This window comes from Mustela putorius, unplaced genomic scaffold (assembly GCF_011764305.1).
Source record: "Mustela putorius furo isolate JIRA1106 unplaced genomic scaffold, ASM1176430v1.1 tig00003858_pilon_pilon_pilon, whole genome shotgun sequence".
Taxonomy (NCBI): domain Eukaryota; kingdom Metazoa; phylum Chordata; class Mammalia; order Carnivora; family Mustelidae; genus Mustela; species Mustela putorius.
Window position 1 is genome coordinate 3,205,466 of NW_025422010.1, and position 274,825 is coordinate 3,480,290.

A 274,825-nucleotide genomic window follows, 5' to 3' on the forward strand; every position below is an offset into this window, starting at 1 on the left:
CCCGGGTGCGAAGGTGTCCTGGAGGTGGGGCGCACGCGGGTCGCTAGGGGTTCCTGATGAGGAACTCGGAGGGGTCAGGCTCAGGCTCAGGCTCGAAGGGGGTCAGCTCTGAGGGTGCAGGCTGGGTGCGGGCCTGTGGGGGTCCAGAGTTCTCTTCCCGGGGGTGGGGGTGGTGGGCGGGCGGTCCGGGCGTTTCGGGGTGCGGTCGCGGTCCCGCCCCTGCACCTGGGGTCGTGGTCTGGCGGGGCGACCACGGTCGGGGTCCCGGCTTCTCCGCGCGCCCCTCCCCCACGGCGCCGTCCAGCAGGCCCGCCGCCCCACCCCGCCCAGTGTTCGGACCGCTCACCACCTCCGCCCCGCCCCCACAAGTCCACGCCCACCAACAAGACCCCGCCCCCTCCCCGCCTCCGGCCCCGCCCCGCCGCTCGCCCATTCAGATGTGGGTCAGGGGTGAGCGGGCGGCGCCGACGTCACAAGCTTCCAAGATGGCGCCGGGCGGGCGGCTGTGAGCGGCGCTCAGGGCGCGCTGGGCGGGGAGCCGAGCCGGGCCGGCGGCGGGCGGACGGGGCGGGCGCAGGCGGCGCGAGTTGGGCGCCGAGGACGGGGCGCCGCGGGCAGGGCCGGCCGGCCGGCGGGCGGAGCGCCGCCGCCGACGCACACGAGGTGAGAGGCCGTCTGGGGCAACGGGGGCGCGGGCGGGGGCCGCGGACGGGCGCGCCCCCGGGGAGAGGGGCGTGGGCGGGCGCGCGCCCGCAGGGGCTGGGCGGGGGCGCACGCGGGACCCCCGGCCCGACGCAGCTTACCCTGGCTTTGTGGTCCCGGTGCCCGGTAGGGCGCGGGCGGCGGGGGGACCCTGGGCACAAAGCCCAAGGGCCGGCGCCAGGCCGGGGCGCGGGTCTGCAGAGCGGGGGTCGGCGGCTGAGCGGGCGCCGGCTCTTTGTGCCTTTTCATTAGCAATCTAATCCGAACAGTGTCGGGAGAGCTGCGTTGCCTGACAGGCGGGCGGGCTTCCATTATGCAAGCGGCCCAGCGCCTGTGGCCGCCCCTCGTAGAGGGATTTTGCTATTTCCAGAACTGCAACCCTTTGCCTGCGGTCCCTTTTTGTTGCCCCTCCTTCCCCCCGCGGGAATACCGGCCTGGGCAGGGGCAGGGTTGGCCTTGGAGGGGCGGCTTCCAGAAGGCCGGGCCCTGCGGCTGGTGGGCTCGCTGCCCTGCCCCCAGACCTCTCCTGTAGGCAGCCACTTGGCAGGAAGAGAGATGGGCTTGGGGGAGGGGGTCTGCTGGCAGTGGGAGGGGACCGGCTGGCAGAGGAAGGGGGCTGAAGGGCTCCAGCTTGTCACTCTCTGTTTATCTACCGAGATGGTTCATATTCACATGGACTTATTTGGTGCGTGTGGGGTGGCGGGGGGGGGGGCAGGGATCCTTCTCCCTGGGGGGCAGTGACTTACGGAGAGGAGGGAAGGAGGTCAGATAATGCGCGCAGCGGCCCCACCCAGAACAGCGTGGGACTGCCTGGGGAAGGGAGCCCAGTGCTGATCCGGATGGGTTGGAACGGTTTTGAAGTTATTTATCCGTGTCTTCTCCTGTCCCCTCCACCCCTAGTGTCTTTTCCAGTAGGAATTGCCAAGCACATCTGGAAAGCTAGGTTCCCGGCCCTACCCACCCCCCCCGCAGGAGGGGTGTAACCCAGAGAGGCCACCCCTCTGACATATGTGGTGGGGGGGGGAGGGGTAGAGCTTTGCCCATAGGAATCCTGTGGCGGTGGATTGTTGACTGATGTGGGGATTGCTGTGCCTCTGTGCTTGGGGGAGGAGGAGAGCTGGCTGGTAGTGGAGGGGCCTCCAGACCTTCTAGGCTGAACTTGGGACTGTCCTCCAGGGACTTTGGATGGAGTGATGGAGCTAGGTCACCCAAACTCAGGACCTTTCTGAAGCTAGTAGCATTTATTGCTTCCTGGCTTCTGGCTTCACTTTTCTTCCATTCCCATTTGCCAACTCTGGACTCCCTGGCCCTTTTAGCAGACATTTTCAGGAGCTCAGGCCATGTGGCTGGTCTGTAGCCCTGGCTCAAGGAGAGAGTGTACACTTAGCAGGGTTGCTGGAGTGGTCTGAAAAAAAGCAGATGGGCCGGCCTCAGGCTGGCCTCCAGAGACAAAGCTGTGTGGTGAGATTGCTGGTTAGCTGGCTCTTAGCACCAAGGGGGGGAGGGATGGGAAGCTGATACTTGGGGGTTGAACTGAGGCTTTTGGCCCAGGAGTAGATCGCCTTGCCTTCGAGAGATCCTTTGGTCCTGTACAATTGGGCTTAGGAAAATGTCTGGGTCCCATGGGCAGGCAGCAGACCCAGAAGGCTGGGAGGGGGGCTCCCCACCTGCCTGCCTGCCTTAGGGGTCAGAACTCCCAGGTTGGTCTGCTTTCCTTTGACTTCTGGCTTTCTGCAGACCGGTTTCGGGGGAGTTGCTGAATATCTCTTGCGGAGCTTCTCTGGCCCTTCGACTCAGAGTGCTGGTGTGTGCCCAGAATTTCTCCCTGCAGTGTTTTCCTGCCAGTTGTTAGGACTTGTAGATTAGTCACTCAGCTTTTACAAGCGATTCCTGAAAAGAAAAATCTCCCTCTGGTTGCTGGCTCTGCATAGAGGAAGAAGCAGCCCGAGGGAGCCAGGCCTTTAATTAAAGCAAAACTGAAATGATTGCTGCAATTGCTGGAAGGAGAAGCAGCAGCGCAGGTGGGGCAGAGGCACTGTGTCCTGTCCTGGCGTAGGACCTGCTCTGGGGACAGGTAGGCAGGATCCTATCTTCGTTCCCTGGTCTTGGCCAGCAGCCCAGCCTTCTCCACAAGCTGCAGTCCTGGATTAATCCTCACGTAGTGTTTTCTTTCCATAGATCAGATTTCTCATTTGGTTAATAAGCACAGCCTCCGATCCACTTGAAGTCAGCTGTCGTGGACTTGGAGCAACAGGGTTTTGCATTATTGAGCTGACAGGCCTGCTGCCTTCCCAGAGTCCTTATTGTGTGTCAGGGTCAGATCTGGTGGGTGTGGATGGTGTGGGGGCAGTGCCTTTTAATCAGCTACTATCCCCCAGAGAAGGGCTGGCTGGGCAGTTCTGGAGAGTCGGAGGAGTAAGGAAGGAATAAAGTTCAGTTTACCCAGGGGACCTGTGGTGTTGCCCTTTTACTGGCCTCTTGGCCTCAAGCTGTCATCCCCACCCAATGCTTGCTCGCCTTGCCCACTGGGGCTGAGGGCTACTGCCCCCAGGACCTGATCATTAGGAGAGTGGGGCCTCTTCCTGTTTCTGCCACATGGGAGAGAGCTTTTACCATCGAGAAGAAACAACCAGTCAGTTTCTTGCCCTCCTGGTTCTTGGAGCCTGTCTCGGGAGGGCAGTGAGAGGGAAGTGGACTTAGAAAATCTGGAAGTGAGTGTGACATTGGGTCTGCCGTTTACTCTCCATGTGACCTTAGACAGTGATTGATTCTGAGCCTTAGTGCCCCCGTGTCTAAAATGGGAGCAGAACTTGAGTTTACATTACATATTGCTGCCCTCCAGAGCTTAGCCAGGCAAACAAATGATTGTAAGATAGACTGATAAGGGCTGGCACGGTGCTGGTATGCAGTGCAGAGGGCACCGTGGATGGTGGCTGTAGCTTCGAGCTGTGGGAAGGGGCCCGCTCCGGGCTGGAGAAGAGGCACAGATGGCATGCTGAGTTCAAGTTGACTGGAGGAGAGTTTTACAGCGGAGCGCGTAGACAGTGGCGGCGTGGAGTATGGCGGGCGAGATAGAGCAGTGAGGTGAGAGCGCGAGCCTGCAGATGCTGTGTGTTAGAGAAGCTAGCACAGGAGCACCCTCTCCATGCCAGGCACCTGTGAGGCTCTTTGGCAAGCTTTTTATTCCTTCAAGATTTTCTGAGAACAGACACAGGCGTGCAGTGCCCAGCCCCTGCAGGTCTGCTGGATCATGCTGGTCTCTGACTTTCACAGCCTTAAACAAACAAGTGGTCAGCCTTAGGCCGGGAGATAGGGGCACACTTGGTTTTCTCGGAATCCTTCCATGTCAGCCTGCTGGATAGTCTCCTCTTACAGATGGGTAAATGAGACTCAACTGGGAGATTACATAACTTGTGGGGCTGCAAGTAAGCAACTGGTTAGGCTGGGGCTGGAGGGTAAAATGCCTTTGACTCCTGGGCTTTGTGAGGACCCGTGTGGTGTGGAGTGTTGAGGTCTGAGCTCCAAGCAGGGAGAGGCGAACAGACTGCCCCCCTCCCCAGGAAGATCCTGGCTCTAGCTTAGGGGTTTCCAAACAAGCCAGGCCAGTTTGACTCTGCCTGGCACGACCAGCCTGTGCTTCCTGCTGGGAGGGGCCTTGCCCTGAGGGATAGGGACCTGGGCTGGGGAAGTTCTCCGAGAGCTCCTATAGCCTGGAGTGGCAGGAGTGGCGAAACAAGGCAAAACAAGGGAAGCAGGTGGGGGTTGGGGTTGTATGTGGGCCCCCAGTGAGCTTGATAAGGAAGGGAAAGCCAGGAGGCAACTCCAGGCCTGTCACAGTCCAAGAGGGAAGGGTTCAGGCTGGGGTCCCTCTGCTGAAAGACGGTGTGGCTGGACTTGGTAGAGAGAGTGACCCTAAGAACCTGCCCTGGGACAGTCAGGAAGGGATTCAGAGCCCCTCCTTCAGACTGCTCAGTTTTCATGTTTTTCATGGTAATGTCCCAAATGGGTGGAGGAGAGGGTGAGTGTGGCTCTAGGGTGATAGCAGGTCCTCCTGTGGGTGAGAAGGGACAGAATAGCCATATACATACGCCAAAGGGCTTTGCTACTGCTTCTGAGATATGTAGCCCAGAGTGGGTGCCTGTTTCCTGTTTGAGGGTAATCTACCTCCATGGGCACTTGAAGTATGGATGAGGAGGGAGAGGGGTGTATGGAAAGGTAGGTGGCCCAGTCTTTGAGGGCATGTATCTCTAGCTCTCCTGTCTATTCCATGGCAATTCCAAGGGCCACTAAGGAAAGGCAGTGTTTGGGCTTGGCTAGGGGGCCGCTTCCTGGTGGAGAGTTGGCCTCTTGAGGAGATGGAAGGGCTGCTGGCGCTGGCATAGGCGTGGCCGCTGTGCAGACTTGTCCCGCGTTCCAGGCTGCTGCGGTGGCCTCAGGCTTCTTTCCCAGCAGCACCTGTGGGTGGGTGGGTTCTTTCAGGTGAGTATTGGGAGGGGCTACTCCCATGTCTTGAGAACAGTAACTACCCCCACATCACCCCCCCCCCCCCCGCCCCTCGCAGGTGTTCTCATCAGACCAGACCACACTGGGGTCTGAGCTTCCTCGGCTGCCTCATCAGCCTGGTTACAGGCCCTTTAAGGAGAAGAAATGCCCATGGTCTTTGTAGTTCCCTCACCTGTGCTGCTTTGGAAGATCGTAAGATCTTGGTGGATTCTTGTTCCTGAAATGAATGAGAAGCTAGAGTAGGGTTGATTGCTGGGAAGGTGGGGTCTGAGGCCTCAGTGGCCTTACCCTTTGTGGAAACCATGGTGCTTTCCTTGTGATGAGTGCTTGCTGTGCATTGACCCATCAAGTACATGCTGTTACTGTGCTGCCGGGAAGAGGCCTGCCTGCTGGTGCCCTAGTTCCCATCCCCACACGTGAGGATCACCCGGTTGCTGGTAGAGGCCAGCCCGGCCTGTTTCTAACTTCCATGTTTCCTAAGACAGTGGCAATGAATTTGATGTGTAGCCAAGGTCAAGAACCACTGCTTTAGCAGGTGATGAATCTATGTTGGTAATAGAATCAAGCAAGTGGTGAGTCCCCATCGACCAGTGGATTATGATCTGGGGTGTCATGAATGCTTTAACTCTGATGGCCCAGTGGGATTGAATTTACAGAACAAGTTGGCTTGATTCTGTTAGTTACTAGAGTCTCAGAGAAGCACCAGACACAGAACACAGAAGGCATTTATTCTTTTCATGGTCCCTCTTCCTTGGGGGCAGTGGGAGAGACCCCAGGCCAGTGTGCACTAGGGGGTCTCTGGAGTGCTACCTGCTGCTCTTGAGCCCAGGGCTCTTTGTCCTGCTTGGTTTTCAGAGTTTCCGTGTTCTGCTTTTTTGAGTGCGTTCGTGGACTCTGTTGGCCTCTCTGTGCCCTGGCAAGGCCTGACGTAGTGACATTTGGGATCCTTGTGGCTCCTTAATGAGCCACTGTGGCTGTAGCCAGGGACTTCTGGGACCTGAGCTGTTTTTCTGTTTTTCTCTTTGACCTCAAGGTTCCCAGGAGAGAGAGATTGGTCCTGAGGTTGCTTTTCTGGATTGTTATCTGGATAAGGTGTGTAAGGGGCTGGGAAACAGAATTGGGAGGGGGTTGCTGTGAAAGGGCATTAGAGGTAGAGCTTCAGGTAGTAAGACCTGGCTCATTGGCTCAGCTCTCTTTGCTAGAAGAAAACAAGGGGCAGTCTTGGGGTTTTGTGCGTTATCTGTGGACAGATGGAACATAAGACAGCTCTGCTGCTTGCTCTGGGCAGCTTACAGAATGAGGTGAGCAGCAAGACCTCTGAGTCTGGTGTGGTTGTGGTTGGTGTCCTGGTTAGGAAGTGCTATCCATTAGGGAAGGAAGACCAGCCTGGGCTGGGGCAGTGAAGGAGAGGGGGTTGAGAAGTCTTGGCTGGTAATTGAGGAAGAAGTGTGTGGTGTTGGGAGCACAGGCAGGGTGTCCTTCCTCTCTGTTCTTTTTTCTTTCTTTCTTTCTTTCTTTTTTTTTTTTTTTTAACAATTTATTTATTTGACAGAGATCACAGGTGGGCAGAGAGGCAGGCAGGGGTGGGGGGAAAGCAGGCTCCTGGCTGAGCAGAGAGCCTGACGCGGGGCTCCATCCCAAGACCCTGAGATCACGGCCTGAGCCGACGGCAGACACTTAACCCACTGAGCCACCCAGGCGCCCCCTCTGTTCTTTTCTGCTCGTGCACATCTTGGTGGATGGACTCTGGTTCTGTCTCGAGAGCTAGCGGTCTTAGGGGTGGGTTCGTGCCTCAGATCTTTTGTCTCTAAGTCCCACTCTGCCCCCCCCCCCCGCGCCCTCGGTAGAAAGTGATGGATGGTTTGTGTCTGACAGTTGTTACTGCTGATTTGCTTGAATATGGGAGGAAGGGTGGTTCCCACAGAATTCCTGACAGAATGCCAGGAAAGTAGTCCAAGACGAGGACCAGGGACTCACTTTTGGGCTCTTCTTACCCCATGGTAGTCCTTGTGGGAGGTGTCCCGAATTTAATCATTGGAACATAATCTGTGCAGTGCCAGTCATTTTATCAGTCTTCACTGTACAAGTGGCTCAGAGAGGTTAGGCAGTCAGTCTCAAGTCATGTAGCTAGGAAGCCGGTAAGAAGTTTTTTTCTTTTTTGTAGATTTTATTCATTCACTTATTTATTTATTTACAAAAGATTAATTGTTTATTAATTTGACAGACAGAGATTACAAGTAGGCAGAGAAGCAGGCAGAGAGAGAGAGGAGACAGCAGGCTCCCCGCTGAGCAGAGAGCCCAATGTGGGGCTAGATCCCAGGACTCTGGGATCATGACCTGAGCTGAAGGCAGAGGCTTTAACCCACTGAGCCACCCAGGCATCCCTTATTTATTTATTTGACAGAGATCACAAGTAATCAGACAGGCAGGCGGGGGGGTGGGGGTGGGGGCTCCCTGCTGAGCAGAAAGCCCGATGCGGGGCTTGATCCCAGGACCCTGAGATCATGACCTGAGCTGAAGGCAGAGGCTTTTTTTTTTTTTTTTAAATCTTTATTTATTTATTTATTTTTAAAGATTTTATTTATTTGGCAGACAGAGATCACAAGTAGTCAGAGAGGCAGACAGAAAGAGGAGGAAGCAGGCTCCCTGCTGAGCAGAGAGCCTGATGTGGGGCTTGATCCCAGGACTCTGGGATCATGACCTGAGCTGAAGGCAGAGGCTTTAACCAGCTGAGCCACCCAGGCTCCCCAAGGCAGAGGCTTTAACCCACCCAGGCGCCCCAGGAGAGAGAATCCTTAAACTGACTCTCTGCTGAGAAAGGAGCCCAGCGTGGCCCTTGATCCCAGGACCCCAGTTCCCAGGACCTGAGTTCCTGGGAACTCAGAACTGGGCTCCTTTCCTTCTCTTAGTATTCTCACTGTGCAGATGTTGGGGCGCCTGGGTGGCTCAGTGGGTTAAGCCTCAGCCTTCAGCTCAGGTCATGATCTCAGGGTTCTGGGATGGAGCCCCACATCGGGCTCTCTGCTCAGCAGGGAGCCTGCTCCCCCCAACCCCCGCCTGCCTCTCTGTGTACTTGTGACCTCTGTCTGTCAAATAAATAAATAAAATACTAAAAAAAAAAAAAAGGCAGATGCCCAACCGACTAAGCCACCCAGGCGCCCCTGTTAGAGACGTTCTAAGAGTAAATTAAACAGCCACACGTGTGTGGCAGCCTCAAACACGTATGCGTGGGTTCCTTCCTCTGAGCTGTGCTGGAGCCTAAGGACAGTCAAAGTTTTCATTTTGAGTGGGGCACCAGTATGGCTGTCTTGGACAAAGCCTGGAGCTGGGCAGGAGTTCCTGGTAAAATGGGGAGGGACCACTACAGGCCTGGTGAGCAGGTCTGTTCCCCATCCTTCTCCAGGTAGGGTCTGGAGGTGGTCAGGGGGTCAGGACTCTCGGGGTCATCCTTAGCCTTCTATTGCCAACTTCTTCCTTTCTGGCATGTTGGACTATAAACTTGAGCTTTTGTTGACCACTTTTCAGAGGATCTGTGAGGGTGATGGTCTGGGGGTTCCTGGGAACTCAGAACTGGGATCCTTTCCTTCTCTTGGTATTCTCACTGTGCAGGCAAATGAGAGGTGCTTGGGACTGGGCAGGGCGGCCTCCTAGGGTTAGGCTGTTTCTTGATAGATTGGTGATCTTGGCGATGAGGAGAGGGTCCAAGGCATAGCCGCATCAGGTGCTCTGGGCCACCCCACCCAGGTGCCTTTCTCAACTGCCACTAGGCTCTAGGTGGAGGTGGGTTGAACACGAGGTGCAGGTGAGTTGGGTTGTCCTTTGGCTGTGGTAGGTGAACCTGAGCGCCAGAGGGGTGCAGGCAGGGGAGAGGACTGTTTCCAAAGTCCCACATTCCATGCATGTGTTGATGCTGATAAGGGCAGCAGGGCTGGCTTAGCTGCTTTGGGCAGGAGGGGACTTTGACTTCATGCTCCCAGCAGGCAGCGAGCTTGCACATCCTGCTTCCTGCAGCACCCCTCCCCCACCTCCCCCTCTCACCACCTCTGCAGGGCCAGCACTCCGGGGGCCCACAGCGTACAGAGGCCCAGCTTGTTCCCAGAGCGTTGCTAGCTCTGAGTAAGCAGGCCTTCGGAGGTCTTTCCAGAGTTTCTGTTAGTCCTGCTGCCTCTTAGAGTATTTGGTGAACAAGTGTGATTTTGGGAAGAATGCATCTCTGCCTCATTTTCCTTGCCTATAAAATGGGTTGTTAGAAATATTTGAGCTAGTGCATATCAGCTGTTTGCAGAGTGATTTGCAGACCTCTGGGGTCCCCAAGACCCTTTTAATAGTACTTAGAAGTGACTGGCCTTTGTTCTGTGCAAAGCCATGGTGGTGGTACACATCACCCAGAGTTGTGTTCTCCACTGGTGGTGTTTAGACAGAGAGGGCCAGTGTTACTGAGCATCCTAGGGAGGCAGTACAGATGACTGAGGAGTAAATCTAGACCCTGGGGTACATGTCTTTTTAGTATTAGTGACAAAATGGGGGAGTATGCATGGCTCACTTGAAGCAGAACCATTGTCTCCAGAAAGCCCTTCACATCTGCTTGGGCTCTATTCTGAACTAGCTGCTTTTTCTCACGAAACACTGTTTTCAGTTGAAAGAACGACTGACAGACAAGGTGTGGTTATTCAGACTTGGAGAATTTGCCCAGACATTTTCTCAGATGCAGGTGGTGAGCTTTGCTGCTTCAAGGAAAAACAACTGACAGTGTGTGTTGCTGGTGCTAGAACCCTCACGGGAAGATGAGTTTTGGAAAACTCTGCTCCATCACTGTGAGCCTGACTTAGCCTTCACTGATAAGATCAGCGGTGATACTAACACATGGAGTTTTTTGGTGTCCTGTAATGAAAAGTGATGACATTTGGAAGATCTGATCAACTCAGTGAACCAAAATTTTCCAGATGACCAGTGCTTGATGTTGCACAACCTTGCATGGTTAGGAGTGCAGCCTAGACCAGTGGATTTTTGCGTAACTTAACATAAGATAGTCATGGATACGATTTCAGACTCTCTATTGCAAATTGTTTGTTTGTTTGTTTGTTTGTTTATTTTTAGATTTTAAAAATCTGTTCGAGAGACCAAGCATGAGTGGTGGGGGTGGGGGCGGGATGCAGAAGGGGAGAGAGAAGCAGACTCCCTGTTTAGCTTGGGGCCTGATGGGAACTGGATCCCAGGACCCTGAGATCATGACCTAAGCCGAAGGCAACATTTAACCGATGGAGCTAACCAGGCATCCCTCCGTTTTAACTTTTTTAAGACCACCACTTGTTGAATTTCAGTGTAATGTCAGTGAAAAAGGGCCACACTTAACTGAAAGGATTATTAAAATACTTCTCTCTTCTGGGGCACCTGGGTGGCTCAGTGGTTTAAAGCCTCTGCCTTCAGCTCAGGTCATGATCCCGGGGTCCTGGGATCAAGCCCCGAATTGGGCTCTCTGCTCCGTGGGGAGCCTGCTTTCCCTTCCTCTCTCTCTCTGCCTGCCTCTCTGCCTACTTGTGATCTTTGTCTGTCTAATAAATAAACAAAATCTTGAAAAAAAAATACTCCTCTCTTCTATGTAAAGATACACTTCCTTAGAGACTTGAATCAAAACCACATATCCTAATAGACGAAGTGTAGAAACAGTTACGGGAATCTAGCCACTTCTGGGACGCCTGGGTGGCTCAGTCGGTTAAGTCTGCTTTCATTTCGAGTTATGGTCCCAGAGTCCTGGGATTGAGTTCCGCATTGGGCTCTCTGGTTGGCGAGGAGTCTGCTTTTCTCTCTGCCTCCTGTCCCCCTGCTTGTGCATGCTTTCTCTCTCTGACAGATAAATCTTTAAAAACAAAACAAAACAAAAAAACAAAACAAAAAAGCAACTGAGAGAATCTAGCCACTTCTATTAAGCTAGATGTTAAAGAGATTTAAAATGTAAAATGGGTGCCTGGATGGCTCAGTCGTTAACCATCTGCCTTCAGCTCAGGTCACCATCCCAGAGTCCTGGGATCAAGCCCCACATTTGGCTCCCTGCTCCATGGGGGGCCTGCTTCTCCCTCTCCCCCTCCCCCTGCTTCTATTCCCTCTCTAGCTGTCTCTCTGTCAATTAAATAAATAAAAGAAAAAAAAATGCAAAAATGTAAAACTCTCCTCATTAATTTTTTTAATTTTGGGATTCCCCCCCCCATAAAAAATGGTATGTTAATGTTTTTTGTTGTTTTTTTTTGTTTCTAGGTTTATTTAAAGATTTTATTTATTTATTTAACAGAGCTCACAAGCAGGCAGAGAGAGGGGGGATGCAGGCTCTGTGCCAAGCAGAGTGCCCGATGCGGGGCTCAATCCCAGGATCCTGAGATCATGACCTGAGCTGAAGGCAGAGGCTTAACCTACTGAGCCACCCAGGCGTCCCTCTAATTTTTTTTTTTTTTTTTAAGAATTCATTTATTTGGGGTGCTAAGTTGTTAAGCATCTGCTTTTGCCTTCGGTCATGATTCCAGGGCCCTGGTATTGAGCCTAGAATTGGTCTCCCTGTTCGACAGGAAGCCTGCTTCTTCCTCTCCCACTACCCCTGCTGTGTTCCCTCTCTCGCCCTTTCTCTGTCAAATAAATAAATAAAATCGTAAAAAAGAGTGAGGGTGAGAGCATGAGCTGGGGAGGGAGAGAGAGAAGCAGACTTCTGCTGAGCAGAGAGCAGATGTGGGATTCTGAGACCATGACCTGAGCTGAAATGAATTTGGACGCCTAACTGACTGAGCCACCCAGGCACCCTGTTTTTAATTTGTGTGTGTGTGTGTGTGTGTGTGTGTGTGTGTGTTTAATTTTTTAAGTGATCTCTACACCCAGCTTGGGGTTCTAACTCACAACCCCGAGATCAGGAGTCACATGCTCTACTGTCTGAGCCAGTCAGGCACCGCCAACATGGGTTTCTTACTGCTGTTTTAAGTCAAGTTACTGTTTTAATTACCAGGTTGTCTAATGTGCTAAATAGAACAGTAACATGGGCTATATAAACCGCATGAAAGTTTGTTGGGCATCCTAAGTTGGAAGAAAGTGATCAACAGTTTCAAAGTGCTTGAGGGGAGAGTGCTGGGCAGCCTTCTTCCTTGTCATGACCCCGTCTTCACCACCTGCTTCTCCTCTCACGTATTATCCCTCTCTTTGCACTGCTCCTGCCTGGCTGGCATTTGCTCACCTGAATAGACCATGTACAGGGTCTGTTCTATGCCCAGTGCCACTGTGGCTGTGGGCTGGTGGGACACACAGTCCCTCACCTTGGGAGCCTGGTTGGGGGTCGCTGTGGGCTGAGGCAGAGGGGAAGTGCACAGAGGGAAGCAGCTGGGCAGCTGGTGCTGACATGGGGTCCTGGGAGAAATGCAGGGCTTGCTTTGCAGGGGAGGGGGACTCGGTTGTGATGGTGGACCAGATTTTCTGCAGGAGCACCATGCAGGCCGGGCTAGAGTGTGGACTTTATCCAGGCATCGGGAATGCATTGAAAGCTTTAAGCAGGGGAGTGACTGGATGAGACCAGTGTTTGAGAAAGATAACTCAGGGTTGATTGGAGTCTGAATTGGAGCAGAGGCTGCAGAGGGGAGATGTGTGCTAGACTTCAGTATTTTCCCTTAGAGTGGCGATAACTGCCCTTTCTCCCCTCTAGTCCTTTGGAAGGTTCCTGGGATTTCCCTCCTGGGAGGCCAGGCGTGGAGGCCTTTCTGTTGCTTTCTACTTACTGGGACAGAATGATAGTTTCTGGGCTTCTCCCGTGGGACTGAACCCTCTGAAGCCCTTCTTGGCATCTTGCTGTCATGTTTGCCTAGCTGTGTGGCTGGCCCTGCAGTGTTGGGGGGGGGGGGCGTGTCTCTGGGTCAAGGGATGTGAGGGATGCTCAGGTGAGTGTCACACAGCTTTAGTCTCTGGCACCGCTCCCTGTTTTCTTGGGGCTCCTGCACAAAGCATGCCAGCTTCCTCGGTTGACTTGAAAATTGTGCTCTGGGTTATTTACAAACATGGTTACGAGAGAGTATAAATTACCTGTACACGCATGCAGATGCAGTGGGCAACATGTGCCTCGGCTTCCCCCACCCATGTAAGAAGTGGCCCCTGGGGGCGCCTGGGTGGCTCAGTGGGTTAGGCCTTTGCCTTCTTCTCGGGTCATGATCTCAGGGTCCTGGGATCGAGCTCCATATCGGGCTCTCTGCTCAGCAGGGAGCCTGCTTCTCCTGTTCTCTCTGCCTGCCTCTCTGCCTACTTGTGATCTCTCTCTCTGTCAAATAAATAAGTAAAATCTTAAAAAAAAAAAAAAAGTGGCCCCTGGACACCCACTTGTGCTGCTCCCTAGTTCCCTGCCTCCCTCCAGGAATCATTACTCTTCTGAATTGAGAGTTAACCATTCCCTAGCTTTTCTTTGTCACCTCCCTGGGCTTGTCAGGATCCTTGAACAACGGGTGGCTGGGTTTGGCCGGGTTTGGCCGGGTTTGGCCGGGTTTGGCCGGGTTTGGCCAGGTTTGGCCAGGTTTGGCCAAGTCTGCCCTTTGTGCTCTCAGAATCAGCCACTAATCTCTATTTTGAGATTCATTGAAGTGCTGGGGATAGCTGTGGTTTCTGCCATCCTGTTCCCTCTTGGAGTGGTCCAGGGTGGTGCTGTCCTTCATTTCATCGTCCAGCCTGCTAGTGGGGGTTTGGGAGTTTTCAGGGGAGGGTCTTTGTTGGCTCCTGAGTAGCCCTGTTTTCACCACACGGCCGGCTCCACTTCTCCAGACAGATACATGCCTGTTCAGTTTGTTTTCTGTCTCTGAAGCTGGTTTCGTAATGCTATATAGTCTTCTCAGTACCACTGAGACTCCATTTGAAAAGTAGAGGGACACGGAGTGTTTTCCTCAAGTCCGAGTGGATCTCTCTCTGGTTCCCTTTTTGAGCTGTTGACTTCTCCTCTGTTAGACCCTTCAAGATACCTGCTGGGCACGTGAGACCTCTTCTGTGAGATGCCACACCTGGAGGCTTTTTATTTTATTTTATTTTTTTTTAAAGATTTTATTTATTTATTTGACAGAGATCACAAGTAGATGGAGAGGCAGGCAGAGAGAGAGAGAGAGGGAGAGAGGGAACCAGGCTCCCTACTGAGCAGAGAGCCCGATGCGGGACTCGATCCCAGGACCCTGAGATCATGACCTGAGCCGAAGGCAGCAGCTTAACCCACTGAGCCACCCAGGCGCCCCCCTGGAGGCTTTTTAGACACAGGGGGCATAGAGGGTGAGGTTTTCTATGGAAGTTACCTAATTTTATCCTTAAAAATGGCTTTTTTTTTTTTTTAAAGATTTTATTTATTTGACAGACAGAGATTACAAGTAGGCAGAGAGGCAGGGAGAGAGAGGAGGAAGCGGGCTCTCTGATGTGGGGCTCGATCCGAGGACCCTGGGATCATGACCTGAGCCGAAGGCAGAGGCTTTAACCCACTGAGCCACCCAGGTGCCCCTAAAAATGGCTTCTTGAAAACAACTGGGTGCCTATGATGTTTCTACTCGACATTTTTTTTTCTTTTTTCATCTTTGATCTTTGGCTATAGTTCCTTGAGTCATTTGTTTGAGAGTTGGGGGGTTTGATCTCACTGGAGCCAAGGGGGCTTGTCCCTTGGTGCAGCAGCCCCCTTAGACCTCCTATTCCGGATGACCTCTTCTGGTTTCTCCTTGGCTTCCTTCCTTTGACGTGCCCAGCTGGCTGCTCTGGGACCCGCTCAGGCGTTGGTGGAAATGTATCCTGTTTGTACCTCACCTGCCACTCTGAATTTTCTCTTCTCTTCTGGGCTTGCTTGATACTGGAGCTTCTCTCTGTAGAAGTACCAGCTAGCAGGTTGTTGTTGTTTTGGGTTCCAGACACTGATTTTTTTTTTTTAAGATGATTTATTTATTTGACACAGAGAACAAGCAGGGGGAGCAGCAGAGGGAGAAACAGGCTCCCTGCAGGGCTCAATCCCAGGACCCCGAGATCATGACTGGAACTGAAGGCAGACGCTCAACCAACTAAGTCACCCAGGCTCCCTGAGACACTGATTTTTATGGTGGTTTCTAGGTGTTCTATAGGTTCCTGCCTGGTCTGCGGAGTTCTCTGTTCCAAGATGGACATTCTATTCTGGGTGTGGCCATTTTGTTCTGTCAGTGCTTTTTTTTTTTTTTAAGAGTTCATTTGACAGAGAGCACAAGTAGGCAGAGGTGGGGGAGGGGCGGAGCAGGCCCCCTGCTGAGCAGAGAGCCTGATGTGGGACTCCATCCCAGGACTCTGAGATCATGACCTGAGCCTAAGGCCTTGACTTAACCCACAGAGCCACTCAGGTGCCCCAGTGCTCTGCTTCTTGTCATGTGATTATTATTATTAGTTGGTGGTTCAGGGAGATTATTTCCTGACCTGGGTCTACTTGCTAATGAGGACCAAGACTGGGCCCTGCTCCCCATCCTGAATGTTTCTGTGCCCTGTATCATATTCAGGTACATCGTACAGAGGCAATTCGTGCAGTTGTGGGTTCTTTACAGATGGACATACTTGTGTAACCAGTGTCCAGAATGAGAAATACAACCCCAGGCCCCCCTTGTGAGTCCATTAAGTCACCCTGTCTTCCCCCTCTCCTCCCTCGCCCTTGGACTTGTGCTGCCTGCTTTCCAACTTACATGATTGGAATCACATCACATAGTCTTTTGGGCCTGGCTTCTTTGGTCAGCAGTATGCTCAGGAGACTTGTCTACGTGCGTGTAAATCTAACTATGTGACCTTGCCAACAAAATTAGCTATTTTTAACCTATAAAAGGCACATTTGTATGGTCCTGTGCAGATGGTCAGTCGTGCTCATGGCTGGCTAACAGCCTCAGTACCTTCAGCTCTCCCCTGTCTGGTAGGTGTTGGGCTCCTCTGAGCAGGGCTGCTGTGCACATGCTTGCGTGGGTTTTGGTGTACCTTGGAGTGTGTTTTCTGGACCACAAGGTTTGCATGTTTTCATTCTAAAATATTACCTTTCTCTTTCCTCCTTGGGAAATATTCTATTAGTTTTCGGCCAGCTAATTGAAGCTTCATCTCTACTGTCTGGCATCAGGTTTTGTTTTTCTCTAATTCCCCTTTTGGGTGCTGTCGCTGTTACCCTGGCCAGGAGGGTCAAGTTGTGTCATGGGGCAGGGCAATGTTTCTTGCCGGCTTGCCTTGAGAATTCTGACTGGCCTGCAGCAGCCATGTGGGTGAAGGGTTGTCTGCCCTTTCTTGGGAAGGACTGCCCTACATTGGGAGGTGTTTCTTCTTGCCCCTTGCTTTCTTAAAATATTTGTTTAGGGACGACTGGTTGGCTCAGTCACTTAAGCTTCTGCCTTCAGCTCAGGTTATGATCCCAGTGTCCTGGGATTGGGGCCCATATGGAGCTCCCTGCTCACCAGGGAGTTTGCTTCTCCCTCTGCCCCCCCCCTCTCTGAAATAAGTAAAAACAAAACAAAACCCCTTAAGATTTATTTGTTTATGTTTGAGAGAAAGCATGCGCCCACCAGCACGAGGCAGGGAGGAGCAGAGCGAGAGGGAGAGAATCTTAAGCAGACTCTGTGCTGAGTCTGGAGCCGGACATGGGAGCCTCGCCGACCCTGAGATCACAACCTGAGCCAAAATCAGGAGTCAAGATGTTTAACTGATTGCGCCATCCTGATGCCCCTCTTCCTGGTTTTTGGTCATGAAATATTTTTTGTATGACATCACAGTGATAGAAGATGGTAGGAGTTTGGGTTAGTTTTGTTTTGCTTTAATTCTTTTAAGAGTCCTTAGTTGGCATAAGAAATTGTTAATTGCTAGGATTGATTTTGAAATTGTGGAGTTGGAGTTTCTTTACAGGAGCCATGGGCGGGCAGTTATAGCACTGTGACTCAGCGGTGACTCCTCTCTCTGCCTCTGGGACTTCATTATCTCATCTGAAGGGTGTCCCCAGGGGCAGGTGAGATGCTGTGATAGTCTCTTGCAGCGAGTTACCCAGGCTTTCCAGGTGCCCTTTTAGCTCCTTGCAGGTGGAATTTCCACCTCTTTACCACTGTGCAGTGCTGCTTGTCTCCTCCCTTGAGGGCTCTGCCTGCCTCGCAAACCCAGCGCCCCCTGCCTTTGGCCACGTCCTGTCTCTGCAGATGCCTGGTAACCAGACTCCACCTCTGTCTCACATTCTAGGTCCACCGTTGTTGGTTGTTTTTATTTTATTTACTTTGTTGTTGTTTAAAAGATTTTATTTATTTGAGAGAAAGAGTGTGCATGCATCACAAGTGGGGAGAGGGGCAGAGGGAGAAGCAGACACCCCACTGAATGGGGAGCCTACATGGGGCTGTCCCAGGATCCTGAGATTGTGACATGAGCTGAAGTTGAGTGCTCAACCGACTAAGCCATCCAGGTGCTCCCGAGGTCCATCGTTTTTATTAATCACTCTGGGCTCATTTATCTGGGAAAAGATGTCTTCCCTTTGGGCGCTATCTACCTCTCAACACCCAGTGGCTGAGCGTTTACTGCTTGGAGAGCATTGGGCTCTTGAGGCAGTAGAGAACTTAGAACCCACCTTAGCGCTTCCCAGACCTCAATGTGCATGCGAGTCCGTGAGGTTAGGATGCCAGTTCTGGTTTGAGGTCTGGAGTGAGGCCTGGGCAGCTGTGCTTCCTGCAAGAGCCAGGGTGGGGCTGCTGTAGCTGCTGGTCCGTGGGCCGTGCCCTGTGATGAGCCAGACCTCGGGGAACTAGGGCTCAGGGCTGGGGCCTCTCTTCCTCCTGACTGAAGTAGCTTCTGGGTTTTCCCTGGTTCCTTGCCTGATGGGAATGGCAGATGTCCCCAGCTCTGCTCTCCTGTTGGGAGAGCACCCCGTGGGTGCTTCCTTGCCTCCAGGCTCCTGCCCTGTTGTTTCCAGATAGCCCCTCACCAGTAGCTCAGGCCCTTCCCAAGGAGAGGGCAGTGTGGGGGAGAGTCTGGAAGTGAGCATAGTTTTTGTAATAATAATCATAAATTAAAAAAAAAATAGTTTATTTATTTATTTGATAGAGCGAAAGAGAGAGACAGAGAGGGAACACAAGCAGGGGAAATGGGAGAGGGAGAAGCAGGCCTCCCCCTGAGCAGGGACCCCGACGTGGGGTTCGATCCCGGAATCCTGGGATCATGACCCTAGCTGAAGGCAGACACTTAACCATTGTGCCATGCAGGTGCCCCTGTAATAATCATAATCTTAAACTGCTGTTCCCCTTTAGCGCTCACCTGCCTCTCCCCAGTGGCATTTATGGCTTGGCCTGGCCGGGTACACTTGCAAGACCTCGCCCTCTGGTGGCACCCTGCCTTGTGCCTTATCTGGTGCCAGGTAACCCAGTCCAGTTACAGGCCCCCAAGGCCATCTTGGCCTTGCTTCTGGTTGGCTCCAAAGCCAGGAGTGATGGGAGGGAGAAGACCCAAGGCCGCCCTGGAGAAGCAAGGTTTGCAGGCTGTGCAGTGTTCGGCTTCCTGCCAGGGTTCTCCTCGTACCAGCCCTTTCTCATGGTGCTGGGTTACCCATGAGCTGGCCCACCCCTCAGATGGGAGTTGCACAAGATGAAGGTGGTCAACCCTGGCCCATAATGGGCAGCATGGGGTCTTCTGTGGGGCCTGAAGCAATTTCAGGACAGTCTCAGAGTCCGGCTGGGGTGGATACACCTTCTCTTGCTGTTCAGAGGGAGCCGATGGGTGGGCAGCAGGGCCAGCCTGAGGGACCGAGAAGGATGCCAGTGCTGGGTCCCTGATGATTATATCACCAGTGCACTGAGTGGAACCCAAATGTTTATTTCGTAGAAGCTGCGTTGGAGGGAGGGCTGGGCTCCTGGCAGTCGGAGAGCCTGTTGCTTTCCAGGAGGATGGTCTGGGAGAAGAGCCAGGAGCTGCTGGCTGGCATCCAGGTCTGGGCTAGATTACGCGGCTGGGCTTGCCCAGAGCACTGAGTCCCACCCACCATCAGCCAGTGCCTGGAGGGACAGGCCAGAGAGGTCATGGAGGCCAGGGGTGTTCTCAGAAGAACAGCAGGCACAGCCTGGGCACCCAGAGCAGCCTGCCTGCCAGAGGTGGGGGACACCTTGTCACTTGAAGCCCCAAGCTTCTCAGTAGTCTCAGGCGATGAAGGAACTGGGGTGACCTTATGCACTGAGGTCAGGAGAACGCAGCCGCCTGGGGCCCTGCTGTGATGGGCAGGTGGGTGGTGGTGGGCAGGGGTAGATGAGGGTGGAGCTGGAGACCAAGACCCTCTTTCTGACGCATGGAGGGTTGTGCTTCTCTAAGTGGTGTCTCTGTCCCTGCCAAGGAATGGGAGGTGTGTGGTCCATGGGGTAACGAGGGTCTGACATCAGCTTTGGACCAGGCTTTGAGTCCTCATTCTGCTGCCTGCTTGCTCTTGTGACCTTGTGCAAGCTCCTTAACCCCCAGTGCTTATCTGTCCCTGGATGTGGAGATAACACCTCAGTCTTCCCCAGAGGGTGGACTGAGGCAGGGTGTGGTGCTGCCTGGGTGGGTGGGTAAAGGGGAGAGAGGCTCCCAAGGGAATGGGATGGATAGACTTGGTGGAGGAATACAGAGAAGACAGACAGAGGGGAACGCCTGGGTGGCTCAGTTGGCTGAGCAGCTGATTCTTTACTTCAGTTCAGGTGGTGCTCTCAGGGTCGTGAGATGGAGCCCCAACCCCGGGCTCTATGATCAGCAGGTAGTGTGCTTGAGATTCTCTCTCTCCCCCTCTCCCCACTTTCTCTTTTAAAAAAAGAGAGAGAGAGAGGAGGGATGTACAATAGGACTCCAGGCCATTGAGCCAGGAGAATGCAGTCCTTGGCTTCCGGCCACACAGGGCTGGTTGGTGGCTTGGGGGCTGGGTCTTGGGCTCTGGGCCTCGGGCTCTTCTGGATCCTGCTTGTACCTTCCAGGTTGTCTCCGCCATGCCCTCAAGCTGTTCTTTTGCAGCTTGGGTGGGGCCAGGCCTTCAAGGAAGAGGTACTTGTTAGGGCCATACCTGGAGTACCAGGTGACCATTCAGGTCAGCTGTGACTAAGGGCCCATGCTGACCTCAGGTTCAGGCTTGGGGGCACAGTAGCCAGCATGTTTAGGACCCTCTCTGACACAGAAGAGCTGAACCCCTGTGGATCTGGAAGCTGTCTTGTGGTTGGCTGTACCTTGCCCAGCACTACCCCTCCGTTTGGCATGCTTCGTGTCTCCCACCTGGCAGTGGAGCTCTGGCTGGGTGATGGGTAGCCCAAGATTCCTGTGTCACCATTTCTTCAGAGGAGGTCCTGAAGGAGATAAGGTCCTGTTGGATGCTTTGGAATGGGCCCCCCACATAGCTCCAAGACTCCTGTGGGAAGTCCTGCTCAAGACAGTGAGAGAGGGCCACCAGAGGGAGGTGGGATAGCAGAAATTTCTAGGAGATCTGGGTAAAGAAGCTGGCCCAGGGAAGGGAGGCAGGTGGGCCCCCATTACCTGTCCTTCACCTTTCTAGGGCCCACCCTTCTGGTTGGGAGGGAGGTGGAGAAGTTTTGTGATATTGGGAGGCCTTTCAGTTAAGGTGCCCACAGTTGCCTCTTGAGTGGGGAAGGGTACTTGTTCCTGCTTGTAGGAGGCTAGACATGGGGTAGAAAGGACAGCATTTTTTCTGGAGCATACTGCTCGGGAGGGTCAGGAGCTCACCCTGTGCCACCACACCTTGGGTTTGGCTCCTGGGTGTGGGGTGGGATCGTGGGGGGTGGAGCATGCTACTCTGTTTCCAGGAAGGATGCAGGCCCCATAGAGGTGAGGCTGTCAGTCTGGTCACCAGAGGGCACCCCTGGAGGTTGAATGAGCAGAACAGTTATCTTTTTTTTCTTCCCCTTGATTTTTAAGTAATCTCTACACCCAGTGTGGGGCTTGAACTCACGACCCTGAGCTCAGTAGTCCCCTACTCTTCCCACTGAGCCAGCCAGGTACCCTGGAACAGAGCAGTTTTGAATGCCCAGGCCTCCTGGAGCCCAGGCTCTGGATACAGTAGCTGTCCACACTAAGTCGGGGCAGTTCCCATCAGATAGGTGGTTGGAGTTGTTCTCCTGGGTGCTCTGCTTAAGCAAAGATCACTTTAATTTTATGTAACTCTATTTTTTTTTAAGATTTTATTTATTTGTTTTGGTGGCGGGAAGAGCACACACAAGCGAGCTGAGGGACAAGAGAGTGAAAGAATCTTAAGCAGTCTTCATGCCAAGTGTGGCATGGAGACTGACTAGCTTGATCTTATGACCCTGAGATCATGACCTGAGCAGAAGTCAAGAGTCAGATGCCCAACTGACTGAGCCACCCGCCCCAAAGATCACTTTGGTTTTAAAACCTCCTCTCATGGTGTTTAAAAGGCTGGGCCAGAGCATGCTTTGCTTTTTGTGGGATGCTAGGAAAAGGGGCATGGAGGTTGGCCCCATTCTAGCCTTCCCATGAGCCCTTGAAGCTTTGTAGACTGCCTGGGATCATGGGCAAGTGTGGCTCCTTACAGGGCACTGTTCTAGGAGGCCATGGGTCCGTGCCTCTGCCACCCTCATTGGCTTTTTGGCTGGGGTGTTTTGGGGGGAGAGGGTGGAGTCATCTTAGGAGTATCCTTGGCCTTGGGCTTTGACTACCTGTTGAAGACCCACAAGGGCTGTCAAGCCAGCATGGAACCAGGAGGGACACAGATTTGTTCTGTTGAGACCACTCTGTCCTTGAGAGTTTCTTCCAGGCTACGTGAGCGTTAGCTGGTCGGGAGCTGCTGAGAAGGGCATATCTTGTGGAAACCACTGTTCTTTATCTTGTTGGAATTTTTTTCAATATGAGGTAAAATTTATATGCAACTTGGTACCCAAATTTCAGGTAACCCCTTGAATTTTGACCAGTGAGACATCCTCTGTAACCCAGACTCCTACCAAGATAATCGAGTCATGTGCAGCCCAGAAAGTTCCTCATGCTCCTTCCCAAACAGTGTTCACCTCATCCTCTACAGGGTCTCCTAATTTTGTCTACCATGGACTAGTTCAGCCTTTTCTGGAGCTTCAAATGAATAGAATTGTGCATCTCTACTCTTGAGTGTAAGGTTTTCTTCACTTAATATTACAATTTTGAGATTTAACCATATTTGTGCATCAGTTCTACTTTTTTCCCCCAGGATTTTAAAAGTAATACAAGATTATTTTTAATTCTGAATATTACAGAAACTTATAGGTTTCCTGTACTTCTACGCCACACTCTCAGTGATAATCTCACTTATTGATTGGGTGTTTGTGCTGCCAAGATATTTCTTTACATAGGATGGCATTGCCTGGTCAGGCCTTTCATGCCTATAGTTGAGGAGGTAGACAGGTGCAGGGAGCTCGGCCAGCTCTCCTGGCTCAGCTCTGTGGGCCTGGCCTTCTTCGCCTGGTGGGTGTGTGTCTTAAAAGTCTGGGATGTCTGGGTCCTGGACCTGCCCTCACCGTCAGAGTGTGTGTTGCGGGGGACGCACCTTTGGCTTTTCTGTGGCAGGGACTTGGAGAGGGAGAGAAGGACATGAGAATTCAGCAGAGACCTGTGTGGTTCTCTGTGTAACAGCCCAGCTGGGTAGGTAGACCATTTTGTAAACAAGGACCTGGGAAGAGAATCCAGGTGTTAGAGCCAGGTCTGTCTGTTCATTCTCTCTAACTTCTGTGTTCACAAGAAGCTGGAGCTGGCCTTCCCCAGGGACTGGGTTCCTGCTGCCTTTCCCTGGGATCAACCTAGCTAGAGTCTTACACCCCCCACCCCCCCACCTCCCCCCGCCATGGGCTAGGTCTCTGCCTCAGAGGAGGACCTGATGATCCCCTTGTCCTAGATCCTGGGCTCCTTGGAGCCAGCGCTCCAGTGCGCAACGGTTCTCAGCTGGGTGTGGATCCTCGGGGCTGATAGGCACGCTGCCTGGGCCTGCTGCCAGGGGGCTGCTGGGTGCCAGGAGCTGGTGCCAGGCGGTGTCCTTATCCCAGCCTTTGGGCTCCTGCCAGGACTGAGCACCAAGCCCCTGTACCCAGTGGGGCACTGCGCTGCCAGCTTATGGGGCCAGTCCCCACAGTCCAATTTCTAGTTACCGGACACCCTGCCTCCTTCCCTGGGGCTGTGGCCTCTCAGGCATTGGCTTCTTTTGCTCCTATACGTGGTGTTGAGCTTTAGGGCAGAGGATTCCCTGCTGTTAACTCTTCTGGGAAGAAAAGAGCAATGTTTTGTAGGGGTGTTGGCCTCGCAGCAGTGGGGCACCCCCACACCTGTGGTGAGGTTAACATTTTGTGAATGTGGCAGGGGTCGTCCATGCCTGGCCTGGGGTGGGAGGCAGGTATGGTGGCATCCTGCTGACTGTGAACTCCCAGCAGGCAGCCCTGCTGTGGCCCCTCCCGTGGAGGGCACCTGGAAGGCCCCTCTGCCCTGTCCTATGGAGTCCCTCTGGGGAAACTGGGCCCCAGGCTATCTGATCCAGTTTGGGAGATCTTGGTTAGTCACCCTGCCTTCCAGTGGCTGGTGAAGTGGGTGGCAAGGCTGAAGCAGTGGGAACCTGTGGAAGCCCCCGAGTCCTATTCTGCTCTAGCTTTGCATGGTGGTCAGTGGTTGTGGGCCTGATCTCTGATGAAGGCAGGTAATCCTATCTGCAGGGTCTGGTATGGGCTAAACCAGGGGCCACTGTGTGGACGCTGTGCCCTGGCAGGGATTGGGTTGCCCTGAGATCCCTGTTCATTTTTCAGGGTTGCTCTCACCAATGCTAAGGTGGTCTCTGCCCCCCACCCCTTCTTAGCCTGAGTTCTATTCTGTCCTGCTGGCCACCTCGCTACCTCTGGTGTCACCTGGCAGGAGAGCCCAGACTCTCTACATAGGCAAGGGATCTGGGCCTTCATTAAATGCAGACGCAGATGCTCTCAGGCCTCTGGACCAACAGGGCTGGTTCTGCTGCCATCTGGGTCATGAGGGGGATGGACCTGGACTAACCATTCTCCCCCTCCTCACTTCCCCATACCCTCCAGCCGCCCCAGGAGAAGAGAGCTGTGCTAGGGGGCCAGAGAGACAGCTGGCAGGCTGGAACTGAGGCCTCCCAGCCACTCCGCACCCCGGGTCTGGTCACATTCCTGAGGGACCTGCTGAGCCTCCCTGGCCCTGGGGGTGGGGGAAGGGCAGGCAGGGATGGGCTCCAGGCTGCTGGAGGCCTCTGCCCCCACCCTTGGCTCCATTCCAAGGGAGCCCAGGCTAGAGTGGGGTGCAAAAAGCCAGAACCTCAGGATCCCCCTCTCTGGAGCCTGTGTCTCTGGGGTGGGTAGGGGGCAGAAGGAGACCCTTCGCATCTGGCGGCAGCTGCCAGCAGCTTTGGCGGGCTGGTATTGAAAGGCCTGGCCTGCAGAAACTCCTGTGAGGGGAGACCATGTGGTCAGACTGGGCCAGGCAGGAGGGGGCTGGGCCCTCTGGGCAGGGAGGGGGTGGCGGGAGCAGATCAGGAAGGGAAGGAGGCAGGAGAGCCAGAAGCGGTTGAGACTGGTTCTTATAAATAGCCTATTGCACTAGTGCCTCCAATTTTCACCTTTTGTTATGTAAATGTAGCCAGCCTGAGAAGGGCCTTGCCCAGGCCTCCTGCCACCATGCCTGCCTGCCAGGAATTCCGTTCCTGCCACCAGCTCCCCTACAGGCCTAGGTAGCCCTTAGAGTGCCCTAAGTCTCCTGGGTGGGAGGACAGTGTCAGCCCTGCTGAGCTCTCCAGATCTGTGACCTTCCCTGCCACTGGGCCTGACTGTTGCTGGGTACTGGGGCTGCTGTCCCCTGCCTTGTTGCCCCTGGTGTCCCAGCCACAGAGACCCCAGATCTTCCTGGGAGTGAGGGCTCTAGGACCACCAAGTGCCTTCCCTTCGCTGTCCCTCCTACCCTCCCTTGTCTGTCTGGGTGACTCTGTCCCATCTTCTCCTCCACAGGTGACCAGGCATTGATGCACCCCCAGGGAGGCCACGCGCTCAAGGAGGCCACCCCCGCTGGCTGCTGCTCACATGGTTTCTGGGCCCCTGGCACTCCGGTAGGCTGGGTAGGGGGAACTGGCAGGATGGAGGGAGGGGGGAGCTTGGGGGAGGGCTAGCTCGGCTGCCCTCAGCCCTGCAGTTCTCAGCCTGGTTCTTTGTGTGCACACAGTGTTGGATAGCGTGGAGGGGAGGCTGGGGCCCATGGCCCTCAGCCTGCAGAGGAGGGGCTGCTGTGGCTCACAGGCTCTTGGAGAATGGGACCTCCTGCCCTTGGCTTGTCCTCTTGCCAGCTTGGGAGTACCAGGTATCCTGAGTGCTGGTGGGGCTGACACTGCATTTCCCTGAGGCTGGGTGTCCCATCCAGTGTGGAAACTGCATCCGACTCTTTGTCCTGCCTGGCTGGCTGAGGGGCAGGGAGCAGCAGAGGGTAGGTTCCCTCAGGACCCAGGCTTTATCTAGCCTCTGAGCCCACTATCTAGCATCAGGCCCTGAGAGCTAACTTGCAGCTGTGTCTACCCATGTGTGTTCACAGTGAGTTCTGAGGGTGCCTTTGGGGTGTATGTGAGTATTAGGGTTTTCCTCTGTCTTTGCAAATAAGGGCAGGCATGGGGCAGCAGGTCATGGGAAGTGTTTGTGTTACAGGAAGGCAGCGAGGGTTGTGATCTCTCTAGACTGCCCCAAGGGAGGCAGGACTGGACTGGGTACACTGGTAGTGGCAGAGGGGTCCCAGTGGGGCAAGGCTCTGAGCAGTCACTTTCAGAGATTGAGCCCTGAGCCAGATGACATGAAAGCACCCTTGTCAGCTGCATAGCACAGAGTTGCCTTTGGGAGGGTACATGTCCCCTGAGGGGCTGGAGGGAGTAGGGAGCCACACCTTTGTGCCTCAGGTCCCGCTGCTCATTTGGGTGGGTGCCTGGTCAGAGCACCCCACTCTCAGTGACCCACGTGCATGCTGTTACAAAGCCCACCTGTACAGTTCCCGTGGGGGTCAGAGGCCTCTCTGTTTATTAATGACGTCAGTTAGTGTCTGTGCTGGTCTGGCAAGGCCAGCTGGCTGCCTTTCCCAGGGGCCCGGTGGTGCCAGGGGCTTGGTCGGGCCTGCTTTTCTGCTCAGCATCTAGAGACCCGGACTGGGGTGTTCAGGGCCCTCCTGGGGGGTGAGGCGCTTGGGATGGAAGCAGACACTGGTAAGGGACTGCGGCTGGACCACAGTGTCTGCAGGCAGGACTCTGACGTTGGCAAATCCGAAAGCTTGGGAAGCCACTAGGGTTTGAGAAGCACCCAGGGCAGGGTAGAGATCACAGTGGAGGCTGCTTATTTGATTTGGCTCATGTGGTATTTAAGGAAAAAGGGCCTTTATTTGGCATTGGGAGGATTAACCTGAAAATCTCAGTTTCTAGCTTGTCCTTAACTTTGGGAAGTTTATGCCCATGTGAGAAGTGAGCCCACCTGGGAACTTCTGCTCACCTCGGTCCTTACTGCTTCCCAGCACCTCATGGTCCACTGCTTGTCATTTTTGAGTCCACTGTGGGCTCGCGGTCAACTTCCTTAGCGTGGAGACAGTGCCCTGGGCTGTGGAGCCAAAGTTACATCCCATTTTCTCTGCTCAGCACCACGTGACTATTGTCCTCTGCTTCTGTATACATGGGACCAGAGCCCATGACCCTCTTTGGGCAGCATGAGTCCCCAGGGATAGTGTGAGTTCCCTCCCTGGGTGCCATACCCAATGAGGCCTCCCCTGAGCACCACCACAGCCCCACCCTGTCAGCCCTTGCCTAATGCCCATGCACCTACTCTTGCCTGCAGGTGGTACGCGTGGGCGGGGCGTGGGGACATGGGGCCCGACATGGAGCTGCCCAGCCACTCCAAGCAGCTCCTGCTGCAGCTGAACCAGCAGAGGACGAAGGGCTTCCTGTGTGATGTCATCATCATGGTGGAGAACTCCATCTTCCGCGCCCACAAGAATGTCCTGGCCGCCAGCAGCATCTACTTCAAATCCCTGGTCCTGCATGACAACCTCATCAACCTGGACACAGACATGGTCAGCTCCACGGTGTTCCAGCAGATTCTGGACTTCATCTACACGGGCAAGCTGCTGCCCAGCGACCAGCCGGCTGAGCCCAATTTCAGCACTCTCCTCACTGCCGCCAGCTACCTCCAGCTGCCCGAGTTGGCAGCACTCTGCCGCCGTAAACTCAAGCGAGTCGGCAAGCCCTTTGGCTCTGGACGGGTGGGTGCCTCCGGCATGGGAAGGCCACCCCGCAACCAGCGGCTGTCCACGGCCTCTGTCATCCAGGCACGGTATCCAGCACTCGTGGATGGACGCAAGGGGGCCCACACCCCCCAGGAGCTCCCCCAGGCCAAAGGCTCTGATGATGAGCTCTTCCTCGGAGGCTCCAGCCAGGAGGATGTCCATGGCCTGGGCCGGGCTGTCTGTCCAGCCAGCGGGGAGGCCGGCTTGGGCAGCTGCAGCACCAATGGGAGCAGCGGGGGCTGTGAGCAGGAGCTGGGCCTGGACCTGTCCAAGAAGAGCCCACCCCTGCCCCCTGCCACCCCTGGTCCTCCCCTGACCCCTGAGGACCCGGCCCAGCTGAGTGACAGTCAGCACGGCTCGCCCCTCTCAGCCTCCGCCCCTCCTGTTGCCAACAGTGCCTCTTATGCTGAGCTGGGGGGCACCCCTAATGAGCCCATGGATCTGGAGGGGGCCGAGGACAACCACCTGAGCCTGCTGGAGGGGCCCGGTGGGCAGCCCCGGAAGAGCCTACGGCACTCGGCCCGCAAGAAGGAGTGGAGCAAGAAGGAGCCCAGGGTGGGGTCCCCCTTTGAGCGGAGGGAAGTGGGGCCCAAGGGCCCCTGCCCAGGGGAAGAGGGCGAGGGGCTAGGGGACAGGGTTCCCAATGGCATCCTGGCCAGCAGCGTTGGAGGGGGCGGCCCCAGTGGGCCCTACACGGAGCCCCCGTACCCCTGCAAGGAGGAGGAAGAGAACGGCAAGGACGGGAGTGAGGACAGCGGGCAGAGCGGGAGCGAGGGGGGCAGTGGCCATGCCGGCACGCACTACATGTACCGGCAGGAGGGCTACGAGACCGTGTCTTATGGGGACAACCTGTATGTGTGCATCCCCTGCGCCAAAGGCTTCCCCAGCTCCGAGCAACTCAATGCCCATGTGGAGACACACACGGAGGAGGAGCTGTTCATCAAAGAGGAGGGTGCCTACGAGACGGGCAGTGGGGGTGCCGAGGAGGAGGCCGAGGACCTGTCGGCGCCCAGCGCAGCCTATGCAGCCGAGCCCCGGCCCTTCAAGTGCTCGGTGTGTGAGAAGACCTACAAGGACCCGGCCACGCTGCGGCAGCACGAGAAGACGCACTGGTTGACGCGGCCCTTCCCCTGCAATATCTGCGGCAAGATGTTCACGCAGCGCGGCACCATGACGCGCCACATGCGCAGCCACCTGGGCCTCAAGCCGTTCGCCTGTGATGAGTGCGGCATGCGCTTCACGCGCCAGTACCGCCTCACCGAGCACATGCGTGTGCACTCGGGTGAGAAGCCCTATGAGTGCCAGCTCTGCGGGGGCAAATTCACCCAGCAGCGCAACCTCATCAGCCACCTGCGCATGCATACCTCCCCCTCCTAGAAGCCAAAGACCCTTCTCCCCGGCCTGAGGCTGCCCTCCGCAGACCCGCCCTCGGGAGCCCACCGAAGGAAGGAAGACGCGTGGAGGCCGGGCGGGAGGGGCTGGGACCCCCAAGTCCCGTGGGGGTGGCTCCTGGTGGCACCCGCAGCCAGCCCCCCCCCACACCCAGAGCTTTAATGGACAGTCTGTACAAGGGCAGCGAGAGGAGGGAAGCTGATGGGCCCGAGTTCCGGGTGCGCATTGCTGGTGTGCAGTCTACCTCCCGAATCTGCCCCGGCTCCCCGGGAGGGCCACTGCAGCGTCTGTGGGAGTGGGTCACAGGGGTCTCGCTGGGACCTGGCCCCCTTCCCGCAGGCCGGGTCCGAGCAGGGGGCCATGGGGCCTCCCTCCGCTGGGGAGGAGCAGGGCTGTCCCATGGCCAGGGGCGCTGTCTGTGTGCGTGCACGAGTGCTTGTCTGTGTGCGGGCCACCCTGGCTCTTTGGGGAGTGGTGCTGGAGGGAATGGGACAGAGCCCTCCTTCTTTGAGCCAGGGGTCACTGCTCACTGGCGCTGGGACAGTCAGGGGGCCCCCCGCCGCCTACCTCTCCACAGCTAAACAGCCCTCTGGGCCTATGTTGCTGTTATTCCTACTGATCTGTTCCTTTTTTCTTTTTGAATTTTGTTTTTTAAACCAAAACCAACAAGAGTTTATTTTCCTCCCGGCCCCTCGGGGCTGAGCCTGGGTCTGCAGACTGAATGTACAGGGGCAACTGCCCCTCCCGCCCCCGCCCGGCTGCGGGCTGAGGGGCGCCCACCCCTCCAGGCCCCAGAAGCCCTTATTGGCCAAAGGCTTCCCTGGGCCCCGAGCCCTGCCTCGGCTGCCTCAGGAGAGAGAGTGATTTTCCTATAGTTTCTGAGGAATATTCTTTGTTTAGAGGTACTTCTTTTTTATTAAGAGAAAAACCAGTGTAACGTTTATGTGAATGTTGGAACTGGAAGGTCTGGGATTTGTGGGGGGAGGGGGGAGGCTGGATTTGATGCCAGAGCCGTCGGTACTCTTCTTTATCATTTTGTGTGTGTGTGTGTGTGTGTGTGTGTGTGTGTACATGTACATGTGTATGTATGTATGTATGTATGTATGTATGTATGTAGTGTGTGTGGCGCATGTGGACAGATATCGAGCTTTCCTTCCTTCCTTCCTTACCGATAAAGGTGGAGAGACTTCTGACCTTTTGCTACCTCTTGAATCCACAAGAACAGTATGTTGGTGGCTGGCAGCTGAGGCCATGACACTTGTTTTCCTCCTGTTGGTGCGCACAGGAAGACGTGCGTTTGAGTGAGCTGGGCTTACCCTCCTGGGCACCCCCACCATACCCACTCCCACCCCCAGCGCTCTCAGAGAAGGGCTCTGCTCCCCAGAGCATACTGCTTGCCATGTCCACCCTGTGGGTGTTCTGAGTGTGTTGCTGAGCATCAGGGAGCCTGTGTGTGCCCCTGATCTGGGCCTGGGGGGCAAGGGGTGTGCTCCGGCCTCGTGGGAGAGCGGGCCGTGGAGCCTTACCGCTGGAGCCAGCTACTTGGAGCTCCCTTGCCAGGGCCAGGATGAAGTGGAAGTGAGCCCCCCCATCCTGTCCCTTGGGACCGTGAGAGCCAGAACTTGGAGGAGCAGCAGGCCAGTGCAGAGGCATGGAGGGACACTGACCAAAGTGATGCAAACCCCCTCACCCCGGGGGGACAGGGAGGAGGCCTGCCCTGCTTTGGCACCTTCTTGGGGGCGGTCCTGGCTGCTCCGGCAAGAGGCTGGATGCCATTAGTTGGCTAAGCCCTGTCTGGAGTCCCCACCCCTCACCCCTCAACGTGGGGTTTCTCTCTCAGCCTCAGGACCCTTCTGTGGGCCAGGGGTCAGGCTCACAAGCCAGACCAAGGTCGCTGTGGTTGGCCCCACTATCCTTGGCTGACTGGAGCCACACGGCTGGGCCAGCAGCTGAATCTTCATTTTGCTTCATGCTTTTCTTTTCTTTGTTTCTTTGTTTCTTTTTTTTTTTTTCCCCTTCCTACTCTTAAGTTCAGACCAAAAAATTCCAGAGTCATCCTTTACCCTCACCCCTCCAGAGACCCTCCAGCTGAAAACAGCCTGAGTTTAGGGACCCAAATGGTGCAGGGTGTGTTTTGCAAGTGAGGGCTCCTGGCTGAGCCCATCTCAAGGTGCCCCGAGCCCCAAGTTGGGTCTTAACTCCCTCTGGGTGGGAGGGGAGCACTGGACCCAGGGTCTCGTGTTCCCAGAAGTCAGGTTGGGGGGTGGGCAGGGTTCCTCTGCCCTCCCGACCCCACTTCACTCCGTCAGCACTTAAGCCACATGACACAAAGTCTGTACAGCACGGGAGTTGTACGCATGCCTGTGTGTGGCCTCTTGGGCCATGGGCGGCTGCATCCGTGAGGTGACCCGTGAGAGCAGGTGATTCATTTGCAGAGCTTCAGGGACTGGGCGCAAAGGCCCCTCACTCAACGACGTTCATGCGACATAGTATTGTACCCACCTGAGTATTGTATCGAGCCTTTTCTGTATTTTAACAAGAAAGCAAAACACTAGTTTCCTATTTAAGATTTTAAGGGTTTGTGGGGAGGGTTGGGACTGATTAACACAACACTTGGTTTTGTTTTCTTTTTCTTTTGATTTCATGTGGAGTGTGTGCTTGTGAGTGTGTGCGTGGACATGTGTTAAGAGCCTCACAAGGAAATTAGGCCGTTGGAGGCCAAGGGCGGCTTACAGTTCTCTGCTTTAGTCACTTAATTCCTGAATGTTTCGGAGAAACAGGAAACAGAGAAAATAGCAGATGTCATGTAGGAAAGAGGATAAACACAACAAAACAAAACAAAAAAAAAAAAAAAAAAGAAAAAGAAAAAAAAAAGCTCATACCCAAATTCACAAAACCTATTTTTTAAACCAAAGCACATTTTGAATGAGTATGGAACCTCAATGGGCTCAGAAAAAAAGATACTAATATATTTATCTCATTGTTTACATAAACTTTTACAGTTTCAGACCTCAGCAGCTGTAAGGCCAGTCCCAGTGAATCCCCACCTTCCGCTGGAGGCCCTTCTGAGTCGGCTCATGGGCAGAGGGGCTGCTGTGGGGCTGGCGCCGGCATGGAGCCCCCCACCGGATTTACCTGAGCCCTCCTCCCCAGCCCCAGGCCTCTCAAAGCCCAGCTGGCACCAAAGAGCTTGGGCCGGTGCTGACCGGCCTCCAGGCCTCCTGGCCGGACCGTGGAGGTCCTGGCCAGCTGGCATAGCAGGGGGTGGCCGTCGGCTCTGGCCTCAGGACCTGAGTCTGGGCTAGGGTCCTGGGTGGAGGGTCATTCCCCACCTCCCCTGCTCTGCCTGCAACCCCCCGGGGTGGGTTGATGTGAGGGTCCCTATCAAGCCAAAAAGCCCCGGGACCTTTGCACAGCTCCGTTGACTCCAGTGGGTCCCCACTTCAGGGGACACCCCTACCCCCACCCAGCAGTGGGGGTAGGGGAGCGGGCTTACTGGGCTGGTCCTTACCAACACAGACGGTGCAAACACTCTGAACAGTGTTGTTTTTGTATCAATATGTTTGTGCAGTGATGAATGTATTTATTTCTCAGACTTGGGGTGAGTGAGCGGCTGGCTCCGCCACCGCTCGCTCCCGCCAGACCGAGCCACCGCAAGGGCTCCTCCAGGATTGCAAAAAAGGTAAAAAAGAAAAGACAAACCTTTAAGTAAATAAGAATCTCAGAGACTTGCAGCATAGCCATACACCTCAGCCTGTGAAATGAACAATCTGGACGCAGACGGACTTTGGAACCTCATGCAGCCATGTGTGTATTTCCCGTTCGTCACCACTTGGGGGAGCTGGGCTGTCCCGCTGTACCCCCACCCCCACCCTGTCAGTATTCACTGGACTGGCCCTCGTGCAGGAGTGCGATCTGGGCTGGGCTGGGCTGGGCTGGCTGGGCAGGCAGACCCTGCTGCCCTCCCCACAGCTGTCCTTGAGTGGGGGAGGCCTGGGCAGCCAGGAGGGCAGGGCTCAGGGAAGAGGTGGCTGCATCCGTCCGCCCCCTAGGAAGGGGGGCAGAAGCAGAGGCACTAGGCCTCCAAAGAACAGACAAGGGATCTAAGCCCTGCTATGCCCCTCAAAGGGACCAAGGCCCTTGCTCTTCCCCAGAGTCACACTGGGGCAGATGTTACTGAACCTGTGAATCCAATGCCAGGAGTGATGGGGGTGGAGAGGGACCTAACCAGAGCCTCAGTGTGACATTCCAGGTCGGGGGGTGGATGTGCACTGTGGAGATTGAGGCTGCCCAGGACCCCCTTCCTAGGACCCCCTCCCCCCACCCAGCTCCAGTCACCACTTTAATTTTTCTACCAAGAACCCGTCCCCCTACCTCACCTTGCTATTTATTGCTGTAATTTATTGACCTCAAAAATGCTGCATAACAGACCTCACTTGGGGCAGGGAGGATTCCCCAGGGCTCCCCCCCTCCACTTGGCGGGGCCCCGTGGGGCCAGGTGCTGAGGGGAACCTCTCTTGTGTCCCGCCCATCACTTGTTTTCCCCCTCCCCCCTTGGGGGGACCCCAGGTTGGGCACCTGCCCATTCGCAAATACCTCGAGAGGGAGGGGGAGGGATGGGATTATAGCTGTTTTGTTTAATCAAAACTGGAAGAGGGATCACGACCTACTCTCTTCCCTTCCCGGAAGGGGGAGGGACACCGTGATCGCACTCCTGTACTGGCCACCGCCGCTGTCAGTCATCACATTGAGCTCACTTCCTTTAAGAGTTGGGATAAATTCAGGTCAGAGCTGCAGATATGCAGCCCTCAAGTGTCATAGAAAAGCAATTTCACCGACGACTGATCTCTCCATTCAGAAGCGTGCAGTCTTAATGTACAGTGATGAGAAACTGTTATTTTATGATCTTTTCATTAAAAGCTTGATTGAAAACTACTTTCTGTGGGGCTTCTGTGTTCTCTGGTGTTCTCTTTCTAAATGACACACTGCTTTCCTGTGTCCTACACTTCAAAGACCTAGAAGGGTGGGGAGCTGGGGTGGGCATCACTACCATCCTAAGAGTGGGTTTCAGGTGGAGCTAGGATCACACTTGGCCACATGTGTGCATCCGGGGCTTGGGCACTGGTCCAGGGACCCAGTACTTTGGAGTCACCATCCTCTTGGGTGATGCTGGCCTGGGTTAGCTAAGAGGGTTTAGGGAGCAATGGATATGTCGCAGGGACAGGGACTTGGTCGACTGGATGAGGAGAGGTCTGGCCCATGCTCAGGACCACCTGCTGGAGTAGCAGAGTCAGGCCGGGGCAGGGCAACGGCTCTCTCCTGCCTACTGCTTCTGTTCCTGCTTGAGGTCAAGCAGGAGAGGAAGGAAAGGATAATCTTAGTCTCCAGGGACAGTAGTTACAGTTTCCTCTGGGACTGTCCCACCCACCCACTGGAGTGGGAATTCAGGATGAGTGAAAATCCAGGAGGAGGAGCAAGGATGGGGCCAGGAGGGTGGTCAGCCAGCCTAGACCTCTGACGGTGGGCTTCAGATGTCCAAGTGGCTCCAGGCCAGCAGCAGATGAGCCCAGGACCCCAGAAGGATAGAGCATCGCTGCTCTAATACACGGTAAGTTTCGTTCTGTTGTTTTTATGTTTTTGAATGTGTGTGTGTGTATGTGTTTTAAGTAATCTCTGCACCCACTGGGAGTTCGAACTTAACCCTGAGATCGAATCACGTGCTCTATTTACTGAGCCAGCCAGGTACCTTCTGTTCTACTCTTTATTTTTTTAAAGATTTTATTTTTTATTTGAGAGAGAATGAGAGGCGGGAGGGCCAGAGGGAGAAGCAGATTCCCCACTGAGGAGGGAGCTTGGTGTGGAGCTTGATCCTGGGACTCCCAGAGCATGACCTGAGCTGAAGACAGTCAACCAGCTGAGCCACCCAGGTGCCCTGTTCAGCTCTTTTAAAACCTTTTTTTTTGTTTTATCAAAGCAATAAGTGACCCTAGCTTAAATAATCAAGTTTCTTTCAAAGGCTTAAAACGGACACTGAGCCTGTCTCAGTCAGAAGACCATGTGACATGTTATCTGAGCATCATAAGTTCAAGCCTCATGTTGGGTGTGGCAATTACCAAAAAAAGTCATAGGACAGTAGTTTTTTGTTCTCTTAATCCGATCACAACATACACAGGTACCCACTTCTATTTATAGCATTTCTTCTGTATTTAACTCCACATTTCTAAATAGTAGTACCCTGCTGTCTTAATTCATCCTTTGAAGAATCTGGACCTATAGATGAAGATTTTACTGCATTTACACCCTCTTCCACTTTCCTTAAATTCCCCATTGGAGTCTGGGCACAGCTCTCCCCACACACAGCCCTGGCCATAGGGAAGCTGCTTCAGTTCCAGCAAGACCCCTCCTCCTCCCGTCCAATCAACCCTAATTTAGAGCTTGGGAGACTTCCATAAAGTAGCCAGGTAATAACTGTTCTAGGCTCTGTGGGACATAGAGTCTTTGCAGTGACTTCTCAACCCTGTTGTCCCAGTGCTAACGGGGCACCTGGGTGACTCAGTGGATTAAGCCTCTGCCTTCGGCTCAGGTCATGATCTCAGGGTCCTGGAATGGAGCCTCCACGTCAGGCTCTCTGCTCAGCGGGGAGCCTCCTTTCTCCTCTCTCTGCCTGCCTCTCTGTATTTGTGATCTCTCTCTGTCTCTATCGAATAAAATCTTAAAAGAAAAGTGCCCACTAACAATGTAAGTAGGTGGGCATGGCTATGTTCCATTGAACTTCATTTATGAGACCTGATGAAGTGTGTCGTTTCCTGATCAGTACTTGCCACGACCACCATGTGTCTTTGTTCACTGCTGAACCGAGTGGTGTAGTGTATCTTTCTGTACCATTTCCTGTTCTTGTGGAGGTCAATTATGTTTTCATTACTCAGACTGGTTTGTGTCTCTGTCTTCCTCCACACTTAAACTCTGTGAAATCCTTGCCAGTATAGTTTTCCACAGAATCAGATGCTATCTGTTCTGTTATTTTTGCCCCCAAGGGACATCCATCTGGCAACTGCTGCTTTCCTGCACAGATTGGGTGGGAAGTTTTCTTGCCTGTTTGTCCTGCTTTGAAAGCCCAGCTTTCTGGATCCTGTGTGTTTTCTTGAGTTACATGCTTGTTAGGGAAGTATGTTTTCTCTGGTACCATCCTGAGAAAGGAAATATGGAAGGTAGGTTTTTTGTAACTTTGAACGTTGAAAATGCTTTTGAACTACACAGAATTGATAGTTTGGCTGGGTATAGAATTGTAGATTAGGTATTTTCCTCCTGAATTTGCAAAGTGTTGCTTCATTGGCCTCTACCTTCCAATGTGATGAGAAGTCTAGTTCCCTTTGTAACCTTCTCTGGAGGCTTTTAGAATTGTCTCTATTTCCGGTGGTTTGTCCATTCAGGGGGCTGGGTAACTGATGGATTGGTTTCGTTCAGGGGATCTCTTCTTACAGATTTACTGCAAGATGTGAATTTACTGGTTCTTAAGACGTGTCAGCATTATTTTTAATTTCCCTTCTTTGATTATTGCATTTTGTTATCTTTTCATAGACTTAATTTCTAAGGAAAGTTTAATTTTTTGACATTTTCTTCTGTTCCTTGTATCTAATTCCTTTTTAGATGCCCACATTAGGTTAGTTTTTATCCATTAAAAAAAATAATTTTAAAGGCTTTCCTCGAATGTGGGATGACCTTGCAGGCTCTGATATTCAAGAATGAGACCCTGAAAAGCCTTTTGGAATCAATCCAGTGGTCACCTAAAATGTGTGGGATGGAGGAGATGAGACACTGCTTATGCCTGTGCTGGGCTGGCTATGGTGCTTCTGACAGAGAAGGCCTTATGCAAAAGCCCCCTTAGTACCAGGAGCTTGAAGAGCCTTCTAGAGAAGGGCGAAAGGTGAGATGAAATAACCTTATTCCCAGCTGACTGTAAGTCAGGGCTAGATTAGGTAGGAGTTACATGGTTAGAAATGAAAGACAGATTTTGAGTTGTGGGCACTGCTGTTTCCTTCCATAAAGGGTTTAATTTAAAACATGCCTCTTTCCCAGAGCCACTTGAGGTCGACAGCAGTGAAGGAATTCTGTGTAGTCAAGAGTGAGCCAAAAAAAGGAACAGGGAAGAGTAGGAGAAAACTCTTTTGTCATTAGGCCCAAAGTTGTGAGTGAGAGTCATAATCAGCTTTGTGTGTCCAAACCAGGAGGGAGGGGAAAAGGAGAAGGTCAGGGTGAGGGAACTAGAGGCTGTTTCCACTTCGTTGCAGGAGGAAGTATCTAAATATTTTAAGAACTGTTTCCCATGAGACCTTCTACAAGGGCATTTGCCAAGTTGTATACCAAATGGAGAGGAAACTTTGCAATGGCTCCTTCCTCAAACATGGTAAGAGCCAGGACATGTCACTGAAGTCTGAGGTACACCACAAAATGTTAACCGTTGGTAATTCTGAAGTGCCACCCGGCTTCTGTAGGCCACCTGTAGGGGACGTGAACATCCAGAGTCTGAGTGAGAACATGTGTGAAACCAATGCTTGAGTGGCCTGGGTACCCGGTTCACTCTGCCCACCCCTCGGCACAGTCGGCCCTCCTACTGCCCTGGGCCTTGAGGAGGAAGAAGGCTGCTGGGAGGCAGTGGGGCACCCCCTCAACCTAGGACCTGCAGAAACCTCACACTGAGGAAGGCTGTCCCTGAAGAGAGCAGTCCTCTAACAGCTGGCTGGAGGAGGGCGACCAGTGGAGAGAGCACACACAGGCTCCCTGGGAGAGCAGGTGGCCATGTGTCCTACATGGCCTTTGCTTCCAACCAGCTGAATGCTGGTCTCTATGCTATAGAAACCAGATAGGGGAGAGAAAGGGTTTGAGTCCTTGGGAAAGACCAGCAGTGGGACAGGCATTGGCTTGAGTGCAGGAAGCTGACCCACCCTCAGGGCCTGAGATGCTGGAAGTCTTACCCTTCACCAACCAGCCATAAAGAACCCTCTGTCTTGGGTGCTTGGCCTTCTGGGAAGAGGGCCCGCAGTTCCCCTTCCACCTGCGCTGGTCTCTGCCAGTGCCCCTGACCAGTGAGTTTAGGAAGTGTCACCAAACAGTTTCACTGGTAGCCTATTTTGTGGTCAGCCCTTCTCTCTGGCCACAGGTGACAAAGCTGATCACCACCTGCAAGTGTCCCTGATGTGAGGTCAGAGGCAGCACCAAAGGGGTGTCTAGAGTGGTTTCTCTGTGTCAGGTGGGCATGTGTCCAGTTCATCTCTGAGGAGCCCAGGACAGCCCTATTGTTGACGGTGCATGAATGTGGTCCCTGACCTCTCAGATCCTTGAGTTCTGCGGAGGAGACAGGCAGGTAGACACTAATGCTGACTTGAGGCCCCATAGCCAGCCTGGTGCCCAGCACTCAGCTGCACTAGCTCTTCCGCTAACCCTGGGGGTACATGGTGGGACCGCCTGGAGTGTCTGTGGTGAAACACAACCCGGAGCTCACAGGGGAGGAGGGCCCTGTCCACAAGAAGTTTCTGGAGCTCTGGGACAGAGGGCCATCTGGTGGTGACTCATCCCAGGGCTGTGACTGGAGGCAATGGCGGCGGTGGGCCCAGGTGTTCTGTCCCAGGCAGCCAGAGCAGTATACACGAAGGCCAGGGGAGGAGTCGGTGTCTTGCTGGAACTGAAGCAGCTTCCCTGTGGCCAGGGCTGTGTGTGGGGAGAGCAGCGCACAGACTCCAGCCAGTTCCCCAAGGGCCTCCAAAGCCCAATCAGAGGGCCGGGGCTTGCCCCCCAGCTGAAGGAGCCATGGGGAACTTCCCACCGCTGCCATTGCCTCCCCAAAGGGGCCCTGCCCTCGAGGCCTACCCCCCCATCCCTGGCATCCTGTCTGCAGGTGGGCCTGGGCCCTTCTCTGGAGATGGAAGGGGGTGTGCGTGCGCACTCAGGCGGCCATAACAGAGCCCCACACCCTCTGGAGCTTAACAGGAAGTTCTCAGGGTTCTGGAGGCCGAAGCCTGAATCCACGTCTCAACAGGTGGTTTCTCCTGAGGCCTCTCTCCTTGGCTTATAAATGGCTGTCCTCGCTCTCTGTCTGTGTCCAGATTTCCTCTTAGAAGGATCCCAGTCGGATTGGCTTAGGGCCACCCTAACAGCCTTGTACTAGCCTAACCACCTCGTTCAAGGCTCCGCCTCCAGATACAACCACATTCTCAGGTACTGAGTCTGAGGACTTCAACCTAGGGATTCTGGGGGCACAACTCCACCCATAACGGGGTGCACAAGGGTGTGCCACGTGAGGCCTTGGGTGCACAGGAGTCCCAGGCAGCCCTCCATCTGTCTGTGTTCACACTACAGGCTCTCCAAGTTTAAGGCCGTGGGGTCAGAGGAAGAATGTGGTCTTGGGTGACACCTGCCAGCTGTTTGGATTCCAGCCCTTCTGGGTCACGGCTGGATTGTGGCTTCTGTCCTTGGATAAGACTCTGCAGTGGAGACAGGCTGTCCCTGTGTCCAATCAGCAGCTCTATATGCACCAAGCCCTGTCCTAGCTGAGCTCCTGTTCCGGTGGGGGACATGGTACAGATAGTAGGTAATAGGGCGCCTGAGTGGCTCAGTTGGTTGAGCAATTGCCTTCGGCTCAGGTCATGATCCCGGACTTCCGGGATCGAGTCCCACATCGGGCTCCCGGCTCCTTGGGGAGTCTGCTTCTCCCTTGGACCTTCTCCTCGCTCATGCTCTCTCTCACTCATTCTCCCTCAAATAAATAAATAAAATCTTAAAAAAAAAAATAGTAGATAATACATACTTGGCAGACACAGGGAAAATGCCAGAGGGAGGGGATTGCAGTTTGGGGTAGAGTCGCCAGGAAAGGTAGTTTCTTTTGTTTTGTTTTAGTACTTTATTTTTTAATTTTTAAAATTTTATTTATTTATTTGAGAGAGAGTGAGAGTGAGAGAGGTCACAGAGGGAGAGGGAGAAGCAGCCGCACCCCTGAGCAGGGATCCTGATATGGGGCTCAAATCCCAGGACCCTGAGATCATGACCTGAGCCAAAGGCAGATGCCCCACTTACTGAGCCACCCAGGTGCCCCAGGAAATGCATTCTTAAGAAGCTGGAATTGAGGGGAGGGGGCGCCTGGATGATTTAGTTGGTTGAGTGGCTAACTCTTGATTTCAGCTTAGATCCTGGTCTCGGGGTCCTGGGATCCAGCCTTAGCAGGGAGTCTGAGGATTCTCTGTCCCTCTGCCCTTACCTCCCCCAGCCCCAGCACGTGCTCTCTCTCTCTCTCTCTCTCAAATAAATAAATAAATAAATAAATTTTTAAAAATCTTAAAAAGAAAATAAGGAATCTGGAATTGGGCTGAAGAATGTGAGAGAGGGACTGGGCAGGGGGAAGAGCAGGTGCAAAGGCCCTCTGGCAGGCAGGTGAGTCTAAAGAGCAGTAGGAGACAGATTCCTGGGCTCAAGGCCAGTTGCCTGGAGGACAGTCTAGGCTGTGGACTTGTGGGAAGCTGCCAGAGGGTTGAGTGTGTGTCTGTCTGTGTTGGGTTGAGGGGGGAATTATCCTCTGGTTTCTGTGCGGTGATGCAGTGAGAGCAGGCTGACTTCTTAGAAAGTCTGGGAATGATCCAGTCTGGAACAATGACATTGAACATGGTTAGAGGTCAGAATTTGAAATTTTGATTTTTTTAAATTTAAGCTTATTTAACAAGTGCTTCTGTGTCACTTAACCGGGTACCAGACATGTTCTAAGTGCTGTGCAAACATCAGCTTCTTTATTCTACATAACAGCACTGAAGAGATAGGTGGTCTCTCCATTCACAGTAGAAATGGAGGTACAGATAGGGCAGTAATTAGCCATAGAAGAGCCCCCAGTATTTGGGGATAGACTTCAGGGTGGGAGAGGTCAAGAAAGCAGGGAAAGCATTGAGATTTCTAGGGCCACAGCTGGAGGAGAGGGGGCAGGACTAATTGGAGAGGCTATGTGGGCAGCCTTAGGGGTGAACCTCCTGGTGATGGTCCACGGGCAGGGGGTCACCACTCAAGGTGGTCATTGAGCATCACCACAGGGAAAGGGCTCAACCCTAGGACCCTGCATAAGATCTCTGAGGGGGAGAGGGAACGGAAGAGGCACAGCTGTAAGGAGAGGGACCAGAAAGGACCAGAGCCCAGTGCAGGGAAGGGGCTTTAATCAGGGGGCCAAGACCTGCTTTCCTTGAGTGAGCCCTTGGGATCGGGCCACTCCCCTCATCCCAGAATGAGAAGAGAGTTCTAGAGGCCTTCCCTGGCAAGTGAGCTGCATGGAGGGCAGGTAGGCATGGGTCGGAAGTGGTGGCCAGGTATCCGTCTTTGAATGGCACCCATCTGAGACTTGACTGCCCTGTAAGAAAACCAGCTGGGAGTCTCTGTCATCAGCCGGCAGAGCACATCCTTGTCCCCAGGCTGTAATTGGCTTTCACCTGTTTTACATGCCGTAATGCTTTTCTTCTGCCAAATACTTATTTTTTCATTAGAAAAACAACAAATGTCAAAAAAAAAAAAAAAGGCGACAAAGTTTGACCATGGAAAAAACCCTCAAGACCCAGATATGAAAAAAGGAGCAAATAAGAAAGCTCATTGCTGTGTTTTTTTAGAGTGTCTGCTGTCGCAGCTAACTGAATGGCTAACCATTAAACCGGGCTCTTAAAAAACAAACAAAAACAAAAACAAAAAAATGGGCCCTCACGAATAAGAGCCAGGGGAGGAATAGGTCAAAGAGGGCCACAGAAACCCCTGTGGTCACCAAAGTCTTCACAGGAAAGGGCGCAGTAGAGGAAGGCTGTTCCATGTGTTGGGAACAGCATAGGAAAAACAGTGAGACATCGAACTAGATGATTTTCTCAGGATAAGAACAGTGCAAATTATGCCTTACAACCATTGCATTAGTACATCATTGTGATATGGCTTCAAATTGATTGTATATAGAGAAAAAAATAACATTGGAATTAAGGCAGTAACCACATGTGCAAACCAAGCACAATACCCTGACACGGTCCTTAGTAAAAAGCTCTTTTGGTTAGGTGATGGTTGATACTGCTGCATGCAGGTCAATCACTGAAGGATATGCTTCATTTATTTAAAAAAAAAAAAAAATCCCTCCTATTGGAGTGGGGTTCACATGGGCCGGTGGGCAGGACCCGTGCCCTGGGAGACATCGTATGCCATAAAGCACTTTCTGGCTTTGTACTCTCCAAGGGAATGCTTTCTGTGGTGGTGGCTGCTTAACACCACCTAACTTTTTTTAGTAGTTGTTTCCATGGAAACTCTTCATTATTTGATAGATCATAGTTACCTACATCCTTTTTCGATTATTGGGCAAGAAATAAAAGTTGTAAATATAAAACAAGGGGTTTTGCACAACAGATGTAGATTTTCTTATTTTTCTTTCTTAGTTGACATTTACTGAGCTCCTAGCACATCTGGATGCAATGACTGTTCAGCCCTGAAGAGGAGGGCAGAGCGGCCCAGGAAGCTGAAAGCCAGCGACACTGCAGCTTCCCCTGGAAGGTGGGGAGGAGGAGGAAGCAAGAGGAGCCAACAGTGGAATGCGGGTGCTGGCTTCATGGGGGTTCATGTTAAAATTCTCCCAGCTGTTTCATATTTGGAGATGGGCATAAACTCATAAATGTTGGAGAAAATGGGGCCTACACATACTAGATTATAATCAACGATAAATTCTAAAGTACCAAAATGTTAAGAAAAATCAAGGGCGGCGCAGGGTGGTGTGCAGTGCACACACCGGCCCCCCCTTCCCGTTCTATGCCACCATCCGTGGGATGGGTGGAGCTTGCCCAGTGTCGCACTGATGCCCCCGCCCCGGAACTGGACTTTGCAAGGAGGAGGTGGCTCCTGACCCAGTCTGGTGGAGGAGGAAGGCTCACGGTCCGGAAGATTTTGAACCTGCATTTTAAGAAAGGACAGAAATGGGCCAAATGGACCAAGGGGGAAGAAAGGCAGGTGCTTCCTGCAGGGGTCTGGGTGCAGGAGAGAAGTTCTCAGGAGTTGGACCCCAGCGGCCTGTGGGGCTTGGGCACTGAGGCCAGGAGGGTTCCCTGCGCCTTTTTCCTGACCTTCAGGTTGTGGAGGGGAAGTGGCTTAGGTTTCCTAAGAGGCATAGTCCTGGATGTTCCCCCAAAGAGACTTTCCTGTCCTGATACAGGGGCGGGGCAGAAAGGGAACCCAGAGAGTGGGCCCTTGTCACCTGCCCATCCTGGCTGGCCGCTGGCCGCTGGCTTCCCTCCTGAACATAGGTGGAGACAGGGGCTGCCAATGCTACTACTGCCTGGCACTGAGCCTTGGCACTGAGCCTTGGCTACCCCATCCATAAACCGGGATCACAAAGCCTAGCCAGTGGAAGTGGTGGCCATCCCTGGGACCCTATAGGGCAATGAGGGGACAGGGGGCGGGCTAAGCCTGAAGGGAGAAGTGGCCATGCGGGAACTCTGGAGACAGAGTGCTGTCCAGCAGGACTGACCTTAGGCAGTGCCCTCCGATAGAATATTTCTCTAGGAGCCACAGGAAAATGTAGAAAGAACAATCAAGTCAAGTTTTAATGTTTTATCCAACCCAGTACATTCAAAATGTTTCAATATGTAGGGGCGCCTGGGTGGCTCAGTGGCTCAGCTGCTCCTCCACCATCTGGGACCGCAGATGTCAAAGTGGAGACTGAAGGCCTAGTGCCGACAGCCAGCTGATGGCTCGCAGGACTGGGAGGTGCCAGGCTCAGCTCTCAGAGGCTTCGTGTGTGAACTCATTTGCTCCCCTCAGTCCTTTGAGGGAGAGTCTCCAACAAGCCCCACTTAATAGGTGAACAAACTGAGAGACCCGGGGGCTTAGGAGCCTTGTTGCAGGTCGCAGACCGGGAGGGAGGAAGCCAGGGCTCTGAATGAAGGCTCTCTCATTCCAGAGTTGGAGGGTTTTATGCCCGTGACCCCCACCAGCCCCTCATGGGCTCTAACCCAGGCTTCCCACCCGCTCCCAGGGAGGCTTCCTGCTGGGGCTGGTGCTGGCTGGCTGGCTGCTGCAAGGGGTGTAGGAGAGGCTGGGCACGTGCCAGGGTACAGGGCAAGATGGCAGCAGGGCCTGAGGCTGCTCCAACGCCACCGCCACCACTGCTCGGTCGGTTCTCGAAAGCCCCAGTCCGGAAGAGGCTTCCGAACCAGACAGCCAACGAAAGGCACCCACCACTCTCCCAAATGATGCCTCACCCCCGTGTGGCCCTGTGATTTGTCCCAGGATCTCTCCATTGCCCCCATCTGTCCCCATTCAGGGCCCACCCTGGTGACAGAATCCATGGCCTCTCCAAGATTAGCGGCCCAGGGAGGCAGGCTCTGCTTCCTGGTGGCAGGCCTGCAGGGAAGCCACGGCCATTTTTAATTTACTGTGTAAGTAACTCGAAATGACTTCAGTCTTGCTCACATTTCTCAGAATTAATGAGAAGCAACCCAGCTCCCCCTGATATCTGCAAAGGTGTTGCCTCCTGGTGACTTCCCACTGGGGCGTAGCAGGAATTGCCTTCATCCTCAGCCCAGGTCCCTGCGCAGATCCCCCTGCAACGCCCTACCCCCTTTTCTTCATCCTCCTTACCCCCTGGGACTCACCCCTGCATACTTAGTTTAGGTAAATACTATCATGGGCACATCTCATTCTACTTGCTGTTTTTGTTGTTGTTGTTGTTGTGGGTTTTTTGTTTTGTTTTGTTTTTTTACCATCAACATTATTTTCAGGTCTCTTCATGTTGATTTAAAAGATCGTAGCTCATTTGAAGTGCTTTATTGGATTCCTTTATCAATTGTCTCATATATCACATTTCTGTGTTTAATTACACGTTAATGCCACACTTACACTGCTCCTAATGCTTTGCAAACACGGAAGAAAGTTCCTCTGGGGAGTGTACTCCTGCGGTGAAATTGTGGGTCATGGAGGACCACCATGCCCAGTCACTGTTCATCCCCAGCAGCTCCCCCAAATGACCCACAGATGGTGCAGGGCACAAAGGTTCCTGTTCCCTCACTTGGTTGCTTATATTTGATGTCACCCAACCGTCTTTCTGTTGGCTGTTCTGCTTGATGGAAAATGTGGTGTCTCTTCAGACTCTTCCTGGGCGTTCCAGTTCTCCCCTCTGGGCAATGCCCAGCAGACCCTTTGACCTTTGATGTTTGATATTTGGTCTTTCTCATGGTGGCCCGTGGAGGGACTAAGTGCTATCCTGCCCCACTCCCGTCTGCCGTGACCGCCCCCTGCCGCTCATTGTGACGCCAGCCGCGGGCCGGGTCTCCCAGGCGGGCAGCAACGGCGGGACACAGTCCCTGTAGCTATGGCAGAGACGCAGGAGCTGCTGCTGCAGCTGCAGAAGGACAACCGCGACGGGCGACTGCGGAAGCAGGAGCTGGAGGAGCTGGTGCGCGGGCTCGAGGCCGAGAGCGAGAGCCTCACCGCGCGCCTGCAGGACCTGCGCGAGCGCGAGCGCAGGTGCGCAGGAAGGGCGGCTCGATGGGGAAAAGCAGTCGCGCAAAGGTCGATTCCACCGACGGCGGCACCCGGGCCTAGGCAGAGCCGCCCGCCGGCCCGTCGGTTATTCCTCTTCGCCGGGGCCCGAAACCCCCGTCCCCATCTATTCAGGGGACCCACGAAGGGGAGGGGGCGGACCCCCAGCTTGGGCTTCCTCGGGCCCATTCGCAGCTGGCCTTTCCCGGGGGCCGCGGGAGCCTGAGCACCTGCCGCCTTCCGCGGTGGCACTACCTCAGTTTCCCCTCTGCAGCCTGCAGCGGAAGCAAAGCCAGTTGGCGCGGACCCTGTGCGGGGAGGCGCGCGAGGCGGCGCGGGAGCACGCGGAGAGAGCTCGCGGGCTGCTGGAAGCCGCGGAGCGGCGCCACCAGGACTTGGTGGGGACCAGGCCCTGGATGGGGCGGGATCGACGGGGAGGGCGGAGGCGGGGCCCTGGGTGGGTAAGGCCGGCCTCGAGGCTGCGGTCTCCGAGAAGCCCAGGCAGCCTCCTCGACCCCCTCCGCAGGAGCAACGTAATCGGCAGCTTCAGGAGCAGTGGGAAGAGCTGTCGAGTCAGGTACATTAAGGAGACGGCCTCGGTCTCTAGCTTCCCCTAGGAAGTCCCACTGTCGTCCTCGCCCCCCTTTTGGTGCCCTGTCCCCTCCTCTCAGGACATTCCCCTCTCCTCGAAGCCCCGCAAACTCCACCTTCATAAAACCCATCTCTAGCTCTTCTACTACGGAGGGGAACAACTGAGTCAGCAGCGCGCAGATCAGCGACTGGGGACTCAACTGATGGCGTTGCAGGTTGTTTGGGTGGGGCCCCCAAGATCCGAGCGGAGGCGCGGGCGGGGCCATAATGACCTGGGGGCGCGGAGGCTCCCTGAGGGGCGGGGGTGGGTAGAGAGGAGGCTTGCGGGGGAGTCCCGGGCGTCCTGGACTCCTGACATTCCTTGGATCCGTCTGAAGAAACAACTGGAGCTGGTGGAGGCCAAGCACGCCAGGCAGGCGGAGAACCTGCGGCAGGTGAGGGCGGGGCCGGGGCCTGAAGGCGAAGGTCGGCTTCGGGTGTTGGGTGGGTGGGTGGGTGGGTGCGCAGGTGCGGGAGGATGGAGGGCCTGGCGCTACCCGGAGTCTCATCAGGGCTCCCCTCATCCCAGGGCGCGCAGCGGACGGAGGAGGCCTGGGCCAGCTTTCAGGAGCAGAGCGGAGTCCTGCAGGTACCGAGAGCCGCTCACGTCCCGACACCCCTCCAACCCCGGAGCTGCGGCGACCCCCAGTGCCCCCTCCCCCGGGTGTCTCCTCCCCCAGTCCTGAGGCCTCACTCCCACTCCCTCCAGGAGCTGCAGGCAAAGGTGGCGGAGGCAACTGCTGCGCTGGACGCCTCGCGGGACGACCCGGATCTGTAAGGGGGGCCAGGACTGTGGTGGTACGGTGGGGCGGCAGTGGGGCTGACTTAGATCGCTCACCTCGATGCCCTTCCCTGCAGGTGCGACTCCCATCCTCTTCGGGGGCAGGACTGCGCGGGCTCGCTCATGGAGGAGGTGGCCGAGGCTGACTCTGTGAGCGCGAACCCGGACCCGCTCTTCACGGGGGTCACCCGCACCCACGGGGCTCCGCCTCCCCTCGAGGTCCTGCCCCCTGACGGGCCCGCGACTACCCAGACCCGTACTCTGGGGGATGAGGGTTCTGGTCCCTTACGACTCCCGCCCCCTCCATGAAGGACCCGGAACTCGTGGCGCCCCCGCGCCGGGGCCGAGCTAGAAGCCGCTCCCTCTGTCCGCAGGAGATGCGGCTTTCCACGGGCACCGGCAGGGCTGGCATCAGGTGAGTCAGCGGGCAGGCGGCGGGCGCGTTGGGCTCGGGTCCACCCCACGACTTACTCTCCACCGCCTCCTTCCCCTGTCTGTCCATCCGTCCTTCGGTCCGCAGGCTGTGGGCGCTGGGCGCGCTGCAGACGCTGCTTTTGCTCCTGCTCGGCTTCCTGGCGCTGCCGCTGCTCTACCTGATGCTAGTGAACCCTTCGGCCCTCCGCCGAGGACTCCGGTACCTTATCTCCGACACCACCTTCCGCCGCCTGCGCTACACGCTGTCCCCGCTGCTCGAGCTGCGCGCGCGCGGCCTGCTGCCGACCTAGCGCGCATCACGCCGGCCGCGGCCGCCTGCACCTCTGTCTCGGTGTGGTTTCTGGGAGCCTGGGTGGAGGCCGAGGGGAGACTCTCGGGGGTGGGTCATGTGTTCCTTGGCCCAGCGGTCCTAGCACCTTGGTCTCAGCGGGTGCAAGGCCTTCCAGGCGGTTCTTGGGGTTGGAGAGGCTGCCCCGGGCTCCAGCTGGCAGAGCCCTAGACTTGCGCAGGAGCCCGGCGCGCCCTCTTCCGGCACCCGAGACTTGGGGTAGGGACTGGGGGTTCGCACCAAGGAACTCCCGGGATCCCTCTTCCTACAGCGCCTGCTGCCGCACCAGAGCCACCTCGGAAGTTGGTCAGTATCTTTTTGCTAAACTTGGTTTTTCCCTGCTAGTGAGCCTGGGGTGGGGGTGGGGGGCGGGGGAGCAGGCGGGTCAGGTCTTGGTCGGTGGAGGTCGGTGGTTCCCCCGGCCGCGTGGGGGGTTATTGAGGTCCCCGCAGCATCCGTTGGTTTTCTTGCGGCAGGTTCTTCAGGGCACCGGCCTGGGCATTGGTCTCCTGTGGTCCCCTTGCGGAACGTGCTGGTCCTGCTGGCGTCGCGCGCTCCCCGCGGCGGTCTTCGTTGGGAATCGTCTTTTTATAAATAAAAAGTCTACCTAAAGGTAGACTGTTCTGCTTAGTGGAAATGATGAATCTTGAGTTTTGTGGGTTTTTTTTTTTTTTTTTGATACAAATACTACTTTTATTCTTTACGATTTTTGGTAGTGAAATTGTTCCGTGTATCTCCTTGTTGCCGGCGCGCGTGCACACACCCAGCGACACGCCCCCCCCCCCCCCCCCCCCCGCCCCGCAACACACAGGTTTTGGCAGTGGTCTCCAAACAATCGTTTTCTTATTGATGTGTAGGTATTTAAGTCCTTTTGGGGTTAAATTTGTTTATGTAATCCTGTGTATAAAATTTCATCAAATTTAGAAATTGTGTGCTATGTCCTATAAAAATCCATTCCAGTCCAGAAATTGTAATACATACGGTAAATACCTTTAGTTGGTGTAAACATTTTGTTCATACATTCATTATAACATTTTGTTGCTAACCACTTTATGGTTTCATGCATAAATGGGCATTTGGGTTGTTTCCACCTTTTGGCTGTGGTGAGTAATGCTTCTGTGAACATTGGTGTATCAATGTTTGTTCTTTTGGGTAAATACACAGACTTGGAACTGCTGGATCATTGGGACTTCTGTGTTTAATGCTTTGAGGAGGAAGGGCTCGACTGCATTCCACATTTTACATCTCCAGGGCAGTGCAAAAGAGCTCTCATTTGCCCACATTCTCAACAACATCTGTTTTTATTTATTTATTTTAAAAAGATTTTATTTATTAAATTCTTATTAAAAAGATTTTATTTACTAAATCACCATGACTATGACTGACCCCAGCTGAAATTAACAGTCACTTGCTTAACCTGAGTCACCTAGGCTCCCCCATTTCGTTTTTCAAAAAAATTTTAAAAATAATAGCCATTTTCACGAGTGTGATTTTTTTTTTTTTTTTTTTTTGCTTTCAATGTTTAGGCATTGGATTAACTTTGGGTGGTTTTTTTTTTTTGTTTTTTTGTTTTTTTTAGATTATTTTCACTTATTTTAGAGTAAGAAAGAGCATGAGCTGGGGAGGAACAGGGAGGGACAGAAGGAGAGGGAAAGAATCTCAAGTGAACTGTGCGCTGGGGACCCTGAGATCATGATCTGATCTGAAACCAAGTCAAGTGCTCAACCAAGTCACCCAGGTGCCCCAGGCATTGTGTTACTTTTTTTCTTCCAAGTTTTTATTTAAATAATCTTATTTTTTATACTCTATAACTACAAAATTAAATCTGTGAAATAAGACTTTTTAGGGACATCTAGCTTTTATCCCAGCTCTCTCTACCCTGTTGCCTGCACTCCCTTAGAAGAAATATTAGGGGGCGCCTGGGTGGCTCAGTTGGTTAAGCCACTGCCTTCTGCTCAGGTCATGATCCCCGAGTCCAGTCCGCAATGGGCTTCCAGCTCAGCGGGGAGTCTGCTGCTTCTTCAGACCTTCTCCCTTCTCATGCTCTCTCACTCTCTTTCAAAATCTTTTTTCTTTTTTAAAGATTTTTGTTTATTTATTTGACAGAGATCACAAGTAGGCAGAGAGAGAGGAAGCAGGCTTCCCGCTTGAGCAGAGAGCCTGATGCGGGGCTCAATCCCAGAACCCTGAGATCATGACCTGAGCTGAAGGCAGAGGCTTTAACCCACTGAGCCACCCAGGTGCCCCAATAAAATCTTAAAAATTAGGTTGTTGTAATGGACTCTTCTTTATTCCCTCTTAACTAAGTGAAATATACAGTGAGGACCTCCTCCGTTTCTTAGATGAACACGGGTGTACCCGGTGGACTTCTCTGCTCCCCTTTCAGCACAGGGCTCTGAGCAGTGTCAGAGGAGCTGTGTTCTTACCCACCTGCAGTGATGCGGTGGATTCCCACACTTTGCTATTACAAACAGTATCTTGGGGCTCCTGGCTCAGCTGGTAGAGCATGTGACTCTTGACTTTGGGTTTGTAAGTTTGAGCCCCACATCAGGTGTAGAGTTTACTTAAAAAATAAAATCTTTAGAAAACAAAACAAAACAAAAACCAAGCAGTATCTCAACAAGGAGCCTTCTGCAAACACCTTTGCATTTCGCCAGTCTTTGAGATCAATTCCTGAAAGCTGGATTGTGGTCAAAGGGTGATCTCACACACAATAGCGCCAGATACTGCCCAGGTCGTCGTCCTACCTGGACTGTTTTCCATTCCCACCATCACTGGGTACGATGGCCCCTTTCCCCACAGCCTGGGTGATGGTGCATATTGTCACCCTGAGAGTCTGATGGGTGAGAAACGGCACTTTAATGTACTTCCCATTTGCATTTATCTTATGATCAAGGTTAAGGATATTTTCATATTTCACGGCCAGTTGCCTATTTCTGTAAATATCATTTGCTTATCATTTTGCTTAAAATACAGGATTGAGGGTTTTCTTCTCTCTCAGTTGGCATTTTGAGATCTTTTGTAAATATTTAGTTTGCCTTGTGCTATGTTTATGGTGTTCTTTTGCCATTCATACATTGTTTTGTAACAATTTACTTTCCTGTATTGGTTCTGGATTTTGGTAGGAAATTTCTCACTTCTAAGTGGTTGTTGAGGAAACTCACCCACCTCCTCTTCTAGCATTTGCATAATTTCATTATTTCTTTTTTTTTTAATTTTATTTATTTGACAGAGAGAGATCACAAGTAGGCAGAGAGGCAGGCAGAGAGAAAGGAAGGGAAGCAGGCTCCCTGCTGAGCAGAGAGCCCGATGTGGGACTCAATCCCAGGACCCTGAGATCATGATCTGAGCCGAAGGCAGTGGCTTAGACACACTGAGCCACCCAGGTGCCCCCATTATTTCCATTATTGCTTTTTTTTTTTTTTAAAGATTTATTTGACAGAGATCATAGGAAGGCAGAGAGGCAGGCAGAGAGAGAGGGGGAAGCAGGATCCCCACTGAGCAGAGAACCTGATGCAGGGCTCGATCCCAGGACCCTGAGATCATGACCTGAGCTGAAGGCAGAGGCTTAACCCACCGAGCCACCCAGGCACCCCCCATTATTATTTCTTAAAGTAATCTCTACACCCAAAGCGGGGCTCAAACTCACAACCCCGCGGTCAAGAGTAGCATGCTCTTCAGACCAAGCCAGCCAGGTGCCCCTTGCATGGTTTCTTAGTTCACATTTCAACCTCTAGTCTATTTTAGACTTACCATGGTTTATGATGTGAGGATCCTTTCCACTTCTGTAGGTAGTAGTTTTAGATCCAGCTTGTCAATTCCGTAAGAATGGGAATGTGAGTCCAGCACATTTAGAGACTAATTTGCAGGGAATTTAGTCTTCCAGTCCTCAAACATGATGTCAGTGTATGGTTTTCATTTATTTCAACAATGATTTGTATTTTTTTAGTGTAGAAGTCTCACACGTGTTTTGAAAATATTTTTTTATTTGAAAGAGACACAGTGAGAGAGGGAACACAAGCAGGGGAGTGGGAGAGAGAGAGAAGCAGGCTTCCTGCACACGTGGCTCAATCCCAGGATCCCGAGATGATGGCCCAAGGTGAAGGCAGACGCCCAACTGACTGAGCCACCCAGGTGCCCCAGGAAAGGCATTCTTAAGAAGCTGGATGTTAAGGAGAGAGATGCCATACTATAATTATATTTTCTCAGAATATCCTTGTCTTAGGGCTATGCTACCCTCATAAAAATGATTTGGGGAGGTGTTCTCTATTTTCTGGGAAAGTGTGTAACATTGGCATTTTTCTTCCTTAAATGTTTAGATCCATCCTGGCTTTATGATGAAAGGGAAAATTACCCCTAATAATTGTTGTTAACACAGAGAATTGTATGAATCATCAGTGAATTTTCCCAAAGGGAACACCTCTATAGAATAAGAAACAGAATGTTAATGTTAACCAGTGCCTTCATTTTTCCTCATGCCTCCCTAGTTTGCTCCCTCCAAAAGTAACTACTACCCTGATATTGGATACCATCAATAATTATGCCTGTTCTTGAACTTCAAATCGAGAAATGCAGTATGGGGACGCCTAGGTGGCTCAGTCCATTAAGCGTTTGCCTTCAGCTCAGGTTGTGATCCCAGGGTCCAGGGATTGAGTCCCACATTGGGCTCTCTGCTCAGCAGGGAGTCTGCTTCTCCCCCTCCTTCTGGCTCTCTCTTCCCCGGCTTCTGCGCTCTCTCTGACAAATAAATAAAATTTAAAAAAGAAAAGAAAACCACAGTATGTATGTTTTTGTGTCTAGATTCTTTCGATAAACATGGGAAGAGTACAGGACACCTGGGTGGCTCAGTAGGTTAAGCCGCTGCCTTCAGCTCAGGTCATGATCACAGAGTCCTGGGATCGAGTCCCGCATCACACTCCTTGTCCAGCAGGGAGCCTGCCTCTCTCTCTGCCTCTGCCTGCTTGTGCGCGCTCTCTGATAAATAAACAAACAAACAAATAAATAAATAAATAAAATCTTAAAAAAAAAAACAAACCCATGGGAAGAGTAGTCCATACTGCCCGCTGCTGTGCACACTTCTTTTGCATTTTATTCTGCCACGTGAGTCACCACGGTTACTTGTCTCTTGTGGGAAGGGCATCTTGGTCACTTACGGTTTCTGGCTGTTATGAATAATGTTCCTCACAACATTCCTGTTTGTGTCTGTACCTCTGTTGGGTACCCATCTGGGAGTGGAATTACTGGGGCGGAAAGGAGGAGATGCTTAGCTTTAGTGAACGCTTTGGTTTTCCAAAGTGTTGAACCAGTTTACACACCCACCTGCAGCTGCCGGGGGTCCCTGCGGCTCCACTTGCTGTCTGTTTATGCTTCAGACATGCAGGTGGGTGAGGAGGGATCACATTGTGGCTTCAATTTGCATTTTCATGATGACTGGTGACATTGAACACATTTTATTATTATTCATTGGCTATGGGTAGTCTGTTTTGTGAAATGTCTTTTTTTCTTCTTTTTTTTTTTAAGATTTTATTTATTTATCCGACAGACAGAGATCACAAGTAGGCGGAGAGGCAGGCAGAGAGAGAGGAGGAAGCAGGCTCCCTGCTGAGCAGAGAGTCCGATGTGGGACTTGATCCCAGGACCCTGAGATCATGACCCGAGCCGAAGGCAGTGGCTTAACCCACTGAGCCACCCAGGCGCCCGAAATGTCTTTTTTTCTTTAAGATTTTATTTATTTGACACACACACAAAGAATACAAGCAGGGGAAGCAGCTGGCAGGGGGAGAGGAGGAGGGGGAAGCAGGCTCCTCCTGAGCAAAGAGTTCATCCCAGGACCCTGGGATCATGACCTGAGCCTAGGGCAGACACTTAACCAACTGAGCCACCCAGGCGTCCTGTGAAATGCCTCTTCAGGACTCCGTCTATTGTATTAGTCACTTGTATCTTAACTGATTGCAAATATCTTCCAGGGTATGTGGCATGCTGTTTTTACTTTTGTTTTTAACACACACACACGCATTTTAAGTAGGTGCCATGTGCAGGCATGGAGCCCAGCATGGGGCTGAACTGATGACCCTGAGATCAAGACCTGAGCTGTGATCAAGACTCGGGCGCTCAACCAACAGAGGAACCCAGGTGCCTCAATGCATATTTCTTTTTTTTAAGATTTTATTTACTTATTTTTAAAAAAGATTTTATTTATTTGATAGAGAGATTGAGATCACAAGTAGGCAGAGAGACAGGCAGAAAGAGAGGGAGAAGCAGGCTCCCAATCAAGCAGCCCAATGCGGGGCTTGATCCCAGGACTCTTGAGATTATGACCTGAACCAAAGGCAGAGGCTTAACCCACTGAGCCACCCAGGCGCCCCTTTTATTTACTTATTTGAGAGAGCAAACAGAGAGCATTAGCAGGGTTAGAGGCAGAGGAAGAGAGAAAGGGAGAAGAATACTCTCCGTTGAGCAGGGAGCCTGATGGGGGGCTCGATCCCAGGACCCTGGGATCACGACCTGAGCAGAAGGCAGACACTTAACCGTCAAAGCCACCCAGGTGCCCCACAACACATATTTTTTAAAAAGCTTATTTATTCATTTTAGGTAATCTATGCACACAATGTGGGTTTTGAACCCATGACTCCAAGATGAACAGTTACATGCTCTGCTGAGTCAGCCAGTAGTCCCTGTCATGTTTTTTCCTACAGTTGAAACTAATTTTTCCTTTATGATTAGTGCTATTTTTGATTCTAAGAAATCTTTGTGCATCCCAAGGTCATCAAACCATTTTCTTCTGTATCTTCTCCTAAAGGTCTTTTTTTTTTTTCCTAAAGATTTTGAGAGAGATCTACTTAGATCTTTACTGATACATACAGTACAGTATTACAAATGTATTTCCTCTTACGATTTTTTAAAAGATTTTATCTGAGAGAGAGGGGAGAGAACAGAGCAAGAGAGAGGAAAAGAAAAGGGTTGGGGGAAGGGGCAGAGGGAGAGGGAGAAGCAGCTTCTCTGCTGAACTTGGAGCTCAACACGGGGACAGATCCCAGGACCCTGAGATCATGACCTGAGCTGAAGAGAGATGCTTAACCAACTGAGCCACTCAGGCGCCCCTCTCCCAAGTCTTTTTTTCTTTTTAAAGATTTTATTTATTTATTTGACAGACAGAGATCACAAGCAGGCAGAGAGGCAGGCAGAGAGAGAGAGAAAGGGAAGCAGGCTCCTTGCTGAGCAGAGAGCCCGATGTGGGACTCGATTCCAGGACCCCGAGATCATGACCTGAGCGGAAGGCAGCGGCTTAACCCACTGAACCACTCAGGCGCCGCTCTCCCAAGTCTTTAAAGTTTACCTTGAACATACACCTCTATGGTCCATGGAATTTTTATGTCTGAGGTGAGGTAGGCAAGGGTTGTATTTGTTTCTCTGTAGTGGTATCCACCTGATGCAACACCATTATTGGAAAGACCATCCTTCCCCTGCTGCCATGCAGTGTCTCTGTGTACGGGTTTGTTCCTGGACTTCTCTTCTGTCATGAGCCACGTTGTTTTAACTAGTGTAGCTTGAGGATGTCTTGATATTTAGGCTTGGGGGTCTTTACAATAAAAATAGCTGTATTTTATCTTTGTATGCCCCTATAAAATTTTTTTTTTTTTAAAGATTTTATTTATTTATTTGACAGAGGGAGAGAGGTCACAAGTAGGCAGAGAGGCAGGCGGAGAGAGAGGAGGAAGCAGGCTCCCTGCCTAGCAGAGAGCCCGATGCGGGTCTCGATCCCAGGACCCTGGGATCATGACCCGAGTTGAAGGCAGAGGCTTTAACCCACTGAGCCACCCAGGCACCCCCCCTATAAAATTTTTTTTTTTTAAGATTTTATTTACTTGTGGGGCGCCTGGGTGGCTCAGTGGATTAAGCCGCTGCCTTTGGCTCAGGTCACCATCTCAGTGTCCTGGGATCGAGCCCCGCATCGGGCTCTCTGCTCAGCAAGGAGCCTGCTTCCCCCTCTGTCTCTGCCTGCCTCTCTGCCTACTTGTGATCTCTCTCTCTGTCAAAAAAAAAAAAAAATCTTTAAAAAAAAAAAAGATTTTATTTACTTGACAGAGATCACAAGCAGGTGGAGAGGCAGGCAGAGACAGAGGAGGAAGCAGGCTTCCCACTAAACAGAGAGCCCGATGTGGAGTTCAATCCCAGGACCCTGAGATCACAACATGAGCCGAAGGCAGAGGCCTTAACCCACTGAGCCACCCAGGCACCCTGCCCCTATAAATTTTTTTAAAAGACATTTGAGAGAGAGAGAGAGAGTGAGAGGGCAGGAGCCCGTAGGAGAGGGAGAAGCAGGGGCCCTGCTGAGCAGGGAGCCCACCGCAGGGCTCGATCCCAGAACCCAGATGCCCCCCCACGCCTATAAATTTTAGATGTGTCAATTCCCACCACAGAACTTCCTATTTCGATTGTCATTTAGAGTGAAACTACAGATCAGTCTGGGGAGAACAAACCTCTGTATGATGTTGTCTTCCAATCCATGAATATGTTACTGTTTGTTTAGGTCTTCTCTCAACACTGGTAGTTTTCATTATTTCCTAAGACCCTTTAATCAGATTTATTTCTTGTTATTTGACGTTTTAGGATCCAACTGTAAATGATGCTATTTTGTTTGTCGTTGTGAGCTATATGTAGTACACATACACACACGACTTAACTTTCGTGTATGAATCTGTTTCTGATCACCTTGACTAGAGATAGTATTTATGGATTATCTGGATTTTCATGTACACAAATACCATTTCTGAGTTTTGTTCTTTCCATTCCAGATTCTGAAACTGTTTCTTTTTACTCCTCAGCAGGGCTGCTTAGGGCCTCCAGCACAAAGCTGAGCAGAGGCCATGAGAGCAGACACGTGTAGACTTTGTTCTTTGATATCTCACCTTTAAGCATGATGGGTGTTTTGCAGATATATCAAGGAAGTTTCGGCTCTTTGGGGATGGCTTTATTTTTAGTGCACCCGACACCAAGTATAGACCAAGCTTCTCTAGTAAGCTCCTCAGAGGCAGGCTCTTGGATTGGTCTTTTGTCACCAACAGGAACATTTTTTTTTTTTTTGTCATCAAAACAGGAACGTGGGCGCCTGGGTGGCTCAGTGGGTTAAGCCGCTGCCTTCAGCTCAGGTCATGATCTCAGGGTCCTGGGATCAAGGCCCGCATCAGGCTCTCTGCTCAGCAGGGAGCCTGCTTCCCTCTCTCTCTCTGCCTGCCTCTCTGACTGCTTGTGATTTCTCTCTGTCAAATAAATAAATAAAATCTTTAAAAAAAAATCTTAAAAACAAAAACAACAGGAACGTTATTGTTCTTTTTTAAAATTTCACTTTGTCAGGGCGCCTGGGTGGCTCAGTCATTAAGCATCCGCCATCAGCTCAGGTCATGATCCCAGGGTCCTGGGATCGAACCCCACGTTGGGCTCCCTGCTCGAGGGAAGCCTGCTTCTTCTGCTCCCACTCCACCTGCTTGTGTTCCCTCCCTCTCTGTCAAGTAAGTGAATAAAATCTTCTAAAAAAAAAAATAAATTTCACATTGTCTTTAGTCTCTAAAGGGACCTTATCTTCTTGTCAGCTCATGGATTTAGGTTTTCTCCCCAGTATTATAAACAGCACTTCTAATTTTTCCAGATATACTATTTGCCACATTGCCAGAATCTTGTTATGTAGCATCTGACTGACTTCCTTTTTAATGCCGATTTGACAAGTCTTTTTAAGGATTGTGGTTTGGAAACATTTTTGCTACGTTTGAAAATATTTCTACCATTTTATAATGTGTGTATCCTGTCTTTTTTTATGCTCTCCCCACTCTTCTGTTTGATCTTTCCCCAAATTATACCCTATTTTATGGAATCTTCCCCCCCCCCCCCCCCCCTTTAAGGAAGCTCTAGGCCCAACTTGGGGCTGGAACTCACAATTCCAAGATCCGGAGTCAAATGCTGTATCGGCTGAGCCAGACAGGTGCCCCTCTGGTATCTCTTCATCTCTTCTTCTTGAACTTGGCTAGCTCTGCCATCCACCCCAGCCACTGCCTTAAAGCCTGCTGCTCTGGTCATTGCCTTGAATCTTCCATGAACTTTGCATTTTATTTTATTTTACTTTTTTTTTGTTTTTTTTTAAAGATTTTATTTATTTATTTGACAGAGAGAGATCACAAGTAGGTAGAAAGGCAGGCAGAGAGAGAGAGGAGGAGGAAACAGGCTCCCTGCCGAGCAGAGAGCCCGATGTGGGACTCGATCCCAGGACCCTGAGATCATGACCTGAGCCGAAGGCAGCGGCTTAACCCACTGAGCCACCCAGGCGCCCTTTATTTTACTTTTTTAAAAGATTTTATTTATTTGACAGACAGAGATCACAGGTAGGCAGAGAGGCAGGCAGAGAGAGGAGGAAGCAGGCTCCCTGCTGAGCAGAGAGCCCGATATAGGGCTTGATCCCCATGACCCAAGTGGAAAGCAGAGGCTTTACCCCACTGAGCCACCCGGGGGCCCCTGAACTTTGCATTTTAGTTCTACTCTTTACATTTCTAAATATTGAGGGTTCTTCCAGAGAGCTTTATGGTTACTGATCCTTAACTCAATTCCACGTAACCAGAGAACACGCATGTGCTGCGGGATGCTCAGAGCTGCCTTGAGGCCCAGCAGGCCGCCAGCCTGGGGTGGCGGAGGGCACCCTAGAGCCCTGCTGCTGGGGCTGGAGTGGGGTTTACACATGGCCTTCAGGTAAGGCAAGTGGAGGAATGTTCAGATCTCCTGTGTTCAGTTTCTTTCCAGTTCTATCACCTGTGGAGACAGGGCTGTTAAAATTTCCAACTCTAACCGTAGAATCGTTTGAATTCTGTCAGATTTTCCTTCATACACACACAATTGTAGACAGTAAATCCTTTTTTCTTGGTGTTCTTCACCTTAGGGGTATGGCTTTAGAGTCAAAGTGCCTCTTGGTCAGCATCTCGGTGGTTCTTCGTCCTTTGTCCATGTCGCAATCCTTTAACTGCAATGGTTAGTCCCTTGATACGTAACATAATTAAAGATGCAACTAAGGTCGGCCGTCACAGGAGGACTCTGTCCCATTTGTTATTCCTTCCTCTTCCTTTCCTGCCTTCTTTGGGATTTTTTAAAAAATTATTTTTATTTTCTTTTGGATTTTTAAACTTACATACTGGCTTTTAAAAAAAAAATTTCTTTTTAATGTACCAGAATTCATTGTTTATGCACCACACCCAGGGCTCCATGCAATCCGTGCCCTCCTTAATACCCATCACCAGGCTCCCCCACGTACCCACCCCCCCAACCCCCGCCCCTTCAAAACCCTCAGATTGTTTTTCAGAGTCCATAGTCTCTCATGGTTCACTTCCCCTTCCAATTTTCCCCAACTCCCTTCTCATCTCTATCTCCCCATGTCCTCCATGCTATTTGTTATGCTCCACAAATGAGTGAAACCATATGATAATTGACTCTCTCTGCTTGACTTATTTCACTCAGCATAATCTCTTCCAGTCCTGTCCATGTTGCTACAAATTTTTTTTTTTTTAAGGTTTATTTACTCGAGAGAGAGCCAGAGCGAGCATGGGCAGGGGGAGGGGCCGAGGGAGAGGGAGAAGAGAGAATCCTCAGGCGGACTCTCCACTGAGCGCAGAGCCGGACTCGGGGCTCAATCCCACGACCAGACCCTGAGATCACAACCTGGGCCAAAACCAAGAGTGGGACATGTAGTTGACTGCGCCACCCTGGCCCCATCGGCTTCTTTTTTCTGTTCTTACTTGTATTCGTATTTGCTCAGGACTCAGCTGTGCTTCCTGAAGCTGAGTGTTCGCGTTTCTCATCATCTCTGGAATCCTGCTGGAAGCTGACTGGAGCTTCTCCTTTAGCTTTCCTTTTCGCTTCATTTTTGGTACTTCTGTTCCCTCGGTCGCATTTCTCTTCACCTCTGTCCGCTCTATTAAACTGCTCTTTTGCATTTTTAACTTTGGTGACTTCTTTCTAGTTGCTCTGTGTCATCTGTTTTAGTTCGGGGTCTTTGCTTCCTGTCCGCGGAAGGGTCTAGAGGCCGTGGTAGGTGGGGGCAGACAGCTGCTGGGGGTGGCTGCACGAGGGTTTCGGAGTCTCGGAGCAGAGTACGTGGAAACAGGAAAAGGCTGGAGCAGAGGCAGGACACGGAGCCCCACCTGTGCTGACAAGAGATGGAGAGACGCGGGTGGGAAAGTTGGGGCCCCGTGTGAGAGCTGGAACAGTGTTCTTGGTGCGCCCGGGCCCCGAGAGGCTTCCTGGCCAGCCGCACTCATCCCCCCGTCCCTATACAGCCGTGCTCCCTTCCCAGCATATCTAGGAATCCCCCTCAGCTGAACATGCCCCTGGATACCACACTTCTGCTGGTTTTTATTTTGTTCACATTGGTTAAATCTTAAGTTGAATATAATTTTTTATACACAAGAAAATACTTCATGTACCTATGCAGTAAGACAGGTAGGGAATGTGCTGGGAATGTGTCCAGTGCAAATGTATTCACACCCATGCCGAGAGTGTCCTCAGATGATTGTCATTCCAGCCTCACACGTCACATGTGGGTCACGCCAGGAAGGAGTAGATTGCCAGGCTCTGCATGGTGTACGTTTGTCCTATTTATCCTATAAAAATAACTCCAATGGATGGGATGACGGGGTCACCGGCAGCTCACCCCCTTCGACCACACGCAGCAGCCGGGCTGTGGGGGTGTGCTCGCTCAGCTCCACGACTGCAGGATGGCTCGGCGGGGGAGGGGTGGTGGTGGGGTGGCCTCAACCGCTGGTCCGCCGCTCCCTCAGTAGGGGATGTCATTCTGATAGTACTGGATCATGTCGTAGGTCCGGCTCCTGGAAGGACAGTGGAGGGAGGCTGTAGGAGACCGTCTAGTTCTGGGCCCCTTCACCCCACCGAGTCCTTCACCACTGCCTGGAAAGCTGCACTTAGAAGGTGTCCCTTTTCCCCTCCCTAAAGGTGCAAATGCAAGATCGCAGACCCTCTGGCCTTCCTGCCAGCCCATCTTCCAGGGGACACACCTTCCCCCACCAGGGACCAAGGCTGTGTGAGTCCCGTTCTGCTCTGTCTCCTGCCAGGCCTCCTCAGCTGGAAGCCTGCCCTCTGTCCTGGGCCTGGGAATCCAACCACAGGAGCTGTCCCTGTGTCAGGGGACACTCTGGCCCCTGGCCTGGCATGTGGTACACAAGTGAGACCCTGTCCTCCTCCCCTGTCATACTTCCCAGCACAAGCCTTACTCTGCCAACAAAACAATCAGAAGAGACTTCCCCTGTCCTGCCCTCTAAACCCCTCTGGTCAGGTCCCCATGCTGCCCTTGAACCACTTCCTGTTTCTCTGCGGGCCATCAGGCCTGGGAGGCACTCAGCATTCCTCTCAGATTCCACCTCTGCCCCTCCAGGGAATCAGGGTGGGGAAGCTCAGCTCCAGTTCCTCCCAGGTGCTCAGCCCCGGCTCTGCTTTCGGAACCACCACCTTTTCTCTCCACTCCTGTCACAATGGCCAACTGGCCAGCCCCTCCCCCAGGCCCGAGGGTTGTGGGGTTGTGGGGTTGCTGTTGGGGCCCAGGCAGCAGCCTGAGGAAGGTGTGGGGAAGCAGGGGTGGGGCTGAAGCCTCCCCGAGCTCTTTCTGCTCTTCATCCAGCCTGCTGGGCTGTGCTCACCTCCCTGCCCCCCAGCCCCGTGCCCTCTGCACGCAGAGCTCCCCCGGCCTCACAGGCTGGGCGGCAGACAGGAAACTGGGCCTTGAGGCCTCTGCTGGGTATTCCCCTTGGCTTATCCCTGGCCCCTCTATCCCAGCACCCTGTCACTCTGCGAGGACTCCCTTCAGGACTTGTGGGACAGAGAGTCCCCTGGGACACCAGCATCCCTGCCACCTAGCCTGGGCGTGGTGGCCCTGTAAAGGTGCCCAGAGAGCACTGTTGTGCGGCAGGAGGCGGGGGAGAGGAGAGGAAAGGGGACTCACCTGTTGCTGAGGAAGCAGCTCTGAATGACCTTCATGATGAAGTTCGCAGCCTCCCTCTCAGTCATGTTGGGGCTGAACCTGTGCCTGGGGGCGAGGGCCATGTCAGGTCTGTCACCCCCTCGAGGCCACCCTCCCCGTGGGGATGAGGGCTTGCTAAGAGACTGCACTCAGCATTTGTGGGAATTTGTTCAGGAGGGCTGGCCCAGGGAATGCTCCCTCTTAGGGACAGTTCTAAGGGGCATGAACACTGTCCCCAGCTGGTTCTGGAGGGCCTGTTCCCTTCTCCAGCACCACCCCCGCTGTGTGACCCCTGGACTGGAGGAGGACCAGCCCAAGGCCAAGCTACTGCAGCCTCAGGCCTGGGGGCAGGGTCGGCCCTGTGTTCTTGAGAAATGAAGGGACCCCTGGGATGTCTGCAGCCCGGGTGTGGTGAGAGGGCCTCACCCAGGAACCCTGTTTGCTTTGGGGTTCCCAAGAGAGTGCGTGGCCTTGATAATGATCACATTCACCAGCACTAAGGAGGCTCCCACCCGGAGGGGACAACTGCCCCCCAAATGGCCTGCACATGTGCCCAGGACCTACTTCAAAAGCTTGATTGTCTGGCCACGGAAGCAGGGCAGGCCCGTGTCCAACATAAGAGTGACAAGAGAGACGACTGCATCCATGTAGGGCCTGGGGAGGGGCAGGGAAGGAAGGGGAAGAAGGCTGGCCTAAGCAGGTTGACCCTGCTCACCGCCATCCTGCAGCACAGCCCACACATGACAGCCACACACAGCGGCCCACCTACCCACACCTCTGTGGCTCAGTGGGGCAGCCCCTGTGGTGGCCGGACGCGGGATGCCCACACACCCTGGACTGGGCTGAGCCTCGTGCCTTGGTCCGCCCACCCCAGGCCTCAGCGTGGTTTCTGTGCCTGGCTAAGGAAGTGCAGGCGTGCAGCGTGAACACAGCCTGACCCTCTGAGCAGCCTTGATGTAGGCTCCGACAGACTCAGGACTGGAGTTCAGGTGCCACAACACTGCTGGGTGGCCTTGGCCGTGTGGCACTCTGAAGCCAGGACAGTAAGTCTTCAGCGTGTAGCCCAGGGGATGGCAGATCTCAGGCTTGGGTGAACGGGTGAATGGGGTACTCAGAGCAGGGAGCCCAAGGTGCTGGCAGGCAAGGCCATGCCTGGAGACTACAGAATATGGCAGGACACTGTCGCTCAGAGCAGGAAGTTGCTGGCACAGATGGGCAGAGCAGTGACAGGAAGGCAAGGCCCAGGCTGCCCAGGCCAATAGGTAGCCCCTAGCACCTGGCCTGCTCTTCTGAACTGCGGCCCCTCCATCCACAAAGGGGCCTGAGAAGGGCCCATGGGACCTCCGAAGGCTGGCCTTGTGAGATTAAGTGGCAACCAGGACCAGCGCCAACCTGCCACTTTCCTCCCTGTGGTCTTGGTAACCCCACTGGCCCTTCCCTGGGGCTCACCGCACAGCCAGGTAGCCGCGGACACACATCTCCATGAACCATTTGAAGGGCGTGGCCTCCATCTTGCCCCCCATGATCATCACCATCTCATCTGTCAGCTTGATGTCTGGTTCCCAGCCAAGGTTGCCGCCGGGTGAGCTTTCAAACATGAAGCCGAAGTCTGCAAAACCCCCAAAGCCATTCTTGATAGGATCGGGTGCCAGGGCAAAATGTGGGCATGCTTCAGCCACGGGGTGGAGTTATTGGCTCCCACACCCCATGAGCTGGCCCCAGGCCGTGTTTTCTTGGGGAAGGTGGGGCAGGCGGTGGCAAGCAGGCAGGAGAGAAAAAAGGAAGTGGAGTTGGGGAGCCAGGCTGGAGCAGAAACGCTGGACGTGGGGCTGGGTGAGCCGTGCTCTGCCTGGTTCTGGTTTCTGACCCTAGAGCACTCCACACCCTGCCATCCTGCTGCTACTACTTACCCCCACAGCCTGGTGGCCAATAGCTTGGGCCTTAGAGCTAAACTCAAACCCTGGCCCAGGCCCTTCCTGGCTGGGTGACCCCAACATGTCTGGCTCTTCTGTGGGGGTGGGGACTGCTGTCCTGCCCTGGCCTCTAGCGGGTGAAGGGAGAAGAGGGCGGCCCTGGGGCGTAGCTGACCGATGTGGATGATGTGGCCCTTCTTGTCCAACATGATGTTCCCGTTGTGCCTGTCCTTGATCTGTAGCAGGAACAGCAGGAGGCTGTAGGCAGCCATGCTCCGGATGAAGTTGTAACGCGCCTGCATGGAGAGAGCCCAGGTGCTCATGGATGGTACCCCAAGGGCTGCACCTCCCGGGGCCTTGCGGGCTTTCTCCTGCCTCCCTGCCTGGGACCCCAAGGCTTGGCATTTGTTCTCTGGGCTCTTGTTCCCAGCCTTGCAATCAGAGACCAAATCAGCAAGCCAGATCTTGGAAACAGAAGGGACAAGTGACTACATCTGGGGGTTCAGGAGCAGCAAACCCTTTCTCCCACACCCACGAACTTGCTTTCTCCTGAGGAGTCTATCTCAAGGTTCCTTTGAATCCCAAGGAAGGTTATGGGGTACACTGGTTTTACCCCCAAATGTATAAAGACTCAGAAAAGGGCAACGAGGAAGCAGGGTACTGGCCCACAGGCAGTGCTGGGTGTAGGCGGGATGGCGTGTGCAAGCCATCTCAGGTCTGGGGCCGCCCTGCCACTCACCTGCTGGAAGGCCAGGGTGGACTCGTCCCCATACTGGCGCGTGAAGTAGTCGTACATGCCAAAGTCCGTCTGGCGGCCCAGCTGGTCCCGGGAGGTACAGTCGGGGATGCATTCAATCACTCCACACTGGGGAGGAAGGGCCAGATGCCGAGGCCTGCAGGTGAGACTCTTCTTGGCCTGAGGCATCGGGGGCTCCCCCTGGGCTCCTGCACAGGGAACTTACCCCAGGAGCGGTGGCCACCACCCGGTAGGGGAAAACAAAGAGGTCCAGGCCAACCAGCTGGAAGATGTTCTTGAAAAGGTCAATAATCTGCAGAGCCAGCATGTCCTGGAGACCAGGGAGGCATGGGGTGGTCGGCAGGCCGCCTGCCATGCTCTAGTTCACCTGACCCCCAGCAGTGAGGAGGGCGGGCAGGAAGGAGGCCATCATGGCCAGGCAGGAGCCTGAAATGTCTGGTCTCACTGCTCCTCATGCTGGGCTGGGCTCTCAGGACCATCAAGCACTGGGCTGAACTGAGGCCGCGCTGTCTAGTGGGGGACGTGATGGGGGTGCCTTTGTCCCAGGGCAGTTCCCTCTGGGTGGCAGGGGATGGACAGTGGGTGGGACCTACTGGAGAGGCCCCTGGGTTAGACAGAAAGCCCCGCTTTCCTCTGTGGCACCTCCGCCCAATGTGGGAAGCCAAGCTCTGGGTCTGTGCACAAGGTGCGGCCCTGCAGCATGCCTGGAGCCTCCAGGAGGGCAGGCCTGGCCGTTCACTACCTGCCGGCAGTCGTCTCCCACTTTGAAGATGGCCGCCTGCCACGAGATCTTTTGGCCATCAGCCTCCTGTGTGCCACACTCGTCCTCAGAGTCTGAGCGGCACCGCAGACCTGCACGGGGCGAAGAGGCAGCCTTTTAGCCTGGAGGCAGGGAGATGCCCTCTGTAGGGGTCGGGGCAAGCCCTGCTCACAGGCCCAGGGCCCTAGGAACCTTGGGGATTGTCTCTGCAAAGCCTAAAGAGACCAAAGAGGCCCAGCAGGCTCCTGGGGTCAGGGAGAGCCACAGGGTCAGGGGTCTCTTTCAAAGAATGTTTAGGCTTAAATGGAACTGAAGATGAAGCCCCCTTTTCACAGGAAGAGGGGACCCAGGCGTGTCCAGGACCAGTGGTGGGCACTGTGAACTAGGGGGCAGGAGTGCATATATCTGTACCCTAGGGTACCGGGGAGGACTTGGGGGCCAGAGTGCAGGGAAGGCCATGGAAGGTCTGTCCCATACTGGCAGGGGGGCACAAAGCTCTCTGCTTGGGTTGACCAGTATCCCCTAAAATTCCTACCCACTCAAAACCACAGAATTGACCTTATTTGGAAATAGGATCTTTGCTTACATAGTCAAGTTCATAAGAATTAGGGTGGGCCTTATCAGAGCAGGACATGGGCACAAAGGAAGAAAGCCTCGTGAAGGCAGAGGCAGAGGTGGGAGTGACAAGGCTGCAGAGGATGGCCACGGCTTGCCGCAAGCCCCGGCAGCTGGGAGGAAGACATGGAACAGATTCTCCCCTGGAACCCTTCTGAAAGAGCACGGCCGTGCTGACACCATGATGTTGCACTTCAGGCCTCCAGAACTGTGGGGTAATATATCTCAGCCACTGAAGCAATCTGGGCCCGTGTCACTTGCATGGCACCCCCTGAAGCCCTGGGCCACTCAGCCTCAGGAAGGTGCCTCCTGGACTCAATGGCTGACCTAGGGCTGGACTCCAGGAGTCTCTGTCAGTCTACACCAGCTCCATGCCAGCCACCCCTAAACCAGGGCTCAGACTGAGAGCAGAGGGATGTCACCTTTCACGGGGAGCTGGTCATAAACTAAACACGCTCAAGGAAACTGCCATCACTTAGATCCCAAACCGTGTCAAAGATTCTTCACTGACCTTCTTTTTCAAGTTCGCTAACTCCACATCGTTTCACCTTAAATTTAGCCAGATATGGGGCTTTTGCGGCACTGAAAAACAACAGAAGGAGCATGGCACGGGTGCGGGAGCAAAGAGAGCCTGGTGCAAGGGAGCTACTGGACGGCAGGCGGCCTCTCACCTCTGCATGGGCGTCCCGGACTTGTAGTCAATGTCCAGCACGATGGCCTCAGGGTTGCTGGGCAGGTAGCAGCCTGAGGGACAGTTCGGAAGTCACAGGGAGCCCAACTGTGACCTCTTCCTCCCCCTACCCCCAACAGGGCTTCTGAATCCTCTTCTGGGACAAGGAAGATAAAGAGTGTCAGGTGAGAAGTGGCTCTGTGGAGAGGGACACTGAGCGCCCCAGGCCCCAGGCTGACGTGGGCTGGCCACCTCCCTGGTCCCCATGCCCACCCTGCACGCCTGCAGAAAGAAGCCGGCTCATCAGCCAACCATGTGGCCTGCTCACCCGGCTGTACTTTCACTTCAGACAGAGCTGACAAGCACGCCTTCTTCCTCTCATCGCCTTTAGGGTAGGGCCTGAGAAACAGGACAGAGATGCTTTGCTTTGTTGCTGCAGGAACTGGCCTCTGGAGTTTTGGGGGGCAATGGAGGGCCCCTCCCGTCTGCCTCTCTGTTCCTTTCCTCCTAGTTCTAGCTACTACTGAGGGCCCTATTAGGCCCAATTCTTCCAGGAGGCCACCCTGAGGGGTCCTTGCCCCACACTCATCAGGGGCCAGGAGGCCCCGGGGGACTAAGGTGGATTTTCTGGTTGTCTTTCCCCCTCACTTGTGTGGGGTGTGTGATGTTGCTTCAGAGACGCTCAGGGGACAGAGCTGGCTCTGGGGCCTACGTTCAAGTGCTAGTTCTGTTGTTTCCTTGCATCATGGCCTTGGGCAGGCCCCTGAGACCTCCTGCAAGCCTGGGATGAGGATGACAGTGCGGAGTACAATCAGGCGCCTGAAGGGATGCCCAGGAACACCCCTCCCACCTCTTCAGGCCTCTGTGGGCTAGAAGCTGCATCACCGCTGTATTTAGTACTGGGTCCAGGAAAGGCCCTCAGGACGTACGGTGAAACCACGAGGTGACCAAGGTGAGAGAAGCCTGAGCACCAGGGACAGCCTAGGGAAATGAGGCACCTGGGAGGAGAGGCGGCCTGGGGCCTCCCCTATGTCCTTGGTCAGTTGATGACTCCAGGGCCCCATCCCACACAAACAGGCAGGGCCCCCAATGCCCAGGGAATGTGTCAGCCCTCGCACATAGATGGCCCAGGAGATAAATCAGTAAAAGACACTGGAAGCTGCAAAGGAGTCCGGTTTTCCTAATACCCCAGGATGCTTCAGAACTTGGAGAGAGCAGAGTGGCTTCAAACTATGGGACATTATCCAAAATGAAACCAACATAGGTTTTCTGAAATTCACATGGCTGTGCATTTTGCTCTCTATTTTCAAGAGACTTGCCAGGGTAGAGATTCCCAATCCTGGCTGTTCACTAGAATCAGGGGGGCCCTCTAGGCAATCTCCATGATCCAGGACTGAGAGGTGCCACTTACTTGATGATGGCTGACACATTGGTGATCTTGTTAAAGAAATCAAATTCCCGCTGGTAGAAGTCCTTGGCTGGGCCCGACAAGGAGCCAGTGATCTCCTCCACTAACTGCTCCAAGAGGTCACCGATGTCAGCTGACAGAGAAACCAAGAGGGACAGCCTACAGCTGGGCCACCGAAGGCCCTCAGGGAAACCCCACACATTTGCCAGATACGCAGTCCAGGTGTTCAGGTGTTCCCCAGCACCCAGGCCAGCTCAACTGCCTCGAGAATGTGGTCTGCAGCTACCTGGAGGGTCTCTGGGACCCTTCAAGACCCCCCAGTCAAAACTACACTGATAGGTTGTTTGCCTTCCTTGCTGTGTAGACGACTACAAGGCCAGGCGCAAGCAGCTGGCCGAGGTGCTAGTGGTCACTGGATCCTCATGGCTCTGCTCCCGTGGTATGAACAAAAGCCAGTGTCACTAAGAATGTCTCTGGTGAGGCGATAAGCAAGGACTAACTTGATGACACTCTACCCCGAAGCCATCTCTGGGATACCTACTGTGACGCCATGGGAAGTCATGCGGCAGTCGGCCGCATGGGAAGTATGTAGATGCTGTGCTCTCGCAGGATAGTGCCTTGCGACGGACTTTCCAACTCAACTAACTTCTTGTTTCAGGGAACACCATTTTTACTTAAGAGATTGACTGGTGGACAAAAATATACTTATTTGGACTTAGGTATATGGCAGATATTTCCTTGAAAAATGAACAAGGTGAATCTGCCATTTGAGGAAAACTGCTAAGTTTTAGGAAACCTGCGTCTATGACCGTGAGCTTGACAGCTTCCCAGCACTTGAAAATGTCTGTTTTGTAAGACCGGTGGGGCATTCACCGATGTGATCTTTAATGCTGTGAAGTCCTGCTGGTGGTGGGGGTGGGTAAGAGCGCTGGGGAGACCAATGGACTTTAAAGAAAGGGCTGTCTCCAGACGCCATCACACCGAGAAATTCGCTCACGTAAGTTCAAATCCCCATCACAGTTCATCGTTAAGAACCTATCACTTGTTGTGGTTTGGTGCAGTATCAACTGAGACTATATGTAGTGACCAGAAAGACGACTAAAACCCTCCTTCCTCTTCCAGCTCCGGGTCTGTGTGAAGCTGAATTCCCCACATTGACTTCAACGGAAACAGCATATTCCATCAGGTTAAACACAGAAGCAGAGTGGGAATCTTGCCGTCTTTTACTACATTAAAGATGTTATGACATTACAGACATTAAAGAGATCTGCAAATCTGTAAAGCAACACCACTCTTCTTGCTCCTTTTTGAATTATGTTTCACAAAAATACATTATTTACGTTACCATGTAATGGGCTTATATTTTTTAAAGGACTTGGTTTTACCGTCCAACACCAGTTAACATTGAGAGCTAAAGCCTGTGTAAATCGAAGCTCTCTGGGGGCCTCACTAGTTTTAAAGGGTGTGAAGACAAGCTCTCAAACAAGCTCTGTTTGAGAACCATTGCTCTGAGTGGCCATCTCGTCCCCACATGGAACTGCTAGGTCAAGTGCAGGGTGAGAAGAAGTTCTCACAGAGGCTTGGGGAGCGGCAGGATGGTGCCAGGGTAGGCAGGGAGTCTGCAGGTGAGGTTAGCAAAGGCTTGAAGAAGGAGTGGGTCCTGCTCCTGCTAGGTGTTAAAGATAAGATGTTTCCACTAAAGGATGGGAAGCAGAACGATGGGTGGGGGCAGCACAGGCCCTGGGAGGGCTCTGGAGGGTTAAAGATTGGAGGGGAGGCCTGAGGGAAGGTACAAGTAAATACTCACGGTCTTTCTGGTGCCCTTCTTCATCCAGATAGATGTTAGTTTTCATGTTCCAGATAAACTGGTGCGCCAGAAGCTGGGATTTGGATGCCGCCCACAGAATATACTCTCGCACGTAGCCCATCTATAGGAGAGCAAGGTCACCATCAGAGCAGGCTGGACACCTCTCTGCCGAGAGAGACTAACCCAGTGTGGGAGTGGACTCCCAGCACTTGCAGACCTAGCAAGAAGTGAGTCCCAGTGGTTTCCGGCTGTGTGAGGAAGCTTGCCTGGGGATGTGTGAGCCCAGTGCAGGGGTTAGGCCAAGTTCCAGCTTGCTAGCTGGCTGGTGGGGCAGGTGGGGCAGGTGGGGCCCCAGGCGGTGAGGTCTGCAAAACAGGAAGGAGCCAGCTTTTATTTCCTCTGTGCTTCCCCCTGGACTCTAAGAACTGTAACTCTCCAACCAGCATCTGCTGTTGTCAAGCAATAGGAATGAGTAGGCTGGGTACTAAAACTCAGCTATAAACTGGTTGTCTGGAACAATGTTCTACAGTGATAGGCAGGTTCCAGAAAATTCTAACACACAGACACTTCTTCATGAGTTGACACACCACAGCCACTATCCTAAGGACTCTCCTCTTTCTCCTTCTTAGTCATGTTCTCCTACTTCTAACTCCAGCTTTAACTGCGCTGTCCTAAAGTTAAAAATGAAGGGCTGGCTTTTCTGGAAGACTTCTGAAAGAATGGCCTCTCCCCTGACCAGTAGTTTGTGGCCCCTGCATCTGGTAAAGTATTCTCTGGACAGATGTCCTTAACATGGCTAGCTGGGCTTACTAAGCAGGTCAGATTTCAAATAATTCCTCGCTATGGGTTTCCCAGTGTGACTCTAGCACAGGTAGAGAGCGGTTGCTGGGATGGAGCACAGGCAGTGTGGGTTCAGGGTTGTGGTCAGCCCTGTGTTGGGGATGTTTCTGTGCCAGGCCCCAGGCTAGGCAACTCACGTACAGGTGTGCTGTACATGATGAGCTGAATTGTGCCCCCCAACCCACAATTCATGAGTTGAAGTCACATACATATGCCTCAGTGTGATGGTGTCTGGAGACAGGCCTTTAAAAAGCTGATTAATGGGGCACCTGGGTGGCTCAGTGGGTTAAGCCTCTGCATTCGGCTCAGGTCACGATCTCAGGGTCCTGGGATTGAGCCCCGCATAGGGCTCTCTGCTCAGCGGGGAGCCTGCTTCTCCCTCTCTCTCTGCCTGCCTCTGTCTACTTATGATTTCTCTGCCAAATAAATAAATCTTAAAAAAAAAAAGCTGATTGTGTGCCTAGTCCAATGTGGGGTCCTTATAATAAGAGGAGATTAGGACACTGACACACAGAGGGAAGACCACATGAGGACACAGGGACATGGCAGCCATCGGTAAGCCCAGGAGAGGAGCCTCAAAAGAAACCAACCCCATGGGCACCTTGATCTCCAACTTCCAGCCTCCAGAATTGTCAGAAATACATTTAAGCCCCCGCTCTGTGGTTCTCTGCTATGGCAGCCCGAGCACACTAATACATATGTCATCTTGTCTCACCCTCCTTGCTTCCCACCGAAGAGACAAGGGAGCTGGATTCAGGGCCAGAGGAAGCGGCTGGCAATACTTCTAGAGCCCACCCACCCGGCATAGCAAGACAGGGCCTCGGGGTGAGGCGGGGTGAGGTGGGCCTCCTGGCCATGAGCACTAGCCACAGCCTCCGGTGTGTATAAGAGCTCTGGGACCAGGTCAGAGCCTGGCGGCTCTGCTCCCCAGGCCCCATCCCTGTTGCTGAGGGCTCCCTCCCCATCAACCAGCACAGCTTGCAGAGGGAGGGACAGTACAGGCAGGCACAGTCTTACCTTGTCATACCTAAGGGCCTGCACAATCTGGGGGATGTAGAACAGGATGGCGTCCTGTAAAGGAGGAGGACAAGCGATCATGACCTCCAGGAAGGGAAAATAATTCCTTACCTCCAGGACAGTGAAAACAAAGGCAACACAGATGGCTGTCCCAGGGCCCCACTCCAACCTGGAACGGCTCTGCTGTCACTCAGCCAATGGGACACCTTGCTGGAGGTGTCTTGCTGGCGATCACAGAGACTGAGAACCAGGGAAAGAACCAGAGGACAGCAAGGAAAATGGCGATGGCTTGAAACACAGGATGGATGAGAAAAAGCAAAAGGAACGAGGCTCCCGTATCTTTAAGGACAGGGGTTATGGCCCATGTGTGTTCACTGCTGGGGGCCTATGCAGAGACAAGGGCTGAGGTTACAGCAGTCTCATGTGTTGGGGCCTCCGCAAGTCAGCTACCAAACCCTTGTCACTATAGCTGTCACATGGGATCCCCAGCCTTCCCAGCAGTCCACAGCTGGGCGATCTGCCCACGCAGCCACAACTGGCACCAAACTCAAGTCAACTTCCCAACATACCTGAGTCAACTAAATCTGTCTTCTGTGACTGCCTGAACAGAAACGGGATTGAAGCATGCTTAAGATGGATCAACGTTTCATCAGGCCCATATCAAGTTTCAGATAAAGCCCGTCCTTCCTGTCTCCACCTCAACACGGACTGTGGTCCCACCAAGGCTGACTCAGGTAGGACAGGAGCTCACCGGTGGGAAGGACCGCAGGACTTTCACCCCGTACTGCGCAGTGAGAGGGTGCGGCGGGTACATGCTGGAGAAGTAGGAGAGGCCTGTGGGCGGGTCCGCAGGCGCCCAGCACAGCACGTGGCTGAGCTCAGGTGCGTCGGCATCGATGGTGTGCCAGGTGACCAGGAACTGGGAAGGAAGCAGGGAGATGGTATGGCACAGGCAGTCCCTGGGGCCCCTCTGGAAACACCCAGTCCCATCCTGTTATATCAGGGGCAGCCCCGAGGTGATGATGATAAAGCATTTACAACAATGTGGGGAAATGTTCTGATACATGATGCAAAGTAGCATAATTCTAACTTGGGTGAAGTACAGTCAATATTTTTCTACTGCAAGCATAATAAATGCCTCACTCGAGAAATGGAAAACACTGGAAATTAGAAAAGTTATTAACCCACCGAGGTTGCCAGGTTTGTCACATTTCTAGTTTCCAGGCATTTGGGAGGCATTTGTTTGGTTTGGTTTGAGGATTTTATTCACTTGACAGAGAGACACAGCAAGAGAGGGAACACAGGCAGGGGGAGCAGCAGGCAGAGGCAGAGGGAGAAGCAGATTCCCCATTGAGCAGAGAGCCCAATGTGGGACTTGGACCCGGGACCCTGAGATCATGACCTGAGCCAAAGGCAGCTGCTTAACAACTGAGCCACCCCGGCGCCCCTGGAGGCATTTGTTTTTGTGCAGTTTGAGCCCACGTGCGTCACTACCTTGATAGCTTCGGGGACGTCACTAACGGCTCCTGGGTCCAACCGAACGAGACGGGTCACCTCGTTGCCGATGGCTTCTGTGTTCTTAAACCTATGGCACACGCAGGGTATGGGTAGAGGGGCCTCTCTCACCTCCCCAGAAGAGAGGGAGGTAGAGGGAGACCTGAACTGGAGGGATACAGATTAGTGCCAAGTGACACTGAAACACGATGCTATTGACATATTGGTAACTCTGACCGTGAGTGTTTACAATGAACAGCACTATGACTGGCTACAACGTGAATGACAGAATGATCTCCAACAGGAATTATCCTACACTCCCCAAAGGACATTCCCCCTTTCTGAAGTCCTTGTCTTCAGAACACACCCTTGCCTTGGTGCCGAAGCAGACCATCTACGGAGTGGCAGCCCATGGGCCGGAAGGTAGGTCAGCAGAGGGGAGGATGGGTACATTTTCAGGGGGCGCCGCCTCAGGCTAACACAAGGTAGACTTTCCACGAACACTATCAGGCTGCGGTCCTGATGCAGAGGACGGTAAACAGGCAAGTGTGGGCTCGTGGGGAAGAAATGTCCACCCCTGCATGTGGGGTGGATGCACATGGGGAGGTAACAGGGTCCTGGGAGACCCCTCTTGGCTACCACTGGTCTAAGAGCTCTGACTGTGGAGAGCAATGAGGGGAGAGTTCACAGGACACTTGGCTGCTGGCCACCCAATTTGAGAAGCCGGTCACTGAAAGGCCTGTGGGAACAAACCAAAGGCTCCCCAGGCTGGCCACCCTGGAGCGACAGCCTCCATGTGCTCCTATCCTCTTCAGATACAAGACTGGGGCTGCAAATGTGCTCTGACGTCTTGTGCCTGGGCTCCGGGTACTGGGGCACTCCAGGCAGGCATCTGTGCTGTGTAACCACTGCACAGAAACACTGGGTCAACATCTAGGGCAGAGGAACAGGCCTCTAATATCACTTCCCTGACTCTCCTTGGCAGTGACCACATCATATTCCTCCCCACTCAGGTGTCCTTTTACCGGGCTTCTGGCAAGGCCCTCATGAGGCAGGTGAGACCGTGGCCTACCTGGCTGGCAGCTGCACGGCCAGGTAAGGAGAGATGCTCCAGGCGAGGTTAACGTTGTCCTTCCACTGCTTCTCACTCAGGCTGATGTACTTGGACCTCCAGTTGGCCACACTGTTCTCTCCGGCCTGGTCCAGCTCCAATTCCGGGGCTGACAGTGGATTGTACCATGTGATGAGACGCTCAATCTCAGTGGCCTGGTGAGATGAGACATCAGTGTGCCTTCTGTGTGCACTCACATGCCACTCTGCTCCCGTTCCTGGTGCTATGACCATAGCACAGGGGTCACCTTACCAGCAGGGACAGCAGTAGCGTCCTTCGCTTCATGTAGTACTTGTGCAGCTGGGAGCCCCGGTTGGTTTTCTTAGACATGCCTGGGCAGGGAGAGAGAAGGCCCAAGTGCATGTCTGTGAATACACTGGCCCATCCTTCACTTCTAGAACCCCAGAGGAAGCTGCCTTTCAGTGCTCCGCTCACAGTCTGAACTGCCAGGATATGACTTGGACTAGCAAACCTTCAACCGACCTGACTTCTTGGAGATGGTCGACATGCCACTGGACAGGGGGTAGGTATTGATCCAGCCTTGAGTGGCCTGCTGCCGAGAGCCGACCGCTATGTCCAGATTGCTCCGGGTATCTTGGTTATCTGTAGGGAAACACATTGTTGCTTCCAGAATGAGGTGTCTGGATTTTCACCACAGATAAGGGGGTCAGTGCAAGAGCAAGGAGGGAGAGACATGGTGTTGATGGATCTTCAGAATAAGTGTTTTGTTTTTGTTTTTGTTTTTTTGGTAATGTAAGCTCTACATTCAAGGTGAGGCTTGAACTCACCACCCTGAGATCAAGAGGCACAGGTACACTCTACTGCTTGAGCCAGCCAGGTACCCTGGGGAAGTTTTTTGAACTGTTTTACAGAGAAAGCTTACTATTCTTCCTAGCCTTTTTCTTTTTCTTTTTAAATTTATTTATTTGACACAGAGAGAGAGAGAGAGATCAAAATTAGGCAGATAGGCAGGCCGGGGTGGGGGGGGGGACCAGGTTCCCTGCTGAGCAGAGAGCCTGATGTGGGGCTCAATCCCAGGACCCTGGGATCATGACCTGAGCTGAAGGCAGAGGCTTTAACCCACTGAGCCACCCAGGCGCTCCTTCTTCTTCTTCTTTTTTAAAAAAGATTTTATTTATTTATTTGAGAAAGAGTGTGTGTGGATGCTGGTGTGGGAGAGGGGCAGAAGAGGCAGAATCTCAAGCAGAATCCCCATTTAGCGTGGAGCCTGGCATGGGGCTTGATCCCACAACCCTGCCTAGGCTGAAATCAAGAGTCTGATGCTTAAACAACTGAGCCACCCAGGCGCCCCACTCCTAGCTTTTAAAATAGAAAAAAGAAAATGTGGGTGGCAATCCTGATCAATTACAAACAGCTCTCTCATGGCCATCATGACGCCGCCCATCAGCACCGCAGTGAGTCAGGCCCTACAGGCAGGCAAGGAGCGCTGCTGGCCCTGCTCTCTGTGGAGCCAGGACACAGCCTCAGAAAATCTTTTTATTTGCCTTTCCTTTTCCTGTAGTCAGGTTGTTGGCTGGGGGTCTGCCTGCAGAAACTATGCTCCTCTGAGAAACAGAATGTTTCTTTGTGGTTTGCTGCTTGCTTACACTGTAGCACCTTTTCTTTAACCCTGTCGGCTCCTGGCTCCTATTTATCCTCAGAGACTCGGCTCACATGTCACCTCTTCCAGAAAACTCTCCCTGGCTCCCCAACTCCAGGGAGGGGGGCAAGGGCCTGTCCTTGAGGGGTACTCCCACAATCTCATGTTGACATCACCAACCAGGTGACAGCAGACAGTGCCCTACTCATCTTGGCACCTGGGCCTTACCCCAGGATGGGCTGTCAGATAGGCTGTGAAGGCTGGTGAACTGGCTGGGGCTGGGGGACATTATGTCATGTGGCCTCTGCTCAGGGCCTCCTGTGCTCATTCATGTTTGTCAGCTGAGGCTGGAGGACCCGTGGTGGACAGGCAGGCTTTGGGTCTTGTGAGCGTGCAGCAGGGCCATGGCCAGGACTTGGCAGGACCCTCACTGTTCCGACTGGGCTCCTGCAGGGCTGCCCACCTCACACTACTGTCCCATGCCTTGGTCCCAACACCCAGGAGCAGCTGCCCAGCTGAGGACAAGGCTTACCTGGGGGAACAAGCTGGCTGGCAGTCAGGTACTTCTTGTCTGAGAACATGGCTGTCCAAAATTTAATCATTATGCTTATGTCTTCACGCAACCTCTTTTCTCCTTGAGTAGGGAACTTTGGGGGGCAACTTCAAACAACCACAAGAAGACAAGAGTTAAGTGCCTAGACTTTGGGACTAGAAGCCACGCATATTATAAAAGCACATGAGAGGTGACATGAGTGGTCTCTGAATGACAAAAGGTGAGCCCAGAACTAGTCATCAGCAAAAACGGTCTCATTCATTCTCATGGAAAAAAGAGTAATGATTTTCTGAGTCCTCTCATGACCACCTCTGCCACTAACCCCAGTGCTGTCGACAGCCCTCGGCTGAATGGTGTCCTTGTGGAGCATCGTGCAGCTGCAGCTGTCTCTAGACAACACAATCTACGCACTCGCAAAGCAAACCTTTGTGCAATTACCATTCATAGGAACTGGAAAGTTAAATGGATGCGATTAATCTCTTCAGTCAACTGAATTGGGGGGAAACGTGCGTACACTGTGTAGGGAGGCTAGTTCTAACTGAGTACACACGTGGAAACACAGCACAAGGCTGAGCATTTTCCAACCCAGGGACGCCAGTGAATGGATCAGGCCACACTGTTTTATGCCATGACTTCTGGGGATGTGGGACACCTGCGAGCAGCACAGCTGGGGGAGTACCTGAAGTAGTCAAAGGCGGTTGAGTAGATCTTCTCTCGAAGCACGTTGCGAATGGTTGCATTTGGGACCACGTCGGCGTGCAGGAGGGCCAGCCCAAGAGTCAGCAGTCTGCGAGAGAACACTGGGACCCAGTCAGAGCATGCTGCCCAGGGACACCTGCATCGTCTCTGGCTCCTGTACCAACCATGTGGACCTTGGGCTTGGGGCACGTCTCTGGATGACAGAGCTCTTGGAGGCCAGGACTGTGGCCCCAGCCAGGTGACTGCCACTCCTCAGGTTTATTGGACCAGAAATGTCTTAGGAAAGGTTGTTTTATTGTTTTGTTTTGTTTTTAGCTGTTGTTTTTTAAACCTTCATTCTAACTGGGGGTAAACGGACAATTTGTGTTCATCTGCCTTGGCCAGAGCGCGTATTGCACACCACCTGCCAACTACCTTCTGAGCGCAGTCACCTCTAGGGCTACAAAGGTGGAACATTTAATTCAAGCTAAAAGAAAAAGACATTTACCAAGCATCTGGTTTCTGCCAGACCAGGGCTACTCGATGGGCATCTACAGATGGTGTTGGTCTGTGACAAGGTACTACAGAAACTGAGAGGGGATCCTGCTCATTTCTACAGCAATTTCACATTGCTATAGGGGTCCAGTGTGAAGCCTTTTCTAGTAATTTATTCTCATGCCTTTTATAAAGGTACAGGTCTGTGATGGACTAGAAATGAAGGGAAAAGAGTACTAGCCCTTCCCCACAGCGGTCTAGAAGCACCATCCCAGGGGTGCCTGGGGGCTGCAGGAACATGGTTCTGGAGCTCAGGGGAGTAGAAAGAGCTGGTGCTGGCGGAAGGAAGGGGTACGGGCAGGAGCAGCATACCCTGAAAGGGGGGCCTCTCAGTCTCCTTACAACTGACCACCCAGGCACTTCCAGGCCTTCCCCATGCCAGATTCACCCAGCCTGCTGTGTCCATAGCACCCCTGACCGTAGCACCAGGCCTGAGCCTCCCTATTAGGTTACATATCCCCCAAAAGGGAGTATCTCCTGGTGTGGTTGGTATTTTGCATGGGACTTGGCAAAAGTCGACTTGGTGTAGTCAACATGATCAGAAGTTTTATGTGAACATCTCTGAGGGGTAAAGAGACCAGCCCAAAGTCACTGCCAGCCCCCCAGTCTGAGCTTGTCACACCTGAGCTCCACTACACCACCTGCTGTTTTCCACTCACCACTGTGACACCAGAATCCTTTCACTACCATCTATCCCCAGCCAATTTAGAAAGGCTGCCCAACATTTGGGTGCCCCAGGTTCCTGAATGAGCCATTTCCTGAACACTCCCCCGCTATGGACAGCCCATTGGCTGACTTCCTCAGCCCTGGGCATGGCCGGCCAGATCATTCCATTCAGATCCCCTCTCCAAAGGCCTTGCATATACTAGGGCTTGATTGATTTCTGATAAAAACAAAACAAAACAAAATAAACCAGACCAAGCTTGGGAACCTCCCACACAGACTGCCTCCCATACCAGCAGCTCTACCTCCCCCCACCCCACCCCTGCCACCACCATGAGAGGAGAGCCCCTCACTTGAAGCGAGGACCGATGGCTGCCACGTGCCGGTTCATGCTCCCCTTGGCCCCACCGATGTTCAGGGACATGGAGCGTTGTAGCAGGCTGGAGAAGATCTCCACTTGGTCTGAGCTGCAGTACTTGGCGATCTCGAACCGCTGCACCAGGAACTGAGTGGGAAGGAGAACATGTTGCTCTGCTGGAGCCTGGCCTGCCCGCCCGTGGAGCCAGCACGGAGCCAGCATGGAGCCAGCATGGCCAGCTAAGGTGGAGCTCTGGGCCAACAGAAGGGCGGGTGGGGATCTTAGGGGAAGCACGATGTTCCAGCAAGGGGCTGGGGACGAGTCTGGAAGAGCCATCCCCTCAGCCCCAGGTATGGCAGTCTTAAACCTGGAGTTCCACGTTTACTGGCCCACTGGCTCGGGGACATCCCTGACCTCACAGCTATAGTGGGAAAAAGATGGAGAAGCACTTACGTCAATCCAAATGTAGTGAGGGGTCACTTCGGGGGCACAGGGTTTGGGCTGACTGGCTTCTGATGCTGCTAGGGGGTCTGCTTCCTTTATCTCCGCAGAAAACAGGCCAAACTTCTGCTCCACTGTCATCTGCCAGGCCCCTGCCATCTCCCGCATAAACTGCAAGTATGCAATGAAGGTTAGTGGCTCTGCGAAGCTGAGGACTATGTAAAGGAACATAAAAGGAATACATGCTCAGGGCACCTGGGTGACTCAGTCGGTTAAGCTCAGTTAAGTCTCTTGATTTCAGCTTTCAGCTCAGGTCAGGATCTCAGGGTCCTGGGATTGAGCTACACACTGGGCTCTCTGCTCAGCAGGGAGCCTGCTTCCCTCTCTCTCTGCCTGCCTCTCTGCCCACTTGTGAACACACTCTCTCTGTCAAATAAATAAATAAATAAATCTTAAAAGGAAAAAAAAAAGACTCTTGATTTTGGCTCAGGTCATATCTCAGGGCTGAGACTGAGTCCTGCGTCAAACTCTGTGTTGGGGGTGGAGTCTGCTTAAGATTCCCTCTTTCCTCTCTTCTGCCCTTTCCCACCCCTTAGGAAAAAAAAAAAAAGAATACACACTTAACAAACAAAACTTAGAAAACCAAGGAAAGCATGAACAAAAACATAAAGATCACTTATGACCTAATATCCCAGCCGTTTTCTACCAAAAAGTCCATTCTTGAACTATCACTAGGCCAGGTGCTGGCTTCCTGCTTTGTGGTGTGGTCCCAGCACGCCTGGGAAGGGCCTAGTGCTGGGTGGGCCCTCAACAGACTCTGCCAAGCAACCTGGCTGAATCTTTCTGACAACCCTGAAGCACCATGGTTGCAGAGGTGAGGCTGCCTGCTCACGGCCTCTAATCTGGCAAAGGCAGGGCTGGATTTTGGCTCTGGAGCCCAGGTCCTTTTCTCCACTCAACATAGACCCTCCAGGCTCTGGGAATGGAGCAGTGAATGACACAAACAGCCACCCAGTCTACAAGGGAGGGCCACAGATGGCAAGGGAAGTGAGATCTAGATATCAGACATTGATCAAAGCTAAGGGGAAACCGAGTCATGAGGGGGCTTAGAAGAATGAATGGACGTATGTGCATGACATTCTAGACATGGTGGGCAGGGGATAGTGGAGACAAGCCATGGAGGAGATGTAGGAGTGAGGCATGCAGCTTTTTGGCTGCCTGAAAAGAGCATTGCCAAGTGAGGGTACAGCCTAAAGCAGGAACATGCCTGGAGGGCAGGGGCAGCAGGGACCCTAGGGTGCATGAAGCAAGGTAGACAAGGGACAGAGGGGGGAAAGCTGGGATGGCAGAGAGGCTTGTAGGCTATAGAAACAAGTGTGCCTTCTATTTTGAGTGACCATGGGCAGCACTGACAGGTCTGGGGCACAGAAAGGACCTAATGTGACCCATATTTTACTGATGCACTTTGTGTATGTGTGGAGAAGGCAGAGAGGGCCCATGTGGAAGCAGCGTCTGCCTCCCTAGTCCAGGGGAGATGAAGGAGATTGGGGCCAGGGGCAGCAGTCGGGATGCTGGCAAGTGGCCAGCTTCTGGATATACTTTAAAGGTAGAAAGAAAAGTCCGATAGGATTTGCTGAGGATCATTTGTGAGAAGTGCAAAAAGGGGAATCAGGATTTTGTCTGAGCAGAGGGAAGGACTATGTTGGCATCCATGGAGATTTGGAGGCAGATGGGTGGAGGTCAGTGTGGGGCTAGTTCCTTTGATTTGGGTCATGAATTTGAGCACCACACCAAAGAGATCACAGGTCTTTTCCATCTTAGTGGCATACAGGCCCCAGAATCTCACAAAGCAGGTTTTCAAGGTGGGATGAACCCAACAAACTCATAACTCTGTCTCTCTGGGGATGCAGAAGCATCAGGATGCCATCAGCAATTGTCTCTAAAGTTGGAGTTATGAAGGGTTTTTGTTTTTTTTCATTCTACTCTTATCTTTCAACTTCTCTGTAAAGAACATACATGGTTTTTATAACAGAAAAAATTAAAAACCAGAAGCCAACAATATGAAAGACACAAAAACAAAAGTCAAAATTCTCCCCAAGATGTTGCTGGGCCTGGACAAGAGGTCCTTACACAGGCAGGGTCAGGGAGTGCGAGGACACAGATGACCTTCAGTCCCAAGTGAACGGCAAGAACAGTCTGGACAAAATTTTAAAAAAAGGCTTATCTGTTGGACTGCTGAGTGTTAGATGAGAAAGCCATAGAGAACTGATTTAAAGAGACTTTACATAAGAAGCAACAAGCTCTAGCAGCTCATGAGCCAGTGTTGGGTCTGGACACAAGTGGGTGGCCAAGGCCTGCCAAAGGCCGAAAGACCTGAAGCCAGCAGAGCTACTGCTGATGGCAGGGGCAGGGGAAATAGATTGGAGTCTGAAAGACCCCAGACAAAACATCAGTTTGTTTGGCATAAAAATCCTCCCATGATCCCTTTTCTAATTTTGATGGGGGAGAAAAAAGGGAAGTGAAGGTGAGGTGAAAAGTAGGAAGAGTCCATCCTTCTTGCCAAGACTGATCCCTCAGGGGTAGGGATTGTGATCTTTATTTTAGTCACCCAACAAAAGAAAGACCTATTTCCTAGGAAAGTGAAATAGCAGTGCTCCTCAGTCTCCACTGCTTTTCTTTCTTTTAAATAATTTATTTGACAGAGATCATAAGCAGGCAACAGAGGCCCCAGAGAGAGAGAGAGAGAGAGAGAGAGAGAGAAGCAGGCTCCCTGCTGAGCAGAGAGCCCGATGTGGGGCTCGATCCCAGGACCCTGGGACCATGACCTCAGAGGCTTTAACCCACTGAGCCACCCAGGCGCCCCTCCACTGCTTTTCTATGCACAAAGTCTACAACACAATGAAAACATTTGAAACACTAAAGAAAAAAGAAATCAACAGAAACAGACGCACAGATGACCCTGATACTAGAACATATCAGATAAGGATTATAAAATAAATATTGTAAATATGACCAAATAGTTCTAGGTAAAGATGGAAAAACTCGATGAAGATACAGAGAATCTCAGCAGAGGTTAAAAAAAGAAAGTGAACTAAAGCAGAGAGAATTTACTCCAGCAGAGCTGAACTATAGGCAATGCTGAGGGAATTTCTTTGGGCTGAAGAGAACAACTGAATCTGAGTCCACAGAAACACCTGAGGAGTGTGAGAAATGGGAAATATCTGGATAAATGTGTAAGGCTTTAAAAAAAGTCCTTTTCTTAACTTCTTTGAAAGGCTTTTGACTTTAATTAATTCTTTAATTAATTAATCAATTAATTAATTTGACAGAGAGGGAGAGAGAGAACACAAGTAGGCAGAGAGGCAGGCAGAGGGGGAGGGGGAAGCAAGCTCCCCACTGATCAGAGAGCCTGACGCAGGGCTTGAACCCAGGACCCTGAGATCATGACCTGAGCCGAAGGTGGAAGTTCAACCCATTGAGCCACCCAGGCACCCCTTATTTTATCTTTTTAAAGACCCTGCTTATTCATTTGATAGAGACAGACACAGAGAAAGAAGGAACATAAGCAGGCAGAGTTAGAGAGGGAGACGCAGGCTTCCTGCTGAGCAGAGAGCCCGATGTGGGACTCAATCCCAGCACCCGGGGACCATGACCTGAGCCAAAGGCAGACGCTCAATAACTGAGCCACCCAGGTGCCCTTTAGTTTTATTTTTAAAGATTTTATTTATTTGAGAGAGAGAGAGAATGAGTGGGAGAGGGGAAGAGGGAGAGGGACAAACAGACTTCCCTCCAAGTGAGGAGCCAGAGGTGGACGTTGATCCCTGAACTCCAAGATCAAGACCTGAGCGGAAGTCAGATGCTTTACTGACTGAGCCACCTAGGTGCCCTGGCTTTTGACTTTTAGAACAAAAATAACACTACTATAAGGCATATAACATACACAGCAGTAAAACAGATGATCCCCAAAAGGGGGGGTGGTATATGGGTGTATGTGACAACAATGGCAGATTGCTGTTGATGCAGAATCCTCTACCTGGCAACGACAACCACCACCACTACAACAACAGTTAGTATTTACTCACAGATCGCTTTATTCTGGGCACTGTTCCTGGCCCGTGAGGTGCATTAAGCCATTCAATCTCCACAATAAAACCTATGTCAAGGATGCCTGTGCTATTATCCTCATTATACAGATGAGGAGCATTGCCCAGAAGTCAGAGCCCCTAGAGGCTGCAGCAGGACTCACAGGCCCTTCTGCATGCTCCCTAATATGAGCAGAGCTGGCCAGGCTGAGAACCCAGTGCCTAACTTAGATCCAGGGAGAAAGGGTCCAGGAGCCACTGGTAAGCCCAGGGCCTCAGCTGACTCCTTCTTCTGAGAGGCAGCTGTCAGTGCTTATCCCTGACCAGGTAATCTCCCAGAGACGCCAACTGACCAAAACATTTCCCCAAACTCTGAATGGTGTGCCCAATACAAACCCTCTGCCGTTAGAACATCCCAGGCAAGTGTGAGGTATGATGATTATTGCCACCATCACCTGCCTGGAACATTCTAATTTCATCTTCGGGAATATTCTATTTTCCTCAGGGAATAAGAAAAAGAAAATACTCCCTTTGACCACTTAATTCAAGTCATCTTAAGACATGGAAGAAAAAAATGCCAAATTCCCTGTTGTTATGAAAATTAACGAGATCTTTGAAAAACACAACAGTTCTTGGATATTCATCCAATCAGTTGAAAGGGCATATATGATCTTGAGTCAGGACTTCCTCAAGAACTAACTTTAGAAATATGGTCACCAGGAAGACTGTCCCTCCCAAAGTGAGCAGGCCAAGAGAAATACCATGGTGGACAACTACCACCGCTCCCAAACCTATCCCATGTGTTCTACTCAGAGAAATGGCTCCCTCTACTGAGCTTCTGAGAAACAACAATGTCTAGGAGCCACTAGGATCCTTTTAACATATATTCCCTGTCTTCTCTGAGATAGCCCAGTGGTCAAGCATTAATATCACAATCTTACAGATAAGGAGACTGAGGGTCCAGAGGATAAGGGGCTTGCCTGAGTTTCCAAGCTTGTCAGCTAAGCAGCCAGGTCAAGCTCTCTCTCTCACCAGCCCTACCCTCAGGAACTGAACACAGCCAGTGTCCTACCGGTACTTCCACTCCGTTCTTGCCAGCCAGCAGCCACTCCCAGCAGGCCAGGGCGGTCTCCATGCCATGCTCATTGAACATCCGGAGGGGACCCCAACACAGATGATGAAGGAGCTGTGGGTCACAATCTGCAAGCAAACACACACTGTTCAGAAAAAGCACTGAACATGGGCTGAACCCTTTGCCTGCCTCCGCAAGTCAATAAGACAGAGCGCCAGGTGGGCCAATGATGGTCTTTTATTTACTTCCTCTACCCCCTGAGAGACACGAAAGAGATCTCTACTGGGGAAGCCCCAGCTCACTAAGGGAAACAAGGTAAACACTCATTTCCAAATGGGCCCAGAGCTCTGCAGTGGCTCTGTCCATTACCTTTGCTGCTGATGAGCATCGCCGTCAGCTTGAACATGGCCTGCGTGTAGTGCTGAGCATTACTGAGGTCTAATGCTGTATTCAGCTCCTGGACCATCATTTTGTTCAGGTCAGATATCTGGCCTGTGGCATCTGAGAACCGGATCATTCCATACACCTGCAAGAAGCACACTTGTCAAGAGAGTCACACGTAATCCATGCACATGGACAAGGCCTGACCAGAGCCTCATGGTCTTAAACTAGAGCTTGTGTGTGGAGAGAGTGACAGGATAATTTCAATGACGCTACCACTGCTCACACTTCGAGGGAATTTCTTTTAGCAATGTATGTTGGCATTCCCTTCATTCTAGATGGTCCTTGAAGGCAGAGACCCAGTCTTGTCAATTTTACATTTCAGCACTGAGTCCGGGGTCTGAACCACAGTAGCGCTGCATGATGTAGACTGATTAAATACAGTTCTTTCGGAGTCAATTAATGACTTAAATGAGAAAATTTTTAAAGTTCTACGTCATATCCCCCACCTCCCCAACAAAAGCATGCTTCTCTCTTATCTACCAGACTTGACTATACAGAAAGGATCTGACTCCTTTCAAAATCAAACCTACTGCCAAAGACAGACTTTCTATCACCAGTGGGGTATTCAAAATAGGTGGAACAGGACCTCAGAGCAATTTCCAGCACTGGGAACATCAGCTCAGTGGCAGCCTAGGGTCAGCGGCAGCCTAGGGCCTCCAGCAAGAGGAAGAGTGATTACTAGAATGAGGAACTAGAAGGGGGGAGGGGAGACCTCACTCAGATGGGGCACTGATGGACTTGCAGGGATCTCTGAAATGGTGTGGATGAGCTTCTGTGTTTTATAGATTCAGAAATTGAGGCCCCAAGATGTGAAGCAACTTGCCAGGTTGGGCTGAAGTGCGGCCCTCACGGGGAGATGCGGTTTCCAACCCACTCTGCCTCTGTGACTCTGGCAAGTTACTTTATTTCCAGAGACTCAGTTTCATTATCTGTAAAGCTGGAACAATGGTATATACACCTCACCAACTGCCCCAGATAGTGCATGGCACTCGGTGAATATTTGCTACCACTTAAAACAAACAAACAAACAAACAAAAATAGTCAAAGAAACAGAAAACGCTTCAGAATGGCCAGAATGTGCATATGTGCAATCACTGTTCTGCAGAGGGGGTGAGTAGCTGCCATAAATGGTCCAGACTGTGCTAGGGAGGCCCAGGGCCCATGCCTTCAAGTCTACCTAAAATGAGCGAGTTCCAGACCCCCGGGTGCATTTTCCGTTGGGAGGGAGCTGACTGGCCTTGGAGCACGAGGACACCCCCATGGCCTGGGGACACAAGGGGAGGAGAAATACCTCGCCCGCATAGCGGTTGCGTAGATTCAGGGACGCCATGAAGTTGGAGTAATCTTTCTTCACACAGGCTGGGCGCTCTGTTAGCTGAGTTGCCTACAAACAAACACCAAGAATTACTTCAGGCCATTGCCTCATGTTTTTCTCATGTTCACCATGGCTAAGCCTGAGTCCCATTAAGAAGTCAAGTCGGATCCAGGGGTTATTAAAAATATTCACTGCTGGCAAGCTAATAAAACAAAATATTTTAGAACAGCCCCCAGTCTGATACATCCCAGGGAAGAAAGACGATAAAAAAAATCTCAGTATGGAAAATTTTCTCTGGAAGACAGCTTGTGATATAGCTTCAATATGCTGCCCTGATTGCTTTCATCCCCAGTGGTGAAAAGACCTTTGCAAAAGACATATCACCAGATCGTTGTGACAATCATTGTAACCTACAACGAAAATGCTATGAAGTTAGTGCTCCTGGGCTGTCTCCTGTGGGTGTGTGCTGGTGTGTAAACGTGACTTGATGGTGAAGGGTGATGGTGAGAGCATGGTGTCAGAGGGAGCAAAAGCCAGCAGGGGCTCAAAGACACCCAATAGCTGCTACCAGTCTATGGCAGGTCTAGTAGCAGAAGACAAAAGGGGCTCACTCTTGAGTACAAAGGAGGCCCGCAGAAAGGGAAAGAATTTGCAGACCACACCCTCCCATGTCCTCTGCTTCAGCTTCAGCTCCCCAGCCCACCTCCCCTGCCTTGGGGTTGTGAGGACTGCTCTCCCTGACCCTGGCTGGTCACTGATACCATGCTGTTGGGCTATCGCGCTGCCCATCATCACCAAAGACTACGAACATGCAGCGAGGATGACCCTTTTCACCTTTCCCTTTAGTGTCTTTTACAATAAACCAATACAACCTAGCCACTTCTTGACATATGGATGCTACGGGGAATCCTAAGCAGAACAAATGAAGCTGAAGATGTGTGTGCACAGGCATTCTAGTGCCTGCTGAAACAGAAAAATCCAGCAAATGCTTCCAATCAATGTGATATAAGATAATGCTCACTGTGTCTCCCAGAGCTCAGTTTTCTACCTTGTGGATACACAGAAATCCAAATCTGGTATCATTAATGAGTCAAGAAAACACAGTAAGGTTCTACTGCCCAGTTCTCTCTGAACGTGGGGATCGTACATGGGACTCGGATCTGCCTACTGCCAGCACGGCCTCGTGTGCAGCATGTGGGTGTCCAGGTGCTTTTGGAAAAAGCTCTACATCAGCTTTGGCCTTTCCCTCACCCTGTGGCTCCTGGGGCTAAAGGAGACTCCTGCTCCCTGGGAGGCACACACTTACCCCGAGAGTGGTGTTCTGCTTGTTGTAGCCGGCAAAGTGAAGGATGCTTTCAGTGGCCATGGCCAGCCCTGTGTGCTGGGACAGTCCTGACACCCAGTTCTGATGCTTGTTCAGATATTCCTGAAGTCAGAAACAAAAATAGCCTCTTTTATTTTAAAGGTATGTGAGGTAGTAGAGCAAACCCTGGTTCCAATGTTGGGTCCAACCCCTTCTGCGGGAGCCTCAGTAAGTTAGAGTGCCCCCCAACTGGCTACTGCTCATGCATGAACAAGGCCGACTGCTCAGAGCAGCCAGCACCCACCGCTTATTCTTTCAGCACATCCTTGCTGACCATCTGCCACCTGCCAGGTCCTGTGCACCCCAGAACACAGAGTGGCCCAGTCCTGGTCGTGCTGTCAACATCTGGGCAGTTCTCCTGCCAGAGCACTCTGCTGTGAAGGGGCTTGATCGGCAGCAGAAGGGCAGAGCAAGGGCCTGAGTCTCCTGCCAACCGTGGAGGGGGATGCCAGGGCAAAGGAATACGTGGCAGGGTTGGAGATGTGAGAAGGCCTTCTGCTCTGGGGACTGTCTGGGGTCAGCACTGCAGGAACAGCAAATACAAGGAGCTAGACAGTAGGCGGCAAGCCTGGGCCAGAGATAGGCCAGGTCCAGAAAAACCTTGTCTGTCAGGTGAGGGAGATTAGGTCGGGCCACAGGACTCCCCTTGGGAAAGTGCGTGAGCACTAACTTACAAAACTGTGTCAGTGGTATTGGAGGGTTCACGGAGCCCCCGAAACCCAACCATGGACCCTACGGTGATGGGGAGAGGCTAATGAGCAGAGGTAGTGGGGAAGTGCACCGAGCAGATTTGCTAGTGAACTGGCCCACTGTGGTGGGCAGCACGGAGGATGACTCGGGACAGACAGGCTGCTGGCAGGAAGCCCAGGTGGGATGGGAACACCACGGCTGGGCAGTGAGGGCTGGATGGCAGGTGGGGTGACGTTCAGATGGACAAGATGTGCAGGGGGAAGGGAAACAGGGCCTGGGGCAATACCAAGGGGAGGGCTGGTAGAAGCACCGAGACCAGTGCAAGCCTTTGCATTTTCCACTCCCCTCCCAGACCACACTTAAAAAAATACATAGCTCTCCCTATTGTAGGCTTTTTTGTTTAATGAACCTTTTTATTTTTTATTTTTATTTATTTATTTATTATTTATTTATTTAAAGATTTTTATTTATTTATTTGGCAGAGAGAGATCACAAGTAGACAGAGGCAGGTAGAGAGAGAAAGGGAAGCAGGCTCCCCGCCGAGCAGAGAGCCCCATGTGGGACTCGATCCCAGGACCCCGAGATCATGACTCGAGTCAAAGGCAGTGGCTTAACCCACTGAGTGACCCAGGTGCCCCAATGAACCTTTTTAGAAATGAAAGGTGGCTTCCCCTCCTTAGACCTTAGCCTTGAGAACTGAAGCTCCTCTTCTCCATGTGAACAAACAAATGAACAAAAAAATTGGTTCCTAAATATGAACAGTTTGAGAAAGTACCCCAGCCTGAAGAGGCCCAATGTATCCACTAGACAGCAACTGTTATCAAGTTCCAGGCATGGCTGACTTACAAGGCATGAATTCTTACAAGGCTGCATTCTGCGCAGCTTAGCTGCTAAGTGCCTAATGGAGGGCTTATTTATTTATTTATTTTCCATTTCCCCAATTCCTCTAACCTCATTGTTCCAACACTTTGTGGAAGGAGGAGCTGTATGGCAACGCTAAGTACCACTCATGGGCGCTAACAAAATGTTTTTCCAAACAGCCTCCGAGGCTCTTGGGGCTAGCTGCTCTGTCCTTCCTGGATTCCAGATCCAGAAACAGTTTGGAACTAGCTTTGTCCTGACACGTGTTGCTGAGAGCAACTTCACACACCCCTCTCAATGCACCTTCTCTTTATTAAGCCAGATTTCCTCTAGCAGGATCTTTCTTATCTTTGATCCCTTTTGAGGTGACTTTTTCCTCTCGCGGTATTTCATCTTGTGGTATTTCTGGTTCTTCTCTGCTTGACCAGAACAATGGCTCACCTTGTGGTCGTTTGTGTTCACAAGCCAGTGCTTTGGTCTGAAAAGGCTCACGTGCACCTCCACGTGCACCCCGGATAGGGCTCTGCTGGGACAGCAGCCTCCCTCCAGCTCCAGAATCTGGCCAAGGTGCTGCTGCTGGACTGAGGCCTCCCCATGTACCATGTCGCCCATGCCCATCTTGAAAGCAGCCCCAAGTCCTGCCATAAACCTGGCAACTATCAGTGTGAGCGGTCAGGTTCCTGAGGCCCGCCTGCCCAGGGGATCCCACTACACCTGCCTCCCTCACCTATGACTTGTACCCTTAACCCCCCAAGGTATTCCTGCCAAAGAGCAGCCTCTGAGGCTTCCGTTATTCTCAGGCACTAGACTGATGTTTTTGGTCTGCTTATTCCCACTTGTGTTGTCTTATTTCGAGTTTGCTACCTCTGTGAAAGCTCTCTGGATCACTTGAAAGAGCATAACAAAGTTGCTTTTCGGTGATTTCAAGAGAGTACCTGTAAGTGGGACTTGGTGACTGTGGGTGCCCACTTCATTGCCTCCTGTAGGATCATTCCACAGCGCGCAGCGAAGTCCTTCACGATGCTCTGGAAGAGAGTGTGATCAAGCCGAGGTCAGTGTATGCAGGGCATCAGAGGATGCCAGCTGCAGACTGTAGTTAGCTACTGCTGGGGGCTGAAGTGCATCCCCTGAAACCCATGTGTTGAAGCTCTAGCCCCCAGAAACTCAGAATGTGACAGTACTTGGAGATGGAGCCTTTAAAGAGATGACTAAGGTAAAATCATATGGGTGGGTCCTAATTCCATCTGACTGGTGTCCTCCAAAGAGGAGGAGATTAGGACTCAGGCACAGAGGGAAGATGTGAGGACACGAGAACAGGAAAGCTATCTAAAAGCCAAGGTAAGAGGCTTCTGAAGAGATTAACCCTGCCAACACCTTGAGCTCAGACTTCCAGCCCCCAGAACTGTGAAAAAATAAATTTATGTTGTCTAAGCCTCTCAGTCTGTGGCATTTAATCATGGCAACCCTAAAAAATGATTACAGTGACCATGTTCTAACCCTGAGTCTCTGGGTATAGGACACAGTCTGTAATCCTGGCATAAGACAGATCCTCACACGTCCACTGGGGGCGCCTTATCACCATGCAGGGTTCTCCCTGCTGGCAGCTGGTCTGGCTGGAGGCCCCAAGGCTGGGACATGACCTGGCCCAGGTGTGAGTGAGCTTCAACCTGCCACAGTGGGGGTTCCGAGTCAGACCTCACATGGCACGTCCTCCTTACCCGGAGCCACTCACTCCATCTACTTCCCACAGTGCCACACAAAGCCAAAGTCATGTTACTCAACTACCACAATGACAGTCTGCACACCCCACAGCAGTGAAGTTTGTCTAACAGTCATGCTCGCTCATGCAGCTTGGAGGCACTATAAACTGACAGGCAGCTGAACAAAGGAAGGGTTTAGAGTCCCATGTGTGTAATGCGCCAGCCCTGATACTCGAGAGTGCAATGAGAACGTCCCTTAACAAGGGGACAGCTGCCAGCCTACCTCCCGGGCTTCACAGGTATCAGGAACAGTGATCCGATAGGGGGCATCAGGGATGTCGTAGTAAGGCTGGTCCTTGTGAATGTCCTGAAAACACAACAAGGTTCCTTCTTCCAAACTGCCTTCCCTGGGCTGCCTCTGCTGAGCTGGGCCTCCAGGTCATACTGGGCAGCAAACTGCTCCCTTCCCCACACTTGTCTGGTCTGTGACAGACTTCCAAACTTGCTGCAGCTCACTGGGAAAGGCCAGGGTGGGATCTAGAGTCCCCACCCCCAATGTGGCTACCTGCAGCATAAATGAGGCTCAGGCTGAAGGCAGGGACACTCACAGCACTCAGCGACAGCGACAGGGTCTGGAGGATGTCCAGCATGGTTTTCAGCACCGTCCCGCTCCAGAGCAAGTGGGGAAACCTACACCAAGAGCCATGTCTCGGTCAGGGGCCAAATCTTTAAGGAATCTCAGCTCCTTAAAGTGCTGCCTTGAGGGGCAGGTGGGGTGAGGTGGGAGCCCCACCTCCTGCTGCCCAGCAGAGGATCAGAGGCCTCCCAGGCAGATCACTCAGTCAGAAACATCCCCAGACTCTTGCCAGTCCCACACTTCAGGGCCCAAGCGTGACCCCATGTGACCTGGTGTCAAGCAGATACTGATCGTCTTGGTTATACACTGGTCGAGCCATGCTCCCTCACTCCCCAAAGTGTCCCTCCTTGTTTCTGACCAAGCCTCAGTAATATTTTCACAAGATGGCACAAATAGAAAATGGTAGTATTTGTAGGACACCCTGGAGCAAAGAGAAGAAGCTGCTCCTAAATGTGGCAGTCAGGGTTGAGGGGAGCCAACTCTGCACAGCTCTGACTCATCGTGGCCCATTGCTTAGAAGGTCCAGCTCAGACACATGTCCTATGTGACACATGCACTCAGACACATGCACTTGCTTTCTGGCCCCGCCTGGACCAGACACACAGCACCTGCATCAGGCTCCAGAACTCATGGACCCTTGTAGGGATGTGTGGGAAAGCCCAGCATGGCTGCTTGCTGCCTCCCACCTTTATCCTGCAGACAGGCTGGCCCAGCCCACCTTTGAGGGTTCTCATCCATGTGGGGCCATGTCCCATGAGTCTGCTTTGGCTCCCAGCACAGAGAGCCTGGAATAGAAAAGGATCTGTGTGGGCTCTCCTTCCTCTCTGATGAGCCTGGAAGACACTGATTCAACCAGGGTCCTCTGGCTAGGCTCTGGGGTGGGAGACGTCACCTACAATGACTCTGAGCTTCCCAGAGTCAGCCCAGGGAGGCCCTGCAGCAGGGGAGGGTGGGATGCAGAGACACAGGCAGTAGGTGATGCCCTGGTCATGAGATCCATTGTGAACCTGGGTGGCTCAGCTGTTAAGTGTCTGCCTTTGGCTCAGGTCATGATCCTGGGGTCCTGGGATGGAGCCCCACATTAGCCTCCCTGCTTGGTGGGAAGCCTGCTTCTCCCTCTTCTACTCCCCCTGCTTGTGTTCCCTCTAGCTGTCTCTCTGTCAAGTAAATGAATAAAATCTTAAAACAAAACAAAACATAAAAACATCAATAGCTCAGAATGAGTGGAGGTTTCAGGACTAAACTTCAGACCTTGTAGCAAATTCCATGACATTCTGAGGGAGGTTGCATTGCCATTAGAGAGTTTAAATTCTGACTCCAATTTTTCTACACCGATAGTGGAAGAATGGTTCCTTTTTTTTTTTTTAATATTTTATTTATTTTATTTGACAGAGAGAGAGATCACAAGTAGGCAGAGAGGCAGACAGAGACAGAGGGGAAGCAGGCTCCCTGCTGAGCAGAGAGCCCGATGCGTGGCTTGATCCCAGGACACTGAGATCATGACCTGAGCCGAAGGCAGCGGCTTAATCCACTGAGCCATCCAGGCGCCCCTGGAAGAATGGTTCTTACCCACGTTCCAAATCAAGAGGTGTGTACACACACACACACACACACACACACACACACACAGCATTAGAAGGAAAATGAGCTTACTTTCTTACCCACGTTCCAAATCAAGAGGTACACACACACACACAGAGCATTAGAAGGAAAATGAGCTTACTTATCCACCAGACCAGACAAATACTTGTCCGCCACCCTCCGTATCCTCTTGTGAATGTGGTTGAAGTTCACCAACAAAAACTGCGCGTGTCGCTCGAGCTCCTCTTCATTCTCCTTGGTCTTAGCCTAGAGATCCCAAAGACACAGGTACAACAGGTGCCCTCCACGTGCCTCAGGCAGACACCGATTCACACTCCAACAAGGCTTACTTACTTTATCTGCCATCATGTTCAGGAAGGCATCAAATACTTTGTCTGCGACAGCGATCACACACTGCATCATGCCTGAAATGAGGAGGTTTCCACAGGTCAGGAGTGGCAAGGGAAAGGGAATAATCCCAGCCATTTTCAAATATTTTGTTTGGAAAAGATGTTGGACTAATAGAGGAGTGGCAGAGAGAGCAAAGAGTTGCCACATAAGCATCTAGCCTCTCCTGATTTTAGCAGCTCTTTTGTCAAAACTAAGAAGCTGACAATGATACCATACTCTTACCTAAGTTTCAGGCTTTATTTGGATTTCCCCTTTTCCCCTCTAATGCCCCTTTTCTGTCCCATGATCCAAAGAGGTTGCCACATGGCACTGCCAATCAGATCTCCTTAGTCTCCCACAATCTGTGTTGATTCCTGAGTCTGTTCTTGCCTTTCATGACCTTGACACTTCTGAAGAGCATAGGCATTATGCAGAATGTCCCTCAACTTAGGTGTGCCTGATACTTGCTTATGATTAGACTAAGGTTACAGGATGTTAAGGTAATCCCACAGATGTGAAGTGGCCTTCTTGCCATATGGTGGGGTGGGGGTGTGTGAAATCAGTATCTCCCATTGCTGGTGAGGCTGACCTTGATTGCTCAGATACAGTGGTGTATGTTAGGTTTCCCATTGTGCAGTTACTATTTCTCCCTTTCCATGCTCTACTCTTCAGAAGGGAGTCACTGTATCCAGCCCACACTCGGGGAGGGGAATTAAGCAGCAGCTCCTGAAGGGGCACGTGGGTATAAGTCAAAAACACCACAGTCACTGGGAAATGCTCTGGGGAAGATACTTTGAGGTTATGCAGACATGTCATTTCTCTTTAAGGTTTTGCCCCGTGGCTTTCGCACCTGTCACTGGGCTCTGCCTGCAGCAGGTACTCTGGTCTCACTGGGATTTCCTGTTTTCTTCACTCTTCCTAGTTTTAGTAATTGGAATTTTTTATGGAAAGTCAGTCCCTTCTTCCCCATATCATTTGTTCAATCATCTAATCACTATGGACTCATGGATATTTATTCCTTTCACTGGGTTATAATCTGATACTGTCATTATTTTGTTGCTCAAATTGTTCCAGGGTTGGTCATTAGGAGCTCTTTCAGGCAGGCTCCTGTGTCCTTGTGACATGCCCACAGGCCTTTCCTTTCATTTTCTTCTTCTTCTTCTTCCTCTCCTTTTTCTTTTTTTCCCCTTCACAAGACCTTCCTTTCTGGCACTGTGCGCTGTCCTAGGTGCATCTTGTATTTTCCCTGCAGCCTTGCTCCCTTTACTGCAGGATGGTGTTTAGAAACCAGGATCCGGGGGCACCTGGGTGGCTCAGTGGGTTAAGCCGCTGCCTTCAGCTCAGGTCATGATCTCAGGGTCTTGGGATCGAGTCCCGCATCGGGCTCTCTGCTCAGCGGGGAGCCCGCTTCCCTCTCTCTCTCTCTGCCTGCCTCTCCATCTACTTGTGATTTCTCTCTGTCAAATAAATAAATAAAATCTTTAAAAAAAAAAAAAAAAGAAAAAAAAAAAGAAACCAGGATCCGAGCACGGGGTGCGGTTGTGGCTCCCAGGGTGCAAAGCAGATTTTAAAAAGCAACAGTGGCTCAGTGGGTTAAGCCTCTGCCTTTGGCTCAGGTCATGTCTCAGGGTCCTGGGATCAAGTCCCGAAATCGGGCTCTCTGCTCAGCAGGGAGCCAGCTTCCCCGTCTCTCTCTGCCTGCCTCTCTGCCTACATGTGATCTCTGTGTCAAATAAATAAAATCTTAAAAAAAAAAAAAAAGCAACAGTGGGGCACAAACATCATTTGCTGATGTCATTAAATGCCGTTGGCCCTGCAGTGCTGGCCCATTTATGCAGGGTCTTCGGGGTGGCTAAATGACAGGGCTGCAAGGGCAGCAGGGCAGGGACAGCAGGCAGGTACTGCACCTTAGTGCTCCAGGCCCAGCCAGAGGCTGAAACATAAAGAGGTATCACGTATGTGTTTATCATCAGGAAAAACAGGCCCCTGAAACTCTGAGACCTGGAAAGTGATTAGTGTGACCTGGACAGATGCTCCAACAGGGAGAGGCTGATCTCTAAGAAGCTGGGTTCAGTGGAAGAAATTTGTTTTGGGGGTGTGTTCAGTGTAATATCTTCTCATGTAGCTCTTAGGAAACTGAAAGTGTAAGTTCCTAATGAAAAACTGTCAGAGAGTGGTAAGATGCCAATGATGATCACGCAGTAGTCTCTATGGAGATTTTTACTTAAAAACAGCCACTTTCTTTTTTGTGCTCAAAGTTAGCTTGGGATTACCTTGGTCTTAGTCTATCCTGACTGACTGTAGCTGGCAGGCTACGCAGAAACACACGGGGGCTTGGCTCACACCACACAGAGGAAGTCCCAGCCATCCCCTTTGGGGGCTGCTAGATGCTTCTTATAACCTCTCTCCTGCTTGGTTCTGAAAATTCATCAATAACCAATCTCCAAAGACATCTCCTTCCCACCTCCCACATTTTAGGAGAGAAAAGGAAGAGGAAAGTACACTCAGTAGGTACACATTTATCAGCTTATCCCTCAGTACCATATTTAGGACAAAAATAACCCATTCGGAAATTAGGTGGAAGAGTACAATGTACTGTGAATATTAAGTCTTGGAAAAGTGGACATCAGGCCCCATGGCAATTTAATTTCCTCTTTTTAAAATTTTATTTTTATTTAAATTCAATTGTATTAACCTATAGTGTATTATTAATCTCCGAGGCAGAATTTAGTGATTGATCAGTTGCACATAGCACCCACTGCCCATTATATCAAGTGCCCTCTTAATGCCCATCACACCCAGTTACCCCATCCCCTACCCACCTCCCCTCCAGTAATCCTCAGTTTGTTTCCTAGAGTTTCATTGTCTCTTACGGTTTGCCTTTCTCTCTGTGATTTCCCCGTCCCTCTGTTTTTATCTTATTTTACTTTACCTTCCCTTCCCCTATGTTCATTGGTTTTGTTTCTTAAATTCCACATGAGTAAAATCATATGGCATTTGTCTTTCTTTGACTTATTTCGCTCAGCATAATACCCTCTAGTTCCATCCCTGTCACTGCAAATGGTAAGATTTCATTCTTTCTGATGGCTGAGTAACATTCCATTTCCATTTCCAATTCCATTTCCAATATTCCATGTATATACACCACATCTTTTTTATTCATTCATCTGTCAATGGATATCTGAGCTCTTTCTATATTTTGGCTATTGTGGACATTGTTATATAAACATTGGGGGGCACATGCCCCTTAGAATCACTATGTCTGTATCCTTTGGATAAATGCCTAGTAGTGCAATTGCTGGATCGCAGGGTAGCTCTACTTTTAACTTTGTGAGGAACCTCCATACTGTTTTCCACAATTTAATTTCCTCTTACAACACAGCGACAGAGAAACAGAGCTCAGAAGAGAATTATAATTTAGCTTTAGAAAGGTAACTGATTCTGTCTATAGATATTCTCATTAGGAGACTGGCAAAATGTGGCACGTTCTTAGGCCCCTAGGGGTTGGCAGTCTCAATTTCTTTTTGTTGCTTACCCTCCCTCCTTGAATCAAAGAAACTCAGACTGACCCAACTGTCTAGCACAAAATAGCTGTGAAATAGACAATGGGTGGACAGACGAGGAGAGCAAATCAATGAACAGCTCAGCCCGTGGTTTACAGTGTCTTTACTATACCCCCAAGTGCAAGGATCCCAGCACTGCCAGCATGGGGAGCTCATTGGTGGGGCATGTGTGTGGGACCCTCTGAGTGTGGGACTCCTCTCCTGTATCCTGCACCAGTGGAAGAGGTCTCCTAGCATACAAACTGCCTCCACATAACTCCACCCTAGCCTCTAAAGGGCTCCTCCTAGTCCAGTCCTTCCCAGCACTGCCAGCAGGGGGAGCCTGCAAACCCCTCAAAGGGTCTTTCTCTGCCAAACCCCCAAAATATGTTTACCCACTCAATTTCCCAACTGTGGAGCAATAGCAGGAAGGGCCCTTTAAAGGACTTATTGGACAAAGGTCTTACATGAGACAGTACCTCGGAATCCCCGGGGTGATTTTAGAAAAGATTCTTGAAGGACTGATTTTTCAATAATAGAAAAAACAGCACCAGAATTATCTGGGGATTAATTCTCCACTGGCAAGAACAAATTGATAGATTCTTCCCTGTGCCAATGACTTCTAAACATGGGAAGGACTCCTCACTACTAATTGTATTTAATTAATAATAAATTTATTGATTTTAAGAATTCTCCATTAGCATTCTTCGAAATATTTACCCACACAATTAATCAAGACTCAAAGATCTACTGTACTCAATTCCCTCAAATATTTAAGCACAATTACAAAACTGATCAAATTTTTCTAAGCATTTTTTTTTAAAGATTTTATTTATTTATTTGACAGAGAGAGATCACAAGTAGGCAGAGAGGCAGGCAGAGAGAGAGAGGAGGAAGCAGGCTCCCTGCTGAGCAGAAAGCCTGATGTGGGACTCGATCCCAGGACCCCCAGATCGTGACCTGAGCCGAAGGCAGCGGCCTAACCCACTGAGCCACCCAGGCACCCCATAAGCATTTAATTAAAACCTGTGTTTAATATTTCAAAGTCTCTTAAATTTTTAAACACTTTAAAAATCAACACATAGACCAACAGAAGGATGCTTAAAACCCATCAGCAACCTTATACTAAAACTGGTCAGTGACTATATTATGTGCTTAATTTTTTTTCTTTGCAGTCTCAATTTTAATAACTCTTCTCATTTTTATTGCCATTCTTATCTTAGGTTTGCCTCACTAGCATTTCAGTAACTCTAATATTTTTTTTTTTAATTTATTTAGTCAGAGAGAGAGAGAGAGCGAGAACGAGCACAGGCAGACAGAGTGGCAGGCAGAGTCAGAGGGAGAAGCAGGCTCCCCATGGAGCAAGGAGCCTGATGTGGGACTCGATCCCAGGACGCCGGGATCATGACCTGAGCCGAAGGCAGCTGCTTAACCAACTGAGCCACCCAGGCGTCCCAAACTCTAATATTTTTATACCACCGGAGAATTTCATTTATTTGTTTTCCTAGGAGTCTGGTGCTTTTAGGACTGGCTGCATCTGAGACTCTCTGCACACTCAGGATTTGAGGACATTTGCATCATTGGACTTGTAAGTCTTTGCGTTTCATATAGATTTCCTTATTCTGAAACTCCCCCAGAAATGATGCAGTTGTTTGGACTGTGGATCATTGGTGTACAGGTCCTGATAGTCTGGCCTAGAACTATGGACCAGAACTATGGAAGTGTCCATAGTCCCGAGTGGGGTCTCCTTAGGGCTGGCAGGACTAGTGAAGCATGGAGCCCCACACAGAAGGTCTGAATCTACCCCCCAGCAAACTCTCTAACAGCTACTTTCAGCTAACAGAGTACCTTTAACTGGCTACTCTGTGGGACACCTCTGACCTGTCACCTGCTGGGCACCCTTTCTACCTGGTCACTCTTGGAGGCCAGGCATGACTTTATTGCTGGTGCTAGGCCTCTTCCTGGACTGTGTGGCTCTTTCCTCTTGTTCACTCTTTCCTGATTGTACAAGAGAAATAACTACTTGTCTCTATTTCACAAACACTTAGTGGAAAAAACAAACATTTTATACATATAAACACATATATCCAATATATTCTGTATTAATGTTATACAGTAATTATATTATATATTATATCTGTTGCTTTGCTAAAATATGTAGATTATATATATCTTAGTGTATTTGGATATACACCATTATCCTATTTATTTGTCCTTCTTTAAGCAAAGTAATAAAAATATTATTCATGTTCAAACTGTGATACTCTGTCCATTGAGAGTCTTTTGAAATTGGTTCTTTGTCCTCCTAGCCTGCTCTGGACATTTAAAAAGCATAAAAAGTTAAAAGATGCTCTAGGTCCATCAACGACTATGTGAGGAGCCCAGGATCCTTTTCGCATGGGATAGTATTAGAGACTGAAATTTGGGGGTTGGAGCGTACAAGTATTGAGGGTAGACAAGAGTGATGCTCCTTAAGGCTGTATCGTTATAAGGTTATAACCTTATAACCTTAAATATTTCCAATGTAGCATGTAACTTCATACAACTATTTTCTTCATGTAGACAGAAAACTGGGAGTAGTATTCCTTATTAGACTATTAAAGCTCATCTCCTGATCGGAGTACCACAACAAGGAACTTACCAGACTTGTCCTTCTGAATAGCTTTATCTTCAAAGTAGCAGAACATTACCTGGAAGCGGTCAGGATCTGTTGAGCGCAGTACCCTAGCAAAGAGAACAGTTTGGAATAAATTTTGAGAAATCCAGCCCCTCCCTGTCACAGATGTGGTGCTGCCCAGAACTGGTGAGGCTGCGAAGAACCAATAACCCACGCCACTTCGAGGGTCATGTGCTCACGCTGACTTTCTGGAGGGAATTACCCACCCTCTCTCATAACGTTCCCACATCGTTCCAACCAGCAACCCACCACTAGTGATAGATCTTAAGGGTTATGTCCATAAGGATTAAGAGTGCTGGCTAAATGTTCATCGAGAGACTAGCTGGCTACACCAAAGTACACTCATTTAATGGCACATCACGTAGCCACCAAAACGAGAGATGACTCCATATGCACCGCTACAGAAAAACACCCAAGATGCACCGTTCCATGAGACAGCAAGATGCGGGGGAAACAGGGACAGCACGATGTCAGTGACAGATTTCCGGAAGGCCTCCATGTGCCTTCGATGTGTAGGATATGTATGTCTGCATTTATAGACAATTTCTAGAAAACTTCTAAAAGGGAAAGTAAAACTATCAAGAGTGGGGATCTCTGGATTCAGAGCCAGGAAAGTGAGATTTGTATTTTTCATCTTGAGCATCTTCTGCACCATCCCAATGTTTTCCTCTCTTTTTTATGTGCCATTTTCACTTTTATAGTAGCTGTTTGGGACTACTTAGTTGAGGGGCTCCACTAAGATAGCACGGCCCGTGTGTACACAGGCAAGTGCTTGGTGGAGTGCATCTGTGGGCTTCTGCACTGACCTTCGGTGAGTCAAACCTTAGTAGGGCAGGCCGGCTGGCATTAAGCACATGTGTTCCTGAGTGCTCAGGTTCAGAGCTTTTTTTTTTTTTTAAGATTTTATTTATTTGACAGAGAGAGATCACAAGTAGGCAGAGAGGCAGGCAGAGAGAGAGAGGAGGAAGCAGGCTCCCTGCTGAGCAGAGAGCCTGATGCGGGACTCGATCCCAGCACCCTGAGATCATGACCTGAGCCGAAGGCAGCGGCTTAACCCACTGAGCCACCCAGGCGCCCCTAGGTTCAGAGCTTTTATATGATTTCTTGTATTGCCAACTTTGCTGTTTGTTTGTTTGTTTATTTATTTATTTATTTTAGCAAGAGAGATTGAGAGAGAAAGTGCACATGTGGGGGGGATCGGGGCAGAGGGAGAGGGAGAGAGCATACAAAGCAGACTTCTGCTGAGCACGGAACCCAAGCTGGGCCTCGATCTCACCCCAAGCCAAAACTGAAGTCGAGTACTCAGCTGACTATGCCACTACAAGCCCCCACTTTACTGTTTTAAAGCTCTTGTAATAACCAGTGGCTGGGACCCGAAGCTAGCCTCCTGAATAAAGGCTTCAGGGCTGCTTCTCCATGCTGACAATGCTCTCAGAGGCCTGGCAGGCAACCTGGGATGGGAGTTAGGCTCTTGAGAGCTTCCTGGGGGCTGTTCCCTGATGGTCTTGCTCTACCAGCCCACTCCACAGTGTGTCCTGAGATCCTGAGAACTCCATTCATGGGCACCCTTGTGGGGAAGCAGGAGACAGCCCTGCCTGTGGGCACATGAGGCTGAGAGGGTCCGGGGACATCTCTTGTAGCCATTCAACCTCGGAGCAAACCAGGTTTTTGGTCTGTGTTGGCTTGCTTGTTTTGCCTTGGTTGGTTACTCTTTCAAAATATATTCCTTATAGAAAGGACAAGAGGGAACTATACTAACACACATAGGGAATGGTGGTGGGATCAGTGGTTTTTCCTCTCTACTTATTTCTAAGTTAATGTGTAATGTTCTTATATTACTTTTGTAAAAAAATGAAAAAGCATTTTTTTCAAATTATAATGAAAAGCATTTGCAGTTTCATTTCATGGCTCTGTAGTACTCTGGGGGAGAATGGGTCACTAGTTTTCAAATTCTGCTCTGTTGTGGCACCCTCAGGCTACCAAGAGGCAGGGAGGAAGGGACAGGGCAGGAAGGTGGGTGTTCACCCCCACTCACCCAAAACAGACTTAATCTATTTTATACGTTGAGCTTCTGAGCAAGAGTTCTTTTACCAGAGGGTTTCATGGCACCAAATAAAAATTAAAATGGTGGCACTGGGGCACCTGGGTGGCTCAGTGGGTTGGGGCCTCTGCCTTCGGCTCAGGTCATGATCCCAGGGTCCTGGGATGGAGCCCCACATCAGGCTCTCTGCTCAGCAGGGAGCCTGCTTCCTCCTCCCTCTCTGCTTCTCTGCCTACTTGTGATCTCTGTCTGTCAAATAAATAAATAAAATCTTTTTAAAAAATGGTGGCATTCACCAAATATTCCCCTGTTATGAACTAACACTTTCTTTTTCAAACCACTGGTAAACTTTTTCTATAACTTATTGCACCTATCCTATGATTCAACAAATGGGCGACATGTAACCTGATCTTTTCTGATGACAGGGACGTATCATTCTGTAGCCAGTGTATTCAGCTGCAGCCCGAGGGGCCCTCAGGCCTTACCACGGTGGAGCTGGAGCATTCACACAGGCAGCAGTGTTCTGAACGCCCTAGCTGCTTCTTCCAGCCATCATTTAGGAGAGGCAGCATGGCACAGTGCTTAACAGACTACTTGGATCTCAGTCCTAGTCATGGATTATTATCTTAGGTAATTAACTAAATGGCTCAGTGTCTCAGTTTCCTCACCTGTAAAATGGTATGTAACACTGCCTTGGTAGGTATGTAACCTACCAACACATTGTTGGACAATGTGTCAATACATGTAACTTAGCACAGTGCCGGTGTGGCATAAGCACTCAATCCATGTTAATACTGGTATTGTCACGATGACAATTATTAGAGCTGTTAGGTCTGCTGTGATTACACATGCATCCTGAGCGCCAGGCACCTGTGGGACTGTTTTGGGACAGGCCCCTTCCCACTTCCCATTTGCTGTTTGTACTCAGCTGTGGTCCTACAAACCAGTGCAATGAAGGTCTTCGAACATGCTCAGGGAGGGCCAGTTCCTAATGTGGGCTCTTGCACAGTCCAATGGACTGTTTGCGACGTCTATATTGACTGCTCAGAAGGCTGTTCCTTATAAGGAGAAGATGATAGGGGAGTTTAGATACCTGGGGATTTATAAGTTGCAGTGTTTGGTGCCCAATAGGGAGGAGCACACAAGAAGAGTGGTTTTGGTTTTTGCTTTTTAAGAAAGCTTGCATGTGTTGGGAGGAAGTGAAAAGAGTCCCATGCCCAGAAGGCAGAGAAGTTTAAAAATTAGCTCCAGCGTGGCTGTGCTGGGAGGCAAAGGCCTGGGTACCTCATATATTCCAGGCGGTAAACAGACAGGAGATAGGTAGACATGGCAAAGTCCAGCTTGTTGATGAGGGCGGACACTTCAGGAGCAGGGTCCAGCAGGTTGATGATGGTGCTGCGGAGCTCGCTCAGTTCAGCCTGGGGGGAAAGAAACACTCGAGGGCTCACACAGGCGCCCAGGGGGAAGGTGACCCTCCCCCCAGGAGCCACGGAAAGCATGTGATAACAAGGACAATGAAAGAGAGCTTAGTGAAACCCCTGCCCCACATCATCCTTCCCTGGCAGGGTGAGAATCCTTACGGGGGTGACTGTGTCGTTTTTCATGGCCGAGTTATACTGGAGAACAGAGCGCAGGGGCTCTTTGCTGGGAAACGTGAGCAGGGGTGACTTGGTGGCTATTTCACAGACCCCTTCGTACCATTCTTCTGGCCAGAGTCCTGCAAGAGAGTACACATGAGTGAGACCACCACCTTACTCCAGAAGCACTGAGGGGCAGGTGACACTGACCATTTCTGGAGTCCTGGGTCCTTTGCGCCAATTTTCGCCTAAATGCGGCACATAAATGAACTTGTTTCCTAACTCAAACGGGTTTTTCCTAAGATATAGAGCACTGTCAGAACCCTAAACTACATCTGGGAAGTGTAACATTTACAATCACAGCTGAATGCACAGAAAAGCAGCTGAATTTGGGCGAATTTTGAGTGCATGCACATTCATAATTAGGGACTGTTCTGTCTCACCTTTTTATTCACGCTGCACTCTGTCTTCCCCGGGGCAGCGAGGACCCTCTTACCTGAGCCCTCCACTGCAAATCCCATCAGCACAGAATAGAGCCAGAAGTCCCGGAAGAGTTTCTGCAGCCGAGGCTTGGCTTCTTTGATGGGAGGTAACCTTCGGGTGAGCTGATGCGCGGAAAACAGAGGGAGAAAAGGTTATTTGCTCACAAGCCGTAAAACCTACAGATGTAAAATCAATCCCAGATTCATTCTCCAAGAATCAGTCAGTCATTTTGGGTAGGAAAAGACACAATGAGCAGTGACCAACAATTCTTGATCAATTCACTAGTAAATACTCCCCCATTCAGCAAACATTTATTGAGTAGCTAATGTGCACCAGGCACCACGCCTGGGAGGTGAAAAGCCTCATTCTATAAAGACCTTTCTGCCGAGTTTGGAGGCAGGTGAGGAAATCATCACAGTGTGGCAGTTCCTGGAGAAGGTGTCACAGGTCTCAGTGTTACCGTGCAAGTAACCCTAGCCAGGCAGTGAAGGGGGAGCAGGCTGTCCAGCCATAGGGGTATCAGGCCCAAAGCCTGGGCCTGGGGAGGCTGAAGCTTAGGTGAACAGCTGTGCCTGGAGAGACAGGGTGATCATGAGAAAATTTGTGGGTTAAGGAGAAATGGCTTTCAGATTGGGAAGCACAACTTTTCCAACAGTCATCTTGGGCAGAATTCCAAGATTTAAAATAGGTAGAGGCAGAGTTGCTTAGGCGCAGCAGTGAGAGGCTGAAGTCCCTGCATCCTTGCTCCAGATGGTGTTGTGCCCAGTGTGAAGCAGGGAGTGGCTTGTAGGTTGTGTAAAAATGTTAAACTTGTGCACAGCGCCTGTTGGACAAGTTGGTCCTCACAGAACCCCCAGAGGATGTCAAGCTTTGTAAGATGACAATCAAGCTACAACAAGGGGTCTCTGCTATCCAAACAGTCATGAAGGCCAAGGACAAAGAGGTGGGGCACATGATGACACCACTGCTGGGAGGGCAGGGGACAGTGAGAGGGGTGCCTGCACCTGTAGCTGGTAGGACTATAAACTGGTACGCTATTTCCTGGAAAGCAATCTGGAAAAATGCATCAAAAATTCTAAATAGCCCCATCCTTTCACCTAAAATTCCATCTGTAGGGATCTATAAAAAACATTTTTTTTTCTGATTTAGGTACAAAAATGTTGCAACATTTGTTAGAACAGAAAAATAAAGAGGAAAACACTAAATGATTACCTGAACGGGGCATTTACATAAGTTACAATACATCAGAAACTGTATTTTCTAAGAATATTTGGTGACACAGGTAGAACTTACATCAAGTGAAAAAAATGCAAAATGCATATAACATGACATAGATTTAAGGTATATGTATATAAATACATGTACATAGAAAAAGAGGGGAAATCTCCAGTTGCATTTTAATAATGATTATTTCTGGGTAGCTGGGTTGGCAGGAGCTTCTAGTTTCTTCCTTAATGTTGCCTGTATTTCCTGGAGTTCTGCCATAGATATGTTGCTTCCACAATCACAGGGAGGGTACAGGTACTGGCTTAGGGCTGACAACATGCTGTGAAGGAGAGGCAAGCAGGCCCTCCCTGAAAGCCACTAGGGTGCTGTGCCCTTGGAGAGTGTCAGTCAAGATAGGGTGGGGGCTGCAGGGTGGCCTGTGGGAAGGTGCTAAGGAGGTGGAGAAGCACTGGGGAGGGCACTGGTGGACAGCACTGTCTGAAGGTAGAAAGGACACTGCCACTAAAGCACACCTGAGGGGCTTCTAACTTGCTAGTGGCCAAAGATGAGGGTCTGAAGAAAAGAAGCTCTGGGACTGACTCTGAGGTGATGGAGCTCCCTAAGATAAGGTTGCAAGAGATGGTAGAGGCATAACGGGGCTCCCAGACCAAAGCCTTGGCTTGGTATTCAAGGTCAATGTGGCTAAGAGGTTCTGATGTCCTGTAAAGAGAACTTGCCTTTGGTGGTTATGGTCAGGCTTTCAGAATATTTCACTCTCAACTGGATCAGGGGCCCCCATGGTTTTAGAACACTGAGAAAGTGACTGTCGAAAATTTATCTCCACTTTGTGATCTTACTACTCCTCACCCTGAGAATGCCCTGCCTCCCTCCTAAGAACTAGGGCTTGGAAGTGCCCTATAGGTTCTCCCTGTACTGATGACTCCATCACACCAGCTGAGATGGCTCTGGTCCCCAGGAAGGGAAAACTGTGGTGGAATCACAAAAGGCCCCAGAAGTGCTCCAAAGCGACCTAAGATAAGGACACAGTATACCCAGGCTGGTTAGGACTGGTTGAGACATAGTCCTGTGCTTCAGGAGAGACAGAAAGCAGTGAGGAGGTACCAGAGAATGGCTAGAAGATGACAAACGGATCCTGTCTGGCCCCAAGACAGGACAGGCAAAGGGTAAAGGAAAGGGCTATAAGATAACTGACCCGCTCTCCCCTAAGAAGATCAAGGTCAGAGAAAAGTCTGAACCAGATCAAGGAGTCCAAAGAGACATAACCAAATGCAGTGTAGGATCCTAGATTTTATTTTCTTTTATTTTTTATTTTTAGAGATTTTATTTATTGGGGCACCTGGTTGGCTCAGTGGGTTAAGCCACTGCCTTCGGCTCGGGGTGTGGTCTCAGGGTCCTGGGATGGAGCCCCACATTGGGCTCTCCGCTCGGTGGGGCGCTTGCACCCCCACCAATCCGCCTGCCTCTCTGCCGGCTTGTGATCTCTCTCTCACTGTCAAATAAATAAATAAAATTTTCTTTAAGATTTTATTTATTTATTTGACAGAGAGATCACAAGCCGGCAGAGAGGCAGGCCCAGAGAGAGGGGGAAGCAGGCTCTCCACCAAGCAGAGAGCCCGATGCAGGCCTCGATCACAGGACCCTGAGCCAAAGGCAGTGGCTTAACCCACTGAGCCACCCAGGTGCCCCTGGATCCTAGATTTTAAAAAGCTGTCAAAGAAGTCGTGGAGAAATCTGACTGGGACTAGAGGTATGATGTAAGACAGAAGGAGTGAGTTTTCCCAGATGTAACAGTGGTGCCGAGCACCTCCCACCCAACAATTTAGGAGAGCTAATTTTCAGGAAGGGCTGAAATCCAGTTATTTCAACAGTGGGTTACATGCTCAGAAATCTAGATATGTAAAAAACATTACCAGTTCGCTTAAAATAACCTAAGCAATACATACTCATAGAAAAGAAATTCCAGCAAAGTATAAAGAGGAAAAAATGAACACTTTTCACCTGCCTCCCATTTCCAGTGTTAAGAGTTGGCTGCATCTCCTTCCAGATATTTTTTGTGAATAAACTCCATATGGTGAAAGAGACAATAGCAAAGGTTTACTAGCATTGACCAAGTGCTGGGCGCAACTCTCTGTGCTTTCTGCACATTATCTCAGCATCTCATCTAATTTTCACAGCAACCTTATGCAGCAGGGTTAACTACTGTCCTCAGCTCAGAGAGAACAGAGAGGGTGGGAGGTGGGATTCCCACCAGCGTGGCCAGCACAGCCTCGGAGAAACCCAGAACAGATGGTGGGAGCACAGCAGCTGTGCGGTGGGCCTAAGGGAAGACTCTGCAGAAAGAGCACCCAGTGCCAAGGCTCCAAGAAGGGCCGGGCTCAGAGTGTGTGAGAACAAGGTGGAAATGGAGGGAGGGGCCAAGAGTAGATCACATGGGGTTTATCAGGCCCGGGAGGAGTCTGTGCAGAGGGAAGGGCCTCTCTGAGCCTGCATGATGGTGCCCATGCTGAAGTCCCAGTGTTGAGCAGGAGGAGTGGAGGTTCTGAGAAAGCGGTGTGTGACCACAGCTACTGAATGCTGGCTGACCTGGACCCAAATCCAGCCACACCTGTCAACTCTTAAACACAACGGATAGCCCTCTTTACACGCCAGAAATTTCTCAAAATGAACAACACACAGACGCCCCCTACAGGCCTCTCACACACTTAGAGAGTCCCCAGAGAGTCCTGTTCTCCATCAGAGGGACTCTGGGTAACAAACACACTCTTGGGTACCAAAATCAGGGAGGAACGCTCTGTGATAAGCTGGTCTTCCAAACAATCCAGAATATTCTAGTAATAATGTTTTAGATTACAGAATTTAAAATGAATGTTAAAGAGTGATCCCAGGAGCACCTGGGTGGCTCATTTGGTTAAGCATCTGCCTTAGGGTCAGGTCATGATCTTAAGGTCCTGGGATCGGCCCCATATCAGGCGCCCTGCTCAGTGGAGAGCCTGCTTTTCTCTCTCCCTCTGTTCCACCCTCTCCCTGCCTCGTGCTCATCCTCTCTCTCAAATAAATAAAAAATATTAAAAAAAAAAAAAGAAGGGTGATATTAGCTCCACAGACCCCTATGAATGCCTAGATGGGCCGGAGTTTGGGGAGCTCTGTTTAGTAATACCCTATCTGTCCTGTAACAGCTAAGGAAGCTGGACTGCAGCCTGGCACAGTCTCTGAGTGAGACCTAGCTGAAGAAAGTTTTGTAGCAAGTTTTCCTTATACTAGAGATCACTGATCACATTCTCTCCCTTCCACTTTTTACAGAGGGACACATCATGGAAGCATGGGGACACCTGCCTAGCAGCCGCATCAGGCCTAGAGACCAGACCACGGCCAGATCACCTGAGTGGGAGAATCCAAAGCTGGAAGGCAGATGAGTGGGCCTCTGCTTTTAGGGGAGCATTACAGCTACCCCCAATGCAACCCAGCCCCTACAGCTCTGAGGAGTGCCTCATTATGTGGTGGCTTCAGCAAGGACTGAGCCCACAAGCACGTTGACACAATGACAGTCATGCCTTCAAAACACCAGGTGTACCAGAACTAGAGCAGAGGAGTCAGAAGTCACTCAGCAGAGATCAAAGACCCAGCCGAGGGGGGTTGTGCTGACAAAGCTAGTTGAATGGTATTTGATTTGGGACATATTTACTTTGAAAAATACCCAACACCGGCCCAGCACCAAAGTTCACATTGAAACTCCGCTGGTGACCTTGGCTCATTTCATCTCTGCAACACCACTTCTCAGAAGCACAGAGGTGAGTTTGGTTTTTAACATTTCTGCCGATTTTAAATTCTTATTTGCAATGGTTAGAGATGGATAACATGCATTTCTCTATCAAACTACAAATTCAAAAGCTTTCTACACTGTTTTAAAAATGGAAAAATGGTTTCGTTTTTTAGTCTGCCTAATATAACATTCTGTCAGTAACATTACTGACACAACTGACAAAATTGAAATAGGAACTAGAATAGGAAAGTATTGTACCTATGTTAAATTATCTTAAGTATATAATGGTGTTATGATGGTACATGAAATATCCCTGTCCTTAGACATTTTTCCGTGATATATTTGAATTAAAAGTTAAAGCGATACGCCAAAAGTGACTTACTCTCAAAGGTTTCAGAAAAAAAAAGTTTATGTGTGTGCCTGCCTGTGTACACACCCATACGCACAGATGTGTATATATGGAGAGAAAGCCATAAAGCAACTGTTCAAAATACAAAAGCTAGTGAATCTGGGAAAAGGGCGTACAGGGGCTGTTCTCTAGGTCGGTCTTCCTTCCTTCCTTCCTTCCTTTCTTTCTAAGATTTTATTAATTTATTTGACAGAGACACAGTGAGAGAGGGAACACAAGCAGGGGGAGTGGGAGAGGGAGAAGCAGGCTTCCTGCCAAGCAGGGAGACCAACACAGGGCTCAATCCCAGGACCCTGTGACGATGACCTGAGCCGAAGACAGACATTTAATGATTGAGCCACTTAGGCAACACTTATGTCGGTTTTTCAACTTTTCTAATGTTGGCAGTTATTTCAAAATGAAAGGTTTTTAAAACTTCAAGCAGTCTCTTCTCCCCCATCATATCTGCCTTCTTTGGGCCTGAAGACATAGCCAGGAGGGACTGAGATATCCAGGTGTTATGCTTTGATGTGCAACCAAAAAGGCCAACCTTGCTCCATACTACTGGCATGAGAAAGCACCATATAAAGTTCTCAGAAAGGCAAACTTTTGAATGATTTTCCTTTAAAAAATATTGCTTCTCTTCAAAAGTAGTCACCAGGATTTAAATATAACCTAGTGATAGTTTTAAAGTGTCTTATATATAGGCACCTGGGACGCTCACAGGGGGTTAAGCCTCTGCTTTTAGCTCAGGTTGTGATCTCAGAGTCCTGGAATCGAGGCCCGAATCAGGCTCTCCGCTCGGCAGGGAGCCTGCTTCCCCCCTTTCTCTCTCTCTGCCTGCCCCTCTCTGCCTACTTGTGATCTCTTTCCTTCTGTCAAATAAATAAATAAAATCTTTAAAAAAAATAAAGTGTCTTATAAAATTGTTATACTAAATGGCAGAATGACAGGAAGACTGACCTTTTATTATTATTATTTTAAGATTTAATGTGGCAGAGGGAGAGCACAAACTGGGGGAGAAGCAGAGGGAGAGGGAGAAGCAGACTCCCTACTGAACAGGGAGCCTGATGTGGGGCTCGATCCCAGGACCATCATGACTTGATCCAAAGGCAGATGCTTAACTGAGCCGCCCAGGCACCAAGACTAACCTTTTAGATCCTTAATTTCGGTTCAGAGAAAATATAAGAGTTTTTTTTTCTTTCCTCTGAAAAGGGAATACTGAACACTATTTTTGGCTTTTCATCACATAATGCATCTTATACAGAGTATAAGAAGCTTCTAAATACACTATATAAACACAGGATAAAAAACATGAACATCTTCACCTCTGCCTCCTTATCTGGTCTCAGATTCCTTTTCCTGAACTCCTATTTATTCAAGTTGTTGTTTTTTTAACCTTGTCTTTGCCTGAGAAGGATCTTCCTAAGTGCAACCTAGCAAGGAGACTTCAAGTTGCTCGCTTTCTTCTTTTCTAACTTTTTACAGTGTATTGCTGTCAATATCCATGCCCAGTTCTATCTGGAAACTGGCCCAGTTCTACCTCCAGCCAGACACGTCAGAAATGGTTTTTCATGCCTGGGCCAAGTGTACAGCACCGCAGCCTCGGCTGGATGCTAGAGGGAGGCTGTGGGGTTGGAAAAGACAACAGACATTCAAAGTCAGAAACTGAGGTGACTTGCTCCCTCCAAAGTGTAATTTGTGATTTGTAAGTCTTTCAGTGGTGATTAGAACAGCATTTGAGCTGATTATTTTCATGGTACGGCTGGGAAAGACCCAAGGAGGAATATGGGGGTGATGTGAAGGTGGGTGGGCAGGGAAACCAGTTCTAGCGCTCGGAGGCAAAAAGGCAGAGGCTCCACTGCCACAAACAGTCATACAGTGACATAAGGCTCAGGATCCTGGTATATAAAATGCTGGAAGGATGATGTTAAGTTACATAGATTAAATTCCTTGCACAGCACCTGGCATCCAGCAAATCTCTATCAAGAGTCACTGCTGGGGGCGCCTGGGTAGTTGGGTTAAAGCCTCTGCCTTCGGCTCAGGTCATGATCCCAGGGTCCTGGGATCAAGGCCCGCATCGGGCTCTCTGCTTAGTGGGAAGCCTGCTTCCCCCTCTCTCTGTGCTGGCCTCTCTCTCTGTCAAATAAATAAATAAAGTCTTAAAAAAAAAAAAAAAAGAGTCACTGCTGTCATCAACATCAACAAAACTGAGAGCATCACAAGTTGGGTATCTGTATACCCAGGCCCAAATTCAGACTAACAAGTCCAAATGTTTACTGAACAGACACCAGTAATTCTTATCTGGCCTGGATTGGAACCAGATACTCTGGTCCTCCAATATCTAGATAACGGGAGATGGTTCCACACACACAACAAACATGACAAGATACAGTTCTTCTTCCCAGGTTGTTCAGAAGTGACACTGGGATCACATACGATGGTATAACATTATAAATGCCTACCATTGCTGTCCTGGTGAAACACAGAAACATCAAATAATAGCTCATCTACCCAGGATGCAATTTATAGGCAGGAAGTAAGCAAAAGAGAGAAAAAGCCACTTGGCAGGTAGAACTGCTCTGACAAGACATGACAGGTCCTTCCTTGGAATAAGGCAGGGGATGGGTAAAGACAGGCTTACCACAGTATATGTAGTAAAACCTTATTTATTTGACTTTATTTATTTGAGAGAGAGAACATGAGCGGTGGGAGGGGCAGAAGGAGTAGTAGACTCCCCTGCTGAGCCGGGAGCAGGACATGGGGCACGATCCTGGGACTTCGGGATCATAATCTAAGCCAAAGGCAGACGCTTAACTGACTGAGCCACCCAGGCAGCCCAGAATTCATCTTATTTAAATAAAGGGACTTCCCCTCAGGCCTTCAAGCGAGAGCTTTCCAACATCATTCTCACACAGACCTTATAGAGCTGGTAAGATTACTCCCAACCCCATGCTCAAAGCAGTTAAGGAAAAAAGATTTAGTAGGTCCTCCTGACAGCATCAGGAGTCAAAGAACAGATGGAGAGAAGGTAGGACACCTGTGGTAAGCCAGACAGCCTCACAGCCTCTGGGGCTCCAGGGGAAAGACAGGCTGCCAGCCACCTCTCACTGGGCACTCAGAGGATCTCTCTCTGCATTATGACAAATTCCAAATGTTATGCAAATTGCACAACCCCAAATAATGACACAAATTTCACGTATCTTTAGAATACCTGCTTGCAGAAAGCCTGGCCTATACGCCTTTTTCACTCTCTCCACTCAGGCCCCACCTCCCAGTGAAGCTTGGTGAGGCTCTCCTGGCAGCCTGCTCCTACCACAGGAGGCAGGGCCACACCCCAGCTCTGCACCCCTGCTTTGGTAGTGTCCTTATGAGAACCCCCCTGCTTTACTGCATGTCTGTTCCCTGTCTAGCGGGCGGAGCCCCTTGGTGGGGGTGCCTCCAGTGCCTAATAAGTCGTTTGGAAAACAGGAGAGAAAGTTCAGTGAGTGAATGAAAAAGAAACTCCCTGGGAACACTGAGTCTGCAGGAATCTATATGGTCGCAGTGTTGTAAATCTTTGCAGAAAAGATTCTCAAGCTGGGGCCCACAGCTCCTTCAGGTAGGTTTATAAAGCGACACAAATGTTAGGTATCTGTTTATCTTCACCAGCTTCTCTTAAGATGTGTGATGGTAAAATGGTTAAGGACTGACACTCCCAGGGCATCTTCTGGGGTCAAAGCTATGAGGCTTGCCCTCTGAGCACGCCGGTGGCTGGTCTGCAAGCCCACCTTTGACCCTGTCGCTGGTTTTCTCTCCCAGCTTTAGCTCTGCCAAAATGAAACACCTTTTCCAACCCCTCTTCGTTTCTCTCATCCTAATGTCCATGTGTGGGAGCAACAGCCTGACCAGTCAGCTTGATAAAGGAGGGGAAGATTCTCCATCCGCAGACCCCCAATGGGGGAAGTTAAGTAGCAAAAACCTGAGCATGCCCCTTCTCCCTGCCGACTTCCACAAGGAAAACACGGTCACCAACGACTGGATCATAGAGGGGGAGGAGGATGAGGACTATCTGGACCTAGAGAAGATATTCAGCGAAGATGATGACTATATTGACATCATTGATGCGGTTTTGCCAACTGATTCAGAGGCCGGTGCTGGGAACATCCTCCAGCTCTTCCAAGGCAAAAGCCGGATCCAGCGTCTCAACATCCTCAATGCCAAGTTCGCTTTCAACCTTTACCGCGCACTGAAGGAGCAGGCCCGTTCTTCTGACAACATCTTCATAGCCCCAGTGGGCATTTCCACAGCCATGGGTATGATTTCCTTCGGCCTGCGGGGGGAGACCTATGAACAAGTGCACTCGATTTTGCATTTCAAAGACTTTGTCAATGCCAGCAGCAAGTATGAGATCATGACCATTCACAATCTCTTCCGTAAGCTGACTCATCGCCTCTTCAGGAGGAATTTTGGGTACACACTGCGGTCGGTCAATGATCTTTATGTCCAGAAGCAATTTCCAATCCTGGATGACTTCAAAAGAAAAGTAAGAGAGTACTACTTTGCAGAGGCCCAGGCGGCTGACTTCTCAGACCCTGCCTTCATATCGAAAACCAATAACCACATTCTGAAGATCACCAAGGGGCTCATAAAAGACGCTCTGGAGAGTATAGACCCAGGTACTCAGATGATGATTCTAAACTGCATCTACTTTAAAGGTAAGAAATCGCTTTAAGTTTCTCAAAACAAACTTGTGACATATTCTTTTAGTGTGCAGCTGGACTGAGCATCAAGAACTATATTCTCTAGCTCGATTTATCCAGGAAACCAAGTCACAAGGTCAGCTCACAGGGAAGATCAGGATGAGGCGATGGCAGCAGCTGACACTGAGCCCTAACTCTGTGCTCTATGCTCACAGAAACTTGTTATTTGCATCTCATTTTACAGACAGAGCCGCCAAGGCACAGAGAAGTAAAATGATGCTCCCAGGGCACATTATGTATATATGGTGAAAGCCAGTAAGAGGCAGAGCCAAGGTTGCAGGCCATCTCTAGCGCTTTGCTAAATTGGAAGAAAAAAATGAAAGATGTTTTAAGCATTCGGCCAACTTGGATTTGGGTTTTTCCCCATCTCCTTTCCCAGTTATCAGTAAGCAGGAATATGGACAAGAGGCTGAAGACAGCTGTCTGAAAACTGTTCAGCTTGACTAACATTAATACCTGCAACTCCTTTTAGGACCCTTGTGCACTAATGGGAAGGAGAGGTGGGGAAATAAATTATTATCTCCAGACCAACTATTCTGGGCCAGACAAGCAAGGAGGCCATTCCCTACCCCCAAGCCACTACACAGACATAGGACCCCTGGGATCCTGGAAGTAAATGGGCAATGGACTTGTAAAATCCAGACCTCATTCACAGCAGCCTCACTGGGACTTGAACTGGAAGAAACTTCTACCTCATTCTACAAGCCTAGAGAGCCAAAGGGCAGACACTCGAAACACGTCCACATCTCAATGACTCATGGTGACATATAACCACTCTCCTCTCTGCCACCAAAACCTGGTGGGCACCAGCTAGAATCAGTCCCTGAGGCCTGGGAGGCTATGCTGCCTTGCTAGTTAGCCTAGCACTAGTTATGGCAGCCCAGGGAGGCAATGGACAGGCATCCTCTCTTGGCTGCCACTCTGGGGTGGTGGGGCTGCCGAGGGAGGCCCGAGGCCTTCCAGCAGCTAAGCCAGGCAGGCATTCTGCCAGATGGGCAAAGTAAGGCTGAAGCGGCCAAGACCAAAGGAGGAGCATGGAGGCTGAGCCAGACCCCTGGGTTTCCCTCTCAGATGCCAGGCACACTGCTGGCCTTGTAGTGGGTATTCAAAGGCTGGGGCTCTAATAGGCTTGTGACAGACACACAGACACATGCCATATATGCATGCATATGGTGAACACACATATGTGTTTAAGAGAGACAGTGTGAATGTAGGCAGCAGGGAGGAGGAGAGGGAGAAGGAGAGAAAGAATCACAAGAAGGTTCTACACCCAGCACGGGGCCTGAAGTGGGGCTCCATCTCACCACACTGAAATCATGATCTGAGCTGAAATCAAGAGCTGGGCGCCCCCCCCACACAAATATACTTTTTATTACTGATCTTAAGTACATGGAAGTGAGCAAACTAAGCACCGGCCTCCCCACTTCTTATTCATGTGGCCTTGGGCATGTCATTCAACGTGTCTGGGACTCAGGTTCCTCACCTTTATTAGAGATGATGATAACACTTGCTCTGACAGGGTTGTGTGCAGCACTGCAAGGCAGAGTGATGCAGTGCTAGCCTGTTTTGTGGCAAGAGCTCAATGAACTTGAAGGAGTAAAACTGCAGATGTCAACGTCATCTATTAGGTAGGTATGATACTGCTAGTTACATTTATTCTGCTTCTGTGAGCAACTAACCTATGTTTAGGAACAGCTTTAGAACAGCCAGTATAAGTTACTTGGGCAGCACCTGATCCATTGGTCTGTGGATGAGTGCCCCAGACATGAGTGCCTCTGCACTAGGCTGGCCGAGTGATCAGGAGCAGGCAGAGAAACACAGCAACAAGCCATTCCCGCCATCAAGGACTGCAGAATGATGAGGATAGTCGGTTTATAACATTGTACATTGTAACCAGTGCCACGCCAAGGGGTTAAAGTGGCAAAACATACGTGTATTCTTTTCCCCTTATGTTGGATGGTCAGTTAATTTACCACTGGAATCAGAGGGATGAAATACCTATAGCACCCAATCTTTCACGGAGGGTTTTTTTTTTTTTTTTTTTAAATCACGGATGCTTATCAAAAGAAATGACGGTCTAGAAATATAATTTTAATCACTAGTTCCTCAATGTGTTACTAATTTGATTTTTTAAAAAATATTTTATTTATTTGACAGAGAGAGAGAGAGAGCGCGCGAGTGAGCACAAGCAGGGGAAGCAGCAGGCAGAGGGAAGCGGAGAAGCAGGCTCCTCGCTGAGAAGGGTGCCTAATAACACAGGGCTCGATCCCAGGACCCTGGGCATCTGCCCCCCAGAAGCCGTGGAGGAGGCTTATCTCGTCCCAGTGGCTCTACCTACTAGCTAGAAACCCTGAACAAGTTATTTTGCTTCTTTGTGCCTCAGTTTCCTCCTCTGTAAAACAAGGCTTATTAAAAAAAAAAAAAAACACGCATCTCATATGGTTGCTAGGAAGAGGAAATGAAGGATATGGGAAAGATGCTTGGACAAATGCCTGGCTCACTGCCAGTTCTCAGTTGTCAGTCAGCAGCCATTATCATAGTTACTAGCATCTGAGAGACGAAACAGACGTGCACTTACTCCTGGACACACGGCATTATTCCCAAATCTGACATGATGATCTGATGGCATCATCAGTGTATCCTTCTAGTCCCGATGGAGTCAGAGTGGAAAGGGAGGAAAGAAGCTCAAACAGCAGCCATGAGCAAAAAGCTGCCCATTTTACAGGTCAACAAGTAAAGGTCCAGGTACATTTGGCATCTTGCTATAGTCAAACAACTAGTTAGTTCCCTCATCTAAACCAGAATTCATTCCAGTCTAACTTCTCTACCATTATCATACTTCCTACGAGTATGTCAGCATTCTGACCTTGGAATCATTTGGAATAGCAGTCCTCAAAGTGTAGTCTCCGGACCAGGAATTAGCAAGAATGTGCTATAAATGCAAGTTCTTGGTTCAAATTAGACCTACAGAACCAGAGACTCGGGGGTGGGGGGTGCAGTCAGAACAAGCCCTCCAGGTGTTTCTGATGCATGCTCACATGTATGGACCTCGGCTTTTAAATAGTATTTTAAGAAAAGCCCTGTTCTTGTTGACTTTACAGGATCCTGGGTGAATAAATTCCCTGTAGAAATGACACACAACCACAACTTCCGGCTGAATGAGCGAGAGGTGGTCAAAGTTTCCATGATGCAGACCAAGGGGAACTTCCTGGCAGCAAATGACCAGGAGCTGGACTGCGATGTCCTGCAACTGGAATATGTCGGGGGCATCAGCATGCTCATCGTGGTCCCGCACAAGCTCTCTGGGATGAAGACCCTCGAGACCCAGCTGACGCCCCAGGTGGTGGAGAGATGGCAGAAAAGCATGACAAACAGGTACTTGAGGTTGAATGTTTGCTCTTTTGATCTTTGGGAAGCAGGAGAGACCAGAAACACTGGGAATTTTGGTCATTTCAAGAAGGGAGACGTGTGCATAAAAACCCAAGAACTGCCATCTTGGGCCACTCTTCTTAATTCAGCCCAAATATCCTGCTCAGTGAGAAGCAATCAGACAGCATCTGTGAGACACATCTGCCCCCCACCCCACCATATGACAGTTTCAGATGTGGGGGGCAGGTGACTTAGAGCCAGCTCAGAAATAATCCCGGCCCTGCCACCTACTTGCTCTAGAGCTTTGAGCCCTGGCTTCATCACTCATAGAAGCAGCACGATTCTGACTTCCCAGGATTGCAGAGAGACCTAGAAAAATGACTCCGAGCACCCACCACAGTGCCTGGTGCCTGCGATAAGCTCTTCCTTCCCTGTGCAGGAAATGCTGTAGGCCTCATAATCTATTCAGGACATGTTGTTCATGATTTTCCTCTCTCATTACTCCAGAGTCAAAACTACAGGTTTTAAGTAGTTACTATGATTATTAGCGGAACATGGCAGAAAATATAGAGAAGTAACATTGCTGTTTTATTGGAAATTGGCTAGGCCCATATTAAGATGTGAATGTGGTTCAGGTCTCCTTTTGTGACAAGAATGCAGAGAAATGGAACAAGCCCAGAAGAGGGCTCTTAGAGGGAGGTATTCACCCAAGGAATCAATGAGTCATCAGGCCCTGTCAATTTTTCCTTAGAAATGTCCCCTCAGGACCCACCTCCTTCCTAACCTCACTGTGACCTCCACCCTGAGCCAGGAAGACCTAACCAGCCTGCCCATTCCATTCCTCAAGCCCCATGGCACTGGCCTCCAAATAGCGTCCCCACTGGTTCCAGCTCTTCTTCTCAGAAGCTCTCTGTGGGCCACCTCCCCACAGGATACAGCCCCGCTTCTTGGCCAGGCCCACAGACACAGTCCCCCAAATGTCCTGCTTCGTCCCTCTTCCTTTTTCCTCCCACTGCCCAGTGCCCCTCAGCATGCCAGCCGGACCACGGCTCAAGCTCCCTCCAGGCTTGGCTCAGGCCATCTCTCAAGCTATGGGCAGCCTTCTAAGCCCCAGGAATACCCCCTCCTCCTCAACCCCTGCTGGATGGCTCCAGTAGTTAGATCTGTCCTGGTTGTGCAGACATTATCCTACCACCTTTACCATTTTGCTGCTTCACACACAGGAAAGGAAAAGTTTCCTGTGTGTAAAGCACACAGTTTGCTTTCCTTGTCAAAAGGAAAGCAAACTCTTCAGCTGTGTCTGATGTCTCTTTATCCCCTCTGTGTGCTGGACTTGGCCCCATGGGCAGTATAGTTGCTGTTTATCCATAAGGACTGAACGTGCTGAGACAAGGACAGAGAACTAAAGTTTAGCACTTTCCAGCAGGCGAAGGGTTCTTTTTTCTGTACACTGATCAGATATTCAACTGCTTATTTGACAAAATAAGAAATGTGTAAAATCAAGGACCCAAACAAGATAATTATTTCAGATATCTTTCAAACCACAAACCAGTATAGTTCTGGAGCTCACCTGGAAAGCGGGCCGTGAACCCCACAGTATGGAGGAAATGACTACCTAGCACTAACGATGCCTCCATTTTAAGGAATCGGAATTATAATGGATGGTCTTTCCCAAAAACTCAATTGACAGTACTAGGATATTAATTTCAAGAAGTGCTACACCCATTCTGTGGTAAAAGCAACCTGGGGTTGATGGGGAAAATAAGGTTGTGGACATCTGAGGGAAAAACAGGATTCTTTTGGAACTTGTGGTTCAATAAAACTTCTTCTCTGCCCAGAACTCGAGAAGTGCTTCTGCCAAAATTCAAGCTGGAGAAGAACTACAACCTGGTGGAGGCCCTGAAGTCAATGGGGGTCACGGCACTGTTTGACAAAGACAGCAATATGACAGGAATCTCAGACCACAGGATCACCATTGATCTGGTATGCTCTCCCCTTGTCCACCCTCCACACTTCTCACCAGCGTCTGCCCCCAGCAAAGCCTCCCTCCTGCCTCATCTGACTTCACATATCAGCAGTGCTGAGTCTACCAGACACTGAGTGGGCAGGGTAATCTGTTTTAGGAAGCAGCGTGGGAGTGAGCCTCTTTCCTGCTGACTGCAGAAAGAGAGGAGGTGTGCCCCGATCTGTGAATCAGGTACACCCAGCTGAATCATGAAAGACCCGTTAAAATATATGCAGAGAAGGTGCATGACCTGTACGCTGAACTTGAAATAACAATAGATAGTCCACAAAAAAAGAAGAGAGTATCGGTCCCAAAAAACCCATGCAGATCCAGGCCCCACCCTCCTGGCAGTGCTCCTACAATGTGCGAAGGAGACAGGGCCTGTAGCTGCCATCCTGCTGGCAGACCACTCATACTATGACGACCACCAGGAGCGGCTGTGGTGCTGGAGTTTAGAGATATGCATTGTTTATATGACACAGCCTCTGAGCGCAATTACTGCATCTGGCAGGAGGTGAGAGAGACCTTCAAGGGTCATTCTGGCCAGCTATGGTTTGTGCCTTGTATGTGGCATTTCCACCCTGAATGACAGGAGACTCCACTATATCGTCTATCCCTCTGTGTGCCCACTGACCTTATCTGACAACTTTCCTTTCCACTTTGAAATAGTTCAAGCACCAAGGAACCATCACGGTGAACGAGGAGGGCACCCAAGCTGCTGCCATGACCACGGTGGGGTTCATGCCGCTGACCACCCAAGTCCGTTTCACTGTCGACCGCCCCTTCCTCTTCCTCATCTATGAGCGCCGTACCAGCTGCCTGCTCTTCATGGGGAGAGTTGCCAACCCCACCAAGTCTTAAGGTAGAGGTCTGGGCATTTCAAGTGTCTCGGGGGGCACCTTGTAATCCTGGTTCCATTCTAACAAAGAGAATGGAGATGTTTTGGCATCATGGCTTTCGTGGTTTATGCTACCATTCTGAAATCGTCGCCCACAGCAGAGAAGAAATTTACAAATGACTGAGAAGCTCATCGGAATCTGTTCAGCATGGTGAACAAGGCCAGCAGTTCATAGAGGTTAACGTACCTGTGATAAGTCAGCTGTTACATAGGGTGTGTCAGCAACATACAGACCGGCTTCCTCCCGCCTCAGTGCAAAGCTATAGAGGGCTTACCTGTGTACCTCCTTTCCCTGCTGTCCCCATTCTTGAACTTTTGGCTCTATCACTCAAATTACCAGTGCTCATCTGGACACAGAATACAGAAATGAGCTGCAGGACTAATTTCTCTCATCCTCTCCCAAGGATGGTGCCCAAGACAGAAGCAACCTCATGACATTTACGGGGTGCCCTGGGTGTTAGGGCTTAATTCTCTCAAGGCCTAACCTTGTGAACTGATGCTAAAAGTCACCTATACTTCTGCTGTCACCTCACTGCTGCCCAGAGGACAGTGTGTACACATGGCCATGCCTTCCACCTTAGAGATAAATAAATATTGCCACTTTTACTGTGTGTCTGCTATAATTCTCTACTTTTTGAGGCTCAGGTAACTAAGAAAAGTCAAATTCAAAATAGCTGACATTCCCAGGAATGACAGAGGTGGACAAAAAACAATTTGAGTTCTTCACAGTGATTCAGATGCTACACAGCAAGCATATTCTTCGGAATCAGGACGTGGTGAATGTTGCTAAATCCTGGAGGAAAAGATGCTGTGGATGGGGCTTTGTAGAAATTCCTGAAATGCCAGTCTTCATGTGGGGCACATGCTTTGGCTTTCATCCCTGGACCAGGGAGACCCTGAGACGAGCTCCCATAGTGGGTCTGTTATGAGAAAGCAAGCGACATTCAGATGTCTTGATGTTTTGCTACTTGGGTAAAACGAGTGAAATTCAAAAAGATTGCTCAGAATTCAAGGCTCCTGGTGCCTCTGCAGTGCTGTGCACTATGGGCAGTAACACTAAGAGCATCATAAATGCTGTGTGTGCAGCTAACTATGACCCCCGGAGCCCTGCAAGAGAGGCTTTGTCTTCTCTGCAGCCAGGGTAGAGCAGGATTTGAGCACAGGTTGGCTTGACTCCAGAGTCACCCACAGAGTCTTGTCACGGAGAGCTTTGACTCAGTGAGACCAATACTAGTCATGGTGGCAGAGAAAGGAGAGCACCTCACACTCCCCACTGTAGGGGGCCACTGTGATGGGTTTGTCTGCAGGTTATCACTGAGTCTTCCCACCAACACTAAGACGTTCACACTGTTATCCCCTCTTTTTGGCAGAAGAAACAGCTGAGGTCTCAGAGGAGACATGATCCGCCCCAGGCCCTGCTGTTTGTTGGTAACTCCTCTCCACCTGCTTCCTTTCCAACTTCCCGCACCTCTGCCTCCTGTATCTCCTGACCAGTGCAGGGTGGAGGCTACGTCTTTGCCTATCACACTTCCAGACCTCTAGAGGAGCCCTGAGTGGGCTGACACCCCACTTCTTGAATTCCTTCTCCAGTGCACTTCCGCACTATCCTTTCCTGGTGCTTGTTCCTGCTTTTCTGGTCCTGCTGCTGGTTTCTCGTGTTCCTCCTATTCCTAAATGTGGCTCTCTCAAAAACCCCACCTATAGCTCTTTGCCATGTCTGTCCCCTACCCAAAAGGTGACCATCTCCCTTCCAATGTGGCCCGCCCCACCTCTGCTGGAGCCAGCCCAGGCTCCTCTGTGATTTGGCCCAGGCCAAGGCCCTCTAGCCTCCATGCTTTTCGTTCACCTACATCCGCTCAGAATGCACCCAGACCCTCTCTTTCAGGAACTAGCTGATCCAGGTTTAGAGGCATTAGTGTATTAATTCAGAACACAGGCCCTGAGCCAGGCTTCCTGGGTCCCAACCCTGGCTCTGACATTTAGTAGCTGTGGGACTCTGAGGCAAGTTCTGTACCTCAGTTTCTCCACCTATAAAATAGGGATAATAATAGGGACGCCTGGTTGGCTCAGTGGGTTAAAGCCTCTGCCTTTGGCTCAGGTCATGATCCCAGGGTCCTAGGATGGAGGCCCACATCCCTGCTGAGCAGAGAGCCTACTTTCCTTTCTCTCTGCCTACTTGTGATCTTTGTCTGTCAAATAAATAAATAAAATCTTTAAAAAAAAAGTCTAAAGAAAAATAGGGATAATAACAGCACCTACTTTGCAGAACTGTTGTAAGGATTAGGTGAGTTAATGACTGAAAGTGATTTACATCAGTGCTTGGTGCTTAGCATAAGCTAGATAAAGGCTTCTTGTTACTATCTTTTTTTTTTTTTTTAAAGGTTTTACTTATTTATTTGTCAGAGAGAGAGAGAGAGAGCAAGAGTGAGAGAATAGGTGAGCACAAGCAGGGGGAGCAGCAGGCAGAGGGAGAAGCAGGGTCCCTGCTGAGCAGGGAGCCCAATGCAGTACTTGATCCCAGGACCCTGGGATCATGACCTGAGCTGAAGGCAGCCGCTTAACTGACTAAGCCACCCAGGTGTCCCTTGTTACTATCTTTGAGAGAGTATCTAGCCCAGGGGCTCTTGACTGGGGGGCCCTGGGGGGGTTTCTCCCACTCAACTTCCAGAGAATAAATTTGAAACCTTGTTAAGAGATGCATTTCTATGGAAGGAGAGGGCAAGGGTTTCAAAGGAGTCCATGACCTAAACCCTGTTAGTCCACAAACCTAACTTTATAGGCACTGAGAGAATAAGTAACTTGTCCAAGGCCACAAAAATTACGAGCGGCACAGGTAAATGAGCTCTAAGTGAAGTGCACAAGTGTTTTCTGAGCAGGAGGCACAGCTTGGCAAATCACTAGTTTACAGCAGGGGAACACACAGAACTCTTAAGCATTAGACACTCTTTCTGGTGCTTGATTAACTAAAGGGCTAGACACTAAGAAAAGCGATTTAATCAGTGTTACTCCTGAAGAGACACTATTCTACAAAGTTGCAGGTCAAAGATCACCAAACCTACTGAAGGAGCCTTATAGATCATATGACTCAGTCTCCTGTGATGCCCTCCAGGCTCCTAAAGTCACTGAGAAGTCACTGATAAGCTGCATATGGACAGACACCCGGGCTTCCTGCCTCAAACCCACTGGCACTTCCACTGAACAAAATACCGGGAGACAATTAATCATCAAAAGATTCAAACCGGAGTATCTTCTTCCAAAAGAAAGGAAAGAAAGAAAAGATTAAAAAAAAAAGGGGGGGGTGCCTGGGTGGCTCAGTGGGTTAAGCTGCTGCCTTCAGCTCAGGTCATGATCTCAGGGTCCTGGGATAGAGTCCCGCATCGGGCTCTCTGCTCGGCAGGGAGCCTGCTTCCCTCTCTCTCTCTGCCTGCCTCTCCATCTACTTGTGATTTCTCTCTGTCAAATAAATAAATAAAAAATCTTAAAAAAAAAAAGGTAGAAACTAGTTTCTCCTAGAGGGTCCAAGGGGCAAACCAGAAGGCAAATGTAAGATCCCATGATTCTCTGTGCTCTTTGTTGAGCAATAGAATCAAATATTTGTTTCCTCCCCCATAATATAACCATTAACTTTTGTTAAGACTACAATACTTATTCTATTCATGTAAAAGGTCACTGCAGCGGATAAACAAAGTATTTTAAGTCAGTGTGTGCTTGCCTATGTTGCTAACAATCATGCTGACACTGACCCAGATGGGCACTTCAGAGGATCATCTTCATCTTTTCAAGAAGCTTTATGGGCAGAGCAGGCATAGAGAGGTTGTGATGCTCACCCAGGATCCCACACACAGGACCAGGAGTCCAACCCTGGCCTCCGTGACCTGAACACCTATGTGTTCCCAGCCAACCTCATCGGTCACTACTCCCAGAAAGTGCAAAGTGCCCCCTGCAATTTCTTCTATGCAGTTATTAAACTCTAAATGACAACAGCTACACATGCTTGAAAGCTCACAGGCACACGGGTCAGAGAACTCTGGTGTTCGAATTCATGAGAATTCAGGGATTTGAGTGTCACCCCAGACAAGCCCCCAGGCTGCCAAAATCTACTCTCTCTTGGAGCCTGCTGCTGGCCCCTCTCCCCTCCGACGGTCTGAGAGAGTGCTATGGACTTTATGCCCCTCACTTTTCCCTCCAGGCCAAACAAAGAATCTATGTAGCATGGTACTTCTAAAACACAACTGTACACTAACCAATACTAAGTATAAAGTGAAAAAGTTTATGTTTTTAAAAACCAACGGACACAGTGATGAAAAATACCGCAGCAGAGAGTCCTGGCCGTTCTCAAATCCTCACAGCCTATGGGAGGCACCTGATCGCAGGTGTGAAGGTGGTTAAGGTCCCCAGGGAGAGGAAAGAGACACCAGTACAGGAAGGCAGCGAGGGCTCGGGCAGACTTGAAGCCCGCCCCCCACCCCCTCCAGCACACGCAGGCAAAGGAGACTATCCTGACACAGATGCAGCAGGGGAACAAGCAATTTGGCTTCTGCTCCACAATCAGCGCTTACAGGGCAGGGGATCGGGAAAGAAAAGGAGAAGCTGAAGGAAGGTGAATGGAGGCAGAATGCTCCACAAAGTGCAACCTGTGACATCTTAAAGGCAAATGATAATAAACCAGTCAGCTCCCATTTTCATCCACCTTGGCCAGCTAAAATCAGACCCCTAAAGTCCACCGATTCCAAAAGATGAACACGCAGACTGCAGTAAGAACAGAAGCTGAGATCAGGAGAGGTGCCTCTCTGTCCACCTGCCTGACCTCTATAGCCCTGGGTCACCCTGACAGCTCAGAGGTCAACCCCTCTGATGTTCTATGTGAAGGGACACATGTGTGAGTGTTCAAGACTCAAACTACGGAGGTTGGGGAAAGGTGGGAAGGAACTGGAAGGCAGAAGGAAGACTTAACCAGAAGGTAGGTTTAGTGGAAGTTAGAGAATCAGAGATGAAAACAAATATTAGAACCTGGGACCGTGGCTTAAGAGTGGCAGCTGGGGGACGCCTGGGTGGCTCAGCTGGTTAAGCGGCTGCCTTCGGCTCAGGTCATGATCCCAGCGTCCTGGGATCGAGTCCCGCATCGGGCTCCTTGCTCAGCCGGGAGCCTCCTTCTCCCTCTGCCTCTGCTTACCACTCTGTCTGCTTGTGCTCACTCTCACTCCTCTCTCTCTCTCTGACAAATAAATAAATAAATTAATTAATTAAAAAAAAAAAGAGTGGCAGCTGGGCACAACTGAGAAAAGGGAAAACAACTTCTACAAAGGTCATTTGGGAAGAAAAGGCTGCAGGTTGAGACAAGGCAAGATGAAGAACGTTGTGGCACAGGACAGGGCCTAGACTGTGAGCTGCCACCATGGTGGTGGGTGGGGCTGTGCTCCAAAGTATAACCAGCCCTTTGTGTCCCCTGTGGGAGCAGGATGGGGATAGAAGCAGAGCCTGCCCACTATTATTCAGAGGCACTGGAGCAGGGCAGAAGACACAGGGCGAACCTGGAGCCACACCTCAGCTCTGGGAGCCACACAAGAGAGAACCAAAGTGGGTTTCCTAGTCAACCGGTGAGGAGGTTCAGGCAGAGCACGGAGAATGGGAGTGAGGGTGTGACCACAGCAGGCACATACAAGTGAGATGGTCATAGAACAGCTGGTGGCAGCAGAAACACAGCCACATGTACAGAATCATTGGGCCTCCAAAGAGCATTTTGCTAAGAAATTTGCTGTGTACCACTAGGCAACACTAAAAATATAAGCACAGTATCTTAAGTTTAAAACTACTCAGTTAATTAATACTCACCACAGCAATTACAGGAATGAGTACACCCAAGTTCCCTGCGCTGCTAGAAGCCTAGAAAGTAAAAGAATTGAGTCACTGAAAGCATGAGTTCCTTTCATTAAAAAAAGACATAATATTAATTTCAGAGAAATAATGAGATATATAGATAGCAATATATAAACACGCTCACTCAATATAATTTTTTTTTTTAAGTAGGCTCCACACGGGGTGCCTGGGTGGCTCAGTGGGTTAAAGTCTCTGCCTTCAGCTTGGGTCATGATCCCAGGGTCCTGGAATCGAGTCCCACATCAGGCTCTCTGCTCAGCAGGGAGCCTGCTTCCTCCTCTCTCTCTGCCTGCCTCTCTGCCTGCTTGTGATCTCTATTCTGTCAAATAAATAAATAAATAAATCTTAAAAAAAAAAAAAAAAAAGTAGGCTCCGCACCCAGTGTGGATCCAACTTGAACTCATGACCCTGAGATCAAGACTTGAGCTGAGATCAAGAGTCAGATGCCTAACTGACTAAGCCACCCAGGTGCCCCAACATCATTTTAATATCAAAAAAATGGAAACATGCCAAACAGTAGAATGATTATGCAAGTTATAGTACCCATGTAAAATTAAATACCACACAGGTATTAAAAAGACAACTTTCTGGGTGCCTGGGTGGCTCAGTCATTAAGCGTCTGCCTTCGGCTCAGGTCGTAATCCCAGGGTCCTGGGATAGAGTCCTGCATCAGGCTGTCTGCTAAGTGGGAAACCTGTTTCTCTCTCTCCCACTACCCCTGCTTGTGTTCCCTCTCTTGCTGTGTCTCTCTTTGTCAAATAAATAAATAAAATCTTTTGGAAAAAAAAGACACCTTTCTGAAAAATATCTAGTCACTTTGGAAAGTGCCCACAGCAAATTTTAAATGGGAAAAAAAAATCATGATTTCAGAGTATTCAATGATATAATCTTGATCATGTAAAATAAATATATTTCTATAAAGAAATCTAGGAGGAAGTCTATCAAAATGTCAATGATGAGAGACGCCTGGGTGGCTCAGTCAGTTAAGCATCTGCCTTCAGCTCAGGTCACGATCTCAGAGTCCTGTGATTGAGCCCTGCTTTGGGCTCCCTGCTCAGCAGGAAGCCTGCATCTCCCTCTCCCTCTGCCTCCTCCCACCCTACCCCACACTTGTGCTCTCTGTCTCCTTCTCTCTCTCTCAAATAAATAAATAAAATCTTTTTAAAAAATGTCAGTAATGAGTACATCTGAGTAGAGGATTTACGGGTGCTTTTTACTTTATCAGTTAACAGTTTCTGATCTTTTCTATAATACACATATATTCTTTTCAAGTTATGGAAAATTTGGGCATTACATAAGAAATAACTATTAAAAGGTAGGTTCCCTGGTTGGACACACAAATAAGGCTATAAACTATAGTGCACACCGATAAGTCTCAGTTCTGGAAGCACTCACTTCAGGACATTCAGTTTATTTTTTCTGTTAATAGCAGCAGCCAAGTACATTGAGCACCACTGCATGCCGGGCAATTCCAAGCATTTCATATGTAATAACTAAATCTCTGGGGGAGAAAACGGGGTGTGAGTAGCTTGCCAAAACCCTACAGCCACTCAGCCATGGGGACAGAATCTCAAGCCCTGCCTCCTCCTCTCTGGAAACTAACGGCTTCCCAGATATGCGATGACTGGGAAGAATTGTTGTTTCTTGCTTTTTCTCTCTCTTTTTTAAAAGATTTTATTTATTTGTCAGAGAAAGACCACACACAGGCAGGGGAAACAGCAGGCAGAGAAGCAGGCACCCTGCTGAGCAAGGAGCCCGATGCAGAATTCGATCCCAGGACCTTGGAATCATGACTGGAGCTGAAGGCAGCTGCTTAACCGACTGAGTCAACCAGGCATTCCAAGAATTGCCATTTCTTAATTTATAATCATGGCTCTTTGTCTTCATTGGGGCACATGTTGGCCAACCCCCTCTCACAGATTCGGCAAGTCCCCTTATTCTCTGAGGCCCCATCTTAGGGGGAAAGCACAGCAGTTGCTCAGTAAACACTGGGCTGTTCTCTGCATGATCGCAAACAGGAACTATTCTGCAAAGAAAAGGATTCACAGCTCTGCACCTGGAAGGTAGAAAGGGATCCCTGCACTGTCAGGGCAACAACCCTCACTCCCAGCCCATGAATGAAGCACTACATCCTGAGTCTGGAGAAAGTAAATTTGTAGCAAGAGCAGACAGAGAGGAGCAGCCCTTGAGTCCAGGAGCGTCCTTCTGGGCCCTGAAATACAATTTCCAGGGGAGGCAAGAAGAATGACTCCTGAAACACTCCTTGGACACATCACAGCCTCTGCTTTCTCGGCTGCCAAGTGTCTCCCTTCATCTCTGAGCAGCCCTCACTTCCCGATGCCCAAGGCCCCACTGGGCACGACAGATGCCTCTGTCCCTTGTGTATCAGGATGGCTGTGCACCATCCTGGGAGATCACTGTCCAGGGGTTTAGCAGAGCAAATCTGAATTAGAGCGAAGGCTCTTAGGACCCCTTCTCACACCAGCTATTTCCCCCTTAGCCAAGATTTTCACACAGAGGGCTAAAAGCTCCTTTTCATTCAGTTTTCAATTTAGCTGTCACCTCCTCAGGTCGTCACACAGCCTGATCTAAAGCACTCCTCTACACACTGCCCTGTTTTGGCTTTGCTGTCTGTAGGAGTAGGCCCCTTGTCTGCCTGTTCACTTCCGTAACCCCAGCACCTAGAACAAGGGTGAAGAAAGATTTGGCCGTGGCCAAATCTGACCCACACCTGTTCTTGGAAATAGAGTTTTATGGGTGCACAGCCGTCCATTCTTTAACTGGCTTTATGCTACCAGGACTGAGCTGAGTAGTTGCAACAGAGACTCTACGGCCCACAGAGCATAAAATAAGTATAATCTGGCCCTTTAGAGAAGGTTGGCTGACCCTTGACTAGGCACACAGTAGGTAAACAGTAACTGTCTGGGGAAGGAAGGTGGGAGGAAAAGACAAAGGAGGATGAAGGTGGTGGAGATCTGGTAGAAAGAATGGCACCAACATGACAGGTCAAAGAGGACATGATGGGGTAGGGAGCTTAACCTGCCTCAACTTCCCCAGTCTGTCTCTTTGGAGGCTCAAGACCTGTCATTTTATCTGTCCCGATGGACCTGTCTCCCTGGATGGCCCAGATTAGGTCAGATCTGGCCCTTCTCATGTTGTCACTGTGTTCTGATGAAGGCCTCCACCCCCTGGCTTCATGATGGCGGAAAGAAGGAAGAGAGGAGGTTTGGGGGAGTCCATACTAGGCTGCTGTCACTTACCACCCTGGGCTGGGGGAGGTAGCTGTCACAAGCCAGACATGGTTCTACAAGAAAGCCACCTTCTCCGAAAACTTGCCAGCAGCCCCGAGAAAGAACCTTTGTTCTTGCTGTTTACCAGATGCCCCAGGGTGACCGCCCTTCCTCCCTCCCTACCTTCAGGGCAGGCCCCTTCTCACTGGCCCGCTCGCTGGCCCGCTTTCCCTCCAGCCCCAGCTGCACAAACAGCTCCAGCAGGTTCATGAGCAGCTCGTCCACGAGGTGCTCATCCTGGATGTTGGCTGCGATGTTGGCCAGGGCATTGATCACCGCCAGGGAGCAGTGCCTGGTGGGGAGAGAAATGACAGCTGCTACAACACAGGGTCTGGACTGCAAGGGTGAGGCCAGCTAACTCCTGCCTCATCACGCCCCTCAGTGCCTGTGAATGAAGGAGCCCTCCAGGGGGGATGAGTGTCTCTGTGAACACCAGCTCCCTAAAGGACAGTCAGCTGCTACAGAAATGGCTTTAACCTCTCCTGACATGCATTAAGGGCCTCGGGGAACTGCTTAGGGTCCAGAAATCCACACTTATAGAACTTGTGAAGATCTTAGGACACTTCTGAGTGTTGAAAGACTACTACATAGCTAAATTCCTATAAATCCTCAATTATAGGAAGCCTTAATTCACTATTACCACCCATGAAACTTTCCTGTGACAATCAGCTTCTTCGCCACACTGCCTCCACCATAGGGCTGATGCTAGTATTAGTTCACATCAGGCACTCAGGAAGCACTCAGTGGCCCTGGGACAATCTGCATTAGGACAGTGCTAGTAAAGGTAAGCCCTGGATACAAAGCTGACAATGCGCCCCCTGCCCAGAGAGTCACAGCAAACCAGCAAGGCTGGCCAGACTTCTGTGGGGGCAGCCAGCACCTGCCACTTCTATGTTGGATGACCTCAGGAGAGTGGCTCATCTTTGAGCTTCAGTTTCCTACCAAATAAAACAAGAATAATAGAATTCCCTCCTCACAGGGTGTAGGATGAATGAAACACTCCACATGAAGCACTGGGCTCATTGCCTGGCCCGCAGAAATCTCCCAGCAAACAGCACACCCTTCACAGACACGTGAAATCCTGGGAGGTAAGGGCAAACGGATGGCAGTAAAAGCCTCCACTGGTGAGGAAGAAGACAAACCACTTGTGGTAGCGGTAAGACTTTATGGAGGTGGAGTCAGAAGTTGAAGAACTGGTAGGCATGGAGAAGGCCAAGTACTGCATATGGCAGCAAGATGGAGGCAAGGGTCAGAAGGAAAACAGCAGGAGCAAAGACAAGGAGGGGAAGGTGTGAGGACCAAGGAGGTGCAGAAGTCACTTCGGGACAAGGAAGCAGTGAGGAAAAGAGGTGTTTTGGTCTGTGAGTCAGTTTCTTCACAGAGACCAGAGATGGATGGACCATCCATCCCCTTTCCAGATAAAGGGGAAAGGAGTTGAATGCCTCCCTAAACCAGTCCTCAGGCTGTTCTAGTAGCCTGGGCTTGAAATGGAGGCAGTAAGAAGGCAAAGGAATGACACCATAAGAGTGTGAATTTATCAAGAGCTTTCCTGTAGTTGGTCTAAATTACCCACACAAATGGAGACAGGTGTTCATTTGACAGATGACAGAAGAAGAAACGAAGGCACGGAGAGGGTGATCTTTTTCAAAGGTCACACAGCCACACTTCCACCCACTAATGTGAGTTGGAGAGAAGCTCAGAATGAGCCCTGCACGTAAAGGTCAGAAGGAGAGAAAAGAAATGCCAACAAAGGGGCACATGTCTTCCTCCCTGCCCCTTTCTTCCCTAGGTCTGTCAAACTCTTGTGAGATACTCCCGATGTGGAAAAACATGACCCTGCCCTCAAGGCGTTCACAGTAGGGGCAAGGAACAGGCAAGGAAGCATATCTTAAGTCTGCCAGTAAAACTGGCCAAACTTTACACAAATATCAAACATCTGAGGATGAAAATGTCCACTCCTTCCGACCCTCCAAATCCCACCTCTCTGAATCCATCCTGAGGAAAGCGTCAGAGACACTCACAGATACACAGCTATTAGATCATTGGATGTAGCGCTTACCAGTGGGAAACCTGGCAAACTACCACACCTCCAAGCTTGGGACTGATTAGATCTCAGTGCTGCTCTATGATGGGACACTCCGCAGCCATTAAAGGTGGCACATGGTAGAAGGTTAGCGGCATGGCTGATGCACTGGTACATAAAAAAGCCTACTGGCTGGGTGGACACTTCGTTGTCAGGGAGGGTCTGGGTAATGACACTGAGATGCTCAGCTCCTAGTGGCACTCGCTCATTTCCTGCTTGTGCATGTGCTGATTTGTAGCACATACTGCTTTTGTAGGAAAAAAGTTTATTCAAAAGACAAATCCCCAAACCTCACACTTTTAAAGGGTGCTGAAAACTGTCATGATCTAGAGTGACAACGAGGTCTAGTGAATTACCTGTAGCCATGATCCTTGTAATCTTTAGTGGCTGAGTACACGACAGAGCTGGCCTTCACGCTGATCTGCTGGAAGAGATTCCATACTTCCTGATAAATGTATTGCTGGAAGAGAGTGAGGGACACAGTTACCATGGCATGACTTCCCATGAAAGCCCTTCCTTGGAACATGAAAAAGGCCCCTCTACCATCATTCAGAGAAAGAGCTTCTGGAATGTATGGACCCTAAAGGCCCAAAAGAACATCAAGGGCACCCGTTCCTAAAGCTTTCAGCAAACTTCACAAGCTAAAAGGGAAATGGTTTCAACTTAAATTCTATTACATGTTATTAACATCAGCAAGAAATGAGTTTAAACCTCCTTTTCCCAGCACTTAGGGAGCCATCACTATTCCCTGTTACTTGGAAAAAAATCTCCCTATTCACTGTCAGGAGAGCTGTGAGAATTTAACTCATCTGCAGGGTAAATTTAATCTATTTTTGCACTCCTGATAGTCAAAGTAACAATGCTTGCAGAGGGTAATGGGTTTTACTGTAGGTCCTGCCTTACGTTTCCGGTGATAACCAGGCAGCCCAGCTGGTCAATGATGAGCACATCAAGGGGGGAGGGGGGCTGGCAGAATTTCTGCTGCAGGATCTGCAGAATTGGCTCCATGACCTTTGGGGTGTCCCTCAAGGCCACCGCAATGTGTCCCAAGGCTCGGATGGTATGGTCAGGAATCAAGTGAGCGTCCCTGTGAGGGGAGAAAGAGAAGCATCCTGGGAACAGTCCTCTGTGAAATGAAGCCCAGAAGCTACAGCCTGGACCTCAAGGTTACCACAGTCTGTCAGATGAAGTGGTCATCCGACAGCGGCTGCCTGGAATCCTTACTTCCAGTAGAAACATAAAGTCTCTGGCTCTACTCAGTATGACACAGATCTTTCTCTGCTCCCAAACAGTGGTCCAGGATCAACATTCTAAGGTGAGTTTCACCTTAAATGGGGGGACAGATCTGATGCATGACTCCACGCTCTGCAAGTAAGAAGCACAGAAGTGCAAGATACCAGCCCCTCCCTACCCCCCTGCCAGGCCTGCTGAGAACAACAGGCTGCCCTTTGGGGATGAGACGTACTTGTCACTCTCCTGGGAGATGTAGAGCCGGTTGGAAAGGCTGGCCAGGAAGGCCTCCACGATCACCGTGTCCACTGTCAAGCCAGCTTTCAGGCACCTGGAGAGTGAGGAAACCCACATGGCATGGGGCATCAGAACAACAGATGAGGGTTCTGTTTCTGGTTTTTGTCTCTTTGTCAGGTCTACAGAGTTTAAAAAACTACTCTGAGCATTTTTTCCCCAGAAATCTGAATGAAAATCATTACACAGAATGAATTCAAAGAATTGCTGCAGATTTTGCCCATTTGATAACTATCTCAGTCAGAAACAGTAACTTCATTATTTGACCAGAACAGTTACACTCACCCTGATTCCAATTTAAAATTTCCAGAACTGTTCCTTTACAAGTTACAGTAACTGGTTCAAGATACATGGTCCCAAAACACCTCAGGGAATATTATATGATATACCAAAGTTTTACTAGTATGAAGAAAAATTTATTTTCTAAAGAAAAGGGGTAATTTTAAAAGCCCATGAAGACACAAAATCTTTTCAGGCATCTCTCGCTTTCTGTGTCTGTTTGGCTCCCATGCCAGAGTCAGAGAAGAGCATCTGGCTAACAGAAAAGGGCCGTCATATTCTCTTGATGGGGTTTCTGAGAGCATGGAGCCAGAATTCAGAGGGAGAGATACATTTTCATATAAATTAAAATGTAAGTGGTTTCTGAGTTTGGAGTACAAGAGTTCACATAGCAGAAGCCTGGGCAGCAAGGACACTCAATCATATAAAATCCGTCCCTTATGCTAAAAATTACAAAAAACCCAGAAAATGTGACAATGTGTCATTGCTCTGGATAATTGGCTGAGAGATAACTCTTTCCATTTTTTCCATATTCCCATTTTTAAATTACATTTATGATCAGGAAAAGAAAAACAAACCTTATTTAAAAAAAAAAATTTAGGGGTGCCTGGGTGGCTCAGTCAGTTAAAACATCTGCCTTCGGCTCAGGTCATGATCCCAGTAAGTCCTGGGATCAAGTCCTACATCGGATTCCCTGTTCAGCCCGGAATCTGCTTCTTCCTCTCCCTCTGTCCTTCTTCCCACACCCCCTCCAGCTTATGCTCTCTCTCTCTCAACATAAATAAAATCTTTTTTTTTATATTTTTTTAATAAACATTTAGATCTTTTTTTTTTTTTTAAGATTTTATTTATTTGACAGACAGAGATCACAAGTAGACAGAGAGAAGGCAGAGAGAGAGGAGGGGGAAGCAGGCTCCCCGCTGAGCAGAGAGCCCAATGCGGGGCTTGATCCCAGGACCCTGAGGTCATGACCTGAGCTGAAGGCAAAGACTTTAACCCACTTAACCACCCAGGTGCCCCAACATACATAAAATCTTAAAAAAAAAAAGTGGGGTGCCTGGGTGACACAGTCAGCTAAGCATCTGACTCTTGATTTCGGATCTAGTCATGAGCTTGGGATCATGAGATTGAGCTCCACATTGAGCCTTACATCAGGCTCTGCACTGAGCACAGAGTCTGCTTGAGAATCTCTCTCTTTTTCCTCTGCCCCTCCCTCCTGTGCACACGTGTGTGCGCGCTCTCTCTCTCTAAAATAAATGGAGAAATCTTTTTAAAAGTCTTCTTTTTTTTTTTTAAAGATTTTATTTATTTATTTGACAGAGAGAGATCACAAGTAGGCAGAGAGGCAGGCAGAGGGAGAGAGGAGGAAGCAGGCTCCCTACCGAGCAGAGAGCCCGATGCAGGGCTTGATCCCAGGACCCTGGAATCATGACCTGAGCCGAAGGCAGAGGCTTTAACCCACTAAGCCACCCAGGTGCCCGAGAAACCTTTTTAAAAATATCATTAAAAAATATGTAATAATCTCTCTTTTAAAATCGGGTGTAGGTTTACAATAGTCCAAAACAATCTTTAAAAAATTATGAACATTTCTCACTTTTTAGTAATTTTATCTGAAACTTTTTCCCTTCCTCCCCAGGTTATGCATCCCATTGGCCGGTCTCCCACCTGCAGATGTTGTCAATGGCAATGTCCCGGAGCTGCTCATACATGGAGGGTTGGGTCTTCTTTCCCGACATGACATTCAGAGTTGACTCAGAATGCTCATTGGTTACACTGATTTTTATATCATTGCCAGCAACTAAATGTAAAAATTCAAGTATGTATCTGGTTAAACCTGTCATTTTCCATCCCCTTGTCAATAATTCAAAACCAAAATATATGCTGATCACTTTTACCTTATAAAACAACCCCTCTAAAATGATTTGACCAAACATTTCAGCAACAAAAGTGAGAACAGAAAGGATGAAATTAACATGTTTAAACAAAAGGAAGAATGTTTAGGTTGCAAAGCGATAAATGAGTAACACAGAGATTTCTTAAGAAATGGTTTGAAAGTCCTGGTGAACACCCACAGGTATTCAGCCCCAAGGGTGAGCCATGGTCCTGTCCCTGAGGATTACCTAGCTGATGTGCACAAAAATAGTACGGGTAGGGGGTGAGTAGAGAGCAGGAGCTATAGAGCCACAGAAATCTCTCCTTGTCCCGGGGTCCAGGGAAAAGTCTTTCACCTGCTTGGAAGTTGGGTTTCTTCATCTGAAGGGAGAGGACAAAGCACCCACCTTCACAGGACTGACAGGATGGTATGAGCAATACAGCATTAGAGCCCCAGGAGGAAGCAGGTGTTAATGAATGCTAATGGTTACGGGTGGCCAGATTTGCTCTGAGCCCATGTCCTTGTCACAGAAATGTGATAATACACTCATGAGGCAGGAATAGGGACTAGCTGAGACCCAGCTGAGATCCAGCATGGAGAGCTCCTGACCAGTGTCTGGAACATGCTGGACTCTCACTTTAGACTGTCTCAGTGATAGAAGGAGCCAAAAACCAAGAGGGACTAGAAGACCCCTCAGTGGTGGCAGGAGTATATGCCAGGGAGGGTGGAGGAAGGAAAGAACTGTAGCCAGATGGGGTCATGTATGGAAAGCCATGAAGAAAGGCATAAAGGAAGAATGAGCCCAAGAACAGGGCAGGGCGCACAGCCCAGCCACAATCTCTTAGTCACGAAACCATAGCAGGCTGGCACACAAGGTCATGTGGTCCTTTTCTTGGACCCTCAGGGACACATGGGATTTAGGAGCTGGAGAGGTGGCTTTGGGTACAGCCATCTGTTACCTGTGTGGTACTGACTGTGGCACTTGTAGAGCTTCACCAGCACAGGGGACGGGACAACCAGGAAGTCCCGCAGAGACGGTGTCACTGAATGTACCACCACCGGGAACCTCTCACACAGGCGGCCCAGACCCTGTAACACACCATCAAGCCATCATACAACATAGGCTGTAGCCAGCTGAGCAGGCCCAAGCAATAGATGCCCAACCTTTCCGACACGTGAGTTGGGGACCAGAAACTTCCAAGGTCAAAACATTCAGGGCCACTTTGCTCACGGGGCAGAAAAAGAGGAAAGGAGCATGGTCTAGGCTCTGCTTACCCTAAACAGGAGATATATTGCTAAATTGTGTCCATTTCTTTTGAAAGCAAATTTAGGGGAGAAAGGATACACAACATGATTTCTGAACAAGGGCAGATATGGTTATTGGGATTGGTCAGTTGGCAGGTTAAGAATCTCTGAGAGCAGAGTCAGCACTGCAGACATTGGGAGGTGTCCTCAGCACTTAGCCTGTGGTCTTGGGAATGGCCCACACAGGATGGCCTCTCCACAGACTCAGCTGCTCATGAAAATCACAGAAATCCCTGGCACACTGTCAGCAGCAGCCCCCCACTCATTGATGAACTGTGTCCACAGCAGGCTCTGGTTCAAGTTCCTGGAGACAACAGCTCAGGTTGTGCTGCTGGTACGTCAACCAGAGCCTAAAAGATATAACAAGAAGATTCCCCTGGTTGATGGGACCAAAGCCTCACCAGTGTCAGTGAGACTCACCTGCAGACAGCAAATAAGCAAGGGCAAATGAGCAATGATGACTTTGCTGGACGTCTTAGACTGCAGCTTCTCGGAGAGCTTGATGCAAAGATTTTCAGCACCTAACGTCAAAATGAGAGGAGGGTATGAACGATTAGCAAAGGCCAATATTTACAAAATACTTGTTCACCAATTAATCATACAATTAAATGCCCATGGGCATACTTTTTGCAGACTTTATTAATAATGAGTGGCTACACCAGAAAGTATTTACAGGCAGTCAGGCATCCTTAACTGAAACCTCATCTCTGCTCCATCTCTGCTGTTGTGAAAATACCAGCCCATGTGGTGAGGGACTGTTCTCTCTTCTCTGCTGGCCCTGAGCCTCTCATCCTAGTGCTCTGCACATGGCAGCCATCCACAGTCTGCCACACACTTCCCATTCTGCTATTCACTCACCCTAGACAAGCACCTTTTCCTCCAGCACAGACCTCCCACTTCTCCACATAAAAGCCTAAAGAACCATCATGAAATAAGGAAGAGAACACACAGTCCCTGTGGCCTTGGCCATCACTTCCTCCCGTGTCCAGTTTCCTCAACCTGAGGACAGGACACCAGACATCTTGGGCACGGCAGGGGCGATGCTCACCCTGCTCGTCCTTCACGGCCCACACCATGAGGTCCACACAGGCAGCGTTTGCCTGGCAGCGAAGCTTGAGGGGGCTCAGTTCATTGTGGACCCGGTCGGCATCGTGTAGAATCTTCTGGAGCTCCCCTTGGCTCGTGTTGAACTGCTCCAGCACAAAATCATGGATCTCCTTCACAAAGGAGGTTGGAAGGTCTGTGGGAAAGACAGCAGGCATTGAGGGTGGAAACAAACCACCAAAGTTCAAGCAGTAACCCTATGGTCTCTCCCACTCTAACAGAAACCCGAAAGGAGTAGGTCTGCTGCCGGCTCTTTTGGTTGTAAGAATGCCCACTGAGGGGGCAGCGCCTGGGTGGCTGGCAGTTAGGCATCCAATTCTTGATCTCAGCTCAGGTCATGATCTCAGTGTCATGAGGTCAAGCCCCTGCTTAAGATTCTCTCTCTCCCTCTGGCCCTCCCCACCTGCTCACATACATACACAGAGGCATGCTGCACTCTCTCAAAAAAATAAAAAGAAAAATAGAAAGAAAGAAAGGAAAGAATGCCCACTGGGAAGAATTTGAATAGGTTATGCTGGCTGTCAGCATACACACTACTGGGCACTCAGGAGAAATGACCATTTCCCAGGGAAGTGAGAGCCATGCTGTGTTTAAAGCAGTCAATATTCTAAAACTTGAATGTATGAAACACAGAAACTGGGATGTATCATTGCTAGAACTGGTCCCCCTAACAGTGAGAAATACTTTAGTGGTTTTGTTGTTGTTGTTGTTGTTTTAAATGAAAAGGTTGTGGGCTATATCAGCTAAGGGGAAAACTGGCTATTGCCTGAAGATGAGAATTCCCTGGGTACAGGGCTGCATCTTTGGGGCACCCAGAGTTCACAGCTTCTTCCAACTTTCATCTTTGGGGCCTGGAAAAATCAGGAGACTCCCTGTGATGGGAACAAGTCAGAAAAGCCAAGGAAGCTGGCAACATGAGGCTCAGGTGAGGAGAGAAGCCTCAGGGCACCTGAAGGTCAGGTTGGACAGGCCAGTCCCTTCCACCCTTCTTTGTGAACCTAACACTTGCTAGGTCTCCAGCCTGACACAAAGTCCCAGGAGTTTCTGGAACCGAATTAGGAAAACAGCTAACTAGATTAGAGTATGTCTTGTACATCTTGTATAGTACACCTTTTCCTTGACAGAATACTACATAATCATCAAAACTTACGTTGATGGAGAACATTCTATAACATAAAAGAAAGCAGGAAACACATTTTAAAAATGCACAAAATAAGGAAAGGCTAAATTTGTGTGTGTGCACATGCTAAACCATAATATCTGGTAACTATAACTATATAACTATAATAATCTGATAAATAATCTGGTAACTATTTTCTCTGAGTTATCAGATTATAATAAATGCCTCGTTTTCTTATTTTTTTACCTTTTTGAAATATCTAAAATAGACATGTTAAATTGTATACAAGATCGGGCAATCAGGACAAGACCAACACAGCCATGTCAGAAAAGCCTCTGAGGAAATAAACCCACCAAAGGAGCCATCATTGATGATATCACGGGTACAAGATCATGGACGGATCTTTTTCTTTCTTATTTGCTTCTTCCCCCAAATTTTAGTAATGTGACCATGGTACTTGCGTGTTTTTAAGCAGCCATGGCAGAAGGAAGAACAGACCTGCGGCAGTGGCCTGGAACCCCGTGTCACCGCAGTCACATGTGGGCGCAAACCGTCCCTACCTTTCATGTAGTACAGAGTGTCACGCAGCATCTTGAACATGGCTACGTAGAGAGGGTCGCTGAATGTGGTGTAGTAGAGATCAGCGCTAGGGTTGGCCTGTGAAGGAACAGAGACACGTGACTACACCATGGAAATTCCCGGACCTCCTTCTGCCTTCTAGGGTGAGGCCCAGCTGAGTGAGTATTATATTCCTGATGTAGCATTAGAGAGATGGAGTCACCGTTTATCATGATTCACCATTTGGAACAGTTGAATTCCTCTCCTCCTTCTCTTAAGCATCAGGCAGAGGAAAACAAAAGACTCAGGCTGTTCAGAGATGCCTGTGGGGGGTCACCACTGCACCCTCCAAACCTCCACATATTGTTCTTATGGAAAGAACCACCCTCCTCTCACTGAAAATTCACCATCTTTGGCTGTCTTACAGGAACTGGAGAAGGAGAAAGACAGCCAAGCAGCTGTCAGACCACCATGAGGTGATCGATTTAAAAGCAGCAGCACAGAGCAAGCTCTCAGGGGGAGACTGTGTGGCCACTATGGGGACACTAAGCTGAAAGCTGACTGACAACCTGTCACTTCAGTCCCCACTCACAAACTCTTCCTGTTCTCTCTACGCACAGGCTCACATCAGGCTGATCTCAGGATGGTGACCCGAACAGATGTACCTCTATCACGCTGGCTACGACTGCGTCCAAGGATTTGAGAACAGGCTCCTCGACGATCTTCTTCACCTGTCAGAGGAAACAAGACCTCGTGAGGCACCTGATGAACACAGGGAGAGACAGAGATGCCGGCTCCCTCTAATAAAGAACAAATCATGTTAACAGATGAAACCACACTGCTCATGAGATGAGAAATGAGATGGAAATGACAGATCAACAACATACCCATTATGGCTTCACATCAAACTATAACACAGAAAATGTCCTCAATTCTGCCATCACTTTGAACTTGTCTTCCTGCCATTGAGTGGAAAAACATGAAAACGGGAAAGGAACCAACTCCCTCAAATTTGCTAACATTAGATTTCCATTTCCAAGATGTGAAAGTGTTCAAACTCTAGGCATCACTGACAATGCACCCAAACCTCCTCCCAGACATCAGGGACACCTTCCCAGCCAGTCCTCAGCCCTGATGACTCCTCCTCCTCCTCTTGCTGCAGGCCTGGTGCTCCAGCCCTTTGGAAGCTGCCTAGGTACTCCGAATGCAGTACACATTCTAGATTTCTAACAGAAGCACTTACTTCCACCCAGGCTCTGTACTAGCATTTAATACAGGAATGAACTGTTCTGGTAACCGCAGAGCCTCCTGATAAAACTGTCTGCCATGCCAACTGTAGTTCTTAAAGAAGCTGACTTTCGAAATGTATAGACAATGATAGAAGAAATGAAAGGAGAAGAAATGAAAAACTGCCAAGAAGAAAAGCTAACCTTGAGAAGTTAAAACATAATGGGAAAAAGAACCGCCTTTATAAAAGAGTGTGAAACACGCGGCCTTCAATTGGGATTTCTGACATGAAACTAGGAAGAGTTACCTGACCACCTGAGAAGGCCACCCCGGCCTTTGGTCTGGGACACTAACAGGGAGGAGCAGTTTAGGGAGAGTTTTCCTTCTTGAGGGCAACTTCAAAAACATTTGTAGGCTATTTAGTAATTCACTGTGGCTCTATCCTCAATAATTAATGCCAATGCTTTCATGCTTTGTTATGTGTTTTTAAAGCGGCTCCCCTCCCAGTATGGAGCCCAACTCGGGGGCCTGAACTCATGACACTGAGATCAAGACCTGAGCGGAGGGGCGCTTGGGTGGCTCAGTCGTTGAGCGTCTGCCTTCAGCTCGGGTCATGATCCTGGGGTCCTGGGATGGAGCCCCGCATCAAGCTCCCTGCTCAGCGGGAAGCCTGCTTCTCCCTCTCCCACTCCCCCTGCTTGTGTTCCTTCTCTTGTTATGTCTTCTATCAAATAAATAAATAAAATCTTAAAAAAAAAAAAAAAAAAGACCTGAGCTGAGATCAAGAGTCGGATGCTCAACCGACTGACCCAGAGAGGTGCCCCTGCTTTAATGTCTTCATTCATCTTCAGCCTAAAACCAGCTCCTGCAGGGATTTCTGTTCACACTCCACACTGAGGGAGACCCTCTCATTCTTTTCAAAGATGAAAGTCTCATTTTTAGAGTCTGTCCATGATAGCATCTTTATCCTTATCTACCCACTTGAATCTGTCTCAAAGCAACTCAGCTCAATCATAACAACTTCAGAGTCCCTGGATCAGAGACCCATCTATTTCAGAATTGGGACAAAGGCACCAATGCCTTCTCTGATGCTACCTCAGAGGTCAGCCCAAGGTATCCAAATATGAAAAAAAAGGTTCTGTATTGATCTAAAAATATCAGCCAATGGGAGGGAGTCCAGAGCAATAAGGAACTAAACTTGGGGTCAGATTCCCTGGGCTGAGTCCCAGCCCTGCCCTTGGCTGATGGATCCTTGATGTATCTGGCACTGATTGCCTCACCTCTAAAATGGGGATGAATCCCCGCCTCTCCCACATGAGCACTAAAATGATTCAATGAAAATGTTACACAAATGACTTCATGTCTTACTCTCTCCTTCTTCCAACAAAAATTTATGACTTCTAAGTCATATTCTGAAATACTGAAAAACTCCTAGTTTTTCTTTTGGAAAAACAAACAACCAACCAGGGTTTGCCATCCAAGTGGCTCAGTCAGTTAAGGATCCGACTCTTGATTTCAGCTCAGGTCCTGACCTCAGGCTCATGAGATTAAGCCCTGTGTTGGACTCCACACACAGCATGGAGTCCGCTTGAGATTCTTTCTCCTTTTCTCCTTTTCTCTGTCTGTCTACCTCTGCCCCTCCCCGACCACTCACTGATCTCTCTCTCTCCATGAAAAATCAAACCAAAACAAAAAGAAAAACCAAAACAAAAGCCATGCTTATACCACTAGTGATTTTACTGACTGAGGTACACAGGCTCTGTTTAACCACCGATATTTTCCTTACCAAGTTTAAGAGTTCTCGAAGCATTTCTAGTGGAATATTAAACTCCTTATAGGTGATGCCATTGAAAAGAGGAGAAACTGAGAAGCTGGAACTGATGGTGGAAAAGTAGTAATCAGGCTCCAGGGCACTCCCATCAGGTAAGTACGAGACTGGTAGGGAAGAAAACCAGAAAGTCAATCACGGTCACATGACCAGGATACTTCCCCAAGCTGCTTCCCTCAGTAACCAACAAAGGCATAGATTTTGCTTTTGTTTATATGCCAATTCTTTTTTTTTTTTTTTTTAATGAACAAGTAAAGGCTGGATTTCAAATCTTTGGAGAATGATACCTCTTATGAGAGTGTTTCACATCAAAGCTCAGATATAATCGTGTCCTAGTACTTTCAACACAGACAATATAACTTTATGGAGCTAGAAAAAAAAAGTATTCCTTTTTTTTTTTTTTAAGTATTACATCTTTTTAAAGGTTGACATATGTAAGTTTCAGGTCCTCAGGACCCCAAGATATTTCACCACCAAAATTAGAACAAAAATGTACATTATTAGAGGTTTCAAAATAAGAACAAAAATAAAGTCAATCGTCTAATACTTATGAATAAATATGAACCCCAAAAGTCTATAATTGTTTGAAAGTTATCTACAAAACAAGACTATGACTAGAAAATAGTTAAGTTTGTAGTATTTTCATATTAAATAGTGATAGACAATTACCAGCCCATTAAAAAACAAATAATAAATTTTATTGCTTCCTGAAGCCCTACATCACAGAAAAAGCAAAGAGTTGGGTTTATCCTGATTGTGTCAAAACTGGTGTGTATTTCTATGATGCTAGTGATGTTCTGCTGACCTGAATACAGGCAAATGGGTCCCCTGGGAGCAAACAGGCAACTTACAAAGAGGATGGGCAATAATATGGAGAGCAGTTGAGACACTGGAGGCCAACATCATAAATGATCACTGAAGGAGGGAATGAATGAGGAAAGAGTGAGAACAAAGCTGGTTTAAATAGGTAGGGAAGAAGGTAAGAAGTATGTGTCTGTGTGTATGTCAAATGTTTATAAATAGATGTATTTACACACACAGATATGTATATTTATTCATAAGTATTTATTTATTCATATTCACTCACAAGTGCTGGATACACACACACACACACACACACACACACACACAAAGGAGTATTATTCAGCCTTAAGAAAGATTTTGCTGTTTGCAACATCGAAGAACCTGAAGGACATTACGTGAAGTGAATAAGCCAGACATGGACAGAAAATAAACTGCATGATCTTACTTATATGTGCACACTTTAAAAAGTCGAATACATGGGAGCAGAACTGAGCAATCGTTACTATGGGGCAGGGAGATGGGGGAAATGGGGAGATGTTGGTCAAAGGTACAAAGTTGCAGTTAAATAGTATGAATAAGTCTAGAGAGCTAATGTATAGCATGATGACAATATTTAATAATATGGCAACAAATACTGGAAAGTTGCTAAGAAAGCAGATTTCAGGTGATATCACTGCGTTAAAAAAAAGAAAAAAATGATAATGGTGAGGACATGTTTAGAGTCATCACTTTACTATGTAAATGTATATCAAATCATCATGTTATATACCTTAAGTATATACAAGCTTATTTTTAAAATAATAATAAAGAAGATAAAATGTTTGTGATTAGAGGACACTTCTCAGACACCATGAAATAGGGACTAAGGTAGAGATGGAGGCAAAAGACAGCAACTGCAGAGTCAAGGATCTAAGAAGTGGGATTCATGAGGGAGGAGTCACTGAAAGTTTTTAAGGTAGAAATGATTTGTGCTTTTAAGAAATAACTCTTTAAAAACATTTTTTTAAAAAACTCTTTAAAAACAGTCTTACAGATCCGTAGAAAAGGCCCTGGAAAGAGAAGAAAGACCAACTGCAAGAAAAACCAGACTTGGGGTGCTGGGCTGGCTCAGTCAGTAAGGCATGCAGCTCTTGATCTTGGGGTTGTGAGTTTGAGCCCCATGTTGGGTGCAGAGATTACTTAAAAATAAAATCTTGAAAACAAAAGAAAAATCAGAGTCGAACAGGAGGTACTGGAGCAGAAAAGGAAGGAACAGTGTCTTGGCCTGCTTGTCTTGACAATGAGGTGTACTTTCAAGAGCAGGAGCAGAGCTCACTGCTGAAGCAAAGAGGCCAGCAGAGTCCTGCTCAGTCTGTCTCTGCTGGATGAGTGCAGAAAGTTCACACATGTGGCCCACACCTAGGTGCACCCCTATCCTGGGCACTCTCTGGAAGTGCACCAAGGAGGGCTGCCCCAATGAAGAGGGGCCCATAAGTAGAGAGATCAGAAGAGCTGTTCACCAGGGAAAGCAAAGCCTTCAAGGGTACACCATGGCTGTCTTCAGATGCCCCAAGGACAGACAGGTGGCAGGGGTTGTTTAAAGCCTGGAGGGAGGGGCACCTGGGTGGCTCAGCTGGTTAAGCGTCTGCCTTCGGCTCAGGTCATGATCTCAGGATCCTGGGATCAAGCCCCACATCGGGCTCTCTGCTCAGTGGGAAGCCTGTTTCTCCCTCTCCCTTTGCCTCTCCTCCTGCATGTGCTCTCTCTTGCTATCTCTGTCACTGTCTCTCTCTGTGTCAAATAAATAAATAAAACTTTAAAATAAATAAATAAATAAAGCCTAGAGGGATAATTCAACCACAAGTGGTTCTCTCTGGAAGCAGCAGGATTTTGAGCGAGTGAGCTTGGCTTTTACATTCCAACATACACACAGACTATAACACAGGGTACATTCTCACACAGCTAAGAGACACTCTAGGCAAAGCTGCCCACATTTATTTGAGTTCAGATTCTCTCGTTTTTTTTTCTTTTAATTCCCCTCACATCTTTTAAGATCCTATTGAGAAATGCTCTTTTAGTAATTAGCATGATCCAAAAATGTAATAGATATAACATTCTGGTTTCCCCACTTCCTATCACTTAATCTATCACTTAACTGAGTCTTACTTCTCTCAAAAATAAGGCAGAGGCGATTTTACCACATGGCTGACACTGTACAAGGCTATCCTATGAATCTAATTCAGTAAATTATGTGAAAATGCTTTGTGATCCACAAAGCTCTATTAAAAAAGTACTACTTGTAAAAAAAAGTACTACTTGTATCATTATTACATTTTAAAAAAATATTATTTACATAATTAATGACTTTAAAACAAAAAAAAAGCAGGTCCTACCATGAGGACTTCCAACTGAAAACCAGTGCTTTCACAGATTAATTTATTAAAATTTTGATGATAGACACATGAAGCTCTGTGTAAATATATATATTTTTTAAGATTTTTATTTATTTGGCAGAGAGAGAGAGATCACAAGTAGGCAGAGAGAGAGGGGGAAGCAGGCTCCCTGCTGAGCAGAGAGCCCAATGCAGTGGTCAATCCCAGGACCCTGAGATCATAACCTGAGCTGAGGGCATAGGCTTTAATCCACTGAGCCACCCAGGCACCCTGAGAGTCTGTATATTATCATCTGCACTTTACTGCACCCTTGAAATATTTTAAAATTAAGAAGTTTAAACAAAAATAGAGAGTAAATGCTTTCTAAAAGTTTGACTCTCTAGATGCATGACAGCAGAGTGTTATTATTAGCATCTTTTACATCACGGTAAGTCACAGTGAACCTGCTCTCCAAGTACCAGGTCAATTTTCCTGTCAGAAAGGTGAAGCCCACCTTCAAAGTAGTGAAAGGCAGATCCTCCAGGGGAGCTGGGAGGAGGCATTCCGCGTTCAGGGCTGACCTGAAACACAAAACCACCTTACAGATTAGGAAAGGCCAAACTGCTGTCAGTTTCTCCTTAGACAAGATTCTCCCTGCCAGCCCAATGTTTGTACCTCCAGTCCTGGTCCACACCTTACCTCCTCCCTGAAGCCCACCTTAGCTAAGTGTTCTCTACTGTATACCATGTCCCTAATTTCTTCGTGCTTAGCCATAGATTTTATACTTCTTTAGTGAGTTGAATTATTCTTAGCACTTGGTGTCTTGTCTCCCTTAGCACTTAGCTTGTCTCCCTGAGTCAATTGCGTACTTCTTAAAGGTACCAACTGTCTCCTACTCAGAATAGAGCTTGGCACCCAACTGCTAGGGAAAAAAATACTAGGAGATGACTAGGAGATGAAATCACTTATAAATCTTAAAAGGCCAAAGCAAGCCCATGTATTATTACACAGAATTCTAGTGAGAACCTTTCCAGTTTCATGAATTTCCTCAGAGAGCATGCCAGTGAGATTTTCTTCAAGTGAGCACTTAAGAAGAGCTGACCTCTAAGCCTGCCTCCCAGGCGCACAGCCCCACCTGAGAGATGCTGGACACACTGCTGGTCTTTCTCTTCAGGGTGCCCTCCTGACACACTGTCAGCAAATTGCTGGGGAGGATGGAGCGGAAGTCATTGAAGGATCGCCTCCGCACACCTTCAAGCTCCTCAGGGACTCGGAGGGAATGAGGAGGGACTTTGGGGAACAGTTTTGAAAGCAGAGACTCTTCTGTGTTGCTGTAACGCCCAAATGCTCGTGAGATTCCGATCAGGCATGGGATGGCATATTTGCAAAGATATTCTAGAAGACAAAGTGAAAATATTCCAGTATCAAAAGGCTGCCCGGGAGCGAGTTGTGCTGCACCAGCTGGTAACACTGGCTGACATCTCACAACCCACCCCCTAGCAAATGTGGGTCAAAACAAGCCACATCAACAGGTCAGCCCAAGGGCTGACATGAACAACAACTTCAGACTACATCTTTGTCACACACAGCTGTTCTCTCTGGGAGGTCTCAGTCTAGGCATGGTACACCCAAATCAGTAACACAGGTAGTTCTATTATCAGGTACCTTTACTATACTTAATATATGTTGTCCTCCTCGGATTAGGTTGGTAGCCTTACACTAGAGGCAGCTGGGCATGTTATAAACGAAGAAACTGAGGCCCAAAAAGGGTGAGGTGACTTGTCTAAGGTCACCTGGTATTCAGGGAGCAGAGCTGTGCTCATGACTCCCAGGTGGCCTTTTAGCTAATACACAACAAAGGCAAACTAATACAGGAAGGTTTCATCCATCAGGTACACAAACAGTAAAGCACAAAAAAGAACATTGGGAAAAGCAAAGGAAAAAAAGTAATCACGAAGTCATTAAGAAAAAAAAAGCCTCAGATTTACATTCATACCTTTTTCTTGAATCTCCAACGCCTGGCACATTCCCAAAAGGACATGCAAAACCTGCAAAAGTGCCTCTAAAATCTGTAATAGCCACAGAAACAGAAAAGACAAATTTATAAACAAAATCAGGTAAGTCTCACAAAATTCATTCAGAATTAGAAGGAGCTTTACACACTATCTTCATACCCATATCTGATACATATATCCCTGAATGACAGCTCTGGTGAGTGGCCAATCAGCTGAACTTCCAGGGACAGAAACCGGCCCTCCTGGGTTGGTCCAGAGTGCCCCCTAACTGTGGGCCAATATTGTCCTGTGGGGCTTGTGACCTCTGGCCCTTGGAGCCACTCCTTTTTCCATATTCCAGAAACAGGTGATAGGCCCCCAAATCTCTTTTTGTGGCAAATACCCCCAATTCTTTCAATCCATTCCTTAGGACTACACGTACTTTACGATGCTGAGTGTCTGCTTCTGATTTCACGGTAGTCCCATGTGTCAAAAACAGTCTCAAATTGTGGTGTTCAGGGAAATACATTCATATTCCAGGATGTTGGGACTCATCCTGAGTAATCACCACACTCTAAACATATTCTAGACTTCCATCCACATGACGTCAGCTTTTAGCCAGCTGCTTCACTCTGCTGGCTCAATGAGCTTACAGATACCTAAAATACTTGAATCTTTTCTACACCACTATTGATGTTGTTGGCATTTTTTGCCTGTCACTGACACCACGAAAGCTCAGGGGATTAGCTTTCATTCATTGTTCTGGTCTCTGATTCCCAGCATTGTGTCATCTACAAATGAAACCAACTTGCTTTCTGAATCTTCATTTATGGCCCTGGCTTGTTTTGCTTCAATAGTAAGAGGTGAAGGGGAGGCTAGGGGAGGCTTCTGCTGGGTCAGCACCCTCTGGGGTAGTCCAGACAGTTCCACAAACCTTCCAAATTGTTTTGACCTTTAGCCCGTATTCTAGATCTAGGATTTCAGGAGGGTGTTTCTCTAATGCCTTGTTGAAGATCAACTAGATTCCATCTACCTTATTTTCCTCTACTACCAGTCTTGGAGGAAACCCCAGGCAAAGAAGAGAATAAAATTGTTCTCCTATAATGTGTTCCCAATCAAGGTAAATTTCTGACATGTTGCTGATGTTAAACGATGCTGAATAATATATGAAGATTTGAAAAGCAAGACTTTCTCCATTTCATATATTAAAGTTATGCCATCATCTTTAGTATTGATGTTTTGATAAATGTTATTTATAAAAAAGCCCTTAACTTACAGCCTGTTAACTTCTGAAATAATGATCTACAATTCTAATATATTTAGTTATCTCTTTGGTCAACCTATAAATAAAGAACCTAAACTAGGAAAGAAAGATGGAAAAGAACATTAATGGCAGAAATACTCTCAACAAAATTTACAGTTCTATTAAGTAAAGAGACTTTAAAAATTAAAAAACAGATACAAGAACTCAAAAAGCATAGCTAACTGGGAACATTTAATATATAGATAAGCACCTGGCACTCCTTGGCAGGAACTGAGGATAACAGCATATACGAACTGATTTTCAAAAAAAAAAAATCTGATTAAGAAAAAGTTTAGATTCTGATTGTATTCTTTAAGAAGAAGAGTCTGAAAGGCATTTAAGTAACATTTCAACAAAATAAACTAAAATGAAAAAAAATCTGAGCACTTAAAATCTGAATATAATTTCAACTATCTAGATAATTCCCTTCCATGAATGAATCCCCAACAGAGTCAGGAAAGTGAGGGGCATCTGCTTTTGGCTGCCGACCTGCCAACCCCACAGGACCACGGGGAAAGCTTAATGAGAAACAGTCAATGAGGTCACTGGGTAACCTGCAAAGTACTGTAGGCAAGTATTCAATGTTTTTTAGGTGTGTTAGTACAAAATAAATCAACTGAAACAACCTGATCACTTCAAAAGTTTTTTTACTCTTTTCGTTACTTTGGGACTCTTGATTGTGTACAAATGCACTCCAGGGACGCCTGGATGGCTCAGTCAGTTAAATGTCTGCCTTCAGCTCAGGTCATGATCTTGGGGTCCTGGGATTGAGCTCCCTTGCTCAGCAGGGACTCCGCTTCTTCCTCTCCCTCTGCCCCTCCCCCTGCTTGTGCTCATTTTCTCTCTCTCTCTCTCAAATAAAAAAAAAATAAAATCTTAAAAAAAAAAAGAAAGAAATGCACTCCAATTCACCATGCACTTACCTCATCCCTAAGGGAGGGGTCCCTATAAGCCACATCAGACAGCAAAGTGACCAAGCAGAAGCTGAAGCTCTCTGCAACCGGGAGGGTGGCTGGAAGGCACACAGACGCGAGTCAGATCATTACCGCTGAGATACCGGGCCACCCCTACTGGCCATGTGATCTGTAAATTCCCTCTCTCACGGGGCCTGCTAAGGGACCAGTTTACAGGGATGGCTGCCCTCACTGAGGTGAACCTCAAAAGAATAGCTATGGGCCCAACATGGTTGCTGAGAAATACCTTTAACATTTCTTTTAATAGAATGCTTTGGTTCAATAAACTTAAATGTTTCTGGGCCAATTTATAGCTTGAGATTATACAGTCTCCATTTTTTATTCCTGACCTAGATTTCTACCAAGGATGAGAAACCAATCTTGGTAGAGTATAAGAGATGGTATATGGAGGCTACCCAATTACTACCACTTTAAACTGAATTATATGTTTATATTTCTTTTCTGCTTTATTTTGACAAGTGGAGAAAATCTTAAGAGCTTCCAAAGATTTGCTCTATTCCTAATAGGTTTTTAAGCCCTTCCGCTACCGACCTCTTCATAGAGAGGTTCTCCAGAGCCTGGCCTCAGGGTCGGGAAGGGATCACTGTACCTAAAAGACTAAAAGCTAACCAGTGCTTTGATGGCATGCACCTTAAAAATATCAAAATCACTCCTGTACTGGGTGTCTCAGTGGGTTGAAGCCTCTGCCTTCGGCTTGGGTCGTGGTCTCGGGGTCCTGGGATCGAGCCCCACATCGGGCTCTCTGCTCTGCGGGGAGCCTGCTTCCTCCTCTCTCTCTGCCTGCCTCTCTGCCTACTTGTGATCTCTGTCTATCAGATAGATAAATAAAATCTTTAAAAAAAAAAATCACTCCTGTATAGGTCTAATCGCTATTAAATACTAAATCAATTTTGAATATTGAATATTTAACCAAGATCTATTCATAGTACATGGCAGAAGATTGTTACACATTCACTTCTGTACCTATAATTTTAAGATGCAGCTCTAGGTTCTTCTTAAACTTGAGTGTGATCAGAATCATCTGCAGGCTTATTAAAAGGCAGACTGCCAGCTTCCCTAGCCCCTGGGTTCTAATTCAGTAGCTGTGATGTGGGGACTAAGAATCTGCATTTCTGACAAGTTCCCAGGTGTTGCTGGTGCTGCTAGTCCCGGATGGCACTTTGAGAACTACTCCTCTAGAGTTTAAAAGCATAATTTATACTGCCTTAATAAAAAACTAAAAAAGAGTGAGATGCTGCCTAATGATTGGAGATTTATGTATCTCTAACAATGTTTCCAACAGTGCTAAAACTTTCATTCTAGTGAAAGTCCATGCACATAGAAGTGATATTTTCTTTGAAAGAAAAGAAAACAGAAACAGCTTCTGCTGGTATTCTGCTTCTCCCCAAATTAGACAACAGTGGTGGACAGAGATGTCTGACTTTCTAGCAATGCTTTCTATTTAATCTGTCGTCCTTTAGGGTGGGAGGATGGGCAAAATAGAGAAAGGGGACTAAAGGTACAAACTAAAGGGGACTAAAAGGTACAAACTTCCAGTTCTAAAGCAAAGAAGGATACAATGTAAAACATGGGGAATATTGTCAGTAACAGGTAATGACTTGGTGTGGTGACAGACTGACAGACGAAAGCTGGCTTATCATTGTGATCACTTTGTAATGTATATAAACATCGAATCACTATGTTACATGTCGGGAACTAATATAATATGATATGATATTGTATTGCCAACTACCTTTCAATAAAAAAAACTATAAGGGTGCCTGGGTGGCTCAGTCGTTAAGCGTCTGCCTTTGGCTCAGGGCATGATCCCAGGGTCCTGGGATTGAGCTCCGCATCGGGCTCCCTGCTTAGTGGGAAGCCTGCTTCTCCCTCTCCCACTCCTCCTGCTTATGTTCCCTCTCTGTCTCTCTCTGTCAAGCAAATAAAATCTTTAAAGATAAATTAATTAAAAAGAAAAAAATTGTAGCCCCTTAAATGCCAGGATACATGCATAATCTGGGGTCTGTCAGTTTTAGGCACAGGAGGTTACCAGAAATGATGAAATCCAAAGGACAAGAGAATTAGGCACAAGCAGGATGTTCATGAGAACAGTAAAACCTATCTATAGCGGCTGAGCCCATCCAACAAATTGGGGCCATGGCACCAATGAAAAGGACAAGGCCGTCTTTATAGGCTCCAACCCCCTGCTATGCCTGAAGGTGGGCCTCAGCCACAGACAGGTCATGATCTCTAGAATGTTGGAGGTGTTCCAAACTGATATGGGAGTCTTGGGAAATCAATACCTAAAAACATCAGTGTTGCAAGTGCTTAGCACAATGCCTGGCACATAGTGGACTTATATACCATTTTTTAAAGGTAATAAATTTAAATAAAACTCAGCAACAGCAACAAAATGATAAACTATTTACAGTGAACATGGTGTTTAAGTCCTGGACATCCATCACATCCTTCCTTTTAGAGTAGCAGCAATGCAATTTGGAGAAATGGATTCACTCCAAGAGTGAACCTATTCGTCTAAGGGTAATAAACAGGGATGGGCAGGGGAACCAATTCTAGCAAGGAGACATGAGACATGAGAAAAGGTTCCTGAAGGTCTCCAAGCTCCTGTTCACTCCTAGAATGCAATGCAAAGCCGTTTTTCTCAGCCTTGCCCCCACCTCCCCTCGACCATGGGCTCTGGACAACAAGGAGTAAGCACAGCCCATGCTGCTACAGACAGGCAGTTGTCTCACAGCCAAGAGCGGAACTAGCTAGAAACATTGTACCTGATGCATTAATATCATTAAACAGCTGATTCATACAGACTGTGAGCATACATGCCATTCCCTGAATTGAGGGGAAAATTTACACATTACCTCTGCCTTTCCGAGCTGTGCTTTCTTCTACCCAATACACTTTTGGAAGTCCTTTAAGCAGTCGAAGAAGGTAAGGAACCACAGAATCTTTGTGCTTAAAAAAGAAAAAAAATACATTTAATACAATGTGCAGCTGGTAGTTTTTTTGTACTAAGCCCAAAGCAAAGCATTTGCATCCTCACCATCTCAAAGATGGATGTTCGCATGGCAGGGCACCCTTCCTGTTTCCACGTGGCAGCAGCAGCAGGTGGCATCTGGAGGTCTGGAGGTTATCCCACCAGCCTGCACCAGAGGTGCCTAAGGAAGGGCTAAAACCTGCCCTTCTGCCACTGAATGTCCAGCCTTGCTCTGGCCCTTACTGGGGGCTGGGACCCCATGATGGCCTCTGCAGGAAAAGGTTTATGTACGCACACACTCTCAAATACGCCCTCAGCGAGAGTGTTCAGAGAGAGCCCCCAAACCCTACAGTGAGTCCCAGGCTCAGATCCTCTAGACTGAGGGAGGGTCACAGCCACAAGCTTCTAAACTTAGTGATGCTTCTGTTATTCATGGTCCTTGTCCTCTTTTCTTTTTTTAATTTTCTATTTAATATTTCCTTTTGCTTCTCCCAAACTAAGCATTAGACTTTATGGCCATAATTTGCCAATAAAAAAACTACTTCCTGCTAGTTTGGAAACTAACATGTCACTTCAGAACCTTCCATGACTGACTCTTCTGGTTGTTTTCCTAGTTATAACCATTCCAGTTAAGGGTTAGGTAAGTGTGCTCCTGAGAAGGGGAATACTATTTGATGTTCTGAAGTACTGAAAACAAAGCAAAACATGTGGTAATACTGAAAACATAGTTCCAAATTCTGTGACACTCCTTCCACAGAAATGAGGTCAAATTCAACTCCCTTGGAAAATGGGCTGCCTTAGTGACTTGCTGTGTTGTTTAAAAGTACAATTGAGGGCTCCTGGGTGGCTCAGCATGTTAAGCCTCTGCCTTCGGCTCAGGTCATGATCTCAGGGTTCTGGGATTGAGCCCTGCATCAGGCTCTCTGCTCATCAGGAGCCTGCTTCCCCCTTTATTTCTGCCTGCCTCTCTGCCTATGTGTGATCTCTCTGTGTCAAATAAATAAATAAAATCTTAAAAAAAAAAAAAAGTACAGTTGACTCTTGAACAACATGTGTTTGAAGTGCACAGGTCTACTTACATATGGGTTATTTTTTTTAAAAGATTTTTTTATTTATTTGTTTGACAGATAGAGATCACAGGTAGGCAGAGAGAGAGAGATAGAGAGAGAGGGGGAGAGAGAAGGAAGCAGGTTCCCTGCCGAGCAGAGAGCCCGATGTGGGGCTCGATCCCAGGACCCTGGAACCATGACCTGAGCCGAAGGCAGAGGCCTCAACCCACTAAGCCACCCAGGCGCCCCTACATATGGGTTTTTAATAGTACTGTAAATGTATTTTCTCTTGCTTACAGTCTTCTAAATAACATTTCCTCAGGGCGCCTGGGTGGCTCAGAAGGTTAAGCCTCTGCCTTTGGCTCAGGTCATGATCTCAGGGTCCTGGGATTGAGCCCTGCATCAGGCTCTCTCTGCTCAGCAGGAAGAGTCTGCCTCCCCTGTCTCTCTGCCTACCTGTGATCTCTCTCTGTCAAATAAATAAAATATTTTTAAAAACCCATTTTCTCTAGCTTTATTGTTTTTGGTAAGGCTTCTGGTCAGCAGTAGGCTATTAGTAGTTATGTTCTGGGGGAGTTAAAAATTATACGTGGATTTTCAGCTGCACAGGGGAGTCAGTGCCCCTAAATCCTATGTTGTTCAAGGGTCAACTGTAGTTCAAGAGACTAACTTCCCAGGCTAAAGAAGACAGTACAGCATCCATCTGGCTTTCTCTCAGGACACATGCCCTCAGGACCCAGACATTACACTGTGATGGAGTGACAGAGCCCAGGCCACATGGAGAGGCCATGTATATAGGGGTGCTCTGGCTGAGTGCCCCAGCTTAGGTCCCAGCCAATAGCCAGGATCAACCCACACACATGTGCATCAATGAGCCTTCAGGTGATTCCAACCCCTAGCCTTCAAGCCACTCTAGGTGACACTGAATGGAGCAGAGACAGTGACTCTTCTGTACGCCATCTAAATTGGAGATTCATGAGAAAAAAGCAAAACCAAAAACCAACCTGTCATATTAAGGAGTAGTTTTTTACACCACAATACATAACCACAGCAAATAGAGAACTTTCTTTAGCAAAAACAAAACAACTTCGGGGCGGCTGGGTGGCTCAGTGGGTTAAGCCTCTGCCTATGACTCAGGTCATGATCTCAGGGTCCTGGGATTAAGCCCCAAGTCAGGCTCTCTGCTTAGTGGGGAGCCTGCTTACTCCTCTCTCTGCCTGCCTCTCTGCCTACTTGTGATTTCTCTGTCAAATAAATAAATAAAATCTTTAAAAACAAAACAAAACAACTTTTCCTTTATTTTTATTATTTTTTTAAGATTTTATTTATTTATTTGACAGAGAGAGATCACAAGTAGGCAGAGAGGCAGGCAGAGAGAGAGAGAGGAAGAAGCAGGCTCCCCACTGAGCCTGGGTGGCTCAGTGAGTTGGGCCGCTGCCTTCGGCTCAGGTCATGATCTCAGGGTCCTGGGATCAAGCCTCGCATCGGGCTCTCTGCTCAGCAGGGAGCCTGCTTCCCCCTCTTTCTCTGCCTGCCTCTCTGCCTACTTGTGATCTTTCTGTCAAATAAATAAATAAAATCTTTAAAAAAAAATAGAAAAGAATAATTAAAATGCCGTTTATATGCATCTAATTTTGGTTTTTGATATGGCCTTGATCAAACAACCTATTTAATTCTCAAACTATGGCTCTAAAATTGAAATGCTTATTTTTATTTCAAATGTATGAATACTCTGTCAAAAATATTAATCCTTGGGGCGCCTGGGTGGCTCAGTGGGTTACGCCGCTGCCTTCGGCTCGGGTCATGATCTCGGGGTCCTGGGATAGAGTCCCGCGTCAGGCTCTCTGCTCGGCAGGGAGCCTGCTTCCTTCTCTCTCTCTCTCTGCCTGCCTCTCAGTGTACTTGTAATTTCTCTCTGTCAAATAAATAAATAAATAACCAAAAAAAAAAAAAAAAGCCTGCCTTCAGCTCAGGCCAGGACCCGGGTCATTGAGTCCTCTAGGATCTCCCTGCTCAGCGGGGGTCTGCTTCCCTAGTCCCTCTTCTCCCCCCAACTCAGGCTTTCTCACTGGCTCACTCTCTCTCAAATAAGACAAATAAAATGTTTTTTTTTTTTAAAGTTTTTTTATTTTAAAGTAATCTCTACACCCAATATGGGGCTTGAATTTACAACCCCAAGATCAAAAGTCCTATGCTCCACTGACTGTACCTGAAATCTGTAACAGATCTGAAAAAAGATTGTATTATGTCAGAATTATCTAAAAGAATAATGTCCTTTTGGAAGGAAAAAAAAATGTTTACTCAATCTGAATAAACATCTGACCTTAGATTGAAAATCAAGTCTACTCTGGAGGGCACACAATTACTTCACAAAGCATTTTAATTAACTTTCTAGCCAAACAAAACACAGTAACAACAACTAATAACCACTTTAACAACCTAATTATTCACACAGTTCAAAAACCAAAATTTCTTAAGAGGCTGTACATTAATTAAATTAATTAAATTACTCCTACCTGTTCCACCCACTCTGCCTCACCATCACTAGCTGCTTTTATTGGGTTCATATGCATTCTTTTAGTACTGGTTTAGGTAAATATAAGCAGGTACAAATTTAAATTCTAATTGCACTCTCCCTTTTACACTGCAGAAACACTTTTAGTAAAGACTTACCTGAAGATCAGATTCAATGAGAAAAATGCCCAACGCAATCACTGCATCTCTCCGTCTTTCATCCAACTGGAAGATCCCATGGAAGTCTACTGGGCACATACAGAGCAGCTTTTGGACCTAGACAATGAGACCAAAAACAAACAACAACAACAAAAAACCCCCATAAGTTAAAAAATATAAACACACACACACATATATATATAAACATACATATATATGACTGTATAGGGCATAAACCAGTAGTATAAAATCCCAGTGAGTCTATATAACCAGTAAAACATTTTTTTCCATTCAAAAATCACAGAAAGATCATCTCTACATTCTGAATTGATCATACACAAAACATACATGTGCCAAGGACCAAGAGTTAAAATGATGCATACACAGAGGTGGTAAAACACACTAGCTAATGTCTGTAATTCAGTCATAACAGTCATGGGTCTCTAATGCCCAATGGCACCCAAAAGCAGTTTACCCAAACCCACCTACAATTACAATCCTCCCATAGGGTTCTTTAGAAGATCAAATGTGTGTAAAGCACTCAGAACTACACACAGTACATACCAGGTGCTCAACAAACAGTACCTGTTGTTACTGGATATGCCATAATAGTGGCCAGCAGAAGCAAATGAGCAATAAGTCAGCAATTTACTGAATATATGGAAAAATTCAAATTTTTTCAAAACAAAACAATGGTAAACGTTTGACATAAAGAAACTAAAAATCTTGGGACGCCTGGGTGGCTCAGTTGGTTGGACAACTGCTTTTGGCTCAGGTCATGATCTCGGAGTCCCGGGATCAAGTCCCGCATCGGGCTCCTAGCTCCACGGGGAGTCTGCTTCTCCCTCTGACCTTCTCCTCGCTCATGCTCTCTCTCACTGCCTCTCTCTCAAATAAATAAATAAATAAATCTTAAAAAAAAAAAAAAGAAACTAAAAATCTAGATGATATATGAATAGGAAAAGAGGTGATGCCAATCTTGAAAATCCCTGCCACAAGAACCTCTTAGCAGAGCATTCAGACACACCATGAGGCCCCAACCTTGCTGTTCTGTTAATGGACCCAAGGAGAAGTTGCTCGTTAACATTTATATGGTCTGGTGGGACTTCTTTTTTAAGATTTTATTTGTTTGTTTGAGAGAGAGAGAGCTAGCAAGCACGAGCAGCGGGGAGGGGCAGAGGGAGAAGGAGAAGCAAACTCCCCACTGATTAGGGAGCCTGACACAGGACTTGATCCCAAGACCCCAGGATTATGACCTGAACGAAAGGCAGATGCTTAACTGACTGAGCCACCCAGGCATACTGATGTGTTCTTTTATTGGCAAAGGTCATCAAGTATAATGCTTGAGATTTGCTCTGAAAATATCAACTACCATTGCAATTTTAAAAAAGAAAGCAGATTTTAAAAGGACAAATACACAAGCCAGAAAAAGAAACACCTTCTAACCTGAAGAGAGGTAATATTCTTTGTCTCAGTCATTTTCCTCTTAGGAATGACTGTAAAGAAAGAATTAGGGGTGCCTGGTGTCTCAGTTGGTTCAGCGACTGCCTTCGGCTTGGGTCATGATCTCAGGGTCCTGCGACTGAGTCCTACATTGGGCTCTCTGCTCAGTGGAGAGCCTGCCTCTCCCTCTCTCTCTGCCTGCCACTCGCCCTGCTTGTGCTCTCTCCTTCTTTCTCTATCAAATAAATAAATAAAATCTTAAAAAAAGAAAAAAAAGAATTAGAAATCTTAAGGCAAAGATGATGTAAAAGACTTTCATTATAGTGTTGTGTATATTAATTGAAAATCTGAAACAATTTAAATGACAAATTAAGAAAATAAATGATTCCACCATTTGGTGAAACATTAGGTTAAACCATATGAAACTGTGATAGTCAACCAAAGTTTGGACCTACAAAAACAGTGCTTTCATAAAATCTAACCTAATACAGACTTGAAAAATGGTATTTTCCTAAGACTAAGCAACAGCATGAACAATGTTCTAAATGTTCTGTAAATCACGTGAGGAATGATGTGGATTATCATATACAGAAAAATATATTGAAATGTTGACAGTTACGGAGGGGTAGAATTACCAGTGATTTTACATTTCTTTTTTTTTTTTTTTTTTTTTTTAATGGCTTCCAAGTTTAAGCCCAATGTGGGGCTTGAACTCAAACCCTGAGATCAAGACCTGAGTCAAGATCAAGAGTCAGACACTCAAGAAACTGAGCCACCCAGGCGCCCCAAGGTTTTACATTTCTCTGTGCTTTTTTCTATTTGCCAAAATATGTTCTAGGAGAAAATGTTACTTAACCAGAAAAAATATGGAGTAAGTTAAAAAATAAATACATGGGGGAAAATCCATACTTTCATGATTGTTAAAAGAGCATAAAGTAACAAGCAAGAGAGGAACAGAAATACTAAATTCCCACTTTTCTTCAGTATTCCTCCACTTCACAGTCAGAGTGAAAAAATACAATACAAAGAGAGTTGCAAACTAACCACAATAAAGTTATCATTTCAGAGACTCCAGACACTTCCATCAGTGAATCACGCAACCTGACAGAAAGAGTAAAGTCTATCAAGAAACAGCCCTGTAGGGGCGCCTGGGTGGCTCAGTGGGTTAATGCCTCTGCCTTCAGCTCAGGTCATGATCTCAGGGTCCTGAGATCGAGCCCCACGTCGGGCTCTCTGCTCAGTAGGGAGCCTGCTTCCCTCGCCCCCTCTCTCTGCCTGCCTCTCTGCTTCCTTGTGATTTGTCTGTCAAATAAATAAATAAAATCTTTAAAAAAAAAAAAAAGAAAAGAAAAGAAACAGCCCTGTAAATAAGAAATAGAAAGGAGGTGGATTTATAGCAGAATGAGTCAATGAGATCCAAAGAACCCTGGAACCAAAGGGAGGAGTCTGGGGCCCTGTGAAAATCTATGTACTTTGTCCTGGGCAATACTTTATCAACATTCTGCTCAAACACACAGAAATACACAATGCCACATACCTGGCTGGTGAAGCCAATGTGCTACAAGATAGAACGGAGACTCAGAAGCTCATCGAAATTGGCACAACCTCATTATTAATATAGAAAGATATACACAAAGACTTCTTATCTAAGGGATTAGTTGTCATTTACCTTGAAAGTATGATGTAACAAGTTACATCTGCTTGGCTAGTTAATAAGGTGAGATTGTTTTGTCTTTGTAATCTCTTAGAGGATTGCCTGTGATGCATGTCATGTCCTGGTTCAATGCTTATTCGGTAATAAAAGTGTTTTCTTTCTCTACTATCTTTGTGGAGAGCTCTTGGGAGATTTTGTTTGTAATTATATTTCCCCAGCAATAGTGCCTAAAGGACTATTTGTAATGGGGTGATCAGGAAAGACCTCTCTAAGAAGGCGCCCATTAAATTGAGATCTGATTAAGAAGGAACCAGCAGGGACAACTCAGGAAAAAGCATTCTGGCAGAGGCCACTGGAGAGGCAGCACAATGGAAAGATAAAGTGAGGATTCCCAGAAGTCCAAGTGCAGGCAGAGGCTGGGAACCTGGATTGAACTCTAATAGCAACGCAAACTGGTGCCAAGGGGATGCACATTGGAGACCTTAAAAAGCTGAGTTTAGAATTGAGGTTTAGAAGAATCCTTCTGGTTTGAAAGGACAAAAATGGAACCACAGAGAAGTCAGGAGATGCTTCAGTAGCAAAGAGGGTAATGACCAAAGCAGACAGAAGCAGTCCAGCTCAGGATGTTTCACAGGAAGACTACAGGACTTGATGATGGACATGTGGAAGTGAGGGAAAGACTGAGTTGTCCCTCTGCCACTCTAAAAATATCCAAAAATGCCCACGCAGGGTGATGTGGGGTCTAAGAAATATTCCATACCAGAAGCCATTGAAAAGGAACATCTAGCCCAGAGACAAGCAGGCTACAAATAGACAAAACCACTGTCTTCATGTATTTGAAGGGCTTCAGTAACGTCATCGGCAACATCTACCCCATTGTTCATGTGACAGTTATTGGTGCATTTGTCTGTCTCTCCACTAATCTGCAAGCTTCCCAGGGGCCGAAATCATCTATTATCTTCGTATCTCCATCTTCTACACTGTGGACAGGCACTATAAAAGACACTCATTCTCCCCCAGGATGCAGGCTTGCTGTCTATTCTTAGTTTTTACCTGGATGTAAGCTCTCTTCTCAATCCAGACCCTCCCGTTTCAGGGCTGCTGCCAGCCCATCCTGGCACTTGCCCTACAGGGCAGAGGCAAACCCCAAGTTCTCCTCACTTACATCAAGCGTAAGAATTGGATTTCTCCCCACAGAACAGATGTTCTGGGTTGGATTTGATTTCCTATTTGTTTATTCCTTTGTTTTTTAGGCATTATACTCTGGAAACTAAAAGACATGAGCTCTAGCAATATCTCAGGGTAAGAATTCAGCATCAGGAACATGATTAAACCCTGCTGCTCACATAGCTGTCCCCTACCTGGTAGAGACATCTGAAAGAAACACAGTTTTTACCATCCTTGTCTCCTCTGTACTGCCTGTCCCTGTCCCCCAACCCCAGAGGGGTTCTGGGCTACTCTGACTTCAGACCTTTCTCTGCAACCCCATTTAATTAAAAATATTTAAATAGAAATAATTTTTGACAATTCAGGATTACTCTAAAAGCTGGGCACATGGTTTTAAAATGTGAAGGAAAGATACCAAAAAGAACCAATAAACAATTTAGAGAACAATATAATAATTTAGGAACACATGAACCCTATCAGTGTAGCAGGCAGAACAATGGCCTGCCCAAATATGTCTGTGTCCTAATCCCTGGAATCTGTGAATATGTTACCTCGAACTGCAAATGGATGTAAATTGGTTGCAGAGAAAAACAGGTTAAAATGACCTTGAGGGGTCTGGGTGGCCCAATCGGTTAAGCCTCTGCCTTTCAGGGCACCTGGGTGGCTCAGTGGGTTGGGCCTCTGCCTTTGGCTGGGGTCGTGGTCCCAGGGTCCTGGGATCAAGCCCCGCATCGGGCTCTCTGCTCAGCGGGGAGCCTGCTTCCCCCTCTCTCTCTGCCTGCCTCTCTGCCTACTTGTGATCTCTGTCTGTCAAATGAATAAATAAAACATTAAAAAAAAAAAAAAGCCTCTGCTTTTGGCTCAGGTCATGATCTCACAGTTCGTGGAACTGAGCCACGCATCAGGCTCCCTGCCTAAGTATGGAGACTGCTTCTCCCCCTCCCTCTGCCATTCTTCCCTGCTCATGCCTCTCTCTCAAATAAATAAATAAAATCGTTTTTAAAAATTAAAATTAAAAAAAAAAATAAAAAGACCTTGAATTGAAGAGATTATATTGGATGACTTCAGTGAGACCAGGGTAAGAGAGAGGCAAAAGAGGAGGTGAGAATGATGGGATGTGACAGCTTGAGTCCCCTTGCTGGGATCCAGGATTGCCATGATCCAGGAATGGAGGGTTCTCTAGAAGCTATAAAAGACATGGAAATGAGTTGCCCTTTAGAGTCTCAAGAAAGGTACATAGCCCTGCCATCACCTTGATTTTAGTCCAGTGAGACCAGTGTTGGGCTTCTAATCTACAGAAATGCAAAGCAATAAATTTGCGTTGTTCTAAGCCACTAAGTTTGTAGTAATTTGTTAGAGCTGCGATAAGAAATTAATACAAATAGAATATTAAACAAATCTCAAAACCTGCACTGCCTATCCAGCAAGATACAAAAACTATTAATCAAATTATAAGCAATACTTATTTACTTCTTTATTTTTTTTCTGTATTTTCCATAAGGAACATTGTTAACTTCAGAATTAGAAAAAAAAAATTTTTAAATAGTGGAAACAGCTTTGCCATTAATGCATATTTTTCTTTTCTTTTTCTTCTGGAGAGCGAGAGCAAGAGAGAGAGAGAGACAGGGAGGGGCAAAAGAAGAGGAAGAGAGAGAAGCTCAACCAGACTTCGCATTCAGCTCGGAGCCTAATCCCACAACCCCAAGATCATAACCTGAGCTGAAACCAATAGTCAGACATTCAACCCACCGAGCCACCCAGGCACCCCAATGCATATCTTTTTTTTTTAATTTATTTTTTTATTTATTTGACAGAGATCACAAACAGGCAGAGAGGCAGGCAGAGAGAGAGAGAGAGGAAGGGAAGCAGGCTCCCTGCTGAGCAGAGAACCTGATGCGGGGCTCGATCCCAGGACCCTGGAATCATGACCTGAGCCGAAGGCAGAGGCTTTAACCCACTGAGCCACCCAGGCGCCCCTGCATATCTTACTTTTAAAAGGACGATAATATTTATACTCTTAGATCTCAGAAAATAAGAGAAAAGAGTACAGAATTTTAATGAATGGAATCTGAATAATCCAAGAAGAAGTAATGTAAAACTGAAAGAAAACCTGGGTCAAATAAGCTAAACAGATGTTTTCTACACACAACGGTCTTATAATTTCTTTAATTCCAACAACTTACTATCAATGAATCAACTCCTATTTAATTTTTAATTTTTATTCTTTTTTAAAGATTTTACTTATTTATTTGAGAGAGACAGTGAGCATGCACACAGGCAGGGGGAGGGGCAGAGGGAGAAGCAGCCTCTCCACTGAGCAGGGACCCAACGTGGGGCTCGATGTGGCTCTCTTCCTGGGTCCTGGGATCATGACTTAACGACTGAGCCACCCAGGGGCCCCTATTTTTTCACTTGATCTTAGCCAAAAGGCTGAGAAGCAATGGCGCCCCTATTTTTTAAAGATTCTTAACTAATCTCTATACCCAAGGTGAGGCTCAAACTTACAACCCCAGGATCAAGAGTCACATGCTTTACTAACTGGGCCAGTCAGGCATCCCAAAACAACTCCTATTTAACTACAACTTCCCCAAGAGTCTCAATCCAAGCAGAAAAGTTTTTCTCTTTTGAAGGAACAAGAGATGCAGCTATTCTGGCCCTGACAAAGACACCTGGAGCCGCAAGACAATAGGCACAGCAAAAAGTGAAGCAGGTAGCACCTGAAACAAGAGACCCAAACATAAAGTTTAACTTCACAAAATGGTCTTGAAAAAATTTCACAGCTCTCTGTAAATAAAAATCAAACTTATTAAATTACTTCACTAACAACAACAACAAAAATCACAAGAAAAATGGAATGCAAACACTGAGCTTTTTTGGTATAATTTCTCTAAAAACATCCAGAATCCATGCAAGCTGGACCACTAGACTGAAAAGATGCTCACCTGGGCTTCAGACCTGAGGCCCTTTAACAACTCCCAAACACACACAGAATCAGAGATGGAGAGCTGGAAGAAGTTGCACACTCACCTGGCCAAATGCCCCCTTTCAGGCAGATTGTGTATAATCTTATTCTCGTTTAATAGGATAGGCAACTAGGCCCAGACAGGCTAAGTATAGTCTTAGACAACAGGCTCTTATCTAGACCCTGTCTCTGACTTTTGTCTCTCCCTACTCAAATACCATCACTCCAGGCCCACACCTCCAATGGCTCCCCATTCCTGTGAACACTCAATGCACACTCCCAACCTGGCAAAGAAGGTCTTTCCCAACTTCCCGTGAACACTCAGGCTCCAAATACAGTGCTCACTTGTCCCTGCATGGCTTCTTCCACAGTCTTCACCCATCTGTGACATTTCATTCAATCTGCCTTATCTCCCCTATAAAAATTCAATCCATCCTTCCAAGATCCATGTCAACCATCTCTCGCTACTCAAAGCTTCGCCAGACCTCAGCAATATGCTATGATCTTTCCCATCACACCTCTCAATAACTTTCTTTTTAAAAATATTGCTTTGGAATTACTTGTATACTTGTTTTTTTTTGGTTTTTTTTTTTAAGATTTTATTTATTTATTTGACAGACGGAGATCCACAAGCAGGCAGAGAGACAGGCAGGGTGGGGGGTGGGGCAGGAACAGGCTCCCTGCTGAGCAGAGATCCCAATGTGGGGCTCGATCCCAGGACCCCGGGCTCATGACCTGAGCCAAAAGCAGAGGCTTTAACCCACTGAGCCACCCAGGTGCCTCTACTTGTATACTTATCTTCCACTCACTGCAGACAGGACTGTGTCCCCTTCATCCTGTATCCACTGCACCCTACATGTTCCAGAAACTTAACTATTTAGTGGAACTAAAGAGGCTGGTGTCACAGGGATTTAGTGGGATGAGAAGGAAAGGAAAAAGAAAGAGGGCCACTAGAACCTAGCCTTCCTATTATAAGGTTTAACTATGTTGTGACATTTGTCATATAATCAGTATTGGGCACAGTGCTGGCATGCAATTGGCACTGAACAAATATTTGCTGCATCATCAAATGAATGGAGATGGAAGAACAGTCAAATGAAGTCAGGTAGAGTATACAGTCACACCCTCACAATCCTTAAAATATAGCCAGAGTTATACAACCAATAAAAATGACACAACTAGTGAAGAACGCAAGTCAGAAACCAAATGGTAAAGGGTCCCTTTACCTTAAGGGTAATCCAATCCTGGATTTACCCAGGAAAGCCTGGCACTGGGTCCAGGCTCTGATGCAAAATGCCCTTGGAAATTGGGACTCTTGTGGGGAAAAGAAAAGAAAAGAAAAAGTGAAGACTTGAACTTAAGTCCTTTAGCAGTCATCACATGTCAGATAAGGGAGAATCAGTTCTAGTGGGGGCTGGTCTCCAGATACTAAGAGCTAACAGTCATTGGGCATTTATCACATGCAAGGTGCTGGTTTGTATGATCCCAACTAATCTTCACAACACTGCACTGAGTGGATATTATTTGTTATCTCCATTCTAAGGATAAAAAAATTGAGACACAGAGAGGTCACAGTCCTAATGCAGAATAAAGCAGTAAACTATAATTTTAAAAAATGAAAAAAAAAACTACTTTATTTTCCTTCAGAATTTGACAATAAACTAACAAGTTTGTTATTCTTAGGGGGTAGAGAGGAGTAGATCCTGTCATTATAAAAGGTCATTAAATTCAAAATCTGACAGAGATGGCCAAGGTTACTCCCACTTATAAAAAGGACCCAGAGGGGCTCTGGGCAACACTTTGAGGAGATCAATAAGTCAATGGGAAGAAGCAACAAAGGTAACTTGCTTAGGCTTTGCTAAGAACTTTTGGCAATATTTTAATCCAAGGGTATTAAAAGAGAAAGACCATGGCACCTGGGTGGCTCAGTCAGTTAAGCATCCAACTTTTCAGCTCACATCTTGATCTCAGGGTCATGAGTTCAAGCCCCAATGTGGAGCCTACTTAAAAAAGAGAGAGAGAGAGAGACCACAAGGTGAATTTAGACTGCCAAGGAAAGGAAATGCCACACCAAGGAGAAAACAAGATGCCCTCACAAGTCTGGATGACTGGGCAGAAAACTGCAGATGTAAAGTCAAACACAACAGTGTTTGGTAAGGTATATAGGTCAAAATAAAGCTACTATAATAGCATTACAAGCTGGCTAATTAAACGATTTTTTTCTTAAGAGTACAACTTTTGTTATCTGAAACTTCTGGGAATAGTTTTTCAGGAGAAACAAAATTCCCTGAGAACTAGAGGCTTTAAGTATTAGTGACAGTGTTTTGTTAAATCCATTTTTGTCTTTCTCAAATGTACCGCCCCCATGGAGAACACCGAATAGAAGCTAACCTTTTCTAAGTGACTCAGAGCTATCACAATAAACAAAGGTGACTGCGACAAGGTGGGTAGGGAGCTGCAGATGCAAGTGGAACAGCATCTACTCCTACAAGCAGTCCTGGATGGGAGTTTCACGAGAGATGCTCGTGCTTGGCTTTGTGACCAGTTAACATAGCTTTCTACAACATCCAACACCTAGCACTATATGTGCCCTTATACACAATGCATGAGTCTCCATGTCTTGAGCCCTGCTCATGTGCCTGGCAGGGTACAACACAGACAAATGCATGTCTCCAATTCCTGACACTGTTTCAAAAGGCGATGATCAGGGTAGCTGCATAGAGTTGGGAGGTTGTGATTTTCACTCCAACTCTGCCACTTCTTACCTAGGTGACCCAAGATAACTGACAAAACCTACCTGAACATCTCTGACTTTGTATTTCCTTCTGTAAAATGTGGACAAAACACCAACTGTGTGTACATATGGAAATCTGCAGAATCTTGCCAATGTCTTAAAACTATGCCAATATTGGCAAGTCATCTCCCTCAAGCCTCACATATAAGAAGATGATCAGATAGCTTTTTGCAATGTCTGCTCTAGCATTAAAATCCTATGATCCAAAAACTTCCTCCTCTAGTCATGAGAAAGTAACAGGACTTGGGTTTAACTTCCTGCCATAAAGCAACTAGGAAAATGGACAGATACATAAAACGACTAATTTCAGATTCTAAACAAGTAGCACAGGTCTATGATACATGAGAGACGGAGGAAATGATATGAGCCCTATCCTATGACTGCCCGAAGACACATCTCAGACCACAGAATAGGAAAAGGCATTCCAGGCAGATCATGATGGTCGAAGTGGAGGAGACAGAAATAAGAGTACAGGAAGTCAAAAGCAGTTGGAAATTCTGAAGAGACAACAAAAAAATCCCCAGAAATCGAAACAGAATTCCTCTAAGTCTTTGATGAATCCTAAGATGTATGGTGAAATTCCATGAAGCTGGAAAAGAACAACCAGGGAACAGTGAGCTAAAAGGCTCCCAGAGTTCACGCAGAGCTGAGGCATGTCTGCGTGACTCCCAGCAAGAGCTGGGAGGGGTTTTTTTGCTTCTTTTTTGAGATTTTATTTATTTACTTGACAGTGAGAGAGATCACAAGTAGGCAGAGAGGCAGGCAGAGATAGAGGAGGAAGCAGGCTCCCTGCTGAGCAGAGAGCTCGATACAGGGCTCGATCCCAGGACACTGAGATCATGACCTGAGCTGAAGGCAGCGGCTTAACCCACTGAGCCACCCAGGCGCCCCCTTTAAGGCCTTTCTTAAAGGCCTCTTAAAGGCCTTTCTTAAAAACTCCCAGCTCTTGGGGCGCCTGGGTGGCTCAGTGGGTTAAGCCTCTGCCTTCAGCTCAGGTCATGATCTTGGGGTCCCGGGATCGAGTCCCACATCAGGCTCTCTGCTCAGCAGGGAGCCTGCTTCCTCCTCTCTCTCTCTCTCTGCCTGCCTCTCTGCCTACTTGTGATCTCTGTCTGTCAAATAAATAAATAAAAAATCTTAAAAAAAAAAAAAAAAAGAAAGGCCTTAAAGCATTCAGTAGAGACCTCAAAGGGGCCATACCTTAGCAGTGGAGTTAAACTATCCTTGTAGCAAGAGCTACTATAGACTTGCCCTAACAATATTTTAAAATTAGCTTTGTAATACATGCAGAAAAGGCATTTGAAAAAATTCCACACTGCTTCATGATAAAAACATTCAACAAACTAGATATAGAAGGGAATGGGGGCACCTGTGGCTCAGCTGATTAAGCGTCTCAACTCTTGATTGTGGCTTAGGTCATAATCTTGGGGTCCTGAGATCAAGCCCCGTGACAGGCTCCACACTGGGTGTGGAGTCCGCTTAAGATTTTCCTTCTCTCTCTCCCTCTGCCCCTATCCACCCTCTAAAAAAAGGCACCCTCTAAAGTACTCCTGGGTGGCTCAGTTAGTTAAGCATCTGCACTCAGCTCAGGTCATGATCCCAGGGTCTTGGGATTGAGCCCCAGGTCAGGCTCCCTGCTCAGCCATGAGTCTGCTTCTTCCTCTACCTCTCCCCGCCATGCATGTGCATACTCTCTCTCTAAAATAAATAAAATCTTAAAAAAAGAAAGAGAGAGAGAGAAATAGAAGGGAACTTCCTCAACTTGATAAAGGGCATCTATAAAAAACTCACAACTAACATTATACTTTCTGGTAAAAAGCTGAAAGTTGCCCCCTGCCCCCAATCAGGAACAAGACAAAGATGTCCACTCTCACCATTATATCCAGTATTGTTCTGGAGGTTCTAGCCAGGACGATGAGAAAAGAAAATTAAATAAAAGGCATTCGGTTTGGAAAAGAAAAAGTAAAACTATATTTGCAGATGACATAATCTTGCATATAGAAAAACCTAAAAAAGTATTAGAACTAAAAAAACAAGTTGGGCAAGGTTGCAGGATACAAGATCAATATAATACAAAAATCAATGGCAATTAGGGTTTCAGTTTTACAAGATGAAAATTCTGAAGAGGGATGGCAGTGATGGTAGTAAAACATTACGAGTGTATTCACCGATACCATTTACTTTTGCTTCTTGGCACTTGTTAGCATTTTCAATCATATTTACTTACAGTTTTTTGTTTAATGCTTGTCTACCTCCATGACAACTCCATGACAGCGAGACTACATCTACTCATTCATCCCTCTAATGGGCCCCTCCAACGCCTGGCAAACAGCAAGCACTAAAAGACTTATTATATAAATGAATGAATGAACAAATGAACAAATGTCACACTCGTTTGCTTTTATAATGGTACAGATAGACCTGGCTGCCCTGAATCCAGCTTTTCAGCCCTGCTTTACACATAGAAACGTTCAGGAAAAGAGAATAGCTTCAGCAGCAAAGATAGAGCCTCTCAGAACTAAGTGAGTAAATGCAAGTGAGATTTGAGGATTTTTGTCTCAACTCTGTTCTTATCACATAAATGAAAGTAGTGTTCTGGCCAGCTTGGCAATGTTCACAAAAGGCCAAGCCTTTTTCCAAAATGCCAAGATACACAAGAGAAGCAATAGAAAAACAAGTGTATAAATAATGAGGAAAATGAAGTACACAGACACATTTCAGCAATTTAAATCAAGGATGGGAATGGCTGCTGGTGTACGGGACTGGAGGTAACCACATCTCTTCTAGATGCAAAGTGCAAACACAGACAGCATAACATAAAATCGGCAGTAAAGAGTCAAAAATAGAACATTTCTGCCCTCTGGGGGAGCAAACAGCTAGTGACACATCAATTCTGAGAATCTCTAAAGGCATGGGGATAAACAATGTGGCCATAATAATCTTCTTAATGCACATAACTCATGGCCCTGAAATATTCAAGGGCTCTTCCCTGTCTCATCAATACAACCCAAACTCTGAGTCTGGGACTACGTATGAGGCCACCTGCTTTCTTCTCACTCTCATCTACACTCGTCCCTTTAAATATACTGTATTTCTGCCAAACCCTATTACTGCTGTTCCTCATTTTACTCTGTTTTGTTTTCTGTTCTATCTGAAATGGCCTTCCCTTGCCAACCACTCTTGGCATTTACAAATGTCCATGCCCATCAATTCTAGGCCTTTGTTATTAAAAATTTCAGCTGAGGGCGCCTGGGTGGCTCAGTGGGTTAAGCCGCTGCCTTCGACTCAGGTCATGATCTCAGGGTCCTGGGATCGAGTCCCGCATCGGGCTCTCTGCTCAGCAGGGAGCCTGCTTCCCTCTCTCTCTCTCTCTGCCTGCCTCTCCATCTACTTGTGATCTCTGTCAAATAAATAAATAAAATCTTTAAAAAAAAAATAAAAATTTCAGCTGAAAGTAACCTCCCAGCAAGTAGGCACAATACTTCCACCTTCTTAGAGCATGTTTCACTTTTTTACCTTTATTACTTTTTCACTAACTGTCAAGAGCCACAGAGAAAAGGTTTGGAAAAACCCAAAGAAAATGATCTGTACCTCCCATTCCCATGCCAGCAAAGTGCAAAATGGCTAAATATCTTCTCAGGGGAGTTTTCTGAAAAGCCATATGGTCCCCCACCACTTCCTTTATGGACAGACAGCTGGCCAGTCTCCCACCTATCACTGTTTCTAGTTATCATAAATTAATTGAGGGTCAGAATTGTGTGCACACCTAGTAGACCCAACTCTTTTTTTTTTTTTAAAGATTTTATTTATTTGACAGACAGAGATCACAAGTAGGCAGAGAGGCAGGCAGAGAGAGAGGAGGAAGCAGGCTCCCTGCTGAGCAGAAAGCCGGATGCGGGGCTCGATCCCAGGATCCTGGGATCATGACCTGAACCGAAGGTAGAGGCTTTAACCCACTGAGCCCCTAGACCCAACTCTTGAAAGAAAGAGACGAAGAGCAAACACAGGTAGAAGCCAGTATCCAAGTGTGAAGAGAAACCTGAATTCAAGCTTCCACATACCAGAAAATAAGAGCACAATATCATATGGCCAATTCCACCTTGTAGGTTTTTTGGCTGTTTGTTTAATTCGTTATTGAACATAGCCAACCATGGTCAAATATCATTATCTTAGAATCAAAAGAATAAGGTCCCCTTTTACGTTTACAGAGTTAGCACGAAAAAGTAAATAAAATCCAACAACATGAAACTACATATAAATGCACACAAGATGTCTTGCCGATGCTATCCACCATAACTAAGTAGAGTCCTCTGAAAACAGCTGGGCAGTAAAGGTCAAGACCCACCCTCCATTTAGCAGAAGAAGACAAAATTCTAGATGTACAAACATGCTGTTTTGCAAGGAAAAATCTAGACGGCCTAAACAGAGAAATGCTTAATTAGGATCTATCAACATAAAATAAGACATCCAGACATTAACATAATAAATATGGGCTGTTTTTGATAAAAGGAAAAAAGTGAACATAGCTAAAGACGAAAAAGGAGATCTAAGAAATTAAAATACTAATGCATTAAGTGTTATGGGCTGAATTGTGTCCCCCCAAAATTCATATATTGAATTCCTCATCCCCAGGTACCTCAGAATGTGACTATATTTGGACATAGGGTTTTTAAGTTAACACAAGGTAAAAAGGATGGGCCAGTTCTAGAAATCTGACTAGTGTTTTTGTAACAGAAGATTAGGATACAGACAGGCACAGAGGGAAGACTATGTGAAGACACAGGAAGACAACTATCTACAAGCCAAAGAGAAAGGCTTCAAAAGAAACCAGCAACGCTGACACATTTTTCTTGTATTTCTAGCATCTAGGACTATGAGAAAATAAATTTCGGCTATTTAAGTTGTTGTGGTACTTTGTTACAGCAGCCCTAGCAACCTAATACAGTTACTGTGGCATGATTATAGGTAAAGATTTCTTCTTATTCCGATTTCTTCTTAAAGTATTTTAGAGCTGGGGTGCCTGGGTGGCTCAGTGCATTAAGCCTCTGCCTTCAACTGAGGTCATGATCTCAGGGTCCTGGGATGGAGCCCTGCATTGGGCTCTCTGCTCAGCAGGGAGCCTGCTTCCCGTTCTCTCTCTCCCTGTCTCTCTGCCTGCTTGTGATCTCAGTCAAATAAATAAATAAAATCTTTAAAAAAGAAAAAAGTATTTTAGAGCTGCTTTAACAACAATGGTTCTAGCATCATGAATTCCCTCTACTGACGCTAATTTTCTCTACCCTTACTCTTTAGATGGTTGTTTTTAACATGGCTTCACAAAGGAAACGGAGTGAGGATGGAAATTTTCAACTTCGCGATGCTGGAAAAAAATGCCAATACCATGATTTTTTAACTCCATGGCAAACCACTCTAAAGGAGTGGATAACCAAGAACTCCACAAAGACTACTGCCCTGAGCATCAGAACGTATGTTCCTCCAATTAGAGATCAGAGTTAACCAGCTCATCTTCTGGAGCATGTCTGTCCACCAAGGAGGTTCTGGCCTGTCCCTAATGCTGCAGTGCCATTTAAACACCACATCGAGTTAGTAAGACACCTCGAGATTCTGGCATTGTAACTGAAGAAAAGAGAGCATACTGTAGGACATGGAAAAAGATTCTGATCAAAGCCTCCTGCGGATAGGAAAATGAGTGGGAGGGCAAGGAATGCTGCCTACTTTTCAATTCTGCCAGGAACTCTCTATGTCCCAGGGTTGAGGGTCCATTACTATGTATAGACAGGTCACCAATATCCTAGACACAGAGGAGTATCATCAGGCAGATCCAGGGGCAGCTTGACAGGGGCAGCTCAGTAACATTCTGAAGAGAGATGAGAAGAATGAAGACAGATGAGAAGAGCAGAACAAGACTAGCAGGCAGAATCAGAGAATGGAAGCTGACCATACATGGAGATTCCACTGTAGACAAGATTCTCTTCTCTATTTCTCTCCTCTCACCTTTCTCCCAGAGGGAGAGGGCTGAGGGCTGTGTGGGATAGGATCTCGAGGAATACAGATGATATCCTCAGGGTGGCCCACAATCCTGGGGGTATTAGGGCTGAGGTTCCAGTCTTAGGGGCGGCATAACAGGAAAAGGTCAAAGCTCAGAGATGAATCAGAGACTTGACATCAAGGAGTCTTGTGTTTGACTATCTGAACATGGCAGGGGGCTGATCACCAGACCTGTGACATAAGATTAGATGGGCTACTTGTAGCAAGTCTGACTTGATGCTGATCACCTGAACAATCTCATTAATGCTGTTTCTTATTGATCTGCCCTATCTAGTGCATACTAATTAACAGTAGGTGCTCAACAAATGTTTCCTAAATCAAAGAGTAAATTAATTAAAGGAAAAGTAAAATTTACACAGCCTGGGATCAGAATGGGTGAGTGGAGTAAGGAAACACCACTGTGACATGTAGGTAGACAAAGACAGGGAAAGGAATATTGTTAATGTGCCCCAAGTGCCATAAAAGCACATCAAGACTGCCTGAGTAACCAATGTCTGAACTGAGATGTCAGGTCTAGCTCAGAAAACTGAGCCGTCCTCAGCTCGAGCCTATCTGGACCAAGCCCCACTCAGCCCTCTACCTTCTCTCTGGAAAAAAAGAATAGGGGGGAGAAAAAAACAACCCAGAAACAAATAAATGAGAAAGAGGTTTTTCAACACTCGTCTCCCTACTTAAGTCCCCACCTTCATTATCCTGGTGGGTACTCAGAAATTCCTTTACTCTTAAGAACCTCAAGAATACTTCCCTAGGAATTCTGAGGACTTATTGTCAATTGTTTTAAAGTAGCAGAATGTCGGGAGCCTGCGTGGCTCAGTGGGTTAAGCCGCTGCCTTCGGCTCAGGTCATGATCTCAGAGTCCTGGGATCGAGTCCTGCATCGGGCTCTCTGCTCAGCGGAGAGCCTGCTTCCCTCTCTCTCTCTCTCTCTCTGCCTGCCTCTCCATCTACTTGTGATTTCTCTCTGTCAAATAAATAAATAAAATCTTTAAAAAAAAAATAAATAAAGTAGCAGAATGTAATAAACAGCCATATATCATAGGACTAAGTAGTAACAATGAGGGGCGCCTGGGTGCTTCAGTCCTTAAGCGTCTCCCTTTGGCTCAGGTTAGGGTCCTGGGATTGAGCCCCACGTCTGGCTCCCTGCTCTGCCAGAGGCCTGATTCTCCCTCTCCCATTCCTCCTGTTCGTGTTCTCTCTCTTGCTCTCTGTCAAATAAATAAATAAATAAAATCTTAAAAAAAATAAGTAGTGAACAATGATCCCTAGCATAATGAAGTCTCAAGACCCCAGGTGAGGATAAGAGGAAACCACCACATATATCTGATGGAATCAGCCATCTACAGAAGCCTTCCCTAAGACAGAAATTATTTCAGGGTCCCCAAGACCACCCACGCATACATAGTTATACTTGTAGCTAAATTACATTGTATGACAGTGAATTTGTCAGCAAGAGAAAAAGACAAGTGGACTCTGAAGAAACCTGTGCATGGGCTTCCTCCTGTTCTCTCCCTCCTGTGAAGGTATACACTGAGCGTGCTCCCTTCTACAGCAGCAATGTAGTAACATGTATGCTATGATTGTACCTAGGGAAGTCCTTTAGAGACATAGCATCCAAGGATTTTATTGACAGACACAGGCAATGTCTGCCTAGCAGCCATCAAAATTCCAGTTTCCCAAGAGGAAAGCAGATAATTATATTGTTTGTTCAGAGTCTAGGCTCAATGAACCATCCTTATCAGTTAGAAAATGGAGGAAACAGTTCAAGTATCAAGTTCCCAGATGTGAGCCAAGGGCCAACCTTGCAAGCAATCCCTTCTGAAGACTGCAGCCTCCGGCTAGCTCTGTTAACTCTCTTCTAAAGTGATTTGTAAAGGTTACCAATGATATTGACCTCCCAAACTAAGAGATAGTAATGGGGAGCTGCCAACCTAAAAGCTATATTAACTTGTAAAATACACCATAATCTTGAGGACAGTAAACTGCTATTGTAAGATACAAAGCTAACAATGTTACAATTATGGAATGTTCTTGTGAGGACATGGGAGAAAGCTGAAGAAGCCCAGTTGTGCTTAAGGTGCATTTCTCAGAGTTACTGGGTAAGAAAGGGTGCCCTACTAGAGCCACAGGACTGTATTCGCCCAATTCCCTACAATCTCTGCTATTCCCAAGTCCAGCAAGCAAACTTCTGATATGCTTTTTAGCCCTCCTACTAAGAAAAGAATGTGCTAACTAGCTGGCATGAATTTGATTTGATAAGTTAGCACTGCAGTCCATTAGTTAGGCTCATCCAATGATAACAGTTCTTAATCATGGGTCATCTTGGACTCATGGGTCATTTTGTTGATCTTCAAAATACTCTTAACATAATACTGTCCTTGTATTCTGCAGGAGAAAGCAAAGGTCAGACTGGGGAACTAATCTACCCAGAGTCACACTAATGTAAGCAAATGATACAGGATTTAAAGTGAGGTATTCCTATCTCCAGAAATCATATACTTTCCATTCTTTTGAATTCCTCCTTCAATTAGAAGTTAGGTTGGCATCAATCTCCCAGGACCTGCTCACCCTGCAGTTAAGTGAGAAATCAGATTTAAGAATCCACAAAGCCAAGGACACTATGCCAGAGAGCCTAACACAGCATTTCAACATCAACCCTCACCAGAGCCACAAAACTCTTTTTTTTTAATATATATATTTTATTTCTTTATTTGACAGAGAGTGAGAGTGCGCACAGCAGGGGTGCAGCAACAGAGGGAGAGGGAGAAGCAAGCTCCCCACCACGCTGGGAGCCCCAGGCAGGGCTCAATCCCAGGACCCTGGGATAATGACCCAAAGAGAAGGCAGACACTTAACCATCTGAGCTACCCAGACGCCCCCACAAAACTACTCTTAACTGCCCCTAGACAGGTCTCCAGTCTCCACCCTTTTCTCCTACTCTTAGACAACAGATCTCTTTTCACCTGCCAGAAACTGTATGAAAAAAGAATCCCATCCTTGGGTGCCTGGGTGGTGCAGTCGATTGAGCAGCCGGCTCCCGATTTCAGCTCCAAACTTGATCTCAGGATCGTGAAATCCAGCCCAGCACCGGAGTCCCCTTAAGACTCTTCTTCCTCTGCCCCTCTCCATCGTGCACACGCACGTGTACGCGCGCTCTCCCAAATGAAAGAAAGAAAGAGAGGAAGGAAGGAAGATCACCCCTACAGTGCTACATACTATAATGAGTCCCATCACACGACGGTGGGGAAGAAAGCTGACTTCTACTGTTCACCTATCTACAGGAGACACTTTATGCTTGAATCCACGTACTTCTCAAGAATCACTTCATTTCACCCATAAGGAAACAGGGCTCTAAGAGTTGAAGTAACTTGCCTAAGAGTACAAATAATGACAGGGCAGGGACCAAACATGTCTGACTAAAATCTGTTCTCTCCACCATCCAAGCGACACTTTTGAGTTTCCTTTCACCTTTCTCCCAAGGCAAAGATTCCTCCGGTATAAGTTCCCCTTCCTCCTCTGAAGCAATCCTGAGTTCAATTCTCTGCCAATGACAGTTCATTCCCCTTCCCTACCAATGTCCCTTCTTCGAAACACAATCTTTTCCCCAGTCTGACGCCCCCTCTAGATTCACAGAAAAACGCAGATTTCATTTCAGAAAGCGATGTCAGATGTACTATTTCATTTGCCCTTCACAACAGTGTGAAGCGGGCAAAGTAGGTAAGCACCCCCATTTTATGAGAACAGCATGTCTCCAAGGTCTCGGAATAAAAAGCAAAGAAGTCGGGAGCAGAGCCCCAGGTTTCGACTCCGGTCCTCCGTCGTTCCCACCACTGCTTCTCCCTGCCTGTCGCCCCCGCCCCTGCTGCATCACAAGGTGCCCCCTCGGCTCAAAGCCCGGCCTGAAGCTCACGTCCCTCCCACGCCACCCACCCGCAAAGTCCCCACCTGCTCTTGTCCACTCCTCGCCTAAACCAACACCATTATGCCCCTCTCTTCACCAGCGCCCTCCGCCCACGGGCCTCCTCACCGCCCCAACCCCAGCTCCCTCCGCTCATGTACCCCTTCCTGTCGCAGGTAGCTCTAGAGCACCTCTGGCCTTCCACAGATCCTCGCCCTGCCTACCCGCTTCGCCATCCCATACCCCTTCTCCTGTCAGCCCGCGGCCCGAGCGGCCAAGACTACCTTCTCCAAAGATGCCGGTCTCTGCACGGCCAGGGAGCGGGCCAATGACAGGACTGTGTTGAAATAGAAGCCCCGCGAGGTGCTGGAGCCCGAGCCGCCGCCGCTGCTGCCGCCGCCCCCTCCCCGGGCCGCGGCTGCCGCCATCATCGAGCGCGCGGCGGCGCTGCCCGCGGGCTTCCCCCACCCCGCCTGCAAGCGCCAGAGCTCACGGCGCACGCGCGGCGGCAGCCGACCTCCCCGGCACGTGACCTCTGTTGTCGACACTGGCTGGGGCGTGGCCGTGGGACGATTCCACCTCTGCAGGGGCGAGAGAAGACGAGCGGTAGGCTGCGGTCGCGCGCACCAGACGTGGCGCCCCCCCAAGTCGCGGAGCAAGATGGTCCGCTCCGGAGGCGGGGCCTCCTGCGCAAGACTGGCGGAAGGAATTCTCTCGGCGACCCGGCGGGTGGAGGGGCGTAGCGCGGCGCTGGGCTGTGGGCGGTGGAGCTGCTGTGCTGCAGAGCGGTGGGCGCTTCCCGAGGGCCTCGGGAGGTCGGCCTAGAGCCCTGAGGGCTTGAAAAGGCCGTTCCTTGCCTTGGCCACGCTCTTCCTTCTCCTGCCCAGACCCAGACGAGCCCCTGCACCATGTCGGCCTACCCCAAAAGCTACAACCCATTTGACGACGATGCGGAGGATGAGGGTGTCCGGCCAACGCCGTGGAAGGACGACGGCGACCTCCCCGATGGACCCGGCGCGCCCATGGACAGGCAGCAGTACCTGCGGCAGGAGGTGATGCGCAGGGCCCAGGCCGCGGTCGCCAGCACCGACAGGTCCCTGTCCCTTGTATACGAGTCCGAGAGGGTCGGCGTCGCCTCTGCCGAGGTGAGTCTGGAGCAGGGCAAGAGGGCCCGACCAATCTGAATTGTCACACGAGGTCAAGAAACGTTAGCTGTACAAAGAGGTGTGTGTCTTGAGTGCTTGAAAGCGGTAGTTTGCTCACCGTAATGTTCCTTAGCTGTTAGCAGAGCTCGGGTTAGGGAAATGGAGTGTCTGTTTTCTTTATATAATTACCTGCTCAGAATCCCAGATCCAGAGCTTCAACCTTCCCTCCCCGAGTGACCCAGAATGGGTGAGCATTGTGTCTGCTGGTGTGTGTGTGTGTGTGTGACGCGTCAGTGCAAATGGGCCTTAAGTTCTTTCCTATCACTGACCACTTCATCTCTCTGGTAAAGGTGATGAGAGGTCTGCCTGGACAGCTGCTGAATAAGCCATAGCCCAAGTGTGGTCAAGTCTAGGGCCTTACTTTTACTTCCCAAATCCAAATGAAGATGTCCTAGATAGCATATGGTCTGTGACATTCAGTTTCTCTCTAATTCACCTTTGTCAGTTGGTTTTTCTGCCCATGGGAGATTTCAGAACCCCCTAAGGGAGGATTGTTCTTTCTTAGGCACCATGTTTGTTCCCTCAGCCTACTAATGTTTGGTTTGTTTGTTTGTTTGTTTGTTTTTTAAGTTCTTGGTAATGTAATAATAGATCATTGGTGTATCAGCTAACATTAATCTAAAGGATTTGTAGCTTTGAATCTTAGTACTGGAAGCTGAAGTGTTGTCTTCCTCTCTGGGTCTCTTTGTAACTCTTATCTCTGACAGAGTTCATTCTGACCTGATCACTTACAGTCTTGGGCAGTTTGAGATATGTTGGTTAATTTCTCAAATAGTCATCTTGGTCTTATCCCCATTGCCGTTTTCGTGGTTATTTTCCTTCCCCACTTCCTTTTCCTTCCCCACTTCCCGCTGTTAGAGTATCCCTCATTGGCTCATTTTCCTGTCTGTGGCTTCCTTAAGGAAGTTTAACTGTAGTTCTTACATCTTATATCCACTGAATTCCTATGTTTGAGCCTAAGTGGCAAGTGTTGACTAAGATTTGGAAAGATTATCTAAGGTCTTAGGACCCTAGTGGAGGAGTTTCTTGAGGGTCCCAGGTCCAAGGAAGCCAAGTAAGAACTGTTTGAAGGGACATCTCTGGAAAGCATGAGAACAGGAAATCAGAATGATACCAAGTAGGTTGTCATGGCAGCGGAGAAACTCGAATCTGGCTTTTAAGGCTAAGATTTAGACGGGAAGGAGGAGGAGGGAGAGGAAGAAAGGTAGGAGAAATGTTCATAGTGCAGAGAGGAGCAGTGCAAAGACACTGGCCCACCACCAGAGTTCCTGGACTCCAGTAGGGAAGTGACACACAGGATATTTTCAAAGAAAAGGCCCAGAAGAGGCACCTTAGGAGCCTTTCATGGTCAAGAGAAAGTCTGTCTTTCAGAGGGAAGGAGAGTCAAAAACATATTAGAGGTGAGTGGTTTCACGTGGATTGTGGTGACACCCCCTCTCCAAGCTGCCCCCAAAGGCCCTTCTCTCTGTGCAAGGGGAATGGTGAGAAAAGAGGTGAACCAGCTGCTCAGGCCAGTGAGGCTTGGACCAGGCCAAGTTGGTGTTGCTCTGAGAGGTATAGGATGATCATGACTGGGCAGGTGACAGGCACTGTCATCATCAGTATGGTGACACTGAATTTTTCTTGGATTGAGTCAGTTCCCAGTCAACAGAGGCCCTGGGAGGCTGGAATGGTCAGCACCCCCTCCCCTCCCACTTTGTGCTGTCCAGACTGCCTTGGAATCAGTCTTGGATTCCAGTCCGAATGAGGGTGGCAGTGAGGCTGGGGTTAGTGAGCTCATCTGCCACTCTGTGGCAGCGGACCCAAGTCACCTGCTAACCTCCCTACTTAGAGACACAGTGCTGAGCTGTGCAAAAACATGATAGGTTTTTATAGAGGGTTAGGAATGTGCAAATATTAGTTTGGGAAGCTGTCATTCAGTCCCAGCTTGGCAGAAGTAGGAAAATCACTTAGGTCACCCTTAGTGAAGGAGAGCCATCCTCCTGTGAAACTGGACAGGGTTTATTTCTCACCAGGAGTCTAGCCATGGGTCATGACTGCCAAGGGACAGAATTAGAGAGGAGCAGTTTGTACTTAACTGGCTTGGTAAGCACAGTCCAGAACCATGGAGAGACTCGTAGGCCACTCAGCTCTTCTGTTTCACAAGTCTGATTTTTTTTTAATTCTTTCTTTTACCTAAGATTTAGCTTTTGTGAAGCGATATCCAATCACATAGTTCAAAACTTAAAAACGTACAAAAGTGTAAGAAGTTTCATCCCCCCACCAACCCTACTCCTGCAGCAGCCAGCCACCGTCAGTCCCCTCAGTGTCCTTGTGGAGATACTCTGTGGATAGAAACAAAGCTATAGTCCCTTCCTTCTTTCTTTCTTTCTTTTCTTTTTTTAATTTTAACTTGAGTGGTTGCATTCTATGTATTTTAGTCTGTATCTTTTTTTAAATAAGATTGGAGGTTATTTCTTAGTAATATATAATGCACTGATCTTTTTGTTATTATTGTTTTTATGGCTGTGTCCTATTCCATTGAGTGGGTGGCTTGTATTTATGTAGCCGGTCCTCTGCTGATAGGCATTTGGGTTGTTTGCACCTTTGGGCAAGCCCATGGAGACATGCCTGCCCAGAGTTCCCTGTCCCCTCTGGCACTGAGCATATGCTCCTGTAATTCACTCCTTTTGTAAAGCCTGGGATCTCATTTGAGATGAGTCCAGCAATCAGTGTTAGACTGGGGCCTGAGTGGCTGGCACAGTAATATCAATGGGACGGGAGTGGTGTTTGGAAGGCCAGCACACAACCACGTAGGCATGACCTCTTTTCAGAGGTCAGGCATGTGGCTGAAGGCCCCCACCTAAATCATGCTGTGAAGAATGACCTATCTGGCCTAGCCTAAGGACTCCGGTAAACAAAGATCCTCTTATCAGGGTAATATACCGGCCAGGAGCCAGGCAAGGCCTGTCTTTGGAACATGCAGGGCGCAGACAGCCCAGGCCTGCTGAGTTAGTCTTTAGTGAGCCCGGCTCAGCCAGCTTGTAGGCAGTAAGGAGCACCAGCCTTTGCCCTTGGTGTTTTCTCCTGCAACTGACGACTCTGTGTTTCGGAGTCCATTCCGTACTACTGCAGTGAGACACAGCTGCAATTCGAGCATATTCCATTCTCCTGTGTCGCCACCAGCGCTCATGCAGGTACATTCCCCTGAAAAGAGAGTGACATGAAGGAGATGAATTTCTAGTTTCTAGGTTCAGCTGATTGACTCCAGACTGACCTCCACCTAAGCAGGTTATTCAATACCTGAGTTTAATTTCGAGCTCAGTACAGGAACCTTAGTCCTGACATTTTCCTTCAGAATCTCAAGGCCTGCCTGGGGCAGGGAAGACAGCCAGGCCCAACTGAGCTTATGGGATGTATCAGCTCTGAATTGGACTTGGGATTTGGTGGTCACTGCTGCCCTCTGTGACGCCTGCTGGGTCCTGCCTGGCTTTCTGCCTGCTTCCTCATCTCATGCTCACGTTCCTCTTCTTCTCTCAGTTCCCCCAGTGGGCCCTGTGGCCCAGGGCTTCTGCACACATGGGCTGCTCCCTCTGCCCAGAGTCCCTTACCCTACCCCCACCCTTTGCCTTCCTAACTTCTCACCTTTCAGTTTCCCCTTCAACACCGCCCCATCCGGGAGCCTTCCTGACTCCCTCTTAAGCCAGGTAAGGGGTCCCTGCGAGTGGCTGACCCTGGCAGTGTCCATCATGTATGTGTAGGATAGCTTGCTTTTCTGCCTCCCCCATTTTGAGTTCCCAGCCCCACAGTGTTGTCAATAAATGAAAAGTGAAATGAAACTTGACTCATTGAGCCCTCTGCCAAGACTGTAAGCTCTGGCAGGGCAGAGATCTGGGGCTGCTTAGTTCATCCCTGGGTCCCTAGTGCCTAGAACAGTGGACGGCAAAGTGGATATATTGTGGCACTTCTTTCCTTCTATGTGTGTTTTCTGTCAGCAGGAATTCCCTGATATGTTCACATTTGCATGGGGCCCAGGGACATAACCCATCTGGCCAGAAGTTGTTCCCCCATAGGACAGAGTATACCCTCACAGGGCCTTCAGTTGTCTTTTGCATTCTCTTGCTTTATCAATAAGCCCTGTTTGACAAAGAGCTGAAAACCTAAGGGAAATTGAGACACCCCCTCTCTCTGTGCTGTTGCTCAGCATAGTACCCCTGGCCCAACCAGATCTTTTCTCTGACCATTTTCTTTTTTCCTGTTTAACTTGTAGAAAACTCCTTTTAGAGTTCAAGGTGGGGGAGGCGCGGATCACTTATAATGCTAACATCTGAGCTTTGCATGCTTGCCCTTTACACAGCGGTACTCTCTGGAGCTCCCTCCCCTCGTAGCCGCCCTTGTCTATCCATAACCTCCATTCTCCCAGGGACCCATGACGATCGGCATGGCCTCCCTTTTGGGGGACAGGAGAATGCCTGGGAACTGGGGTGTTTGAGGTCCACCTACCTTGTCCTTCCTGTTCTGGTATTCCTGGTATTTTCTCCTCCAAGCCCTTCTTCCTTGTCAGTTAGAACTAGGTCACAAGCACTTGGAGCCGGGTCCTTTCATCTGCCTCAGAGGATGATTTCAGCAGAAGTTCCTCCTCTGCTGGCCTCCTGACCAGCAGATCACCTCGAGTGAACACCAGCTTCCAGCTCACAGAAACTTCCAGAGACCAGAATAGCACTCACTTCCCTGGCCAGCCACCCCGACAGATTTCTCTTCACTTCGATCATAACATCTAACTTAAGACATTTGGTTTCCTTTCTGGGTCAGTACCGTGATGCAGACTTGGGAGTTTGAGAGACTGTGTCACTTGTGAACAGATGAAAGTAAGATCTCACTGTCAACTGGGGAAGGTTTTGTCAGCTACTTGTTACTGCTGCTACTCTCCAAATTGAGGTCGGGAGGCTGAAGCAAGAAAGCAGGTGGTTGGTGAGATGAGCCACCAGGAGAGCCGTGGCTGTGAGGGAAGCCAAGGACCTGCATCCTTGTGTGACAGAGCCCGGGCCAGCACCCACCCCAAGCAGCTGGGTGCCTGTCCTGCTTCCTGTTCTTCATCTTCTGCCGCAGGGGAAGTTAAGCTGGTGGGACTGGACTGTTGGCAATATATCAACTCAAAAACCATGTAAATGCTGGAGGAAATAATTTTAATCCTAATTTAGAGCCTTGCCTTATTCAAGAATAGACTTATCCCAGAATGGACATGAACATGACAAACCTGAGATGTTGGAAGAAGAAACTCTAGATAAATTAGGAACTCATTTTTTTTTTCCTTCTAAAACTGAGCTCTTAGAAGTTTTGACCCAGATGACACGGTCTGGTAAAGATGTTTCCTTTTGTTTAAAAGAACCTGATAGCTTCTTCAGACACATCTCAGAAGCTGGTGAAAAACATTTAAACTATTTGAAGTTATAAATCTCAGCAGTTCTAAGTTTATTTCCAACAAGATTTTTTGTTTTCTGCCAACACGTTATGTTTTAAAAGTTCATTCACTATAAACATTGAGAGCTCAAATTACATGTTGGGTCCCTAAATGTTCAAAAGCTTTTCTACTGGGGCACCTGGGTGGCTCAGTCATTAAGCGTCTGCCTTTAACTCAGGGCATGATCCCAGAGTCCTGGGATTGAGCCCCACATCTGGCTCCCTGCTCTGTAGGAAGCCTGCTTCTCCCTCTCCCACTCCCCCTGCTTGTGTTCCCTCTCTTGGTGTGTCTCTCTCTGTCAAATAAATAAAATCTTTAAAAACACAAATAACGTAAAAAATAAAAACTTTCTGGGGCACCTGGGTGGCTCAGTGGGTTAAAGCCTCTGCCTTCTGCTCAGGTCAGGGTCCTGGGGTCTAGCCCCGCATGGGGTTCTCTGCTTAGCAGGGAGTTTGCTTCCCTTCTTCTCTCTCTGCCTGCCTGTCTGCCTACTTGCGATCTCTGTCAAATAAATAAATAAATAAAAATCTTAAAAAAAACAATAAATAAATAAATAATAAAACCTTTCTCCTAATGCTTTTTTAACTGAAATGGGCTCTAATAAACCCATTGTGTATATTTTTGTTTTTATTCTTCAGTTGTCAGAGGCCTTTATTTAAAACTTGTTTGTGATTCTGTTTTACAGTATTGAGAGAGAAATCTCTAACTATTATCTGCTATGGGCAACATAACTGCTGAGCCACAGACAGATGCAGGGTTGGAAGAATGAAAAGGTGGTAGAGGGCAGGGATGGCCTCATGAAGTAAAACAGGGAAAGCTTGAGAGTCTCCAGGATGGAAAGGTGGATCACGGAAAAGGAACACGGCTGGAATGGCCCGAGATAGGGGCCCAAGCAAGTTTGGCACAAAGGAAGGTTTTAATGTTACTATGGTGGCGCATTCACATCCACCTTCAGAACTCTCAGCTCTACTTTTTTTTTCTTTTTCTTTTCCTTTTTTTTTTTTTTTTTTTTTAAGATTTTATTTATTTATTTGAGAGAGAGAACGTGAACAGGGGTAGGGGCAGAAGGAGAAGCAGGCTCTCCACTGAACAGGGAGCCCAACGCAGAGTTTGCTCCCAGGACCCTGGGATCATGACCTGAGCTGAAGGCAGACACTTAACAAATGAAGCCACGCAGGTGCTCCAAAGTTCTCTTTTAGAGAAGGTATTCAGGGAAGATTTCTCTGAGGAGGTGGCCTCTGAGCAGAGACCTGAATTGAATGAGGAGCAGAGCTGTACAATTATCTGGGCAAGGATTATTACAAGCACAGAGTGGCGTACACAAAGGCCCAGGACAGAATCACCTTCCTGTTACAGGTTTTAAAGGTGAAACTGTGAGTGAGTTGGAATCAGATATTAACAGGGCCCAGAAATGACCCAGGACCTAGCCTGTGAAATAATTTGAAGGCGTGACCAGGGCCAGGTGGATCTAGTGACCCAACAGAAATCCCATATCTGAAAAGGGGGAGTACAAGAGCCAGAGTCCATGGGGGCAGTGCCAGGTCAAAGCCTGTAAGGTGCACGGGGGCCAGGAAAGGGGAAGAGCTAGAGGATGTGCTGCCAGTCCAGGCCCTGCGCATCTTACCATGGTCCTCTGAGCCAGCCTCTTGTCGGCATGAGGGAGAAGAACTTGAGAGCAAATACGAAAGAAAGCCAGTAGAGGCAGGACGGGAAAGGGCAGAGGAAGGGCAGAGGAAGATGGCAGCATCTCTCCCCATATGTGTTCTCTGAGGGCTCATGACAAGCCTGCTGTGTATCCCCTGGAGAGGAGAAAGTTACAAAATGGTGTAACACCATCACCTCTCATTTTCCCCAGGAACTCGATCGTCAGCGAGGCGTCTTAGAACGCACAGAGAGGATGGTGGACAAGATGGATCAGGATTTGAAGACCAGCCAGAAGCACATTAACAGCATTAAGAGCATGTTTGGGGGATTCGTCAATTACTTCAAATCGAAACCAGCAGAGACTCCACCGGAACAGAATGGCCCCCTCACCTCCCAGGCCAATAGTAGGTGAGTGGGTCTTCAGCCATCCAGAAATGAAATAGCTGAAAACAGGGTTTAATGCAAATGGTCGGGGCACCTGGGTGGCTCAGTGGGTTAAGGCCTCTGCTTTCGGCTCAGGTCATGATCCCAGGGTCCTGGGATCGAGCCCCACATCGGGCTCTCTGCTCTGCAGGGAGCCTGCTTCCTCCTCTCTCTGCCTGCCTCTCTGCCTACTTGTGATCTCTGTCTGCCAAATAAATAAATAAAATCTTTAAAAAAAAAAAATGCAAATGGTCAAGACTTTGAAGCCACTTCTAGTGTCTTAAAGGGACCCAAGATCTGCGTAAGTTACTCATTGGAAGGGATTCATCCTCACACATTTTGAAACAAGAGACATTTTTTCAGTGCTCCTGATGCTGTTCATTTGATTGAATAAATAGGGTCTCCAAAAAATTAAATTACTGCTCCAGTAATTATTATTTTAAAGAATATTCACCTCAGAAAGCTTAATCAGTATAAATGTTCCTCCCTTCACAGAATCTTAAAAATTCTTTAAAAAGTCTTTATATCTGGAGTGCCTGGGTGGCTCAGCTGGTTGAGCATCTGCCTTCAGCTCAGGTCACGATCCCAGGGTTGTCAGATTGAGCCCTGCATTAGGCTCTGTGCTTAGCAGGGAGGCTGCTTCCCCCTCTCCCTCTGCTGATCCCCTTCCATGTGCGCTCTCACTCAAGCTCAATCTCTCACTCGCTTGCTCAAATAAATAAAAGTCTTTAAAAAAAAGTCTTGGGGCACCTGGGTGGCTCAGTGGGTTAAGCCTCTGCCTTTGGCTCAGATCATGATCTCAGGGTCCTGGGATCGAGCCCCGCATCAGGCTCTCTGCTCAGTACAGAGCCTGTTTCCCCCTTTCTCTCTGCCTGCCTCTCTGCCTACTTGTGATCTCTGTCAAATAAATAAATAAAATCTTTAAAAATATAAAAAATTAAAAAATAAAATATTTTTTAAAAAAGTCTTTATATCCAACATTTCTACATCTAATGCAATCTGGCCATTAACTTTCATTTTTTTTTTCCCAAAGATTTTCATCCATTTATTTGATAGACAGAGAGAGATCACAAGCAGGCAGAGAGGTAGGCAGAGAGAGGAGGAAGCAGGCTCCCCACTGAGCAGAGAGCCCAACGCGGGGCTCGATCCCAGGACCCCGAGATCACGACCCGAGCCGAAGGCAGAGGCCCAAACCACTGAGCCACCCAGGCGCCCCTTAACTTTCATTTTAAAATGAGTGATTATTTTTCTCAGAAGTGTACAAGGATAAAAGAGTCAAGTTTCTGCTAAAGTAGATTACTGTTCATATCTCAGACCACTGTATTTATCTTTTATTGTAAAAATAATACAGTCAGACACCTGGGTGGCTCAGTTGGTTGGGCGACTGCCTTTGGCTCAGGTCATGATCCCAGCGTCCTAGGATTGAGTCCCGCATCGGGCTCCCAGCTCCATGGGGAGTCTGCTTCTCCCTCTGACCTTCTCCCCTCTCGTGCTTTCTCTCACTCTCTATCAAATAAATAAATAAAATCTTTAAAAAATAAAAATAATATAACCATATTACAGAAAATCTACATCTTACTTACCAAAGTACAAAAACTCAAAACTTAGTTTCCCCCCCTTACTCAGTGTTCTCATAGCTGCAATCACAATGTTCATTTGGTTTTGTAACCTACTTCATTTAACCCAGAGAAAGGTCTGGGTTACTACACAGGCCTCTCTGTTTATCTTTTATTTTCTAAATCTGGAACACAGAACGATTTTTTTTAAGGTTTTATTTATTTATTTGGCAGAGAGAGAGAGGGCTTACAGGTAGGCAGAGCAGCAGGCAGAGAGAGAAGGAGAAGCAGACTCCCTGCTAAGCAGAGAGCTCAATGTAGCGCTTGATCCCAGTACCCTAGGATCATGACCTAAGCCGAAGACAGACATTCAACCAGCTGAGCCACCCAGGCTCCCCTAGAACAATTTTTAAGAGGCATTTTTTTAAGTTCGTAACTGATGTAAAGTGCACACATCTTAAGTATGTGTTGACATTTCCACTCAACAGGTGACTGCTTACCTGTGGATATACCTGTGTGGCCACCACCTGGATTAGGACCCAGGATGTGGGAGGGAAGAAATTGGGAAACTTGTTTCCAGCTCACAGTGGCTCTGGGGAGAAACAAGTGCAGGTGAAGGAACTGAGGGTGTAGCAGAAAGACCAGGCAGGTGGATCATTGGTATTTACAGAGAGGAAACTGCAGAAGGGGAACGGGCAGTTGTTTGGGCCTGGGGGCTATTCCCTGCAGATACGCTAGCCAAAGTTAGGAGCGTTGATTGGTTTTGTGGCTCAGTCATAATCACTATCCATCCCTGATTTTCCAGCTTGGCCCTGATTTCAGATACCTGTCACCTTTTTCCCCCAACTGGGGTAGTTTCTGGGGTTGTTCATTTGGTCAGGTTTTGTTTGTTTGTTTGTTTGGTTGGGTTTTATGTTTTTTTGTGGTTTGGTTTGATTTGCCATTTATAAATTGGAAGGATGTTTTGTGTCCCCCTTTTTGGGTTTTTATATGTTAGGGGAAGTTGAGATGTCTATTGTCACCTTGGATTAAGACATCTACATCACATGAACTCAGCAGCAGAGACAGCCCTTGGTTGGCACTTTCCTGTGTCCCACATGTCCCTTCCCAAAGGCTTCTTGGGGCTAGTGCTGTACCCCGCCCCCACCCACCCAACCCTGGTCATCCTTTAAAAGTCTTTCAAGTCCTAGGGCTCCCAGGGCACCTTACTTTTGGGGGGAAGCATCTTGAAAACTCAAGGCCTTTTTTAACAAAGGTGTCCCAGGAGTGAAGGAGCCAGACCAGCTTCAGCGAGGTGGGCCTCTTGGTGCCTGATGTCACTTGCCCCCGCCTAGCCTTCTGCCTCTAGATCAGTCCCAGTCAGCTGGAGCGTTCTTCCTATCTCTTGGTGAATGCAGCAGAGATCCTGAGGAGGTGGGGCTTTGCCCTGGGAACCAAGGCGCCGACCTCTCAAGTGGAGTTAGGATTACATGGGGTCCTGCCAATTAAAGGAGGGGAAGGTGGCAGGCGAGTAGCAGTCAAAGCACAGAAGAAGCTGGGACAAGTGAAAGGCATTGGCTATTTCTAAAATGGGAGCCCAGCAAACTCTTTGACATGGAGGAGTGGCCTGCAAAGCCATCTGTGAGCTCCTAAATCCTTACTCTTGCAAAAAATCACTGTAATGTGTAATGACTTCTATAAAATGAGTAAATCTTTATAATCCTATCAAAATCCTACTCCATAAATACAGCGATATTCTGATATAAAAGCTTTTAAAATAAGTTCCTCTTAATCAAACAAACAAATCCTATGTATCCTGTGTCTATCCTTGTTACACAAACCCTTCAGCCTTCTCTGAAGTTTTGTTTTGGATTTGCTGACAAAGCTTCATAAGCTGCTGGTTCCCATTTGCATTTAAAGCTCATGGAGGGGCGCCTGGGTGGCTCAGTGGGTTGAGCCTCTACCTTCGGCTCAGGTCATGATCCCAGGGGCCTGGGATCGAGTCCCTTATGGGGCTCTCTGCTCAGCAGAGAGCCTGCTTCTCCTCATCTCTCTCTCTGTCTGTCTCTCTGCCTATTTGTGATCTCTCTCTCTGTCAAATAAATAAATAAAATCTTAAAAAAAAAAAATAATAAAGCTCATGGAGAGGGGTGCCTGGGTGGCTCAGTCATTTAAGCATCTGTCTTTTTTTTTTTTTTTTTTTTATTTAGTTGAGAGAGAGACAGTGAGAGAGAGCATGAGAATCGAGAAGGTCAGAGGGAGAAGCAGACTCCCCATGGAGCTGGGAGCCCGATGCGGGACTCAATCCCGGGACTCCGGGACCGTGACCTGAGCCGAAGGCAGTTGCCCAACCAACTAAGCCAACCAGGCGCCCCTAAGCATCTGTCTTTATCTGGGGTCGTGATCCTAGGGTCCTGGATCAAGTCCTGGTTTAGGGTCCCTGCTCTGCAGGAAGCCTGCTTCTCCTTCTGCCTCTCTCTTTGTTTCTATCTCTTGTGATAAATAAACGAAATCTTTAAAAAAATACTAAAATAAAAAAAATGGGGCGCCTGGGTGGCTCAGTGGGTTAAGCCACTGCCTTTGGCTCAGGTCATGATCTCAGGGTCCTGGGATCGAGTCCCGCATCGGGCTCTCTGCTCAGCAGGGAGCCTGCTTCCTCCTCTCTCTCTCTCTCTCTCTCTGCCTGCCTCTCTGCCTACTTGTGATCTCTCTCTGTCAAATAAATTAATAAAATCTTTAAGAAATATTAAAATAAAAATAATAAAACTCACGGAGATGTCCCTTCAGATCATAGATTTAACCACTCCCTAAATTTGAAACACTGACTTATTCAAGACTCGGTTGCTGACCAAGAGCCACCACTCTTCTTTTAGTTCTCTTCCTTAACCATTTCTGTCACTCTCCCTAGAATTGGCTTTTTTGCCATCTTTGACAAAGAAGCCAAATTTTTGTCATTTACGCATTACTACCATATACATTTGGGCACAAAGGAAAAAAGTCAGCTTTGGGGTATGTAGGCTGGATGATGGCCAGGTGTGCTCAGCTGCAAGCACCTGCTGCTTCCACCCGCCTGGCAGCACATGGGGCTCACAGTTGTGCTCAGGGAAACTAGCAGTGTGTTCTAGACCTCTAGTCGCTACTGCTTTTTTTTTTTTTTTAAGATACTATTTATTTATTTTAGAGGGAGAGAGAGACAACATGAGTGTGAGAGGCAAAGGGAGACAGAGAGAGAATATCGAGCAGACTCCCATGTTAAGCGTGGAGCCTTGTGCAGGGCTCGTCCCGGGACCCTGGGATCATGACCTGAGCTGAAACCAAGAGTCAGATGCTTAACCAACTGAGCCACCCAGGCACCTCTCCAGTCACGGCTTCTGAGTAATGAAATCCTCAGATTGTAGGAGGCTCTGTTCTGTTTTACACATTGCTGCAGCACTGGGGGCCTATGATGCCTTTAGCCTGATGGGGTCCAGGCTTACATCAGTGGGGAGACATTAAAGGCTTTAATCAGGGACACCTTTAGCCTCATGGGGTGCATGCTTACACCAGTGGGGAGACATTAAAGGCTTTAACCAGGGGCGCCTGGGTGGCTCAGTTGGTTGAGCATCTGCCTTCAGCTCATGTCATGATCCCAGGGTCCTGGGATCAGGCCCGAGTTGGCCTCCGTGCTCAGCAGGAGTTCTGCTCCCTCTATCTTTGCCCCCACCCAACCCCCCACCCGGCTTGTGCTCTCTTTCTCTCTCTCTGTCTCTCTCTCAAATAAATTAATAAAATCTTTTTTTTTTAATTTTTTTAAAGATTTTATTAATTTATTTGACAGAGAGATCACAAGTAGGCAGAGAGGCAGGCAGAGAGAGAGGAAGGGAAGCAGGCTCCCTGCTGAGCAGAGAACCCAATGTGGGGTTTGATCCCAGGACCCTGAGATCATGACCCAAGCCAAAGGCAGAGACTCTAACCCACTGAGCCACCCAGGCACCCCAAAAATTTTTTAAAAAGACTTTAACCAGAGTGGGGTGCCTGTGTAGTTCATGAGTAAATAAACTCATGAGTTTAGCATCTGACTCTTGGATTTGACTCAGGTCATTATCTCACAGGATATGGATGGACTGCCACATCAGGGTCTGCTCTCAGGGAGTCTGCTTGAAGTTTCTTTCCCTCTGCCCCTCCCCAACCCGCCTCCCACTTGCACTCGTATACATGCACATTCTCTCCTCCCTCTCTCTCTCAAATAAATCTCTTGGGTGCCTGGTTAAGCGACTGCATTCGGCTCAGGTCATGATCCCGGAGTCCTGGGATTGAGTTCCATATCGGGCTTCCAGCTCCATGGGGAGTCTGCTTCTCTCTCTGACCTTCTCCCTTGTCATGTTCCCTCTCTCGCTTTCTCAAATTTAAAGAAAAAAAAAAAATCTTAAATCTTTCAAAAAATAAAAAAAAAACAAAGACTTTAATTGGAGAGGTTCATGCAGTGGATGTTAGAAAGATGCCTGGCACATTTGGGTAAGGATTGGAGAGGCAGGCGCTCACCCATGTAAAGATAAAGAAGCAAGGCAGAAGGAGGGGCTGGATTTTGGGGATCTGCAAGGAGATTGAGAGGATGTTTGTATGGCTTACTGGGAGTGGAGTTGTGCAGAGAGAGGGCAGACATGGACAATGATTGGTTTCCAGCTTGGCCAATAAGTGGCCAAGGCACCAGTCAGCAGGGTAGAAAAGAGCAGACTATGCCATAAGGCCCAGCTTCTGGGGGCCGGGGGAGCCCCTGCCAGGCCCACAGGGATGCACGGAGAGTCAGGAACAGTCTGAGCATCTCCTGAATTACCTAGAGAAGTCCCTGTCTGTCACAGGGGTGGGCAGACTAAGCTTTTGACCCAGGAAACAAAATCAGAGTTGTTTTGTAGGGACTTATTTAAACAAGAAAAAAACAAAGGTTTAATGATGACATTTTTAAAAAATGAAAAGAGGAATAATCGAGTACAATTTTTTGTAACATAGGTCTCCTAATGAGAAGAAAGCAATTATTTTTTTTTTAAGATTTTATTTATTTATTTGACAGAGAGAAATCACAAGTAGATGGAGAGGCAGGCAGAGAGAGAGAGAGAGGGAAGCAGGCTCCCTGCTGAGCAGAGAGCCCAATGCGGGACTCGATCCCAGGACCCCGAGATCATGACCTGAGCCGAAGGCAGCGGCTTAACCCACTGAGCCACCCAGGCGCCCCAAGAAGAAAGCAATTATTGACGGAGATTCAGAGTTAGTCTTTCTATCATCCGGTCAGTTGCCAGTGGTCACTATAAAGGCAGTTCTTGGCCTGTGACTGTACAAAATCAGATTTGTTATGTGCTTCTCTTCCCCTGGTCCTGGGAGTCTCCTTTTCCTGAAGGAGGGCCGCTGAACCAGCTGCTGCTCTTCTAAAGCAGGTGTCTCAGAAGTTCCCCGGGCTGCGGGCCGGACTCCCAGGAGCCGCTGAGGAATATCCCTGCTTTGGTCAGAGGAGGCATTTGCTTTTTGCCCATGGGCATTGCTTGAAAAGACGGACTGAGTTGTCATAGGTGTTTCCTCTCTCTAAATGTTCTCTTTTCTTAACTTCTATCCACAGATTGAAAGAAGCCATAAGTACCAGTAAAGCACAGGAGGCCCAGTACCAGGCCAGCCACCCAAACCTCAGGAAGCTGAATGACTCAGGTCAGTGGGGACCTGTGCTCCACCATACTTGGATTCCAGGTTGGCCCTGGGGTGGAGCACTGGGGGGCAGCAGGGACTCCAGCTACTGTCGTGGCTAAAGGGTGTCAGGGACCCAGTGCCACTCCCAGGGAGCTGGAGGATGTGTGTGTTAATGGCACAGCTCATCCCTCACCCCGTGGCGGATGGAATAAGGAAGTGGGAGCCTGTGTCCTGTTGGAAAGGAGCCTGCCCACTGTTAGTTCCTGCCCCGTGAATCTCTGAACTCTTCCAGCAGTGAAACAATAACGGCTGGAAAACCTCTGTGGTCAGGGATAGAGCCTCCCAAAAATGACCTGTCATTCCCCAGACCCAATGAGTATATTGAGTTCTGTGGCAGGGGGGGAATTACAGTTGCTAACCAGCTGATCTTGAGATGGAGAAACTATCCTGAGTTAACCAGCTGGGCCCAGTGTGATCACAAAGGCCCCTTTGTAAGTGGAAAGTGAAGCCAAGGAGAGATGGTCAAAACTTGGAAGATGCTCCACTGTTGACTTGGAAAACACAGGCAGGGACCACCTGCTGAGGAACACGGGCAGTTTCTGGAAACTGGGAAAGGCTAGGAATCAGCTTCCGGGAGGAACACGATGCCTCGACTCTAGGCCAGTATGCTCTGTCCTAAGTTCCTGGGCCCCGGAACAGAAGAATAAGTCTGTGATAGTTGCCTCACAGCAGCGGGAGACTCGTGTAGCCCCAGAGCCCGAGGGGCCAGAGAAGCAGCAGCGTGAACAAGGTGTGCAAAGTCGGTTGGTTGTGTGTGGTGTCATCCTCTTGTTATCAAACAATAAGCTCAGAAATACCCTTTATCTGGAAAGGAACTTCGGCCCCACGGAAGTCCCTGCAGACCCCTGGAAGGCCAGGCACATTATTCGGTGCCAGGAATCAAATGCTTCCTATGCTCCCTTTGAGGAAAGCAGGATACACTCTCGATGCTCCAGAACCCACCACACTCATGGTTGACACGACTAAGGAGAGACCCTGATGGAGGAAGAGCCGGTGGTCAGGAAAGAGGGATATCACCGCAGTTCAATCTGGAAAGGCGAAAGCCATGGGAGGACATGAGAGACAACTAAAATATGTGAGGGCCAGGCAAAGTCTGAGCTCAGCGGAGCCTGAGGAAGTAGAGTAGGAAGCCTATACCCAAAAAGACACGAATTTAAGGAATTAAAAGGAGTTTTAATTTGTACAGTGTGTAGTAACTGAAGAGCCTTAAAAAAACCCAAAAAACTGACATTGTGTGTGTGGAATGGTTTCAGTAGGCTGTGCCTGAGGAAATCCACCAAGTCTGGAAAGAGAAGTTCCCCCAGAGATGGAAACTGGGAATGATAGGGCTTTTCTGTGTGCGTTTAGAAACTAGTTCAAGGAAGATTTGAGGCAAACGTGCATTATTAGCATTTCTTCTTTCCTTGCTTGTTGTATTTGAAGCAGAAAGCAGCATGTAAATACATTTCTAGAAGAGAAAGTCATCCACGATCCTGTTTCCAAAACAAATCCCGCTTCGGTTTCCAAAATCAATTCTAATTGATTTTGATTTTTGATACTTTTTATAATCAATAATTTGCTTATTAGTTTCTGTCAGTTGAAACTTTTTTAGGTAAGATTGAGGTTCTTTCACTTTGAAAGAACTGAAGTGTGCATTTGAAGAAAGGAATAAATAAGATCTGTGCAGTTCTATTTTTACATCAGTGATCGTTTAAAGTTTTTTGCTTTCTACAAAAAGGCAATCATCATCTGCTCCCACTGATACGTGGAATTTAAGAAGTAAGGCAAGAGGAGCACAGGGGAAGAGAGGAAAAAATGAAACAAGATGATATCAGAGAGGGAGACATACCATGAGAGACTGTTAATCATAGGAAACAAACGGAGGGTTGCTGGAGGGGAGAGCGGTGGAAGGATGGGGTAACTGGGTGATGGGCATTGGGGAGAGCAAGTGTTATAATGAGCACCAGGTGTTGTATAAGACTGAGGAATCACAGGGGCGCCTGGGTGGCTCAGTGGGTTAAGCCTCTGCTCAGCAGGGAGCCTGCTTCCTCCTCTCTCTCTGCCTGCCTCTCTGCCTACTTGTGCTCTCTGTCAAATAAATAAATAAAATCTTTAAAAAATAAAAATAAGAAAACAAATTTAAAAGTATGTAGTGTAGGAAAACAAAAAAACCTCAGATCCCGCTTGGGTTTTTTTGAAACATGAATAATTAGTTTGATTTTTATTTTTTTTATTTTTTTATTTTATTTTATTTTTTTTTTTTTAGATTTATTTATTTGACAGACAGAGATCACAAGTAGGCAGAGAGGCAGGCAGAGAGAGAGAAGGAAGCAGGCTCCCCGCTGAGCAGAGAGCCCAACGTGGGGCTCGATCCCAGGACCCCGGGATCACGACCCGAGCCGAAAGCAGAGGCCTTAACCCACTGAGCCACCCAGGCGCCCCATTAGTTTGATTTTTAAACCTTGCCTTGTAGACCTTGTTCACAGCCCCATGTCGTTGTGCCTCATTGTAGTTCCACAACCACATCATCACTCAAATGAGTCCCTGTCTCTTTGCCCAGCACATGGCCAAGGTCCGGCTGACCCGCCAGCTGAGGGTCTTCGACCCCCTCTCCCTCCCTTACAAGCCTGCCCAGTGCTCCTCCCTCCTACACATTGTCCATCCCTGCACTCATCTCTTTGGATGGCCTCACAACTAACCGCCTCATTCCTTCCCCGCCATTTTCCAGATTAAGATGAATTTTGTGAAGCAGCGTTTCGAGAGACATCGTTAACCATTCTCCTGGTGTTTCTTTCCAAACTCAGATGCCATCACTGGAGGAGCGGGTCCTGCCGTGAGCAGCGAGGCTTACCCGAAGAACCCACACCTTCGAGCCTGTCACCAGAAGATGGACAATAATCTAGGTAAGACTGAAGCTCCGCCAGCCTCTGCAGGTCCCTTACTCTGGACCCTTGTGCTCCCAACAGCCTGTGCCAGGCCCAGCCAGTATACCAGTATCCAGTGGTTTCCCAGGACCAAACCATGGTTGGTGTCTGCGTCTCCCTCCCCACATGTCAAATCCAGTATGGTCACGGCCATCTCACCCTTCTCTCTCTCTCTCCCTCCGGAGTCTGTCCATGTCTGTCCTTCCCCACCTCTCATCTGTGCTGTGACAGCAGCAGGGACCAGGAGACCCTGCGGGGCCACACAGTGTGGCAGTGAGAGCCCCATTATCTCTCTGTGAATGGGGCCCAGGAACAGAGCCTGCCTCTGAGGATGGGGGAGAGGGTTAGATGAGCAACCCCAAATATCCCATAGGGAACGGCCTGACCCGGTAAGTGCTGCACACTCACGTAGTCACTGCAGCAGACACGGGCCGCAGAGCTGGGTTCCTTGTGTTCCCAAGGCCCTTGCCCGTCCTCTGTCCTCTGGCCCCGCCTACCTCTCTACCCCTCCTGCCCTCATCACATGTGGCTCTGAGTGCTTTCCAGAAAGCCCTGCCCACCTCTGCCTGGAGTGTCCTTCCTCCCTACTGTTTGAAGGCTGGCTCCTCCAGCTATGGGCCTGGCTTTAATCTGTTGGAGTCATGTACCTGCTGGTTTATCTGATGGCTTCTGACCACACTGCAAATTCCAGGGAACCCAGGGCTATTTCAGGTTTGTCTGTACCCTGGCCTAGCTGGCAAACTCTCTGATTCATTTTTGAACAGAGAGAGAGAAGCTGGTTACTTGAAGTTCAAGTGCGGGGCTAGGGAGTATGTGTGGGCAGTAGAAGCAGGCACGGCACGGGAGTGGTGTCCGTGGGTTCATTCTAGGTGGCATCTGAGATGTGCTACATCCTCTGACCTTCACCCCATGAACGGGAACCTCCCCCACAGTGACCTGGGTCGGAGTCAGTCTCCCAGCCCTGTTGGGAGATGGCAAAGGGGGTAAGACCCAAGGGTTAAATTTTCCCTGCTCTAAAGGAGGGAAACAACACTAAGGCTGATGACAATGCACATTGTGCACAGACTTCCTCCTCCTTTCTCTCCCCAGGAGGGATCCTGCAGGCCCCTTCTGTGGTTTGCCCAGAGCAGTGGCCGTTCCAGCAGCCCGGAGCAAATAGCATGATAGCCTGTTAGGCAAATCCATATTCTTTCTTTTTAACAACATTTAGCCTTTGTGTCTGAGTAACCAGATTCATCACAGAAAACTATGAAGTTAGGTAAATGCTATGAGGAAAGAATCACCTGGAATACCATTTTCCAACGGTAGTCTCTGATTTGGTGTTATTCCTTCTGTTTTTCACGTACCTCTGTCAGTACATACACTTCCATACCCTGCTTTTTTATTTATATTTTGAATACTTCCCTAAACTTCCTTTCTGCGAAGTTCTTTGAAAAACACCATGTCAGCAGCCCCACGCCCTGCTCGTGGACACTCAGGTCATTCCCATCGTTCGCTCCTGCATATAATCCCTTGGTCATTCCTGTGAGCACATCCTTGGCCTCATTTTGTACCTAGATTTGCTAGAAATGGAGTTACACGGTCAGGGAAAAGAATTCTCTTTCTGAGCATTAAAAGAGATCTCCATAGAAATGAGACATCAGTCGGAGAGAATAGACATAAGCAAGGTCAAATAAAAACCATGATTTGCCCCCCCTGCAGCTTACCACTGCTGCCCTCCATGTGAACATCACCAGTCAGCATGATGCCTACAGCCTAGGCAGGCAGTCCTCTGCAGTGTGGCAGGCTGAGAAGGGCTGGCGTGGCACCCTGGAGCCACAGGGCCCACTGACACAGGCTGTGCCTGGCCACCCTTCACAAGTTCGCTCCTACCTTCTTACCACACTCCCCGCACCTCCCACCCCTGCCTTTATCTCAGGGACCAGGGCAAGTCTCCCTCTGACGCCAGCTCCCTTGTCTGGTGGCTTTACTCTATCACACTTTTTTTTTTTAATCTTAGTATACCTATGGCTTATCCTTTTCTGTCCCCATTGCCAGCACACTCCCTGAGGCCTGGGGTGACCTCACAGACTTTACTCTCCGTGGAATGCAAGGTCACACGTGTCAGTAAATTCAAGAAGCATAGAGCTGAAGACAACTTTAAAAAAAACAGACTGGATTCTGCTTAAGTTTGTGGTGCTAGTGCCAAGTATTTGTGTATTCTGACCTCTCTTTCCTTAATGTTTTATCTTTAATTCAGCTGCAAGAAGGCTTATGAGGTGCCTCCTCTTCTCTCTTTCATCTGGCTCTTTCTTAGCCTGCTGCTCCTAGTGAAAGGGCAGAAGGCAGCTCTGTGCATATATGTACACACGCACACCCACACACACGTACACACACACTGTCTTGAGGCCTGAGAAGACACTTCACTACCTAAGTTCACCCTGGCAGAATCAGTGAAGTCAAGGCTTGCCTCTGCAGTTGGTTGAGCCCCATCAGGGGACCCCAGAGGGCCTCCAGCATATCTCTTCCCCCGCAATGACCCTAGGTCTCTTTATGTCACCTCTGCCCAATGTGCCCTTTACATACTGCTAGGACTGACCACGTCCTTTCAGATGTTACCCCTTTTAAAAACAGAGGTGATGTTGATTTTTTAAACTTTTCGAAACAAAGGGAAAATATTTATTACAAAGAGTGAGAAAGCTTAATGAGGGAAATAGAATTAGCTCAGAAGGAAGCTGGCACCAGAATGACTAGTCACTCTTGAAGGGACTATCATCTCGAAGGGAATTCCCCTCAGCTGTGATCTGGGAGCATGGATTAAGAAGGGGGCCAGAATCTGAACTCAGACCCCGTGGGACTGACCTGGGTTCCTCCCCATACTGTATGTGTCCTGCATAGACGTGGGACTCAGGCCTCACATTTGAACTTGAATTTTGGCAGTAGTGATATAACCTATCGCTAGGGCTGAACCTTTGCCAAAAGTTGTGTGCTCTACAGTCCCCATGGGGCTTGCCTCAGACAACATCTTTGAAGGGACCCAGTACCTTCAGCCCTTTGTTCCTTCTGACATGGGGACCCTGGACTGCAGGGATCTCCGTGGCCAGCTTCTTCCTGGCTGCAGAGTGGGCAGAGGAAACAGGGCCAGCCCGATTCAGGTTGTGTCGTGTGCCAGGACATTCACAGCATGGGTGTATTCATGGATCTGAGAAGTGGTAGCAATGAATGAATGGACATAGGAAAATGTGAATTATCATAACATAGGTGACAAGACCTCACAGCATTTGGGTCCAGCAGGAACATCTGTAGTCCATGTATTTTCTGGGAGAGCACCCTAGGTGGCAAGGCAGGGACAAAGCACCCATTTCTCTTGCCACCTGCAGAGTGGAAGGAGGGGTGGGATACGGCCTTCTCCAGGAGGGAGCCTAGGGCAGGAGCAATGTGGGTGCGGGGAGCTTCCTGGGTCTCTCCCAGATGTGTTTCCAAATAGGGATCCTCACACTTACTATTCCAAATCTCTGCTTGATCTAGCTTTAGGGAGTGGGAGATGTAAGGATGGAAAGCTGGCACTATTGAGTTCTACCTGCTGATGGGTTTTTGCTCCTGAAGAGCAGGCCCGTGGGTCTGGCTATTGGTTACCTGCATACTTACCATACTTACCAGATACTTGCCATGGGGTCTGGGAAGGGAATATGTTTTCCAGACCCCTCTGAACTTCTCTTTTTCTTGAGTACTAACTGATCTTGCAATGTGCCGTAACCCTCTAAAATGTTCAGAGGCAGCTGAAAAATCACGTAGAACTCTATGCATTTTTTAAAGCACAGGAAGAACAAACCCCACTATATTAAGAGCGGTTGTCTTGGGCTGACATCTGGGGGAGGAGTGGCTTTTGCATGAAGCACATATTACTTTATATGGAGTCAGTGGATTTTCTTTTCGCTTGCACACATTTTGGAAAACGTAACCAAAGCCCTGGAGTTTTACCATCTTAAGAGAAACAGGACTCGGTGACATGAATGTTGCTGAGCACCAGGCACGGAACAAGCAAGCAGCAGCTCCTGATTTGTCTTGGCTCAGCCCTGTGTCTCCTTTCCCTCCCCCACAGATGAGCTATCCATGGGACTAGGCCGGCTGAAGGACATAGCCCTGGGAATGCAGATGGAAATCGAGGAGCAAGATGACATTCTTGACCGCCTCACAACCAAAGTGGACAAGTTAGATGTCAATATAAAAAGCACAGAAAGAAAAGTTAGGCAACTTTAAACACAGAGAAGGCTCTCTCCACTCCGTTGTGATGAGAAGAGCCCAAAGATCTTCTTTCAAACTCCCCAAAAGTTCATTTATATTGTTTTAGTGTGTAACATAATACGTGTTTCCAAATGTTATAATTATAGAGCGGGTCCTAGGAGATGTCATTCCAAGAAGTGTGTGTCCCACGTTTTTTTAGAGCCATCACCTCTCCGTTCTCTGAACTGAATGATTAGAGCTTTAGTCTGAGCACAGTAGCCTGGCCCTGAGTATCTTGGGCCTTTGAGGAGCGTTCCGGCATGAGAGGAACAGTTGTGTTTCTCACTTTCACAAGCATGTGGAAGGATGTGGGCAGAATTTCAATCCTGGGACCACCATTCTCTATGCTTATGAGAGGTGGTCCTTCCCACACCTTGGCCTGCCAGTCACCACCACCCCAAAACACACACACACACACAGCACATTTGCGATTCTCTCAAACCCCAGAAAAAGAAATAGGTTCACACTGTGATTCTCTCAACACCCTGGAAAAGGATCAGTGTTCAGAAATGGAAAATGTCCGCATTTGCTCTTCGGTTGATAGATGTCACCTCCCCGCTTCTGACCACCATCGTTGGCATAGTAGGAGGCATTCAGATCAGGACCGCTCATTGTGATAACTGGAAACGCGCAGGGAATTGTGTAAGCCCTGCTTCCCCAGGCATTCACACCTCTAAGTAGCTGTTCAAGGTTAGGGCTAGATGTGCCAGTGTCTCAAGGCTGCCCAGCTGGCCTATTGGGGGGGCCCCTCTACAGTTTGTGGGAATGAAGCATCATACAGAGAGTACCCCCACTGTGTGCTCCCCTGCCCCCTTGGAGAGCACCTTGACCCAGCCTTGGGGATGGCAGTGTTTGTTCGATGTCTGGGGTCTCCTGACCAGTCTGGATTCCCACCCATTCTTCTCGACCTCTTCCAAGATGACTTGACTCATCTCTTGGTTCTCTGCCACCCCAGTTGGAGGACTGGAACACCACAAATGATGCTGAATATCTAGAACAACTTGGCTTTAAAAAAAAAAAAGCCCAGACATTATCATTTTAACTGGCCCAGCTTGTTCTACACAAAGACATTCATCTCGTTACAGAAATCAATTTTAATGAATGCTTTTAAGTGATTCTTTGTTAAGTGGGATGCATTAAAAGTGATTTCTGAAATGAGATTAACATCTGTGTGTTGGTACCTCCAGCAGAATAATTGAAGCCACAAGACCTTTGTCTTTGTAAAAAGCAAATTAATTACAATATTGTGAAGACAGTGAAAGGAGCTGATTTTAATAAGATAGGTTAGGTCAGAAAATGCAAAACAACAGCGTGTTTCCACCTTGACAACATGGTGCTGTTAATGTAACCTTCACCACTTTGGTTCTGTAGCCTATAAACAAAGTCTCTTAAAGGAAAGGAAGTCTCTGAAATGCTGCAACCATGCATCAGTATTTATGTAGCAATTTATTTGTAGAAGTTCTATTCCGTGATGTGTGCCAATGCTCAAAATTGACAGCTTCCTTCCGCAAGTACAGCTTTCTGTCGTGTTCCAGCCTCGTGGAGTCTGGTGACCATCATTATGAATATTCCAGTTACGTGAGAACACAAAGGTAGTCAGATTAGGCATTTATCAGATAAGCTCATTGTGATTATTCTATTAGCAGGTAAAAGGAAAACTTCTAAACCTATACCTAGCCCAAACAAAACAAGTTTGGAGGGCTTTCAGCAAAAAGGCTGCTGACAAGCATGAAGCCGGAGAGCAGCCCATGTGTACATTTCCACTCCTCATCGTTGCTGATCTTTTCCTAACACCTTCCAAGTATGTCATGATAGCTGTTTCTGCCTGTCATCATCAGGCAGAGACTCATGTAGATTAGTCATCATACCTCAGATGTAAGCTTATTTTTTTCAAACCAATTATACATGCAAAGGCCACTGCCAGACATTCTCTTCCACAACCTGCTGTTTGCCTAACGAGAGTGGTGATTTCACTGACTTGAAGCGCGGGAATCATACCCCTTCCCTGTCTTTTCTTAGATCACTGAACCCAGTTGCCCCTCCTTTTCCTTTTTCCCCCAAGCATATAGAAGGAAAGCACAGCCACTTTTCTAGAAATGCGTCTTTTGACACTTGACACATAGGCATTATTCACTCTTGTTTAGACCCTCTTTCCCAAAGGCCCTGACCGAGGAGCTGTCTCCAAGCTACACACTAGCCAGCCGCTTCTTTCTGCTGGGTCTTCCCCCTCCTCTCCCATGCCCATGAAGGACCAATTATTGATTCTACTTGATAGAGCAAAGTTGTTTGCATTTTCAGAGAGCAGAGGCAAGCCTGGAGCCTCCAGAATCCTTACACATGATGATTACGTTCAAAATGAAAACATTCTGTCCTCTAGATTAGACACATCTGTCTCATAGAGACACTCAGAAGTGCCCAGGCCTGAGCTGGCTGTGGCTGGGCTTTGAGAGCACAGACAAGACCAGGGAATTCACCCTTCTGTCAGATAGGGTCTATAAGACAGATTTTTATTTTCACAATCAAGCTGGAAACATAAACTGTGCCTTCAAAAAAGTGGCTTTTCTAACTCTAAGTTGGTTATATGTGAAGTGTGCTACTAACTTAAACATAAGTGCATTCTCCTTCAGAGGAAACTGTTTCTAACGTCTAGTGATCTATATAACTTAACACCAGTGAAGCTGCCTTGTCTTTTTTGCATTCTATAGGAAAGGAGACATGAGTTTAACTCGGGCAGCAAGAAAACAATTCATAAGTGCATTTTAACTTCTCTTTTTCTAACTTCTGTTTGTGAATGTCATTTTAAGGGTACACTACACCGATTTAGTTAAAAAAAAAAAAAATTCTTACACTTTGCCTATATATAGGCCTTTTCTCAGAATTTGTAAATTACCACTGTTAGCATCTTCAGGTCTGATAATGAAATGTCTTGTGTACACAATGATGAGCCAGTCATTAAATGTGCTGGGGGAAGGGGTGGAGGGGAGGCGTTTTTGTTCAGGCTGTATTGGAACAGCTCTTAAGTTCCATGCCTTCAACTCAACAAGTGACCATATTCTGTAAAATAAAATGTGAAGTTTTTTTTTAAATCAGATTCTGTCTCCCACGTAGTCATTCTCAAAAAGCGGGTGGAGGGGCTCCTCCATGTTGAGCCTTCATATATTTGGTCCTTGCTGCCCCATCAAGCCCTGTGGACCAGCTTTCTTCTTGAAACCCTCTCATTTCATCTTTCAGAGTACTCTTCTGATCTGTCTCCTATCTCCCTGACCACACTGCCCCACTTTTGAAATCAGGGCTCTGCAAATGGAAAAGGCCCAGAGAGTCAATGTTTCAGACTCATGGGCCAATCAATCTGTCACAACTACTCAGCTCTTCCATCATACCACAAAAGCAGCCAAAGACATGTATAAATGAGAGTGACTGTGTTCCAATAAAGCTTTATTTATGGACACTGAATTTAAATTTTATATATTTTCACATGTCACAAAATCCAATTATTTTGATTTTTTTTTTCTATCACTTAAAAATGTCACTATCACTTAGTTCATGGGAGGTGCAAAACATGGTGGACTGCAATTGACCCATGGGCTGTAGTAGTTGGCCATCCCATTTAGACTGCCACAAGGTACTCCTAGGAGTGGAAGGAGGAAGGATGGTTGGCCACTGTATTCTGCAAGTGGATCCCATCAGGGCTCGTGGCCACTCTAAACACCACAGTTCACCAAGAAAGGAGAGCAGACCAGCCTAGCCTTGGCCCCACTCTCTTGGCTCCACCTTCCCATCTGACCACAGGCATAGCAATTCCTTCTAGATCTGAAAACTCTGAGAAGGCACCTGGAACCTGGACTAGACCATCTTGAAAATCTTATATGTCAAGTGGACTGGCAGCCTGGATCCCGAAGGCTACTCTGGGTTAGTGGATATCATCTCTGGGCATCATTATAGATAAGGAACGCTAGGATCTGAACATAGCAGCAGACTTCTCTGGGAAGACAAGGGCAAGATGCTACATAAAAGCAAAAGCAAAAAAATCCAGGTGGCTCACATTTGGGAGCTGCAAGTAATGGAACAGCTAAAGTTTGGTTTGTAGGAGGGTGAGGACATGAGGGATGTAGGCAAGTCCCAGATGAAAGGCCTGTTGGGCCATCTCAAGGAGTCAGATAACACTGACCTTCCATGACAGGGAGGCACTGACAGATTCTAAGTGAGAGAGTAACATGGCCAGATTTGCGTTTTGGAAGGACCGTAAAGATGAATGACAGCATTATTTATAAGAACAAAAAGGCCGAGAAACAACCTCACTAAGGAAATGATAGACTATATTGTGGCTCATACCCAGCTGCAGTAGACAGTTGAAGTTACAGAAAGCTTCCAGAGCATACAGGATGATGCTTGCAAGATTTACATTATGGGGAAAGAATGGACATAGAACTGATGTTGCACTGTGGTCCCAATTTTGTGGGAAAAGCAAACCAATGTGTATATTTCAAGGGGGGATATCACCCTTAGGTCAGTGAGGAGAACAAGCTGGGAATGGGCTCAAGAGAAGAACTCAGTAATGGTTCGGGCAGAAGCTGAAGAAGGGACCACACTAGAGTGTGGCAGGGAGGGAGGGGGTGGACCTCAGAGAGCCTTAGGCAGGGCAGGTATTAGGGATGGATTTGCCAAGTGAGGGAGGGGGTGAAGATAGCACTCAGATTTCTGCCCACAGGATCTAGTTGCAGACAGCTTTAAGGAATATAAAAACCCAAACAAGTCTGGGGTGATGGGCAGAGGAAAATGAAGAGTTTGAGGGACATCCAGACAGAATGCAGGTGCTGGGCCAATGGTTGTGCACGAAACAGGCCAAAAGCCCTATTCTCAGGGAACTCACATTCTCATGGGAAAGAAGATGATACACAAGAAAACAATTAGTATACTAGAATTCACCGTGCAGGCCTGGAGCTTGGGAGACAGGTGGAAAGGATCTGTGAGTTGTCAGATTATAGGTGGTAACTGAAGCCAAGCAGGTGAAGGAGGTTGTCCCAGAAGAGAGAGAGGGAGCTACAACTGAAACCTGAAACAGGCTAGAGGCCAGAAGCCTCTAAAAGAACCCAGCTCAAAAGGTGGGAAGAGAAGAGTGATCAGAAAGCAGAGGCAGAGTTCTAAGGAGGGAACGATCAGTGTCCTCAAATACTGTAGGGGAAGAACATTAAGGCAGAAGGGTGGTTTCAATGGAGTGGCTTGGGGGGAACCCAGATTATAAGGGCTATGAAGTGAAGAGGCAGCAAAGGAGGAGATTACTTTCTTTTTTTATTTATTTGACAGAGAGAGACAGCAAGAGAGGGAACACGAGCGGGGGGAGCAGAAGAGGGAGAAGCAGTCTTCCCACTGAGCAGGGAGCCCGATGCAGGCTGGGATCGTGACCTAAGCTGAAGGCAGATGCTTAACGAATGACCCACCCAGGCGCCCCAAGATTACTTACTTTCTTTTTCTTTTTTTTTTCCCCCTGAGATTACTTTCTTAAACTTGGGACTATGAAGAAGAAAGACAGGGTGGTAAACTAGGAAGGGGGTAGAAGACAGGACCATGAGAGAAACTGGACCTTATGTGAAGGTTAAGGAGAAAGAGCAGATGAGGAGAAAGGTTCCACAGACCCAAGAAGAGATACTTCTTTCCAGAAAAAGAAGTAAAGAAAGACTGGGACATGGAAATAGCTTTGGTGTGCTCATGCTGCCTTACCAAAGTACCACAAACTGGTGGCATAAGTGACAGAAATGTATTATCTCGGTTCTGGAAGCTAGAAGTTCAAAATCAAGGCGTTGACAGTGTTGGTTCCTTCTGAGGGTGGTGAGGGAAAGATCTCTCCTTTGTAGATGGCTGTCTTCAGGCTCAAGTGACATTCTCCCTTATCTTCACATCATCTTCCCTCTGTCAACCATTTTATGTCGAAATTAACCCTTTTTGGGGCACCTGGATGGCTCAGTCGTTGGGTGTCTGGTCTCAGCTCAGGTCATGACCCAGGGTCTTGGAATTGAGCCCCACATCGGGCTCCCTGCTCAGGAGGAAGCCTGTTTCTCCCTCTGCCTCCCACTCCCCCTGCTTGTGTTCCCTCTCTCGCTATGTCTCTATGTATTGAATACATAAATAAAATCTTAAGAAAAAAAAAGAAATTAACCCTTTAAAAAAAGATTTTTTATTAGAGAGAGAGCACGAGCAGGGGAGGAACAGAGGGAGAAGGAGAAGCAGACTCCCACTGAGCAGGGAGCCTGACACAGGGCTTAATCCCAGGACTCAGAGATCATGAGCTGAGTGGCAGGCAGATGCTTCACTGACCAAGCCACCCAGGTGCCCCTAAATTAACCCTGTTTTGAAGGACACCAGACATATCAGGGTCCACTCTAATAACTTCCGTGAAGACCTTATCTCCAAATAATGTCACATTCTGTGTTACTGTGGGTTGGGACTTGTACACACAGGCCCACACAGCTGGGAGGGAGCTGACATCTGATCGCCTTTTCTGTGTGACGCTGAAATAGGTGGGGGCTGAGCTAGAGGATGGAAGGGGTAGATTATCAAGGAAAAGACTGTCAAAGACCCAGCTGACACTGGGGACTCAGAAGGACCCTGGCAATTAACACATACCATGGATCCTAAAAAAAAAAAAAAAAAAAAAAAAAAAAAAAAAAAGTCAATAACAACCACTAGAGTAGTGGGGTTTCTAGCCCTGGAACTACCAGAACGTTATGTGGCTGCTTGGCAGCAGGTAGGGAAGGTTCCTTACGATGCCCCTGGAGTTCAAGAGCAGGCCTCCACCCCAGAGCCAGCTGGCAGGGGCAAGTCAAAAGTCAAAACTCTGTCGAGCCCCAAGGCAAAGGTCTGGTTCCTTGACCAGGTTCACAAGACAGAAGTCTGGGTGTTAGAACTAGTGCTCAGCCCAGAGCACAACTGGAAGCCAAGCTGACTCGAGGTTGACCTTTCCCCAGAAGAATGACTTTAAATTCTCCCAGAAGAATAACCCAAAGCCTTGGCAGGTCTTGACTCGAAAGGAGGCTCAGAGCAGGGAGCAAAGCAAGTTATTACAAATGTGCAGGAAACTGCTTACCTGGCAGGGACTCCCCAAGGCCAGAGATGATTCTTTGAGACCAACAGTGCCTACAGACGAGTTAGAAATTAACTTAAAATCCAAGTTCTGCTGTGGGTTGATTCAACTTTTTTTTTTTCTTTAATGTGTTTTGTTTCCAAGTTTCCCATTTTCGGAGATAGGCTAATGCTGATCCTGTCATTCCACCACTTAAGAGATCCTCTATTGGGGGTGCCTGGGTGTCTCAGTGGGTTAAGCCTCTGCCTTTGGCTCAGGTCATGATCTCAGGGTCCTGGGATGGAGCCCCGCATCAGGCTTTCTGCTCAGTGGGGAGCCTCAGTTTCCCCTCTCTCTCTCTGCCTACTTGTGATCTCTCTCTCTGTCAAATAAATAAATAAAATCTTAAAAAAAAAAAAAAAAAGACCCTCTGTTGGCTCCCACTGTGGTTATGACAAAAGCCAGTTGGCCAGCTGAGGCAACACATGACAAACCTCCATGGCAGCAAATATGGCGGCCCCCGAGTCCACAGGCCCAGAGGGGGCTGTTTCATGCGGTTTCTAACCAAAATCACAAAGAATTTTAAAACGAGAAGGAAGCCCATAACTATTCATTTACAACAAGAAATACAGTCATCAAAGCATTTAAGCTGGAGTATAAGCTCTTTGAAGATAGGACTCGAGAGCATTGTGCCTGGCACAGAGGAGGCACTCGTAGGTTTTGATTAAGTGAATGGTTAAAAAAAAAAAAGAAGAAGAAGAAAAGAAAAGGGCAAGGAGAGAGCAAGAAAATGAAATTATTATTATTATTATTATTATTATTATTAACATATAACGTGTTGTTTGTTTCAGGGGTACAGATCTGTGATTCATCAGTCTTTTTTTTTAAATTTTTTTTTTTTTATTTGACAGACAGAGATCACAAGTAGGCAGAGAGGCAGGCAGAGAGAGAGGAAGGGAAGCAGGCTCCCTGCTGAGCAGAGAGCCCGATGCGGGACTCGATCCCAGGACCCTGAGATCATGACCCGAGCCGAAGGCAGCGGCTTAACCCACTGAGCCACCCAGGAGCCCATGTGATTCATCAGTCTTACACAATTCACAGCGCTCACCATAGCCCAGAGCCTCCCCAATGTCCATCCCCTAGCCACCCCATCCCTCTCACCCCCCCTCCCCTCCAGCATCCCTCAGTCTGTTTCCTGAGATTAAGAGTCTCTCAAGGTTTGTCTCCCTCACTGGTAAGAAAGTGAAATTCTTGGCTAACAGGTAGTGAAAGCAATGCAAATCAAAACTACAGTGAGGTACGGGATGCCTGGGTGGCTCAGTTGGTTGGACGACTGCCTTCAGCTCAGGTCATGATCCTAGATTCCTGGGATCGAGTCCCGCATCAGGCTCCCAGCTCCATGGGGAGTCTGCTTCTCTCTCTGACCTTCTCCTCGCTCATGCTCTCTCTCACTGTCTCTCTCTCAAATAAATTAATTAATTAATTAATTAATTAAAACAAAAAGGGGCGCCTGGGTGGCTCAGTGGGTTAAGCCGCTGCCTTCGGCTCAGGTCATGATCTCAGGGTCCTGGGATCGAGTCCCGCATGGGGCTCTCTGCTCAGCGGGGAGCCTGCTTCCTCCTCTCTCTCTGCCTGCCTCTCCGACTACTTGTGATTTCTCTCTGTCAAATAAATAAATAAAATCTTTAAAAAAAAAAAAAACTACAGTGAGGTAGATATGACCTCTTGCCTGTTAGAATGGGTATTATCAAAAAGACAAGAAAAAGCAGGTGTTCACGAGGATGTGGAGAAAAGGGAACCCTTCTGCACTGTCAGTGGGAAAGTAAATTAATTGGGACAGCCACTATGGAAAACAGTATGGGAGGTTCCTCAAAAAATTAAAAATAGAACTACCATGTGATCTAGTGATTCCACTTCTGGGTATTTATCCAAAAGAAATGAAATCACTGAAAAAGGTATTTGTACCCCCCACATTCATAGCGGCATTATTTACAACAGTCAAAACAGGGAAAGAACCTAAGTGTCCATTGATGGATGGATGGATGGATGGATGGATGAAGAAAATGTGGTGTGTGTGTGTGTGTGTGTGTGTACACATACATATGTATATATATGGAATGGAATAGTATTCAGCCAAGAAAGGGAAGGAAATCTTGCCATTTGTAACAACATGATGGGTGTTGAGGGCATTACGCTAAATGAAACAAATCAGACAGAAAGAAAAATATTGTATGACCTCACTTATGTATAAAATCTAAAAAAATCCCATGCAGACACAGAGAACAGTTTGGGGGTTACCAGAGGTGGGGGTGGGAGATGGGTGAAATGAGTGAAGGTGGTTAAAAGATAGAAACTTCTAGTTACAAGATAAATAAGTTCTGGGGATGTCATGTACAGCCTGGTGATTATGGTTAACAATACTGTATTTAAATCACAAGAAAAACATAACTCTGTGAGATGATGGATCCTAACTTACTGTGGTAACCATTTTGCAGTATATACATGTATGCAATCAGGTACACCTGAAGCTAATACTATGTTATATGTCAATTATATCTCAATAAAACTCGGGGTGGGGAATGAAATTCTCATCATAACCGAAAGCCCCATTCTCTAGAGGAATGCTGTTGAGGAACTGGGTTAAAATCTGATGATGGCTTAGGGAAGTTCTGATTCCTTCCTTAGACTGAGCACCACCAGAGAGAGCCATGCAGGACTCACCTTTGAGTCCCCAATCCTAGTTTCCAGAAGATGCTCAGCACATCACAAGTGCTGAGTTTAGTCATCACATTAATGTCCATTACCTCAGGATCTTAGAAAGGTTTTCTTTTTCGAAATTTCTGTCCACATTTGCTTGAACGGCTCACAGGAGGCATTTTTCCTTCTTTCTGAAGACAAAGCCACAGTCCTGCTTGGTCTAGGCTGGGCATGGCTTGCCCCATTCTTGCTGGTGCTTGCTTTAGAAAGGGACATGTGACCCAATGGGGTGGGGATGGGAAGGGGAAATCTCTTGGCAGGTTCCTTGAGGAAGTGCTGTTTGCTCTTTAAAAGGGACACACACGAAAAAATAACACTCCTTCCACTGGGCATTTTCATGACTGGATGTGAGGCCTGGGGTGGTTGCAGACATCTAGACACCAGTGAGAGAATGAAGTCAAAATCTGAATGTGGTTAGAACCAAGACAGTCACAGAGAAGCAGACCTAGGGTCTGGAGATCCTACGTCTTGAGCTGCCCTACTACAGACTTTGTGTTCTGGGAAATGACAAATGCCCTTAACCGCTCATGCTGTTTTGAAGCAGTTTCTAATTATTGCAACAGAAAGCTTGCCTGGCTAAGATGGTTATACCATGAATGGCTGGTGAGTAAACTTTTGTAAGATCCTGAGTCGCTCTGGTGTTGCAGGTATAGACCAATTGATCTGATTACCTAATCCCAGGAAGGTTAGACTGACCTGAGTTGTCACTACCATTTAAAAAAAATATTTTTAAAAATTTATTTTAGAGATAGAATGAGTGAGCCTGTGCTCATGTGAGAAGGGAGGGCAGAGGGACAGAGGGAGAGGGAGACAAGCCAACTCCCTGCTCCTGCTTAATCCTGTGACCCTGAGATCATGACCTGAGGCAGACCGAGTCGGATGCCTAACAGACTGGGCCACCCAGGTGCTCTGAATTTTTACTGCTTTTTGAACAGGTTTTGGATGAGGAATGGCGTAGGACGATCCTAGGCGATCTGGGGTTTGAAAAAAAACAAAGTTGGGGCACCTGGGTGGCTCAGTAGGTTAAGCATCCGACTCTTGATTTTGGCTCAGGTCACAATCTCAGGGATGTGGGATAGAGCCCCACCTCTGGCTCCATGCTGGGCATGGAGTCTGCTTGTCTCTCTCTGTCTGCTCCTCCCTAGTGCTCGAGAGAGCGTGCTGTATCTCCCCCACTCACCTTCTCTCCCTCTCTCTCAAATAAGTAAATAAGATCTTTTTTTTTTTTAAGATTTTATTTATTTATTTGACACAGAGAGCGAGAGATCACAAGTAGGCAGAGAGGCAGGCAGAGAGAAAGGGGAAAGCAGGCTCCCTGCTCAGCAGAGAAGCCCCATGTGGGGCTCGATCCCAGGACCCTGAGATCATGACCTGAGCTGAAGGCAGAGGTTTAACTCACTGAGCCACCCCAGCACCCCAAATAAATAAGATCTTAAACAACAACAACAACACAACCAAACTCTTCATTTTCAGAAGCAAAGATGTTCAGAGGAGCCACTATTATAATGGGTAGGAAATAAAACACGTGGAAACAGGGACTGACATGGGGAAAATAATGTTCATGATTTTATAGCAGCTTTTCAGATTTTAGTCTTGTATTAACGAAGGGGGACTTGGGATTGAGTCTCCTGTCTTCTGCCTACATCATTAAAATGAGATTTTTATCCTTAGAGAGATGAGAATACAGTGAAGAGCAATTAGTAGCTACTTCCTCCCTCAGGGGCGCCTGGGTGGCTCAGTCAGTTCAGCGCCTGACTCTTGGTTTAGGGTCATGAGGTCAGGCTCCACTCAAGGCAGAGTCTGCTTGAGATTTGGTCTCTCCCTCAATCTACCCTTCCTTCTCCATGCACGTTCATGGACTCTCTCTCTCTCTCTAATAAATAATTTTTTTTAAAAAAGATACTTCCTCAAATAGAGATGGTTGATGCAAGTCTCATAACATGTAAGCATGGAGTCTTGTATTTAGGCAAAGATTTCTAGTTCTGGCTCCTACTATTACAGAATGACCATCCTGCCTCCTGCAATGTAAGTTATATAGCATGAATGCTATGGTTATTCACTGAAAGTTATTTTATTTTACTTTTTAAGATTTTGTTCATTTATTTGACAGAAAGAGACACAGCAAGAGAGGGAACACAAGCAGGGAGAGTTGGAGAGGGAGAGGGAGGCTTCCTGCCAAGCAGGGAGCCCAATGTGGGGCTCAATCCCAGGACCCTCAGATCATGACCTGAGCCGAAGGCAGACACTTAACCAACTGAGCCACTCAGGCATCCCTAATTAGTGCCTTTTTTTTTCTTTTTTAAGGTTTTATTTTTTTATTTGAGAGACAGACATCACAAGTAGGCAGAGAGGCAGGCAGGGAGAGAGAGGAGGAAGCAGGCTCCCTGCTGAGCAGAGAGCCGGATGTGGGGCTTGACTCCAGGACCATGGGTCATGACCTGAGCCGAAGGCAGAGGCTTTAACCCACTGAGCCACCCAAGTGCCCCTAATTAGTGCCTTTTTCAAAGAGACCCCAGGCAGCTCTCCCCTAAGCCCACCTGCTCCCACATGTCGTACTCTCTCCTTAATAAACTTTCCTGCCTGCATGACTCATCCTCAAAAAAAAGGGGGGGGGTGGAGAGAAAGAGGCCCCTCTCCCCTTCCTTCTGCCATTTAAGGACACAGGAACCAGGAAGTGGGCTCTCACCAGACACTGAATATGCAGGTGTACTTGACCTTGGATTTCCCAGCCACCAGAACTATGAGAAATAAATTTCTGTGTATAAGCCACCCAGTTGTTGGTAATTTATTATCACAGCCTCAACTGGCTAAGAAACCTGTATATATATGAAATTATATGCATACAAAGTTATACTTCAAGGCACAGTTTACAACAGGAGTTTGGGAATCCTATAGAGACAGGTTAAATAAACGATGGTATATCTTCATAGTAGAATAGTATGCAAATGTAAAAATCAACAGCAAAAGAGATCTCTACATACTGACATGGAAATGTTTCTAAGATATGTTTCTTAGATTTTTTAAAAGCCAGATTTTTTTAATTTTTTAAATTTAATAATTTTTAAATGTTTCTTAGATTTTTTAAAAGCCAGATGCATAAGTGTGGATATAAGGCTGCTTTTAGTGTAAGAAAAGGGAAAATAATATATTTTTTAGTAGACTCCACACCCATTGGGGCCCAATGCAGTGCTTAATTTTAAACTCACGACCCTGAGATCGAGACCTGAGCCGAGACCCAGAGTCAGACACTCAACCGACTGAGCCACCCTGGTGCCCAAGAAAATAAAACATTCTTATTATTTTTACTTGCATAAAGAATCACTTGTGTAATACACAAAGGGCAAATAAAAGTGGGGAACTAAAGTGGCCTCCAAGATAGATGGGATAGGTATATCATTTTTTTTATTTGAACCATAAGAATGCATTACCTGTTTTTGTTTTGTTGTTGTTGTTAAATATAACTCAGGACTCTACAGGTCAATTACATGAGTCTCTTAACATGGGGCCTGGGTGGGTTGGGGAGGGTTTATTTTATTTTTTTTGTTTTTATGCTGCTCAAGTGATCAAATGTTCAGCAAAGTTTAGGGATGCCTGGGTGGCTCATTTGGTTGAGCGACTGCTTTTGGCTCAGGTCACGATCCTGGAGTCCCAGGACTGAGTCTCGCAGCGGGCTCCCTGCTTGGCAGGGACTCTGCTTCTCCTTCTGACCCTCCCCTTCTCGTGTTCTCCTCTTTCTCTCTCTCTTTCAAACAAATAAATAAATAAATCTTAAAAAAAAAATCACTGTTTTAGGCCTCAGTCTCAGATGAAACACGGGGTCAGAGAGGTACAGTTGACCCTTGAACAACACAGGGGTTAGTAAAAAATTCTGTGCAGTCAAACTCCACAGGTAGGGGTGCCTGGGTGGCTCAGTTGTTTAAGCATCTGCCTTCAGTTCCGGTCATAATCTCAGGGTCCTGGATCTCCCTCTGCCTCTGCCCTTCCCCACTGGCCACCCTCCCCCACTCATGTTCTCTCTCAGTCTCAAATAAATACAAAAAATAAATAGTCTTATAAAAACGTCCACATGTAACTTTTGACTCCACAAAAACTTAACTATTGGGGCATCTGGGTGGCTCAGTCAGTCGTGACTGCCTTCAAGCTCAGGTTCTGATCTCAGGGTCCTGGGATCCAGCCCTGCACTGGGCTCCCTGCTCAGCAGGCAGTCTGCTTCTCCCTTCCCTCTGCCTCTCCCCCTGCCCCAGCTTGTACTCTCTCTCTCCCTCACTTGTTCTCTCTCAAATAAATAAAATCTTGAAAGGAAGAAGAAGGAAGGAAGGGAGGAAGGAAGAGAAGGAGGGAAAGAAATCATAGGAAGGGGAGCCTGAGTGGCTCATTTGGTTAAGCGTCTTCCTTCGGCTCAGGTCATGATCCCAGTCAGGGTCCTGGGACCAAGCCCCATGTGTGCTTGATGCCCAGCAGGGAAATGGCTTCTCCCTCTCCCTCTGCCCCTTCACCGCTACCCGCTACCCTATTCTTGCTCTCTCTCTCTTGCTCTGCTCTCTCCCCTCTCTCTCAAATAAACAAAATCTTAAAAAAAAAAAAGGAAAAGAAAATACATTTGTAATACTGTAGTGTATTTATCAATAAAGATCCACATGTAAGTGGACTCCTGTAGTTCAAACCTATGTTGTTCAAGGGTCAACTGCAGCTTTGTGTTGTGGGCGTGGGTAGTTTTTGGTCTTTGCTCTGTGTTCTAGAACCTAATTCTGGTGGCTCAAGTCCCCCGTTATAGCAGTGCCTGGGTGGCTCAGATGGTTAAGCGGCTGCCTTTGGCTCAGGTCATGATCCCAGGGTCCTTGGTTCAAGTCCCACATCCTGCTCTCTGCTCAGTGGAAAGCCTGCTTCTCCCTGTCCCTCTGCCTGTTCCTCCCTTACTTGTGTTCTCTCTCTCTCTCGTTGTCAAATAAATTTAAAAATCTTTAAAAAAAAAAAAAGTCCCCCCCCCTTATGGATGGACTACTATCCCTAGATGAAGGAGCTCCATCTGGGTGGGTTAAATGATAAATGTTGATGGTGCTGTGGGATGTAACCAGGGATGGTGTGCCAGGCTGTCTGAAATATGGAGCTGGTCAGACATAGAGATGGAGTAAGATGCAAGTAAACACTGTATTTAGTTATCAGGGGTAGATGGTCAGAGATGGTAATAAGGGGCTTTTTCAGGGGACAGAAGGTCTGTAGAGGTTGTGGTAGTGACCCTAAAAAACCCTAAGTCACACTGGGAACGGGACAGAGCACACATTCCATATGGAAGATGGCAAACAATGTTTCACAGCCCAAACGTAGCCCCTGACTTTTTGTATGGCCTATGGCCCAAGAATGGCTTTACATCTTTAAATGGCTGAGTTGGGGGGAAGAAATGAAAAGAAGGATATTTCATGACAAATGAAAATTACATGAAATTCAAATTTCAGGATCCATAATGTTTTATTGAAATAAATCTACAGGGGCACCTGGGTGGCTCAGTGGGTTAAAGCCTCTGCCTTCAGCTCAGGTCATGATCCTGGGGTCCTGGGATCGAGCCCCACATCGGGCTCTCTGCTCAGCAGGAGTCTACTTCCTCCTCTCTGTCTCTGCCTGCCTCTCTGCCTACTTGTGATCTCTGTCTGTCAAATAAATAAATAAAATCTTAAAAAAAAAAAAAAAGAAATCGACACTCACACCCATCGGAAGAAAGCCACATGTTGTTTATGGCCACTTTCCTACTATGGTGGCATAGTCGAATCGTTGTGATAGAGACTATCTGTGGATCTTTCCTCCTTTTGCACTGCTGTTCTACTGTGCACCCTACAGATTGCAGTGACACAGTTTATAACTCAACAGAGCTCCAAATGCCATGTTGTCATTGCACCATGGCATTTCAGTTTTTTACTCCCATGCACGTCCATTGTGAAAAGAAGAAAAGCAAACTCACTTCCAAGGCAAAGTGGAGGGTAGAATTTTTTTGGTTTTGAATTAAATGGCAGTGCACTGGGTTTATCATAGTGACATCGTATCTGTGCTGAAAGAATGCAACATATATCACTAATATATTACGCTAATCCATCATCATGGTATCCCCAACTCGCGGGAGAACAACAGCCAGAAAAAGACAAAAAATTCAAGATGGAATGGCTCATAGCTCATCAGAATTTCTTCACAAAAATAAATGAAAATGAAGTTGCAATCAAAGTGATTTCCAAGTGGCTCATTTGTTAGCCAAAGAAAGCTGCTCACTGATGCTAAGGTAATTAGATTGTGTCCACAGAAAATATACTTATTTTGGACTCTTAGTCATTTAGTGAGAACAGTTGTTCAAAGATGAGAGGCCACTGGGGGTATCATCAACACTCAATTAAGAACAAGACAGGTTCTAGTTCAAGATGGTGATACAGGAAGATCCTGAGCTCATCTCCTCCCACAGACACATTAAGTCTACAGCAACAAATGGAACAATTTCTTCTTAAAAAAAGCAACAACCCTAAAGCCCTGTGAAATGACAACTATTCTTCAGGCAAATGAGAAGGCCACACTGAAGTGGCTAGGAGAAGCTGAGAAACAGTCTCACCATAATCTCTACTCCTAATTCAGCAACCCACAACTGATAGAAAATTCAAAACTCCCTGAGGAGTAAAGGGTTTGAACCCCATGTCAGTTGAGGTGAACCCTCAACTTTTAGGACCTGCACCTGAGAGGCAAGCCCCCAGAACACCTCACTCTGAAAAGCAGTGTGGCCCCCTTCCCAAACCCACACAACTGTAGCAATCGGAGAGATGATGGCTCTTAAAGGATCTGGAAGCTTGGACTTCCACAGCCCAGAGCCCAGCTCAGAGGCAGCCCATACAGCCCAGACTCAAAGTGAGAGAGGCCCACCTGCTTATATTGAAGGGTAGGCCAGAGGGGCAGGCATCTAAGTAATTTTCCACACACATCTAGGAGCATGCTGGAGTATTCTCTGGGATGGATTGGTAGGTGCCATCTTTGCACTCACCCTTTGCCATGCTCCAGAGCACTAGTATCTTCCAGAAGGAAGCTTTTACATATGTCAGGCTCTGGCTCTGGAGGCCGAGAGAGATTGCGTTCCTGGTCCTATGGGACTGTAATAATCAGGGTCACTCAGAAAGGAGCTTGTAGCCCCATCTGGCACCCTGATTTTTGTCTCTGTTGTCAGGGACACCTCTACATTGCCTGGCTTTGGTGAGACCTATGGTGCAGGATCCCACAGGATTGTAACCAATGGAGAAAGAGTTCTTAAAAAATTACCACACCCTGGGCACAGCAAGAGGCAAGGGATGCAGGAGCTGCCTTCCTGTGAAGGAGGCCTAGTAGCTAATCATCAGATTTTTGCAACTGATGCCCAGAAGTCACTGCCAGATTGTCTGCCCAGTAGCACTTATGGGTGTAGTCCCATGAGACCATATATATATGTGCATATTTTTTAAAGCTGCTGCCTGAGAGTCTGGATTTCAAACAACCTGCATCTAGGCACTGAGATCTCCCTCAGTTTGAGACACTGACAGGTCTTGACACAGCTTCAACTACTGGGGGCTATTAGAAATATAATACATTGCCTGTCCAAGCACAAAGGTTTGGGGGGACAACAAAGAACTGGGGCAGGTTTGAATGACAAGAACTACCTCCTACATGAGGCCATTGTTTCAAGACTGTCAGAGGTAGCTGTTTCATCTACTGTACAAAAACAGAGTCAAGCAAAATGAAGAAATGGAGGAATATATACCAAATGAAAGAACAAGATAAAACCTCAGGGGGGAAAAACTTTAATGAAACAGGGAGAAGTAATTTCCCTGATAAAGAGTATAAAGTAAGGGTCATAAGATGCTCACCAAACTGGGGAGAAGAATGGATGAACACAGTGAGAATTTCAACAAAGAGATGGAAAATATAGGTACCAAATAGAAGTCAAATAGCTGTAGAATTCAATAACTGAAATAAGAACTACACCAGGGTTTATCACCAGACTAGATGAAGCAGAAGAAAGAATCAGTCAACTGGAAGACAATGCAGCAGAACTCAGTCAATCAGAGCAGCAAAAAGAAAAAAGAAAAAAGTAAAGACAGCATAAGGAGTTATGGATAACATCAAAGGACTAACATTTGCATTGTAGGACTCCCAGAAGGAGTTAAGAAGAGGAAAGGGCAGAAATATTTTTTGAAGAAATAATAGCTGAAAACTTCCCTAACCCAGGAAAGTAACCAGACATCCAGATTCAAGAAGCCCTAAAAATTCCATATATAATAAACTCAAGGGGACTCACACCAAGACACATTATAATTAAAATGTCAAAATTAAAGAAAAAAATGTTAAAAGCAGCAAGAGAAAAACAACTTGTTTTGTACAAGGGAAACCCCATTAGAATATCAGCGGATTTTACAAAAGAAGCTTTGTAGGCCTGGGTACCTGGGTGGCTCAGTTGGTTAAGCATCTGCCTTTGGCTCAGGTCATGATCCCAGGACCCTGAGATTGAGCCCCTCATGGGGCTCTCTGCTCAGCAGGGAGCCTGCTTCTCCCTCTCCCTCTGCCCCTCCTCCTGCCCATGCTCCCTCTCGCTCTCTCTCAAATATATAAAAACTTTTTTTTTTTTAAAAAGCAGCAGCAGTAGCTTTGCAGGCCAGAAAGGACTGGCATGATATGTTTAAGAAAGGGCGGGGGAGGGGGGGACCTTTCAGCAAACAGCACTCTACCCAGCACAGTTATTCAGAATTGAAGGAGAGATGAAGAGTTTTCCTGACAAGCAGAAGCTAAAGCACAAGCACCACCACTAAAAAGTGCCTTATAAGGAATGTTAAGATGAAAAGAAAGGACCCTAATTAATATAAGAAAACATGAAAGAAGAAATCTCACTGGAAAGGTAAATATATATAGTAAGGGCACTTATGAAGGCTAAAACAGGAAAGTATTAAAAATTACTATGATGACCATAACTGGTTAAGGGATACACAAGATAAAAAGACGTCAAATGTGGGTTGCCTGGATGGCTGGGTTGGTTGACCGTCCAGCTCTTGATTTCGGCTCAGGGAATGATCTCAGGGTTGTGAGATCGAGCCCCATGTCAGGATCCAAGGGTGGACCCTGCTTTGGGTTCTCTTTCTCACTCTCCTTTTTCCCCTCCCCCTCTAAAAAAAATAAATTTAAGGAAAAAAGTAAAATATGACATCAAAAACATAAAACATGGGGGTGCCTGGCTGACTCAGTTGGCTCTTAATCTTGAGGTTGAGAGTTCAAACCCCATATTTTGTGTAGAGACTACTTAAATAAGTAATATAAATATAAATTTTTTAAAAATTGGAAAAATGAGACAATTATTCACATTGTCACTCTGACAGTATCAGAAAAGAAAACTTTAAACCCCCCCACACACAAAATATGTTGCTTACAAGAAGGAAAGGTAAAGTCATCTGTAAATCTAGATTATATTAAGCTATAGCAACACTGAAGTCCTTCTGGGCAAGGGAAGGACACAGATAAGATGTTCCTGACCAAAACAAACCAAACCAAAAAAACCAATGATATTGAGTGATTTTCCTTGATGATTACCAATGGGATGAGAGATGTTACCAACAGTGCTCAGTTGCTGTTGTTTGAGGTGTCAATGCCAAGTCTGAAGTCACTGAAAAGTAAGGCTCTTTGAGGAATCTGCATGGAACAACAACAGGCAAGAATACCTTTGAAAAAACTGAGAAAACACTAATAAGATATAACCTGAAGGGGAATCTGCTAAGATGTGTTAATTGATGGAGGTAAAACTTTGTGAAGCAGAAGGCTTAGCTGGATAAATTTATGAAGGTCTAGAAGAGATAAGAACTTTAGAGCCTATGGTTCTTCACTGGACTCAAATTACTCATCAGGAACTAACTTGCAGAAAATATTTGAATCTATCATATGTTATTGAACTAGAATTATCAACACTGAACTTCATTTGCTGTTGTATTTATCCATCATCAGGTCTATGAAGTTTTGTCAGAGATAGAAGCTGAATATTGTGACTTGCTCTACTCTATAGCATTTTGATGGCTTAGCAGTGATAAAGTTTTATTGCAGTTTTCTTCCCCCAGCTCAGAGCCAAGATTGAAATTTTTCAAAACACAGAAATATTCCAAACCATCATTACTGAATAACTGGAAATTGGCTTTTGCTACAGGCTTGATAGTGTTTGTCAATGAATTCAAACTAAAATTACAGAGCAGAAGAGTGCTCATATGTGAAGTGTATACAGTAGCAATCATTTTGCCAATAATGTTTTGAATCACAAAGAATGTGAAACAGCTTTATACACTTCCTGTAATGTCAAAAATTAAAACAAGAAGCAATATCTCCAGACCTTGATGTCAAGTGCAATGGAAATTTCCATATTTCAAAATCCACTTAATTGTGCAATTGAGGAGCTTCCACCTAACCTTCAAATGCAAATGACTAATCTGCAATGTAATAATAGCCTAAAAGGCAAACACAGGGAGAAGAATGTAACAGAATTCTGTACATGCCTTTCAACAATAAATATGCTCAACTAAAATCATGCTCATGGACTGATAGCAATATGGGCTGTACCATTTGGATGGAGACGTTTTCAAAGATGATATATGTAAAGTCTCATTACAGATCGGCATTAATAGCTCAATATCTGATCATACGGAACACCAACCTTGAACCCAATTAAGCAAAATGTCATCCCATAAAATTTCATTCTTCTCATTCACATACATGGATGATAAGAAAGTTATACTCAATTACTGTTTTTTTTTAAAGATTTTATTTATTTATTTGACAGTCACAAGTAGGCAGAGAAGCAGGCAGAGAGAGAGAGGGAAGCAGGCTCCCTGCTGAGCAGAGAGCCCGATCTGGGGCTGGATCCCAGGACCCTGGGATCATGACCTGAGCCAAAGGTAGAGGCTTTAACCCACTGAGCCACTCAGGTTCCCCCTCAATTACTGTTATATTTTGAATTGGATTTAACATATTTGTAGGAATTTTTTCTCTTGTTATACAAGTACCTACATAAATAATACTGTTGATTTTCCTCTTGGCCTGCAAAGCCTAAATTATTACTATCTGGCCCTTTACAGAAAAATATGGTACCCCCCCACTCCCCATGCCATAGAGTTGAATGGAACTGATTTCTTTGAACTAAGCTAAGTCCTCTCGTGGAAGGATCATCTTGCTCAGAATATTATTAACGACATTCCAGAGTGCTCTAAAATCCAGAGGAAACAAGAAAATATGCCATCCAGCCTACAAGTAACTAAATGATAAGAAAGTGAACTTATATAAAAGAGGTGACAGAGCAATTACAACTACATTAGAAAATGGCAAGGAGGGGTGCCTGGGTGGCTCAGTGGGTTAGGCCTCTGCCTTCGGCTCGGGTCATGGTCTCAGGGTTCTGGGATTGAGCCCCACATCGGGCTCTCTGCTCAGCAGGGAGCCTGCTTCCTCCTCTCTCTCTCTGACTCTCTGCCTCCTTGTGATCTCTGCCTGTCAAATAAAATCTTAAAAAAGAAAAGAAAAGAAAAGAAAATGGCAAGGAGAACATGACCACACTTTAAAACACTAGAATAGGGGCACCTGTCTGGCTCAGTCAGAAGAACATGTGACTTGGGATCTTGGGGTCATGAGTTTGAGCCCCATGTTGGGTGTAGAGATTACTAAAAAAAATAAAAATACAACTTAAAAAAAATCACTAGAATAAAGTGGGACAATGCTTTCTGTAGTGGTCAGTAGAGCTTCTGGATATGGCAGCTAAGCCTAGTTCAGAGAGATCACTTTTGGAAAGAAGTGATGATTAAGTTGATATTTTAAATACCTTGGTATAGAAAATTATAATGGGGATATGAACATTATTAACATTGTAGTAGCAAAGTAATAGGAGGGAGAAATCATCAATGAGCTCCTTTTTTGTTTTAGGGAGGTAAACTTAGAAATACCTGTAAAGGGGCACCTGGGTGGCTCAGTGGGTTAAGCCTCTGCCTTCCATTCAGGTCATGATCTCAGGGTCCTGGGATGAGCCCTGCATCAGGCGCTCTGCTCAGCGGGGAGCCTGCTTCCCCCTCTGTCTCTGCCTGCCTCTCTGCCTCCTTGTGATCTTCTCTGTCAAATAAATAAATAAAACCTTAACAAAAAAGAAATACATGTAAAACAAGGGAGAAGAGTGACTGAGAAAAATTGATAACAGAGAAAATTTATTGCATAGGAAGAAAAGAGCTTAAAAAAAAGTTAATAAATCCAGTAGAAACTCAACAGGTGGGATGCCTGGGTGGCTCAGTCGGTTGAGCAGCTCCCTTTGGCTCAGGTCATGATCCCCAGGGTCTAGGGATCAAGTCCCCACATCTGGCTCCTTGCTCAGCAGGGAGCCTGCTTCTCCCTCTGCCTGCTCTGCCTGCCGCTCTCCCTGCTTGCGTGCATGAGCTCTCTCTGACAAATAAATAAATAAAATCTTAAAGAAAAAAAAAAGGAAACTCAGCAGGTCAACCAGTCCTTGTAGAGAAAGCATCTGAGAACCGCTAACCTTATGAAGTCAATGAAGTAAATTTATCAAGTATCTACACCTACATGGTCATGTCTCTTCTACTCTCAGAATTATTGCTGGCAAAGAATCGAGGGCAGGACAAAGGGACAGACACTTGTTCTCATGAACTTGGTAAAGCAACAACATAGGAACACTGCCTGGCCTTAACCATCACTAGAGGGATTAGACCTGCCCAGACAGAGCAGAACAAAGTCAACAGTAGGTCCTGAGGTTGCACCCTCTCTACAGAGGGAGCCTTAGTGAATCTGAACAAGGTGCTTGAAAAGTCTTGTCAGTCCTTTGAGTCTAGATTGTCATTTTCTTTTTCTTTTTTTAAGATTTTATTTATTTATTTGACAGAGATCACAAGTAGGCAGAGAGGCAGGCAGAGAGAGACTGAGAGAGGGAAGCAGGCTCCCTGCTGAGCAGAGAGCCTGATGTGGGACTTGATCCCAGGACCCCAAGATCATGACCCAAGCCAAAGGCAGAGGCTTTAACCCACTGAGCCACCCAGGCGTCCTCCAACACAGGGACATTCTTGTTTCTACCTTTATTCAGTCCATTCCGCAGTAGACTTTCTGAAGCAAAAGGAGAGAATCTGATCCATCTGTAAGAGAAAATTTTCGAGAGGGGATCATGGGGGGCACCTGGGTGGCTCAGTGGGTTAAAGCCTCTGCCTTTGGCTCAGGTCATGATCCCAGGGTCTTGGGATCGAGCCCCACGTCGGGCTCTCTGCTCAGTGGAGAGCCTGCTTCCCCCCTTTCTCTCTGCCTGCCTCTCTGCCTGCTTGTGATCTCTATCTGTCAAATAAATAAATTTAAAAAAAAAAAGAGGGGATCATGGCACTTTGGCAGTAGAAGGATGGTGGTATCTGAAATCCAAACTGGGGACAAATCCAACCACCCTTCTGTATTCTGGGACTGATATTCTGAGACTGATACTCCTTCCTGGTACTAAACTTTACTTTGGGAAGACTTCAGTTTCCTGATAGGTGAAATAAAGAAAATGGACTGAATTATAGGCAGTTGTGTGACAGTAAAGCCAGACTTTGAGTCAGAAGACCTGCCTTAAGAGTGCCAGCTCTTGGGTGCCTGGGTGGCTCAGTGGGTTAAGCCGCTGCCTTGGGCTCAGGTCATGATCTCAGGGTCCTGGGATTGAGCCGGGTCCTGGGATCGAGCCTTGAATCGGGCTCTCGGCTCAGCAGGGAGCTTGCTTCCTCCTCTCCTTCTGCCTGCCTCTCTGCCTACTTGTGATCTCTGTCAAGTAAATAAATAAAATCTTAAAAAAAAAAAAAAAAGAGTACCAGCTCTTGGGACACCTGGGTGGCTCAGTGGGTTAAAGCCTCTGCCGTCAGCTCAGGTCATGATCCCAGGGTCCTGGGATCGAGCCGGGTCCTGGGATCGAGCCTTGAATCGGGCTCTCGGCTCAGCAGGGAGCTTGCTTCCTCCTCTCTCTCTGCCTGCCTCTCTGCCTACTTGTGATCTCTGCCAAATAAATAAAATCTTAAAAAAAATAAAAAAGAGTGCTAGCTCTGCCCCCTGCAAATTACATAATTTATAACAGTTTATGGCTGCAAGTCACTTAACCTCTCTGAGCTTCTGGAACATTTATAAAAAAGGACTTCATGGGATATTGGTTGGAGTAAGTAAGATAATGTATTATGTGAACTTTAGTGAATTGGAAAGCACTATATAAATTAGGTATTATTGAGTTCTTCAGTTAAGTAAAAGATGCCTCAGATTTGACCCTGCAAATTAGAAAAATACTGACACAACTGACAGGAAAGGAGAAGCTGAAAGGCACAATTTAATCCAAATGGAAGCTTGCCTTGAACACAGGGGTTGATATAGAGCTAAACATCAGGTCCAAATAACTATTTGAAATATAGTTATTATGTTAATTAACAGGAAATAGTAACACCCTCTCTTTACCTTCACTACAATCAATCTTCATTTTTCCCTGGCTTCTCATCCTTATCCACCTACATTCAAACACTATTTTTTTTTTTTTAAGATTTATTTATTTATTTATTTGACAGAGAGAGAGAGATCACAAGTAGACAGAGAGGGAGGCAGAGAGAGATAGAGAGGGAAGCAGGCTCTCTGCTGAGCAGAGAGCCTGATGGGGGACTCGATCCCAGAAACGTGAGATCATGACCTGAGCCGAAGGCAGCGGCTTAACCCACTGAGCCACCCAGGCACCCCTCAAACACTATTTATTAAGCATATAATATGTGCTGGGCACTGTGTTAGGCACTGGGAATACAAAAAGTAATAGTAAAGTAGGCTGGCCTCCAGATGCTCGAATTAGGAAGAGAGAGAAGCTTATAAGCAATCACAATGGAATGCGGTAAGAACTTAAGCTATGACCACAGTGGTTTGCACAGAAATCATAGGGGGTGGTCAGATTTTGTTCTACTTTTAGAATATGTGTTTCAGAGTCACCAATAGGTGACTCCTAAAGGGTTCATGATTAGCCTATCAAAGGAGAAGCTGTAGAGAGATTAAGGGATGAGCTTCTACACAGAAAGGCTGGAGAGAAAGGTGCTATCAAAAAGACCGAGAGCGGTGCCTGGGTGGCTCAGTTGGTTAAGCCGCTGCTCAGGTCATGATCCCAGAGTCCTGGGATCCAGCCCCGCATCAGGCTCTCTGCTCAGCAGGGAGCCTGCTTCCCTTCCTCTCTCTGCCTGCCTCTCTGCCTACTTGTGATCTCTGTCAAATAAATAAACAAAATCTTGAAAAAAAAAAAAAAAAGACCAAGAAAGGGACCCATGAGTGGCTCAGTCTGTTAAGCATCTGCCTTTGGCTCAGTTCATGATCCCAGTGTCCAGAAATCGAGTCCTGTATCAGGCTTCCTGCTCAGCCTGCTTCTCCTTCTGCCTGCTCCGCCTGTAGCTCTGTTTGTGCTCTCTGTCCGACAAGTAAATAAATAAATAAAATCTAAAAAACAAAAAAACCAAGAAAGTGTATTTATTTTTTTATTTATTTTTATTTTTTTATTTTTTTTTTATTTTTTTTTATTTTATTTTTTTTAAAGATTTTATTTATTTATTTGACAGAGAGAAATCACAAGTAGATGGAGAGGCAGGCAGAGAGAGAGAGAGGGAAGCAGACTCTCTGCTGAGCAGAGAGCCCGATGCGGGACTCGATCCCAGGACTCTGAGATCATGACCTGAGCTGAAGGCAGCAGCTTAACCCACTGAGCCACCCAGGCGCCCTTATTTTTATTTTTTTAAAGATTTTATTTATTTATTTGACAGTAGATGGAGAGGCAGGCAGAGAGAGAGAGAGAGAGAGAGAGGGAAGCAGGCTCCTTGCTGAGCAGAGAGCCCGGAGGGACTCGATCCCAGGACCCTGAGATCATGACCTGAACCGAAAGCAGCGGCTCAACCCACTGAGCCACCCAGGCGCCCCAAGAAAGTGTATTTAGAGAGGTAGAAGAAATTATGTTAGTGAGCCAGAAGCTTAAAAAAAATAAAAATAAGCTTCCTGGGGGTTCCTGGATGGCTCAGTTAAGCACCTGCTTAAGATCATCACTCGGGTCATGATCTCAGGGTCCTGGGATGAACCTACATGGAGCTCAGCAACATGTCTGCTTCTTCCTCTCCCTCTGCCCATGCCCCTTACTCATTTCACACTCTCTCTAATAAATAAAATCTTATTTTTTTATTTAAAAAAGATTTTATTTATTTTAGAGAGAGCAATAAAAAAATCTCATATGATGTTTAATGTCAAGCATTGTTTTTTTTTTAAGATTTTATTTATTTGAGAGATGGGGTGAGGGGGGCAGGTATCAGGCACTATTCCAAGCATTTTATGTGTATTAGCTTGTTTAATATATGAGCCATGGAATGATTAAGTAACTGGCCCAGGGTAACCCAGGTAGTCAGCTGGGAGCAGGATTTGAATCCAAACAGTCAGCTTCAAATTTTGAGTTGTTCAAATTATACCTCAGAATAATACAACATGACAGTATAGGGGTGGGGGATGAAAATCTACTTAGGATGAGCCACAAAAAGGCACTAAACCTTGACATTTCTCCTTTAGCTTACCCTATGATGGATATCACCCACCAACCTAGAATCTAGTATATGTCCAACGTGAGGGATGCAAACGGCCAAAACGAAATTCCATTGACAAAGGAATCTAAGTATAGGTTTGTACTGCCTGCGTCTCCCTTCTTGGACATGCTTTCCTGTCTCTCCAGTTCCAGGGGTGGTGCTACCAATAACCCGGCACCAATAGCCTGGTGTTTTTTTCTCAATAGTCAATCATTCAACAAATATTTCAGCATCAGGTCAGGTCCAGACGCTGTGCTAGGTAGGCCCAGCAGTGAACAAGACAGACAAGATCCCAGCTCTCTGGTAATTTCATTCTAGTGCGGGGTGCAGGGCGTGGAGACAGGTTACACGGACCTGGTGGGAACAGGGTCAGCCAGGGGGAATGCGAGAAGATTAACTAGAGAAACAGCAGAATCCGGAGCCTACTAGGTCTTCAGGCCAAGCCCAGAGGACTCTGCATTTTACTTATCACTTAAGAGCTAATGATAGCCAGATTGCAGTTTACGGTAGACTTCCTAGATCACTTAATCCTTTTGATCCAACCTTCACAAATCACCATTTGTGCTTGTTGAGTCTCCTGGCCACTCTGGGTCCCTTGGCCTACATCAGGCCACCTCGGGTCTAGGTCAGCTGGTCCTTATCTGCTGGTCCCCGCAGTCCCCACGGCCATCTCCTACCAGAGCCCCTTGGACCCACTCAGGCCTGTCCGCCCGTTTGTCTCCCGCGGCACGGGACCCCCTGAGCCCCTCTGCCAGCCAAGTCACCTCAGTGCCACGCCTCCAAGGCCAGAGAGATTCGGCATGCTCTTTATGCTTTGTTCGCTGATCAGGTTTTCGAAATGCCGCTGCCTCTCGACTCCAGCTGTTTTCCTGCCAGAGCGGGGCCAGCCCGCAGCGTCAGCGCCCCCGGCGGCGCACCGCAGCCCAGGAAGGGAGTGGCTGCAGCCACCTCCTCCTCCACCACCCCCGCCACCCCCGCCACCCCCGCCTCCTCCGCCTCCTCCCCCTCCTCCTTCGCCTCCTCGGCCTCCTCCACCTCCTCCCTGGCTGCCGGAACGCGGGAGCGGCCGAAAGCGGCGCACGCCCCGACCGTCACTACCGTGCTCCTGATTGGCCGCGCCATGTAACGTCACGGGGAGGGCCCGGGCGGCAGCTGGGAGCCAGAACCCGCGCGTGCGCAGATCGAGAGCACTGGGCGGAGGGGGAGGTGGCCGGTAGCTTCTCCCGCGTCCGCCATTTTGTTGCTGTGGCTCCTGGGAACGGGCTGGGCAAAAACCGCCCTGGAGGCGCGACGCTCCTGGGAGTCCGGTGCTTCGTGTGGCGGCGGGGATCACTGCAGAGACTTGGGGGGGCGCGGAGTCGGCGCGTTCCGGGCCAGGAGTGATTGAAAGCACCCTCGGTACGCCAGGCAGCCTGAGAACCCCGGGGCGGCCTCCGCTGCGGCTCGGCTTCTCCCGTCCCGACCTCGGGCTGTGCCCTGCATTCCCCGGGCCGGTTCCCTCCGTGAGGCGGTCCCGGCGCAGCGGGCGGCGGTGGAGGATGCTGCGGGCCCGGAGCCGAGAGGAAGGTGCTGGCTCGGCCCTGTAATTGCGCCTCGAGGTGTGCCAAAAGGCCCTTCCTTGGCCGCAAAGCCGTCTGTCGGGCAAAGGCGTCCAGAACAGACGAGAGCAGCCGCCGCCCCGAATCGCCGCAGAGCCGCGGTCCGACACCATGTCCTCCGCTAGGTTCGACTCCTCAGACCGCTCTGCCTGGTACATGGGGCCGGTGTCTCGCCAGGAGGCTCAGACCCGGCTCCAGGGGCAGCGCCACGGTATGTTCCTAGTTCGCGATTCCTCCACCTGCCCCGGGGATTATGTGCTGTCGGTGTCCGAGAACTCGCGGGTCTCCCACTACATCATCAACTCGCTGCCCAACCGTCGTTTTAAGATCGGGGACCAGGAGTTTGATCACTTGCCGGCCCTGCTGGAGTTCTACAAGATTCACTACCTGGACACCACCACGCTAATAGAGCCCGCACCCAGGTACGCTAGCGCCCGCGCTTCCCCGGGCGCACAGCTGGCTCCGACCGCCGAGGAGGGTAAAGAACGGTTCGCTTGGGATCGAAGAGTAGGGGGTGGGGGGGTGATTGAACCCGTTTCACCCCATTCTGAACCAAGTGATTTTCCAGAAGGCGTTCTGAACGGAAGAATAGTGTCAGGATCTGGGTCACTGGATGAGGGGATGCGTTTTAAATTTGTTAAACGGCGGTTGCATAGCTAAAATGCCCGCTTTTTGCCTTTAGTCACGTTATCTATTGGGTATCCTACTAAAGAGTTTTTGTTTTTAAACCTTTTTTGGACCACAGACTTCTTTGAGAATCTTAAGGTAGCTGTGGCATTTCTCTTAAGGTAGCCGTGGCATTTCCCCCTCCCTAAAATTGCACGTACACACAACTTTACACACCATTCAAGGTTCTTGGGCTCCCTGCTCCGGTTTGAGAACTCTTGGTCTGCAGCCTTTGGAACAAATAGTCAACAAATGGAAATGCCTGAGTCTTTATAGATACAAACCTTTAACGGTGAAATAACAGAACTGTATTAAAAAAAATTTAAATATCAGAACTGTATATTGATACCTTGGTGCCAGGTTTGAATTACACCAGACACCTTTTGTTTTGTAGTTACAGAAGGTGCACCGGCTTCAGCGAGGATATATTTTTGAATTTTTATTTTGTAGTTGACCCCAAGCTGGACCATTAATAGGCCAGAAATCCATTTGATTAAGTTCTAAGGAGTAATAAAGCTAGAATGTTAATAACAAAGGGAAATTTTTGAGCTACACCTTCTTAATTCTATCCTAGTTGAAGACGTACGTTTTGTACATTTGTAAGTCTAAATGATTTAGTAAAGTTAAGCATCCAGGTCTTCTTTTCCAAGTAGAATGCATTATTTTATTTGATGATTTGCTTTAACTTGTCTTCAGTGTTTTATTACGTTTCTTTTATTTAAATTATGCCAAATTTGAACTGAAGAAATTTCCTGGAATTTTTTTAAATGAAAGGTATTTTACTGCCCATTTTGCTTCTTGAACTTATGTTTTTGAAGTTTAGGGTGCTCATTTTTGGAATGAGGTGTTTCTGACTTTATAGATTTGCTGAGAAGATAGTCCTCTGAGCTTTAACCATTAAGAGCTATGATAATTAAGGAGCACCCACTAGATGGGTAAGTGTTGCTTCCATGGAATAAGAGGAAACAAAGCCATGACAGTATAATGACTGTAAGATTAACTGCTGAACTAAATGGACTTTAAAAACTGGGAGAAAGTGAATATAAATCAAATAGTGTATAACAAAGACCTAGGCATCAAGAATCTGATTGGTGAAATCTCCAGGTCCCCAGAGATGCTGGTAATTGGAGTCAACTTTGAGCACAGTATATTCTAATATGAGGGGTTGGAGAAAAGATTAGAACCAGCTATGAGATTTTTAATATATTTCAGTGAATTACTTTTCCAACTCATGGAGATTAATTAATAGCATTAATTTCAGGCATTTATTAAGCCATGCTATGTGCAAGGCATTGTGCTTGCTTTGAGGTGACAGGTATTACTGCTGTTTCAGAATGTGCGAGTAAATGGTTTGATCTCCTTCTAGAGAGAAAAAGGAGTATGCTGCGGTGGCCCTCATTACCAACAAAAACAACTCCACATTTTTCATACATGGGCCTTTCCAGATACCAGACATAACTTTTCTGTTTTGGATGCCTGTCCTCCTCCCTGTCCCCACCTTGTTCTTCCTTTAGTGCAGTCCCATTAAGCAACTCATTTAATCCCTGGTAGCAGTTCTTGCCTACCTTCTCACACTTTTGTACCTTTGCTCCACCTGTTGGTTGGGCTCCTGGCTCTAGGTTGACTGCTTAACCCCACCCCACCCCTCACCTCACCTATTGAAATCTTAACTGCTGGGGCGCCTGGGTGGCTCAGTGGGTTAAAACCTCTGCCTTCAGCTCAGGTCATGGTCTCAGTGTTCTGGGATCCAGCCCCACATCAGGCTCTCTGCTCAGTGGGGAACCTGCTTCCTCCTCTCTTTTTGCCTGTCTCTCTGACTACTTGTAATCTCTATCAAATAAAATCTTAAAAAAAAAAAAAAAAGAAATCTTAAATGCCATTCCAGGCCCCTCAAATAATAGGGCCTTTCCCTGACCCTCCCACTTACATGCAGCTGTAATTGTTTCTCCTCCTCTTCACTTTCTGCCCCAGGCATGTTGCTGTAATTTAGGTTTTTATATTCCACCGGTATCTCAGGACTGTGATCACAATTCTGTTTGAATTCAATCTGGACTGAATTTACTTTCTTAATCTTTGGATTTTCTCCCCCAGCCTAAAATTCGAAGATTGGTTTGATAGGTTTTCAGACTTTATAGAAAACTAGAGGTACCTTGTAAAGTCTTGGCCAAATGGAAGTCAGTTTAATGCCTCTTCACACCTCAAACAAGATACTTTAAGTGGTTTAGGCATCAAAACTGAGCTCATTAGGCCAGAGTTTCGTACCCTTTTGCTAAAAGTTCATTTTTTAAATATTGCTTATTGAAAAATTAGAATTGTATGACTTTCTTGGAACTTAAGGACTGGTGTTTGTTTTCCAGTCTGATCTTTTTTATTGGAATGTTCCGCAACATTTAGTTTTATATTTTTTTAAAAAGATTTTGAGAGGTGCCTGGGTGGCTCAGTTGTTGGGCATCTGCCTTCAGCTTGGGTTGTTGATCCTGGGGTCCTGGGGATATTCCTTGGATATTCTTTTTTTTTTTTTTTTTTTTTTTTAATTTCATTTATTTATTAGAGAGAGAGATCACAAGTAGGCAGAGAGAGGAAGGGAAGCAGGCTCCCTGCTTAGCAGAGAGCCCGATGTGGGCCTCAATCCCAGGACCCTGGGATCATGACCTGAGCTGAAGGCAGAGTCTTTAACCCACTGAGCCACCCAGGTGCCCTTCTTGGATATTCTGTCTCTCTGCCCCTCTCCAACTCTCCTTGCCTGTGTTCCCTTTCTTGCTGTGTCTCTCTCTGTCAAATGAATTAAAAAATTTTTTTTTCATTTATTTGAGAGAGACAGAGCCTGCGCAGGAGAAAGAGCATGAGCTGGGGGAGAGGCAGATGGAGAGGAGGAGGCAGACTCCCAACTAAGCAGGGAGCCCAGTGTGGAGCTCTATCCCCAGACACTGGGATTATGACCCAAGCCAAACACAGACATTTAACCAGCTGAGTCACCCAGGCACCCCTAGTTTTATATTTTTATTCAGATATTTACAAGAGTTATATCCCAGTGATGGGGACTGAGAACAATGGATGGCCAACGTACTTTCTCCACAATAGAACTTCCTTTTTATTGGAATAGACAAACTAAAATAGGAAAATAAATGAAATACAACATTAATAAATGCTATGAAGGAAATGAGGCTGAGCAGAGAGAATATAATAGGAGGGACCTACCTGACACAGTGTGGTCAGGGAAAGCCTGAAGCTATCTATCTAAGGGTAGAGAAGAGGCAAGCCTTGGTAAAGTCTGGGCTAAGAAGGGGGGAAGAGCCTTCCAGTAATAGGAAAAAGCTTACACAAAGTCCTGAGGTCAGAAAGATAGCTGTTGGGTTGGAAGTGTGGTGCTTAAATATAGGGGTTCTATAAGAAGAGTTAGGGGATGTAATGGTGAAGATAAGGCAATTGGATTTTTTTTTTTTAAGATTTTATTTATTTGACACAGAGAGAGAGATCACGAGTGGGCAGGGAGGCAGGCAAAGAGAGAGGGTAGCAGGCTCCCTGCTGAGCAGAGAGCCGGATGCGAGACTTGATCCCAGGACCCCAAGATCATGACCTGAGCCGAAGGCAGAGGCTCAACCCAGTGAGCCACTCAGGTGCCCCAAGGCAATTGGATTTTATTTCAGATGCAGTGGGTGCCATTGAAGGAGTTTGAAGCACAGGAGTGATCTGGAGTTGTCACTGTTATCTGGGTGCAAAAGGATGGTGGCTGATGATGTATTTGTCACAGGTCATATAGACTGATCTAGAGCTGTGACTTGGAGGTGCCTGTTTTGGAGTTGATTGATGTTGCTGATGGGAGGGAATATGGTGAGGGAAGAGAAAGGAAGAAACAAAGATGACTTGGTACATTTGTAACTTTGTGTCCTCTCAGTTTATCTTATTAATTGCTTTTTGTATTTGTCTGTGGTGTTCCTGTGGTGGATTTTAAATTTAACCCCCAAAAAAGTGTCAAATATCATGTCAGATGGCTTTTGTTGATTGAATGGCCCTAAAGGATTCTTGCAGAATGTGGTTGTAATTTTTTTTTTTAAGATTTTAATTTTATTTATAAGAGGGGGAGCTAGTGCCAGGGAGGAGCAGAGGGAGAGGGACAGGCAGACCCTGAGATCATGACGTGAGTCAAAACCAAGAGTTCGGCACTTAAACCAGCCCAGCCACCCAGGCATCCCAGATGTAGGGGTAATTTTTCTGTTATAGTTCTGGTAGATAAAACCTGTGGTGGTTTTCACTTCCAATTTATTTGACTATAAATATTTTTAAGATCTGTTCACTAAGTTACAGTTAATATTCAGGTAGGGACTCCTGGGTGGCTTAGTTGGTTAAGCATCTGCTTTCAGCTGGGGTCATGATCCCAGGGTTCTGGGATTGAGCCCCGCATCAGGGAGCCTTCTCCCTTTCCCTCTCTGCCTGGTGCTCCCCTGCTTGTTATCTCTCTCTCTCTCTCTCTCTCTCTCTCACTGGCAAATAAATAAAATCTTCTTTAAAAAACATTTAGGTAAGTGCTGGTGTTTTTTATTTAATGGAGGTGATTTCCAGTTTAACAACAGAATGTTTCAGAAGTTTCCTAAGTAAATTGTTTAGATATGAAAGCCATTTTCCTGTGTTTTAGAAGCTGTGTTTTGCATAGCTTGCTTTGTTTATATAATTCTCTAGCTTTAGCTTATGCAACTATATGAAGGCTAGGAGGAAAAGCTGAAAAGTAAAGTTTTTTAACTGAGGCAGGTGGACCCTTAGAGAAAATCTTTGATTTTTGTCAACAGACATTGCAAATCTCGTGTACTTAGTAACACGGAACTAACGTTGACTCAACAATCCCTGTCATATTCTTGAGAAGGTTACTGGTGCGGAGTTTGTTTGTTTAAGATTTATTTATTTGTCAGAGAGAAAGAGCGCAAGCAATGGGAACAGCAAACTCCCTTCTGAGCAAGGAGCCCCGTGTGGGACTCAATCCCAGCATCCTGAGGTCATGACTTGAACTGAAGGCAGACACTTAATTGACTGAGCCACCCAGACATCCCTGGTGCTGAGATTTTTTTTTAAAAGGCCATTTCCATGCTGTCTACTATGATAGAATAGTTGAAAAAGGATGCCCAGCTTAACCTGAGTGCGCAGAAGAGGGCCCTCCCACTTGTGAAGCAGAAGCCAAACCCTGCATGGACCAGAGGATGCCACTGACCACATGGTCATACCACCCACATCACCTTTTCTAAATATTTGAGGGAACTCAAATCTGGACTTCTAGAATTAGGAGTGGAGGAGATTACCAGTAATTTTGATTAGCATAGAATTTGGCACTGTGAATAAACCTTTGATTTTCCTCTTACCAGTAGTTTAAATCATCTGAATTTGATTCAGATAAGATACAAGAACATGGTCATTATGCTGGGAGTGGAAGCTTGCCCAGTTAAGAGTTGTGTTCCCAGGGTATGTAAAGTACTGGTAGCCATTTGATTTGTGACTTTTCTCTTATTTAAAACTCAAATGCAGGGGCGCCTGGGTGGCTCAGTGGGTTAAGCCGCTGCCTTCGGCTCGGGTCATGATCTCGGGGTCCTGGGATCGAGTCCCGCATCGGGCTCTCTGCTCAGCAGGGAGCCTGCTTCCTTCTCTCTCTCTCTCTGCCTGCCTCTGAGTGTACTTGTAATTTCTCTCTGTCAAATAAATAAATAAAATCTTTAAAAAAAAAAAAACTCAAATGCAGATATATATTTTTTTTAACTGTAGAAAGAATTTTTTCTTTTTTTCTTTTTTTTAAAGATTTTATTTATTTGACAAGACAGAGATCACAAGCAGGCAGAGAGGCAGCAGAGAGAGAAAGAGGAGGAATCAGGCTTCCCATGAGCAGAGAGCCCGATGTGGGGCTCGATCCCAGGACCCTGGGATCATGACCTGAGCTGAAGGCAGAGGCTTTAACCCACTGAGCCACCCAGGCGCCCCAAGAATTTTTTCTTTTGACCTAAAGAGTTGGACTAGATTATTTCTAGGTTTCCTTCAGGCTAAAATATTTTAGTTGTTCCTGATAAGTAAAAGGGGACAGTGCTTATTAGTGGGAGTTCACATTATTTTAGAATCAGAGCTAAGATCACACCACGTAAGGTGGGGCCATTAGGCATGTGGCAACTAGTCTGGAATGATGACTGAGAGCATGGATGGAACAGTGGTGAGCTGAAGAGGCTTGGACAGCAAACCGAACGGCATACAGGATTTCTTTGTCTTTATAACAGAATTAAACCGGATATAGAGAATTGGGGTGCTGAAGTTTCTGTGTTTTCAGAAGGAGGGGAAAAAAGGATAGAAACAGGAGTGGGAAATGCTTCCCTATGTCTTTGGCATTTTATTTTTCTTAGCAGGAATTTCACTGTATTTGAGCCAGAGTTAAACCAAAGCCTAGTACTAGTCTTAAGGCATGTAATGGGAGTTATCTTGGGTTTTAGCTCTTGAAAAGTTCAGTATATTGAACAAGTTAAAATAGAATACCTTGGGAGCTTAAAAGCAAGAATGATCAACTGAGGGGTTAGCGAAGGCTTGAAAGAAGAGATGAGGAGGGGAGAAAAAGGTGGTGGGGGCTCAGCTCTGTCTGAGGATTCTCTGCCTCTGCCCCCCCCAACTTGTGACACTCTCTCAAGTCTGTATATTTATTTATTTATTTATTTATTTATTTTTTATTTTTTTTTTTTTTTAGGATTTTATTTATTTATTTGTCAAAGAGCAAGCGAGAGCGAGCACAGGCAGACAGAATGGCAGGCAGAGTCAGAGGGAGAAGCAGGCTCCCTGCGGAGCAAGGAGCCCGATGTGGGACTCGATCCCAGGACGCTGGGATCATGACCTGAGCTGAAGGCAGCTGCTTAACCAACTGAGCCACCCAGGCGTCCCTCAAGTCTGTATATTTATATTTATATATTTATGTGTATACATATTTATATTATAAGCTTTATGTGTTTATATTATATATTATATAAAATATTTTATATATTTGTATTATATACAAGGATAATATAAATATATGTTAATATATATATTTAAGATTTATTTATTTGAGAGTGAGACAGAGCAAGCAGAGAGAGAGGGAGACAAGCAGACTCCAGTGAGCAGGGAGCCTGATGCTGGGCTCAGTCCCAGGGCCGAGAGATCATGCCCTGAGCCAAAATCAAGTCTGCATTAACTAACTGAGCCACCCAGGCACCCCAATAAATAAATCTTTAAAAAGAATTTTGTTTTCCAACTTTTTACTGTGAAATACTTTCATACATACAAGAGAATATGTATATACGTGTATATAATACAATTCACCAATACCCATGGGACCCCTTTATTATTTATTTTTTAAAGATTTTATTTATTTGACAGAGATCACAATTAGGCAGAGAGAGAGGAAGGGAAGCAGGCTCCCTGCTGAGCAGAGAGCCCGATGGTGGGCTCAATCCAAGACCCTGGGATCCTGACCTGAGCCGAAGGCAGAAGCTTTAACCCACTGATCCACCCAGGCACCCCCATGTGATCCCTTTAAAAAACTAGATTACCAGTACCTTTGAAATTCTCTTCTCAGAGGTTGTATTCCTTCTTTTGCATGAGGGAAATTTTAGGCTTAGAAGATATTAACGCTTAGGTTTAAAGACAGTGTTTTATCTGTGCTTCATACATGAAGCTGAGAGTGCTTTTTACCTAAAGGAGAGGAGGTTAATTGATGAGGTAGGAAAAGCCAATTTCCAGTTAATCATCCAGGGCCTTCCTACTCAGTACGCTGTGGACTGTAGGCATAAGACAGGGAGAAGCCTGGGTCTTAGAGTATTTGAATGGGCTTAGAAAACTCGTTGTATGTCAAATTTATTTTATTTTTTAAAATATTTTATTTATTTATTTGAGAGAGAGAGCACAAGCACGGTGAGGGGCAGAGGGAGAAGCAGACTCCTCCATGAGCAAGGAGCCTGACGTGGGGCTCAGTGTCAAGACTCCAGGATAATGACCTGAGCCAAAGGCAAGTGCTTAACTGATTGAGGCACTCAGGCACCCCTCTTTGTATGTAAAATTTAAAGAGGAGTTTACAGGTGCTCTTTTACAGTCTTGAACAAGTCAAAATGAGAAACAATGAATTGTTACAGTTTTATGTACATATTACTTTGGGCTGTGAGACCTAATAGAAAGGGCAAGATAATCTGCCCTGGCATCATGGTTTCATGTCTGCAGTGGAATTTATTTGTAATTTGCAGGGAATTTTGATGAATACAGGAGTTTAAGGGTATCAGGTGAAAGACTTTGGAATTTATGTCAGGGATGTGCAGCTGGGAGATGGATGTGAAATTTAGGGATATCTGTGCATGTACTAAATCAGGAAATGAGCCTTATTGTCATTATAGCAGTATAATGATGGAGAAAGTATAAGCTATCCCTCCATTGTTGTCAGATTTGCATACATCTTCTCACCAGGGATGTATTGAAAGTTGAAAAGCATGCTCTGCTCTTTTAACCCAGTAATCTAGACAGTGAATCAGCAAACTTTCAATAAGGGGGGCAGATAGTGAATATTTTAAGCTTTTAGACCATATAGTCTCTCATAGTTTCTCAACTATGCCCTTAACAGCACAAAAGCAGTCATAGACAATACTGTAAATGAGTGAGTGAGTTTGGCTGTGGTGTAATAAAACTTAATAAAATTATACAGTAGGCTGAATGGCCTACAGGCCGTAGTTTGCAGACTCCTAGGCCAGACTCAAGTTTTTGTATAGTGTACTGAAGCTAAGAATGGTTCTTATATTTTTGAAAGGTTGTATTTTAAAGAAAGATGAATATATAACATAAGCCATATGTGTATTCCGCAAAACCTCAAACATAGACCAATCTTTTAAAAAGTTTGTCAACCTTGAGGGCCTTACCAGTTTGTGCTTATAGGAAAGAGCAGTGTGCCCTGTGAGTTGTGGGGAGCCTGGGAAAGGGAGCATTTTGAACCTTTGGGCCTCTAGTCTTGTTCTGATTTAGAACCCAAATATATGTAAGCCTGTCTTCAACAAAATCTTTCAATTCCAAAGAGGGCTAGTTTTCAGCTTCTAGTGCATTGCCTCTTTGCCTGTTTTCCTGCTCCTTAACAGAACTCATTCCTTCCTTTGAGTGCTCCTCAACCCTATCAGCTTCTGTCATGGTACATTAGTTACTCTTTTTGCTGTGTTTTTGTCTTCCAGTCTCTAACTATGCTAAATTGGCAGTCTTTTAAGAGCAAGAACTTGGTTTTAATTCATTGTCTCCCATGTTCTCAGTATGTAGTGATTCTAGTGGATACCTGGGTAGATGAATTTCATTACTCTTAATCCCCACTGAAACTGTACTAGTGTCCTCTTAGTTTGTATTGTAGAACTAACTGCTTTGGGGGCACCTGGGTGGCTAAGTGGGTTAAACCTCTGCTTTCAGCTCAGGTCATGATCTCAGGGTCCTGGGGTTGAGCCCCGCATTGGGCTCTCTGCTTGGCAGGGAGCCTGCTTCCCCCTCTCTCTCTCCCTGCCTCTCTGTGATCTCTCTCTCTGTCAAATAAATAAATAAAATCTTTTTAAAAAACAAACAAACCCAAAACCTAACTGCTTTTAACTTTTTAAGTATACGAACAATGAAATACCCTTGGATGGGGTCTGAGATGGAACTGATAGTGCTTTTAGTAAAGTATCTGAGATTTATGTAGTATTACCCAAACTTCTTACAGATTGTCTGTGGCCCTTGAAATAGAGGTAAGGTGTACCTTAAAGAGTGTAGGAGTAGGGAGCTGATCTGGGTGCTCAGCAACAACCAGGAACTGTTGTGCATGTTTCACGCACAATCTGACGTTAATTCCCATGCACCCAAAACACGCAGGGTTTATTCCTAAGGCTGACTAGCTCTCTGGTTATGAGTGAGTACTCTAGAACCAGACTGCCTGAGTGCAAATCTAATAACTCTGTGTTTGCATTGGCTTCCTCATATGTAAGATGGATCTCAGCAATCACAGCAATCACAGGATTGCTGAGAGGATGAAATAATTTAAAATCTATACGGACTGCAAACAGTGCTTGGTACAGGTAGTAAGTGTCAACTCTTATTACTGTTGTTTCTGCTGCTACTCCTGCTATCTCTTTTTTTTTTTTTTCCCTTAAGATTTTATTTATTTATTTGACAGAGATCACGAGTAGGCAGAGAGGAAACACAAACGGGGAGTGGGAGAGGGAGAAGCAGGCTCTCTGCCAAGCAGGGAGCCTGATGTGGGGCTTGGACCCAGGACCCTGGAATCACAACCTGAGCCAAAGGCAGATGCTTAATGCCCAGCTGCACCAGAGGTTTTTTTTTGTTTGTTTGGTTTGGTTTGGTTTGGTTTTAAGATTTTATTTACTTATTTATTTGACACAGAGAGAATGTGAGTGAGCACAAGCAGGGGGAGCAGCAGAAGGAGGGGGAGAAGCAGACCCCCCCAGAGATTCTAGAGGTTTTAGATCAAGCTCCTAATCACCATGGCATAATACATAGACTGTTGTTAATTCAGTTGTCAGTATACTATATTAAACTAGTCATTTACATTTAAAAGATTGAAGTTTTGCCAAATTATGAAGACTGCCTTTTGGAAAATAGTGTGGCAGTGTGTACCAAGGGCCATGAAAATGGCTCTGTTCTTTAATCTGGAAATCTAGGCTTTACAAAAAATCTAATACTGAGATGGTTCATTTGGTTGGGCATCCGACTCTTGGTTTCGGCTTCCACTATGATCTCAGAATCCTGAGATTGAGCCCCAGGTTGGGCTCTGTGTTGGGTGTGGAGCCTGCTTAAGATTCTCCCCCTCTCTGTCTCCCCCTCCCACCCCTTAAAAAATTGAATATCAAAAAACTATGTTAAAAAGACTTTGTGATGTTGATGATCAAATAGGGAGAAAGAAAAACTAAATATCCAGAGACACAGGGATGCTTAGTTCCTGCAGGCTCACAGACTGACATGTCATCCTGACAGAGGTAAATAAATGATCATGTAGACCAGTGATACAAGGAGACACCTGTGGTGTGGTATTTGGCAGAAAAACCAGCATGTGCATACACAAGACTCTTTTTTAAGAAAGCCATAAAGTTTGGTGCCTGCGTGGCTCCATCTGTTAAGCGTCCAAATCTTGGTTCAACTCAGGTCCTGATCTCAAGGGTCATGAGATTCAGCCTGGCTTTGGGCTCCATGCTCAGTGGGAGTCCGCTTAGATATTCTCTCTCTGTGTCCCTCTCCCTGAGTGCGAGCACTTTCTCTCAAATGAATAAATCTTAATTTTGGCCAGTGGAAGGGATGAAAAGGTAGCTATGATGGGGCAGGAGCTGTAGGACTTTTTTTTCTCTTTTGTTGGAAGGGGGTTGTTTTTAAGATTTTATTTATTTGACAGAGAGAGATCACAAGTAGGCAGAGAGGCAGGCAGAGTGAGAGGGAGGAATAAATAAATAATCTTTTTAAAAAAGATAAAACTGGGGCACCTGGGTGACTCAGTGGGTTAAGCCTCTGCCTTTGGCTCAGGTTGTGTTCTCAGGGTCCTGGGACTGAGCCCTGCATTGGGCTCTCTGCTCTGTGGGGAGCCTGCTTCTCCCACCACTCTGCCTCTCTGCCTACTTGTGATCGATCGATCTCTCTGTGTCAAATAAACAAATGAATCTTAAAAAAAAAAAAAAAGATAAAGTGGAAAGCATGGTCAGTGGTTAAATATGTATTTCCTATCCTGGCTTACTCTCTCTCAAGACTACTCTAGAACTGGGCTCTGGTGATGGTTCTGCAGGTGTAGTCCCTTCAGAGGTGCAGACTCTTTGGATGAAGCCCAGGGTTTATAACTCTGGTGTAGATTCTCTGCTTTAGAAAAGTTAAGTGGTGGGAGGGACCAAATGGTAAAGAATTTTTTCTTCCGAAAAGTTCATGTATATGCAACTTCTCAGAACATTTCTTAGGTGAATAGAGACTTCTGTACTTCTTTTGAAGAAGAGGCATTACGAAAGGGTGTACTGGAGAACAGGGACTGCACTTTTATAACTGACCCTGGGAGGGCATTCTGCAGCTTACTTGGCAAATACATGCTGATCGTCTGAGCACAGCAGAGTGGTGTGGTGGTGTCTATGGACTGATGCTTTGATGAGAGCTCTTGCTGGTGAGTTCTGCTGTGAAAAGTTCCCTGTGTTTTTGCTCAGATGATTTATGTATAAAATGCAGTATGGTGTATAAACCCTTTTCTGGTTTTTGTATTTTGAGGGACACAGATGCCCAGGAAAGTGTGCAGGAAGCATGCCATAGATTACAACCAGGAGGAAAAATGTCTGACAGGGTCCTAAGGAGGGCAGCTACTGAACTTATTCAGGATTTTTAAAATAAATTCAGATCACTTGTATCTCTGTGTAAACAAAAAGTGAGTGTGAAACAGAGATGGTGTGTATGTGTGTGCACTTGACATATGTGATTTAACAAGGTCTGTTCAGAGCATGAAAGTGTCAGAACCTTCTTAACTACTGAGAAGATAGGGAAATAATTCATCATAGAGAAGAAAGGTTTACATAAAAGTTTGACAAACACTGGTATTAAGATTTTTCTATTAGAGTTAATTTTCTTTCTCTCTGAAGGTACCCAAGCCCACCAATGGGATCTGTATCAGCACCCAACCTGCCTACAGCAGAAGAAAATTTGGAATATGTACGGACTCTCTATGATTTTCCTGGGAACGATGCTGAAGACCTGCCCTTTAAAAAGGGTGAGATCCTGGTGATAATAGAGAAGCCCGAAGAACAGTGGTGGAGCGCCCGGAACAAGGATGGCCGGATTGGGATGATTCCTGTTCCTTATGTTGAAAAGCTTGTGAGATCCTCACCACATGGAAAGCATGGGAATAGGAATTCCAATAGTTACGGGATCCCGGAACCTGCTCATGCCTATGCTCAACCTCAGACCACAACTCCTCTACCTGCAGTTTCCAATACTCCTGGGGCAGCGATCAACCCTTTGCCATCCACACAGAATGGACCTGTCTTTGCAAAAGCCATCCAGAAAAGAGTACCCTGTGCTTATGACAAGACTGCGTTGGCATTAGAGGTAAATTTTACAGGGTTGGTTTTTGGGTCCTTTGACATTCGGTTTTCATTTTTTTAAATTTTGTTTCTGCAGAGTTACAACTGCTCATTTAAAGTTCTGTTCAGGGGAGTAAGATGGCTGGGTGATTTTGGAAGATCGACTATGAATGTCCCACATGACTCTTTTGTCCTTTCCTATTCCTTGTTTCTCCCAAGGTGTAGTCTCTTGTAGTAGTTGGTTTTCTTCCCAGTAAGAATAGATCATGGTTAATAGAAACGCATGACATAGAGATGAAATCAGCATACAGGTGGACATATAGCCACTTGAAAGTTCCATATTTCTAACACCATGATTAATTGAGGAGAAATACAAATAAGTGTCTTAGAATTCCTCTTCGGCTAGGCAGAAGATATAAGTTTAAAATATCTCAGACCAGGGTGCCTGGGTAGCTTAGTCAGTTACCTGTCTGCCTTCTACTCAGGTCACGATTCCAGGGATTGAGCCCCATGTTGGGGCTCCACTCAGTGGGGAGTCTGCCTCTCCCCCTGCTTGTACCCACACGCTCACTCTTTCTCAAATAAATAAGTAAATCTTTAATTAAAAATATCTCAGGGGCACCTGTATGGCTTAGTTGTTAAGCACCTGCCTTTGGCTCAGGTCATATTCCCAGGGTCCTGGGATTGAGCCCTGCATCCGGTTTTCTGTTCAGCAGGAAACCTGCTTCTCTCTCTCCCACTCCCCCTGCTTATGTTCCTTTTCTCACTGTCAAATAAATAAATAAAATCTTTCACCAAAAATAAATAAATAAGATAAAAACATCTCAGACCTTACTTACTAGATTTTTTTTTTTTTTGGAGATTCTTGCAAAGCTTAGCATATAACTGTGGCTTTCTGAACCAAGAAGTCCTGAAGATCAATGTTGATAAGCCTGTTGAGGGCATAAAACTGTATCACAGAAAGTAGAAGTTTGATGAGACATCTAATAAACCTAGAGTGACGGCCATAAATGAGCACAAACCCTAGAGGAAGAACAGAAGGATTTGAAAAATGGATTTTTTTGGGTGCCTGGATAGCTCGGTTAAATGTCCCAACTCTTTTTTCTTTTTCTTTTCTTTTCTTTTTTTTTAAGATTTTCTTTATTTATTTGAGAGAGAGAACATGGAGAGGAGAAGGTCAGAGAGAGAAGCAGATTAACTCTCCATGGAGCTGGGAGCCTGATACAGGACTCAATCTTGGGACTCTGGGATCATGACCTGAGCCGAAGGCAGACGCCCAACCAATTGAGCTACCCAGGCACCCCAAGTGTCCAACTCTTGATCTCAGCTTGGGTCTCAATCTCAGGCCCATGTCAGGCTTCATGCTGGGTGTGGAGCCAATTTAAGGGGAAAAAAAGATTTAAAAAAAAATTCGTATTTTTAGAACAGTCCAGTATATTTTTCATATTATTTTTGTAAGGTATAAAATATGTGCAGTGGGATGGGCCCTAAATACTGACGTGTCAAAACATGGAATTTGATGCCGCAAATCCTAGCTCTTCACTTGTTGATAAGTTGTGAAAATGCTTTGTGAGCTGCAGACTACTAGGTAAATAAGTATCATAAAATTACAGTTGAATACTCTTTGTTGGTATTATCAAATTGCATATATGTTGGAGAAGCTGAGGTTAAGCTAGGGATTGTTCTCTCTGTATTCACCCCAAGGTCAGAGTAGGGCAGGGTTGGAGACAGCTTAGATATATGATGGAAGGATGAAGTAATGGAGTCTGTTGCCTCAAAAAAGCAGAACTTAGGGGTGCTTGGGTGGCTCAGTGGGTTAAAGCCTCTGCCTTCGGCTCAGGTCATGATGTCAGGGCCCTGGGATAGAGCCCCACATCAGGCTATCTGCTCAGTGGGGTACCCTGCTTCCCCCTCCCTCTCTGCCTGCCTCTCTGCCTGCTTGTGATCTCTCTCTGTCAAATAAATAAATAAAATCTTTAAAAAAAAAAAAAAAACTTAACCCACAGAGCAGGCTGTCCACAGATAAAAGCTAGCATTGATTTTGTGTGTGTGTTTTTTTCATTGGTTATCCTCCATTTTCTCTGGATGAAGAGTAATGTCCAAGTGAACTACACCTGAAGGTTTGTTTCAGAGTCTGATTACTTCTCCTTCTCACATTGACTGTAAAGGAGGAGTGAGCTACCGAGGCTTTTGGCAAGGAACCACGTCTAGGGAGGACCCACATGCTTTCAGTGCTTCCCAGTGGAGGAACAGGAAAGAAACCATGCTGAATCCTGGCTGAGTAAGCCTTCCAGCTTCTCATCCCCACACAGACCTGCCCCTGCACGTGTATACACCTTTAGCCTAGTTCATACATCAGCACCTTAAAATTACATGGGGTGTTCTGGGCTCTAAAAATCTTCCTTTCACATCTCTTGTCTCATCGTAGGAATAGAGAGCTAGGACTCAGAGAGTTGTTGTGACTCACATGTGTTAGACACATGGGGGTCAAGGCACCCAGACAGAATTCCAGGTTTCAGAGAGAAAGTCAGGAATTGGGCTCTTACTTGAGCTAGGGTTTAAAGCCTTACTCCATTTAGGTCACCTGCCTGTTGACCTCCACTTTAAGATGTGCGCGCATTTCAGAAACTATCTCAGGGCACCTGGGTGGCTCAGTCATTAAGCGTCAGTCGTCAGCTCAGTTCATAATCCCAGAGTTCTGGAATTGAGCCCTGCATCAGGTTCCCTGTCATGCAGGAAGCCTGCTTCTCCCTCTCCCACTCCCCCTCTGGCTGTCTCTCTGTCAAATACATAAAATCTTTAAAAAAAAAAACAAAGAGGGACGCCTGGGTGGCTCAGTTGGTTAAGCAGCTGCCTTCGGCTCAGGTCATGATCCCAGCATCCTGGGATCGAGTCCCACATTGGGCTCCTTGCTCCGCGGGGAGCCTGCTTCTCCCTCTGACTCTGCCTGCCACTCTCTCTGCCTGTGCTTGCGCGCTCTCTCTCTGACAAATAAATAAAATCTTTAAAAAAAAAAAAAAAAAAAAAAACAAAGAAAACCTGTATGTCCTTTGCCTTGCTCAGACTGTGCATGGGGGCAGGGGGGTTGTAGAGTGGGAGACCAGGTACTATAAAGGGGATCTTTCATTTATTTTTTCCTTTTTTTAAAGATTTATGTATTTGAGAGAGCGCACACATGTACAGAAGCTGGGGCAGGACGGGGACACAGAGGGAGAGGAAGAATCATTGAGCAGACTGCACTCAACAGGGAATCTCAACATGGGGCTCTATCCCAGGAGATCTCAGATCCCTCAGATCATGACCTGAGCTGAAATCAAGAGTTGGCTGCTTAACTGAATGAGCCACTCAGGTGCCCATAAAGGAGATCATTCAGAGCTTGGTGAGCAGATATGTGGGTAGGTGCCTTAGACTAGATGAGGATTAAGAGCCCGGTTAATGATGTATATTTTAAGATAACCCACATATTTGGCCATTAGGCAGTTCTCCTTGTTTCTCAGACTCCAGAAAGAGGTCTCCATACCTGAGTCTCTTCGTGACACTACCCCAGCTGTGTAAGTCTCATCAAAGACTTGCTTTGGTGTTTCACAAAGAGTGTAAGGAGGACCTGAGAAATATACTTTTGCCAAATTCCGTTTAATGGTATTTCTTATTTTGTATATTTAAATGAGACTTTTGGCTGTAGCATAAGTAAATAGTTCTATGAATTACATTATCTTCTAGAACTTAATGCTTGTCTGATCTTGTTAAAAACAACTCTCTTGAGATTTTTGCAATTAGGTTACCAGGAAAAGTATTAAAATAAGAAAGGTGAAATAAGTAGGACAAAATGTGCCAGTAACTGAAGCTTCCTTATTTCCCTTGATGGTGTTAGTGAGAACGATGAGGGCTTAGGTGAACTTTATTTGATGAATTATTTCACACTTTTTTCATAAAACTTGACTTTGAAAAGAACATTCCTGCAAGTAAAGAGAGATTTTATTTATTTTTAAAGATTTTATTTATTTGGGAGAAAGAGTGCACACACGCACATGAGAGACAGGGTGAGGGGCGATGGAGAAGCCAACTTCCTGCTGAGTGGGGAGCCTGATGAAGGGCTCGATCCGGGGACTCTAGGATCATGACCTGAACCAGAGGCAGACGCCCAACTGACTGAGCCACTCAGATGCCCATAAAGAGAGATTGTAAAACAGGTCTGTGTTTAGCTATTTTTCTCTCTTGCTTACCTCTTTTCAAGAAGTGAGTTGACCCTTGGGATTTAATTTGAAAAGGAATACTTGGTACCTGTGGTGCAGAAAAGCAAGATGGTCAGGGAATGATCACACACCTGCATTCAAGTAGTGGCTTTCTGTGGTGTGATCTTGGGCAAGTTAAATTCTTTAGAGTCTAAAGGCATCCTTGTTCTAAAAGTTGAAGTGAGTTGGTTCATTAATCATTCATGCAACCAGCCTGTGAGGGACATCTTGTTGTAGGGTCCTACCACCAAGGTTCTTACCACCTAGTGAGAGACTAGAGACAGTGGTGTGGTAAGTGCTCTAATAACACAGAGTAGGAGGGAGAGTGGGTAATGGGGGAGTAGAAGATGGAAGTGTGGGTATTTGTCTGAGAAGCCTTTCTGGAGGAGGTGACCCTTGAACTTAATTTTGAAGGATGAATAGAAGTCAGTTGGGTGAAGTGCAGAGAGACATTCCTGGCAGAGGGAAGAGCTTATGCGGACAAGACTTGATACCTCCAAGTAGCTGCAGGTTGGTGCAAGTGTGCAGTATGTTGGGCAAAAGCAGCACAAAGGAGAGGAAGGGGGCTGTGGACATGTCATCAAAGGGCTAGGCTGAGGAGATGAACAGTTTTCTTATGTTGCCTTCACCGAGGCATAAAATAGCCAATTTCTCACAACTGATGGCAGTTCTGAAGTTTGCAAACTACTTACCTTTTTACTGATTTTTTTTTTTAAGATTTTGTTTATTTATTTGACAGAGAGAGATCACAAGTAGGCAGAGAGGCAGGCAGAGAGAGAGGAGGAAGCAGGCTCCCTGCCGAGCAGAGAGCCCGATGTGGGACTCGATCCCAGGACCTGAGATCATGACCTGAGCCGAAGGCAGCGGCTTAACCCACCGAGCCACCCAGGTGCCCCTTTTTACTGATTTTTTTTTTAATTATTTTTTTATTTTTTTTTTAAAGATTTTTATTTATTTATTTGAGAGAGAGACAGTGAGAGAGAACATGAGCAAGGAGAAGGTCAGAGGGAGAAGCAGACTTCCCATGCAGCTGGGAGCCTGATATGGGACTCGATCCTGGGACTCCAGGATCATGACCTGAGCCGAAGGCAGTCGTCCAACCAACTGAGACACCCAGGCGCCCCCTTTTTACTGATTTTTAAATAATTTAAAGCAAATCCTTGAATCTCCCTCCCTATCATTATCATTTTCACACACTTGAATTCCAGTACACTTTCCTGACTAGAAAAGAATGGAAGGAGCTTTCTTAGCATTGTCCTTAACTTTGGGGCTGCACACCTGTATGATTATTTGCTGTATGAAAATTTGAATCCAAGCATCATCTTTTTTTTTTTTTTTTTAAGATTTTATTTGACATGGCAGTCGCGGGGAGAGCAAGCGCAACCAGAAGGAAGGACAGGCAGAGGGAGAGGCAGGCTCCCTGCTGAGCCAGGAGCCCAGTGTAGGCCTTGGTCCCTGGACTCTGGGATCATGACCCGAACTGAAAGCAACTGCTTAACCTGTGGAGCCACCCAGGTGCCCCTGTATCCAAGCATCTAAATGGAACGTTGGTGGAACTTTCCCCTGTGGTATGGCTTAAGAAAACAGTTGGTGAGGGGTGCCTGGCTCAGTCAGTTAAGCATACAACTCTTGATTTCAGCTCAGGTCTTGAACCCTAGGGTCGTGAGTTTGAGCCCCACATTAGGTTTTATGCTGGGCATGGAGCCTACTTAGTTTTAAAAAAAGTTGGTGACAGTAGGGATCTGTGGGAATCAGAGTTGGTGGAACAGATTCTGTGGGGGAAGAATAACATTTTCTTGGCTTCAAGTGAAACTTCAGGTGACTCAGGAAGAGGAAGAAAGGCATGTTGAAGTAATGGATCATTCAGTCCACCCAGCTTCCTAATGCTTTTAGCTTTCTGCAGCATCTAAATCCATTGGCCCTCTGGTCTCAGCTTGGGCACCTCCAAAAACACTTCTTTAGCAAAGGTTTACTGAGTACTTACTAATGTGGCGGGCATTGTTTTTTGTTTTTGTTTTTTAAGAAGATTTTATTTATTTATTTGACAGGCAGAGATCACAAGTAGGCAGAGAGGCAGGCGGGGGGCGGGGCAGGGAGCAATCTCCTTGCTGAGCAGAGAGCGATGTGGGGCTCGATCCTAGGACTCTGGGTTTATGACCTGAGCCGAAGGCAGAGGCTTTAACCCACTAAGCCACCCAGGCGCCCCTTGCTTTTGTTTTTTAAAGATTATTTATTTATTTATTTATTTGACAGAGTTGGAGGGGAAAGCAGACTCCCTGCTGAGCTGAGAGCTGGATGTGGTGCTCGATCCTAGGAACCTGAGATCATGACCTTCCATGAGCAGAAGGCAGAGGCTTAACCCACTGAGCCACCCAGGCACCCTTGTGGCAAACATTGTTAAGGACATGCGAGTTCAGTAGTGAAAGAAACAAAGGTCTCTGTCCTTGTGCAAGTTCTAGAATATAGTCTCATGTGTGATTCCTTTTAGCTCTCCCATCAGGGAGAAACAACTATGAGTCCAGTTCCTGTGTTTGCTTAGCCCAGTGTGTGACCCTAAGGTTATCCCTTTTCAGGTTTGGGAGGAGGTTGCGTTTCTTTTTTTGTCATACACCATCTGTACAGTTATCTGAATCTTTTAAAATCGTTACTATGTCATCTGGCATATTAATCACCCCCCTTAGTTTCATGTTAACTGCAGGTTTCATAAAAGCACGATCCAGATCTTTGTACTCAAGTCCTCCTCTGCAGTCCTTCGTGATCTACGTCGCATATCTAAAAAAAGATAATGAGGCTTGTTTGGCATGACTTGTTCTTGATTGAGCCCATACTGCCTTCTAGATACCATCTGTTTGCCAATTACATTCAGAATTTTGTCCAGGTTTGATTTCATGCTCGCCTTTTACATTTTATAGAATCCATCATTGTCCCTGTTTTAACAAAACCAGGAAACTTGACCCTTTGTAGGTCTACCAGTGTCCTGTGTTGTAATGTTCTGTGGCAGGTGACCAGAGTTGGACTCTCATTCCTGCGTGCCGGTGTGTTTGGTCTGTACTTAGATATCTGTCTTATCAGTATAAGGACATCCTTTCATCTTTGGTGCTTGTTCTTTTTTTATGATGCTCAGAGTTCTTTGTGTGAGTTCACCAGCATTCGCAAGATACTTTCTATTGACTCCCATTGGGGTCATCTGTGATTGTGTTCATATTTCTTCTTGATTGTCTTCTCCCCATTTTGAAACCCCTAGTCGCTGGATTACATCTGGTTTCCAGATCTTTTGAATCTTTCTAAGGCCCATGGCACCACTTCCTTCACTGACTGGCCTGGAGTTCTCAGGTTTCTACTTCAATCAGTTGGTTTTGCTTCATTGGTTAGAATTAAATTCACATTAGCAGTTTCTTCATTGATAGTTCTACCAGCTGAGATCAAGTTATGTGCAAAGCAAAACTAGATTTCAGTAGTACTAGCTGTATTTTTCAGCCTGTCAGGGATCATCTGTGAGTTCCTCTGGCTTAATCACCTGTAGTATATATATATCCACAGTGATGTCAGGTCTATACATGTTCATCATCAAACATCTGACTCAGCTCTGGAGATCTGTTCAGGGTCAGAGCCTCCTAACATAACAAGGCCACTCTGTCTTACCTCCTGTCAATTCTAGCAATAATCTCCCTTCTCACCAAGGTTTGTTAGAGATGCCCACAAGCTCATATTCATCTGTTAAGTAAGAATCTCGGCTTTTCATTATGACTGGCAGGGTCCTTCTCCACCCTTCTGTCATTGTTTGTTGGTTTTGCTTAACAATATCTAGTTTTGGAGCACCTGGATGGCTCATTGGGTTAAGCCTCTGCCTTCGGCTCAGATTGTGATCTCAGGGTCCTGGGATCGAGCCCTGCATGGGGCTCTCTGCTAAGCAGGGAGCCTTCTTCCCTCCCCCCTTCTCTCTCTGTCTGCCTCTGCCTACTTGTGATCTCTATCAAATAAAAAAATAAAATCTTTTAAAAAAAAATACCTAGTTTTATGAATTCGATTTACTCTACCTGTGTACCAAAAGTGTCTTTTTTCCTTAGTCACAATGCTTTATCAAAAGTAGGAATCTTTAGAAAATCCTTTAGAATTTTAGAAATTTCTTGTATTTTTAATAACATTTTTTTCTTCTAACATATCATGTTCTCATTGGGTTGTGAATTAGAGAGGATAATCTCTAAAAGACTTTTGTTCTGCTTCCTTAATGTATAATTAGGTGAGAATATCATGAAATCAAGGCCCTGGCATGGTTCAGGCAAGGCCTGTCTGAGCCTGGTCATTATGCTGATCTTACTTAGTTTTCTGTATGTGATAGTAGCTGTTGAGTAAGAAGAACCATCAGGTAGGGGCTTCCCAGAGAGTGTTTTAGTTAGTCTTTATGGCTGTTTTATGTGGTAGGTGGCACCAGTCCCTTTTTACCCCCTTAGAACTTAAGGTTTGTGTAAATTTGTTGATAGTCTCACAGGTAATATGTGGCAGAGCTAGGACTCAGCCCACATTCTTATTTATTTTTTTTTTTTAAGATTTTATTTATTTATTTGACAGACAGAGATCACAAGTAGGCAGAGAGGCAGGCAGAGAGAGAGAGGGAAGCAGGCTTCCTGCGGAGCAGAGAGCCTGATGCGGGGCCCGATCCCAGGACCCTGAGATCATGACCCGAGCCGAAGGCAGCAGCCCAAACCACTGAGCCACCCAGGCGCCCCCCCACATTCTTATTTTTAAGCAGCTTTATTGAGATATACTTTTTATATTACACAATTTGCTCATTTTAAACCATACAATTTACTGGTCTTGGCATGTAACATTCTTTTTTTTTTTTTTAATTGTAAAATATATATAATGGAATTTATTTATTTTTTTTATTTATTTATTTTTTTAAAGATTTTATTTATTTATTTGACAGAGAGAGATCACAAGTAGGCAGAGAGGCAGGCAGAGAGAGAGAGAGAGAGAGGAGGAAGCAGGCTCCCTGCTGAGCAGAGAGCCCGATGCGGGACTCGATCCCAGGACCCTGAGATCATGACCTGAGCCGAAGGCAGTGGCTTAACCCACTGAGCCACCCAGGCACCCTGGAATTTATTTTTAAGTGTACAATTCAGTGGCATTAGTTAGATTCATAATGGTGCAACTGTCACCACTGTCTACTTCCAAAATTTTTCATCACCCCGAACAGAAACTCTGTAACCATTAAATAATAACTCCCCATTACTCATCTCCTGAGGGCCTGGTAAGCACTAACCTTTCCGTATATATGAATGTGCCTATTCTAGATACCTCATATAAATGGAATCCTATAGTATTTGTCCTTTGGAACTGGCTTATTTCCCTTAACTTTTTTTTTTTTAAGATTTTATTTATTTATTTGACAGAGAGGGATCACAAGTAGGCAGAGAGGCAGGGGGGAAGCAGGCTCCCTGCCAAGCAGAGAGCCCAATGCAGGGCTTGATCCCAGGACCCTGAGATCATGACCTGAGCTAAAGGCAGAACCTTAACCCCCTGAGCCACCCAGGCACCCCAAGGGACTGGCTTATTTCACTTAGTATAATATTTTAAGGTTCATCCATGTGGTAGCCTGTATCTTCATTCTTTTTATGGCCAAATAATATTCCGTTGTATCAATACATCACATTTTGTTTATGCATTCTTTAGGTGACCTCAAAGTTATTTTCACCTTTTAGCTGTTGAGAATAGTGTTATGAATATTCATGTACATATTTTGTTTGAATACCTGTTTTCAGTTTTTTGGGGTATATACCTAAGCGAGGAGTTGCTGGGTGATATGGTAACCATACTGAACTTTTTGAGGACCCACCATAGTTTTCCACAGTAGCTGCACCATTTTATAGCAGTGCACAAGGGTTCCAGTTCTCCATGTCCTCACCAACACTTACTGTTTTTCCATTTTTAAAATTCTGACTTGCATTTCTGTAATTACTAATGATATCAGACATCTTTTCATGTGCTTCTTGGCCATTTTTTATATTTTCTTTGGGAAAATACTCAAGTCCTTTGCCCGTGTTTTGTTTCTGTTTTTGTTTTAAATATTTTAGTTTTTGTTTTTGTTTTTGTTTTTTTTTAAGATTTTATTTATTTATTTGACAGACTGAGAGCATGAGAGGGGAAAAGGTCAGAAGGAGAAGCAGACTCCCGCTGAGCAGGGAGCCCAACGCGGGACTCAGTCCTGGAACTCCAGGATCACGACCTGAGCCAAAGGCAGTTGTCCAACCAACTGAGCCACACAGGCACCCTGTTTTGTTTTGTTTTTTAAGATTTTATTTATTTGGGGCACCTGGGTGGCTCAGTGGGTTAAGCTTCTGCCTTAGGCTCAGGTCATGATCTCAGGGTCCTGGGATCAAGCCTCGTAATGGGCTCTCTGCTCAGCAGTGAGTCTGCTCCCCACCCCGCCACCTGCCTCTCTGACTACTTGTGATCTCTCTCTGTCAAATAAATAAAATCTTTAAAAGAAAATTTTTATTTATTTGACAAGAGAGAGACACAGCAAGATAGGGAACACAAGCAGGGGGAATGGCAGAGGGAGAAGCAGGCTTCCTGCTGAGCAGGGAGCCTGATGCCGGGCTTGATCTCAGCATCCAGGGATCATGACCTGAGCCAAAGGCAGACCAATGACTGAGCCACCCAGGAGCCCCCTTTGCTAATGTTTTAATTGGATTGTTTTTTGTTGTTGAGCTTTAAGAAAAGTTCTTTATATATTCTGGATATTGAGTTCTTATTAGATACATGATTTCCAAATTTTTTTCCCTTCTGTAAGTTTTCCTTTCATTTTCTTTGTAGTGTGCTTTGATGCACATTTTTTCCCTAAGATTTTATTTATCTGAGAGAGAGAGAGAACATGCACATGAGCAGGGAGGAGAAGAAAAGGGAAAGAGGGAAGCTCCCCTTGAGGAGAGCCCGATGCAGGACTCAATCCCAGGACTCTGAGATCATGACCTGAGGCAAAGGCAGACACTTAACCAACTGAGCCATCCAGGCGCCCCGATGCGTATTCTTATTTTGATGAAATCCAACTTACCTGATTTTTCTTCTGCTGCTTATGCTTTTGATGTCATATCTAAGAATGTCTTACCAAATTCAAGGTCACAAAGATTTACCCCATTGTTTTTTTCTAAGAGTTTTATGGGTATGGCTCTCATAGGTAATTTGTTTCTTCACTGTGAGTTAGTTGTTTTTTTGTTTGTTTGTTTGTTTTTGTTTTTAAAGATTATTTATTTATTTATTTATTTGGCAGAGATCACAAGTAGGCAGAGAGGCAGGCAGAGAGAGAGGAGGAAGCAGGCTCCCTGCTGAGCAGAGAGCCCGATGCGGGACTCGATCCCAGGACCCTGAGATTGTGACCTGAGCCGAAGGCAGCGGCTTAACCCACTGAGCAACCCAGGCGCCCCTGTGAGTTAGTTTTTATATATGGTTTAATATAGCAGTCCAAATACTTCCTTCTGCATGTGGAAATCCAGTTGTACCAGTACCTCTTGTTCAAGAAATTATTCTTTCCTAGGGCTCCTGGGTGGCTCAGTGGGAAATTATTCTTTCCTCGTTTGAATGAAGTTGGCACTGTTGTCAAAAATCATTTGGTCATAAGGGCGCCTGGGTGGCTCAGTTGGTTGAATGACTGACTCTTGGTTTTGGCTCAGGTTGTAATCTCATGGATGAGCCCCATGGCAGTCTCCATGCTCAGTGGGGAGTCAGCTTGAAGATTCTCTCCCTCTGCCCCTCCCCTCCCCCCACATAACACTCAAGTGCTTGTGCGCTGTCTCTCTAATAAATCTTTTTAAAAAATCATTTGGTCATAAATGTTTGTGTTTACTTCTGAACTCTCTATTCCGTTAGTCTATATATGTGTCTGTATGCCAATACCACACTGTTTCTGTTTACTACAGCTTTGTGTAGTAGTTGTGAAGTATGGGTCTTACACTTTGTTCTTTTGCAAGATTGTTTTAGCTGTTCAGGGTGTCTTGGAATTCCATGTATACACATTGAAGATCAGCTTTTCCAGTTCTGCAAAAACAGTTAGAATTTTGATAGAGATTGTGTTGAATTTGTAGATCTCTGTAGTATTGACATCTTGATAATACTAAGGCTTCTTGTCTATGAACACAAGATGTCTTGCCATTTACTTAAATCTTTAATATTTTTCAGCAACATTTTGTAGTGTTCCATGTTTTCCTCTGGAAAAACACACTATTAATTTATTCCCAGTTATTTTATTTTAGATGCCACTGTAAATGGAATTGTGTTTTGGGGTTTTTTTAAAAAATATTTTATTTGTCAGCAAGCAAGCAAGAGCACAAGCAGGGGGAATGGACGGCAGAGGGAAAAACAGGATCTCTGCTGAGCCAGGAAACATGATAAAGGACTCAGTCCCAGGACCCTGGGATGGTGACCTGAGCTGAATCCAGATGCTTAATCTACTTAGCCACCCAGGTGCCCCTGTATTTTTGTTGCTTAAGTTTTTTTTTTTTTTAAAGTAATCTCTATCTACATCCAGCATGGGGCCCAAACCCACAGCCCCAGGATCAATAAGAGTCACATGTTCCATCAACTGAGCCAGCCAGGTGCCCCTAAATGGAATTGTTCATTACTGGTTTATAGAAACACAACTGGTACTTGTGTGTTGATCTTGTACCCTGTAACTTTGCTGAATTTTACTAGCTCTAATAGCTTTCTTGTGGAATCTTTGGAATTTTCTATATATAGGATCCCATCTTCTGCAAATGAAGATAAGTTTTACTTCTTTCTTCCCATAGCCCACATTCTCTTGAATCACAGCATACTGGCCTTTGATACCTTTAACCCCTGGCCCATCTTAAAGTAAAACCCTGTTTTCATAAGAAGTGTTAACTGGTAAGCAGCCCTCTTATTTGCTGAACAAGTAAATGAATGAAAGCCACATATCACAGAATTAAAACTGCCTGGTGGTTGCAGGACATGGATTGTTGTGTTTTATACCTTTTGTGGGTTATGGACCCCTTTTAGAATCTGATGAAAGCTTTCTACAGGAAAACAACATACATTAATGCACTTACGTACAATTCTGTGTATACTTTCAGGATGTTCTTTGATTTCTGAGATATATTCATGTCACCCAAGTTAGAACTTCTTAAAAAAATTTTTTAAGATTTTTATTTATTGGGGCACCTGGGTGGCTCAGCGGGTTAAAGCCTCTGCCTTCGGCCCAGGTCATGATCCCAGGGTCCTGGGATCGAGCCCCGCATCGGGCTCTCTGCTCAGTGTAGAGCCTACTTCTCTCTCTCTCTCTCTGCCTGCCTCTCTACTTGTGTTCTCTGTCAAATAAATAAATAAAATCTTTAATAAAAAAAAAAAGATTTTTATTTATTTATTTGACAGAGATCACAAGTAGGCAGAGAGGCAGGCAGAGAGAGAGGAAGGGAAGCAGGCTCCCCACTGAGCAGAGAGCCCGATGCGGGGCTCAATCCCAGGACTCCAGGATCATGACCTAAGCCGAAGGCAAAGGCCTTAACCCACTGAGCCACCCAGGCACCCCCCAAGTTAGAACTTCTGATTCCATTTTAATCCATTGTGCTCCTGATTTTATTTTTATGTAACCTGAGAGTATAATCTGCAGATACCCTAATTGGGAAAGGAGACTGGGGAGGCAAAAAGCTACTGACAGCCAGCGCTTGGGCCCTCCAGGGCTTTGACTGCTCTTGGAATCAGGTGCCAAAAGTCAAGCAGTAGAGTTTTTGCCAGAGCCCTTCTGTGTATGCTCTGGACAAACAGAAAGATAGGAAATTATTGCTAGCCTCAGGAAGTGCCCTCTTGCCTTCTTGCGTGGTCTCACTAGACACAGAATGGGACTGGTTAGTGTTCTACTGGTATGTGCTTAATTTTAGAGTTGATGTGTGTACTTCACAAGTACTGAGTGTAGCCAGGCACAAAGATAATAGTGTGGCATTTCTTGTAATGATAAGGATTGTCATAGGGTGACATTTAGTAAGGTATGTGTCTCCTCTTGATCTGTTGATAGGATCAGCCACATGTTCCTGTTCAGGCCTAGAGTGCTCCTTGAACTGAGTTGATATCCACCAACTTCGAGCAGAGTTTGATCAATCTGCTCTCAGAAGTGAGTGGTTCTGTGGGCTCGGTCCTACTCTGAAGCCAAAGGAAGGCATGGTACCAGAATCGGGAGTGATGAAAGGAGCAGCAAGATGGCATCTTAGGATCTGAGCCTAAGCATTCTTTAGTGGATCTGTGAAGAAGCTGGTCCACATCCAGGCCTGTAATTGTGGGCAGCTGGTAACATAACACAGCCAGGGCATCTTTCCTGTGTTGGTGTTCTAGGGCTTGTTCCCCATGGGAAGGGCCTTGGACTAAGCTAGCAATAGCATGAGGAATGACATGTTATGTTTTGACATGTAAGAGCTCTTGCAAGGCCAGAATGAACATTAATGGTCAGATGACCCTCAGATGTCTCTCCTATTCATTCTTTCTTCCTAGCCTGAACCTTGACTGACTTATCTCTACTAGTCAGGGTTCCCTGGATCAAAGCAGTAGCTCCCGGGGGCGCCTGGGTGGCTCAGTGGGTTAAAGCCTCTGCCTTTGGCTCAGATCATGATCCCAGGGTCCTAGGATCGAGCCCCACATCGGGCTCTCTGCTCTGTGGGGAGCCTGCTTCCCTCTCTTTCTCTGCATGCCTCCTCTCTGCCTGCTTCTGATCTCTGTCAAATAAATAAATAAAATCTTCAAAAAAAAAAAAAAAAGATGTGGAGTTGTAGAATTGTATTTACATCATGTCCTTGTGTCTGTCGTATAGTCCATATCTGGGGCAGAGATTGGCAAGTTTGAAAAATTAAAACAAAGCCAGTGTAGCTTGGAGGAGAGGAGCAGAGAGGCATGAATTGAGGTCAGAGATGGGAGGAGTCAGGACCCAGATGAGGCAGAGCCTTGAAGACTGGAGTTGGGATGTTGCTCTTAGGCAGAGAAAAGGTGTTTGGAGGTTTAAAAGCAGTGACCCAGTTCTGTTTGTCTTTTTTAAAGGTCTTTTACTGTCTTTAGATCCTGTGCCTATCACTTCGGTTCTCCCAACACCTTGCTTCTCTGCTTGGCCATCTATCAGATGGGGGACATCAACCTATAGTTTTCTCTTGTCTCTTTAACTGTGATTCTGCAGACTTCTCCAGAAAGTAGTTTACAAAAGACCTGTGACATGGAGTGCAAAATAAGCAAAACAAATGTCCTCCTTCAGAGAGTACTGTGTGGTGTGTATTAGGGGTGGAGAGGTGACCGTGGCAGAGCAGAGAATGGAGGCTCCTTGGGCGAGTCTGCCAGAATCTTGGAGAATAAGGCACCTGGCATCACAAAGCCTTGCTTTCCACAAATGCCAAATGGGAAGTACCCACCTGATAGTAGTGTTATTTTATAGAATACCACAAAAAAGAAGAGCTGAGCAGCAGGGAGTGAGAAGGGGCAAGTGAAGTCTCCTACTTCAGATGCCTTGGAGCATTGGAGGGAGAGAACTGGACTTGCGCTACTGACTTTGGACTATCAGGTGCTCCTCACTGAAATGGTGGGAGCAGTAGTCAAATGTGGTAGGTACGGTCTGGCTGTAGGAAAGTAGGGTGATTGGGAGCTGGGCTGGTTAGGCTGGGGTAACATTAGATGCCGGAAGGCAGATCAGGGCAGGATGGCTATACTTAGAGCCAGGTAGTAAGAGGCTGGGGAAACCAAGGAGGGGGGCATTAGCAGAGGGTCAGAGCATGTTTCTCGCCCCCAGGCTTGAGGGATGCGCTCACCCAAGATGTGGGAGAGGGCTGCCCCAGGCCAGGTTTTCAGGAAAGTGAGACTTTGTTTTCTTTCACATTTATTAAATGTCAGCCAGGGCAAGCTAGGATTGCAGACTTCAGGCAAAATATACTCTCTCTGGGCATCTGGAGTCCAGTTGAAGATAGAGAAAGCATAGGTAGAAATGACAGAATTCCAAAGTATTTTTTGTAGGACATCAAATGAGTAGAGCAAACAAAAACTGAAGTTGCAGGGCCCAGTACCTGTCAACAACACTCATTGGCCCCAAACTGTAGCTTTGTTTCTTTTCAGTTTGCGCTCATTCTTGGCCTTAGCCCTTTTTTTTTTTTTTTTTTTACAATACCTTGGCAGAATTTGATCTGGCTCTGAGTGCCAGCCTACTACTTACATACTGCACAGATGCCCTAAGGCTATCGTCCCTTTGTGGGGTTTGTTTGTTTGTTTAAGGTTTTATTTATTTATTTGACAGAGATCACAAGTAGGCAGAGAGGCAGACAGAGAGAGTGAGAGGGAAGCAGGCTCCCTGCTGAGCAGAGAGCCTGATGCGGGACTCAATCCCAGGACCCTGAGATCACCTGAGCCGAAGGCAGCGGCTTAACCCACTGAGCCATCCAGGTGCCCCGGCCATCGTCCCTTTGTATAGCAGAGTCCACCTGGGTGTTTGCTCCCCTGGTTCCCCTTCCCTTTCCTCACAGAATTCTCTCTACAGCTATATACTCACACATCCTCTTACTTGTCCTTGCCTTGTTGTCTGTTTTAATGCATTAATTGTATTTTCTTTGTGATATTAATAATAACAACTAGAAGTCAATTTAGAATGATACCAATGGTTTTCTGTCCATGACTTTTCTTTCCTATTTCATTATTTAAAGATTTATGTATTTATTTTTAGAAAGAGGGGGAGTGCATGTGAGTGCAGGGGGTGATAGAGGCTGAGAATCCTCAAGCCAATTGAGGGGAACCAGATCTGGGCAGGCTCCATCCCATGACCCATGAAATCATGACCTGAACTGAGATGAAGAGTCCCGGCGCCCAACCAACTGAGCCACCCAGGCGCCGCCCATTTCATTATTTTAAAAATAAAGACAGAGGCAGTATGTTTTCTTAGATGAAAGGGAGATAAGGAAGGAATTGTACGGTGGAGGGAAAGGCCAGACAGTGAAGTACCTCATCTTATCAGCTTCATTGAGCTCCAGACATGAGACAGCAGGTTCCTGCACTGAAAGGCTCAAAGAGGCCAAGGGTCTAGAACAGGTGAACTGAAGAGTTCGAGGAAATTGAGAGATGTGGCCCTTATGCAGGGGTCTAGATTGTAGCATCCTAGTAGCTCCTGCTTGCAGGTTTTTCTCTTCCTGCTGAGCAGACCTGATTTTAATTTGCATGTTCACTCTTACTGTATCTTATGTTTGTGCTTAAACATTACTACTTTTTAACGGAATAAGATTGGTTGTAAGCCATTTTTCCAGGTTTCCATCAACTTCAGCTTCCAGCTGTGTGATTTCTACAAAGTCTGTACTATAACTCAAGGTTCTTTATTCACATTAGAAATTCCCTTATAAACAGATCTGAAAATTTTCATTATTAGAAACAAGTAACATAATTAGGGTTTTCCTGTTTTGTGATTTCTGTAAGGTAGAAGAAGAATATTTAAGTTATACTTAACTCCTTGGGTTTGCCTGGGTAGCTCAGTCAGTTAACTCTTTTGATTTTGATTTTTTGATTTCCACTCGGGTCATGATCTCAGGGTTGTGAGGTGGAGCCCTGTGCCAGGCTCTGCATGGATGTGGAGCCTGCTTAAGAGTCTCTCTCCCTCTCCTTCTGCCCAACCACTCCCATGCGTGCGCGCTCTCTCTCTCTCTCAAAAAAAAAATAATAATAATAAAACTAATTCCTTGGTCCACTTTATAGAACATGAAATTTTTCATAATTATCAAAAACATTTGTATGATTTTTCCCAGATAGGAATAAAAAAGACATTCTCTTTCTACTATCTATAAATGAAAATATTATGACTTGGAGAAAGAGCAGTACTTGGACTCCAAGCACTAATTATCTGTTAACAACCTATATTTCAAAAGTCTTTAATATGTCCCAAATATATTAAAACTCAGTTTTTACTATTAAATCTGTTGATTCTCTCCCTCTAATTGTTAATTCCTTTTAAGGCAACACCAGAGAAAATGTGGTTTTTTTTTTTTTTTTTAAGATTTTTATTTATTTATTTGACAGAGATCACAAGTAGGCAGAGAGGCAGGCAGAGAGAGAGGAGGAAGCAGGCTCCCTGCTGAGCAGAGAGCCTGATGTGGGACTCGATCTCACGACTCTGAGATCATGACCTGAGCCGAAGGCAGCGGCTTAACCCACTGAGCCACCCAGGCGCCCCTTTTCTTGTTTTTTTTTTTAAGATTTTATTTATTCATTTGACAGACAGAGATCACAAGCAGGCAAACAGGCAGGCAGAGAGAGGGAGAGGAGGAAGCAGGCTCCCTCCCTGCAGAGCAGAGAGCCCGATGTGGGACTCGATCCCAGGACCCTGAGATCATGACCTGAGCCAAAGGCAGCGGCTTAACCCACTGAGCCACCCAGGTGCCTGAGAAAATGTATTTTTAGTTGTAATTTTTTTCCACTGGGTATTTTACAAATTTTTATTAACTTTATTTTTAATGCAGATCTCAAAAATAGAATTCTCAGTCTTTACCTTTAAATTTTAATTGTTTGGAACACTTGGGTGGCTCAGTCCATTAAGCATCTGCCTTTGGCTCAGGTCATGATCCCAGGGTTCTGGGATCAGTCCTGCATCGGGCGCCTTGCTCTGTGAGGAGACTGCTTGTCCCTCTGCCTGCTACTCCCCCTGTTTTGTGCACACTCCCCTCTATCTCTCTGACAAATAAAATCTTTTTTAAAAATAAAAAAAATGGTAATTTTAATTGTTCAACCAACTGCCGTGTTTCAGTTGAACCTGTGACATAAATTTGAAAATAATTACAATAATGTAATCTGTAAATACATGAGTTGCTTTTTACACACTCTCTCCTTTACATATCTAGTATTTGGCATTTTATTTTTGTCTCAGAACTTTTCATCATATGAAGTCTAATTCTTGAGCACGTGGCTGGCTTATTTTGTGGAAGTGCAACTCTTGGTCTTGGGGTCATGAGTTCAAGCCCTACACTGGACCTAGAGCTTACTTTAAAAAATAAAAATTTTTAAGAGTCGAATTTTTTTAGGAATATATTTATTTATTTGAGAGAGTTGGATGCGAACGTGAGCAGGAGGGGGGCACACAGAGGGAGAAAGAGAAGAATTTGAAGTAGGTTCTGTGCTAAGTGTGGAGCCTGACATGGGGCTCAATGTCATGACCCCAGGATCACAACCTGAGCTGAGTCAAGAGTCAGGTGCTTAACAGACTGATCCACCTAGGCGCCCTAGAATCTTAATTCTTACTTACCAGGTTAACTTTTTTTTTTTTTTAAGATTTTATTTATTTGACAGGGAGAGAGAGATCACAAGTAGGCAGAGAGACAGGCGGGTTGGGGGTGGGGGGGGACAGGCTTCCCGCTGAGCAGAGAGCCCGATGTGGGGCTCTGAGTACCCTGAGACCATGACCTGAGCTGAAGGCAGAGGCTTAACCCACTGAGCCACCCAGGCGCCCATCAGATTAACTCTTTATAAGCCTTCCTACCACTGAGTTGAATTAATGGTGCTCCTAAATAATAGAGTTTGAGTCAGAATTTAGGCAGGAACTTAGGGCAATTTGTTTTTTCTTATTTATACTGTGTTCTAATCAGGGAGCCTTATTTTCTCATTTTACCAAGTATTAAGGCTGGTTTCCACAAGGTGAGAAGTTTCATTTGTTAATAGTGCTGTTTTCCACCTAAATGTGGTGACTGCATTTTTCTCAGTAGGTTTGGAGAATCACAAGTAAAATGGTAAAATAAAAAACTGGAGGATGGAGAGGTAGACAACTCAGAGCAGCCAGTCTGGGTTCACAAGGGGGAATGTTGTGAAGATAGAGCATGAAAAACAGTGGCTGTCTTGGTGAGCAGAGACTGAGAGCGGGAGGTCGAGTGGTCCCAGGCACAGTTGGGCATGCTGCCTTTGCACTATGCAAGGTGGCAGGGACACAGATGGCCAGGATTGGATGCTGCTGGCTTTTACCTCTGCTTTGTAGTGAACCAGCAGCCTGTGACATTGGAGAGCTCCAGACTGTAGATCTGTTATCCCAGCCTGCCTTGTAGGAGGGATCCTTGGGGATCGAGAGGTGGTAACATCTCTGAAGAAGGTCTGCAGGTAAAAACCTCTGTGAAAACAGGTCCCGACTCCTGCTATCCATTGAATTGGAAACCAGGTCTGTGTAGCATACTCCACAGGGGCATGTTTCCTTCTCTGTCCTCTTTGGACCTTCCCACTGGCTCTAAGCAGCGTGAACCACTTTCATATTGGTATGTAGTTACATCAGAACAAAATCACAAAGTTTACAAACTTGGAAGACATTGACAAAACCTTAAGCTGTCTGCTTCCCAGTGGCCTGTGTAGAGAGGCACTCAGTCATCTAAGCAACATATCTCCAAACCTCCCTATAAAGGGACTTCTTTTTTGGTGCTGTCTTCACCTCAGGTGTCAGGATCCTGGAGTCCTGGGATCAAGCCCCACATTGGGCTCCCTGCTCTTCGTAGAGTCTGTTTCTCCCTCTGCCCCTCACCCCACTCTCATGCTCGCTCGCTCTCACTCTCTCTGAGATAAATAACATCTAAAAAAAAAAAAGAAAGAAATGGGTGATCTTGGGGTGCCTGGATGGCACAGTTGGTTAAGCATCCAGCCCTGTGTTAGGCTCTGTGCTCAGTGTGGAGTCTGTTTCAGATTCTCTCTGTGTCCTGCTCTCTCTCTCTCAAATAAATAAAATCTTGAAAGAAAGAAATGGCTATCCTCTGTTTGGGCCATGGTCTAAATAAGTGTTGAAGTCTGGAGTTTGGGTCTCTGAAGTTTTTCTCATCTTAGGCACCTTACTCCCCACCTCCCCCCCACAAGATATATTTATTTTAGAGAAAGCATATGCTGGAGGAGGGGCAGAGGGAGAGAGGATAAAAGCAGATTCCCTAATGAGTGGGAAGCCTGACACGGGGGCTCGATGACCTGAGCTGAAACCAAGAGTCAGACACCCTCTGCGCCCCCCCCCCCAAACCAATTGAGCTGCCCAGGAGCCCCTTTTGTTTTTTTCTTTGGCTTTCTGTTTCTTGTTTACTTCTGTTTTATAGACCGTATCACCAGGTTTTAGAGTTTCTGCTCGTCCTAGCCATTTTTTTTTTTTTTTAAGATTTTATTTATTTGACAGACAGAGATCACAAGTAGGCAGAGAGGCAGGCAGAGAGAGAGGAAGGGAAGCAGGCTCCCTGCCCAGCAGAGAGCCCGATGCGGGACCTGGGCCAAAGGCAGAGGCTTCAATCCACTGAGCTACCCAGGCACCCCACATGCTAGCCTCATGCCATCTTACATACTAATTCAAATGAATTAGTTCATACATAGCCTCCCTTCTCTGGGTTCTCCTCAGAAAACATACCTCCTTTTCTCACAAGGCAGTGGCTCACCTAGTAACCAAGAGAGGCAGATAGGGCTCCAAGGTTGGCTTTAGAGCCCAGAGCTGTGTACAGGTAGACTTATAAAGCTGCCTTGTCATCTCTGGGATCTGTGGTCATTCCAGGCCAGCAGTCAGCTTGCTGGACCAGTAGCTAGCTTGCTTTGTTTGTTTGTTTGTTTGTAAGATTTTATTTGAGAAAGGGAGAGTGAGAGAGCACAAGTGGGGTGAAAGGCAGAGGGAGTAATAGACTCACCACTGAGCAAGGAGCCCAACGCAGGGCTGATCCTGAGACTCCCAAGATCATGATGTGAGCCAAATGCAGACACTTAACCAGCTGAGCCACCCAGGTGCCCCAAGGACAGTAGCTTTAGCAGAAAGAAGACCCTTTTTTTCCAAATGAGATAATGTGTGAAACCTAGTTGTGAGATTAAACATTTTTTATAAGTATAAATGTATTTTTTAGTTGAGATTTATAAGAAATAGCTAGAAAGGCAATTGGGACAGTTGACAGAATGGGAAGGAAAAAACTGGAAATAACATGAATGACAGATGCAGTCTGCTATCCACTTCAGCGTCCAGCTTATTTCTGAATGTGTTTTGTTGCAAGTAATGATAGGTCTCTTTTAGCCTTTTTAGCCTTTACCTTGTCATCTGGGGAGTCTTCAGTCAGACACATGGCACAGGCAGCTTCATCCCAAGGAAGATGTGCATGGAAAGCAGCTGGGGCAGCACGGTTTAATGTAGCAGTAGAGCATTCCCATGTACTGTCTTCTCTTATAACTTTATAAAATACAGGCTTAAGTTGAAATCCCAATCAGACATTTGTTGGGCCCTGAAAACACCTCTCTAAAGCTCTGTGGGTCTGCAGAACAATTTGAAAACCACTTCCGAAACAGAATTCCTGCCTTCCCTTTGATGAGTTGAGCAGCCCCTAACTGGTGCCTGTCCTCTGACAATAACTAGGATTTCTTTCACCCTGCAGTTTAAAGTCCTAAAAAGATGCTCAGGCCTGGGCTTCCTTCCCCTGTGATGGCCCCATAGAGAGGCCAGGGAATGAACAACTCAGGGAGACATTATTGCTGCTGGGCATTGGGGGAGATGACATGGTGAGTGAGGTCTTGGTGACAGCAGTTCCACCCCCATGTAAATTGGGATGGAGATAGATTTTCAAAATTTTTTTTAAGATTTTATTTATTTATTTGAGAATGAGAGAGAGCACAGGAGTGGGGTGCAGGGCGGTGAGGGTGGAGGGAGAAGCAGACTCTCTACTGAGCCCGGAGCCTGATGTGGGACTCTGTCCTGGGACTCCAGGATCATGACCCGAGCTGAAGGCAGGCACTTAACCGTGTGAGCCACCCAGGTGCCCCTAGTTTTGTGGGGGTTTTGTTTGTTTGTTTGTTTGTTTTTTTACACTTTTTTGTGCGATTTCACTTTCACCATTCTGAGTTGTGTTCATTTCTTTCCTGTTGGAGTTAGTGACCAATATAGGGAGGAAAAAAAGGCTGCTTTTGTGCTCAGAAGCTGCTTCATTTAATACACATTCTCAGGGGTGCCTGGGTGACTCAGTCGGTTGGGCCGCTGCCTTCGGGTCATGATCCTGGAATCCTGGGATCGAGTACTGTATCTGGCTCTTTGCTCGGCGGGGAACCTGCTGCTTTCTCCGCCTCTGCCTGCCTGCCACTCTTCCTGCTTGTGTTTTCTCTCTCTCTCTGACAAATAAATAAATAAAACCTTTTTCTTTTTCTTTTTTTAATTTTTTATTTTTGATATATATATTTTTTTTAATACACACTCTCACCAGCTGTGAACAACACTAGGCTTATTGGTAGCACCTTGTGTCTTTGGCACTGCTTGATTTTGGTTTGAGCACTGAAAAAAATAAATCCTTAAAAAAATCTGTAGGTTCCTTTGGATAGAACAGTGGGTATGGCTTAAAGTAAGCCTTTCAATAAATAAGTAAGATAAAGTAAACTTTTTTTTTTAGTTTGCAGAGAAAATGCTGACTTTGTCTTCTTTCTCCATCCTTACAGGTTGGTGACATTGTGAAAGTCACAAGGATGAATATAAATGGCCAGTGGGAAGGCGAAGTGAACGGGCGCAAAGGGCTCTTCCCCTTTACACATGTCAAAATCATTGACCCTCAAAACCCTGATGAAAACGAGTGATTGCTGTTGCCTGTTTTCTGCTGCTTCCTTGTTCTGCCTGTCATAGTCTCCTTTGAAGTGGGAAAGCATTCTCTCTCATAGGCAAGTTACACTGCATTGCCGATGTCCAGCTTTCTGCAGAGTGGCGGTCTCTCATACACATTTGGAATGCACACAGTGGCTGCCTCGGCATTTGTATCATAGTTGTATTGTCAAAGAGTAGCAGATTTTAGAGTTCTTTTGGATCATAAACTGGAAATACTGGTGGAAGCACACAAGTGGAGAGAAGTTGACAAGGAAGGGGTCTGTCTTCTCATCACTGCCCTGTTTGTTCTTGTGACTGATTCTGTCCCGTTCACCAAATGGAGCTTGAGGCCGTGGTGAGGTGTTGCCGTCGCTGTTCCACAAAGCAGTGGCTCAGGCACCACTTTGTTTTTCCTTTGAAGAACAGAGCAAATGAACCTTAAAGAAGAGGGAATTCTGTCCTAAACTCCCCAAATCTGGCTCCTTTTTTTTCCTTTTTGGTTTGGTTTTGGAAGACTTAATTAGACTTGTGTGTTCTGAACAGGTTTTTAAGTAGCAGGTTGGATTTTTGTGATATTGTAAGGAATGACACGTGCCTCTGAGCTTCCAAACTGAAGCTGCTGTAACTAAAGGAATATGAAAACAAACAACAAAAACACCAGCCCTTGGTTGCCAGTTGTACCTGTTTTGCCATATAGCAAACAACACACAGAAAAATCAGTCATAGTGTGCCAAGCTTGTGTGCGTGGCCTCTTGGATTACGTTGTCCTCAAAAGCATCAGAGTGGGGGGTGATTTGGGGAAAGCTTTGCTTACCTTGTTGGCCGTGACGACAGGAGCAATGGGGGGAAGCACATGGCCAGTTTTCTGTACAGCTTTTTAGTGAATACACCCCTTTAAGGTATAGGAATTAAGTTTCTTTAAAAAGGTTGTTCATAGAATCATTGAATTCATTAATGAAACTTTAAAAATTCTTCTCACTGAGGCCCACTCCTCACTGCCGCAGCCCACGCTCACAAGGCTGCCAGAGAAAGATGGTGCTGCTAATACTGGTTCCCCGGTCTCTGTATCCGTGATGCTCCGAGGTAGAGAAAATGCAGACTCTGGAAATTGACTCATGCATTTGATGTCTAAAATTTTAGTGACTACGAGAACCATTAACCATTTAGCAATTTGATGTTAACATTTCCTTGTTAGCTAAAAAAGGGCTGTTCATACAAGCCAGCTTGGTACAAAGGTGTGGCTGATCCCTTGTCTGGTGCATATAGCAGTTTAGGATTTTGGAACCTTCATGCAATTCAGTCTGCTCTCCCTTCTAGAAATTGTTGAAGACAGGCCTCAGCTCAGAATGAATACAGCAGACCTAGAAATGTAGCAGCCATCTAATGAGTGATTGCATCGTTTGCTGAGCGTCTGCTCTAACCATGGCCCTGTCTCCCAGAGGTCTTGGGTTTTGAGTTAGAGTGATGTATATTTTTGTGGTGACAGAACCAGCAGAGCAACCATTTTTTTCAATCTCTCTTTAAATCAGTATTCCATTAGGCAGGTAACTACCGTATTAAAGAATCTTGAAAGTGTTTCTGTGACAAAGTTAATAATCAGTTGAGAAAAATATCATTGTGGCTGCCTGTCTGTGGTTTTCCTGGGAAAAATGCAGCTGCTCTCCCTAATCAGTGAGCACTGTGGCCACCTCTTGCTCTGAAGGTGCTGCCTCTCCATTGTAGTTGCCTCTTATTCTGAGTTCAGGCCCAGCCCAGCTCCCACAGCGAGTGGCACATGCATGGTGGCATCCCTGCTGTCCACCTGGACACAGCGCTCACCTTGCAGCTGGTGACCCGGTACTGAGGGGGCCGGCCAGCAGAAGGTGGAGTTTGTGCCTTGCTCAAAGAGGACACAAACCTTAAGACTTTTTAAAACCAAGTTTAACTGAGGGGCTTGGCACGTTTTGGTGACAGTAGTTGGTTTGGAGTACAAGAAATGTATGGGCATTTTGGGAAGGACGATTTCCCTTCATCCATGTCTGTGGACCCATAGCAAGACCCACCTCACGTGGACCACTTCAGAATCCGAGCACCTGCAAACCTACTTTGGCTTCATAATAGCCTGCTTGTCACTCAGCCCGTGTGCATGTCTCCAGGGCTGCCCAGGAGATTGGGAGCCCAAAATAAGGTGAGCCTTGAGTTCTGAACTCTTGGGATATGTGCCAAAAGTAGTACCTTTTTGACTTAGGACCTTACTAGTTTTTTTTATCAGGCAGGGAGATTCTCTTCATCACACTAAATATACAAGAAAAAAAAAAATCCTCGCCTCAGCTTCGTGCCTGGGTTCCCCAGTGATTGGGGAAGACTTCCTGTTTCAGAAAGTGATGCGAATCTTTCAGAGGAGCTGCCTTTGCTCCTTGGTTGGTCTCCTTTAAGGATTGTTCATTATTGCTAATTGTTCTGGTCTACTGTGTGTCACTTAAGAAAATACTTGGATGTTAAATTAACTCACTTGGGAACTGAACAAATTATGAACTCTAGGGCATTGGTGATTTAACTCAAAACTTATTTATCCTGAGAAGGACCTCCCAACACAGGAGTCATCCTTGTCATTTCTTTGTGGTGTGGTACCACCTGATGGCACGGTGGAAGAGGAGCACGTGTCCACAAGCTACCATTTGACAACTTTGGTCACCCGGACAAGACACCTTCTGTGCTCACTGTTGGAAAACGGAAAGAGGGGAAAGACAGCTGCTCCCTCCTTGGAGCTCAGGGATCCCTGGCTCCGTGCTGACTTTCTTTTACAGCTGTTTACAGACAAGACAGGCCAAGGCAGACGGCCACTGCTCTTGTAATGTTTGCTCAGAGGAATATTACCATTTTATTTTTGAAAAGGGATGATGTGTTTTTGTGCCAGGTGTTTATAATTTAATCCTTTAATATTATGTTCATTAACCTCTTAAAATGAGTGACTTTTTGATTGTTTTAACACAGTACCTAAGACTAATGCTTTCTGTGGACACCACTGAGCTCTGCCTCAAACTCCACCCTCTGGGACCAGAGACCTCTGTCCCTGGTTAACTGCTATCAGTGTGGAAACTGAGCTGGTTGTATATTCTAAAGGAGTAGAAGGACAGTTCCCTGAGACAGGGTCGTTGTCTCTGCAGGAGGAACAGTGGCCTTGCTTCTAGACGGTCTTCACTGTGTGTTTTAAAATGACAACAACAACACAAAACTTTTGACCTGTAACTTAAAGATCATAAACTTCAGGCAATAATATTTTCTGTGTAAGCTTTTAAAATTATTTTTGGGGATCATAGCTTGTTTTATTTTGTGCTATAAAATTAACAGTATTAAATGACTTATATTCTTAGAACATCGAGTGTCTTTTCTTAACAGATTAGTGCCTTTTTATTTTTGTATTCATTTTACGTTACTGGTCCCGGCATCAGAACCCTTGTTTCCTTGGCCTGTTTGTACATTGTCTCAATAAAACTTGCATCAGCCGGTGGTGGCAGCGGCGGCTTTGGTGTTTCGGTGTCTCCTCAGTGCTGCCTGCAGGCTCCTCAGTCCACATCAGCCTCCCAAACAGTTAAATACCTGGTGAATGCCTGTGAAACACACAAACAGCTGGTAATTCCTCTGGGGATGCTGCGTCTTGCATTGGTACACTGGCCCTTCCCCACAGTTGGGGCCCCCCTGCAGAAGAGTGTGCAGGTGCAGTGGGTGCTGTGGGGTCCTGGTGCTCAGTCTTGGCCTTTGGAAGACAGAATGGTAGTTTCCACGCTTTACACCACCAAGGAAAACCTGGGTGTTTTCCCTTCATGCACCTGTCTCTGAAGGCCTCTGTTAAATACTTGTTCAGCACAAGCTACCCCAGGTGAATGGTTTTGAGTGAAAGTCCTGGAAAACAAGCAGCCTCATCACAAGTTAGGGGCATGATACCTGCTTAACTTTTTACATTATTTTCTGTTCCTGTCTGTATATTGCCTTCCCCCTGAACTCCAGGGACTTGCAGGTAGACAGCTGGGGGGGGGGGGCAACACATTTTTCCTGACATCCGCCTCAGCCAGAGCCCCATTCCCATGCATATTTCTGTGTGTGTATTGAGAGGTCCACATTTCCTTGTAGTGAAACCTCTGACAAGGAGTTTCAGGAAGTGACACCAATCCATATGTATATAGAACTATGCTGCTAAAATGTACTCTCTGGCTCCTACTTTCAAGATTCTGCAGAATTTCAAAAGAAAAGTTTGTCTTGAAATACCAAAACTTAAGCCATTCTAGAAGAAACTGTGCCCTAGAAGCAGCCACTTTTGAAGAATACTTTGAAAAGGTGCATTTTGATCAGCAGTACCAGCTGGGTACCTCCGTTGCAGGGAAACCCTTGGAAATGGGGCCAGGTGTGGGGGCTAACCCTCCACATTTTTGCTAGTCTAGCCTGCATGCAGGCCGACAGAGGCCACTGCCCACATCTTGAAACCTCAGGAAACAGCAAAAACCAGGACATCACTGGGCTCTGCACACAGTCTCCTCCCTGGCTCCTGTTGGGAGGCCCTTCTTTTGTCTAGTCATGGACCCTCACTCCCAGCTCCCTGTCAAGACCTGACCCTGGGATACCTGGGTGGCTCAGTCATTAGGTGTCTGTCTTTGGCTCAGGTCATGATCCCAGCGTCCTGGGATGGAGCCCGGGGCTCTCCTGCTTCTCTCTCTCCCACTCCTGCTTGTGTTCCACTGTCACTGTCTCTATCTGTAACAAATAAAGTCTTAAAAAAAGACCTGACCCTGCTCTTGCAGTGTACATACACCCCTGGTTTCCCGGGTCTTGGCAACCTGAGCTGATACACAGAGGGGATCCCTATCCTGCAGACGTGGTGAGGATGGCTCCCAACAATGGGAGCCACTGTGGAGCCCCGGGCACGTTCAGGTTCGGGAAGCCTTCCTGACTGCCTGAGAGAAGGGAAATAAGCGTAATACGGGGCAAGGGAGCAGCTCTGGGGCGGCTGGAGCGGGCCTGCCTTTGTCTTTGCCTGTGATCCCTTGCTGATCTGAGACCAGCCCTTCGTCGATCCTTCATCAACACCGCTGGCCCTCCACCCGCGCTGCAGAGTGGAGACCTCGGGGATCCCATCCTAGATTCTAATTTCATGGGTCTGGAGGCCAGGGTTTCTTCTTCTTTCTTCTTTCTTCTTCTTCTGCGGGTCTGTGAGCACTCACCTTCCCTCCTTTATGGGGATGACCCGGGGGGGGGGGTGGAGGGCGCGGCCACCACAAGCCTGGAACTAGAAGGCGTCCTCGGTGCCACAGCCCGGACACCTAGACCCCAGTCCACCGCCTCGCTGGCCGGTTCTGGGACCACTACCGCCGCGTCCTCCAGACCCCTTACACCCGGCCTCACTGCTCCCCACGCCGGGCTGCTGCCGTTGGTCCCCGGGGCAGGCGGACCATCACACGGGTTAGGGATGGAGAGAGGGAGGACCCCGCGCGGGGTGAAGTTGGAGGACCTAGAGCTCTGGATTCCCCGGAGGCTCCCTCTCGCTCAGGTCCCAGAAACGGTTTGCCCCTTCCCAGACGTTGTCCAGAACGCATGGCTCCCCGGTGAGCCGGGTGAGCCCTCCCTCTGCGGGGCCCCGACGGCTGCCGAGCTAGCTGGCTGCGAGGTTCGGGCGCCGGTCGGGGGCTTCCTGGCGAGGCCGAGGCTCGCGTGGGGTGGCGGGCTGGAGGTGGGTAGACGGGCGTGAGGCTCGATGGCCGTCAGCGCTGCCCGTTTCCGGACGGCTCCCAGTGCTCCTGGCCTCTGGGCCCTAACAGGTAACTTGTGTCCTGGCGGCCCGGGAGCGGAGGAGTGGGACCGCAGCGTCTCAGCACCCTGGTTGCGGAAGTGGGGGCGGGCACTCGCGAAGGAGGGCGGGCTGGGGGCGTGGCCAAGGTGGTGCGCGGGCGGGACAGCCAGCACCACCAGCCGGAGAGAGCCCCGCGGAACCTGCCGCGTAGGCTAAGGGTGTGAGGAAGTGGCTCGGGGAAGGGGCAAGGGGGACGGCTCTCTGAGTGGCGCCAGGAGCTACCCAGCAGCCAAGGCCTGGAAGGAGGGAGAGAAGGAGTGCTGTGTCCAGTAACTGCGTTGAGGACAGGCACCAAGAGGAGGGGAGACCTGGGCAGGGGTACACCTGATCCAGTGAGCAGAGGAAAGGGACGCAAGTCCCAGTGCCAGCCCTTCGGGAATGGTGGTTTGCAGCCCACCTGAGCTCCCCACAACAGCTCCAAGAGTTTGGGGAATTCCCCTATGGCATCAGGGTTGGAGGAAGAACATCCGTAAGACGCAGCATTCAAAAGACAGGTATCTGATGAAATGTATCCTTCCACTGTCCATTCCACTTTCCAGCATCTCTCTGTTTCCAGTTTATTATATATTATATACATTTCCACAGTTATTCTGTAACGTACACGCATACTGAAATACCCCTGTACATATCCTTTCTAAATGTTTTCTCTACACCAAGGTAGCATGGATCACTTACTGTTGTGCACCTCGCTTTATTTCCCCAATCTGTTTTCAAGATTTTCGTGAATGCGTGTGTGGAGGTTTTATTTTTTTTCACCAATCTATAGTACTCCATGATATGGCTGAACCACCCACTCATTCAACAGTCCACTAGTGATGGACATGTAGGTCCTTTCCAAGGTGGTCAGATGCATTAAAATGAGCTGCTCCAAGTGGAATCGTCAGATCAAAGGCTCTGGGCATTTGCAATTTTGAAAAGTGTTGCCAAATTGCCCTCTGTAGGGAGTGCCTTAATTTACACTTTTGCCAGCAACAGATAAGAAAATATTTATAACATTTGTACAAATGCTCTGAAGACACCCTTTGTGACTGAACAATGTTCCTTCATGTGGCTGAGGGAGCTTAAACTAGCACATTTGTCTTGAGGGTGTGGAAGTTGTTGCCAATCTTCTGATGAGAGAAAACCCTCTGGTCTAAGGGCCCACCTTCCAGCCCTCCGCTGACTCTGGCCCAGTCCTTACCCCAGGTGTCTCCTGACTTCCTGGTCCATCTGCCTCATTCCAGTCCAATAACAGTCCTAGTTGCTGGTATGGTGACAAAAGACCCTGTGATGAAAATCTCTCACCCAACTCCTCTTTGGGCCCATAACATACCTCTGTGCTATGCTCCTCCCCAGAACTCAGCACTCACATCAGACTGGACTGGCCCATTCTGAATTCCGTGGAGTTTGCCATCTCACCTCCTTGCCTTTGCTTGGACATTCCTTCTGCCTGGATGCCCTTGTTCTCTCTGGTGAACTCCTAAGGACCTGTCTGTCCTCAGTCCTTGCCACCTCCTAGGAAAACCCTTCTGAACCTCCCTCCCTCCATTTAGACTGGAAGTAGAACTGGTTACCCCACAACCTGGGAACAGGTCAGTGTAGCAAGATAGGGGCTGAAGAAGTCAGTAGGCAACTGGAGCTGACTGTAGAGACAGAGAACCCAGAAGGTGCTGGGAACATAGGGTTCAGACACGGTTTGTGTAGACCGAATCGGGCTGGGGGAGGCTGGGCTGCAGTAGCCAGAGCAAGTCAGGAATGAGGCTAGGGTGCAAGGTTTGGCCCAGGTTCCTCAACCTAAGGATCCTCCAACTTCTGCTTCCATGTGATTGAATCACTGTGCAGCTGTGGGCACAGCTGTCCTCAGCTTTGGTGTTGGCTGTGCTGTATCCGCGCCCCCCCTCCAGTATTTCCTGGGAATCAGTTAAACTCGGGTCTCAGGATCTGAAAATCTATTTAAATCTGGCAGGGAAGAGGGCTCTACTGTCTCAGCAGCTGCCCTCAGAATCCCAAAGCTCCCAGAGGCCCAGCTGGCCCTCAGACTGGCCTCGAGGGGGCGCCAGTGTCAATCCCAATGTTAAGCATTGAGCCTGTGTCACTTTCATCATCGCACACACCCTGGAATCCAGGCCCTAGGCTGAGGGGGAATGGGGAACAAGGGAAACTGACAGAAGGGGGCAGAGGAAAGGAGAAGAGAGACAAGCTTGGGCAGGGATCTCTCCCTCTCTCTTACACACACATACACACACCAACCTCCTCAAACCTTGGCAACCCCCTTCCTTGCCTTTGGGGTGTCTGTTGGGTCTAGGGGTCTCTCAGCCACCCCAGGTCACCTCACTACATCTCAACCTAGGGCTCGATTTCCCTCTTCACTATCAGCCCTGTGGGTATTCTCCAGATCAGATGTTTTTGCCTTGTCAGAATCATCCTTGGGGCAAGATCAGGACCTCAGACTGTCCAAGGCTCAGAGGCCTCCTGAATCTCCCTAAGTCCTCTTGTTCATATGCACCACCCCCAAATTTGAGGGCCTCTATGAGGCAGCACTCCTTTTTTTTCCCTTTTATTTTTAAAATCTTCTTTTAGGGGCGCCTGGGTGGCTCAGTGGGTTAAAGCCTCTGCCTTTGTCTCAGGTCATGATCCCAGGGTCCTGGGATCTAGCCCCGCATCAGGCTCTCTGCTCAGCCTGCCTCTCTGTCTACTTGTGATCTCTGTCTGTCAAATAAATAAATAAAATCTTAAAAAAAATAAATTAAATAAACTAAAATCTTCTTTTAACTTTCAAGAAAAATTACTTGAGAGAGAGAGTGAGCACAAGCAGGGGGAACAGCAGGCAGAGGGAGAAGCAGGCTCCCTGCTGAACAAGGAGTCCCATGCATGACTCAATCCCAGGACCCTGGGATCATGACCTGAGCTGAAGGCAGCCACTTAACCAGCTGAGCCACCCAGGCGTCCCCAAGGCAGCACTCCTCACCTACCTTAGGTATTAGCATTTGCTCCCTGATGATCTTGCAGTTTCTGCCCCACTACAGGGCAGCTGGAGTCTCGAGCCCAATCTCTCATGCCAAGTGTGCCACAGTGGGCTTGCCCCATGTCAGGGCAGCACTTGCCCCATGTCAGGGCATATCCCCAGCTTGTTGGCTTTTGCACAGCCCCCACATTGACCTGTTCCCCAATCTCATCTCTGGCACCCCACACTTAGCAGCCCCCTACCCCATATCCTGAGCGTCCTCTATTTCCTATGGTTCTGCATGGTGACCTGGCAACCTCCTCGGGACGGCACTGTAGTCACCCCCACTTTTCTGGGGAACCTGGGCACAGGGGTTCACTGATGCAGATGGGTCCCTGAGCAGGACTCAAACTCTGCCCTGGAGACTATGGGGCCTTGGCCAGGCCTGGCAGGCCTCTCCCCTCCCACTGCTAGCTACCCTTCCACTGGTAAGCCCAGCATAGCCTAGCCAGCCTGCCAGGATTCAAGTCTCTGTTTTGCCACTCACCAGCTGGTAGCCTTGGGGGAGTTCCTAACCTCTCGAAACCTCAGTTTTCCCAACTGTCAAATGGAGACGATGCACAGAGAAACTTCCTTCTTAAGCAGTTGTGAAGAAAAGAAATCAATGTGTGTGAAGCCAGAGCCATGGCACTATCTGCCTGGCTAAGGGGGCTGGAGCTGCAAGGTCAGCAAGTGTGTGGAATGGGGCCTGGTTTTGGAGGCCAAGGGCACCAGGCCCCATACACCATCTGTCCACTGATGGGGCCTCTCCTGTGGCAGTGACCACAGTCACACTGTGGAAACCACACACATGGCCACAGAGGGATGGTCTGAGCAGAACCACTCGTCCCCTTCAAAGTCTGGGCCCCACACCCACCTGCAGAGGAGTGACCCATGCAGACCCTGGTCCTGCCCCTGGGTAAGACTCTGCCTTCTGAAGTCGTACACCTGTAAGATGGGGGGGAGTTGTGCTTGTCCCTCTGGGCAGGGTGGGTGATAAAGACTTTCTCTGAAGGCTGGACCTGCCTGGTGCAGGTGACTGTCACTGCTGTCTTTTTTGTCATCCTTACAGGAGAGCAAGGCCCAGAAAGGGGAGAAGTGGCCCAAAACAGAAGCCAACAGGAGCCGCCAAAGGGGCGCTAATAGGACAGAGTTGGTGGGCCCTGATGTGTTTGTTTAATTATAGATGTGACACAGCTTCCCTGAAAAGTGTCTTTCATTCATTTCCTACATAGTCACTGAGTCCCGGTTTGCCACAGGTATAAGCTCTACCTGAACAGAGCGCAAAGATTGGGAAGGTCAGGACAGTGATACTAGAGGTAACTAGGATCCAGAATTTCTGTGCCCCATCACCTCTGAGTCAAGGAAGGCCGGTCAGGGAGGGCTTCCTGGAGGAGGGGACATAACACCAGGGTGCGTCATGATTTAGAGGGACCCAGGAAGTCCTCCTGATATAATGACAGGTGGGAAAAAGAAAATATCATAAAATATAATTTAAGATACATCTTGTGAAGTGTGGGGAAAGGGGAGGGAGCTAGGAGACAGAGGAGACTGAGCCCCCAAAGGCAGTCAAGCTATCTATGGGACAGTCCCGAGTGATTGGGATTTTTCTTCTTGGGGAGGTTACTCCGGGTGATTCAATTCCCACCCCAAAAGTCACTCC

At 47.6% G+C, this 274,825-nt stretch overlaps 6 protein-coding genes across 16 annotated transcripts; 5 read left to right on the forward strand and 1 right to left on the reverse strand.

Annotated features, from left to right (window-relative positions):
* The first annotated feature begins 598 nt into the window (after positions 1-598).
* On the forward strand, positions 599-33,768 carry HIC2 (HIC ZBTB transcriptional repressor 2). The gene is made up of 3 exons (XM_045065271.1): positions 599-663; positions 25,146-25,243; positions 26,994-33,768. Exons 2-3 carry the CDS (start codon positions 25,218-25,220, stop codon positions 28,816-28,818), a joined length of 1,851 nt encoding a protein of 616 aa, XP_044921206.1. The 5' UTR covers positions 599-663; positions 25,146-25,217; the 3' UTR covers positions 28,819-33,768.
* Positions 33,769-45,148: 11,380 nt separating this feature from the next.
* TMEM191C (transmembrane protein 191C) lies at positions 45,149-48,455 on the forward strand. 11 transcript variants are annotated; one of them, XM_013051307.2, is made up of 12 exons: positions 45,156-45,384; positions 45,629-45,752; positions 45,881-45,931; positions 46,083-46,160; positions 46,323-46,379; positions 46,514-46,573; positions 46,694-46,758; positions 46,843-46,984; positions 47,077-47,180; positions 47,286-47,531; positions 47,800-47,834; positions 48,005-48,165. In XM_013051307.2, the coding sequence occupies exons 1-10, from the start codon at positions 45,185-45,187 to the stop codon at positions 47,488-47,490; spliced, it is 1,086 nt and encodes a 361-aa protein (XP_012906761.1). In that variant the 5' UTR covers positions 45,156-45,184; the 3' UTR covers positions 47,491-47,531; positions 47,800-47,834; positions 48,005-48,165. The 11 variants fall into 11 exon arrangements, with proteins under 11 accessions (XP_012906757.1, XP_012906758.1, XP_012906760.1 ...); XM_013051310.2 differs by having other exon boundaries at positions 45,157-45,339; positions 46,843-46,915; positions 47,140-47,180; XM_013051309.2 differs by having other exon boundaries at positions 45,158-45,339.
* An 11,440-nt stretch (positions 48,456-59,895) lies between these two features.
* PI4KA (phosphatidylinositol 4-kinase alpha) lies at positions 59,896-176,260 on the reverse strand. The gene is made up of 55 exons (XM_045065273.1): positions 176,051-176,260; positions 155,805-155,921; positions 151,967-152,060; positions 149,061-149,149; positions 146,837-146,909; positions 145,976-146,235; positions 145,355-145,421; positions 141,644-141,792; positions 139,296-139,361; positions 138,633-138,729; positions 136,897-137,088; positions 136,269-136,369; positions 135,503-135,632; positions 134,336-134,468; positions 132,333-132,428; positions 131,771-131,954; positions 131,224-131,327; positions 128,908-129,076; positions 125,450-125,500; positions 103,242-103,350; positions 102,749-102,885; positions 102,453-102,586; positions 99,092-99,174; positions 92,873-92,943; positions 92,661-92,785; positions 90,909-90,990; positions 90,584-90,667; positions 89,536-89,625; positions 86,993-87,112; positions 85,663-85,755; positions 84,297-84,453; positions 83,928-84,055; positions 78,786-78,944; positions 78,328-78,479; positions 76,758-76,865; positions 76,058-76,185; positions 74,409-74,528; positions 74,178-74,257; positions 73,887-74,080; positions 72,815-72,905; positions 72,072-72,239; positions 71,321-71,374; positions 69,464-69,584; positions 67,660-67,789; positions 66,577-66,647; positions 66,250-66,322; positions 66,090-66,160; positions 64,946-65,055; positions 64,409-64,513; positions 64,186-64,311; positions 63,622-63,742; positions 62,983-63,142; positions 62,098-62,187; positions 61,516-61,599; positions 59,896-60,388 (listed from the first exon to the last, which is right to left on the reverse strand). The coding sequence occupies exons 1-55, from the start codon at positions 176,195-176,197 to the stop codon at positions 60,337-60,339; spliced, it is 6,300 nt and encodes a 2,099-aa protein (XP_044921208.1). The 5' UTR covers positions 176,198-176,260; the 3' UTR covers positions 59,896-60,336.
* Positions 108,144-120,228, forward strand: SERPIND1 (serpin family D member 1). Its single transcript, XM_004742552.3, has 5 exons — positions 108,144-108,243; positions 112,405-113,300; positions 116,447-116,720; positions 118,553-118,697; positions 119,389-120,228. Exons 2-5 carry the CDS (start codon positions 112,421-112,423, stop codon positions 119,578-119,580), a joined length of 1,491 nt encoding a protein of 496 aa, XP_004742609.1. The 5' UTR covers positions 108,144-108,243; positions 112,405-112,420; the 3' UTR covers positions 119,581-120,228.
* A 193-nt stretch (positions 176,261-176,453) lies between the features above and the next one.
* Positions 176,454-201,982, forward strand: SNAP29 (synaptosome associated protein 29). The gene is made up of 5 exons (XM_013051312.2): positions 176,454-176,911; positions 184,267-184,463; positions 191,601-191,686; positions 194,509-194,607; positions 198,710-201,982. Exons 1-5 carry the CDS (start codon positions 176,675-176,677, stop codon positions 198,865-198,867), a joined length of 777 nt encoding a protein of 258 aa, XP_012906766.1. The 5' UTR covers positions 176,454-176,674; the 3' UTR covers positions 198,868-201,982.
* Positions 201,983-226,495: 24,513 nt separating this feature from the next.
* On the forward strand, positions 226,496-267,883 carry CRKL (CRK like proto-oncogene, adaptor protein). The gene is made up of 3 exons (XM_004742557.3): positions 226,496-227,320; positions 240,164-240,629; positions 264,241-267,883. Exons 1-3 carry the CDS (start codon positions 227,010-227,012, stop codon positions 264,373-264,375), a joined length of 912 nt encoding a protein of 303 aa, XP_004742614.1. The 5' UTR covers positions 226,496-227,009; the 3' UTR covers positions 264,376-267,883.
* Positions 267,884-274,825: the final 6,942 nt, after the last annotated feature.

Coding starts and splice junctions, on each gene's coding strand:
- CRKL (XM_004742557.3), top strand. CDS start 227,010: ATGTCCTCCGCTAGGTTCGACTCCTCAGACCGCTCTGCCTGGTACATG. Junction 227,321..240,163: donor CTAATAGAGCCCGCACCCAG/GTACGCTAGCGC, acceptor TTCTCTCTGAAG/GTACCCAAGCCCACCAATGG. Junction 240,630..264,240: donor AGACTGCGTTGGCATTAGAG/GTAAATTTTACA, acceptor CCATCCTTACAG/GTTGGTGACATTGTGAAAGT.
- TMEM191C (XM_013051301.2), top strand. CDS start 45,185: ATGGCAGAGACGCAGGAGCTGCTGCTGCAGCTGCAGAAGGACAACCGC. Junction 45,932..46,082: donor GGGAAGAGCTGTCGAGTCAG/GTACATTAAGGA, acceptor ACCCATCTCTAG/CTCTTCTACTACGGAGGGGA. Junction 46,574..46,693: donor AGCAGAGCGGAGTCCTGCAG/GTACCGAGAGCC, acceptor CACTCCCTCCAG/GAGCTGCAGGCAAAGGTGGC.
- SERPIND1 (XM_004742552.3), top strand. CDS start 112,421: ATGAAACACCTTTTCCAACCCCTCTTCGTTTCTCTCATCCTAATGTCC. Junction 113,301..116,446: donor AAACTGCATCTACTTTAAAG/GTAAGAAATCGC, acceptor TTGACTTTACAG/GATCCTGGGTGAATAAATTC. Junction 116,721..118,552: donor CAGAAAAGCATGACAAACAG/GTACTTGAGGTT, acceptor TTCTCTGCCCAG/AACTCGAGAAGTGCTTCTGC.
- PI4KA (XM_045065273.1), bottom strand. CDS start 176,197: ATGATGGCGGCAGCCGCGGCCCGGGGAGGGGGCGGCGGCAGCAGCGGC. Junction 152,061..155,804: donor TCATTGAATCTGATCTTCAG/GTAAGTCTTTAC, acceptor TTCTTTTTTAAG/CACAAAGATTCTGTGGTTCC. Junction 78,480..78,785: donor CTCACTACATTTGGATTGAC/GTAAGTGCTTCT, acceptor CTTCCCACTCAG/TTCCTGGTGCAGCGGTTCGA.
- HIC2 (XM_045065271.1), top strand. CDS start 25,218: ATGGTTTCTGGGCCCCTGGCACTCCG. Junction 25,244..26,993: donor TCTGGGCCCCTGGCACTCCG/GTAGGCTGGGTA, acceptor TCTTGCCTGCAG/GTGGTACGCGTGGGCGGGGC.
- SNAP29 (XM_013051312.2), top strand. CDS start 176,675: ATGTCGGCCTACCCCAAAAGCTACAACCCATTTGACGACGATGCGGAG. Junction 184,464..191,600: donor ACCTCCCAGGCCAATAGTAG/GTGAGTGGGTCT, acceptor TTCTATCCACAG/ATTGAAAGAAGCCATAAGTA. Junction 194,608..198,709: donor GAAGATGGACAATAATCTAG/GTAAGACTGAAG, acceptor CCTCCCCCACAG/ATGAGCTATCCATGGGACTA.